This window comes from Tenrec ecaudatus, chromosome 3, assembly GCF_050624435.1.
Source record: "Tenrec ecaudatus isolate mTenEca1 chromosome 3, mTenEca1.hap1, whole genome shotgun sequence".
NCBI lineage: Eukaryota > Metazoa > Chordata > Mammalia > Afrosoricida > Tenrecidae > Tenrec > Tenrec ecaudatus.
In genome coordinates this window covers 153,707,365-153,995,722 of record NC_134532.1, presented here as the reverse complement: position 1 = coordinate 153,995,722, position 288,358 = coordinate 153,707,365, and the positions used below count along the sequence as shown (strand labels likewise).

The following is a 288,358-nucleotide window of genomic DNA, read 5'->3' as shown; positions in this document are numbered from 1 at the left end:
GACCTTGGCTACATCCACCTGGAAGCAGTGCTCCAGCCTGTGTGATCCAAGAACTGTAAACAGTAAAATCCTAACCCAGAAGAGGGAATGGTATCACAACTTAAATTGTGAATACCCGGTTTGCGGAAGGCTCTGGCTGACAATGAAAGCCCAAAACCCATTTGCAGAGTCTCCCGTTCTGGTGAATTCCCTCTGACTATGGACCAGAGATGAGAACGTTCCCTTGTTAGCAGGCACTGTACACCGCAGGGTAGGTGGCTGCAATTGCAGTTTGGTCAAAATGGGCTGAAGCCTTGTCAGTGATCTCCCTCTTGACCCAAAGTATAATTGCTCCAGTTTTTAATATTTTCCATTTCATCAATTGAGATTTTTCTTTGTTTTGTTGGGTTGTTTTTGTAGTTGGACTATTTGTTGGTTTTCTGCCTTTATTTTGTATGATTTTCTGTTTATGAAACCCATATGAGGCAAACCTATAGAGACCACACTGGGTTAACAGATTCAAAAGGACATGACAGGAAGGTTGGCAGGACATGAGGAGCTGCCTATAACGAGTACAAAGAAGAAGAACTGGACCGAAATTGATTACCGTGGTGTTGCGCAACTCCATGAATGTGATTGAATTGTTGAGGTGCATGGTATCTGAACTGCGTGTCGGTGAAATCGCTGCTGCTATTGTGTACTATTGAATGGGCTCAGACTCATAATGAGCGAATGCACCACAGAACCAAACACTGCGTGGTGCTGTGCCATCCTCACGGTCGCTCCTATCCCTGAGCCCACTGATGCAGCACGGCGTCAATCCAGCGCATGGAGGGCCTTCCTCTGTCTTGCTGCCCTACCTCGCTACCAAACGTGAGGCCCTTCGCCAAGGACTGATCTGACCTGGCACCACGTCCAAAGCATTTAAGAGGAAGTGAAAATGTTATAAATAACCAAACGAGCTATTTTAAAAGAAAATGCTAATGCTTGGGTCAAACTACTTTAGTCATCAAAGTGACATCTTTTCCCTTTAACACTTTAAAGAGATTCTTGCAATTGAACTGCCCGATGCAATGTGTTGTTTGTTTGTTTGTTTGTTTGTTTGCTTGTTTTGTCTGCTGCTTCAGGAGCATGGATTGTGGATCCAAGCAAACAGAAATCCTTAAGCTTTTTCAATATTTTCCCCATTTATTATTATATCTAGTGATTCAGTTGAGAGGATGTTTTGCTTTCTTTACACACAGACATAATACAGACACTAAAATACAATGTAGAAAAATCTTCACAGTGCTTTCCAGTTTTTTAATTATATAAACTTCATACATAAGTCTTTCCCATCAAAACCATTCCAATTGGAACTGCTTCCTAGGGTTCCTGAAGAAGTATACCTTGAAGGAAGCAGATGGCCTCGTCGTTCTCTGCAGAGCACCTGGGGGCTCAAGTCTCCAAGTGGTCAGCCACCTGCACAGCCCTTGCACCACGGTAGCTCACTGCCATCGAGTCCGTGCTGACCCAGAGCCACCCCTGTGGGCGTCTGAGCCTGGAACTGTTCATGGGAATAGAAAGCTCCGTCTTTGAACTGCTGCTATTGAACTGCTGACCATGCGGCTCGCAGCCCAACATGTATCCACTACATGTAACCAGGGCTACATAGAGCGCTATTTAAAATCATAACTATCTTATCACCTTGATGTATTCTGCATTTCAATCATTGTGTGTTGGGCACTATTGTAGACACGGGAGAAATCAGCAAAGTGAAAAAGGATGGTCCTTGAGGATCTTAAGTACTAAATCTATAAATCTAAAAAATAAAAGTAGAATGCACTTATATTTGAGTCAAAGTATTGGATAAAATATATCAAGTAATCTTCATTTTCTGCTTTAAGCTTTGTTGGTGTTTCATTTTCTCTTTTAAACATTTTTGGTGTTTTTCATATTTCAAAATTAAATTGAAAATAAGCATTTTAAAAATTTAGGAGGGACTTCAAAAAAAATAAAAGAAAGAAATCCATATCTTGTCATTCCCTTATTCCACAAAAATATGTGAAGCTCTCTCATCTATCATCTACATGATGTTAAAGTAGTTAGCGCTGCAGAAGCAATGTTTTAGGTAAAGGCTTGTAAATCATCTTGGTAAACTCAAACTCACCTGCTTTGTTTTTCAGGACTCAAAATTCTGACTGAAAATTTTCTTTCTTCCAAATGTTCCCTGATCCCAACGTGTATCTTGCTCTCCCTCTACTGGCCAAAAAGCAACAACAAAAGACTGGCAGAATTAATTTTTTTGTTTTTTAATTTGTAAAAACCCGTACACATTGCCAGCGAGTCCTTTCAGACTCTTAACTCACAACCATGGAGCCAACTGTTACAGCGACCCCGGAGGACAGGGAAGAACTGCCCGGGGGGTTTCCAAGACCGTGCCCTGGAATCGCCACGGCACCATCGGGCTCCTTTTCAGACTCAAGTAGAACTGGTGCTGTAACTTCCAAGACTTTCAAACCTTTACAGGAGCAAACAGCTACTTCTTTCTCCTGCCGAGCAGCTGGTGGATTCAAACCGCTGACCTTGGGATTAGCAGCACTGCCGCTTAGCCCCCTCTGCCACTGGCCTCCTTGACAAGGAGAACAGGGTTATAAAGACAGGGAGCCCAGCAAGTACCGTACACATTTGTCCCTCATCCAGTCAACAGAATAGTATGTGCTAAACACTATATGCTAGATGCTGGGAATACACGATCAGATGCAATCCCTGTTCTTGAAATCACTCAACACTTTATCTGGGAAGTCACCAGGACCCAAAGGGTTTGTTGGGCCTGGGATTTGATCTTTCCGTCTATAAAGCATGCTGGGTGTGTATTCATTCTGGGCTATGAAATAACAACCCTCTGCGAGAAATCAGGAGAACACAATGCCTCCTGAGATACTTCGCCTCAGGTTGCTTTGAACCATTACCATCAGTGTCCTGCAAAGACTGAGAAGGAACGTGAGGCAGGGCCATTGAGTTACAGATGTGGCCAAGTGTCCCAAGAGAACTCAGATCGCTGTTAGATTCTTTCCTCGCTGAGACATGACGGAATGATTCATACAGAATTTCACAACACAAAAATTCTATCAGACCCTCACGCTTACCGCATCATTACATGACCAGTAGTTATCTAGTTGACGTGGGGAAGCAGACGTGATCTTCGAAGAATTACATGCCTACAATGAGCCTGCCTTACCCCTGCTTGACAGACATGCTCAGGACGCCTTCCTTAACCACAAAAACCGCCGGCAGACAGCTGGGATTTCAACTTTGATGAAACAACGTCTTCTAGTGACTCAATACAGTCTCACTGTTGCAAGCTCACCGTTTTGTTATTGTTGTTGGTGTTGTTGTTGGAGGTGTTTTTATCACAGAACTACGGAAGCATGAATTTTAGACTCAAACGTCAGAAATATCCATTAGCATCTTCGGCTTTTTGAATGAACTCTGAAGTCTGGTACTTAAAAGTCTTCATCAGTGGCCTCCCCACCATTCATGTGTGAGGTTGCCATACTGTGGTGGCTTGTGTGTGACTGTGATTCCGGATGCTATGTCACTGGCATTTCAGGTATCAGCAGGGTCACCTGTGGTGGACAGATCGATTACAGCAGGACTTCCAGACTGGGGCGGACTAGAAAGAAGAAATCAGTGGTCTATTTATGAGGAAATAACCACCTCATGAATATCAGTGGAACATTATCTGATATAGTTCAGGAAACTGAGCCCCTCAGATTGGAAGGCACTTCACAAATGACTGGGGAAGCGCTGCTTCCTCGACCTCAAAGAGGTGGATGGATAACAGTGAGAAACGGGGAAGTCTCTCACGAAGGTGGATTGGCACGAGGGCTGTCACAATGAGCTCACACAGGACAGCTATGAGGATGGTCCAGGACCAGGCAACGCTTGTTCTGCTGTGCAGGGTTGCTATGAGTCAGAACCCACGCGATACCTCACAACAACAGTGGCCAAAAGGTTGCCGTGTTTGAACCCACCCCGCAGTACGGTGGAAGAAAGGCCTGACCACCTGCCTCTGTGCGGAGTGAAGTTCTACTCTCTCAATGCATAGGGTTACCACAAATCAAAATGGACTCAACAGTACTGGGGTTTGACTTTGGGTTCAAGAGTCAGGTAATGAGATGTCTGAAGAGGAACATTTGGGGCATTTTGTGGACATTTATGAGCACAATGATTGGATACTGTTGATGTGTTCAATTTGAGGTTCAAATGTTTTCTTCAGTTCTTTTATCTTGATATATGCTCAGCATATTTGTCCTTCCTGAGCCATGTAGAGACAGGTAAATGTCCTGCACGGCACAGAGTGCAAACAAGGAAGATTTCGTTTACATCCTACATGACTTTCAAATGTCCTAGCAGATTTTCATGTAGGTAAATAAGATAATTTGTTTATCTGAGCTTAGGATCTAATGCACTTTTGCCTGATGTTAAACTCTTATACATGGACGATTTTAAGGCTGCAGCTTCATATGAATCATGGGAAGACTGAACTTTGTTTCTGTTCTAACTTTGCCCGACGCTGCCCACCATGCTGAAAGAACCTGTTCCCCAAAGCAGTGGCATCATAGCACTGGGGCCAAGAGCCCACATCTAAAGCTAATGTCACAAATATTGTACACTGAAGAGTAGATACACAACTGATGTTGATATAGGTACATAAAATTCAGCTCTTTTAGCACATTTTATTAATAATTATGTTTTTCTAATTCTCTACTGTAATAAAAAAACTGACCTTATGAAATATTTTTAAATTGTCTATAGTACTTTAATCTCTTTTCAGTCTTACAATCGTGAGAAGTCTACTTTTCCATGTCCCTGTTGCCTCGCTTGTATTACTGTATATATATTTCAGTATACCTCTCCTTTGATGTTAACTAGCAAACATGATTCCCTTAGGAACCAGACGCTAAATGTCTACCTCAGCTTGCAGGTTCAAAGAAGGATTCACGGGTGGCACTGAATCTTCCAGCCTTGTGAACATGGTTGAAATAGCATATGTTGTTGTTGCTGTGTGTGTGTGTGTGTGTGTGTGTGTGTGTGTGTGTGTGTGTGTAGATAGAGACATATGAGGGGGTACCCCAAAAAGCAATACTTATTTGTGTTCTTAATGTGAGGGGGATAGTGCATTTGGAGTTCATACCACCAGGTCAGACTCTGAATCAAGCTTTCTACTTAGAGGTTCTGAAAAGATTGTGTAACAGTGTATGACAAAAAAGACCTGATTTGTGGCAGATGGGAGACCGGTTTTGCCATCACAACAATGTACCTGCTCACACAGCCATCTCAGTGTACCAGTTTTTGACAAAAAAGAGCATGCCTCTCTTGGCCCATGCACCTTATTCACCTGACCTCGCTCCTGCGTGACTTCATTGTGTTTCTGCAAATGCAGAGGGTCATAAACGGACAGCAATCTGATGGCAAAGAAGAGGTGAAGAAAAAAACGAGGGAGGTGTTGTCAGCCATCCAAACAGATGAATTTGAAAAATGTTTCGAAGAATGTAATCGCAGATTTGACAAATGTATTAAGTGTAATGGAGAGTACTTTGAAATTGATACGGTTGTTTTGTTAAAAAAAATTAGACACATAACTTTGAAAAAATTAAAGGTTTGGGGGAGTACCCTCGTGTGTGTGTGTGTGTGTTTACTTACTGAAATACTCTATCATATCTCCATACCAGGAAACACAGGGAATTATTTCGACACACTTATGAAGTTCAGCTCATTTAGAAGAAAATCGTACTTTATCATTTTCTCACTTCAACAATCTGTGATTTGTTTTGACGTGTTATTCCTTCTGCAGCTAAGGCTACGTCTCTCGTCCATGTGTCACAGATTGGTCCAGCCTGTCATTTCTCATCTTAGACTGGTTTTAATTCCAGTGGCCGCTATTCCCCTGCTCTTTCATTTGCCTCTAGCTCTGGTTCAGCACGATTTTAGTCTCACTTCGCCTCAATGCTTAGCCATTACAAGTAGATGGAAACATATAACTTCTTATTTAGGCTACCTCCATAGACATGCTCAAAAATAACATATTGAAATGCACACTGTTTGCTATTCTTTGCTTTATCCTTTAAGTTACAGTAAAGGTATTATTTTTCTTTAATTTGTTTTTAAATTATGTACACAGGTTTCATGGCATTAACTTAACTTCAAAAAAGAAAATATAAAAAGGGGCTTTGGTTCTGATAAGAACAAGAGCGATGCACTGTTTCGCCCCCCACCCCCAGATGCTTCCTGCATCTTTTTGGTCCTGCAGGCAAATCTACTCCGCAGAGGTAGTTGAGGTGCTGGGCAAATAGATTCTGTCATTCCTCCTGCTTCTGAAGTCCTCTTATTAGAAACCCTGTCATTCTATTGACCAGAAATAATTTGCTCTTCCTACCTGTCTTTCCGTGGAAATTGCATGTTGTTAAAATGCTGGACGGGTCGTAGCAGAGCTTCCAGATTAAGGCAGACTGAGAAGCAACACCTAACAATCTACTACAAGCATCAGCAATTAACCCTCTGGATCACCACACTTTGATGCTCAGCTAAACATGGGGTTGGCAGGAGCAGGCAGCACTTTGCCATGGCCTCTTGTCTATGAACAAGCGCCGCAAGCACACAATGAAGGGTGCTGGAACTCCCAGCCTGTGCAATGGGATCCACAGTTTGCTATGATTATACAATTGAATGTCTTGTATACAATTAAAGCACAAGTTAACATCTTTCTGCTGTTTTCTGCTTTCAGCCAAGATCCATCTGCAGTGAGCTATGATATATACCATTCCTCGTCCTCTTCTAAATCTGACATTAATTTGAGACAGCTCCCTATCAATGTACTGCTAGGACTAGAGTGCTGTTTATCTCTACTTGAAAATAGAAATAATTTTATTTAAGGACTAAATTTTTGAAGAGTCAGAAATGATCTTTAATCCCTAAATAAATTTATTCTATTTTCTATTACTTTTTAAACATATACACCTTTCCAAAGAATCATAATTCACTTTGTTATGAATTTTATCATTTTAAGAATGAAATCATTCATTTTCATTACAGAAGTTTTGAAAATAAATATACAAAGATAAAAATGCAAGTCATTTGTGACTCCAATAATCTTAGATTATACTATTTTGGTATATTTTTTCCCGACTTGTTTTAAGACTTCTGTATGTCTACACTTTCAAAAAAAAACCAGGAATCATAGAGGGCATTCGGAACAGAGATCCAAAGCTCATCTGTAGACAATGGGACATCCTCTCACAGAAGGATCACAGGGAAGGGATGAGTCAGTCACGGTACAGTAAATCACAGATGAAAAACACAATTCTCCTCTGGTTCCTTGAGGCTTCCTCACCCCCCTATCATGACCCTAGTACTGCCTTTCCCTGAGGACTAGACAGAAGCATGTGCACAGGTACAGATAAGCAATAAGAGCTCATGGCACATGGAATCCAGGAACAGGAATGGGAATAGCCATACCTGGAGGGTAGGGGAGAGATGGGGAGAGGAGGAAGGGGAAACGGATCACAATGATCATCACATAACCAGGAGACAAACAACAGAAACCGTGGAGAAAGGGAGACAGCGGACGGTGTTAAGATGGGAAAATAATAATAATTTATAATTTATCAAGGGGTCATAAGGGTGGGAGGTAGGGAGGGGGGGGGAAGAGGAGCTGATACCAAGGACTCATAGAAAGTAGAGGTCTAGAAAAGAATAATGGTAACATATGTACAAATATGCTTAATACAATTGATATATGCATGTTATAAGAGCTACAAGAGTCCCAATAAAATATTTTGTGTGTTTTTAAATAATTTTATTGAAGGCTTATACAATTCTTATCACAATCCAGGCCTACATCCATTGTGTCAAGCACATTTGTACATTTGTTTCCCTCATCATTCTCAAAGTATTTGCTTTCTACTTAAGCCCTTGGTATCAGCTCCTCATTTTTCCCCTCCCTCCCCATTACCCCTCCCTCACAAGCCCTTGATAATTTATAAATTATTATTATTTTGTCATATCTTGCACCATCTGATGTCTCCCTTCACCCACTAAAATGATATTTAAATTTTTAATAGATAATTTGTCCTTTTGTTGCTGACTAACTTTACTCAGCATAATAATGGTTCCCTGCTCCCTCTCTAAGTCTTGAGGTGTTCATGGTTGGGTTTTTTGCTGTGGTTTTTTTTTTAGGGATGCATAGTTTCCCTTTGTTCATATACTGAGTTTTTTCTTTAATAGATTTATTGGCTTCTAAGTCACATATCACACAACTCAATTGTTCATTCATATTAACAAGGGTTGTACGATCATCGCCACCATCAATCTAAGAACGTTTCTTCTTGGTGTTAGCTCCCCATTTCCCCCCGACTTCCCAGCCATACCCCCCAAGAAACCATTAATTCAATTACTCTTGATAAATTAACAGATCCTGGATTTCATATACAAAAAACATACACAAAAGAAAGAAGAGAGAGAGAAGGGAAGGGAAAGAGAAGAGAAAGAACAACAACTAAAAGGCAAAATAAAAATCAATGGAAAATATAGCAGAAATGTTAAAAACTGGAACAAAGTTAAACTGGGTCAAAAGGGAGAAGAACTACGAAAGTGTTGCATTTTACCCTAACTTGGCCTGCAGTGATCCGCTCTCTCCTGCAGTGGTGACTGAAAGGTTCTTCACAGCCCTCGTCTATAGTCAGAGGGGATTCCACAGAAGAACTCTCCTTCTCCCCCCGCCCTTTTTTTAAACTAAAACCGCTTTAAAATGGGTCAAAGGGGGATCAGATGATAAGATATGACATTTTAGCCTCACTACATCTGTCAAAATCGACTGCACAGTGGTCACGGTCTGATCTCTAAGCTGTTCACATCCTCCGTGGGGGGATTCTCCAGCTTCACTGTGTGGCCTTGAGCCATTGATAGCGTTTGATAGCATTTCCTTATCTAGCCAACAGGAGTCGCAATGACACCTACTCCCTAGGGCATTTCCTTATCTAGCCAACAGGAGTCGCAATGACACCTACCCCCTAGGGTTCCAAAGACAAACAAATGCGATAATAAAGGAAAACCCGAACACTGAACCCACTGCCAGCCTGGCAAACCCAACTTCTAGCGACCCTATAGGACAAGGTCTTTGCTGAGACTGCAACTCCTGAGGAGTAGAAAGGCCTGTCTTGAGAGGCTAGCGCTTTGGAACGCGGACCGTGCGGTGAACAACCCGACGTGTAATAACCACTGTACGGCCGGGGCTCTGTAATGAGGGGAAAGGACCAGCAAAGGCGTAAAAGTAGAAGCCAAGTCTGCAGCCCATTTTATTACAGCGCAACTAGTCAGGCATAAACATATCCTGCTGGCTTGAAGAGCAGTTACACAGGCTGCATCAGCTGGACGGCCTCTAATTATTTTTGCTTACAGTTTTGTACCTCCCTGCACTTCTGCGTTTCAGCCAAAACGCTGAGCCAACAAAAGGAAAGCTCTCCAGACCAGGTCTTTTACTTCCCTGGGGAGAAACACTGAATCCCGAATGCCTTCTTGGAGAAGTCTCCGTTTTGGAGGTCAATTTGGATTAGACCCTGGCACTTTTACAGCATATTATCAGAATTGGCTTGATGGCAGTGAGTTTGTATTCTGGCTGGGGTTTTGTTTGGTTGGTTGGTCGGTTGGCTTGGTTTGGTTTTCTGCATCTAAATTTTGATGAAACTCTCCAAACCCTGAATGAAACTCGTATGACCAGTAAGTCCCTAAGAGACTTGCTCAGTGAGGTTTCACCCAAGCATTCCAATGGGGTCTCCGCCACAATCGAGATTCCTCCGTCTTTACCGAGCAGTCCATGTCCATCTGGAAATCACTGAAATTGATTCCTCAGTGAGAAAGCCGATGTGAAAGACGTGATCGTGTGAAGCAGAAGTCTTCAGACCCAGTAGATATGAAATATGTAAACAAAACGCTCCGCTACTTGGCAATGAACAGTTCCATGGAAGCGGGTTTTCCAAATAAATGAGGTTTACAGAAGACCCACGTCTACCTCCCTCATCCTAACAAAAATGAAACGATAGAACAGGTACCTGTCCCTATGAGAATCACAGAGCAGTCTCGTCCGCGGGGCAGGAGAATAGGTCCTGGGCTCACAGCTCCATCAAGGCACAAAGAGCTTCGGAAGCCCCTCTCTTCCTCTCCAGCCGCCTTGGAACAGCCATCATGCAAAAGGCAGAAGCAACAAAAGACAAAATACATAAATGACACTTCACAAGAATTGAAAGTTTTTATTTACCAACAAAGTGAAGCGACAACCTATACTCTTTGGGAAAAATCTGAGGAAACAATATACATTGTAAGCCTTTAATATCAAGAATATACAAGGAATTCCTACAACCAGCAGCAAAAAGGCAGTTAAGAAATGGACAAAGACCTCAGCTAGCAGATAACAGCGTCTGGGGCCTAAAGACTTGTCTCCAAACAAGAAGCCACCCAAATGAGATGTTAACTAAGTCCACATGGAAGAAGCACACCATCAGCAGCGACCAAAGGATTGTAAATCATATCATCTGAAATCGAAGGAGGAATCATGTCAAAGCCTAAATTGTGAGAATCTGGTTTGCAGACGGTTGTGGATGACAGTGGGAGCCCGAGATCCATTTGTAGAACGACACAGGGATTTCCCTCTGTCCATAATAGAGGATGGGAAGAAAGAAGTTACTAAACAGAGTGCATTAGAGAGATGACTGTTTCTGTTTGTTCATGTTGGGGTTTATCTCAGATGTGTTAGGGGTCACCTTCTTGAATTTTTGTTATATGTTTTCTGTTTTTTCAGTGTATGAAACCCAGGATTGATGATCCTACGGGGACAGCAAGTAGAATTAGGCTTTCTGAAGGGAGGTAGGGTGGAGGGGTTAAAGGGGAACTGATGTCAAGAAGTTCAGAAAGAAAAATAATGTTTTTAAACTAACTATAGTAGCAATGTTACAATACTGCTTGATGTAAATGAACTATGGAGTGATATGATAGCTGTATTAACTCCCAATAAAAGGATTTTTTTAAAGAAATGGGGAAAGAACGTGAATTGAGATGTCACCAAAGAAGATACACAGTAACTAAGATGTGCGTGAACAGTTGCTCAAGGTCACCAGTCACTAGGGAACTGCTAATGAGATGCCACTCTACCTTGACCAAGAGAGCTAGCATCCCAAAACGAAAATGGCAGACGCTGCCAACAGTGGGACCTTCATTCCTTGCTGGTGGGACTATCAAAAACTGCTTGGAGATTCTTCAAAAAGTTAAACATAGAATTAATCTATACTCCAGCCATTCCACTCCTAAGTATATGCCCAAAAGAATTTAAAGCAAATGCACAAACACAATTTTTAAAGGACAAATTTATTAGACTGATAAAAACAACAGGGACTTCCAATCCTATCATTCTGAGATGAGAGGAGTCTTTTAGACGTTGAACTGAACCCACTCCCATTGATTACCTTTCAGCTAAATCCAGATTAACTCATAAAATAAACAATATCACCTTCAAGTACTGTGTTCCTTTAAATAAATGTATCCCTGTGAGACCAGTTAGAAGCCATGGTGCCATAGTGGTTACATATTGGGCTACTAACCACGAGGTCAGCAGTTCCAAACCATTAGCAGCTCTTACAGAAAAAAACAGGAATTCAACTCCCATAAATAATTACAGTGTTGGGAAGCCTGGTAGAGCTTATCAAGTGTAATGTAATTCCGGGAGGAATTAGAGGAAAGTAAAAGGAAATAGAGAAAAGAACTAGGAGGCAAAGTCCATTTACAGAGGTCTAAATAAAGGTATGTGCATATGTAAATAAATTTATCTATGAGGATGGGGAAATAGATCTATGTGCTTATATTTATAGGTTTAGTATTAAGGTAGCAGATGGACATTGGGCCTCCACTCAAGTACTCCATCAATGCAAGAATACTTTGTTCTATTAAACTGGCATTCCATGGTGCTCACCTTTCTGACATGATCACTGAAGACAAAGCAGGTGCATAAGCAAATGTGGTGAAGAAAGCTGATGGAGCCCGGCTATCAAAAGATATAGTGTCTAGGGTCTTAAAGACTTGAAGGTAAATAAGTGGCCATCTAATTCATAAGCAACAAAGCCTACATGGAAGATGCACACCAGCCTTTGTGATCACAAGGTGCCGAAGGGATCAGGTATCAGGCATCAAAGAACAAAAAATCAAATCATTGTGAATGAGGGGGAATGCGGATTGGGGACCCATTTGTAGGCAGCTGGACATCCCCTTATAGAAGAGTCACGGGGAGGAGAGGAGCTAGTCAGGGTGCAGTGTAGCAACGATGAAGCATACACCTTTCCTCTAGTTCCTTAATGCTTCCTCCACCCCAACCACTATCATGATCCCAATTCTACCTTAGAAATCTGGATAGACCAGCAGTGGTACACTGGTACAGATAGGAACTGGAAACACAGGGCACCCAGGATGGATGATCCCTTCAGGACCAGTGGTGAAAGTGGCGATACCGGGAGGGTGGAGGAAAGGTGGGATAGAAAGGGGAAACGGATTACAAGGATCTACATATAACCTCCTCCCTGGGGGATGAACACAGAAAAGTGGGTGAAGGGAGACATCAGACAGTGCAAGATATGACAAAATAATAATAATTTATAAATTATCAAGGATTCATGAGTGAGGGGGGAACCAAGAGGGAGGGGGGAAATGAGGAGCTGATACCAAGGTCTGAAGTAGAAAGAAACTGTTTTGAGAATGATGAGAGCAGCAAATGTACAAATACGCTTGACACAATGGATGGATGGATTGTGATAAGAGTTGTGCAAGTCCCCAATAAAATGATTTTTTTTTAATGATTTACAATGTTGGAAACTCACAGAGGCAATTCTACGCTGTCTCACAGGGTCACTATGAGTCAGCATTGACCAGACGGTTGTGAGTTTGAGTGAGACACGAGACCAAAGGTCACTCTTTATCCAAAAGAAAATATGAGAAGGACCCAGGGAGCAAGATGGACAGAAACAGAGCAATCAGAATGGCAATCATAAGAATGGGGATGCAGTGTGGAAACTGTAACCAATGTTATTGGATGATAGCGATACAAATCCTTAAATGCAAACTTAATGTGCCGTGTGAGCTTTCACCGGAAACACAGTGAAATATTTTAAAGTTGGGGAGAAAGACAAAAGTTGAGGAAATGGTGTAGGAACCGCATCTGACCTCAGCAGGGAGCAGTGGAATCCAGCGCCCCACTAGCCACGGGCGACGCCACAGACAGGGATCCACCATGCAGCGCCACCGTTCTCCGACTCCTTCCTCACCTCAGACAGGCCTCCCGGGACTGCATTTCCTGCTTGGTTTAAGAACCCATTGCAATGACCATACGGAACAACTCACAAACACTGTTCACGAGTCTGGGGTTATCAGGGACGTTAACAAGTTACCATGAGCCGGGATCTCTCTCTGGTCCTCCACCTCTCAAACAGTCCTTGTCGTCTGCATCCATGAGGCAGGAAGCCTGCCTGTCACTCTACCTCACTGCGTCTCCTCCGCCCCTCTGCTCTGCTTCACGGGCTCCATGCCCCTGCTGTCTCCTCCACTTGCAGACACTCCACTTGAGGCTCTCTTTAAAGATGGTCGGAATTCTTCCTGTGACTGCTTCTAAGATAGCTCCCATACTCCCAGAGGAACAACCGAACTGATTTATCCCTGAATTAGAGTCCTCTACATCTTATTTGCATGATCCCACATAAATAGTTGGCAAGAGTTATAGAAAATCGGTAGAAGAGTCATACTCAGAACTTCACTTCACCACACAAGTACGCCAATGTTCAATACAGCACTATGCACCATGGCTACAAAGTGGAACGAACTTAAATGGACAGCATTATACAAATGAATGAACACAACGTGGCACGTACGCGGAAAGGAGTATTACTCTTCCATAAAGAGAGCTGCAGTCCTGATACAAGCTACAATATAGATGAACCTTGAAATCATGCTGAGTGCAAAAAGTGAGTCAGACATGGACAGGTATTGTAATATCTTGTCCATGTAAAATAGCTAGGATAGACAAATATATCAAAATCAACGTCTATGTGTAGTTACCAGGTGTATTGGGCTGGGTTGACTAGAGAAACAAATCCAGAGACATTCATATGTGTGTAAGAGAGAATTTTATATAAGAGAAGTGATTATGCATCAATAAGACATCCCAGCCCAGTCCAGATCAACTCCCTAAGTCCAATATTAGCCCATATGTCCTATACCAGTATCCAAATTCCTCTTCAGACTCACGCAATACATGTAATGATGGGGATGCAGGAAGATCACAGGCCAGTGGGTAGAAAGTCTTGTGGATCCAGTGGTGATGGAAGCATCTCCAGGACGCTGGCTGCCATCAGTGTGGCTCCATATGGCTTGTCAACAGAAAGGTGTAAAAGCAGAGAGAGTGTGTATCCCACCTTGAGGGAGGAAGACAGGAGTTCCCAGAATCCTCAGGAGAAGGCCATGTTCACACAGAGGCTCATTGGCTATGACTTGATTGACAGGCTGGACTCCACCCCTTTGCTCAAGCTGACAGGAGATTATGTAATTGCCACACCAGGGATGGGAGGGATATGGAGTCTTTGTTTTGGGGGGGTTGAGTTTTTGTTGAAATTGATGAAAATTTTGGAAGTGGATAGTGATGATCTGACAACATGGTCAACAAAGCTACTATCATTTAATTTCACATAGAAAATGTTGAAATGGCAACTTTTTACTTATATAACAGTCTGTATTGGTGTATATGCCATAGTTTTATAGGGTTTTGTTTTTTAATTTTACGATAGAGATTTATAATAATAATAATAATAAGACTGTGGGGTTAGTCTTGGTAGTAAGGTTAGAGGTGCAAATAGAAGAAGTTTGAAAAGAAACTTTGAAATTAGAGATTTCTTGGATTAGAAATGTTGTGGCCTTTCAGTCCATGGTTTTTTAATATAGACAAGACTTGAAAAATTATGGTCTTGGGAGTCCTTTAACCTGAGCATTCAGGACATCTTTGGGCCTTTGGAAGGAATCAAGAAGAGCACCAGGAAAAGAAGAAGAAGCAAAGAATGTAGTTTGCTGATGGTAATGGCTCGCAGTACCTGTTCTTTTTAAGAAAAAATAAAAAGAACCCATCTACTATCTTCTGGGTTGTAAGACTGGTTCTCCAAGACTGGAAAGCAGATCTTGACTCAGAACCTGAGCTTTGTGTATCTACCAGAATACTGCCTGCACTTGCCCTAGAAGTTGATTAGGGGGAGGAAATGCAACACCTTTCCTTCTATTAGAGGCAAACCATCCTTACTTTACCCCTTCACTAAGCACAATGCCCTTCCCCATACAGCCCCTCCTGATCACGTAAGTCTCACCACTCTCACTTCCAAGGAGCATAATGACTGTACTTCATCAAAGACAGCTTCATTAGCTCTCCTGTGAGTATGTTAGTCAGTCCTTTGTGGATTCAGCCTTCTTCACCGGCACCATAATTCAAATGCATCAATTCTACTTCAGACCTCCTTATTCATTGTCCATATGATATGGCCATTTCAATATGTCTTTATTTCTTGACTGCTGCTCACAAGGGCTTTAATTGGAGATTCGAGTAAAACGAAATCATTGAAACTTGAATATTTTTCCATTTGTTGGTGGTGTTGCTTGTCGTCCCAGTTGTGAAGGTTTCTTTAGTCCTTTCTGTTGAGATGCAGTCCATATAGAGGCTGTAGTCTTTGACCTCCATCAGTCAATGCTTAAAGTTCTCTTTGGTTTTTTCACTGCAGTAGTAAAAGGATACGACCCCGATGCTCTATTTACCTGATTCTAAATCATACAAGAGCCCTCTGCTCCTTTTGAACAACTGCTTCTTCAGACTATGTACAGGCTCTTCATGAGCCAATTACGGTAAGTATTCTGGAATTTCCATGCTTCGACATGTTATTCATAATTATTGTCCACTGAGTTGAATACTTGTGTAGTAGATAAGACACAGATAAATATACCTCTGGAGCGCTCTGCTTTCAGCCAAGGTCCATCGGCTAAAAACGCAGCAATGATCCCCCTCCTTCTCCATGTCCTCTTCTGAACCTGGCTTGAATTTCTAGTGGGTACCCATCAGTGTATGAATACTGCTGCAACTGTTTTTTATTATTATTACTTTTCAGCGAAACTTTGTGTGTGATGTTAATGACGTCGTTGCTTAGTTTCTGCATTCTATTGGAACGCCTTTATTTGCAATGAACAGAAAGATGGTTCTCTCATGGTTGCCCCGTTTTCCATATTTCTTGGTATTAATGAATAAGTATTTCCAGTGCTGTCTCTGTTTGTTGAAACATCTCAATTGACCTTCCCTTAATTCCTAGATGCTTGTTTTTCATTAGTACAGCTTAGACTTCCTCCATGACTAAATGATTTTTTTAAAAAACATAATCTAGCTTTGTTTTAGTGGCACAGTGATCAGTGCAAACAATCATACCTCTTTTAATAGACACTTCTTTTTTAAATAAATAATTTTATTAGGGGCTCATACAACTCTTATCACAATCCATACATACATCAATTGTGTAAAGCACATCTGTACATTCATTGCCCTCATCATTCTCAAAACATTTGCTCTCCACTTAAACCCCTGGCATCAGCTCCTCATTTTCTCCCTCCCTCCCCTCCCCACTTCCCCTTCCTCGTGAACCCTTGATAATTTATAAATTATTATTTTGTCATATCTTACACTGTCTGACGTCTTCCTTCACCCACTTTTCTGTTTTCTGTCCCCCAGGGAGGAGGTCACATGTAGATCCTTGTAATCGGTTCCCCCTTTCCACCCCACCCTCTCTCCACCCTCCAGGTATCGCCACACTAACCACTGGTCCTGAAGGGATCATCCATCCTGGATTCCCTGTGTTTCTAGTTCCTATCTGTACCAGTGTACATCCTCTGGTCTACCCAGATTTATAAGGTAGAACTGGGATCATGATAGTTGGGGGGAGGAAGTATTTAGGAACTAGAGGAAAGTTGTGTTTCATCGTTGCTTCACTGCACCCTGACTGGCTCGACTCCTCCCTGCAACCCTTCCGTAAGGGGATGTACAGTTGCTTACAGATGGGCTTTGGGTCTCCGCTCCGCACTCCCCATCATTCACAATGATAGGATTTTTTGTTCTGATGATGCCTGACACTTAACAGACACTTCTAAAGCAGTGAGAAATGTTAGATTTCATACCAAACACCCTCAGACTCTTTGTTGGTTTGGTTTCTTTATGTTTGTCCCTCATCGCCTATTACATCTGGTGACTATAAAACTCACACACTCCTCTAGAACAGAGTAGACTTGCCCTATAGGGTTTCCAAGGCTGTCAGCCTTTTTATGAGAACAGACCTCCACATCTTTCTTCCACTGAACATCCAGTGGGTTTGAACCACTACCCTTTCCGTTAGAGGCTATGTGTTTTATCCATTGTGCCACCATAGCGTTAGAGGTATTTCTAAATCTGGAAATACTTCTCTGTGCCTTTTCATTGCAGAGTCTAATATCTTATGATCTTCATATGATATTATTTGGACTGTAATTCAGATAAAAGTAAAAATTAACAAATTCTCATGAGAAAAATACACACATTTTAGTAGTGGATCCTCTGTGTGCTGGTGGCTTTGAAGGGACATTTTTGCTTATTTTTTAGTTCTTGAATGTGTTATGGATTGATACATTTTTTTAAATGACATCCCAATTAGTAAGGTATAAGTACTTTTTATAAACCTTCTACCACCCTTGATTCCTTCTTTCTCACCTAAGAATACTCCATCAGCAAACCCGTCCTGTTTTCCTTTGAAAAATATTCAGAATACAATCATCTTTCACCTCTTCCACTGTTACCATTCTTGCACAAACCATGATCATTTCTCATCTAAATTAGCACAATCCCTCCTAACTCATCTGTCTTTGCCCCATTTCAGTCTCTCAAGCCTGGCCAGAGTGCTCCTATTCAAAGTTAAGTCCTTCCTTGGCTCCTACCCTTCCAGCAGCTTCCTCTCTCATTCAAAGGAAAGCCTGAGTTTTTGACATGCCCTGTGAGGCCGTAAGAGCCCTGGTAGGGGTTACACATTGGGCTGCTAACCACCAAGGTCAGCAGTTTGAAACCACCAACCGATCTGTGCGAGACAATTGAGGCTCTCTACTCCCATAAAGAGTTATCATCTCAGAAGTGCTCAGAGGCAGCTCTACTCTATCCCATAGGGTAGCCATAAGCCACTCGATGGCAGTAAATGGGTGAGTGAGTGAGTGAGTGAGTGAGTGAGTGAGTGAGTGAGAGAGTGAGTGAGTGAGTGAGCCAGGCAGCCCGAAGTCTCAGGGACTACTTGTCTTGGAAGAATTGTAGCCAGAGTTCTCCTTAGAAGCAAGGATGGCAAGACTTCATCTCACATACTTTGGACATGTTACCATGAGTAAGAAAGCCCTGGAAAAGGGCATCATGCTTGGTAAAATAGAGAGGCAACAGCAAAATCCCCCTCCCCCCAACAAAAAATCTAGAATGAACAAGCAGCCACAGTGTAATGCATGATTACCAAGGGAATGATACAAATTGATATAAATACAAGGGGGGCGGTAAAAATTCATGCAAAAATAAAATTGAAAGATAATAAAATGTTTCCACAAACTTTTTGAAGCCCGTCATATATGGAGTTCACAGATGAGGAACATCACAATGGAATGGGATGATGAGGGAAGAGGCATAGACCAGGTAAAATTGGAACAGGGCTTTGAAGAACTAGTTGTGAGAAGAGAGGAGAGTCTAAGCAGAGAGAAAGGTTCAAGCAAGCAAAACGCCAGGAAAAAGGACTCCAAGGCATGTGCTTGGGGACGTGAGTGCACAGAGCTGGCCCAGCTGGATGGCTGTGTGAGAGCAAAGCACGAAACTAAAGTACTTTCGCAATAAGGTGGGTCTGATTGAACCTGCGGAGCTCTCAGCCAAGACCCTACTGCCCTCCTCAGGAAGTTTCTTCTTGAGACTGCCCTTGGCAGGTGGCCCCTCCCGGGATTGGATCTTCGGGAACCCTGAGTCGTCACCAGCAGGGATGTGATGAGTGTTGAGGTTGATCTTCATGCAGGTCCAGTCTTGATCAGCCGTAGCAGGGTGTCCATCAGCTTCTGGAACTCTGTGACATCCGTAATTAATATCAAACACTCATTCATGCACTCATCCTATTTTCTAGATGTCTATGATTTAAAACGTCTTCGTAGGATGTCGCCAGGTCACTGATGGCACGGTGGGTTAAGCGCTGCAGTGCTAATCACAAGTCTTGATAGTTCAAACCCACCAACTGGGCCACAGGAGAAAGATGAGTCTATCTGCTCTCACAGGGATTTAAAGTCTCAGAAACTGTAAGGAACAATTCTACTCTGGCAAGTAGGTCTGTTTTTTGGTTTTGGTTGGTTTTTTTTTCTGTTGCTTTTTTAATGAATGATTTAAGGTGATATTCATTAACTTTACCAGTAGTATACATTCCATAAACCAAGTTTAAAAAATGGTTTCCTGGGTGCATATGAAAGTCATTTTAAGTGATTAGAAGTTCATTGTTATACGGATGCGTAGTACTCCACAAAAAATAAGAAATAAAAGTGGATGATGAATCAAAATGCTAACTCAGCTGCCTGGTTAAGGAGTGTGAACTTTTTCTTACAGCCCTGGGGATACTTAGAATGTTTTGAATGGGGCGGTGAAATCTGGACGTCAGCAGTTTTGGAAGACACCTTTGGCATTAGTATGCAGGATATCATCTGAAAGTCAAGGATACGGCATTGAGTGTATAGGACATTACATAAAAAGAAGGAAGAAGCAAGGCCGCATATGATATATTGGGTATTTGGGTCTTGGAAAGCAAAAATAGATGAATCCCACCAAAGCATTACTATGAGCATGCCATAACCATGCCCAGAGAAGACCCTGGCTGGCCAGAACATGCAACTCTCCACCACTAGTATGAAAGTTAGAAGTTCAAGTTAACCCTGCAGAGGCCTGATGATAGACTTCAAAGGAATCCTACGGACCACAGTTCTGGCACATGAGTGGGAATAGACACAGGACAAAACTGGTGTTCTTTGTCGTTTCTAAATCATGCTCATAAACATCTATTTCCCACTGTAGCAGTCAACTAGAATTCAACATCACGTTCTACACAGAGGAAATGACTTCCCCAGGGTGCCTCTTCTACCATCCCTGGAGCTCAGGGACCCAATTGTCAGCACCCCTCCTCCTACACCCACACATCCACACCTGGTATCCATGTGGTCCCATGGTTCAATACAGTTTCTCCCACAAAAGGGTAACCAACCAATTTTTTTTTATCACACTGTATGCCAGCTGCTATTTCTTAATGTTCTCACTTATTTTTCAAAATAAGCCTATGGTGTCTTTTCTTTTTATTTTTTTGTCATCATTGATTTTGGGGGGTTTTGGGGTTTTTTTAATGGTTTATTATAAAAGTGTTTTTATTTTATTTTTTTTACATTTTATTAGGGGCTCATACAACTTTTATCACAATCCATACATATACATACATCAATTGTATAAAGCACATCTGTACATTCTTTGCCCTAATCATTTTCAAAGCATTTGCTCTCCACTTAAGCCCTTTGTATCAGGTCCTCTTTTTTTTTCCCCTCCCTCCCTGCTCCCCCCTCCCTCATGAGCCCTTGATAATTTATAGATTATTATTTTGTCATATCTTGCCCTATCCAGTGTCTCCCTTCACCCCCTTTTCTGTTGTCCGTCCCCAAGGGAGGAGGTCACATGTAGATCCTTGTAATCAGTTCCCCCTTTCCAACCCACTCACCCTCTGCTCTCCCAGTATCGCCCCTCACACCCCTGGTCCTGAACATTGTTTTTGTTTTGTTTTCTTTTGTTGCTTTGTTTTGCTCTGTCTTGTTTTTGTACATGTTATTATCTCTACAGGTCTAGCTAGATAAGACAGGCAAGATAAACAAGCTGAAGGAGAAAACAATGGGACCATGGTTCCAGGGGACATGGGAGAGGGGGAGGTGGGGGGAAAAGTAGTGGTGTTAACAAACCTAGGGACAAGGGAACAACAACTGATCCAAATCAGTGGTGAGAAGGGTGTAGGAGGCCTGGTAGGGCTTGATCAAGGGCAATGTAACCTACAGGAATTACTGAAACCCAAATGAAGGCTGAGCATGATAGTGGGACAAGAGGAAAGTAAAAGGAAATAGAGGAAGGAAGCAGGAGGCAAGGGGCATTTATTAGAGGTCTAAATACAGGCATGTTCATATATAAATATATTTATATGATGATGGGAAAGTAGATCTATGTGCATCTATTTATAGGGTTAGTATTAAGGTAGTAGATGGACATTGGGCTCCACTCAAGTACTCCCTCAATGCAAGAACACTTTCTTCTATTAAATTGGCATTCCATGATGCTTACCTCCCCAATACGATCACTGAAGACAAATGGGTGCATAAGCAAATGTGGTGAAGAAAGCTGATGGTGGCCAGATTTCAAAAGATATAGCATCTGGGGTCTTAAAGGCTTGAAGATAAACAAGCGGCCATCTAGCTGAGAAGGAACAAACCCCACAAGGAAGAAACACACCAGCCTGTGTGATCAATGGATGTCGATGACATCAGTTATCAGGCATCAAAGAAGAAAAAATCATATCATTGTGAATGAAGGGGAGTGCAGAGTAGGGACCCAAAGCCCACCTCTAGGCAACTGGACATCCCCTTACAGAATGGTTGCAGGGAGGAGACGAGTCAATCAGTGTGCAGTACAGTACTAATGAAACATATAACTTTCCTCTAGTTCTTTAATGCTTCAACCCACCCCACCCCCCAACTATCATGATCCCAATTCTACCTTACAAATCTGGCTAGACCAGAACATGTACACTGGTACAGATACGAACTGGAAACACAGGGAATTGAGGACAGATGGACCCTTCAGGACCAGTGGTGAGAGTGGCAATACTGGGAGGGTGAAGGGAAGGTGAGGTAGAAAGAGGGAACTGATTACAAGGATCTCATATAACCCCCTTCCTAGAAGACCGACAACAGAAAAATGGGTGAAGGGAGATGTCGGACAGGGTAAGAAATGACAAAATAATAATAATTCATAAATTATCAAGGATTCATGAGGAAGGAGGGGGCAGGGACGGAGGGGGGAAAAATGAGAAGCTGAGACCAGGGTAAGTAGAAAGCAAATGTTTTGAGAATGATGATGGCAACAAATGTGCTTGAGACAATGGATTGTGATAAGAGTTCAATGAACCTGAGCTGCTGCCAGAGTTTGTATAAAACAAGAGAGAACAAAATAATAATACCTTTCATTTTAATAACATTTTGCTATTTTAAAAGCATATTCACATTCTTTATTTTCCTTCATGCTATAGATGTGTGTGTGTGTGTATCTTTTTTTATCAATGGGAAATGGAAAAGTTCCAGGGTCGTTTCTTGAGTTCACATCCTTTGAAGCTGTTAGGTCAACACTTGAGTCTGGAGCCACTTCTCTCTCAAAATAACAGCTCTGACATGTTCCCTGTAATTGGCCAAAAAAAAAAAAAACCCACTTCTCTAGAGTGTACTGACTCATCCCTTCTTAAGGAACTTATCTTATTTTTTTTTAATTGTGTGTGAAATCACACCTTTGGGAAGGCATGGAGGAGGAGAGAAATAAAAGCGTATCATCCACATCCAAAACATTTTTTTCTATTTACAGAGAAAACGCCATCTATGTTGATGTTAGCCTGTTAAGTGACAAATATGACACGCACACCTGTTCCGATTCGCATCCCTCCCCACAAAGAACATGTGGCCTTAAGTGAATCCCTCTTGGGGTCTAATTCAAATTTCTGGAGTGCCCCGAATCTGTCACTTTGAGATGTGAAAATATCTGGGAAATTCTGAGGAACAAAGTTCACAAGATATTCCTCATCCGACATTTTCATCATCTCGTTCAAGCTCAGAGAGTCCTTTAGGTATTTCCTAGAGTCGCTGTGTGTCGCGGGGAAGAGAGGGTTCCTTTTACCACAACAGCGTGAGGATGGGAATCTTGAATGTGCTGGCACTGGGTCACTCACTTGATCTTCAAAAAACAAAAACAAAGCACGGTATAATGACTTGTTTTCCACCATTTTACATGATTCCCGCACCACCCCCTCCCCAGCTTACCAAAATGATGGTGTTCAAAGCCCATGGCCATTATTCCTTTTCTGTCTCCCCTGCAATTGAGTTCCTGAAATAAATATAGAGCCTGAGTATCAATTAAGAATAATGAGACTCTGCCGGGAAACATCCTTGCATGTAATAAAAAGGTGTGGGTGAATTGCCGAAGCAGGGGTTGGCCTCCCCTCCCCACAGTTTTGCTTCACTTTGATTGGTGGATTGGCACTTTAAATAAAGGTTTCAGGTCTTCTCTGAATGAGAGATACAGCGCAAGTCCCAGGCACAGTCCAGAAAAAGTTTAAATCTTCTTGTTCTTAGCCATCTCTTGGTTGGCATCAGCAGGCCCTGAGAGCACAGTGCATGTCAGCATTAAAGGTAAAATGTGATTTTGTGATTTACATGTGCTTCCTGTACGTTCTTTCTCCAGGCGGCTTGCACCAGGAGGGCTTGTCTTCAATGACCACCAAAAGCTGAACAATAGGTTATTGTAAATCATTTGCATGTTCCAGAGTAGATATGCCTAATTACTGTCCAGCTAGGAAAAAAGAATTCTTATCTATAGACTTTTTTTAACTACTTATAATTATTAGTGGCAGGGGCTAATTCAGAAAATTACTATACGAAAGTAATTCTCTTAGTCATATTTATGAACGTAAGAATAAAGAGCCTTTGAGCTCACAGATTAAAGTTAGGAAGCTAATCCATTTTGGAAATGTAAGGAAAATCAATATTGAAACAGATTTCCACTACCAAAGGAAATTAAAATAGTCAACTTATTCTTCGAAGATTGATTTGGGGCATGCTTGCCTGGGTAGCCAGGAGACAATAATATATCCTACGTGCCTGCAAAGACAAGTTGGTTATAAAATGATTGTTGGCTGTGTTCCATAATGCACAACAACATTTGCTCTGGAGGGACAACGAAGTGTAAACGCCTGTGAACGATGTGCAGTTGACCAATGCTTCAGTTAGAGTAGGGGCTTTTAAAATTTATACTTTCTTTTACCAGTTAAGACATGGTCCTTACGCATGATATCTGAAATAATGGCAACTCAAAAGATTATACGAGAACTGCCGGGGCAGTGAATTTACGGGAATGGTGGTGGGAGAGTTGGTTGCACAACGTAAAGAATGCAATCGACATTACTGAAACCTACATCTAGAAATTACGGAAGGGCTGTAGGCTGTGCTATGTATATTTTCACCCAAAATTAACTAAATAAAAGACTTGCATGGACGTTGTTTACATCTATTTATTTAAGTTGTAGCTCTATCAATAACAGGCTGAGCTATTTTTAATGGTTTATGAATTCATCAATGTCATTCCAAATAAAAAGGTAAATTCAGTAGTAATAATATTAACTCAGCTGTGCAGCAACAATTAGATTTTTATTTTTAACCTGGTTGTTTGAGGAAGAGCAAATACTCAGGCTCACTTAAAATACTTTTTCAGTCATCTGATTTACTTCTCCAACCCAATTCTGTTTTAGATCCCACTTTTCAAAATGAAGGTCCTAATACTGACCATGTGCGTCTTAGGAATGAGTTTTGCGGTGCCGGTAAGTCCAAGTCTTCTAGAGCGCACGCTAGCCGAGGGCCAGGTTGTTGGGAGCCAGACAACACTGGCGGGGCTACTGCTAAGAGAGTCCATACCGGGCCCACGGCAGTGGAGCCAGTGTCTTGTTCCTCCTAGCGCAGGTCGGGTGGGGTCGGAGTGATTCAAGGTGGTTCAGTGTGGGCCTGAGAACAACAAAGGTGGCAGTTTAAACCCACCAGCCCCTTCATGGGAAAAAACTAAGCTGTGTGATCCCATCAAGATGTCCAACCTCAGAAACCCTATGGAGTAGTTCTACTCTCTCTACTGTATCCATGTCGACTGGTCACCGAGTCAGAATCAACTGGACAGCAGGGAGGTGGGTGGAGCCTTTTGATTCCAAATGTCTTAGTGTGATTAGTGGAGTCCTCTGTCACCAGAGTTGCCCAGTCTTACCATCCAAGAACAAGTCGAACCTAAACATACAATTTTTCTACTCAGAAAGGTATTTTATATATTCCATTAAAAAGTACTATGCTTCTCTCCACTCATTCACATTTTTAAATTTTACGGGGTCTTTCCACAACATGTGGCCTAATTTTACGATAACGTCCTTGCTATTAGAAAAACTAATGTTTTTGAGCAAACGATTGTGAACTACTTTCTCAATTACTATGACATTGAACAGGAAAGAGAAATTTCTCGAAAATAAGTTCATGACATATACCTTACATTTCTAAAGGACAATATTCATCAAATTATTAAGACGACAGAATTGAGCTGGGCACCTCGACTGGACTCCCTGGGTGCAGATACAGCCACCACTGTGAGCACGACAAGGGAGCAGACGTACTTAGCACTGTTGTATGTTGCTGAGTCAGAACTGACCAGACTAACAACACTGAATCAACAAGTGTATGTTGTAAGGGTGAAATTATGTGGCCAATGACTGAAGTTTCCTAAATCAAAACATGCCCTGGCATTGGGTTTAATGTAGGTTACTTTCTATTCTGGCACATATTCAAATAATCTCATACAAATACTTAGACAACATTTTTAGCACTAAACTGCTCCAGCCAATAGCATGTGATTCTGCTTTCACGAAGACCTTATTCAGCTGCTACGTGCATTCAGCTCTTGTTTACTGAGCACCTGCCCTGTATCCTGCAATATAGGAAGCACTGACAATAAAGGTAAACAAATCATGGTCTTAGTTTTAAGAAGCTCATAGTCTGTCTCATATGGATTCTGGAATGTTTTCGTTCCTGGAGAGAATGAGTTCACTACTAAGGTTTACAGGTTCATTCTGAAGACCAGGACAATTGCTTATGATTGTCACGTCTTTGCCCACCAAACCGGATGTTCGGCTCCTTTTACTTCTGCAGGAGCGATGTATTCCTCTATTTACAGGTTGTTTTTAATTCATGATGTGGAATAGATGCAAAGTATGCTTTGTCGGGTAGTTGAATCTATTTTAAAAACCTGGTCTGTATATTGGCCAATGTGGGGGGTGAAGGCTCTGTTCTCAAAGTCCCTTCGAGTCCTGAACAAAACACCGACAACACATACACGATCGCTCTTCCTGTCTACGCAGCCTGCTTTTTTTCTCTATTCTGGAGTTTCTGCTATATGCTTTTACTGTATCCACATCCAAAATTGAATTAATTTGGACATATTTACACTCTGACTCAGTCGTGTGATTTTACTTTATATAAAAACTTGGGTAAGGAACATGTGCCTCAGAGAGTCTCCCTGCAATTGTAGCTTGTAAATGACAACTGATCCCAATGCACTTAGTGATCACCCCAGAACCATCTGTAGTGCGAATGAAAGAAGATCCACATGACAACCTCTTGGCCCTGTGTACTGAGAATACTCAAAGCACATCCAGAAATTATTGTGTCTACTCTCCCATTCTTCATTTCTTTCTCCACTGATATTTGTGTGTATTCATAAATCTTGTTTTAGGAAGGAAAGTAACTTATCTAAAAATATAGTCATAAATATTGCTATATTTTGGAACAGATGTTAGATGACCATACTAAAAATAAAAGTGCTTGATGCTAGAATGTTGTTTCTTTAAGGAAAAAAATATTTTATCTGATGATGTAAAAATGTAAACACAGATCAATATTTTTTACATTAAAAAAATCTCACTAAGGCTAATAGAGGACTTGTTGGTGCTCCATGAACATGAAGCAAGTGTGCTTTTCTGCACATGGTTGTGCTGAATATAATGATCCCGGCCCATAGTCTGTATACTGGGAACAAGCTTGTCAAAAAGCCTGTGAAATTCAGCTTAAATTTGTCCCCTTTGCTTTTATATGGAATGTTTTTTTTAAAAAAGAGGCAGCATCTCTAGTCTCCTTTTAGATCATATTGCTTCTTTATAATAGTTTTATTGGCAGATATTTCAGATACCACAGAATTTTATTGGCCAATCATATTAATGTTATTGCAATCACCCTACAATCAATTTCAGAACATTTTCTTCTCATCCTCATTGGTGTTAGCTCCCCCTCCCCCACATCTTCCCTTTTCGCGCCCCTTCCAGTTATTGTCTCTATAGAGCTGCCTAACCTGGATTTCATGTACAGAAAATCATCGTATGGCTTTCTACTTCTCAATTACTTTAATGTGACTTTTAAAAATTAAAACTGTATTTTAAAGCAGCATAGCAGGAAGTGGCAGTCAAAGGGTAGATAATTCATATAGGAGTGAAATTATTGAGTAGGGTAGTCCGTGCCCAGACCATTTAAATTGTGCTTCTTTCTGCCCAGAAGCTGAAGTCAATAAACCAAAACTGCCGCCAATTTGCCCCTGTTCCCTCATTTGACCCCTAAATAGTGAGATGGATTTCTATTCCCAGCGAGCATTTAAGGAGGTTTCTCAGCAAACAGATCTCAGGATGATTCTTGTTTCCGTTTAGATGTTTCCTCAGCAAGCCGGGACCCCTGGCATGGCCAGCTTGAGCCTTGAGGTATGTGTTACAGAGTGTTCACATATGATCTTGACATTGGGATGTTCCTGAAAAGGGAGAAACATGATAGGTCATTTCTCAGATCTTCCAGTCAGAGGCTGCAGCTGATAAAATTTATTAGAGACTTCTCTCACTGCTATTTTAAACTGGAATGTTTTGACCCTTAAAATGCCTTCTATACATGAATCAAATAAATAGCAGGAATTAATATCTACGTAACGCACATTAACGTGGAACCCTGATGTCACTGAGTGGCAATGAGTCAGTGGGTTATACATTAACATATATATTACCTATATTAGCATAATTACTACATTCAGTAAGATGTAATTCTATTTATGATACTTGCTACATGTTATATTTTGCTATATCTGTTTACCATATGTTTATAAGTAATGTAGTTACTTCACTCAGTAAAATATATTTTCTGTTGTCACAAATTGGTTATAGTATCGTATGTGATAAACTCCCCATGAAGCAACTGTACCCGTCTGATGTTCGCTTCTAAGGACTCCTTCTAAGGAGCTTTAACTTCGTGCTGCGTTGCCGGCTGCATGGCCTGTGTCTGGCTTACTGCAGTTCTTCCAAGATACACTCTGTGTAGAAAACCCAGCAAAGTGGACATTCTTGATAGATATCAGTAGGAAATATCATCAGCTATGAATAGAAAAAGTTACAAGGTTACAAATTCTTCACAAGGCCTTCCAAAATGTTCCTGCATCCTGGAAGGCAGTCAGTACCTCTTCTGGCTAGTTGTTTATATCATATGAAAAAGAATTCCAGTGGCCTTTTCCGCGCTTTGTAGCTTAAACTCGGTCCAAAACACTGCGGATCTTTTCCCGTTAAAAGTTAAATTGACCTTCTATTGAATTGCGGGCTTCCTTGGCAAGCTATCCAGATACGTTACAATTTTTTCTAATGTTTTTTATGTTTACTCTTTTGAGAACCGTTTTATTTTTGAAGGAGGTGGAGATTGTTTTGTTTCTTTTTTTTCCCCAGACTTATATTTGGGCTGAGTTTGCAAAAGCCAAAGTAAGTTAAATGGGAGGAAAAGGGACTCAATGAAGCAAAGTCCTCGCAATCCCACTCCTATTTCAGTTTGATGAATGATTTTCATGTATTTTGGTGTAATCCCCGATCCTGCTATCCCCCACTGCGCACACGCAGACACACACACACACACACACACGAGTGGTACTTTCTTCTGATTACAGCAGTTCTCACTCAACCTATGGTTCGCAGCCCCTTTGGGGGTTGAAGGACCCTTTCACAGGGGTCACCTAAGACCATGGGAAGTCTTAGGAACCGAGACACCGCTCCTCTACCCGTCTCCAGGCGGGTCTGCCCACATGCACATAGGCTCACATACGAGTACCCAGCGTGAAGACTGTTACCCATGCTACACCATGCTTCAAAACAAAATTTTATTTATTTGTCATCAGAAATAAATATTTCACAATATAGAATTACAGACTGTTTTTGTGATTCATCACTATGCATTAATTATGTTCAATTTGTAACAATGAAAATACATCCTGCATATCACATATTCACATTAAGATTCATAATGGTAGCAAAATTACAGTAATGAAGTAGCAACAAAAATAATTTTATGGTTGGGGGGTCACCACAACATGAAGAACTGTATTAAAGGGTCATGACATTAGGAAGGTTGAGAACCACTGTTTTATTTAATAATAAGAAGTAAGCTCACTATCTTAATGGTAATAATAAAAATAATGAAATTGTTATAATATTATAATAAAAAATTGTTGTTACCTTGCACATTTAACATGTTCACTTTTTCAATAGTCATGTGTATCTAGTTTTATTTTATTCAAATTTGCCCACTTCAAATTTTGTGCTAAGAAAAACAAAATTCATTTGTTAAGAAATCAATGAAAAGTCCAAACAAAAAAGGAAAATTCATGGCAAACTAACTCACTTTTTTCCTTCATAGACGATGAGACAGTTGGGAAGTTTGCAGGGATTAAACATTCTTCCTCAGGTAACCATCATGTTCACATATTCCTAATTACAAATATGCATTGTGGTGGTGGTAGGGACATTAGCAGCAGCATTATAATTCATAAATTTTATTTGCTAACAATATTCTGAAAAACAAATGAATAATTGAAGTAATTGAGATAGCCTAGAATGAAATAAAATCCTAAGGTGAGGTGACATGGAAAAATTAAAACTATATTAAATTTTATTTAGTAGAAATATCCTTTCTTGGATTATCAATTTATTATATTATCTAATATAGGAGTACTTAAAAAGCTAAATCATTAGCAAACTTATAAGGATATTGCTGTGTGACTCAGAATAGAATTATTATGAGACTACTAGGAGAATATTGGACTAGCATCTATATAAAATTAACTAATAACACTCTTACTTTTCCTATTTCTGCACTTTTGTGATTTTTTTTAAATGAACACATTTAGGCAATATTGAAATATACACATGTCTTAACCTTCCCCATGCCCTGGCTCCCATGTCTTCAGTATTCTAGATTTGGCTTTGGAAAATCTTTCAATTCTCTCTGGATGCATGGTCTCCTCCCACCACATTCCTCTTTGCCATGGATGCGACCAAGGGAACATGAAACTCAACAGGTATATTTGCATCAATGTTTTTAAAACTTTTGACTTAAAAATGTCCCCCTATTTGCTTTCTCTGTAGTGGTGATTCAATGGTAGGATTCTTGTCTTCCATACTAGAGATCCTAGGTTCAGTTCCTGAACAATGCCCCTTATGTACATTGCTATGATTCTGAACAGGGTTCAGAAAAGATTCCAAACTAAGATGGACTAGGCAAAATGGTCTGATGACCTACTTCTGAAAATCATCCCGTGAAAACCACATAGATCACAAAACTGATCCACCATCCATCCAGGGTCTGGCACAGGACGAGAGTAGCATTTTGCTCTGTTGTGTACGGGGTCTTCAGGGATCGGGAGTCAACCCTAGGACAACTTACAAAAGGTTGTCATTTATAAGCCTAGACATATGAGAGTAATTAGCACAAAATAATTCAAAAACCAAATAATCAAAGCTTATAACTGAGAGACAAAGACAACCCAAGTAATCAGAATCCAAGGAGAAATGTAGACATACAATCTGCTCTGGGAAAAGAAGACCCTTGCTGGGATTGTGGGTTCAGTTGGGCTACTTTGACCACAAGGTTCACAGTACGAGTCCAGCAGCTGCTCCTCATGATAAAGAAGAGGCTGCTTGTTCCTAAAGAGATGCACAGCCTTGGAAACCCTAAGGAGCAGTTCCACTCTGTCCCCCAGGCTCATTAGGAATCCAGATCAACTCGATGGCAGTGAGCTGACTGGTGCTTGCTAGGGGAGAACAGAGGAGGCCATGACAAACTCTTAGCAGGAAATTCAGATGAGGTACTCCCTAAGGAGTTTGGGAGGTGGGCATACTCAAATTTTTCTAAATTGCATGGGGTTCCAATCTCTGCCATTAGTCAGGTACACTATCAGGACTCTCTAGACCAGCGTTTCTCAACCTAGGATCACCTGATTCATAACAGTAGCAAAATTATAGTTATGAAGTAGTAACAAAAATAATTTTATGGTTGGGGGTGGTGGTCAGTGTCACCACAGCATGCGGCATTAGGAAGGTTAAGAACCACTACCCTAGACAATACTCGAAGTAAATTGGTATTTTACATATAAATTCAAGTTCCCTGGCCCACCTTCCAAGTAAAAATCACATCCCAAAGCTTTTAATTTAGAAATGCTGGACACCACAATTCAATAAGCCGTAAGTTCCTGATTCTCTTCTTAAATGTCTTTACAGTACGAATACTCTTTGCCTGTTCACCCTCCACCTCTGCCCTCACAGCAGTCCTTGCAGCCTCAGCAGCCCGGGCAGAAACCTTTCCCTCTGCCCACTGACGCAACTGCCATCCAAGACGTAGCCCAGAAGGGTGGGCCGCAGCCTCCAATTCACCTGGGCCACCCGCCCTTGCAGCAGGCTGAATCCCCCGCGATTCTGCAGCAGGTGGCGCCATCAGATAAGCCACCCAAACCTGAGGTAATCACATCCTCTCTCTGAGGGTGGATCAGAATCACCCGCTCAGGTCATGAAAGAAAATCTATTTGTTGGATGCATTTAAGTAATCACAGGGCTCAGGCACAGTACCCAACAATACAAGTGTGTTTTTAATCTGTCTGACATATGTGGGGCTTGTTTTGGAGACAGGACATAACAACCCATTCAGTCCTTTACCATCGGAAATGAGGTATATATTCTAAAAGATCTTGTGCCTCTAAAACATGGGTTATGAGTTGCAAAAATAGAGGATAGCTTTCAGGGAAAGCAGAACAGACCGGAAATGCCCCGGCTGCATATTGTTGGTCTCTTTCCACACTGGGCATGCTGAAAAGGTGCCTGAGGTCTCAGCCCAGCACCTAGCATTTTGTATTATTATGTCTCTCTGTCTGAGCATGGAGAAAACAACTTTGCAGAAAGCACACAGCAAACATGCAGGGACTAAAACAATGGACAGGAAAAGAAAGTCCCACCTAGGTAGTCGTCTACAGGTACTTAACATCCCCCTGCATAATCCTGATGATAAACTGCAGTGTATACAGCTTTCAAAATATGCTCAGGGTTAGACAAAAAGTTAGCAGCAGAGCCAGGATTCAAGTTGAGTATGTTCCTGTTCCCGAGTTCATGTCTTTCCATTCTACAATGGAAGGAGTCCTCATCACCCATAGGTCAGTACGGAAAGAACATTGTAGTTGAATTATAGCACCAGAGTCACACCAAGAGGAAAAAAAATAAAATGGAGAAACTCATTCTTGATTTTATTATAACTTTTCATCGTAAACCAAGACTCCAGGCTCTAGGAAAGGATATCATGCTTGGTAACGTACAGGGGCAGTGCAAGGATGGACTGGCACAATGGCTGCCCACACGGGCTCAGACATCAGAACAATTGCGAGGATGGCAAAGGACCGGACAGTGGTCCGTCCTGTTGTGTGTAGGGTCACGATGGGTCAGAACCACTCTACAGCACTGACAGCAACAAGAGAAACCTTTCCTGATCAGTCATCAGGACTGCACGGAAAATTTGGCAAACAAACCATAAAACACAACAAGCCTATGCTCCGGTCATTTTGTCTACTTTGGTAATTTTACTCTTTCTCTGTGACCTAGTTACCTGGAATTGATTTTGCTGGTCCACAAGGTCCATCAGTAAGTACAGATTTCAACACTTTCTTGGGGAAAGACTTGATTTCTTCAAGCATATAAGGGAAATATCAATTGTTTCCCTTTTTTTAAAGTATAATGAGCTTTTTTAATTAAATTGTTCTTTTCATATTAAGTCTGCTAAAAATGTCTTTCCCATAATTCCTGGAGATTAATGCAATGGCACTTTGTGTTTATTGAGAATATGAGTCGCTCTGTCAATTTTCTCTCACTTAAAGATATTCCAAATTGCCCGTTTGATATCTCGAGGACCAGTGCCGCAAAACAAACAATCGCCAGTAAGTTCACATCCTTCTCTGCAATTTCCTTAAAAGTCTTCCTCCTGGAAAATGCGTTTTATGATGACTGTTCTCTTAATTTTAGCTTTACCCAGGAATGTTTTACATGCCCTATGGAGCAAATCAATTGGTAAGTGCATGTTCTATTAGAAATGTCTTTTTTTTAATTAAATGTTTTCTTAAGGGCTAAATGACAAATTTCCGGAAGGCACACAAAATATCACAAATAAGTATGTTCTGAATGTTTAAGCTAGCAACTGAAATGCCAAGGAGGTACAGTCCCTATGTGGAGTATTCGGAACACACACCAGCATTGATAGAAATATTTTTATCTAAATTATACAGATGGGCTGCTATTACCCAGTAATCATTCTCCTCTCTACTCTGCCTCTGAAACTTTCATTAATAGTAAGACTAAGGGAAAGCTAACGGGTTTTTAATGTTGCCTTAGTCGCTAAGAAGGCAGCTGGTTCAAAATATGATGTAATGTTTCTTTTTTAACAGAATACCCCGGCCAGACTTGGCATCATGAGCTCAGAAGAAATGCCTGTAAGTAACTTCTTCAAATGCTTCACCTTAAAATGACAGCCAGGGAAGAATAGTCACGGATCTGGGGCTCCAGGAGACGCTGGCCATGTATCATAGCCCAATATTGGACAGGTTTTTTCCATGTCAAAATTAAAAGCATGGTTCCAAAGCAGCATCTAAAGAGTTCATCACAGTGTCTGTACAGTCATATCTGAGGGAGGACCATTTTTTAGCATGAAGTTAAATTTGAGAAGAACACCACAGAGCCTCAGGACTTACACTTTGGATAATATATACAAGGGGAAATGTCCTTTTTCCCCCCTTTAAAAATAGAGTCTCTCATAAACAAGTTTCAGCCTATTAGGTTAAAAATAGAAATGCCATTAGTTGGTCACCACTTGTCCTTCATTATGGGCTGCTGCCTGGAAGTGAACTTGGGGCAGGCTTGCCCAGCACTGGTTTTGCCCATCTCTCCTATATGATCACAGAAGAAACCTTTCCTGAGAGCTCATCATTTTTGCACTGTCAATGTAACAAACCAAACAAAATAGATGTCACTCCCACAGAGTTCCCATTCCCTCTCAGGCTAGCTAGACCCTCACAGCAGCAAATTGAACCACATGGCCAATAATTCAGACCTCAGCACTTCTACATTAACCAGTAGAAAGTTACCAAATTTAAATTTAGGCATTGTAACATTCAAGATGCATGACCAGATAATGATAGTGTGCTCTTGGCTTATTATCATTATCTGTGATACACACATATTACAAATTCAAGTTTTGAAATCAATAGACCCATATAGCTTTACACTTTCTGCTGGCAGTTTCCAGCTGTTATCTTGGTGAGAATTCAAACTAAAGCAAACCCGTACTCAATTAATGAATCACTATCAACTAAAAACCCTACCCGATGAACCAGGAATAAACATATCCACATGCTAAGTACTAGGAGGAAGCACCATCTCAACATCTTTTACGTGCCCTTTGTGTCCTAGAAACATAGACAGATACTCTTCAGACAAGATAAATAAGCTAAATACAAGGGTCCTGCTTTCAAGATGGTTTGTCTAAGCCATGGGAAGGATGGGTACAAGGGCAAATAGTATCGAAATGGTGTGAGGTGAGTCACAGTAAAACTAAGTGAAAGAGACCGCATGGCAGTGTTCGCGGTGAGATCCCTGGAGGGGATGATGTAAAAACCGAGACTTCCCAAGTGAAGGGCGAGGAGAGAGGAGGAGGGAAGGGCACTGGGCCTACCTAAGACTGATGATGATTCGAAATTCAAGGACTTGGTAACTATTGAGTTGTAATTCTAATTTACTTACATTGCGCTTTAGTTTCCAAATAACGTATGGTAATTTTTTTAAATGAACAGTAAGTATAACAAAAATCTCAATAGAATGAGTCAAAATTGTAAATTCAAGTCTCAGTTGCCCTGTACAATTGCTGTTAGTAGCTCATCCCTGATTTTTGGTGCAAAATCTCTAGCAACAAAATGGAAGGAAACATGCTCAATCCTAGAATGCTAACCGATCACAGGAATAAAATACTTTATTTTCCCCAAGGAAATTGAGGTCTATTCAAGATAGATTAGATAGATAGATAGATAGATAGATAGATAGATAGATAGATAGATAGATAAATTGATTCTTAGAAGTGACTTCGTTTGAGGAATAACGAGAAATGCCCTTAACAAGCTCCTCCCACCCATCCCTCAACAAGCTTGGCTATGCATTTCAGTTGGTTAGTCTTATGATGACATTACCCATTTCAGCTGTCAATTATTTTTCTGAAATTAAATGTACACTAACTTCTGCCCAGGGTCTTGGCGCGGCCCTACCCTCGGTTCTACGCAGACACGGTCAGGGGTTCCATCTCCCTCCCACAGAAGTAGCTTCCAACACCCACAAAAGTGCAGCCTCTACGTGGTCAGTTTCCGAAGTCCAGTCAAAGAGCAATGTGCTAGGGCGAAGCTACCAGTCACCATCTCGTCCCCTGCCAGGTTTACCATTTCCCAGCATACGGGACCGGGCAGAGTTGAATAGTATCGTTGTGCTGCATGCTGATGGGGGACGTTTGTTTGGGTTTTTCCTTAGGGAGGCAGAGGTGGCCCCATGGCCTATGGAGCAATGTTTCCAGGATTCGAAGGCATAAGGCCCGGCTTCGGGGGAATGCAGCCTAATCAAGGCAAAGGCGGTGACTTCACACTCGAATTCGACACTCCGTTCGCGGCGACCAAAGGGCCCGAGAAGGGGGAAGGAGGCGCACACGGTTCCCCCATGCCAGAGGCCAACGCAGTCAATGCAGAAAACCCAGCCCTCCTTCCAGACGTAGCACCTGATGCTCACGGAGCGCTTCTTGCTTTCCCTAAGGGCCTCTTCCCCAGCCTGGCCAGAGGCCCTGCGGGGCAGAGCAGGGGACCCCTCAGGGTCACTCCAGAAGTTGCTGACCCCCTGGTCACCCCAGGATTAGCTGATGTGTATGGGACCTACGGCGCTGACATGACCACACCCCTGGGCCTCCAGGGAGAAGGCACTACAGAGCCCACCATGACCCCAGACGTTTCCCAGACATCAGCGCAGGGCAACAAGGCTGAGCAGCCCCCGAGTATGCACAAGGGGTGGCATTTCCAAGAGCCCTGAAGGTGTTGGGATACTAGCTACATCATGAATTCGCAAGCTTCTCAGCTCTGTCCCCATAGTGCATCTTTTTGCTAAGACTATTATTAACCTCCTGCAGCAAAAATATTCCTAGTATCCAAACGAATGTTAGCAAATAAAGAGTGGTCAACAGTAGCGTAGGCCTCCTTCTTGCTTTTGTTCTCTTATGAAATAAATGTGTGCGTTGTCTCTGTGATTTAGGGGTGAGTTTAAGGGGCTCTGAATTTTAGCATCACTGCTGGGTAGCTGTCAGGCAATATGGCATTTCTCTTACTAGTCAGGCCCTGTGTAGCCAGCAAATGTGACACTGCTTTAGAAAGTTTTCACTAAGCACGGACACATAGTCGCAGAGTTGTAAGCTATGTCATTCAAACACTACTATAGTACAGATGTGCAGAACCCTTGACTGGGATGACTGGTTCTGGGGCATTGGATTTAAAAGTTTTGTTTGTAGAGTGTTTTATTTAATCTAGCAAAAATCACCTAACCTATTTTAAATAAAGAATTTTTCTCACTGAAAATGCCAGAAATTGTATGCTTATTATTTATATATATTTAGCTGGTTGAGAAAAGCATTCTTATTCCCACCTGTACTACTCATTTACTCTTTCTGCTACAGTCGTTCCTCCACCCACAGTTTATTGAGTGTCCCCTGAGGTCCTGGCACTATTAGGTATCGGGGTTACAGACCCTTTCTCCAAAGAGCTCTCGATGAAGGTGACAAGTTTACAGACCATCACAATAATAACCACAGTCATTCTAGGCCAGGTTCAAGCATTTTTTGCATATTATTTTACAACACTACCACAAAATGTGTCCCCCAAGGTGATAGCATATTGGGGTGGACAGGGAAGAGAATCACTGCTGTCAAGTCCATAGCAACTGTATAGGACAGGGTAGAAATGCCCCTGTGAGTTTCCAAGACCTGTAACAGTTCATGGAAGTAGAAAGCCCCACCTTTCTCCTGTAGAGCAGGGTGGTGGTTTTGAACAGCCAACCCTGCAGATGCCAGCTCAATGCTTAACCACAACACCAGGGTTCCATAAGAGTGAAACGCACCGTGAAAATGCCAAGCATGGGATGCCCCTGAAACCAGAGAGAAGAGGATTCGGACCCAACCGAGGGAGCCTTGCAGGTGCTGGGCAGTCAGGCCAGTTTTCTCAGCACGGTATCGAAAGCGTGGCAGGGTGAGGCCGCCAAGAGGCTCCTGCGAAGGAAGAGCATGAAAGAAGGGTCTCCAAAGCAGCCCTCGGATACTGCCCTTCAGTAGCAGTGTGATAAAGAACAGACCGACAAACTTGGGTTTGAACTTGAACATCACATCTTACCATGTGAGGTTTGACCCTCGGAGTTGGGGTTTTCTTTGCACGAGAGGGCTAAGCCCTACCTTGCCAGGTTGTTGTGAGACTGAGCGAGGGAAGGTTCACAGATGCCGCTGCTGTCACAGCGCTTTCCTTCTTTACCAAGGGCTTGATTCACTAAGAGCACTTAGTAAAGGAGCAGCAGGAACAACTGAAGAATGGAATTGTCCAGTGAGCTAATGAATCTTTGAATCTAATGGATCCAATAAATCCATTCCCGCTCCACACGCTGTCCTTCTGGCCCTTCTTTGTAATACAGGGTGCATGCTTGTGAGACGACCAAAGACTGATCACACTGGTGAATGTAGTCCAATCAGCTGCTGAGTTGGCCTCTGCTACGAGCAGCGTGGGCACATGATCGTGGTGACAGCTGGGTCAACCCTGATCATGGGAATATTATGTTGTTGAGCCCACACATAGCCTCTTCCTCTTACACGACCACTCTGAAACTGACCCATAGGACAAACATAAAGGTAGGGGGGGAGCCACTAAATGTCACCCACAGCGGTGAGTCATCTTGATGCTTTGGGATTTCCTCCACTGTGGGTGTCCTCCAGCGGTCATTTGCATGCCATAGAAAGAGCTCCAGACTACCTATAGCCCTTTCTAAGAGGGCTATCAAAATCGTCCTCTGTTTGGATAAATCAAAAAGTATTGCTTAGAAGATCCCAATTCATACCTTCATAGGTATATTATTCCAAGTAAATAAATATGTCTAAATGTGTCTCTTTGATGAATGGATAGCTACAGACCAGTTTTCTCAACCAAACACTCGTCTTCATTTTGTTAGGGTGCCTTTAAAACAAGGGTGCTTTTGTGCCATGGGGGTAGGGGAAATGATTTTGAGGCCAGGGCTACTGTGCAATGAGTTATTTAAGAAGGCTGCTCTAGACATCATCTGGGCAACTCCCATCAAATGACTCTTTTCCTGAGGCTTCTGGGTAAGAGAGGTGGAGGAACGCCACTGAATGGATGGTGTTGTCGGATTCAGTTGCGAGCGATTGCTAGCGGGGTTAGTTGTGACTGTCATCTTGCTGGGCATAAAATGAGCTGCCGCGGAAGAAGAGACGCTCTCACTACCAGCGTGAGAGAAGAACCATGAGTGGAACATATTCTTTGGACCCCAAGATCCTTGTATATTGAACCTCTTTGATCCACGATACGTTTGTTGTTGTTGTTTTGTTTTTTTAAACGTTTTATTAGGGGCTCATACAACTCTTATCACAATCCATACATACATCAATTGTGTAAAGCACATCTGAATTCATTGCCCTCATCATTTTCAAAGCATTTGCTCTCCACTTAAGCCCTTTGCATCAGGTCCTCTTTTTTTCCCTCTCCCTCCCCGCTCCACCCTCCCTCATGAGCCCTTGATAATTTATAAATTATTATTTTGTCATATCTTGCCCTGACATCTCCCTTCTCCCCCTTTTCTGTTGTCCGTCCCCCAGGGAGGAAGTCACATGTAGATCCTTGTAATCATTCCCTCTTTCCAACCCACTCTCCCTCTATCCTCCCAGTATCGCCCCTCACACCCCTGGTCTTGAAGGTATCATTCGCCCTTGATTCCCTGTGCCTCCAGCTATCTGCACCAGTGTACAACCTCTGCTCTATCCAGACTTGCAAGGTAGAATTCGGATCATAATAGTGGTGGGGGAGGAGGGGAGGAAACATTTAGGAACTAGAGGAAAGCTGTATTCTTCGTCGGTGCTACATCGCACCCTGACTGACTCATCTCCTCCCTTAGACCCCTCTGCAAGGGGATCTCCAATGGCCGACAAAAGGGCTTTGGGTCTCCACTCTGCACTTCCCCCTTCATTCACTCTGATAAGATTTTTTGTTCTGATGTTCTCCCTTTTGGTTCCCCCTTTCCACCCCACCCTCTCTCCACCCTCCAGGTATTGCCACTCTCACCACTGGTCCTGAAGGGTTCCTCTGTCCTCGATTCCCTGTGTTTCTGGTTCCTATCTGTACCACTGTACATCCTCTGGTATAGCCACATTTGTGAGGTAGAATTGGGATCATGATAGTGGGGGGAGAGAGCATTTAAAAATTAGAGAAAAATTGTATGTTTCGTTGTTGCTACATTGATCCTGACTGGCTCGTCTCCTCCTACGACCCTTCAGTAATGGGGTGTCCTGTTACCTACAGTTGGGCTTTGGGTCTCCACTCTGTACTCCCCCTCATTTGTTCTTTGATGCCTGATACCTGATCCCTTTGACACCTCGTGGTCACATAGGTTTGTGTGCTTCGTCCATGTGGCCTTTGTTGCTTCTGAGCTAGATGGCCACTTGTTTGCCTTCAAGCCTTTAAGACCCCAGATGCTATTTCTTTTGATAGCTGGGCACCATCAGCTTTCTTTGCCATATTTGCTTATGCACCTGTTTGTCCTCGGCGATCGTATCATGGAGGTGTACAGCCAATGATATGATTTTTTGTTCTTTGATGCCTGTAAACTGATACCTTCGGAACCACGTGATCACACAGGCTGGTGTGTTCTTCCATGTGGGCTTTGTTGCTTCTGAGCTAGATGGCCGCTTGTTTATCTTCAAGCCCTTAAGACCCCAGACGCTATATCTTTTGATGGCCGGGCACCATCAGCTTTTTTCACCACATTTGCTTATGTACCTGCTTTGTCTTCGGCGGTTTTGTCAGGAGGCTGAGCATCATAGAATCCCAATTTAATAGAAGAAAGTATTCTTGCATTGAGGGAGTACTTGAGTAGAGGCCCAATGTCCTTCCGCCACCTTAATACTAAACCTATAAATATAGGCACATAGATCTATTTCCCCATCCTCATATTTGCATATGTACATGTCTTTGTCTAGACCTCTATAAATGCCCTTTGCCTCCCAACTCTTTCCTCTATTTCCCTTGTCTTTCCTCTTGTCCCACTATCATGGTCCGTCCCCACCTGGGTTTCAGCAATACCTCTTCATTACATTACCCTTGATCATGCCCTACCAGTCCTGCCAAACCCACCTCACCACCAATTTGGATCACTTGTTGTTCCCTTGTCCCTGGGTTTGTTAACACCACTTCCTTACCCCCCAACTCCCCCTATCCCATTTCTCCCTGGAACTGTCGGTCCCATTGTTTTTCCTCTAGCTTGTTCATCCAGCCTATCTTATTTAGACAAACCTGCAAAGATAATAACGCGCACAAAAACAAGACAGATCAAAACCAAGAATCAATATGCAACAAAACAACAACAAAAAACTACTGACAAAGAACAAAACACAACAAGGAAGAAAAGCTTGTAGTTAGTTCAAGGATCATTTGCTGGCCTTTAGGAGTGTTTTCCAGTCCAGTCTGTTGGGGCATCATGCCCTGGCCCCAAAGTCCACTTTCAGCATTTCCTGGGGACCTTACCGCTCCATTCCCTTGCTGTTCCGCTGCACTCCCCCAGTGCTTTGCCTCGGTGTGGTGGGATCAGGTCGGGTGCAATTCCCACACTGTGTCTCCGGTGCTGTCCCCCGCAGGGCCATGGGTCAGTGAGGGACGTCATGTCTCATAGTGGGGCTGGCCATGTGGTCCTCTCTGCGGAGTGGCTGCTCTAATTGGGGTCATCGTCCTCAGGGCCTGGTGGGCCAGGATGTGCTCCACTCTCTCCTACTCCACCTTCATCTGCTCCCGTATGCTCCGATCAGATATGTCCCTCTCCCGGAGCTGCAGATTCAATGTCGTCCTTTGAAATAAATTCTTCTGGGGGTTGGGGCAGGCATCCACTTAGTATTTGGTACTGCGGTCAGCCTCCCAGACCTCTCCACTGGTTCCCTACTCCACGCTGGAATGTTGCATTCGCACCTTGGGGCACTGGGTTGAAGTCTGGATTGTTTGCACTGGGTTGAAGTCTGGATTGTTTGCACTGGGTTGAAGTCTGGATTGTTTGCACTATCTCCACAGGGAAAGAGGGACCCACAATACATTTGCAATAACCAAAAGGATCCCAGAGAAGTGGAGGAGGAGCAGCAGCCACAGAATCAAGAGGCAGAGCATGCGCCAGAGCAGTGGCATTCCCAGTCCATGGAGCACGCACAGGTGAGTGCCTTGGGCAGAAGACTGGCCTGTGGAGTGATGAGCCTCCAAGTATTTAATTAGGGGGGCTGACCCACAGGGCTACAGCTGCTCACCCTTGGGCTGAGGCTTTGGTGGAGGAGCCTACCCTGGACATTTATCGAAAGCCCTAAAAAAGTTTTGTAACTTTGCCAAAGCAGGACAAATGCTAATCAGCTGGGTGTCTGAGAGGCCAGGCCCCAGAGACAGACCTACCTGCAGGAACACCTTTATTAAAAAAAAAAAAAAGAAGAAGAAGAAAAAGAAGGTGGGGGGCGGGCTGTCCTATCCAAATCCTGAGAATTTGTAAAGGAGCCTTGGTGGCCCATAGTGGGTTGTGCTTTGAGCTGTTAAAACCACCAAGTTGGATTGTTTAGCACTATCAGCCAATTGGAGAGAGAAAGATGAGGCTTTCTGCTCCTCTCAAGACTGACCACCCCAGACACTCACGGGGTCAGTGCTGCTCTGTCCTAGGGGTCACTGCATCAAAATCAACCAGATGGCAGTGAGTCTGGAGCACTTATGACCTGTTCACCTCCTTAATAGAGACCACGGTTGTGAGTATGGTCTGTGAGTTCTGTGTGACCACTGCAATGACTTTTGTAACCCAACATGGACTGTCTTGGGAGGGACAGTTGTCAGCATTGGGAAGGAAGGCCTGACCACAGCCTCATAGGTATAAGCCTTTCTCTGCTGGCACTGAGGATGGTGATTCTGCTCCTTCCCCCTTTTGTGGTTAGTAGAGGTCTGACGTCATCCCCACTTTTTTTCAAGTGCTAATATCTTTTTTATTTTTCCAATCATTGAAGCTCTGTCTTCACCATCCTGCTTGCTGGCCACCCGGAGAACTGTTGGAGCCCTTCCAGGATTCCACTGACCTTGGATCCTCGTGACTTTGCACTCGACTGCCTGTGATCTTCCTGGATTCTGCATTATTGCATATGGCTGCATGAGCCTTGGACTTATGGACTTGGCTTGGACTGCACTGGGATGTTTTCTTGATATATAATTACTTCTTGATATAAAGCTCTTTCTTACACATATATGAGTGTCACTGGATTTGTTTCCTGGCTGAACACATGAGTCATGTCTCCAAATGAGAAGAAACAGCTGCAAATATCTATTAATATTTAAAATGTGGAATGTATAAATACATGACATGTGAAGCCTTCAAAAATGAAATAGGACATATAAAGACTGATATCCTAGGCATTGGTGTGCTGATATAAACTGGAACTAGCCATTTTGAATCAAACAATCATGTGGTTTAAAATTCCAAGAGTAACAAATTCTAAAGGAATGACCTCACAATCATCATCCAAATGAAGATTTCAAGATCTGTCTTGAAGTGTAAATGCTGCCTGTGTATGTGCCTGTATGCACACAAGGATATACAGTTAATGCAACTAGTATTCACATTTATGCACCAGCCACTAATGTTAGTGGTGAAGAAATTGAAGCATTCTACCAGTGTCCTCAGTCTGAAATTGATCAAGCATGCACTCAAGATGCATTGATAATTATTGGTGATTGGAATGCCAAAGTTAGAAACAGAGGAATGGTAGTAGGAAAATATAGCCCTGGTGATAAAAAAAAGAAGCTGTATATCACATGATAGAATTTTGTAAGACCAATAACTTCTCCATTGGAATGCATAGAAACAAACTGACTACATCTGTGGGAAGAAAAAATGGAGAAACTCAATATCAAGGGCAGGGGCTGACTGGAACAGACCATAAATTTCACATTTGTAACTTGAAGTTGAAGTTGAAGACAATTTTTTAATCATTTTATTGGGGCTCATACAACTCTTATCACAATCCATACATACATTAATTGTGTCAAGCACATTTGTACACTCGTTGCCCTCATCATTCTCAAAACATTTGCTCTTCACTTAAGCCCTTGATATCAGCTCCTCATTTTTCCCCTCCCTTCCCCCTCCCCCCTCTCTCATGTACCTTTGATAATTTATAAATTATTATTATAGTGTCATGTCTTACCCTGTCCAATGTCTCCCTTCATCCACTTTTCTGTTGTCTGTCCCCCAGAGAGGAAGTTATATGTAGATCCTTATAATCGGCTCGCCCTTTCTACCCTACCTTCCCTCCACCCTCCCGGTATCACCTCTCTCACCACTGGCCCTAAAGGGATCATCTGTCCTGATTCCCTGTGTTTCTAGTTCCTATCTGTACCACTGTACATCCTCTGCTCTAGCCGCATGTGTAAGGTAGAATTGGGATCTTGATAGTGGAGGGAGAGAGCATTTAAGAATTAGAGGAAAGTTGTATGTTTCATTGTTGCTATGCTGCACCCTGACTGGCTCATCTCTTCCCCACGACCCTTCTGTAATGGGATGTCCCGTTACCTACAGATGGGCGTTGGGTCTCCACTCTGTACTCCCTGTCATTTGTTCTTTGATGCCTGATACCTGATCCCTTTGACACCTCATGGTCATATGGGTTAGTGTGCTTTGTTGCTTCTCAGCTACATGGCTTTGTTGCTTCCATGTGGGCTTTGTTGCTTCTCAGCTAGATGGCTACTTGTTTATCTTCAAGCCTTTAAGACCCCAGATGCTATATCTTTTGATAGCCGGGCACCATCAGCTTTCTTCACCACATTTGCTTATGCACCCATTTGTGAAGACAATTTTTAAAAGACCATGAGGATGAAAATAAGAACTTGAGCATATCCCACCTGAATTTCAAGAACACCTCAAGGACAGAGTTGACTCACTGAACACTAATGACAGAAGACCTGACAAGCTGCGGGAGGACATCAAGAAGATCACACAGGCAATCAAAATGCTCATGGAAAGAGCATTAAGGAAATCCACAGAAGGCTCCTTAGAAGCAAGGATTTTGCGACTTCATCCCAGGTACTTCGGTCCTGTTCTCAAGAGAGATCGGTCTCTGGAAAAGAACATCATCCCTGGTAAAATAGATGGTCAGCGAAAAAAGACCTTCCATGAGATGGATTGACACAGTGACTTCAACAATCGGTTCAAACATAACGACAAATGTGAAACTAGACAGGGGTTTTTGTTTTCTGTTGTACCCAGGGTGTTGTCAGTCAGAACTCACTGGACAGCTCCTAACAACAGAACAGGGTTATCAGTTAAACATTTAGCTACTAATTGGAAGGGCAGTGATTCAAATTCAGCCAGAAGTTCTGTGGGGGAAAGGTTTGGTGATCTGTTTCTGTCAAGGTTAGACATGGGCAAGAACCTATGGGGCAGTTCTACTCTGTCACCCGGGGTCACCATGACTCAAAGTCAACGCAGCAGAAAAAGAGGGGGAAAGGGAGGAAAAAGGATAATAATAACTAGGAAAACAAAAACAAAAAAAAAGCATACATGATTCCAGGTCTGTCCACTGAGCTTTATGATCCTGGGGAGCAACAGTAATCTATCTGAGAGGAATTACTAAGAGTCGGAAGAAGGACAAGCATGATGGTGGAGCAGGAGGAAGATAAAAGGAAACAGGAAAGATCAAGGAAGCAAAGCTATGGATAGAGGTATAAATATAGGTGTGTATATATGTAAATACATTAATTCATAAAATAGAAGTATTGGCCTATGTACATATACTATATATATGACAATACACTGAGGTAGTGGATGGACTTCGGGCCTTTTCTCATGTCCTGCCTCAAGGCAAAAGCACTTTTTTCTAACAACCTGGCATTCTGCGATGCTCACTCTCCTGGCACAATAGCTAAAGACAAAATGGGTGCGTAAACATATGTGGTAAAGAAAGCGTATGGTGCCTAGGCAGCAAAGGTATAGCATCTGGAGTCTTAAAGGCTTGAAGTTAAACAAGCGGAGAAGCAACAAGCCCATGGGACCAACAAGCAATATGGAAGAAGCACACCAGCCTGTGCGATCATGTGGTGTCAATGGGATCGGGTAACCGGCACCAGTAGATTCAAAAGAAGCAAACAAATAAAACGATTTTGTTGAGAATTAGAGGGTTGGAGCAGAGACCCAAAACCTATCTACAGAAATGGGACATCCCCTCAGAGGGTCTCAGGGAAGGGAGGAATTAATCAAGATGCAGTAAAGCACCAATGAAACACACAATATTCCTCTGGTTCCTTGAGGCTTCCTCACCCCCACTATCATGACCTCAGTCCTGCCTTTCACTGTGGGCATTTGCACAGGTACAGCTGACAGTAAGAGCTCACAACACACGGAATCCAGGAACAGCAACGGGAATGGCGATACCAGGAGGATAGGGGGAAGGTTGGGAGAGGAAGGGAGGAACAGGGAACCGATCACAATGATGGACACATAACCACCACCACCCCTCCCAGGTGGATGAACAACAGACACTGTGGGGGAAGGGAGACAGTGGTCGGTGTAAGATATGAAAATAATAATACTTTTTAATTTATCAAGGGATCACGAGGGTGGAAGGAGGGAGGGAGGGTAAAAAGAGGAGCTGATATCTAAGGCTCAATAAAAAGTAAATGCTTAGAAAATGATGATGGCAACATATGCACAAATATGCTTGAAACAATTGATGTATGGAATGTTATAGAGCTGAAAGAGCCCTCAATAAAATGATCTTTTAATAAAAATAAAAACAAAAAGGTCAACTCAGCAGTACCTGACAACAACAATAATAAGATAGCTGTACAACCAGGCACTTTTGACAGTGACAGGAACATGATTAATGATTATATTAATAACAGGTGTAAAATACTTCTACCGAGGGCAAACAGTCGGGCATGACTTGCTAGCAATGAGTGAATGGAAAACTTAGAAATATGGTTATTCTGATCATAGTCAACATATCCCGAGGCCAAATGTGTAGCATGAAGGAGAAACATTAAGGTTATACAAAAGAAAGTACATAGACATATGGACCACTTGCTTGCTAATTTTGTAGTGCTCCTCAGGCCTACAGGCTCCAGCATGGCAATAATTGTGAGTATGACACAGGACTGGGTAGTGGTTTGTTCTGTTGCACATGAGTTGCTATGAATCAGAAAAGACCAGTGAAATGAATGACAAGAGCCCTATAAAAGCCTAGTATCACATATACGATTTCATTTACAAGGAACTGCTGCTATGTGTATTTCAATTTTATATCCAGTGGGTCACGTATACCTCAGATCAAGATAGCAACTCAAATGGCATTATCACTTGGCATCCCATGGTCCATCACAACCTCTCCAGGGCGTGCAGGGGTGGGGCACCAGCAAGGTAAATAATCCTACACCATATGTTACTATTCTACCAGGCTTGCGGAGGTACCATAAAGCATCTCTTCCTACCATAGATATTTCCAGTAGGTTTGGGTTTGCTAGGTCATATTGCCCACGTAACTAGAAAGATTACACTATAGAATTGACCTTTATGCTAAGTGTCACTGAAAAGTGGCAGTCTTTCAAGTTATCCAGGATGTGGTACACGTGGCCACAAAGAAGTCTAACAAGCATTGCCCTACTCGCTCCTCTTAGGCTGCTGCAGGCTGCAGTTAGCGATCCTCTAACTTTGTGAGGTTGTAGTTATGTGTCTTTGAGTCAACGCCTACTCTCATCAACGTCGTATATCAGAAATAAACATCACCAAATCCTTCACCGTCCTCACCCATAGTGGATGTGGGCTTAGCCAATTGCTGTCGTCATTTTATCTATCCGCCTGGTTGAGACTTTCCTTTGTTCCTGACCCTTTGTTTTACCACGCGTGATCTCCTCTATCCTCCACAGATCATTCCCTCCTGACCACATGGCCAAAGTAAGGTGAATTCTCACCATTTTGCTTATTATTTCCTCAAGGCAGGTTTGTTTGTTCTTGTGGCAGTCTGTGGTATACACAACATTCTTCATCAATACCAAGATTCAAATGTGTCAATTCTTGTTAGGTTTTCTTTTTTCATTGTCCAGTTTTCCTATGTATATGAGCTCATTGAAGATGCCCTAGATTGTGTTAGGTGTCGGCTAGTCAATTCCACATCAGAGCAACCCTTTTACAGTGGAGCAAAATGCTGCCCAGTCCTGAGTGATCCACACGATCTTTGTAATGTCTGAGCCTTTTATTGCAGTCAATAAATCAATCCATCTTATCTAGTGTCTTCTTCTTTTTCATTAACCCTCTACTTTACCGAGCATGATGTCCTTCTCCAGGGACTGGTCTCTCCTGATCCTATGTCCAAAGTACATGAGACAAAGCCTTGCCATCCTTGCTTCTAAGGAGCATTCTAGTTGTACTTTTTCCAAACAGATCTGTTTGTTTTCTTGGCAGTCCATCATACTTTTGATATTCTTCTCCAGCACCAAAATTCAAATGTATAGACTCTTCTTAGGTCTTCCATATTCAATGTCCAACTTTCACAAGCATATGAGATAGTTGAAAAGACTATGGCTTGGATCAGGCACACTTAAGTCCTCAAAGTAACATCCATGCTTTTCAACAACTAATGAGGTCTTGTGTGGCATATTTACCCAATGCAATGTGTCTTTTGAATTCTGGACCACTGCTTCCACATGCATTGATTATGAATCCAAGGAAAACTAAATCCTTGCCTTTTCTTTATGAAGCATGATGCTACATATTTATGCAGCTGTGAGAATTTGGGTGTGTGCTTTTTGTTCTGTTTTTACAGTGAGTTGTAATCCTTTCTGAAGGCTCCAATTCCGGATCTTTGTCAGCAAGTGCTTTGAGTCCTCCTCATTTTCAGCAAGCAAGCTTGTGTCATTTGCATATCGCAGGTTTTAGTCAGCCTTCCTCTACATTCCTCTTCATATAATACATATTAAATACGTATGGTGAGAAGATATAACCAACTATACATTTATAATTTCCTTCTCTCAACTGTGTTTTAAACTCTATACCATTGGTTAAATTAATGATACTTTCAAAGAATTACCTATGCCACATTTATTTATAATGTTCTCACTTATAAAATGGCAGTAATGTCCCTAAAGCAACCCAGAGACATACATAAACCATAGAGCTATGAATAGGCTTGGGGCTCACTCTTAATGGTAGCCCTAACAGAACAATTAGTTCTCATGTGATATTCACTCTTAATGAGAGATCTCTGAGGATATGGGTGCTACAGCAGAGGGTGGGGAAGAAATCAGATGGTACCCCCAAGAGAATAACATCTAGGGTCTTAAAGAGTTGGCTTAAAACAACCAGCCACCTTTAAGTGTGGTGTCAATTAAATCCACGTGGAAGAAGCACACCAGCCTGTGTGATCCAAGAATTGTAACAAATAAAATCCAAAGAAGGGAACAGTCTCAGAGTTTAAATTCTGAACACTTCTTCTGCAGATGGCTGTGGATGGCAGTGGAAGCTCAAAATCCATTTACAGGGTCCCCAAAGGGACTAAGACTCTGGTGGATCCCCCTGAACATAATGCAAAGATGTGGAAGGTCTTGCTATCAGAGAGATAGCATTGTTAAATTGAGTGTGGATTATGTAGTTAGCTTAAAACGTAGCACTTTATCATTTGAGCTCTCTTTTGACACATTTTAAAGTTGTTTCCGTTTTTTAATATTCTCTGCCTCCTTTTCTATTAAGGGTTTTCTTTGTTTTGTTTTGTCATTGTTGGGTTTTTTGTATATTTGTTTTTTGTTTTTGTTTTGTATGATTTTCTGTATGTGAAATCCAGGATAGGTAAAACTATAAAGACAATAATAACTGGATTAATAATTTACCTACAGACTTGGCAGGGGAGTTGGCGGAAGATGGGGCACAAACATCAATTGAGTACAAAAAAGACAAAGATGTTCTGAAATTGACAATTGCAGAACTCATCAATGTGGTTGATACTCTATGGCATGTGAACTCTATGCCAATAAACTGTTTGGGGGGGAAAGCAATATAAATTTCAGAAACCCTATTTAGGGTTGCTATGAGTCAGAGTTGACTCGATTGAGGTGGGTTTGGGCTTGGCATAGTAATGATTATTTTTTTAAGAAATAGGTGACAAGCCAAACACTGTAATTGAGTTGATGCTGACTCATACCACCCTGATAGGGCAGTGGTTCTAAACCTTCCACAGTTCCTCATGCTGTGGTGACCCCAACCATAAAATTCTTTTTGTTGCTACTTCATCACTGTCATTTTGCTACTGTTCTGAATCATAATATAAATATCTGATATGCAGGATGTATTAGATGACCCCTGTGAAAGGGCTGTTCGACCTGGGTCATGACCCACAGGTTGAGAACTGCTGCTCTAGGCCAAGGCAGAACTGTCCCTGTGGGTTTCCAGACCTGTAACTCTCCATTGGCGCAGAAAGCCTCATCCTTCTCCCCAGGAGCAGCAACTGGTGGTTCCAATCTGCTGACCTTGTGGTTGGCAGCCCAACGTGTAACCACTATGCCCCCAGGGCAGTGCAAACATAACTATGTACATGAATAAAGTTGGAGGGAATTCTTATTTAATTTCGATGCTCCCTTAAGGAGACTAGTCGTCAGAAAGCACTGTGTTTCTCCAGTTCTAGGTACTATTGGGCAGTCCCTGGGTGGTGCTCAGCTACTCACTGAAAAGGTGGAGGTTCAAGGCCACTCAGAGACACCTCCGAAGAAAGTCATGATGGAAATTAGCTAGTTCGAACCCTACGGGGTCCAGGTCTACTCTGTGGGAGGCTAAAGAATGTGGGCCTTCAGATTTCCTCCTCAGACTCAACAACATGCAAACATTCCTGGCAGAGCCTGACCAAAGCTGTGAATCCTCTTCCACAAAAAATATCAATGGGAAGAATGGGTGCCATTCTGCCCCCCGTTTGCGGGTCACTCCCAGCATTGGGAGCCCATGCATGGCCCAACAGCTGAGCCACCCTGAGCTGTCATTTCCTTGCCCTCCAACATATGGCATTGCGCAAGTTGAAGCAGATATTTCGACTGACTCAGCCTCCATCTCTGAATTTTAGAAAACGGGAATATAATCTCTCTAGGCCTGTAAGTCTCAAATACATAAACACTTGTATCTTGTGTGTTCTTTCATTCCAAACTGCTCAGCACTAAAAGGCTGAGTTCTATAGACAACATGATGTCACCAGACAGAGCAAGCTGCATTTTGCTGAGAAGGAGGGCAAACCCAAAGTGCAGACAGCTCTTGTCTTCCATCCACATTAACTATCGGGAGAGAGGTGGAAGCGGCAGCAATCATACGCACGGAAGCCAGACAGGAGAAACAAAACCGCCCGCCTGGAGAAAGGATCATGATGAATGTTTACCCTGATGCTTTTGCTGATGCCTGCGGCCCGGCCCCGCACTTTCATCTTTCTCAGGGGCTCAGCAGCTTTTCCACCCAGAAGACCCCACCTAACGACCCGTCTGAGAATGACCTGCAGACAAGCTGTAATGAGCACCGTCAAGGAAATGGCTGTGGGTTTCCCAGAGTGGATGGGGATTTGCTTTCTAATTTATCTAGAAACAAGAAAACGCGTAGGTGTTAACGATGTGTTTTTTAAAAGCTAGTGTGAAAAATGGATCAGCCCTGGAGTTCAACGTCTGGCACACGGTTGGCATGACTCCATTCGGATGTCTAGGATGGTGCTCTCACCTCGAAGCAAGAAGGAAGGCGAGCTACCCAGTCACAGATGCTGCTGCACGCCCCAGGGTGGCTCGCTATGGTGGTGGGTCGCCGGGTTTAAAAGGAAACAAGTCCCTTTCCCAGGCTTCCCGGTATCCCCCAATGCCCTATTGTGCTGAGGCAACTCCTTTCGAGCTAAGTTTACAAAATGCAGTTTTCACTTCAATGCATATCCTAAAAGGCACACTATACATAGCCTTTTCCCCTGCCGCTCTCCACTTTTGTGTCTTTTTTTCCAGTTTCAAAAATGGTAATGTAATGCATATATTTTGCTAAAAGATTCAGGCTGGTTTAAGGGTTGTTTGCCTATCCCAGTGTCCTAGAAACCATTTGTTCAACAAAAGATTCGAGCGAACAGGACACACAGCACTTTTGTAGGCACTAGGAGAGGAGAAATAAACAAAACACGCCAGCGAAGGATAAACCCATGACGACAAATAAAGACAAATAGAGAGGGAAGGAAGAAAAGGGGAGACATAAGGGAGCCTGCTCTGAGGAGGTGCCATTGGAGGGTGACGACTTTACAATACAAAGGTCCCTAGAGAACATCTAGTTATGCACACACCAAATATATCTATGAAATATAGGCATATTTATTAAATATACTAACTATCTTGCTCATGATTACAGAGAGAGGATTATGGGACCCATGAAAAGAGGTCAGTCTGATGCCACTCTAACCAAAATATTTTCAGAAAGTATCTGAGCAGTGGTATCAAGTTCCGTCTTGATTGTGGTGTGATACAACTAAGAAAAAAACCATGCAAATCCGTCCCAACCCCACAAGTAGACTTTACTAAGCTTGCCACGAGTCCTTCTTGCTCTAATACAATCTCGCAATCTAGCATCAAACTCAACTTGATTCAATGACATCCTGTCGATTCTGACTAGTAGCGACCTTACAGGAGAGGGGAGAACTGCGCCTGTAGGTTTGAGAAACGAATTCTTTACAGCAGCAGCTGGTGCTTTTGAACTGCTTGCTTTTTGAGAGTAGACCGGCACATAACCACGCTTTCACCAGGCACTGCGATGGAGCATCGTTGTCTAAACTCCTTAGTTCTCCGATGGAGCATCGTTGTCTAAAACTCAGTTCTCCGATGGAGCATCGTTGTCTAAACTCCTCAGTTCTCCGATGGAGCATCGTTGTCTAAACTCCTCAGTTCTCCGATGGAGCATCGTTGTCTAAAACTCCATTCTGCTCCCTCCTAGCTTGTGACTCTGTTGATCTCTTTGCACTGAATCTTCCTTATCGGAAAACAAAAAATAATAGAATACAACACTCAGGATAAGAAAATTAGTAAAATCCGATATATAAACAACTCATATCAATGACTGGGTATATATTTAGTGTTCAATAAATACAAGGCATTGCTGTGCTTTTTAGGATTAATGAGGTATAATGCCACCTGCCATCCCAATGATTATAAATTATCGGTGTGCTATTTGTGTAAGAGCTACCTGAAATCCAAGGGCCTGTGGCGCTTGTAGGAACTGGCTTTCACTCAGACTGAGATGAGGAGCCACCGAAGCAGGGTGGGATCTGGCAGCAGGGATGGCTGCATAAGGCTAATGAAATCACCCATCCCAGCTAGCATCATACCCCTCACCAAAGAGAACCCATGCCTGCCTTCCCATTAGGGACAAGTTCAATGCTTGACCAGTGAGGCCCACAAATGACATTATAGATATCCAAATGACCCTTGGCAGAAAAGGTTCCCCACTTCTGTGCATCACTCGGCTTCTGATTTGAGAATGAGCTGAAGGACAAGTAGCATACGTACCAATACGAAGATGTGATTGTGGAGATGTTCGAGTGCGTGGAGGTGAGGCAAACCCCTCTGATTCTGGGTGTTTCTTGAAGAAATCGCTGACAGTTTTCCCAGCTCTGAAGGATGAGAAGCACCAAGGATGGACCCAAGGTTTTAAGTCCTTGGAACTAGGCACATCCCTTTAGATGAACATTAAGGTCTCTTCGGGCTCTAAAAAGGCTGTCATTTAGAGAAGCCTTTTCACTTTTTTTATGATGAAAGCTTCCACTTATAAACTAGTTTTAAAAAAGAAAAAGAAAAATAGAAGGCTATGTCATGTCTTCTAAACTCATTTCTTTCTTCAACTTTCAAAAAACAAATTCAAATCCACTGCCATCGTCGATTCCAAATCAGGGGACCCTAAGAGACCAGGTTAGAACTGCCCCCTTTGGGTTTCTGAGACAGTAACTCTTTACTGGGGTAGAAAGCCTCCTTGATCTCTCAAAGAGCAGCTGGCAGTTTCAAACTGCTAACCTCGTGATTGGCACAGAGGCCAATAAAACTGCTATGCCATCGAAACCTTTCCTTTAAAAACTTCACTGACAGAAAAAATACACATTTTCCAAGCAACCTTATCTGGCTGAACACTAAATTATGTGAGATTCATATGTTTATTGTACAGTTGTGGCAAATATTGAGTTGCTGATAGGCTAGGAAGAATCACCACAAGAAGTCAGAAGAACCAAGATGGGCCCAGGAGGCAACAAAGCCCACATGGAAGAAGCACAGCAGCCTGTGTGATCACGAGGTGTCCACGGGAATAGGCATCAGAAGTCCAAAAGTAAACAGCCTCATCAAGGAGCAGGAGAGACCCAGAGCACATCCGGGAGCTAATGGGACATTCCCACGCAGAGGGGCTACACCAAAGAGAGGCTACAATCCAGGGGGTAGTTTAGCACTGATGAAATACACAGCACTCCTCTGGTTCTTTAATCCCCACCACTACCACCTACTATGATCTCAGTCCTACCTCACAAATCCTGCTAGACCAGTGTACAGACACCGGTACAGATGAGAGTTTCCAATATATGGAATTCAAGGCAGAGAAACCTCCTCAGAAAGTACAATGGGAGCAACATTCCAGGAGGGTGGGGGAAGGAATGGGGGGCGGGGAATGGATAACAATGATGGCAGAATACACCCCTCCAGGAGGATGAATACCGGGATAGTAGGTGAAGGGTTAGACTGGCCAGTGTATGATATGTATAAATAATAACAATACATAATATATAAAGGGTTATGGGGTGGTAGGGCGGGGGTGGGGGGAGATAAAGAGGAGCTAATATCACAGGGCTCAAGAAGAAAGATAATATTTTGAAATTGTTGATGTCAACATTTGTACATGTCCACTTGATACAATGGATGTATGGGCTGTTATAATATATGTAAGAGACCCTAATAAAATAATTTATTAACTTTTTTAAAAAGATAGACCCAGGTCTAGAAACAAAGGAAAACTGCCTACAGGCAAATCTCTACCTCCTACTACGGTGACACTGTACAAGCAGGAGTCCTCCTGCTAATGCTGGCCTGGCTCCATCACAAAGGTATCGTGGCAAATGCAGTGTGGAGTCAGACAGGTATCAATATCAACCCAGGCTCTGCGTGCCCAAACTAATATTCGGTAACCATCCTGAGCCTCAGTTTCCACATCTGTTAAATACCTACTGCCCAGAGTTGTAAGTAAAAGGTGAACATATCTCAAATATGTAACTCCATCCCTGGAATACAAACTGAAGAATTAGTTAGCAGCACCTTTAAGTGCAAAGACACATGGATGATCAGGAAGGTATCCTGAAGAGGGGCTTAATGAGACCCATCAATGAATTTAAATGGTGACTCATGGGAAAGGGAACCTACCCAATTAAAAAGTACATAAACAGAAGGACTTGTCATTGTTGCTTGATGTCATCAGGTGGGTGCCAACGTATGTGCCATAGAAGGAAACACTGCCCAGTACCGTACCCTCCTCACAATTGCTCTTATAGTTGAGCCCATCCATGCAGCTACTGTGTCAATCCATCATTTCAAAAGTCTTCCTCCTTTCTGCTGCCCATCTTCCTGACCAAATCTGATGTCCTTCTCCAGGGAGTGGTCTCTCCTGAAGACATGTCCAATGTGCTCAGACCAAGTCTCACCATCCTTGCCTCTACGGAGTATTCTGGTGGAACTGTTCCCAAGACAGATTTGTTTGCTTTTGACAGTCCATAGTACTCCCAATATTCTTCACTAGCACCATAATTCAACTGTATCTATTCTTCTTCTGTCTTCCTTATTCAAATTCCAAATTTCACATGCATATGAGACAACGTAAAATGCCATGGCTTGGGCCAGGTGCACTTTAGTCCTCAAAGTAACATCCTTGTTTTTCAACACTATAAAGATATAGGAATTTGGAAGTCATCTATCATTTCAATGTAGATTTGCCAATATAGATGCTAGCATTTCTGAGAAAACTGATTAGATTATGTCTGGTAAGAAATGAGGTGATACACTTAACAAGCCTCAATTCCCTCAATTACCTAGTCCACACTAATTGTTGATTTAAAAGTTGGTTCGTCTTGCCCGGCAGCATCACATTCCCAATGCACAGTCATGTTGGGGCATTGGTGGTTTCAAGAAGAGCAGAAATGTCTTCCCTTTCCATACAATTGCATTTTTAAAATTATAAATCAAGTAAGTATTTGAAACTGAAATTTCACCAGCTCACTTCATTTTACGTTCCTGTCCCACTTTAACAGATAAGGAATTTGTAGATTCCTGATCTGATGTCCTGACACCATTGATTTAAACATACTGTATATCATTAAACTATTTATGATGCACTAGTTAACCCACAAATAGACCTATGTTCAAATTCTCATTCTACCACTTAGCCTCAGGCAAGTTATTTAATTTCCTTAAGATTCCATTTCTGCTTTGAGATGGATAAAGAAATCATAGTAACTGCCTCACAGAGATTTTGTGAATATAAAACAAATTATCTGAAACTCCTAGCACAATACCTAGCAGATAGTGAATGGAGCTATTGTTTGTTAGATAATTTCAATGTGCTGACATACTCTTGGTTGCAGGGAGTTAAGAAGGTCTTCAGTTACTTACTGATGAAGATCGAAGATTTTATCCTTAAGTATGCATATAAAGGACAAAATCCTCACAACTGGACCAATGGGTAACATAATAAACGGACAGAAGGCTGACGTTGTCAAAGATTTGGTCTTGCTTAGACCGCAACCGATGCTCATGGAAGCAGCAGCCAAGAAATCAAAGGATGTGTTGTATTAAATTAATCTACTACACAAGGTCTCTTCAGAGTATTGAAAAACAAGGGTGCTGCTTTGAGGACTGAGGTCCCCCTGACCTAAGCTATGGTATTTTCTTGGGAGTTTTTTATATAATCATTTTATTGGGGGCTCGTACTCTTATCACAATCCATACATGCTTCCATTGTGTCAAGCACATTTGTACATTTGTTGTCATCATCATTCTCAAAACATTTGCTTTCTACTTGAGCCCTTGGTAGCCATGGTATTTTCTATTGCCCCATATTCACATGAAAGATGGGCATGGAATAAAGAAGACTGAAGAATTGAGGCATATGAATTGTGTGCTAGAGAAGAATATTAAAAGTACAGTAGACTGCTAAAAGAACAAACCAATTCTCTCTGTCTTGAAAGAAGTACAGCCAGAATGCTCCTTCCAGACAAGGATGACAAGACTTCATCTTACAAACTTTGGACATATTGTCAGGAGAGAACAGTCCCTGGAGGAGGGCATTATGGTTAGTAAGGTGGAAGGGCAGTAAAAAGGAGGAAGGTCCTCAATGCGATGGATTGACACTATGGCTACAAGAGTCAGCTCAGGCACAGGAACAAGCGTAGTGATGGCACAGGACAGTGCGATGTTTCATTCTCTTGTGCATAGGGTCTCCATGGGTTGGCACCAACTCAATGGCACCTAACAACAAGATATTATTAGGCAAGGACACGATCAACGTTTCTCAAGCTGAAAGAACTGAATAAGAATCCAAACCTCACGTTGAAATATTGAAAGATTCTATAAGCAAGATTCATCTGTCAATTTGTCCTACTGTATGGGGTAAATCAGTTTAAAATCAGGAAAGATGTGTGTTAGGGTTGTAACCTTTCATCCTATTTACTCCTTCTGCATGCTGAGCAAGTAGGCTGAGAGGTTGGACTACAGAGTGAACACAGGATCAAGACCAGAAAAAGACTCATTCCCAACCTTCAATAGGCACATGACAAAATATTGTTGTTGAAAACCAAGAGGACCTGAAGCACTTATTGATGAAGATCAGAGACTACATCCTTCAGTGGAGATTACACCTCGTCATCAAGAAAACAAAGTCTTCAGGCTGGATGTTTGCACAGCAGACATCGTGAGTAAATCAAAGACTGGAGTTGTCAAAGATTTCATTTTACTGAGATTCATAGTCTTGTCCATAGAAGCAGCAATCCAGAAATCAATAGTGCATTGGAAAAAAATCTTTATAAAAGACCTCTTTAAACAGCAGGCAAAGATTAAGGTGCACCAAATGCAGGACATGGCATTTTCAATCACCTCATATGCATAGGAAAGCTGGACAATGCACAAGGAAGACCAAAAATGACTGCATCATGTGAATTCTGGTGCTGGTAAAAAATATCAAACACGAGTATGCCATGGACTGCCAAAAGAATGAGCAAATGTCTGGAGGAAGCGCAGTCAGGATGTTCCTTAGAAGCAAGAATGGTAAGACTGTCTCAAATATTTTGGACATGTTGTTAAAAGGGACCCGTCTCTGGAGAAGAGCATTATATTTGGTAAGGTAGAGGGTCATCGAGGAAGAGGAAGATGCTTAAGATGGTTAATACTGTGGCCACAACAAGGAGATAACAAATGGGAATTTTCATAAGGATGGGGCGAGACTATGAAAGTCCCATTGTTGTACATGGAGTCATTACAAATCAGAACTAACTCAGCAATATCTACCAACAATAGGATATTATGAGTAGAGTTGTGTACATAAAATTGTCACTCATTATATGAATTAAATTGTTTATACTTATCTTTTCAAATGGATTTTAGACAACTCACAACAAGAAATTATAATAAAGCTAGTAAAAATAGAACTTCAAGCACAAACAAAAAGTTCACAGATAAACTCAGTATAAAATTAGTAGCAGATATATTAATGAAGCTTCAACTTCTGGACTCCATATTCCGCACCCTAGGAAGAATCCTGCCAATGTGTTTGCATAAGCATGGGTTAATTTTTTTCATGACCACATTATTTTCTGCTTTTGATTTTTTGTTGATGTCACATGTTTTAAGTTATGAAAGGTATTCTGAAATCAAGGGGATTTTTTTTAAGTAATAAGAAATTATATGGGACACATGTGTCCTAACTGGACATTGGTGGTAGGATTGGTTGGGTTATACCCATTTCTTCAGATTCATACAGGTATACTGGTCCCTGGAAGGCATTTGCATGTACTATAAATTAGGTAAAAGCTTCCAAGAAACCTGAGAAGTTAAAAGTGATCTATAAGCATAAGTCAAAAGCATTGCCACTATAGTTCTGGTTCATATACACACAGGTTTATTGCCAACCAAGCCTGTTTAAACATCTCAGCAATCAGTGGGTGACTGAAGACAAGTTATCTCAGAAATACACGTGTTTTAGCCTCACCAGGAGGCCTTCAAAAAAAAGTCCAATCAAAACAGTGGTTTCCAAGGAGTCTACTGAGCAAGCTAAATTCAAAGCAGAGAGTCAGCTTAAAAGGCCATGGAGATTGTTTTTTGAGACTCCAAAGGGATCATCTTTATATGTTTTCTCGAAGAAGATGGGCTAACCACAGGGGCTATCACAAGAAGAAGTTTTAATAAATTTGAAAACTTCTTTGCTAATAAAAGGAAGTTGCACCTAGAATTTTTTCATCTCAATGTATGCCTGACTACTCTTCCAAGACAGCAAGAACTATCTATGAGATTTGCATTGAGAAACATTGCCCCACCCACCCTTCAGCCTGATCTTGTCCTTTCAGGCTTGTATTGTTTCCAAAAGTTAAAGAACATTGAAAAGAAACAAAATTTGAATCATTTAATCATGTCAAAACTGCCTGATGTAAATTGTGGCTTGGTAGAAATCTGAGAGTGCAGAATTCTTCAGGGAGAGTTATAGAGAAACACTCTCCTCAGAACTGTATAAACCTATGTAAAGGATATGCCAAAAAATATATACACTTTGACATTTTTATTCTTTTGTTTGCTTGTTTTTTCATAAAGCCTTCTATTATTTCATAGCATGTTTTTACTTATTCTCTTATGTTCTACATGTAATGGAAGCATTAAAACAGTTGTCTCATTCCACTGCCATTTTCCTCTATTAAAATTCAAAAATCCAATGACACTGTAATGTCAGAAATATTTTGAGGAAGCTGAGATGGTAGTCCAGTTACTTAAGCATAGTGAAATATATTTATTTAATTCACTTCCACTTCTGTGTATATTCCAAATACTGATTGCTATCTCATGTAGAGAAGGCTTCCAGGAAGGCTCCTATCAAAATTCATATTGCAATATATATCTGAGGGGTCCCCCCCCCCAAAAAAAAAAGGCAGAAAGAAGCTCCACTGCACAGAGCTTTCGTAGTACACATTTTTTCCCACTAGGCGAGCATTGAGTAACTCACTCTAAGTTAGTGCACCCAGTGGCATCACCTGGGAAGGTTCTCTCTGGTCACAGTGAATTTTTCCATAAAAGCAGTTTCACTCAAAACTCATTTTTAGTGATGGCCGATTTAAGAGAACAACATGCTGCTGTGAAATTTTGCTTCCTGCTCCGGAAAAATGCTGAAGAAACTGTTGTGAGCACAGCTTACTAGGACAGCGCTATGGGAAAACTCAAGTGTATGAATGAATGGTTTTCTCATTTTAAAAAAGGTAAAATGTCAATTGATGAAAAACTCCATTCTGGATGTCTGTCAACTTCCTGAATGGATGAAAATGTCAACAAAATTTGTGCAATTGTGCTAAATAAGATAGCCTGGATGAACAATCTGGAGAAGAAACAACAGGACCGACAGTTCTTGGGGGACGTGGGAGAGGGGGAGGTGGGAAGAAAAGTGGTGGTGTTAAGAAACCCAGGGACAAGGGAACAACAAGTGATCCAAATCAGTGGTGAGGAGGGTATAGGAGGCCTGGTAGGGTGTGATCAAGGGTACTGTAACCAAAAGGAATTACTGAAACTCAAATGAAGACTGAGCACGATAGTGGGACAAGAGGAAAGTCAAAGGAAAGAGAGGAAAGAGCTTGGAGGCAAAGGGCATTTATAGAGGTCTAGATAAGACATGTACATATGCAAATTTATTTATATATGAGGATGGGGAAATAGATCTATGTACATATATTTATAGGTTTAGTATTAAGGTAGCAGAAGGACAATGAGCCTCCACTCAAGTACTCCCTCAATGCAAGAATACTTGGTTCTATTAAACTGGCATTCTATGATGCTCACCTTCCTGACACAACCACTGAAGACAAAGCGGGTGAATAAACAAATGTGGTGACGAAAGTTGATGGTTCCCAGTGATCAAGAGATATAGCCTCTGGGGTCTTAAAGGTTTGAAGGGAAACAAGCGGCCATCTAGCTCAGAAGCAACAAAGCCCACATGGAAGAAGCACACCAGCCTGTGTGATCACGAGGTGCCGAAGGGATCAGGTATCAGGCATCATCAGAACAAAAAATCATATCGTAGTGAATGAGGGGGTTAGTGTGGAGTAGAGACCCAAAGCCCATTTGTAGCCCACTGGACATCCCCTTACAGAAGGGTGTTGGGGAGGAGATGAGCCAGTCAAGGTGTGATGTAGCAACGATGAAACATACAACTTTCCTCTATTTCCTAAATGCTTCCTCCTCCAAAATCATGATCCCAATTCTACTTTACAAATCTGGCTAGGCCAGAGGATGTACACTGGTACAGATAGGGACTGGCAACACAGGGAGTCTGGGGCAGATGGTCCCTTCAGGACCAGTGGTGTGAGTGGCAATACTGGGCGGGTGAAGGGAAGGTGGGTTGGAAGAGGGGAACCGATTACAAGGATCTACAGGTGGCCTCCTCCCTTGGAGGATGGACAACAGAAAGGTGGGTGAAGGGAAATGTTGGACAGGGCAAGATATGACAAAATAATGATTTGTAAATGATCAAGGCTTCATGAGGGAGGGGGGAGTGGAGAGGGAGGGGGAAAACGAAGATCTGATGCCAGGGGCTTAAGTGGAGAGCAAATGTTTTGAGAATAATGATGGCAATGAATATAAAAATGTGCTTTGCACAACTGATGTATGTACGGATTGTGATAAGAGTTGTATGAACCTCCTAATAAAACGATTTAAAAATAAATAAATGAATAAAAATTTTTAAATTAAAAAAAATTGTGCAATTGTGCTCAAAGACTGACAATAGACCATTGAAGAGATGGGTAAGTTACCTGGACTACCTTGGAGTGTGGTTCAGTGAATTTTCATGGAAGATTTGGGAATGAGAAGGGTCACTGAACTTTGTCCCTCGGGTTCTGACTGACCAAGAATTAGAGCGTTGACTGGAAACAAGTTGTGCTTTGAAGGAACAGCTCTTCAAATGACCCACATTTTTTCCCAAGGTCATTACTGGTGACAAGACATGGTACTATTCTTATGATCCCCAAAGCAAACATCAGTCAAACCAGTACCAGACACCATCGTCACCTCATGCAGCAAAAGTTCATCAAGTGAAATCAAAGATCAAGAAGATAGGTTCTAAAAAGATAGCATAACAGTGTGCAACCAAAAAAGCCTGATTTGTGGGAGACAGGAGACTGGTTTTGCCAACACGACAATGCACCTGCTCCCACAGCCATCTCAGTGTGCTGGTTTTGGCAAAAAGCAGCATGCCTCTTGTCCCACGCACCTGACTCACCTGATCTCACTCTGTGCGACTTCTTTTTGTTTCCAAGAATTAACAGGGACATAAAAGGATTCCAATTTGATAAAATAGGAGAGATGAAGAGAAAAACGAGAGAGGCGCTGTCAGCCAGCCAAACAGATGACTTTGAAAAATGTTTCCAAGAATGGAATCACGGATTTGACAAATGTATTAAGTATAATGGAGAGTATTTTGAAGGTGATAAAGCTGTTTTTTTAAAAGACTTTTAAAATGTAGCTTTGAAAAAAAATTCTGTTTTGACGGAGATGGGGGTATCCCCGTGTGTGTGTGTGTGTGTGTGTGTGTGTGTGTGTGTGTGACTCTGAAGGGCGGAAGGGGAAGGTAATAGAGGAGAAGATAACTTGAAATGTTTATAGAATCAGAGCTACTATTCAGGTGTATCAGGTAGTTAATAAAAATATTAAGTTATAGTTTGGGATTTTGCGATAATTATGCTACTTACCACCTTTCCAATTCTGAAATTTGTTGAAATTTCTTATTTAAGCATTTATTTAAAACAATACTAGTTTTGTATTCTTTTTCTTAAAAGAGGTCCTGAAATTGTATTAGTGTAGCTCCCCTATAACCTGGATTGAGTGTTGTATGGGTAAAAATATCTGCAAGAAATAAGTATCACATTTAGTTCTGAGTACGTAATAACCAGCATTATAAGGAAACACAGAAAGTTACATACTTACATCATGACAAATAAACCACAATAATGATCGATGAAAATAGGCTGGAATTCCCTAGAAACCAGATGAATGATGGAAATCCAGATGAATGATGGAACCCCAGCTAGTAGCATGACTGACTGTTAGCTGCCCTCAGGTCGTCCCCCAGAGCATGGCGACCCCAAGCAAATAAAACAAAATGCTGTCCAATTTTACCTTAATCTCGTGGTTGCAGTTCATACCTTTATGTTCACAGCATTCTCGTCTGGTTTTCAGAAGTCGATTCCAGGCCTTTCCGCTCAGTTCATTTTGATCTAGAAACTCTCCTGAAATCTGTTCAGCATCGTAGCAATACACACGCCTCCTCTGACAGGTCGCTGCTCGAGGTGCCCTGAAAGGAATGAGCGCACGTCTGCATGAAAGGCGTGCGTCCTACCCCTAAGCCACCAGTCCCCAACAGGACTCTTTGAAAAGGACTGATACGCGTTGAGGAAAGCAAGGCTTTCTTGTTTCTGAAATAAAATTCTGGAAGAAAATCCTTCTGTAAGACTTAGCAAAGCATTCGGTAGTAACACGCAGTCTTCAAGGAAAAAGCCCTGTCCCTGGACTTTGATTTGGGATGGTCTCTCTGCTCCCCTGCCATCCTCACCTTCCAGTGCTCTTCACCCTCGGGCTCATGCCTCCAACCGTCTGCACATCTCCCCCACTGCCACCAAACCTCAATGACTCACGTAGCCCGCCTTTAAGACACAGTGTAACTGCCCGGTAGGCTTTCCAATGCTGTACGTCTTTATGAAGCCACTGCCACAGTGTGGGGCGCCTCGCGTGCTCAAATGACTGATCTTTTGGTTAGCAACTTGGAGCTTCGGGCGGCCGATGCGCTCCAGCCATCTGTAACCTGTGGCGTGACTGCTCCTTTCAGACCACTGACCTTTGGGCTAGCAACCTAGAGTTGAGCCCCTGCTCGGCGGTGCTCATTTGGACGTTGATAAGAGCCTAGGATCCACTATGTCTTTATTCATCCAGACTTTACCGATGGCGTTCCTCTTGTCTACACTCTTCCAGCTCTCTCCAACTCCAAAACCACAGCTTGTACTTTGCTTCCTCTGGGACGTCTTCTGTAAAACCCTCCTGCAGGTCCCAATAAAACTCCACACTTCTCCAATAACATACCTTATTGCACGGTATTTTATCTGACATTGAACTATGGGTACCATAAAGACAGAGATTCTGTCTGTGGTGGGCACATATACCTCCACTCATTTGCATGTTGCCCAACACACATGGAGCATTCAATTAGAGCACTTGTTTTACATGTATTTTTCACCTGTGAGCTTCAGTATGCTTAACGTAGTGAAGGTGATTCTTCAGAGATGTGGGTGACCAATGGTCTGTTTTGATCCAGAGACAGTTCTTGGGGTACGCTAAAGAGGGATTGAATAGTTCGTTTCCCAAAATCACTTCTCTTGACCAGGCAATTCATCAAAACTGAATTGTAAATATTAAAGGAACAATGAAGCTTTCTGCTCCCATGAAGATTGAAAGCTTGGACCACCCAGCGGAAGTTCTACTCTCTACTACAGAGTCTCTATAGCTTGGAGTCAACTCCATGAGTGAGGTTTTGGGTTCTTTAGACTGACAATTCAGAAATATCACATGCTTTTAAAAAAATGAACAGGTTCTTGTGAAGAAAACAGAAACAGAGAAGTCTAATGGCATTCCCAAATTGGTAGTGACCAATCAAGAAATAGAAATGAGATATTCTATCTGTAATTCCCTCCCCGCATATTTAAAATGAAGATATACAAAGACTTATAACAACATTTTTTTCAATCTAAAAAACTATACCTTCACATTACCACTTCATTGATTCAGGACAACGTGGTGAACAATAGAAGGCAGAACAAGGTCTTGAGTAAAGATTGGCAAACTTGAAATGGAAGAGCCAATTCTGTCCCTGATAACAATTTTAAAAGGAAAAAAATTTTTTAATTTAAAAAAACAATTTAAAATGATTCGTGAGTCATAAATAGATTATTACAAACAAATGAAATCACCATTATCTGAGTAATGTCCTTTAAACATTTGTAAATCAAACTGTCATTGTTTTATTTTCATTTTCAATGTTACTTCCCAGCCACATGCACTTACTGAAAGAGTTGACTATGGATTGAGAGCCACAGATTGCTACCCCTTGGTCTAGAGTCTTCTGAATGTGCTCTTCCGGTTCCGGGTCTGCCACTTACCAGCTGTGGAAGCCTGGAAAATTCCTTTATTGTTCTGTGGACTCGTTTCCTTACCATAGAATGCAAATGCCAACAGAACCTAACTACAGGGCAGGGAATCACAGTGATGCCTCAGTATTAAGTTCAAACTTTCTACCACTCCAACAGCAAAGTTCAAAAACCTCGGCTCGGCGGCGTGTGTAAGTTCACTTGAGAGTGGAACTGAAAGTCCAACTTGAAAAGAGCTGCAGTGGCCAAGAGTGAATCACTTGTGATTCACAGGTCACGTCGCACCTGGACATAAAGGGGTGGCACGTTAGTGCAAGCTTCGCTCTCACTCAGGCAACAGATGGTGCTTTTATTAGTGCACTACTAAAACATTCGTTGTTGTGAGATTTTCGCACTTTATTTGCATAAAGTATTGTCATTCTGTTTACTGTATTGTGTTTTGATATTTAATGTACTGTCTTCACTGTGTTTGGATGGGTTAGGTGTATTCCTACAACCTAGCACTGTGTACTTTGTATTAAAGTCATAGGAAAATGAATTTAGAAGTGTAATTTGGGGGTCTTAGGACCAATTACTTGGTTTCCATTATCTTTATTTTTTTTCCTTCACACTCAATCAATGAGCAGTTACTTTTTTTTAAAATCTTTTTCCAACTTTTTTGGGGAACTTCATCTACATATCATACAATTCAATCACTCAATCATATCAAGAAGAGTTGTACAATTATCACCACAATCAATTTTAGAACATCTTCCTCTTCCTTGTACTCATTGGTATTTGTGAAATTATTTATTTAAGTGTGGCAAAAAGAAACACAACAAAACATTCTCCAGTCAACAGCCCCCACAGGTAATATTCAGGGCCCTTGAAGTTAAACAAGGGCCCAGCTGGCAGGGAAGCAACAAAGCCCACATGGAACAAGCACACCAGGCATCAGAAGACCCAAAACAATCATATCGATGCGAATGAGAGGGGTCAGAGTGGAGACCCAAAGCCCATCTGTAGACAATTGGACATCCCCTCACAGAAGGGATGATTCAGCCAGGGTGCAGTAGAGTACCAAAAAACACACAATATTCCCCTATTTTTGAACGCTTCCTCCCCGCCGCCGACCATCCCCCACCCCACTCCCCACTACCATGGCCTCAGTTCTACCTTACAAATCCTGCTAGACCAGAGTATGTATATTGAGAGAGATAAGAGCTCTCAAAGCATGGATTCCAGGACAGATAGACCCCTCTGAGACAGTAATGGGAGTAGTGATATCTTGAGGATAGGGGGGAGAAAGAGGGAACCAATCACAATGATGGGTATATATATACCCTCCTGAAGGGGAAAAATAAAAGAAATGTGGGTAAAGGAAGACAGAGGATGGTATAAGAAACAAAAATAACAATAATAATATATAATTGATCAAGGATTCACAAGGGTGGGAAGGTGGGGGAGGGAGGGGAAAAAAGAGGAACTGATACCAAGGGCTCAATTAGAAAGAAAATTTTTTGAAAACAATGATGGCAATATATGTTCAAATGTGCTTGATACAATAGATGTATATATGGATTGTGATAAGAGCTACAAGAACCCCCAATAAAATGATTTTTTAAAGAATCAAAAAAGAAAATGATGATGGCAACATGTGTAAAAATATGCTTGATACAATTGATTTATGGATTGTTACAAGATTTGTAGGAGTCCCATAAAATAATTAATTAAAAAAAGAAAGAAAAACAACCTACAGGGGCAATTCTACCCTATCCTATAGGGTCGGGGGAAAATAAAATAAATAAGGTTCAGTGCCTTTGATTACACTCTTCTTGCTGTACAACGATTATTGATATCCTTTTCCACATTATTCCACTGCCATTAATATAAACTCAATGTCCCCTAAGCAAAACTCTTCCTCCTTCATCCATGATAACCATTGGTCAAGTTTGGTTTCTTTCTTTCTTTCCTTCTTTTTTAGTAGTTTTTTAAATATAATATTCACATATCATGCACTTCCACTGTCAAAGTGTTTTTTAAAAGAATTATATATCCATCATCACAATCATTTCTTATGCTCCCTCCCACCTCCTACACTCGTATTTTCCTTTATTTCTTATGGAAAAAGTATGTTCAATTTGCAAACTTTTCAGTATTTGAACACAACTTTGGAAAGAATTGAGTTCTACAACCAAGGTATCACTGTATTTAATATGGCTCTTCTAACCATAGGCTTTAATTCTCCCAACAAATGACCATTTTCCTGATGGGTCTAAGTTAGAAACTGAGCAGGGATAAAGGGGTAGATATGATTGGACTGTATGATTCAGCTCTGTGTGATACTTATTAGGGCTAATGGTGATTGCCATCCTGCTGGCTATAAAATATGTCATCTCAAAACCAGGAAGGGGGACTCTCACTACCTGCAAGTGAGAAACGCCAGGAGTGAAGCACATCCTTTGGACCCCAAGACACCTGTGCACTGAATCTCCTTGATCCAAAGACAGTTTAGACACCAGAGAAGTGGTATAGGGGCACCAACCACAGATCCAGGAGGCAGAGCATGAGGCAGAGTGGTGGACTTCCCAGAATACAAGCCAAGTAAACCTGAGTGTTTGGGGACAAGAGTTGTAAACCACTCTGACTTGTAGAGTGGGATGCCTCTGGGCACTTAATGGGGGCAGCTGGGTTTTCTGATCCACGGAGCAGGAACTAAAAGCCTTCAAGTTGAGGCTTATAGAGGAGTGGCATGCCTTTGAGCATGTACTGGCAGCCCTAAAAGAGCTTCGGAACATTGCCTGAGGAGGCCAAGAGGTGGAGGGTCAGAAAGAGGCCAGTCGATGGGCATAATGGAGAAGAAACTATCCTAAATGAACAACCATATCCCAAGCATTTCTCACCATTATTGTAACCTGCTAACATTATCAATAATCCCCATAATCACGATCACCATCTCTTAGTTTTGTGGAGCCATTGTAAGGACCTACCAAACTGAGCCACAGAAGCAGGATGTCCTGGGAGGGACAGCTGGTGTCAGCATGGGATTATGAAGGATAGAGAGTGAAGGAGGCCTGTCTAAACCCTGTCTTATGATAATCAGTCTTGGGAACTGGAGGGGGCTGGGTGTGACCTCCAGGACTTTTCATCATAGGGTTGTGGTGAGGAATAAATTAATTGATCCAAGAAAAGTGTTCACACAGGGCCCTAGCCTACCCAAGGGGAGGGAATTGTTTATATCTCCACAGGGAAAGAGGGACCAGGTTTCAACCCAGTGCTCCAAGATGTGAATGCAACATGCCGGTGTGGAGTAGGGAACCAGTGGAGAGGTCTGAGGGGCCGGGCCCAACCCCAACTACTAAGGGGACATATGCCCCTCCCCTCAGAAGAACTTATTTCAAAGGATGGCATTGAATCTGCAGCTCCGGGAGAGGGACATATCTGATGGGGCACACCGGAGCAGATGAAGGGGGAGCAGGAGAGAGTGGAGCACATCCTGGCCCACGAGGCTGTGAGGACGATGTTCCCAATTAGAGCAGCCAGTCCACAGAGAGGACCACATGGCCAGCCCCACTATGAGTCATGATGCCCCTCACTGACCCATAGCCCTACAGGAGACAACACCAGAGACACAGTGTGGGAATTGCACCCGATCTCATCCTGCCACGCCGAGGCAAAACATTAAGGGGCTGCAACAGAACAGCAAAGGAATGGAGTGGCGAGGTCCCCAGGGAATGCTGAAGGTGGACTTTAGAGCCAGGGTTTGGTGGCCCAACAGACTGGTCTGTAAAACACTCCTAAAGGCCAACAAACAATCCTTGAACTAACTATAAGCTTTTCTTTTTGGTTGTGTTTTGTTTGGGGGTTTTTTGTCATTGGTTTGTTGTTGTTTGATTGTATATTGTTGTTTGGTTTTGTTCTGTCTTGTTTTTTTGCATGTTATTATCTCCTCAGGTATGTCTAAATAAGATAGTCTGGATGAACAATCTGGAGGAGAAAACATTGGGACCAACAGTTCTGGGGGGATATGGGAGAGGGAGAGGTGGAGGAAAAGGTAGTGGTGTTAACAAACCCAGGGACGAGGGAACAACAAGTGATCCAAATCAGTGGTGGGGGGGGGGGGCCTGATAGGGTGTGATCAAGGGTAATGTAACCAAGAGGAATTTCTGAAATCCTGGTAGGGACTGAGTATGATAGTGGGAAAGGAGGAAAGTCCAAGGAAATAGAGGAAAGAGCTAGGAGGCAAAGGACATTGATAGAGGTCTAGATAAGACATGCACATATTCAAATATATTTATATAGGAGGATGGGGAAATAGATCTATGTGCATATATTTATAGGTTTAGTATAAAAATAGCAGGAGGACATTGAGCCTCCACTCAAGTACTCCTTCAATGCAAGAATACTTTCTTCTATTAAACTGGCATTCTATGATGCTGACCTTCCCGACACAACCACTGAAGACAAAGCAGGTGAATAAGCAAATGTAGTGAAGAAAGCTGATGGTGCCCAGCTATCAAAGATATAGTGTCTGGGATCTTAAAGGCTTGAAGGTAAACAAGCAGTCATCTAGTTCAGAAGCAACAAAGCCCACATGGAAGAAGCAAACCAGCCTGTGTGATCACGAGGTGCCGAAGGGATCAGGCATCAAAGAACAAAATATCTTATCATTGTGTGCTCACCTCCAGGATACAATCGCTGAAGACAAATGGGTGCATAAGCAAATGCGGCAAAGAAAGCTGATGGTGCCTAGCTATCAAAAGATACAGCGTCTGGGGTCTTAAAGGCTTGAAGGTAAACAAGCGGCCATCTAGCTCAAAAGCAACAAAGTCCACATGGAAGAAGCACACCAGCCTGTCTGACCACGAAGTGTCGAAGGGATCAGGTATCAGGCATCATCAGAACAAAAACACTTACCATAGTGAATGTGGGGGGAAGTGCGGAGTGGAAACCCAAAGCCCTTTTGTAGGCCACTGGACATCCTCTTACATTAGGGTCTCTTGGGGAGGAGACGAGCCAGTCAGGGTGCGATGTAGCAACAATGAAAAATACAACTTTCTTCTACTTCCTAAATGCTTCCTCATCCTCCTCACGCCCCCCCCCCCACTATCATGATCCCAATTCTACCTTGCAAGTCTGGCTAGACCAAAGGATGTACACTAGTACACATAGGAACTGGAAACACAGGGAATCCAGGGTGGATGATCCCTTCAGGACCAGTGGTGTGAGTGGTGATGCTGGGAGGGAAGTGGGAGGGTGGGTTGGAAAGAGGGAACTGATTACAAGGATCTACATGTGACCTCCTCCCTTGGGGACGGACAACAGAAAAGTGGGTAAAGGGAGACGTCGGACAGGGCAAGATATGACTAAATAATTTTTAAATTATCAAGGGTTCATGCGGGGAGGGAGGGGAAAATATGTGTCGCTGATGCCAGGGGCTTAACTGGAGAGCAAGTGTTTTGAGAATGATGAGGGCAATGAATGTACAAATGTGCTTTACATTGGTGTATGTATGAATTGTGATAAGAGTTGTATGAGCCCCTAATAAAATGATTAAAGAAAGAAAACTATTCAAGCAGTGTCCAATGCAGAGTAAGTGATAAATTGACATTAAATGTATTTCTATGATGAGGTGACATTACAACAAGCTTAGATAGCATACTAAGTGGGAAAACATACAAGACACTGTCTATGGACTGTTCAGGACTGTTCTAGCCCCATTCTATGCTTGACTCAGTATTTTGGACCCTGGGACCTATGGTTTTAAGCAATGAGTTACATTTTCTCCTTGAGGAGAAGAGAGAAGATAGAGAACAAGATGGTTTGCTGGGGTCATTTGTTTCTGAGTCCTCTTTAAACTTCAAAAGGTATTACAGAGACCCAATTTCATGAAGCATCAACAAGTCAGTCGATGTCGGAGGGTGGTCCAATAACCAGCCATCAGCAACAGTTCCTCCCTGGTATTGGTAGCCCAGAAGCTGGATTTGAACTGAATAAACTCTGGGGATTTGTTTTCTCCATACTCCATACTCTATTTACAAAGAAATTTGGTTACATTGCTGACATCTTTTTATTTCTATGTTTCTTGTTGTTTTTTAATGAACAATAACAAGTAGGTGATACAGTCCTCAGAAATCTTTAGAAAATGTGTCTGTTTAGTAATAAAGCAGCTTTTGAGCAAGATTTAATAATAATATTCCAAGAACCAAGTTTACTGTCATCTAGTTAATTCTACTATAAAGGACAAGGTAGAACTGCCCCTGTGGGTTTCTGAGGCTGTAACCTCTTTAAGAGAGTTGGAAGCCTCATTGTTATTCCATGAAGCAAATGATGGCTTCGAACTGCTGACCTTGTGGTTAACAGCACAGCCCATAACCACAAGAGCAATTGTAGATTTCATGCTTGCTTACTGTTGAGCTGTGCTTTCAGTGATTTTTTTTTCTTGAAAGAATACCCTTATCCTCCAAGGATCCGTGACCTTTCCCCTTCTTCCTGCCTCCATGACCTGATGTAAAGTCACATCAAATCGGAACTACATTTTCACATCAAATTCAAGCACTCGTAACTTTAAAATGAAGCCAACATCAGAAGAAGCAAACATTGCCACTGTGAATGTCTCTCTCGTAGAGCCAAAAGCAAACAAGAGAATCCAAGTGAGAAAAGCTCACTCTTGTCAATGAAAGTCCAATTTCCCCATTCATTTAGAATGAAAACCCTTTATGATGTAAAGTCATATTTCAGAAAAAAATCCGTAACGACCCCTTCAGTGAATTTCTCAACTTATTTCCACAAGGTTATATTGTCATGTATAGCTGACGGTTTGTTTGCCCTTTCCTCCAATTCTTATAAAACTATATTAACTTTTAAGATTATATTTAATTTTAAACATAATTATGTATATTATTTGACTGGTCTTATGTAATACAAATCAAATCACTGAATTGCCCACCATTATGACATTCTACTCTATTTTAATTATATATTAATTAAATATATCAAATATAAAAAGTTATATTGACCTAGTCCTTGTTGATAGTCAAAGATTTATGACAAAAGTATATAGTCAATATTCACCTTTGTCTCCTAAATATCTTGGTGTTAACAGAGTTGCTACACTTCAGATGCCCCAAATTTACCAGGCAAAGCATGTTCTAAATCTTACTGCTGTAAGCTCATTTTCCCAAACTGTTATTATACATAATAAGAGACTAGATTTGACAGCTCCTATAATAATACATTATAAATTTTACATGGGGTGTGTGGGGTTTTTTCCTTAAATTCTTGTGACGGCAAAACCATTTTCCTCAAAGCTGATTGGTTGTGCAGGTCTACCACAGTGCTTAAATGTGACCTTGCTGTTGTAACCTTCCCGACAAGGAGGAATTCTTTCATTTCAAGCTCTTTCAGAAGTGAACATGCCACCCGCATGAAGAATTTTTGTTTCATTTTTAAGATATGTGTCTTGCTCCTCAAAATCGCTCTGATTTCAGAAATCCATAGTCATTTCCACTGTAGACCATTAGGATTATATTTTAAAGGTAGGCTAACAAAGCTCAAGGACAAGTTATTTTATGCATTGTGCCACTTCTAACTGGCATTGGGTGAGTATAAGAGTATCAACACTAACTAATAAGGTTCCAAATAATTGACTTCATAGATGCTGTATTTCCTTGCTGCATGCCTTGATATTGACTGTGTATTAATTATTTTCAGACTCATTTTCTTATAAGATTTTGTAATCATTAGTTTATGTCTTTCCTGTATGTTTTCATACAACCTCTGGAAAACTCGCTGCATGCTGTGTTTTGTGCATTTCCCCAGAGAGCGGTCATGTTCAAGCAACATTGTCCTCCAAAGATCTCACAATGTCATTCCTGCTTCTCATTGTCTCCCTAATTGGGCTTGCACCCAACTCTGAAAGCAACAAAAGATTCAACTTGATCTGGGGGAACTCTGTAGGGTACATAAAATAACAAGAGATATGCTTCTTAGAGTTCTAACATTTTGCTATTCATTTTATTTATTTGTTTGATTTCTACATTTGCATTTATATTGCTAAATCTATTAATTTGTTAAAGGCTTATGAAAAATGGTGCTACTCCAGTGCCGGCATGGAACCTCTTTCCCTAAGCTAGACCACCTGGTGAGTATTTCATTTACTTTTTATTAGTACATAAGGGCCACTTATTGAGCTCTGCACTTATCAGAAGTACACTTGAGAGGAAAAAACACTATTTAAATATGGCAGAAAACATCAAAGGTCACAGAAGAAATGGAAGTAAGAATATGTACAGTCATTATAAGCCACAATCAACCAAAAAGTATCAGTCAGAGCTTCCCTCTAATCATTTGACTTTTAGAAGCCACCAACAGGATCTATATTAATTTTACAAAACAGAAAATTATTGACATTTTATACGTACAAATTAAAGGCCACATATTCCTATACGAGTAGGTACTATAACAGAAGCATTAGCCAGAGTCCCTGTGATATTCCTGCTATAGAGTCCTGCTTTGGCTGATTTAGCCAAAGAGGAATTAAATGCCCCCAAACTTGGGCCGTAGTCATAGAATGGAAAGTTAAAGGAAAGTCTCACCAGTATTCTCTTTCTTGTGTTACTATAAGCCTATACTAAGAACACTAATTTTAGTTGTTATTATTTTTAGTCCTCTCTAGAATATTAAGATTCTGAACATCTTTAGTAAGTGGGAAAGACATTACAAAGTATTACATACTACTATAATTATCTATTACTTGCAATTTCTCTGATAGAGTTAAGATAACTGATTGTATCTACTTATGTTATTCAGAAAGCAAAATAGAAAAAAAGTTTATTATAAAAATACTAGAGTGTCTTTTCATTATATATTCCCTTGGGAAACAAGCAGAGGGTGAAAATTGCTTAAGTCACTACTAGCTGTATTTCTTACTGAGAAAAAAGGAAGAAGACACCAAAGGAATGGACAAATCCTGGTGTCTATAACAATTACCGGAGCTGCGGTGGCATAGTGGGGTGTGCCAGACTGCTAACCTCACGTCAGCAGTTCAAATCTACCAGCTGCTCTGAGGGAGAAAAATGAGAATGTCTGCTCCTCTGAGTCAGAGTGAACTCAGTGGAAGTGAGTGTGTATGATAGTTACGCCCTGCTGGCTCCATGGTCAAGCTTTTGGCTGCTAATTAAAAGGTGGGTGCTTCAAATGCATGGGAGAGACAGATGAGGTTTCCTATAGCCCTGTACATTTTCAGTCTCAGAAACTCACAGCGGGAGGTCTACTCTGTCCTACAGGGTCATTATGAGTCAGAATCCATTTGACAGCAGCAGGTTTGGTTTTTAATTTATACCTGGGTTACTGCGCTAAGTCCTGAGTCAGATCTGCTATGTCATGAAAAATCAATCCTTTGGGATATAACCTCCACTTTCCTCTATCACATATAAAAATAGGAACAAAATTTTCATAAAGACCCAAATAATTGCTTCAAAGCAAGCCTTGTTTAAAGATGGAAATGAAAGCCTTAAACATCCAAAACCAAACTCGTTGCCATCGAGTCGATGCCAACTCAGAGTGACCCTCTGGGACAGGGTAGAACTGCTTGTGTGGGTTTCTAAGACTACCTTGTTAAGGGTGTAGAAAGACTCATCTTTCTCCCAGAGTGCACCTGGTTGCTACCAACTGCTGGTCTTGAGCTTAGCAGCCCCACTCAGAACCTGCCATGCCACGAGAGTCCTTTGTGTATAAGTAACTGAGCGAGTTAAATGAAATTCATAGAAACAATCTCCAGATTATCATATATGTATGTCGATCATTTCAACTTGTTCCCGGTAAGCTCACTGGAAGTTTCTCAGACTCTCCAAATACACTGCCATTGAGTCGATGCCAACTCATAGCAAACCTAGAGGGAGAGTAGAGCTGCCCCGTGGGTGTCTGAGACTCTGGCTCTTAGTTTGCAGGAATAAAAAGTCCTCTCTCCCCCCAGTGAAGAAACGAGCAGCACCAAATGTACATTTCTGCCTAGTTCTTCCTAGTCCCCTGCCTGCTCGTGGATCAAAGTGATGTTTTAAATGGTAAAATACTCATAGCAACGAGGAAAACAGAGACAACAGAGGAGCTAGAAGAAGAGATTTTGTTGTTAGTTGGCATCAGATTGGCTCAGCTTCATGGTGCCCTTATGTAAGACAGAGTAAAAATTGCCTGGTCCTGAGTCATGGGACAATGGGCCCATTTCCATTTATCTAATTAGCCTCTATAAACTCGAATATTGTCTGTAGATCTTTGAAATGAGTACAAACTTCTAATTTTAGAGGATGTCCTCATTAAAGACAGATTTTCTGTATTGTGAATGCAGTTGAATATCACTGTACCTTTCTCAATCAACCTAACAACTAGAGCCTTAACCATCAATAATCCTATGGTGAGGGGTAACTTCATTTCTAAAGTCCTCGTTTCAGTGCCATCTTCACAAGCATTATTGAAATCTCTCTCTCTCTCTCTCTCTCTCTCTCTCTCTCTCTCTCTCTCTCTCTCTCTCTCTCTTTTCTTTCCTTTTAAACCTGCTCTCCTTGGGCAGTTTGGAACAGGGCTCGGTCATAACTAAACAACTACCAAATAGGATCAAATGGAAATTACAGCAGAAGCCCCATCACTGTTTATTTCTAGATTCTCCTTGACAGACAAGCAGACTAGTGCCCAAGGAAGGGTAGAGTCTCCTAAATCTAATTATTTCCCAGTCCAAAAGTAAAATTCAGCTTTGTATTTCAGGTCTCCCCTGGACAAATGAAGATCCTCCTGGTCTTTCTAGGTCTGCTTGGCAATTCCACTGCGATGCCAGTGAGTATTATGGGAAAAATTAGGCCTTTTATTTGTGGACAATAAGTTAGCTCCTTTCAATAGGTATTTTGCCTTTGACACTGTTGCTCTCTCCCTTCCAGATGCAAATGCCCCGGATGACCAGATTTAGCAGTAAAAGTGAGGAGGTATGTGTGCTCTGTCTCTTCTGAAAGTACATTTTCTGAGGACAAGGAGAACCCACTAGGGAGTAACCTGCAATTTCATAAAGAAGAATATTAGAAAACATTTTTATTCATAAAAATGTTTATGGAAAAGTTGAATCATCTAAACTTTCAAATCAAGGCAAGGCAGTAATTTCCCCAACCTCATTCTATCTGTGGGTTTCAGTCGATCTTTTTCGTGTTAATGTGGATTTGGGGTAAAGTCTTTACTGTCGTCTAGCTAGTAGAGTGGCCATTAGAATTGTTAGGAGGTAGGTGTTTGCCCGTAGAAAGTCCCTTTATGCGTCCCTGGCCAAGGGTCATTTTGTTGTTCTGGGCCATTGAGCTGGTTCCAACCCATAGCAACCCTCTGCACAACAGAGCAGCCCTGGGCCGTCCTGACAGTGTCCCTATGCCTGAGCCCATTGCTGCGCCCTGTATCAGTCCATCTCATTGAGGGTGCTCCTCCACTTTACCGGGGATGATGCTCTTCTCCAGAGACTGTGGAGTCTTTGTTTTGACAAATGCTGTAATGCAGTGTGAACCTCTTCCTTCAGCACCCTTGGTTCTGTTTCAGATGCTGCCTCCTGAAATTGTGGGAGGTGGACTAGGTCTTTCTGGTCCACTGTCAGCATCATTAACCAAATACAATACACGCTAGAGGGAAAAGTCTAGTCTCGTCATATAATTACCAAATTCTCAAACCCCGAATTCCAAAAGAATAAATCAGAATGTTCAAAAACTTGTAAGCCAACCAGATTTTTATCCACTAGAATTTTGTAGTGATTCCTTTCTAACTAAAATCCTGACTTAAAATTAAAGTTCTCTGTGAGTTTATTTCTTTTAATTACATAATTATTTTGAAATCATGTATAGCCAGGGTGAAAAGATTGAATACTGTACTTTGAAATCAGAAGACCAATATTTTTTTAGTGATTTGTGGGTTGATTGAATACAAAAGTTTCATTTCCTGTTCCCCTAATGGATTCCTTCCATCACAGATGATGCGATACGGTCAGTTCAACTTCATGAACCCTCCACATGTAAGTCCCTCTTTACAGTCTCTCTCACTAGCTCTCGTTTGTATCCGGTTAGCTACATTGTAAAGAGTTCTCTTAGCTACACCAAAGTCTAGCCGCATGGTTTAATTACAATATACAGCCAGTTCTCAGATTACAAATGAGTTCTATCCCTTAATCTATCTCTAAATCAAATCCATATATAATTTGGAGCAGTTAATATCCAATGTCAGTAAATACTTGTCTTACTATCTAGTGCACAATTCTAGTGCACAATTAAACACTTACAGGTACACTAGAGCATATTTATCTTAATAACATAGAATATTAATGTTTGATGCATTTCAAAGTAGTACTCATCTATCATTACCACTGTGTGTACCTCAGATTTTTTTTAAAATAGCCTTTACAGGATTGATTCCTAACTACAGGTTGTACATAAATCAGATATTCATTAGCTAGTGACTGCCTATAATCCTTATCAATATTTCAAGGGGTAAAGGGATCACCTCACTGTCCCCAAAGACCAAATGTTCTCTTTATAGATTACTATTGTACTTTCACAAAAACCAACATAATTTACTAATTACAAAATCGTTTCTTATATCCAAGGAAAATTAGTTCTAGAGAAAGCTTAGACATGTTTATTCACAAATAATAAAAATAAAAATAGTTTAGTGATATTGTGGTAAAATATATTTGGATTATCTTAAAAGTAATGCTAAAATTGTGAAATAAAATATTCTGTGTGATTTAAACTATTTATAAATTATAAACACCACTATGTGCTAATTCTTGTAATAAGATAATATTGAATCAATATTGGTCAGATAATTTGGGCATCTTTTTTTATAATAGTATATCATAGCACTCAAAGTCTGTGTAACACTTGATATTGAGTCATTCTGAGAGGGAATCAATTTTCTCTCGATCTTTTTCAACCAAATCATTCTCGTTGAAAGCCCCTTATCTAAATCCATCAGTGCTATTTTTTCTTTTGCAACAGTTGATTGATCCAACCCTCATTCTCAGTTTTTAGTGATCTTGTCTCTGTCTTGAAGTTTTTCACAAATTTAATTATCATTAAATCTTGCATCTTAATGCAAAGTTTACAATATCCACTTTTTTCTGTCAGCATTACAGCTCCTTGGTATTGTGTGTACATCATTCAGCGACAGTGAAAGATTGATTAAGGCAAATAGGAAGTTAGAATAAATTCAGGATAGGATTGTCTGAATGGGGATTATTCTATGAGGTCAACTCAGAAATCAGCATTTTCAGATTACAACTGCTTTTGCTTCACCACCCAACCTTCAGTTGTGTTGTTGTTGTTGTTGTTGTTGAGTCAGTTCTGACTCATAGTGGCCCACGTACAATAGAACAAATGCTTCCAGTCCTGCACCATCCTCACAATTGTTTGTAAATTTGAGTGCACTGTGTCCATCCATCTTGTCCAGGGCCTTCCTCTTTTTTTCTGCCCCTCTACTTGACCAGGCATGATGTCCTTCTCCAGGGACTGGGCTCTGCCGACAACATGTCCAAAGTGTGTGAGACCATCTCACCTTCCTTCCCTCCAAGGAGTATTCTGGGTGTAGTTCCTCCCAGACAGCTGTGTGTCCTTTTGGCAGTCCATTGTACTTTCAATATTCTTCTCCAGCATCGTAACTCAAATGCATCAATTCTCCTTAGGTCCTTCTTATTCAGTGCCCAGCTGTCACGTACATAGGAGGGGATTGGATGAGATGGCCCCTAGTCCTCAAAGTAACATTCTTGCTTTTCAGCACTTGAAAGAGGTCTTGTGCAGGAGATTTACCCAATTTAATGAGTCACTTGATCTCTTGACTGTTGCTTCCATGAGCATTGATTGTGAATCCAAGCAAGACAAAATCCTTGACAACTTCAACCTTTTCTCCATTTATTGTGAAGTCACCTACTGGTCCAGGTGTGAGGAGTTTGGTCTTCTTTGCAATGTAGTCTTCATACTGAAGGCTGCATCCTTGATGTTCATCAGCAAGTGCTTCAAGTCCTCCTCACTTCAGCAAGCAAGGTTGTGTCATCTGCATATCACAGGTTAACAAGTCTTCTGATGCCACATTCTACTTCATATTGAAAATTGAATCAATGAGGAACCACCTGTATACAAGGACAGAATTTACACAGACAGTGTATATTTTCTCACTCTTCTCTCTCCTGTCTCCTTCCTGCTCCCTCTTTCTCTCCGCTCTCTCTTCAGGCTTACCACCTTTATTGTTCTGTGGTTATTGTTTCTTGTTGCTCTTTCTCCTCCTAGCCTAGTCTTATAAGAAATCACATGATTCTTAATTTAATGCCAAATCCTTCTATATCCTGACCCAGGGGTCTTCAAACTATGGCCCGCAGGCCACATGCGGCCCACTGAGGACATTTATCCAGCCTGCCGGGTGTTTTTGCCCTGTTTTGTTTTTTACTTCAAAATAAGATATGTGCAGTGTGCATAGGAATTTGTTCATAGTTTTTTTAAAAACTATAGTCCAGCCCTCCAATGGGTCTGAGGGACAGTAAACTGGCCCCCTGTTTAAAAAGTTTAAGGACCCCTGCCTGACTTATACTCCTCTTAACTAAGATAAGGTCTCTTTAGAAAATTGCTGGTCAAATTTTTTAACTAAATATTAACATCTATGTTTTTAAAAAATTAACATCTAATTTTTGTTAGTTTGTTTAATAGGTATATTAAAGGTCTAAAATTTATTCCTCCAAGATAACATTTAAATGAAATTCTAGCTAAATACTATCTAGCTTCCGTTTTCTGAGTCAAACTCCCTAAGATTGGCAAGCGCCTAGACTGAGTTTTAGAGCGTAACATGGGGGAAGAACAGGGATCCCAGCCCTTGGTGTGATTTCTGCCATTTGCTTCCCTTTTAGATGTCACAACTTGGCCCCATGTATGGAAATGGCCTACAAAACCCTCAGCTCTTCCCACAGTACCAGATGCCCATGTGGCCGCAGCCACCGCCACCCTGGCATCCACAGAAACCGCCATCTCCCTCAGGATCCAAGCGCCAAAGCAAGACTGATCAAACCCAGGAGACCCAGAAACCCACCCAACCCCAGCCAAAAAAGCCGCCACCAAAGCGCCCTCTAAAGCAGCCTCCCAAGCAGTCTCCACAGACCACCCCTCAGCCCACAGAGGACGCCCCCACCCCGCAGGTGAGGCTTGTCTCAGGACGGGGGAGGGCCATGCCCTTATTCTCCACCTAGCTGTCCCGTTTGCTCCTCAAGATGAGGGCTGCTATGTGCAGGCGAGGCAGTGGTCACTCCTCCGCAGCTAACCAAATGTGGGCAGAGCAAGAGAGCCAGATGTTCTGCCATCCATGAAAATTAAGTCCACGGCCAGCGGGTTGCTGCGAGCTGCTAGCAACTGTAGACAGGGCAGAGTTGTTCCCCGGGGTCTCCTAGGCTGTTCTGTTAGCGGCACGGCCTGGCTTCTCGTGGCTGCACCGCCAGGACCCCTCCCGAGAGAATACAACCTCGGGAACTCCACGAGTGGTTTCACTGGATCCTGCTGAGTCACCCACCAGGAGTCAACTCCAGGGCAATGGGTGCTAGAGCAACCGGGGGACTGCAAGTGGCTGTGACCAGTTGCTCACCTACACACTAGCAGTTCCACTCCACCCAGCAGCTCCACAAAACAAAGGCCTTCTGAAGTGCTCCCATAGATTAGAGCCAAGAAAACCCTATGAAGCAGTTCCATTTGTAAGAGATGGGTTTGTTATGTGCTGGAAATAATTCATTGGCAATGGGTTTCGTTTTGGTGTTCCGTGTACACAATACGAGCTTTAGTTTTGACGCTTTCTTTCCAGATAAAGCTGTAACCAACTTCCAAAACTGGCTCAAACTCACCCAAACGCTATTCTCTTAAGGACTAGTCCTGATTACCATGCAGTCAATTCTCACTCCTATTGTGATGGACCGATGCTCAACATAGACCTGTCCTCCTGCTAAAAGACCATGGGATACAGTAACTTGAGAAATAGTCTGAAAGTTGGGAAATAGATTCAACATCTAATTCCAGCACTGTGAGCAAGCCATGCATTGATCTAGACCCCATGAATAGTAGATAATCTTTAAGTCCCTCCCAGACCTATTAATTTTGGAAGATACTTCAGGGTGATGCAAGTATAGTGCTGAATGAAAACAAGGAGAAACACCAATTATTTATCAAGATCTCACACATTGTGGCATTATAAGATACCGGCTTTCAGTTTGCTAACATCTATTTTCAAACTAGTTTAATTCTGGCTTACTTACCAGCTATGAGATTTGGGAAAGTGGCTTACTTAGCTTCTCTGAGCGTCATCGTTTTCAGCAAATAAGCATTTGCCTTCTAGGGTCATGTGAAGATGGTGTGATTTTGCCAACATAAAATGATGGGTACAGTGCTCAGTAATAAGTACTCAATAATATTAGTACTACTGTCTCTGCTCTAGAGAAAAATCACTTTAATGGAAAGGATACGCAGACTCCTGGGTTCCTAACAATTCTGTTGAGTTGGTTCATTTCAGTTTTTAAATTTATTCTTCTAATCACTTTGTGTGTCTTCTCTCTAGGCATTCCCACCATTTAACAATGGGCTGTTTCCTTATCAACAACCACCATGGCAAATTCCACCGGTGAGGAGTTTCTCTTGATACCAGAAATGAAAAAATATTATTGGCATGTTATATCTCAAGTTATTATGAGCACATACATTTTGGTGGAATACCCTGGATAAGAAACAAACTCTTCACATTGGTATTCATGTTGAAAAAATTAAGAGATTTTTTTAAGTTAAATTTTCCACTCAAGCAGATTGATGACATGAACATAGTATAGACAACCAAACCAATACTGATAACTTAATTTGTTAGCTTAAAAGACTTGTGTTTAATACCTCATTATTATTTTCCACTTCCCTGAGAGATTAGAAAACACAAAGAGTATTCTCCTTTAGTATAATGGGGAATCAGAAAAAATGAAGTTTTCAAATATAAGGCAAGTTATGCTCATTAAGATCTTTTCATTGTATATTATTTATATTATTATTTTAGCCACAATAGATTGTTATGAATAAACTTGAAAAATAATATTTATAAGAATCCTAAGTTTAAAACATTAAAATGTAATATGGAGATTGCATCATAGATGCTTAAAATATGAATAGAAAAACAAACTATTTGAATTAAAGAAATACTTAATGACCATTGCTGTTAAAAAAATAGGAACTAACATTAAGAAATATTTGAAGACTCTTTACTAAGCAATGACATTAGTTTGTTTCCTGGTCTGGCTTCCTGTTAACAAGAAATCATTCATTTCAAGTCCTCTGAACTTCTTTTTCTTTAAAAGAGGACTCTTTTTACTGGAGATACTGAATTAAAGAAACTAAAGTAGCACCTAGCAGGTAAAGATGTTCAAAACATGGAAGTGATATTCTCGGGCAAAGTAGCTATTTATCCCGTCTGCATCGAATGTGCCCAGCAGCGGTGACAGCTTTTCTAAAACTTTCACCTCGTAGCCATCGATGAGCAGAAACTCGGCCTCCAGATTTGATTAGAAAAAAAATAATTCAGCGATAATCAAAAAAGGGGACTGAAGAATTGTCCATTTATAGTGTAAAATACGCATTCTGCAAATAAGATAATGACTTAATTTCCGTTACTAACATGCATGCTTGAATTCCCATGGCATTTGTTTGCATGTTTTGAGTCTGTATGCATGTGTGAGTTTTACAAGCTGGATGGGCGATGTTTAAAAGATGCCACCAGGCCAGGTCTTTTGAATAAGACTATCTAGGAGGCAGCTAAGGCCTCTGTATTCCTTGGTGGATGATGTGAGAGCTCTCAATAGCTAGATTGAGGGGAGCTAATGACTCAGAAGCTAAATGTCAACATCCAAACTCTGATTTCGGCTATTTTAAGACCCGTCCGGGAGTACGGCAGAATAGAAAGTGTTTTGTTCCTGTATTTATCGGTTTGGGGTTTTGTTGCTCTGTGTGTGTGTGTGTGTGTGTGTGTGTGTGTGTGTGTGTGTGTTCATTTGTCTTTTCATCTTTCAGAGAGTACCACCAGGTTATGGACGCCCACCAATCAGCAATGAAGAAGGAGGGGTGAGTATGAATAATCTCTGGGGTTTCTTTCATCTTCATCTACTAATAAAGTTAAGACTTAGCATATAAATCTGTAGCTCAAGTACTCAGGATTTTTTTAAAGTTATACAACAAATCAAACCAAAAACTTAAAGTGTGATGTGTTGTTTCTCCTCTGCGTGTATTGAACATTTGTTCTACCTGATGGGAATCTCTTCTCTCAAAGAAGACTAATAAGATTTTCTTCAGGCTGAAGCTGGACTCTAGACAGTGATGAAACATTAAAATGAGGAGAAGTAAGAGCATGTCACACTGTTCTCCTTGGAAGGTATTTAATGCGCATTAGACAAGTTTACGTGCTAAGTTAGCGTCTTAGTTCACCTGGTAGGTGAAACTTGCCTTCTGACTCCTATGCAGTGGCTCTTTGACTACACAACACTAGAAAAGCCAAATGTGTGTGACACCGAGTGGTCAACTCTTAAGTTATCCCAGGGCCATGTCATCAAAAAGTCATTTTTGTGATTAACACACAACACCACATAGAGGTCACGTTCCTGTTTGCCCTGAATCTGTGATGTGTTCTCAGTGAAGATACGGAACTCCAATAGCTCTGGAAGTTGACATTAAAGCTCAGGAGCCCTGGTGGAGTAGTGGTTAGTCATTGGGCTGCTAACCGCAAGCTCAGCTGTTCAAAACCAGCCATTCTGTGAGAAATAGGTGAGACTTTCATTCCCATAAAGAGTAGAACCCCACGGGGCAGTTCCCTGTGCCACAGGGCCACTACAAGTCTGTGGCATACTGTGCTTTTTAAAGTGACCTGGTGAAACCGTCCCAAATAGCAATGATCAGTCTCCTTGTCATCAGCCTAGCCACTCGCTATCTCCACAGCTATCACATGACAGCATGGAGCAGGAGGGCTCGGGCATAAGCAGCACAGAGTCTGTAGCCCCTTCTGGGCACTGCCAAATCCCTGTATGTTCATGGAGCTATATTTTCACTGATCTGTCTAATCTCCATCTGGGAATAAAAATACTCTTTCTCCACATTTTTGAAAGAAAAGCCAAAAGGCCGAAATGTCTCACAAACGTCCTTTAAACCCCACTGACTATGCTCATGATAATCAAAACATTTCTTGAACGAACAATTAGGGACGAGACAAAGATGAGAACTGTAGTGTTGCCACCGACAAGCTTGGCGGTCGAATGGGAGCGCCTGGGAACACAGGCGAGTGAAACCCAGTGGGACCACTGTTCTAGTAGCAGAGTGTCCAGGTGTGGCCTCCTGGGAAGAGATAGAGAGCCCAATTCAACCCAGGGAAGTCCGGAAGCTTCACCAAGTAGGTAGCATTCAAGTTGACTCCTAACGTGTAAGTCAAGTTGGCCAGAATGGATAAATGTGCAGATAGGGTCAAGATTCTGTATGAAGATGTCATTGCAAAGACACTGAAGCACAGAGTGCTCAGAAAATCAGAAGACGCTGCTGCCTAAGAGCCGGAGAGAGGAAAGGAGGTCCGATATAGGGATCACGGGCCATGTGATGATGACAATAATTGTCGAATATATAATATTTATGGACCGCTAAGTATCAGACACTGATATTTACTTGCTATCACATTTGACCCTCACAAAACCATGAAGCAGCCATAATTTTATTATCTCCATTTTACAAATGAATAAACTGAGCTTAGCCCGGAGTCCTACTACTAGTAGTGGACCAAGAATGTTTAACCTAGTCTGTCTAGATCAGTGGTTCTCATCCTTCCTAATGCTGCGACCCTTTAATACAGTTCCTCAGGTTATGGTGACCCCCCCAATCATAAAATTACTTTTTGTTGCTACTTCATCACTGTCAGTTTGCTACTGTTATGAATCTGGCGACCCCTGGAACGGGGTCAAGACCCACAGGTTGAGAACCACTGGTCTAGATTTTAGAGTCATGCTACACGGATGTGTCTATTATTCTAAGGGTTTTATAGATTGTCCTATAAGGTAAGAGCAACTTAAATATGTAAGTGAGAAGTGACAGACTTCCCACCCATCCACTCTGAAGTCCCACTATTCTGATGGTCAGTGTGGAGGCAGGATGGGGGGGGCGGGGCGCGGGGCGGGAATAAGACTAAACCGCCCAAGAAGAACAGCAGGGCAACAGTTCAGGGCTCCTATGGCTACAGAGGAAAGTGTAAGATTTACGGGATTTGGTCAGGAGTCATCCAGGAAAAGTAAAAGAAAGATCGGACACTTGAGATACTGGGTTGACAGGGGGCAAAAAGATCTAGACACAGAACAGCTGAGAAGAAGGTTATGGGTGCATTCGGTGGGAGACGTTCTGAAATCATCAGAGGGGGTCGGGGACCCCTGGGGCATTGGAGGCTGAGCCTGCCTGGAGATTGCTCAGAGCAGGAGGGTGGAGGAGGGAAGGAGACTGGAAAGATGTGCTCTGGATGTTAGAGACCCACAGGGGTCAAGGGTGACGGGAACCAGGGCAGCATCAAATAAGCACAGGCCATGGCGTCCAAGGAGGCCCTCTGGGAATTCAGATGCCACATGGATTACGGGAATTCCCAACGCCACACAGGGCCGTGCAAAACAAGAGCGATCATTGGTTTTCTTCTTCTTTCCGACAGAATCCTTACTTTGGATATTTTGGCTATCACGGATTCGGGGGGCGTCCTCCTTATTATTCAGAAGAGATGTTTGAACAAGATTTTGAAAAACCGAAAGAAAAAGATCCCCCTAAAAAAGAGACTCCAGCGGCCGAACCCACCACTAATGCCACTGTGCCCGAGACCAATGCCACCCAGTCGAATGCGGCGAGAGCCGGCGGGAGCCAGGTGGGAAACGACACCACCGCACCGGGACACGGCCCGGGTGCGAACCCCACGGCGCAAGACGGGGTCGGTTCACCCCCGGCTGTGAACGTTTCCAATCCGGGGGGGCCGGGAAACCGAACCCCCTGGGGCCCGCGCCAACCAAATGTTTATGAGAATTATCCCAAACCGAATCCTGGCCGCGGCCGAGGTGTTCCTGCGGGGAGACAGTGGCGCCCCGCGGGGCCCGCCGCGGGCCACCGGCCCTACGGGCACGGGCCGTTTTACCGAACTCACCAGGTACCCAGGGGTCCCCGCCGCAACGCCTTCGCTTGGGCAGGCAAACCAGTGGCCTGGCCGGGAAACCCAGCTTATCGCAGAGCGTACGCTTCTATTTCCAGAGGCAATGCTCCCAACCCTGCCAGGAATCCAGCAAACTTCAGAAGAAAACTCCAAGGGCCAAATAAACACCCGGTGGGAGCCAATGTGGCCCAAACTTTGGCAACCAAACCTGGTCCTGTGGTCCGCAACGAAAACATCCAAAATCCGAGGGAAACGCCTCTCGGTCCGAAAGAAAGAATCGTTGTTCCCACAAAGGAGCCAAGTGCCCCCTGGAAGAACTCTCCAGATGATGGGGTTAACAAACCAAGTTATAAACCGCCTCAAACTGAGGGCAACAGGCCAGTCCCAAGCTTTAATTCCGTTGATCAACATGAAAACACCTATTACCCAAGAGGAGACTCCAGGAGAGGCCAAAATCCTGATGGACAAGCCCCAAACCAGCATTTGCCCAAAGGAATTGTTTTAGAACCAAGAAAAACCCCATATGAATCAGAGACTAATCAACCAGAATTAAAGCCCAGTGCATATAATCCCATATACCCTGAGGAAATCCCTTCTCCTGCAGGCGAAGGTTTTCCTCCAGGAAGAAACCACTGGAGCCACCAAGAAATCTCTCCCCCTCTGCAGGAGGCTCCAGGAAGGCAAGAAGAACCTTTGCCTCCTCCGTCCCAGGGTTCTAGAGGAAGTGTTTTCTACTCAGAACATCACCCCTACCACCCCAGGGAAAGCTCACCCTACCTTAGGGGCAACACTTGGGATGAGAGAGGTGATCCTCCCGATACCATGGGGCAACCAGAAAACCGACTGTACCCCATGAATACTCCAGATCGGAAAGAGACAGTCCCTTATAATGAAGAGGACCCAATTGATCCAACTGGAGATGAACCTTTCCCCGGACCAGGGAGATGGGGTGAAGAAGCGTCTAGCTTTAAAGGAAGCCCAACTCTTAGACACTATGAAAGCCAACGATATCCCTCCAACCAGCCAAAAGAATATCTTCCCTATGTCTTAGAAAATCCCTCCAAACCAGCCAGAGAATATCTTCCCTATACCTTAGAAAATCCCTCCAAACCAGACAAAGAATATCTTCCCTATACCTTAGAAAATCCCTCCAAACCAGCCAGAGAATACCTCACTTATACCTTAGAAAATCCCTCCAAACCAGACAAAGAATATCTTCCCTATATCTTAGAAAACCCCTCCAAACCAGCCAGAGACTATCTTCCCTATACCTTAGAAAATCCCTCCAAACCAGACAAAGAATATCTTCACTATACCTTAGAAAATCCCTCCAAACCAGACAAAGAATATCTTCACTATACCTTAGAAAATCCCTCCAAACCAGTCAGAGAATATCTTCCCTATACCTTAGAAAATCCCTCAAAACCCAGGGAGGATTTTCCATATGGAGATTTTTACCCCTGGGGCCCAGAGGATCATTTTCCACCATATAATACAGTTCCCACTTTACCGCCACCTGTGGAAAGCAGGGGCTATTACATGGAGAATGCTGTTCGGCCAGAAGAAAGCCCTGTGTTTCCCCCTTGGGACTCCTGGGACCATAGGATTCAGACGGATGGGCCCAAAGAAAGAAGACAGTATGTTAATAGAAATTTCTGGGACCAGACACCAAATGTATACCACGCTCCAGCTAACCCACTAGACCACGGACAGAACCGGCCCTATTCCAGTAACTCCCCAGTTGGGCTTCAGAAAAACCCCACGTGGCATGAAGACGAGAACCTGAACCATGGCATGCAAATGACTAGGTTAAATTCACCAGAGGAGGAACAGGTAGCTTTCCCAGGTTTAATGTCTCAAAGTCATCCACCTGAACAAAAAGAAGCAAAATTATTTCACCCAAGCCAAAGAAGTCCCTGCTGTGCTGGTGGGGCCACGGGTCCCAAGGATAATCCACTTGCTTTACAAGACTATACTCCATCCTTCGGTCCTGCACCAGGGGAGAACCAGGACGCCAGCCCACTCTATACAGAAGGGAGTCATACTAAGCATGCCAGACACATCATCTCCCCTGCAAGCGTTTTGCCTGGCCAAAGAAATAGCTCAGAGAAGAGGCTGCCTGTGGAAAGCCAAAACCCAAGTCCTTTCAGAGATGACGCGGCCACTCTGAGGAGAAACACACCATGTTCTAGAAAGAATCAATTGGACCAAAGGGGCATACTGCCTTTTCCTCAATCAAAAAGCACACCGTGTCTCAAAAGTGACCTTGGCGGAGATGGGAACAACATTGTAGAACAAATGCTGGAGGGCAACCAACCCAATGAAAGAACAGTGGACTTTACCCCTGAGCAACTTGTGATAGGTACCCCTGATGAAAAGTCCCCACCAGAAGCAATCCAAAGTGAAGTACCAGGAAGTGAGGGTGAAAGGCAGCAGCAAAGGCCCTCTAGCATCCTACAGTTACCGTGCTTTGGCGCCAAATTAGCCATGCATCACTTCTCTGGTCCTGGCACTCCATCTAGCAATGGAAGGCAAGACCCATTTGTTGGTGATCCAATTATGCCGACTGAAAACCCAAACACATTGGCTGAGTTAGCTACTGAGGCACATTTTCAGAGTGCAAATGTAAACACACTCAACGAAGGTGACCATTCTCCCTTGGAGTCCTTTATAAAAGGGACCGATCCAGAGGACCAGGTACAAGACTGTTTATTACTTCAGGCTTAGTGCATAGCCCAACCAAGTTTTTTCTTAGGGAAGGGAAATAACTGATATTCTATACCGGTGGCTCCCAACCTTTCCCCTCCTCCTGATGATCCTTAAGAAGCTCCTCATCCCAGTAAGGAAGACTAATGCTTCCAGGTGATGCTGATGAGGTTGGAAATCTTGGGGGCCATTGGACACAGCCTTGTCACAAATTAGTACACACTTGAAAAGCAGGAAACTCGTGATACCCCTTGGAAGCTACTTGTCTGGTTTAGTTTAATTGCCAATTCTTCCTTTTCCTCTAAAAATCCCATACTTGCAAGACTGAAAGGCACAGGAACTTACCATTTTCTGTATGGAAATCCACAAATCAGTATAATGGCAAAGCGTTGCCCGTTTTTCCCTTGCGTTGATCTTTGTCAGAGAGGTGTGTTTCCTGACTAATATTCTCTGCTGGCATTTTTCCTACATGCCCTCTCGCTGCTCCTTTCTCATGTCCATCCGTATCATGTTGGCCTCTTCTGTTCTCTCTCACTCTGCCCTGCTGTGTCTAGCTTACCAAATTTTCTTTCCCATCTTTCTTCCGCTACCATTCCTTCCACACGAAAGGATCTTTAATCATCACTACGTGTTTTATGTGGGCCTTGTTTAATATGTATTCTGTCTCCTATTATCGCTTGTCAATTATTTCTCGTCTTCTCTGGCCCCTCTCTTCTCTTGGATGTCTTTTTCCCTTGCTGCTGTTCAATGCTATCAGGTGTATTCCCATCGACAGTGACCACACATGACAGAGAAGAACTACCCTGAGTAGGTTTTCTAAACTGGAGGAGTTACAAGAGCAGATTGCCAGCTCTTTCTCCCAGGGAGCTGCTGTGTAGATGTGGACTGCCGAGCTTCTGGTTAGGGGCGTCATGCTTAACCAATGTCCCTCTAGTACTCCTTCAGACCTGAGCACGCCTTGTCTCCCCTTTGGGCACCCACTCTCTAAATTCTTCCCGAATTATTTCTCAAGCTGGCCTGACCATAACTGAAGAATATATTTCAGAAAGAGTGTATACTGACACTACTTTTATTTATCATTTTTCTTAAGGCCTCTACCAGGTAGACGCCGCTCAGCAAGAGCAATACATTCGAGGAGAAATGTGTAGAGAAGACAGGCTACCGACCCAGAGCTAACAGCCTGCAGACAGGCTTAGGAAGGGGAACATAACAGATGGAACGAATTGTCACTCTGGGACTGAGAATCCATAAAATCCAACTGGGACTTGCCACACTCTGTAACCAACCAATATCTGCAGGATCCAGAGAGCACAATTTGGGAAACATTGTCCTAAGCAATGCAGAGACCAGCTCAATGATTAGGGTTCTTTGCTAGCACAGTATACGGGATTCTACTGGTATAGAATCAGCTACTACTAACACGAAGGCTTACTCTTTGTGCCGTGGTAGAATTATTCAGACACACTTTCTTGATATGTAGATTAAACAGTGTAAATTATTTTGTAAAGCAGGTATTTCTATATTGCCTTGTATTGTTATCTTTTAATGAATAGCATTTTACCTATTATCTAGATATTTCTGCCTGGAGGAAAAGAATTCTCAGAATTACTGAGGAAATTACCTTCTGATTCTAAAGACTTTCATAGGTGAAGTTTTTCTGGGGAAGATATCATTTTTTTAAAAAAGAACCTCAGAAATCGGTGTTAATAAAATACTGAAAACTCCCTCAGGAGAAGATTCTTGCTCTTTAAATCCACAAAATTGCCAAGCACAGTGTCTCACACGCAGAAAGTACCAAAACAGTTACTGACTGCTTTAAAAATGGCCATCAAAACGCACATGAGAATTCTGCCTCCTCCTCTGCGCGTGAGCCGTCTGGGATGTGGAACGAATTACCACACTCTGCTGCTTTGTGCACACAGCATCCTGTGCCGCGTAGACCCTCAGGGTGAGAAGGTGGCTAAGGGGCACATCTAAGCCACACACTAGTTGCTTCACTGTCCCCCTACCCAGTTTTATATTTCAGTCATCACTGGGGAAAAAAATCATTAACTTATTCTGTATAAAACTGTATAAGATTTATTCTGGATGAAATAAAACTCCATTATTGTGTTTCACTTCTTTTTCAAATCATTTTAAAATCTTTTTCAAGTACTTTTCGCTCACTTTATATTTGACCAAAACGGGTAGGTCACATAGTTGAGAGGGCAAATACGCTGGCACATCTGAACCTGCAAGGCACTGGTGCCTCGATCGTCATCCGGGACCGATGGACCATAAAACGGACCAGAGTGCCCCCATCTACTGACTCCGAGACCACGGCGAACCAGAGAGAGAAACTGACTCCGCAGCTCCTGTGCCCTGGCGTCCGGTGAGCCTGGAGAGCAGCACATCTGCGTTCCTTACCCTACAGAAAAGATTGAGTGTCCTTGCTAAGTTATTAGCACACCTGCTGGTTACGGCACATAGGCAGAGACCCAGCCCACCGCCGCCGCCCTGTTGGGAAGGCAAGTTTCTGTATCAAGGGGTCACCGCCTACTGATTCCAAAATGGCTGGCTATAGCCCATGTTGACTTTGGTTGATAAGCAAGGAAGAAATTCTAAGGTTGACAAACATAGCCATTCTAGCACACCCCTTGTCATCTGTCCGGTCCCCGGCAGCATGCCCTCTTGTAAGGAGGGCGGGGATCTGGTTGGCTGAACTTGGAAAAGGAAAGCATTCACCGGGGGCTCCAGCCACCTCTGAAACTCAGCCTGGTGGCCTGAATGATCGCGGAGATTCTTCCTCCAGGTTTTTGGAGTCCCTGATGATTTTTATAACAAGCTGGACACAGTCACTCAGCTCAATGTCTGAACTTTACACATTGTTAAAGAATAAAATACAGAAGCTTTTAAAAAATAGTTTTGTTAGCAGGTAATTATACAATTCAATAGTTCATGGACATTTTTTCAAGTTGTACAATCATCACCACAATCAATTTCAGAACATTTTCTTCTTTTTTGTAGTCATTGTTATTAGCTCCTCATTTCCCCCGACCTCTCCTGCCGTGCCCCCAAGAAGTCATCAATCTAACTACTGTCTATAGGTTTACCTAGCTTGGATTTCATATACAGAAAAACATTTTTTAAAGAACAATAATAAAGCAAAACAGCGGTAAAACCTCGACCAAAGCAGAAAATATTAAAAACTAGAATAAAATTTAAATAGGTCAAAGGGGAGATCAAATGATAAGGTGTTTAAATTTAATCCAACAGCATCTACAATCCTCCACTTTCCAAGGCCCTCTGCAGGAGTGCATGGCTTGTCATCTCCCTGCTCCATGGACAGAGTCCAATGAGTGAAAATGGAGATGACATCATGATGTATTAAAGTTTATTATACCACCCTCCAGTTCCCTTTCCCATCGGATCAAAACACTAGTCTGGGTGGTCGTAAAAGGAGGAAAAGAAACATTGAAGCCTGCCCCTCAGTGCTCTTGGAGCCTGGGCTAGTTTCAGACAGGGTAAAAATAAATAAATAAATAAAGTTTATTATACCTACCTCTGCCATAATCGACTTTACAGTGCTCTGTCTAATCACACGTCTATTTGCATGCCTTGATTATGGTCAAGGAGGACTCCCCATACATGGACCCTGCAAATGGATTCTGGCTTTCCATGATTATCCTTCGCCTTTTGCAAACTGGGTGTTCAGGATTTAAACTCTGATACCATTCCCTCCTTCTGAATTTGATTTTATTATTTACAATCCTTGGATCATACAGACTCGTGTGCTTCTTCCTTGTGGATTTAGTTCACACCTCACTTAAATAGCCACCTGTTTGAAGACAAGCCTTTAAGACCCCAGATGCTATTCTTTCTGATAGCTGGGCACCATATAGTTTCTTCACTACACTTTGCTATAGCACCTGTATCTTCTTCATGAGGGTGATCATCAAGCAGGGCCAAAGAAATATGCTTTACGACATTTTTCCTTACTTGCTTAGGCTTATCTCTGCCCATTTCTTCCTTCTCCAATCCCTTTCAGTCATGACCTTAAGAAACCTAAAGGAGATTTATCTTGCTCTCCGGAAACCAACCTTCATTTAAAACATATACAAAGAGAACCAGAAAGGTAGGATTTTAAATCAACAACTCTGCCCCTCCTTCACAAAAGCTCAAAAGTTTCACTGTGCCTCAGACCAACTAACTGAAAATCTGAAGGGAACAGTGGTTGGTTGAAAATGGAGGGCCACCTTTTCACAATAGGCTTTAAGATTCCCTCTTTTCCCACCTGTTGTTCCCTGCCTCTGACAGCATCAGCCTGTTGAACCGACCGCCAGGAAGATTTAGAAACAGGGTTCAGCTAATAACAAGCAAAAGCCCATGTTGGCAGGCGAAATATACCCAGAAACAAGTCTTAACATCAGAGACTCCAAAATGGGTGTTGGTCAGGGCTATCCTTCATTTTCCACTTCACATTATAAAAGTAATTTTCATAATATTAAAATGCTTAGTAGGCATCTAAAATCCAGAAAAAACCATACCCAATGTGAATGAGGCGAGGGATGGAGTGAAGACCCAATGCCCAATTGGACATCCCCTCACAGAGGGGTCACAGGGAAGAGATGAGCCAGTCATGGTGCAGTATAGCACTGATGAAACACACAACTTTCCTCTACCTCTTTGCTGCTTCCTTCCCCTCCACTATCATGACCTCAATTCCACCTTAAAAATCAGATTAAAAATAAATAAAAATCAGATTAGACCAGAGCATGTACACTGTTACAGATAAGAGCCTGAAACACAGGGAATCCAGGATAGATGAACCCCTCAGGGCCAACAAGGAGAGTAGAGAGACCAGGAGAATTAGGAGGGTGAGGGGGGTTAAAGAGGGAATCAATCTTAAGGATCAATCTAGAACCCCCTCCCAGGGGGACAAATAATGGAAAGGGGGTGAGGGGCAATGGAGGACGATCTAAGATATGGGGAAAATAATCTATAACTTCTCAAGGGTTCATTAGGGTGGTGAGTGAGGTGAGGTAGGGAGGGGAAAGAAGTGGGGAGCTGATATCAGGGGCTCAAGTGGGAAGCGAATGCTTTGAAAATGATGATGGCGGCAAATGTGCAAATGTACTTGACACATTGAAGGAATGTATGGATTGTGATAATAGATGATTAAGAGCCCCCAATAAAAGCATTTTTTTTAATAGGCAGAGGACCTGAAGGGACACTTTACCAAAGAAGATATTCAGGCACCCCACATTCAAACACATAAAAAATTCTCCTGATTTAAAAAAAAAAGGTTAGTACTAGAACGCATTCACTAAATCTTTATTATTTAAGGCTTTGTGAAAAAAATTAAGGTCATTTAATGAAACTATAAGAATAAAAATAGATACTTACATAATTTTGATTGTAAAATATTCTAAAGCATGATTAATTATATTATCATTGCCTTGATAACCTTACAGTTCCCTAGGAAATTTCATTATCCCAAATAATATTATTAAATGTTTCCATGTTTCTGATTATTTCTTTAGGAGTGGGATTAATGAGGAAGATAAACAGAAAATGAGTTTTACATAGGGGAGACAGACAGAATTGGCTTTGGATCTGATAGTCATTCTGGGGACCAATTCTTCATATGTTGCTTGTAAACTTTGGCAGATTGCTTCACCTTTTACGGTCACAATTGCATGACTTTCAAAATAAGGCCATTTTCATTTCATAGGACACTTGGGGAAAAAAGACGGATGTGAAATGCATAGTCATTGTAGTTTCTACTTGAACCACTAGATGGAGGTAGATATTGACAATGCTAAAGCAGAGTGCTCACGCAGCTCTCACAGCGCCCCCAACCCCACCCGCCCAAACCACTGCCATCAATCAGTTTCAACTCATACCGACCCCAGAGCCCTGACAACTGCTCCCTGGAGTCTCCGGGTCCGTAAATGGGAGTTATTTATGTTGTTCGGTGCCTTCTTTCGATTCTGACCCACAATGTCCCTATTTACAATGGGTCCTGCGCCCTCCTCGCAATTATTCCAACCGCCCTCCTCGCAATTGTTCCTACCGTTAAGCCCATGGTTTCAGCCGCGATGTCCATACATCTCTGCCCAGGGGGTTCCTCTTTTTCTTCGATGTCCCTCCACTTTACCAGTCACGATGTTCTTCTCCAGGGACTGATCTCTCCCGACAGCATGTCCGACGTGGGTGGCTAGTTCTCATTGGTACAACTCTGTATTCTTCGCATCGTCTATTGAAGCTTCCCCCATCATTCAATATTTTGGCCATAAACTCTTTCAATGTTGCAACCCGAGGCTAAAATTTCTCTTTGAGTTATTTCAGTGTAAGATAAGATGTGCATGTTCCTCTAGTTCTAGGTCTTTTGCATATTTCAATATAATATTCCGTCTTCTCCAGCTGCCCTTAGAAATTTTCTATTCAGCTCCTTAAACTTCATGTCTGCCAATCGCCTTAGCTACTCGATGAGGAGAGCAGGTTTTCAGAGTCTCAGCTGATAATCACTTTGACCTTTCCATTCTTTCCTGTCTTGTACCAGCAACAGTTCCACAAGTGTTGTCACGATGAGAATTTCCATCATCTAACAGGCAACTCTACAACGCCCAGGGCCAGGCCCTTTACATAGATGGCCCTCTGCAATCTCAATGACCAAAACAGAAACGGGAGACCAAAGACGATTCTGTAGGTAACAAACTTCATTGAGCCCTTTTAACTCAAATTTACTTTCTGCTAAAAGCTTCTAACATTGGGGCAGATAAACACGATTCTACCCTCACAGAAAGCTGGTCCAGAGAAGACCAGGTGGAAGGATGACGACGGCTTCTGGGATCCCGGTTTAATAACCGCCCTTGAGAGGGACTGTTTGTTTCTGTCTTTTCCGGTGAAGGAGTGAGTAAATGGATTCCCCCTTGGCAACAAGTCAGGCCCAAATCCAGGAAGGAGAGGACAACTTACAGTGTGAGATGGGAATGGGAAGAAAACCCAGGCACTGTTAGGTAGTTAGAACAGGGATCAGGCTGTACACTGGGCATGCTCACAGATTCGGATTGCGAGATAGGAATGGGGTGGTGCACCTAGGTGGGCTGTACACCTGGATTGGCCCCCATCTAAGTCAGGTGAGCTTAATTCAGCCAATAGGGTCAACCAGCACCGTGGACTATGCCTCCCAGTGGAAAGGCTGAAAAGCCAGAATGTGAGCTTGTGCAGGCTCCCTTCTTTTAAACTGCTTCCCAGTGGGCTGTGCCAGGTCTTCAGCCTCAGGATTCCAAATGCAAACATAAAACTTCTTCTATCCTTTATAAAACTCACTTGGATCACAAGCCAGGCTTTGGGGTGAATTCCTTCCCACTGGAAAAAAACAAGGAGCAAGGTATTTCTTCTAATGCAAGAGACCTAACAAGACCTCATTTTCTGTCGCTGAAGTTAACCAAAACATCAGAAAGATTCATGAGAATGGCAGATGAGTGAGAATGGCAATTGCTGCCACCTGATACCCACAATCACTGATGCCATTGCCGACATTGACATTGAGATATGCTAGGACTCTTTCGTGCAAAAATGATTGGACTACTGCAACAGACTGTTCATTTACTAGAAGATCAGATTATGGATGTTCAGTGTCATTTGATGCTAAAATGTATTCAAATGCTTCAGATTTTATGTAACCCATTATCCATATAAAGAAACCTCATACGATCGGGCTTTAATTATGAACCACCAGCAGGGATTTAAGGGAAACATCTCAAGAGGTGTCGATCAGTTAGAAAAAAGGAAATTCTCCATCAAAATCTTTTGCATACCTTAGGTAAGGGAAGCATCCCACCTGGGATCAGACAGCTCAAGCCAGAGATTTTCAATACATTTAGATTTTCGATCATCCCTTAGCATTGGTGCAATTAAACAATTGGTGGATGGGCTAGGGGGGCTTTACCCACTGAGCCTGGATTCAAAATATTTCCCAGAGGTTAAGTTTTGGTCTGGCTACATTGTTTATTGTCATTAATTTTTGCCTTGGCAGTCAAAAAACTTTCCACGTACACAAAGTGACCATGTAACCTCAGTGGCCCTTTTGAATACATGAACCAAAAAGGGGAAATGTGGGAAACAGAACCCAGAAGAGAGTGTATGCAGACAAATTCGCAACATTCATATGATAAGGATTCTGGGAGGCAAGGTTCCCATGGAAGAAACCTTGACATTTGTGGGTTGGAGATGCGTCCCACTCACATTCTCCTAAGTAAAATTCAATCCCCTCAGTGTCCCCCATAATCACGCCAAATCTAAGGTGCTATTTGCAAACACATGGTCACTGGCTATATATACCCTTGGAAGTCAACTGCTTGAACATTATTTCCCTAAAGGTTGTCAGCCATCAAAAGCAATCAGACCCTATTGTCTGTTCCACCCAAAGTAGGGCCCACTCCCTTCTGATAAGGATCACAGATTGTTCTCCTGGAGAAGAGCTGAAAGACACCTAAGGTCAAACCAACTCAGAGGACCAAGGTTAGCCTGCCATCTTGATTCTGAAGTCCACCCATCTTGTTGCATATGTGCCTTCCTGTCACATGTATGCCTCTAGTGCCTCTCCTTCCTATTGAGTGTATACCCCTAGTTTGTCCCACTGCTCTTATGTGTATGCCTCTTACACAATCCCTTCCTGCTACATATGTGCTTACCAACTCATGAGATTACATTATGGCCTCTGTCTCTGCTCAGATCTGGCTTCTGAAGTCATAATGAGGAGGTTAGCCCTCACATGCTTAATCTCGTCTGATGTCTCTTTAATTTATCCAATTACATAACTGCCCCTAGGACCCATTCAGTTGTGGGGAGACTAGTCTCCCCCACATCACTCTTTAAAGGGAGGAAAAAAACTAATAACTAACTTCATATGGAAAGAAAAGAGGCCCCAATATACTACTGAAGTGATTGGGCCGGGGCCGGACTAGGCAGCCCCCATCTACTCTCGGGCTCCTCAGGAGGATAGAACGTCAAGGCCTCCATTCCCAGCCCCTTGGGGAGATAAGTGACCTATTGAAGTAAGCAACTTCTGCTCCAACATTCCAAGGAGTTGATCTCTCCAGACCAAGGTTGTGCAGCCCCTGTCCCAGCACTCCAGGGAGTAGGTTGTCACCAAAGGCACTTCAAACAAAGGCACTTCCACAGATCGCATCCTGACTCAAGGTCCTGCAGCTGCAAGCAGAAAATCTCCCTTCTTGTTGTCAATGTATATCTCCCTAGCTTGAGCCTATTTATCTCCCACTGCCTCACTAACAAGCTGCGATTTCCCTGACCTAACTCATTGGGTCTCGGAACCCGCCCGGGGGCTCAAGATGCCCCCATCCCTCTCTGCTCTCCCTTTCCTCCCTGTAGTTCTTTCCCGCCTCGATAAAATCATTCTCAACTTCACATTTCTGGCTAAATTCTATCTCTGTTCCGTGTCTCTGTCTCCAACCTCTCATAAAGAAGAACAGAGTAGGGGGCTTCTGACTTCCCAATTGCAAAAATCTACTACACAGACCAATCAAAACAGCCTGGTATTGGTACAAGATCGATACATAGACCAGTGCAACAGAATTGAGACCCTAGAAATAAAACCCATCCACCTACAAACAGCTGATATTTGACAGAGGGTGAAAACAATAAAGAGGGAAGAACACAGTGCTGGCAAGATTGGATACCTATTTGCATAGGAATAAAGAAGGCTCCAGATCTCGTACTATATACTCAAGATGGATCAAAAATCTAAATATAAAGCCTAGAACTATAAAGATCTTCAAGGTAAAAATAGGGACAAACATAGGGAGCTCATGGTCAAGGAAAGAACTGGAAAGTTTGAAAAATCCATGGGTCACAGGGAAGAGATGAGCCAGTCGGGGTGCAGTATAGCACTGATGAAACACACTTTTCCTCTAGCTCTTTGGTGCCTCCTTCCCTCCACTATCATGACCTCAATTCTAGCTTACAAATCGGATTAGACCAGAACATGTACACTGCTACAGATAAGAGCCCAGAGCACAGGGAATCCAAGATAGATAACCCCCTGAGGGCCAACAAGGAGAGTAGAGATACCAGGAGGATTAGACGAGGGTGGGGAGGAAAAAGGGGAATTGATCACAAGGATCAACCTTTACCCCTCTCCCACAATGAACAACGAAAAGTAGGTGAGGGGTGATGGAGAACCATGTAAGATATAAAAATAATAATCTATCACTTATCAAGAGTTCGTGAGGGAGGGGGGAGGGGAAGAAATAGGGAGCTGATATCAGTGGCTCAAGTGGGAAGAGATTGCTTTGAAAATGATGATGGCGGCATATGTGCAAATGTGCTTGACACACTGGATAGATGTATGGATTGTGATAAGAGATATAAGAGCCCCAATAAAAGTATATATCTTTTTAATTCCACTAAAAGAAACCCTCAGGGTATTGTTTATATCTCCACAGGGAAAGAGGGTCCACACTTCAACCTGGTGTTCCAAGATGTGAATGCAACATATCAGCATGAAGCAGGAAACCAGTAGAGAGGTCTGAGGGGCCAACACCAATCCCAACTATGTGGACAGCCACTCCTCGCCCCAGAAGAATTCACTTCAGAGGACAGCACTTAAGCTACAGCTCAGGGAGAGGGACATGTCTGATCAGAGCACATAAGAGCAAATGACATGGGAGAAAGAGAGAGTAGAACACATCCTGGCCCACCAAGCCTTCAGGATGATACCGCTCAAAAAAAGCCAATGCACAGAGAGGACCACATGGGCGGCCCCACTATGAGACACGACATCCCTCACTGACCCGTAGCCCTACAGGGGACAACACTAGAGACACAGTATGGGAATTACACCCGATCTGAACCCACCACACCAAGGCAAAACACTAAAGTGTGCAGCAGAGCAGCAAGGGGAGCAGAGTAAGGAAGTCCCAAGGGAGTACCAAAAATAGACTTTGGGGCCAGGGCGTGGCACCCCATCAGACTCGAACAGAAAACACTCCTAAAAGTCAACAATCAGACCTTGAAGTATTTACAGGCTTTTCTTTTGTGTGTGTGTGTGTGTGCGCGCGTCATTGTTTTTTTCTTGTTTTCTTTTCTTTCTTTTTTTTTTGCTTTGTTTTGTTCTATCTTGTTTTTGTGCAATTACTGCCTCTGCAGGTCTATCTAGATAAGATAGGCAGGATAGACAGGAGCAGAAAACAGCAGGACCAATGATTCTGGGGGACATGGGAATGGGGAAGGTGGGGGAAAGGAAGTAGTGTTGACAAACCCAGGGACAAGGGAACAACAGGAGAATGTAGGAGGCCTGGTAGGGCTTGATCAAGGGCAATTAACGGCGAGGAATCACTGAAACCCAAATGAAGGCTGAGTATGATAGTGGGACAAGAGGAAAGTCAAAGAAAATAAAGGAAAGAGCTAGGAGGTAAAGGACATAGCAGTCTAAATCCAGGCATATACATATGTAAATGTATTTATATACGATGATGGGGAAATAGATCTATGTGCATATATTTATAGGTTTAGTATTAGGCAGCAGATGGACATTGGGTCTCCACTCAAGTACTCCCTCAATGCAAGAACACTTTGTTCTATTAAACTGGCATTCCATGATGCTCACCTTCCCGACAAAATCACTGAAGACTACGTGGGTACATAAGCAAATGTGTTAAAGAAAGCTGATGGTGCTCACATGGAAGAAGCACACCAGCCTGTGTGATCACAAGGTGTCTCAATAGGATCAGGTATCAGGCATCAAAGAACAAAATATCAAATCATTGTGAATGAGGAGGAGTGTGGAGTGAGGACCCAAAGCCCATCTATATTTCACTGGACATCTCCTTGCACACAACTTTCCTCTAGTTCTTAAATGCTTCCTCCAATATCATGATCCCAGTTCTACCTTACAAATCTGGCTAGACCAGAGAATGTATGTACATTGGTACAGATAGGAACTGGAAACACAGGCAATCCAGGACAGATGAACCCCTCAGGACCAGTGGTCAGAGTGGCGATACCAGGAGGGTGGAGAGAAGGTGGGGTGGAAAGGGGGAATCAATTACAAGGATCTCCATATAGCCCTCTCCCTGGGGGACAGACAGCAGAGGAGTGGGTGAGGGGAGACTTCAGTCAGTGTAAGACATGACAAAATAATAATGATTTATAAATTATCAAAGGTTCATGAGGGAGGGGGTCAGAGAGAAAATGAGAGAGGATGAAATGAGGAGCTGATGCCAAAAGCTCAAGAAGAAAGCAAATGCTTTGTGAATGATGATGGCAACAAATGTGTCTGCCACAATGGGTAGATGTATGGATTGTGATAAGAGTTGTATAAGCCCCCAATAAAATTATTTAAAAGAAAAGAAAGAAAAACATCCGCAGAATAAATGGTCAAGAAATTCAGCTGATAAAGTGCAGTGAAACTTCCTCGTTGAAGGCACTGCGGTTCTAAGCTCCCCACCTTGAGCATATGCGGTGGGCAAAGAAGGGGCCTGGAGAAAAAATTAAAGTATCTCTGCATTGCACCACCCTGGCTTGTCTCCATTCCATGGAGACTGATCCATTCGTCCTCTGGAACATACTTTCGCGTTGAAAGAAATGCTTAGCTGGGTGCGAGGCCGCAGTAGAGTTATACTTTTCTGGCTTGGTTGGGTCGCTGCCTGTACACGTCTTCGGAAACAAGTGGAGCCTGAGTCCACAAACGGGCAGAGTGGATAGCAGTAATATGTGCCCTAAATCCACTGTCAAATGTAACTAGAGACAGACACAGAGCAGAAGGCAAAGTGCATTGCCCTATGGTGAATTGTGACTGGGGTCTTAAAAGCTTGTGCATGCCGCTCCCGGTCTCTCCCATCCAGAGCAAAAGAGAGTGATAAAACTCTAAGGTACACAATGTGTCAGATGGACTAGTGAACTACATGGACATCAGTTTCCATGGTCTTGAGGCTAGAGAACTGGATGGTGCCTGGCTGCCACTCCCAAAATGGATCACATTCGATAATCGGGGATAGAATGGGAGAAAAATAAGGAACAAAATGCAAAAGCATGAAAGAGACTAAGCTTGCTGGTCAGCCAGGGATTGGTGGAACTCCTGGTAGTGACCATTAGCCCTGTGGGGGTCTGGAAGTGACCCATTCCCATGGTTCAAGTTCCAGCTAAACAATGAATGTGTCTATAAGGGACCTAAATCCCACAAGTGAGGCACACGAGCCTTAAAACCACCATTTGAGACCGAAAGGTGGACACCGACCCAAGGACAACGTTCCGTAGGGTTAGGAAAGAAGGAGCACCGGAAACAGGTACCACAGAGGGGAAGCAGGACAGACGGCATGGAGGGACTGCAATAAATGAAATGAAACAAAACGTGTCTGAATTGCCGAATGGAAAAGTGATGATCTATCTGCTCTGTAGACCTTTCAGGACTCAAAGAACATAATCAATGTTACTGCATCGTACATGGAGAAGTCTGAAATGGTGTGTGTGTTAGCCGTCTATCTTCTCAACAAAAAATAAATGATTGTTAAGAGAAAATATCACAGTAGCCTTAAGTGACAGCAGAACATGTGGATTCAACGTATTGGCACCATAGACCTGGCATGAAGAAGCATTTTACTCCTATTGTTCATTAACATGATTTTTCTCTAGCTCATGGCAAGTGTGCTAATTAGGTAAGTGACTGTCTTAGAAGGAACTACACACAAGGAAAGCATTTCCCACCAGTAGTGCCCACACAGGTCTGTTTGATTGATTTTTAATGTCATCCACTTAAGTCAAATGTAAAAGGGGGTGGGAAATATAAAATAATAGATTTAAAACATCAGCAAGTTGGCCATATTAAGCCCAGGGATGTCATATGAACTTTCAGAGTAGGTTACAATCATTGCCGGGGTACATTTTTGAAACAAGGCAAGGCTAAATTAGCAGAATGATTAGGTTTTCATTGTCATTTATTACAGGAGTGCATCAATCAAATTATGAATTACTCACGGAGTTGGTTTTCTCATTTATCATGTGAGAGTAAAATCCAAATAGTTACAGTAAAGATTAAAAGAGAAAACCTTCATTAAGTGAGAAATCAGTTGGTACATGAAAGAAGTTCACATTGTCATCATCATTAAGTCAGACAGAACATAATTGGGTACTGTGTTAATTTGGGTTCTCCAGAAGCCATTTGTCATTGAACAAGATGACATTAGAGATGCAAGAGATTTATTAAAGCAGACACCTGTGATGGAGAATGAGGAGGGAGCTGAAAGGGGTGATAGTGAGTTTCTTGTGAGGCAGTTTATCATCAAAAAATCTAGCATGGTGCCTTGTGAGTGATAAATATTTAATAAACATTACTGATTAATTCAGCCAAAGACGTGGCCAAGCTTTTCCCAGTGGCAATATCCTAGCCAATGAGGTTTACCAGAGGCATGATTATGCTAATTGAAAGAAAAAAATAATTGGTCAAAATCACATGCAATGCAATCACTCAAAAAGATTTGTCTTTCACACATCGAAGATATGATTCCTGATGAAGTCTACAGCTATACCTCAAGAAACAGTACACTGATTGCTATAAACACAATGTAAATTATTCAAAATTATAGCACCATTCTATCTAGCAGGGAAGCAATAAAGCAGAAAAAGCACACCAGCCTGTGTGATCATGAAGTGTCCACAGAAATATGTATCCGAAGTTCAAAAACAAACAATCAAACTGATGTGAAGGAGCGTAAACAAAGTGAGGTCCAAAGCCAACCTGCAAGATAATTACACAGTCCCTCCCAGAAGGGCCACATGCAAGGGATATATCCAAGGTGCAATATAGCACTCATGAAACACATGGTTGTGCCTCATTAATCTTGTTAGACCTGCGTTTGTTCATTTGTATGATTAAGATCACTCAATACATGACATCCAAGATAGATAAACCCTTCAGAAAGAGCAATGATAGTAACGACTCCCTGAGGGTATGGGAAGAGGTGGGGCGGGGAGGAAGGGGAACCAACAGCAATGATGACTGCATAACCCCACTCGAGGGGAACGCATAACAGAATTGTTGGTGAATGGATACATCGGATGGTGTAAGATATGGAATAATACTAATACTAATATATAAAATAAGGGCCCCTGGGGAGTAGGGTGGGGGAGGGAGGGTATGAAGGGAAGCCAATATCAAAGAGTTAGAGAAGAAAGAAAATGTTTTGAAAATGATGGTGAGAGCAAATGTACAATTTTGCTGGATCTAATTAAATTAAGGATTCTGTAATATCTGTAAGTGCTCCCAATAAAATGATTTTTTAAATTATAACATCATTAAAAGTAAACCACAAAAGGAAATAGAAAACAAGAGTCTCAAGAAACTGGCTTTGCATCGACTGCAAATCCAGAGTTAGCATTTACTTTCCACAGACCTGTTTATCAATTGGACTTGATTTCTGCCGTGAAGAAATGTTGCCTGCCAGCATCATTGCTGTGTGGATCCGGAGGGACTTTGCCTTTTCATTTAATTTTAGGTGGAAAATGACAACTCTTTATCTCAAATGTGTGCCTGTACATACTTCAAACTGTTCATCAGAAATCAATTATATTTTAACTTACAAGCAAAAAAATTAACACGGACAAAATTTTTCCAATAAATTATGTCACACAGGAATATGCTTATAAATCTATTTAATTGGTCAAACTGTGCTAGAGAATATATATTTGGGATACAGAGTTCTTTAGATTCAGTGACAAGATGGATGATTTCTCTTATACTAACCTGATTATCAAAATAAAGATTTTAAAATTGAAAAACTTGTATCAACTGCTTCCAAGACTGTTATACCAAAATATAATGTTCAATCATGTATTTAGTGACATCATGTTCTGATAATAAGTTTCCTAATCATGTGCTCCCATTTTTAATATTTTTAAAAGTCTTTTCAAATATCTTTCTTAATTATTATTTTTCTAAGAAATATTTGCCTAAATGTGATACATAAATTTTCTCTGCACAGCAATACTTTTTAAACAGAGGAAAGGGATGTAAAAGCAGTGGCTCTCCAAGTCAAAGCCCATCCTCCACAAAAAGGTAAAATCTCAGGAGGTCTCCTTTGTACTCTTTGTGTTTTATTTTCGTTCACTTGTCTATTTTTTTTCATTATATGAGGAATGACATTCCTAAGGAGGTGTGCTCCTTCAGGTAAGCTTGAGAAGTAAGAAATTTAAACACTTTGTATGGACCTACTAAAGAGAAGGAATTATCCAATAAATGTAACAATAATGCTATTATGTCAATTATTTGCTGGGGAGTGGGATAAGGCAGTTTTACATTATCCAGAAAATATGTTCATGACCATAACTTCCTTCGTAGTCCATATATTACCATTCTAGACTGAAATGGAGAGCCTTACAACACGAGGAGCTGGGCAGTCAGCAATGACGTCAGCTAGTCAGTATAGCAGGAGTCCGGGGTCAGGGACGTTCGCACCATGTAGGTCTTCCCAGCATAGGTCAGTGGGACCACGTTAGTGTAGCACTTGTTTCTGTCGTAAGTATAGCAGGTGTCCTCTTCATCACAACCGTTGCTCTGGGTGGCAGTGACCATCTGATTGTCCAGCTCCACTTCTGCAGGATCACATTTCTTGCAGCTGCAAAACAAAATGTCTACATTAGCACCATCAACTGCTGTCTCGAAATCTGAGTGACTATGCATTTCTATCTACGCTCAGTCTGCTCCGCCAGCTCTGGCCTGACAACCGAAAAAAACAAAAAAGGAAGTTTCTTTTCAGCCCTCAGCAGCTCTACAATGCCACATCGTCATTTAGAAGATTTGTCAACCTTTAAGACATAACAACAAACTCCATAACTACAAAAAAACAATGTAACTCACTCACTGCCATCAAGTTGATTCCAACGCATAACAAGCCTATAGGGCAGGGCAGAACCGTCCCCATGGGTTTCTGAGACAGTGAATCATGATGGAGCAAAAAGCCTCCCGAGGAACAAGGAATGGTCGATGGTTTTGAGGGACTGACCTAGTAGTTACCAGGCTAACAAAGGCTCCTCACAAGATCACCCACTCACCCACTCACCCACCCAACCACCCACTCACTCATTCACCCACCCACCCACTCACTCACTCACCCACTCATTCGTCCACCCACTCACTCACTCACCCACTCCCTCATTCAATCACTCACTCACCCACTCAACCACTCACCCACCCAATCACCTACCCACTCACTCACCCACTCATTCACCCACTCACTCACTAACTGCCATTGAGCCATTTCAGACTCATGGCGACCCTGTAGGATCAGGGTAGAACTGCCCCTGCCGGTTTCCAAAACTGTAAGTCTGTCCAGTAATACAAAGTCTCATCTTTCTCCCAGGGAACAGCTAGGGTTTGGAGCTGTCTGACCCAGTTTAACAGCCCAATTTACGCACTTGGCCACCAGGGTTTCCCAAACCAGATAGCTAGTCAGACGACATTCTTTTGTCCACATGCGTGCATACGACAACTGCTAGTGTGATGGGGTTAATCAGAACTGCAAACATGGTTTAAATGTATAGTGACAAGCAAGATAACATTTCAAATTTAAAAAAAACTGGATGGTGGCTTGTACGGTTGCCAAAGAAATATCTGCCTGTTCATATATCTGAAGTCCCCCTGTTGAAACATTAGAATAAATAAACTCTTCCTGTTCTAATGACAATGACTTCTTCTTTAGAGCAAATTTACAGATGATTTTTATCTGTCTGTGATAAAGATTTGTGAATGTATGATAATTTTTAATGAATAACTTTTAAAAATTCCAATTATATTTGTAATGTTGATACTCTACATAATTTCAAAAACACTCTTATGCATAAGTTTAGTCAAAAGTTATCAACATCTATGTCTATATTACTATGAAGGAAGTTCTCTTACAGGTCAGCCATATTGTACACAAATTGGGTCCTCACTGGTGACGTTGGGTCGGAGATGTTCTCCCTGCTGCCCAAAGGAACGCTAGGACAAAACAAAACAAAATAATTAAAGGAACAGATCATTATAGTGTGGGTAATATTTATATCACAAAACCATACTCACCTGTAAAAACTCTACAGTGATAGTATTACTCTGATTTTTGTGGACATTTGCCATATTTTAAATACTTCCCATTCAAAATAAATCTCCCAGCAGCAATGCTATGAACTACTTTGACTCACTTGGCCAGTCCTACTCTTCCCAGGGAGGTGTGTGTGCACTGTCAATGAAGCAGACAACACCAACAGAGCAGCATGTGCCCAAGGACAAGGCTCGGGTGGCAGAGAGGTTCAGAAAGAGGGACGGAGGGAAGTGAAAAGCACAGAAAGGACATGGGAAGAGGGCTGTCACCATTGTGAGGACTACTGTCAAGGTCATGAAACAGAATGTCTAGGGCTTGGTGAATGGAAAACAAATTTGCTCTGTAAATTTTCACTCAAATAACAATAAAAAGTTTTGCTTTTCACTGGGCAGTGTAAGATAAGATAAAATAATAATTTATAAATTATCAAGGGTTCATGAGGGAGGGAGAGTGGGGAGGGGGCGAAGAAAAATGAGGAGCTGATTCCAGGAGCCTAAGCGGAAAGCGAGAGTTTTGAGATTGATGAGGGCAATGAATTTATAAGTGTGCTTCACACAATTGATGTATGTGTGGATTGTGATAAGACTTGTATGAGCTCCAATAAAATGATTTTTTTTAAGTTTTGTTTTCTAAAGCATCAGGTCAAGGTTTATATTTCCTTGGATGGCACTCACCTCATGAATAAACTTCCTCTATAAACTTCTTCTAATTGAAGTTAACATCTTTATTACAATAAAAGTCATGGCATGGTTTCTACAGACTAACATCCGTAGAATCACTGTTTCTCTTGTTTATGTTCCTTGAGGCAAAACTCTCTTTTCATTGATGTGTCCTCAGTGCCTGGCTGGATGTGTGGTGGCATATGTAATATGTCCAATGTTTGGCAAATGAATGGAAAAACATCTTATTTTAGAGATCTGAAGTTAGCCTACGTGACCTGTCCGAGTTCATGAAACTAATAGGCAGCACAGCTAGGACTAACACAGACAGCCCTTGATTTGCTGATACCCCAGGGAAGCGAAGTCATGTGTGTCAACCCATTCAGGCGTTTCCACAACTTTAAAATCTCAGTTAACTTATCATTTCTCTCCTTCCGTACTGCTCTCTACCAAAGAAAACGCAAACAAAACATGTCTCTAAACACGCATAGATGAACTGGAAACTTGATAGCAATTTTTGTTTACTCGTCTTTTTCCCTGTTTAATGAGAAAATTGACATTTGGCATGATCCAAATCTTGGTGACATAGATGTAAGCATCCGCTTCCCCGCGGAAGGGAAGGGAAGGGAATGCTATTCTCTTTCTTTTAGGAGAACTTGACGGGAAGGAAAACTGGTTCCATTAAAAAGGCGGGGAAAGAGTGGTTCATAAGGAAGGCATTACTGATTGGATACAACAGGAATTTCACTTCTCCAACATTATTAACATCAAATAAGAATCATAGAACATGTAACCAATTAGTCAATTTAATCAATCCACCTTATCATTATGCAGACACATGAGTGCCATGTAAAATACTCATGGTACAAAACCATGCCTTTAGAGTTATATGCCTTTCTGTTTGAGTTGATCAAGGGCAACGGAAAGCTCTGATTCAAATGGAAATAACTCTGTATAAACAGGGTGTGTTGGTGATTAGATCAGAACCTTGCTTCATTTAATTTTACCAACTAGTTTTGAGATTGTGTGGCCTTCTGTTTATGTCCCCTCAATGCCCAACTTTTGTAAAATTGGCTCATGGCCCATTAACTGGATTCAACCTCATGACAGTGCAACATTCCACAAAGGAAAAAAATGCATAGGTATTACATTCTATGTTTAAAATCATCTATGTTTAGAACGCATCTCCACTTATAAGATGGCGGGGGGGCAAAATAAAGAAAGTCACATACATAATCCGGATGTTTTGTTCCAAAATGTCTTCACTAGGATCTTCTGTGGAGGGGATGCTCCTGGAAGTAACTCGGACACATTTACACTTGTTGTCAACAAGAACCGTCCCTTCATCTTTGTCTTGGGCTTGAAAGGCAAAGCATATTAAGAAAGGGAAATGTTATTTGTAGACTTTGAATTAGCTCTTTCATCGTCAGGAAAAAGAAAGTGATACAAGGATGGTCGGAAGCAGCTTTCTGTGTGTTTCCCTCCCTAACCTAATGAACGAAAGGCCAAAGCACATTGCTGGTTGCCAGGTCAGGCAGGTGGGAGGGAGGTGAGGTGTATCTCTTAAGCAGGTACCACCTTTGTGTTGAGTGAGGATGAGGGGAAATCTAGAAACAGACAGTGCTGATGACTGTATCGCATAGGGAATGTAAATAATGTCCCTGAGTTGAACACATAAAAACGGTTGAAATGGCTTGTTATCTATATATTTCACCACAATAAAAAAAAGGGGGGGGGAATCTTACAGTGATAAAAATCCAACTGAACTCTAAAAAGAACGTTTTTCTTCCTTCCTTCCTTTTCTTCTTCTTTCTCTCTCTTCTCTTCTTTCTCTCTCTCTTTTCTTTCTTTCTTTCTTTCTTTCTTTCTTTCTTTCTTTCTTTCTTTCGCTTTCCCCCCTTGATCTAGTTTACAAGGGAACCTAGGACAATTCTGGTTCTAATGGAGACACATGCTTCTAACAGAGACAAAGGTTCTAAATAATGTAGACTTGGGAAAACCACTGTCAAATGCCAAACTGAGAGACGAAGCAGAAATCACATTGGATTTTTCCCAGACAATTGACTGAAAGCTAAGAAAAATGTTAGCCTTCATAAATCCAGTTTTTAATGCCACTTCCTTCCTTAACTCCCATCTCTCTCTTTTTTTTACTTCTTCTTCAATTGAATTAGAGCTAAGAACAGGCATGTTCTACCCTAAGATAATCCTATTATATAAGACTTATGTAGTCTTCACCACAACTTTCCTAAAGGGAATTAGACTCTTCTTTGTCATAATATGAATCAGATTATCATGGTATAATGATTCAACAAAATTTAAAAGTGCTGCACTTATTAAAAATTCTTATAAGAATTCTTTTAAACATGGCATGTACACAGAAGTAAAGCATTACAAATTTACAAAAGAAAATTTAGAAAATATTGAGGATAACAGTCTGTGGTCACTATAATATGTCCTCATATAGAAAAAAAGCTAATTTATTAATGACCATTAGAGCCCTAGCTCTGAATGTCTAATGTTGTATTGTTGAATTTTAACCTTAGACAGATGGTGTGGTAAATGTTTAAATATAAAGAAAGAAAACTTATTCTCTGACTTACATCTGTGAATACCTAGGTATTTAGAAGGCTAATTATATCCTTATTTTAATAATACTAAGTGAATAATTACAATGATAAGTATTTTTAATTCTTATAATTTTAGCAAAATGACATGTCACTCATTAAGCCTCAATTAATAAGAAAACGATTTAGCAGATGCACTAGAGTTATAAAGGTTAGATAGGAAAATTGTTTGTAACTGGAAGTCCAATTGTTCCTGAGATGATTCCCAAAGCAGAGAGGATCTAATTGCAATATTTCTGTCTTAATGAAAAGTCATTGCAAGACACCGTAAAACCACGATTACACTCATCATTGCGTCACATGCTGCACAATGCATTGTCATTACTGGAAAGTTCTTACTGAAGCTTCTGACAAGCTTCTTCTGCACGGCATTAGAGAGGAAGCATCATGACGTCAATGCAAAATAGTAATATAACTCTTATTAATGCTCTGAAAGCAGTAAGATGACCTAAATGTATCCTCTTCTCTCTTCCTGTCTCTCTAACGTTTTTCTCAGGACAGTACAAATGACTACCCAAAAGCCTACATTAATCCTTAAGGAAGTGACTTGACCATAAAGTCTTAAATAGAAAATGTCAGATAGTTTCTTTCCTTACTAGGACCCCGGGGAGAAACAAACTATCATTACTATTAAACAAACATAGGCAGTCTGATATTTCTGTTAGAAAATATATGACTGCTTTCAATTTGCCAGAATGTACAGGATTTTAACATCCACCCTCCACCGGCAGTGTTTTCCCTAGTAAGCCTATTATTATGTACTGTGCCTTACTTTATCTCCAGAGCACTTGAGACACAGTTCGTACTCAGTAAATACTTGGTTAAACTCAGGTCAAATAAGGAAGTAGATTTAATAACATGTACTAGACATGACAAATGAGCTTGCTAAAAGATAATTCCCTTATGCAGGTGGAATAGGAGGACAGTCATTAGGAATATGAGCTGTCAATTCTTCTCTCACTTTTTTGCTATTGACCTTTGACAAGTCAGGCACTTGCTTAACTACCTCGACCTTCTGCTGGAGGTAATGAAAGCACGCATCCTCACATGAGTCTGAATCTACTTGATGGAGGCAGGGAGGGAGTATCTTCACATAGGGAGCTCTGGTTGCGCTGTTGACTACGCGTTGGACTGTCAACTGCAAGCTCTCCGCAGAGCAGGACGAGGCCTTCTGGGCCCATCAAGATCCCAGCCTCGGAACCCTCGTGCAGGGTCACAGGGAGGCAGAGTTGACTGGATGCGGGTGGGCTTGGGTTTGGTATCCTCACATGGCTCTTGTGAGAATTCAATGGAGGAGCCTATCTAGAGCAGCTAATACAATGCCTAGAAAAAGAAAGAAGTTCAAACTGTCTGCCACTGAGTCAATTCCAACTCACAGGGACCCTATAGATCAGAATGAAATTGCCTCTGTGCGTTTCCCACACTACAAATCTTAATGAGAGTAGGAAGCAGCTTCATCTGTCTCCAGTGGACCGGCTGCTGGGCTCAAACTGCTGATGGTGCTGTGAGCAGCCACGCTCAGAAACCACCAGGTTCCACACAGTCCCTAGACCATCATACGTATTCAGTAAATGTGAATTATTGTGTATGGATTTATGTTGTGTTTGTCTAACAAAGATGTTCATGTATATATATTTTATAATGTTTTATGCATATACATATTTCAATATTATTGTTTTTAAAATCTTATTTGAAAGTTGATTCTTAATGTTAAGTTAGTATAAAAATACATATAAGTATAATGACTATTCTTAATTGTATTTCAATCATGATCATTCTTCAGCATCAGAAATTATTAAGCCGGCTGAATTATATCTCTTCTAATTTGTGTGGCTTTCTAAGTTGAAATTATTTAATACTGTACTTCGAGATTTAGTATGTATACCATTTTCTCTGGTTACTTAAAAGTTCCATATGCAAAATAACTAAAGTTTAGTCATCAAGTTATAGTCAATGAGTATAACATTAAACATTGTTAAAGGATCATAGCAAAACTGTGGATTCCAATCCCTGAGAACTATTAGAATTAATGTCAGTCTCCCTGGGGAAATAAATTGCAATGCATTGTACCTACTGTAATTATTACTTCACTGTTCCAGAATACTAATAGACCCAAGGGAGAATTCCTGATTTTCAAGACTCAATATAGAGACCCATAAATATGGCTATCTAAAGTCATCCAGAAACATCTATGTTCTGGTTCTTTAGGATGAAGCAGGCAAACAAATAAGAGGAAAATATATAGAAAGAATTGTGCCCGAGTTGCACCTATGTAAAGATTGCTGCCCATATACAGATTAAGGCAGGTTAGAAAAATGTGACTGGCTAGCTGACCAGCAAAACACCAACATAAATGCTTTGATCTGAAGATTAGCTCCATACTGCAGTTTTAATCTTACTTAGGTTTATTTCTAAATACCACATACCTGTCACAAGAACAGCTTGAACAAAAATGGCCAGGAGTCCACAGAAAAGCAAATGATTCCTCATCTTGCCTTCACGTCTTTTGAAAAACTAGAGCTAAAAGGTCAGGGTTAAGGTGTGTGATCTACAAGGAGTTTGCAAATGACGGTACTTCTGTTTTCTTAAAATAACACACCAGGCAGCTAGTGAACTAAAAACAATCTCAACTGCGGTTGAAGTCTGAAATTTAAATGATGCTTTAGAAAGAAATGTGTTGCTCACATTTGGGTATCTTCTCCCAAAGCAACCCAATAACCTAGGCTTGGATACAATCCTTTCTATTGTATTTGTTGTATTTACTCTACATAATTAAATCACAAGGCTAGTGATTTCAAGACAGGAACCCATTAAGAATATTTAAAAGGATTCTCAACTTTGTTACCTGGATATATTTATAAACGTCTTCCAATCAAACGTGTGAAGCTTGTCATGCCTAGAACAACAAATAAAAGGCATGAAAGGAGGAAGAATCGATGAACATTCTTTAAGGTCCTGATGATATCTGTCATGTTTTTCCCCACTAGCCCTTACCTTACCAGCTGACAGATGAAAGCGTATGTCTATGTTTGTGTATTTTCCATACTCTGATTACTCTCGATTATTTTATTTTATGTAAGTTCAATATGGAACTGGAATTAGGGCAACAGGAAGGTGGGTGAGGGGAGATGAGGGCAGCATAAGATAAGATAAAATAATAATTTATAAACTATTAATGGTTCATGGGGGAGCTGGGAGTGGGGAGGGGCAGGGAGGAGAAAAAAGAAAAATGAGCTGATTCCAGGAACCCAAGTGGAAGGCGAATTTTGAGAATGACGACGGCAATGAATGTATAAGGGTGCTTTACTTAATTGATGTATGTATGGATTGTGATAAGAGTTGTATGAGCTCCAATAAAATGATTTCTTTTTTTAAAAAAGAAATTGGTGAACAGTAAGCTGATCACTTGCCACCTTTTAATTTGATAGCAACTTTCATTAAGACTGACCAATCCATTAGCACGGTTCAGAAATGTAAAACCAGGAGATAATTTTCATTTTAAAATCTAAAACATAAAAGTGAAATCATTGAAATATTTCTTGCAATTTTTTCACCTAATTAGTGACATCAAGTTTTAATCTGAGTTGGTTTTCAGACAGAACATCTCCCCTCCTTCCACCTACTAAAACCACCAACTTGCTAAGATACCCGATCTCTTAAGCACGATTGGTTTCAAGAATACTCTGATTCCACTTATAGTCAACAATATCTAAATCATGTTACTTTAGCTTCTCAGCTCTCTAATTTTTGAAGAGTCTCCTAAAATGTTTAAAAGACATACTATAGAAATAGTTTAGGATCAAAAGTAGATTTCATAATTAACAGCAGAAAATGGAAGAATAAAAAAATTAAAGGCTAACACATCATTTCAATATACTCCATGCCTGTTGCTGTTGTTTTTAGGTACCACTGAGTCAGTTCCATTGATAGCAACCTTTTGCACAATAGAAAGAAACCCCACCTGGCCCTGCGCTGAGCTCACAATGGTGCCTGCCTGTGCTTGAACCCTTGCTGCAGCCGCTGTGTCCATCATCTCATCGAGGGCCTTGCTCTTGTCTGTAAGGTTCTTATACTGTGGTGCCTGAGTGTCGCAGTGATGCTGAACGTATGTCACTGGGCTTTCAAATGCCAGCACAGTCACCCAGAGTAAGCAGGTATCAGCGGAACTTCCAGACTAAGAATAGACTACAAAGAAGGAATTAGCTGCCCCCTTGGGAGGAAGTAGCCACTGAGAACCTAACGCACAGTATTCAATGCCCAGCAGGGACAAAATGCCAGGCACCAGAATATGCTATACTGTACTGTCAGGCTTCACTAATTTCTACTATCAGTAGAATTTGGAAATGACTTAGGTTTAAACAAAATGTCTCGATGCACATGAACAATTACATCTATTAGAAAAAGAAACAGATCTGAAAGTACATTAATTTAATTTGTGGTTAATGTGTTAAAACTACATCAACCGCTAGTGATAGATTCTAAAGGAAAAAAAAGATTCTAAAGGATTTTCTAGACTACAATTTTAAGATATATATTCTTTTTTAAAAAGCTCAGGACAACCCGTCAGTTCAGAGCAGAAGGGCCCATGTGGGTTTCTGAGGCTGGAAGCGTTGACTGGAGCAGAAACCCTCCTCTCCCTCCCTCAGAGCAACTAGCAACTGGTGGGTTTAAATCACTGCTCTTGTGGCTAGCGGCTCAAGGTGTAGTCACTGCACCACCAGGGCTCCCTAGAAAGGCCTGTGGCTCGGGTTTATTCTGTACCACACGAGGCTGTCTTAAGTCAGAATCAAATGGGCAGCAACAGTTTTGTTTTTAACCTGAGAAAAGCATTATAGTTGACATCCCTGCTCTTTTAATTTTGCAATTTTGTGTTCTAACTGTGAAAATTATGCATCTGAAATAAATTATGTTAATAAGAATAAGATGTGGAGATTCAGTTGTCTCTTTTGTCACCAATAGTTGCTTATGGCAACAGTAGCGTCAAAACCAAAAGCTTGCTACCTGATGTCCAGGGATATAACAGGATCCTTTGCCCTGTATGAGGAGCCCGTGGACTATGCGCTGAACTGCTAACCACAAAGTCAGTGGTTTGAACCCAACAGTCCACCTGGGGGAGAATAATGAGGCTGTTTGCTCCTGTAAAGATTTACAGACTCAGAAATGCAGAGGCCGATTTTCTCTGTCCTACATGAATCAGACTTGACTGGATGTCAGTGAGGTCCTTGGTTTTGGGGGTTTTTTTTGGTAGCCCCAGAATCATTTGTAGTATGGCATCCCAATCAAAATTTTTAGGAAGGAAACCTTGGAATCTGCATTGTGTTAAAGCATCCAAGTTAGTTCTGAAAGTTTGAAAACTGGCAGGTGGGAGGGTGGGAAATAACTAGTCACATCAATATAGGACCTTTTTAACAAATAAACGTACTGAAAACTTGGCTGAGCTTTACCCCTATTTTTATAGCTCAGTGTGATGTGTAAAATATTTCCTATTCCTTTTGATGGTCTAAATTTCATTTGCTTTGTGGTTGTTGAGAAAATACATGGCAAGGCATCCATCAATTCAACCGTTGCTACGTATACAGGCTAGTGACATAGATCACACGCTTCAAGTCATTTTACAATTATTCAACCTGCTTGATATCCTTCTTAGCATTAATGAAGTAAATCCATGAACACATAACACAATATCTATCAGCCCAGGATTGATTTTCACACCATTTCTTTTCCAGTTTATGTATATTCTTCTCACACACGTAAAAAAGTAAACTGTGAGCAGTGAAACCATTTACATGGCAGCGAGTCAGTTTCCTGAGAGCACAGCACATGTTCTCAATTCTACTTTGAGAAATAGCTCCGTTATCTGCATTTGTGTTTGATATTCATGTCATAGGAGGTTCACACACACACCCATCTGGATGAAAGAGATCTGAAAGGTGCTTTGATCTGTCCTTTCTCACTTCCACTCAAGGGTCTCAGTTTCCTGCATAACAGAGAGACTGCGTTCAGCATGTGTTTGAAACCTGTTTGACAGAGGCCGGCGCTTCCCTCCCTCTGGGGATGTTTCATCTGGAGAGACCTACAGCTGACAAATACTCTATTGCCTTGGGACCTAAAGAATACAGTTCCCTTGTTTCCTTTCTCTCTGGATGGTGATTCCTTCTTGGTCTCTTGATCTCTTAATCCTCACTCTCCTCCATTCGCTCATCTTTTCCCTACGTAATTTTATCTAATTCCATCGCTTTGAGCAAGGCACATGCTAAGAATGCTCAAATGCTTAACGCTAGGCCTACACATTGAGCCCATTTAACTTCTATTCATCTTTCTAGTTCACATCTCCGCTTGGCTGTCTAACGGGTAACTAAAACTCAGCCAGGACGCGACAAACCCGCCCAGCCCTGGGGAGGGAGCGTCTTCCCCTGTCAGCACATGGCACCACCATTCATTCACGTGACTGCTCAAGCCGAAATGCTCCTCTTCGATGTCCTTCTTCCCATCTGCCCATACCCAGCCTACGAACATGTCCTGTGGGCTTTAGCCCAATCCAGATGCTAATTCTTTGTGGTTCTACCACTCTCTTCCACATTTTTTTCCTGGACTACAAGAATAGTTACTGTAATTTTTAAAAAAATGAAACTTGTATCTGTCCTAAGTTTGGTGCCTAGTGCTCACAGGTAAGAAACAAAAAGTTATACCCCAAATCTAAAAGAAGCCAGATACTTTCCCCAAGTCTCAATAAGGGCGATGGAACTTAACTTCACGTCATCAATTATTACTCCATACTCCTTCGTCCAGTTTTTAAAAGGCTGGGTGTGGAAGGAGAGTCATTGTTATCAGAAGAGCTGTCGGCTGGAGAGCAAATGCTTTGAGAATGATTGGGGCAGGGAATGTATGGATGTGCTTTATACAATTGATGTATGTATATGTATGGATTGTGGTAAGAGTTGTATGAGTCCCTAATAAAATGTAAAAAAAGAAAAGAGGAGAAAAAATGATTAGGGCAAAGAACGTACAGATGTGCTTTATACAATTGATGTATGTATATGTATGGACTGTGATAAGAGTTGTATGAGCCCCTAATAAATTATTTTTTTAAAAAAAGAAGAAGAGCTGTCGGCCTTATGAAAACAGCAGCGTTTGTGATGAGATACTTTCCTGCCTTTTACCCTTGGGGTGTTGAGCCAACAATCAACACTCATGGAAGCAGCAGTCAAGAAAGCAAATGACAAATTGCAAAATCTGTGTGGAAGACTTTTCACATGTAAAAAAAAAACTAAAAGAATATCATTTTGATGATCAAAATGTTCCTGATGCAAGTCATGGTATTTTCAATCACCTCATATATAAACTGGACAACGAATAAGAAAACTAAAGAAGAATTGGTGGATTTTAATAATGATGTTGGCAAAGAATACCCTGGGCTGTCAGAAGAATGAACAAGAGAAATACAGCCAGACGTGCCTTATAAGAAAGATGGTAAGGCTTCATCTGACATTTTCAGGACATCTTATCCCAGTGGACCAGGCACTACAGAAGAGATCATCATGCTTGGTGTAAGGTTAGTGCTTACAACAGTGAGCATAAACATAGCAGTGATTGTGAGGATGGCACAGGGCCAGGCAACATTTCGTTCTGTTATACATAATGTTGCTGATTCAGAACCTACTCGGCAGCACTTAGCAACAAGAACAATCTTTGGGAAAAGAAAATAAAGGGCATTTTCCTCTCTCCAAAGTCAGACAAGTGACCAGCTCTCTGCCAATGAATCAATTCTGACTCATGAATACTCTAGAAGGCAGAGTAGAACCTCCCTGGTTTCAGAAATTTTAACTCTACAGGAAGAGAAACCTCATCCTTCTCCCGCTGAGTGGCTGGTGGTTTCAAACTGTTGACCTGGTGGTTAGCAGCCAGCAAATAACCACTGCCCCCGCCCCCCCAGGGTTCCTATGAGGCAGACAAGAGCGAGCTCTAAGAAGAAAAGATCACTAGAAAGTGCAGGCTAACTCTATAGAAAGCAGATCGGAGTCTGCCTGGGAAGCAGGGAAAGGGAATGACCCACGGTGACAAAAGGGCACAAGTAAACGTCCAGGTAGGATGGATGCTTTCTATCGATGATAATGCCTGCATGGATGTACCTCTATTTCAAAATTTATCCAATTGTATTTTAAATGTGCCAGATTCATCATATATCAACTTTACCACAATATATTTGCTGTAAAAATATCTACAACCCTTAGTTCTTAAATATGATTTCTCTTGGATGGCCTTTTTCAATTTGAGGAAGTTCCCTTTCATTTCTAGTTTGCCGATAGTTTTTTTGATCAAGAATAAATATTGTACTTCTTCAAATGCTTTTTTCTGGATTTCTTAACTTAAGAGGTTCTGATGACATAGTGACTTATGCAATGGACTGCTAACCACAAGGTTAGTGGTTCACACCTGCCGGCCGCTCTGTGGGGAAAAGATGGCCCCCTATTCTGGGAAAGAGTTACAGCCTCAGACACCCACAGTGGCAGTTTTACCCTATCCTACAGGGTCACTGCGGCTCAGAGCCCTAGTGGTGCAGTGCTTATGCTTTGGGCTGCGATCCGCATGATTGGCAGTTCAAAACTACCAGCAGCTCCACAGGAGAAATACTGGCTGTCTACTTCCATAACAGGTACATGCTTGGAAACACGGGGGGGGGGGGCTGCTGTATGTCAACATTGATGGCAGTGAGTGTGGTTTTTCATAGGGTCACCATGGGTCAGAATAGACTAATGGCAGTGAGCGTGTTTGTTATTACTTTAATGAATCTTTAGGGTTTCTATTGTGTATCTTAGAACAGTCTACCATCATGTGCCACTCTATCACAACAAGTGTACAAGAAACTCACACTACTTTAATACCTTCTAGAACAGTGAGGGCACCAAGAAGTCACCAGTCTGTACTGTTGTTGCCATGCATGCTACTTCCATATAGTCATGCATGTTACATCCGCATAGGCAATATAAACCCACACATGTTTTATTTTGGCTTTTGCCAATTATCAATTATCTTTCACAGAGCAAGTCCAATGCAAGTCAGGGATTCTGACTCAGGAAGCAGGATGATGAAACAAGGGGCCACAGGCTGGTGGATGCAGAAGTAAAAGAATTGGAATCTCTGGACGGTCGAATGAATCCACCAATGGTAGTCCACTAAGAGCTCCTGGGATCAGCAGGCAGTACAACAGGAGATTGAAGAAACTGGTGCAGGATCCAGCTCCAGCAGAAGACAAAGGGCCAAAGAGAATTTGGCTCTGCTTGGGATCGCTCTCTTATACAAAGGTTACACCCCCTCTGCCTGCAACCTGATTGACGGGTTGGGCTCCGCCCCTACATTCACCCATGAGTGTCTAATTGGCAGAGACTTATCACATATTCCTATGTATTTACCCCCAAAGGATGTCATTTCCAGTGCCACTAAGTCCTTTCTGTAAATCCATATTTCTATGTGTATAATTTCCTTCTACCTGGAGAACTTGCTTAATATCTCTTCAAGTATTTTTAACCTCCCAATATCTCTCCTCTCAGGGACTCTAGATACTTAAACATTAGTTGTATAACTAATTGTAGTTGTTTTCCAACAAACTAACACTATGGGTTCATTGTTGTTTTGTTTTTATATAAATTGTTTTGGGTTACTTTTTGTAATTAGTTTATTTTTGACAGTTTTACCAATATACAATTCATATAGCATACATACATTTCAACGTTTGAACCACATTCATCAGAGTTGTGCAACTGTCCCCACCATCAATTCCAGCACATTTCTTCGTCCTTGTACTGGGTGTAGTTAGCTCCCCAGTCCCCATTTTCCACCAGCCTCTCCTATCATGTCCCTTTGAATTTGTTAATCCAATTTTTGTATTATTGGTTTACCAAACCTAACTTTCATACAGAAGACATAGGAAATGTGGGCAAAATACAAACAAATGGCCCAACAACAAGGACAGAATGAAATGGGGAGGGGGGAGGAATCCTCAGTGGAAAACAAAGCAGAAAATATTGCAAACGGTAGCAATTACACCAATTACACCTTGGACAGAAAAGGAGAGCCCCGACGTTTTGAACGAACTCCAACTGCACTAATGCACCTTACAGTGTACTCCATTCTCGGATACCAAGTCCTTCTCCATCTCTGGTCCACGGTTGGAGGGGAGTCACTCGAGGAGCAATCCACATGGGGACCTGTGAATCGGTGTTGGTCTTTCACTGTCATCGCAGCCTTCTGCAAACCGGGTGTTCAGGATTTAAACTCTCATAGCATTCCCTCCTCTGGGTTTGGATTTTACTATTTACAATTCTTGAATCACACAGGCTGGTGTGTTTCCATGTGGACTTGCCCACTCTTGGTCTAATAACTTGTAAATAACTGCTTGGTTCTGGACAAGTCTTTAAGACCCCAAACACTATTCTTTCTGATAGCTGGGCATTGGGTTGCTTCTGTTTTCAGTCATTTTATTGCTATGTCTTTAAGCTCACTAATCTTTTCTTTTGCAATGTCTAATATTCCACTAATTATAGCCATTATAGTTCTCATCTCAGATATTGTAATTTTATTAAATCAAAATTAAATAAGTTTCTTTTACAAGTTTAAATTTGGACTTTTTTACATCTTCCGTGTCCCTACTTAACATGCTGAACCTTTCCTCTAGCTGTTTTAGGGCACACAGAACACAGCTTCACCCTCTATGTCAGGTTATCTTACTGTGGCAGCTGAGTGTTGCTGTGATGCAGGAAGCTGGATCGCAATACCAGCTGCATCACCCAGACAAAAAGAAGAGACTAGGAAGAAAGACCAGGCTACCCATTTCAGTGGAACTATTCATTGAAATCCTTATAAAAAAGTAGTGGAATATCATCAGAAGTTGTGCCAGAAGATGGCCCTCTTCATTGGAAATCGCTCACAACAAAATTAAGAAAGAATTGCTTCCAAAAAAATTAAGTAGATCTTAATAATATGGATGAACTAAAGGTTTCAGGGTCTCCATTTGCTGATGGGGCATGACTCAAAATGAGAACAAACCGTTCTAAACATCCATTAAGAATCCAGTAACGATGGTACAGGACCATACAGTGTTTCCTTCTGTTTTCCGGAGGACCGCTATGGGTTGGAACCAACTCAACAGTATCAAACAATGATAACCACACTGAGAAAGACATTGTGAGTGTGCCTCCCAGGAGCCTAGGACCTGTGAGGCTGTCCAGTGAGGCTGTTGGAGACAGAGACTTCTTGCAGCTGTGCCTTCTCTGCCTTACACTCCAATGATTTCAAGCAGTTCTTCCTCTGGGCCTCAAATACTTATATGCACAATCCAACACCCTCTGCTGGGTACTCAAAGAGCGCCTCGGCTGCTCTTTAAAGTCTCCTCTCCTCCGCTCTCCGGCTCTCTCAAAGCGGCGCACTGGAGCAACTGTACGGCTTTCATTGTTTCTCATCTCCAAGGATCGCAGTCCCCTTGTGCCTAAAGTCCAATGTCTTGAAAATCGTGTGTTTTGTCACATCCTTTGAGTTGTTTCAGGTGACAGAGGAAACCTAGTCTGTTATTCCTTCTTGTCCAAAAAATAGAAGGTTGAGATTTAAAACCAAAAGAAGATCTGAAGCGTTAAGCATTTAGACTGAACTAAAATTTAATAATCGAAAATTATGGGAGTAGTATGGAATCCTCTTAAAACACTGCCACGTTTAACCAAAAAAGTGTTTTTAAAAAAAAAGAAAAACTTGATATACCAAGTTGGAAACAATTATTGAAAAAAGGAAGTAATTTTGTGTTTATATTTATTTAAACTATTCATAACTACAAAGTTTCCCTAGACCTACTCTTCCCACACAATTCATTGTCTATTCAGCAAACACAGAGATCTTTCTGGAAATTCAATCAGAACCCATCCGACTTAAAGTCCTCTATTGGCTTCTCGTTCTACTAAGAATAAATTCGAACTCGTGATCCTGACTGGTGGGTCACTACTCTCCCTTTCACTCATGACTGTCGGCTGAATTTCTGCTCCGCGGTCTCATTTTCTAGTCCCTTTGCTGGAAGTGCTTCCATATTCCTCCCACCACTCAAGTCTCAAGCCAAGCGGCTTCGCCTCAGAGACAACGACGCCCCTGAGGGCTGACAATGCTAGCGAACCCCCCACTCCCGGCCAGTGTGCCCTAGTCTTTTTCCTTCACAAGACTGACCATCCTCAGAAGTGCTTCCTTTCAGTGTTAACCGCCTCCTAATACGAGTCAGAGCTTCTTCAGGACATTATATTCTTCTTGCTTGCTTCTGTTTCAAGAACCTAAAACAGCAAAGCTTCATCAGATAGTGACTGTATAAAGTATGAATTAATAAGGAATATCTTTACAGAGAGTTGAAATCTGCCGTCAAGTTTAAGCCCTCTAACAATCAATACTAATCTCCTTGCTCACTGTGCACCAGATTGTCAATGTGCCTTTTGAAATGTAGCATCCAGATCCGTGTACAGTAGTCCATCTAGAACAACGTGTTGTTAGGTGTCGACAAGGAGGTGCTGATTCATGGTGAGCTGGTATACAACAGAACAAAACACTGCCTGATTTTGTGCCAGCTGCACAATTGTCTGCTTGAGTCATTGTTGCAGCTACTGTGTCAATCCACCTGCTCACTCAAAGGTCTTTCTGTTTCCCTGACACTTCACCAAGCATGAGAGCTTTCTACAGCATTCTTAACCTGTGGGTTGGGACCCGATTCATCACAGTAGCAAAATTACAGTTATGAAGTAGCAACGAAAATAATTTTATGGTTGGGGTCACCACAGCATGAGGAACTGTGTTAAAGGATCACAGCATTAGGAAGGTTGAGAACCACTATTCTACAGGGACTGGCTGTTAAGTGTACAATCAACTGAAATCTCTCCCCCTTTTAATGAGGGTTTATATAAAGTAATAGGAGCTCTGGTGGCAAAATGGTCACACTTTGGACTGCAAGCTGCAAGGTCAGCAGTTTGAAACCACCAGCTGCTTCTCGAGGGAAAACAGGGCTTTCTCCTCTGTGAAACAGTGACCCTCTCAGACACTCAAAGGGGCAGTTCTACCCTATCCTATGGGGTTGCTATGAATCATCATCGACTCGATTCAACTGAACTCAACATTACAATCTATAATATTCTTAATGAATCTAGATTCTGGGCCCAAAGCATTTGTTACTTCTTGCAGCTTCATAGTACCTATAAACTTTATCTGCATGCTATCAGAATCCTCACTTAAATCATTAAGAAAGTGTCCTGTGGAATCCTGCTGAAAATCTATTCTGTGGCATACATCTGGAGTCCTACCTCTAAGCTAACACCAATCTATTAATAAGCACAGTATGGGTGGTACCGTTTACTTTAAGTTAACTCTTAAACCATACTATCGAACAGATTGCAATTTTCCATTTTTTCCGATTAGAGTAGCATAAATACTTATCACCAAAAAACAATCTTTTCCTTAACCTCCACATTTAACATAATCTGATTCCTCTCTCTAAATGTCATTCCTAATAGAAAAGTATTTTTATAGCAGTCTGGCATTTTGCCACTGAAACACTTTTAAAATAATGATGGTATATTTTAGTAGCAATTTTGGCTCTGAGACACAGTGGCAACAATAATGGGTTCAAAAATAGCCACAATTGTCAGAATGGTGCAGGACTGGACAAGGTTTTGTTGTGAGGTCAATATGAGTCAGAACCAATTTGGTGACATATAACAACAGTTTGGCTTTAAATCAAAGATATTGTTAAATCTCCTGAATTTCCATTTAATGGATTAGGCTATATGTTTAGTTACTAATTTATAATCTCTAATTTTAGATATGCACAATATTGAACATTACATGAAAAAATGCTTTTGGATTGTGTAAATCAGTTCTAAAAATCTGGGGAAAATTAAGTCCACATTCAACCTTGACTGTCAATTTATAAATGTTAAATAATCTAAAAGTCTTTGAGTTTAGAAATAATTTCTTACTTTTTCATAAGTCCTAGAAAATTGGGAATATTTTTAAATGGGGAATATGTTTTTGTGTATGATGCCCTAAACATATTTAGCAGCATCTTTAGTGTTATTAGAAGAGATTATCAAATAAACGTGAATTTTAGTTTGGAATCCACCTAAAATTATCTTCTTCCATTTCCTTAGTGCACTCATCAATAGACTCTAAAGTCTCTTCGCTCCTGAAGATAAACAAAGGAGTAATTTTAAAGTAAACTCCCCGACAAGATTGCTGAAGAAAAAGCAGGTGCATAAGCAAATGTAGTGAAGAAAGCTGATGGTGCTCAGCTACCAAAAGATATAGTGTCTGGGGTCTTAAAGGCTTGAAGGTAAATAAGCAGCCATATAGCTGAGAAGCAACAAAGCCTACATGGAAGAAGCACACCAGCCTGCGTGATCACGAGGTGCCAAAGGAATGAGTTATCAGGCATCAAAGAACAAAAAATCTTATCACTGTGTGCTCACCTCCCTGATACAATCACTGAAGACAAATGGGTTCATAAGCAAATACGGCGAAGAAAGCTGATGGTGCCCAGCTATCAAAAGATATACTGTCTGGGGTCTTAAAGACTTTAAGGTAAACAAGCGGCCATCTAGTTCAGAAGCAACAAAGCCCACATGGAAGAAGCACACAAACCTGTGTGAGCATGAGGTGTCGAAGGGATCAGGTATCAGTCATCATCAGAACAAAAAACCGTATCACTGTAAATGAGGAGGGGAGTGTGGAGTGGAGACCCAAAGCCCATATGTAGGCCACTGGACATCCCCTTACAGAAGGGTCTTGGGGAGGAGACGAGACAGTCAGGTGCGATATAGCAACGATGAAACATACAATTTTCCTCTAGTTCCTAAATGCTTCCTCCTCCACCACTATCATGATCCCAATTCTACCTTACAAATCTGGCTAGACCAGAGGATGTACACTGGTACAGATAGGCACTGGAAACACAGGGAATCCAGGGCGGATGATCCCTTCAGGACCAGGGGTGTGAGTGGCAATACTGGGAGGGTGGAGGGAGGGTGGGTTGCAAAGGAGGAACCGATTACAAGGATCTACATATAACCTCCTCCCTGGGGAATGGACAACAGAAAAGTGGGTGAAGTGAGATGTCGGACAGGGCAAGATATGACAAAATAATAATTTACAATTATCTAGGTGTCGTGAGGGAGGAGGGAACAGGGAGGGAGGGGGGAAAAAGAGAACCTGATGCAAAGGGCTTAACTAGAGAGCAAATGTTTTGAAAATGAGGGCAATGAATGTACAGATGTGATTTGCACAATTGATGTATGTATGGATTGTGATAAGAGTTGTATGAGCCCCTAATAAAATGATTTTTAAAATCATATTGATGTGAATGAGGGGGAGGGCAGAATGGAGACCCAAAGCCCATCTATTGACAAGTGGACATCCCTTTATAGAAGGGTCACAAGGAAGAGACTAGCCAGCCAGGGTGCAGTATAGCACTGACAAAAGACACAACTTTTCTCTAGTTCTTTAATGCTTCTTCCCCCTTGCTCCCATCCCTTTCAAATCTGGGTAGATCAGAGCATGTACACTGGTACGGATAAAAACTCACAACACAGGGAATCCAGGACAGATACACCCGACCCCTCAGGACCAATAATGTGAGTAGTGATACAAGGAGGGTAGGGGAAAGGTGTGGGAAGTAGGGGCCTATCACAATGATTAATATATAACCCCCTCCCAGGAGGACAGACAACATTAAAGTGAGTGAAGGCAGACAGTGGTCAGTGTAAGACATGAAAAAATAATAATGTATAAGTTATCAAGGGATTGTGAGGGAGGGAGGCTGTGGGAGGGGGTGAAATGAGCTGACACCAAGGGCTGGAGTAGAAAGAAAAAGTTTTGAAAATTATGATGGGAACATATGAACAAAGGTGCTTGACACAATGGATGGATGAATGGATGGATGGATGGATGGATGGATTGTGATAAGAGCTGTACAAACCCCCAATAAAATGAGTTTTAAAAAAAGAAAAGTAACACAGGGGTTATACTGTCACCATTTTATACCACGTCTCTATCTTTTTACACCCTTGAGGTATTCTCTCACCACCATAAATTTGATTCCAACTCACAGCAACCATATAGGACAGAGTAGAACTGTCCCTTTGGGTTTCTGAGACTTTTATATCTTTACAGGAGCAGACAGCCTCATCTTTCTCCTATGTGGTGACTGGTTGGATCGAACTACTGGCCTTGCAGTTAGCAATTCACTATGCCACCAGGGTTCCTTTTGGAGGCATTAGATAATATGAAAATTAATTCTTAATCATCCCCCCAACAAAAATACTGCCAACATTATAGGAATACACTTTGATAAGAGAAGTTAACTGCAAACAATAACAACAAAAACAACAAAATCTTTTAAGAAAACTGAAGCAAGACAATAAAGCATTAAAAGATGGAGAATGTATTCTTTTTAATATTTTATTAGGGGCTCATACAACTCCTATCACAATCCATATACACACCAATTGTGTAAAGCACATTTATACATTCATTGCCCTCATCATTCTCAAAACATTTTCTCTCCATTTAAGCCCCTGGCATCAGGTCCTCATTTTTCTCCTCCCTCCCCACTGCCCCCTCCCTCATGAACCCTTGATAAGTTATAAATTATTAATTTGTCATATCTTGCTCTGTCCCATGTCTCCCTTCCCCCACTTTTCTGTTGTCCATCCCCCAGAGAGGAGGTCACAGGTAGATCCTTGTAATTGGTTCCCCTTTCCAACCCACCCTCCCTATGCCCTCCCAGTATCGCCACTCACACCACTGGTCCTGAGGGATCATCCGCCCTGGCTTTCCTGTGCCTCCAGCTCCTATCTGCACCAGTGTACATCCTCTGCTCTATCCAGACTTGCAAGGTAGGATTCGGATCATGACAGTGGGAGATGGGGGAGGAAGCATTTAGGAACTAGAGAAAAGTTGTATTTTTCATCGTTGCTACATCGCACCTGACTGTACTCTTTTTAATCGTTTTATTAGGGGTTCAAACAACTCTTATTGCAATCCATGCATACATTGATTGTGTAAAGCACATTTGTACATTCATTTCCCTCATCATTCTCAAAAATGGAAAATGTATTATGTGCATCATATATAATAATTATTCCCATTTTACATAAATCCATGTACAGATTATAATTGCTATCACTTCAATATTAAATATCCTCAAAGTTGCAAAATATTTAAAATTACCCAAAGTTCTATAATCCTGCTGTATGTTTTTAAAAAGAGGGAAAAAGCAAATTCAGTCTTCAGGTACATTTGACTCACTAGCAACCCTGTTACAAGAATAGAAAGCCTCATCTTTTTCCCAAGAAGCAGCTGGTGGTTTCAAACAGCAGATCTTGTGGTTAGAACCCAATGCACAACCACCAGGGCTCCTTGTTGTACATAAAGTTACTAAAAAGAGACAAAAGGGGAACTTTTCCCTGACAAAACTGAGCTAAAGCCCTTGATCACACTGGCAATCTGTTCTTCCCATAAAGATCCTTGCTGGGTTTCTGTGGGCCATTCCTGTTCTTGCTCTAAATTCACAATACAAAAGACCAAACTCATGCCCATCAAGCTGATCCCAACCCATAAATCCACAATAATAGACATAGCTTATTAAAGGCTTGTTATTAATAAAATCCAAATTATGTTAAGGTACACACAACTGAATTAATTTATTCCTTAACCTATATTGTAGCATATGTGTGCTGTGTTATTTTACCCATGGTTTGTATATCCACAATTACCTTTAAATAATCAAGAATCTTTTTCAAAACACCAATTCTCAAACAATGTATGTCTATCTTTTCCTTTTTATCATCTTACTCCTGGATAAAGTTTGTGTTTTACAAATTTAAAATGACTCTATAATTTACAAATTATTGCAGATTAAACAAATGCTTCAAATTAATTTCAGAATTAAGAACACAAAATTTTATGTCTAAAATTAACTTCCAATGTTTAAAATACTATGAAAATGAATGTTACACAATTGTTATTTTGTGAAAGCTATTTTGATTTATTTGTCACTTGTATATTTTATATGCTAATTTTCAAAAATGGGTATAGGATACTCATTAACCTTTACAGTAGTTATATGAAGTACTCCACCAAGGTGACATGCAATATTCTGCTACAGAGTCTCTATTAACTCTTTTGGAGATATCAGTTATTTAAAATTATTTCCAACTTTGTATTATTACACCAGAAACTATTTCTCATCAAATATTTACTGAAGACCTATGATATGCCTGTTTTGTGCACTTGATGCTCAGATACAGTGATGGTCATGGCCAACCAGGCCCTGCCCTCCTGGAGCTTATACTATTAGTGAGGGAAATATATAAGGAATTTAAAAACATAACAAATTAAAATAAATAAACAAAATAATTATATGTTGTGATAAATGCTACAAAGAAAACAATGTTACAGAAAACATTTGTTGTAAGGTAGAGGCAATCTAGTTTAGGTGGGAAAGGCTTTTCTGAAGAGGTAACGTCCATGCTGAAACATAAAGAGGAGACTTTATCAGGTTGGTATTCTGCTGCCATAATAAATTATCACAAGCTCTGTGGCTTGAAACAGTACAAATTTATGATCGCATAGCTCAGTCAATCAAAATGCTGGGCAAACTAGGCTAATTCCTCTGCTCGGGTTTCACAAGTCCAAGATCACCGTGCTAGCAGGCTCTGGAGGAAAAATGCACATCCAAATCCCCCCAGGCTGTTGGTAAGGGTCAGTTTCTTGTAGCTGTTGGAGTGTCTGAGGCGTCCAGCTCATTGCTGACTGTCAGCTGGTGGTGCTCAGCTGCTGGAGGCTGCAAACATTCCCTCTCACCCTTCATCAAGGCCAGCAATGTCCTTTATACATAGCAAGCCTCTCTGGTCTCCCCTTCTGCTTAGTCTCTCCCACTTCCAGCCAGAGAATGTTCTTGGTTTCTAACTTGTGGAGTTACGTTAGGCAGATCCAGATGATCCAGGATAAAAATGAGTTGCCATAGAGTTGATTCCAACCCATGATGATCCCACATGCTTCACAGTAGAAGAATGCTCCTGAGAGTTTCCAGCTGTGACCTTTCCGAAGCAGGTCCTTCTTCCCGGACATCTCTGGATGGATTCAAACCATCAATTGCTTGCCCAGTAGTCAATCTTTTGTAACACTGAGGGACTCCGATGCAGGAGAATCTACATATTACAAGGCCCACACCCTTAATCTCATCTGCAAAATCCATTTAGCCATGCAACATTTTCACATATAGCAGGTGACATGTGCACACCTTCCAAGGAATGCAACATGGATATTTGGGGGGACGGGTGCTATTCTGCCCACCAGAGTCAGACAAAGATGGTTACAGACTGGAAAAAAAATAACAAATTCAAAGATCCAAGGTGGAAAAGCTTGACTTGCACAGGAAAGGGCCCAGCAGGCAGGTAACAGAGGCTGCACCAAAGTGAGGAAGAGAGCCAAAGTAGATGAGGCCGCTATGCACCCCTTTTTAAGAATAACCCTTGTTCCCAGCTGAGCTGTAGATCAGAATCTATTTTACATTTTAGAATCAATCTTAGTCATTTTAAAACTAACGGTAGAACATAGGGCCCCCGCACCAACTTCCAGTTCATTTCACTTCCCCTTGTACCAGTCATTAATATTATTTTTCACATCTATATGGAGACAATTTTTGTAATTGACATATTTTAACCTTTAAGGTTTTGGTGTATGCATGTAGAATTTCCTCAAATATTCACTTATATTCAAACACAGCTGTGTAAAATTTATATTTAGGTATCAGGAAGGCCAGAGTTAAATTTAAAACTGGAGATAGATGGAAGAAACTTCTTCCAAAATTTTTGTTTAAAATTTAAAAATTAAGATAAATTTTTTTTAAATGTTAATTTCCCAACAGCTTTCCATGTAGATTTTTAGGTTAGTGCTTTGTGGTTAAATGTTTGTTAGGGGAATTGCACCTGTGTTGTGGTCTGTTTTTACATAAACTTGCACCTGCAATGTGGCTTTTCATAGAAATGCTATTTGGGATACTACTTGTCAGTTGTGTGACCACTGTGCAGCGTTCTTGCCCTCCTCATGCCACCCTCTGGGCAGGACCCGATTTGCTAACAGCCTATTTCAAGACAATGTGTTTTAAAAACAACTCTTGGCTATCAATGATAAATTCCCTCAATAATAAACAAGAACAAGCTTCCAAGGAGAACTGTCAAACAGTAATCGTATGCTCCTTTCAGGTCATGAACTTCAGGGGTCCCACCCGCTCTGCTTTAAGGAAACTTCTCATCTATTTTCAGAGAGACGTCACATCTCAAGTCAAATATGTCTGCTTTTCTTTTCCTGTGCAGGATCTGCCCACTCTTGTTTCAGAATCTTTTTTTAGTCTGTTATTTTCTTTGCCATGAATTTCTTCCTGCCAATAATTCTAAAATGTTTAAAACTTACTAGTTCTAGAAAACTGTCCCTGATTGACTCATTTTATTTGGTTCACTCTTTTATTCTTTATTGTTTAAAAAAACTCATGTTCTATCTCTGTATATAATATTGTACTGGGTAACATATTACTTTACTTTCAGCACTTGATTCGTATGTGTTATAATTGATCTCTGACACGCAAACCATGCTAGATGCAGAAAGGGGTTTAAAAAGAGCAGTACCACACAGTGCTAGAAAAAGCATGGGAGCAGAGAACAGAACAGGATAAAGACAAGATTAGGAGAATGAGTAAGAAAATAAAATTTTTCTTTTTCTAATCTTTTTATTCAATATTCTCATTATATGTAATGCCAAACTAAATCTGTTTTCCCTGACAAAAAGAAGAAACCATAAATCCAATTTGGGGAGTATCCAGACTATTATTTTTTAATCAGTTGATACATTATTTTAAAACAATCCCAGCAGTTCTTAGGCATCCCCCTCAGTGTTTCAAATAAATTATTTTGCCCCAAAAGCAATAATTGCTTTTTCACAATTTTTCGTATTATAATTATAAATGTATCTTGTATTCTAATAACTTACAATACCTCAAACAATGTAATGCTTTACATTCTAAAGTCGAATTCTAAGAGAGACATATCTTTTGTATTCCCACTGAACAAAAAATAAGAACTCTGGAGTAAGGTTGAGTTCAAATAAGACTTTGGCAACTTATTGAACCTTCTTTTGCCTCAGTTTCCTCATTTATAAAATGACATAATCATTATCCACATTTCACAATGTTGATGAGGATTAAATCAACACATGTCAAGTACCTAGGACACAGTTACAACACATAAATACTGACTTATTTTTAGTATTTCAATTCCATTTTATTGAGCAAAGGGCCCTTTCTTTCAGACTGATGAAAATGCTAAACTCTTATGTTAGACCAAATATTAAGCCCTCAAAACATCCATGTCCTAATCTCCAAAACTTGTGAAAATGTTATTTGTGATATGGAAAAAACATAAAACAAAACCAACTAACAGTGAAAAAATAGAATTGCCCATATGGTTTTCAAGACTGTGAATCTTTATGAAAGGAGACTACTGTATCTTTCTCTTACAGAGCAACTGGTATGTGAGAATCACCGACCCTTCTGTTAAAAACTGTACACTTAACCACTACGCCACTGGGACACCTCATATATCATTGCCATCAAATCAATTCTGACTTAGAGTGAGCCTGTAGGTGAGAGGAGAACTGCCCCTGTGGACTTTCAAGACTGTATGCAAGTACAGGGCCTCATCTTTTTCCTGCAGAGTCACTGGTGATTTTGAACTGCTGACCTTGAGAGTAGCAACCCAATACATAGCCCCACTATGTCACCAGGGCTCCTTGTCCTCAGTATATAGCAAGAGATAATTAAAATTGCAGATGGAATTAAGTTGCTAATCATCTGACCCTCGGATGAAGACATTATCCTGGATTAACCAGAAATGTCCAATTTTATCACAAGGATCCTTATAAGTGAAAGTGTGAGGCAAAAGAGTAAGTATGGAAATAAGAGACTGATTTGAAAATCCTACACCTTCAGTTGTGAAGATGAAAGAAGAGACTGCAAGTCCAAAATTGTAGCTTTCTCTAGAAGCTAAAAAAAGACAAGAAAATGATTCTTCCCTAAAGCCTCCAGAAGAAGCATGGCCCTTCCGACCCCTCATGTAGTGAGACCAGGTAGGACTGCCCTAGCCTACAGAACTATGAAGATGATATATTTGTATTCTTTTAATCAACTCATGGCAAGAAAACCACAGTTATGCCTAGTCGAAAGAAAGGTGACCCAATACAATGCTCAAATTTTAGAGCAGTGTTGTTAATATCACATGAAAGTAAATTTGGTGACACAATGGATGTATGGATTGTGATAAGAGTTGTACGAGCCCCCAATAAATTTTTTTTAAAGTACATTTTGGCTGAAAATCATCCAACAAAAGTTGCAAGAGCTCATTGACAGGGAGCTTCCAGGAACTTAGGTTGGACTCAGAGAAGGACTTAGAACAAGAGCTATCATTACTGATGTCAAATGAAGCTTGGCTGAAAACACAAGAAAGATGCTGTGTTTTATTGACTATGTAAAGGCACTTTACTGTATGGATCATAACAAACTACGGAGAGAATAATGGGAATTCGGGAATATTCCATTGTGCTCATGCAGAACCTGTACATGGATCGAAAGGCAGTTGCTCAAAAAGGGCAAAGGAATGCCGCATGGTTTAAGTCAGGAAACATGTGCGTCAGGGCTGCATTCTCTCATCTCATTCAGTCTGTGTGCTGAGCGAACATCAGGGAAGCTGGACTATATGAAAAAGACTGCAGCGTCAAGATTGGAGGAAGGCTTATTAGCAACCCGTAATATGCAGATGACACAACCTCACTTGCTGAAAGAGGACTTGAAGCCCTTGCTGAGGAGGATCAGGAATGCAGCCTCAGCACAGATGACAAGTCAACGTAAAGAACACAAAAGTCCTCACAACTGGACCAACAGGTACCAGCGTGATAAATGGAGAAAAGATTGAAGTTGTTAAGGATTTTGTCTTGCTTGGACCCACAATCAATTCTCACAGAAACAGCAGGCAGGAGATCACAGGACTCATTGCATTGGGTAAATCTGCTGCACAAGACCTCTTTCAAGTGTTGCAAGGCAAGGATGTTCCCCTGTGGAGTAATGTATGTCTGACCCAAGCCAATGGTGCTTTCAATTGCCTCATAAACCTGTGAAAGTTAGATACTGGATAAGGATGTCTTAACAAGAATTTATGCACTTGAATTAAGGTGTTTCCAAGAATTTTGAAAGTACCATGGACTGCCAAAAGAACAAACAAAATTATTGTGAAAGAAGTATGGCAAGAGTTAGTCTCCTATACGTAGGGCAAGTCAGGAGAGCCTAGTCCCTGGAGAAGAACATTATGCTTGGTTAGTGTGCATCAGAACTGACTCCAGAGCACCAATCAACAAAAAAGTAATTCTTGAACCAGCAATAGGAAACAAATAGAGCTATCTTCTTGTTCTCTAAATAGTCCACTGCTATTGGGTCAATTCTGACTCACAAATACATTATTTGGTGTTCCTAAGGCTGTAAACTTTTATAGGAACAGATAGCCTCATCTTTCTCCCATGGAGCAATTAGTGCCTTTGAACTTCCAACCTTGTGGTTAGTGGTCCAATGCTTACCCAATAGTATCACCAAGGCAACAAGCTCAACATTTGGGCAGGGGCAGTGGGAAGGAGGGTGGTTGGCCGGCAGTCAAAACATATCGATTATAGTCATGCTTTCCCAGGTTCAAAAAGAAAACTGAAGAAATTCAATATTCTGTGTGCTTCCTCATTCTATTTTCTGTCATCTTAATTGAAATTGATATAATGTCTTTTAGTAATCCCACTCTGTGTTAGTTTGGGTAGACTAGAGAAACAAATTCATGGACACTCATATGTGTTTTAAAAAGAGCTGTATATAAAAGAGCAATAGTATATTGAGAAACATCCCAGCCCAGTCCAGATCAAGTCCATAAGCCCAATATTAGCACAACTGTCTGATACTATTCCACATATTCCTCTTTAGATTCACGCAGCCATGCAATAATGTCAAATGCAGGCAGCTCAAAGGCTAGTGGGTGGAAAGTCTTGGAGATCCAGTGGTGGCAATGGAAGGATCTCAGCGCTGGCCTGGGTCTCCATGCGGCTCCCCCAGCTCCAACGCTCTGGCTGTCATCAGCATTGCTCCATGTGGCTTGTCAACAAGAATGTCAAACAGGGAGTGAACATGTGTCCTGCCTCCAGTGAGCTATTTATCTCATTAGCACCTCCCAAATGAGGCCATCAAACTGCAACCTGATCAACAAGCTAACTTCTACCCTTTTACTCTTAATAATCTCAATTAACAACAGATTATGTAACTACCACACATTCTAAATTTGAGAGGCCATATTTTTCCAGAAATAGAAATGCATATGTCTTATATTCTCCTTGATGATAAAACATAGATAAGGAAACAGTATAACACAAAGATTCAGAGACTCAATTTCAGAATAGGATAGACAGGTTCAGTCACCAGCTAAAGAACCTTAGTCTAATTACTTCCCATTTGGGGGCTTCATCTATCAAAATAAAGGATAATAATAACACCTATCTCATAGGTAAATTATGACAATTCATTAATATACTTAAAGTACCTAGAATAGTACTGGCACATAGTAACTTCTAAAATACTAAACATTAATAAATGCTAAATGTTATTAAAATAACAAGTGGAGAAAGTCCAGACAGGTATTTTCATGATGAAAATGTGAATCAAGGAGGTCTAAACTATTTGTATGTTAGTGTTAGTCAAAGGGATGTGAAGTATAGCATGAGACATCATTGATACATCAGGCATTTTTATTTTTTTCTTAATACTAGATCAAAAGATACAATATACCCTCTTTATAAGTGTATGTGGAATTAGCTATCAGTGAATAAGTTCAAACACTCAAAGTTGGAAGAAAAGTTATGGAAGATACACTCAAAGAACTCAAGATGCAATGTTTTTCACAGTTGGTGGCGCATTACCCCTATGGAAAATAGATCTTGAAACCGAGGAATAAGGCTGAATTGATACTGCTATCTTTTTATTCTTCTTAATATTGAGAGGTTTGCGTTTTTCACTTTTAACATCTATGAGTCCCAACTGGAAAACACTCATAAAGGTCAACAAATAGACCCGGAACAATTTATAGGCTTTTCTTTTTTTGTCATTGGCGTTTTTGTGTGTTGTTGTTGGAGTTATTGTTTTATTTTCCATTGTTGCTTTGTTCTGTTAGGTCTTGTGTTTGTGCATATTATTATCTCTGCACGTCTATCTAGGTAAGATAGGCGGGATAAACATGCCAGATGAGAAAAAAACGGGACGACAGTTCCAGGGGGACATGGGAGAGGGGAGGCAGGGGAAATGAAGTGGGTGTTAACAAATCCAGGGACAAGGGAACAACAAGTGATCTAAAATCGATGGCAAGGAGGGTGTAGGAGGTCTGCTGGGCTTGATCAAGAGCAATGCAACTGAGATGAATTACTGAAACCCAAATGAAGGTTGAACGTGATAACGGGACAAGAGGAAAGTAAAAGGAAATAGAGGAAAGAACTAGGAGGCAAGGGACATTTATAGAGATCTAAATACAGGCATGTACATATGTAAATATATTTATATATTATGGGGAAATAGATTTATATACATATATTTATAGGTGTATTATTATGGAAGCAGATAGACATTGGGCCTCTACTCAAGTGCTCCCTCAACGCAAGAACGCTTTGTTCTAATAATCCAGCATTCTGAGATGCTCACCTACATACAATCCATACATACATCCATTGTGTCAAGCACATTTGTACATTTGTTGCCATCATCATTTTCAAACATTTTCTTACTACTTGAGCCCTTGATATCAGCTCATTTTTCCCCTTCCTCTCCCTCCCTCATGAACCTTTGATAATCTATAAATTATTATTATTTGTCCATATCTTGCACTGTCTGAGTCTCCCTTTACCCCATTATCTATTGTCCATCCTCCTGGGAGGGGGTTATAGTAGGTCACTGTGATCAGTTCCACCTTCCCCCCTTCCCATCTTCCCCTTACCCTCCTGGTATGGCTACTCTTAATATTGGTCCTGATGAGTTTATCTGTCCTGCAGTCCCTGTTTCCAGCTCTTATCTGTACCCATGTACGTGCTCTGGTCTAGCCAGATTTGTAAGGTAGAATTAGGGTCATGACAGTGGGAGTAAGGAAGCATTAAAGAACCAGAGGAAAGGTATACGTTTCATCGGTGCTATTCTGCACCCTGACTGACCTGTCTTCGCCCTGTGACCCTTCTGTAAGGGGATGTCCAATTGCCTACCGATTGGCTTTGGGCCTCCACTCCGCACTAACCTCCCTACTCACATTGACATGATTTTTGTCCTGAGTCTTTGATGCCTGATCCCTGACTCCATCAACACCTCATGATCACACAGGCTGTTGTGCTTCTTCCATGTGGACTCTGTCGCTTCTCAGTTAGATGGCCGCTTGTTTTCTTCAAGCCTTTAAGACCCCATCTTTTGATGACCAGTCACCATCAGCTTTCTTCACCACATTTGCTTATGCACCCATTTGTTTTCAGCAACTTCACTCTGATCCTTAGCCTCTCAGCCACATGGCTCCTTGATCTCTTCTCTGCTCATCCATGCCCTTCAAAGTTCCTAGGAGAAAGATAATTACAGATAGGATGCAGGTCATACCTCCAAGGAAACTCCCCTTAAGTCAGAACTCAAAGTGGAGAACAAAAGCATGACACTGAGAACCATGGCTTAGCCTACTTGACACAGAAGAGTAAGTATCACAGAATCTAAATACATGAACAGAGTCTCAGGCACCTCTAATGCAATGTTTCCAAAATGAATCTTCCCCTCTTCCCATCCCCCTCCTAAATTATTTCCATCTCATTTTCTATCTTAGTAAAAGGTACCATCTCCCGCTCAGTTTTCCAAGTAAACCTATAAATCACTGTAATTCCTAATCCCTTCTATTTATTCAGACACTAAGTCCTATTGGGAGCTATGGTAGTATTGTGGTTAAGCATTGAGCTGTTTACCACAAGATCAGCAGTTCAAACCCATCAGCCACTCCACTGGATGATGAGGCTGTCTGCTCATGTAAAGATTGAAAGTCTCTTGGGCTTCTACTTAAGTTTTACTTCAGTTCAAGAATGGCTTGTTAGAATAATGTGGCACTGTATGATACTCACCTTTCTGACACAATCGCTGAAGACAAAATGGGTGCATAAGCAAATGTGGTGAAGAAAGTTGATGGTGCCTGGCTATTAAAAGATATAGTGTCTGGGGTCCAGAGAAGCAACAAAGCCCACATTAAAGAAGTACACAAGCCTGTAATCATGAGGTGTCCACGGGAAGAGGTATCAGAAGTTCAAAAACAAGCAACCAAATTGATGTGAAGGGGCATGGATGTAGTGGAGACCCAAAACCCACCTGTAAGATAATTGGATAGTCCCTCTCAGAAGGGCCACACAGAAGAGATGACAAATCCTGGGTACGGCATGACACTGATAAACTGTATAACAATCCTCTAGTTCTTTAATATTTCCTCCCAATTATTATGGTTTTTATTTGCTTTACCTCATCAATCATGTTACATTTACATATGTTCATTTGTATATTTATCACTCTGTACATGAAAGCCGAGATAGATAACCCTTCAGAAACAGTAACAGGAGTAACAGTTTCCTGAGGGTATGGGGAGGGGAAGGGAGCATTAGAGATGATAGCATTGGTGAATGTATAACTCCACTCAAAGGAGTTAAACAACAGAATTGTATGTGAATGGATATATTGGATCATGTAAGATATGACAAAAATACTATAGGGGAAAAATTAATAAGGATTTCTGGAGGTTGGGGTCAGGGAGGGGGAAAGGGTAGCTGAAGTCAAGGAATTCAAGAAGAAAGAAAATGTACTGAAACCAATTGTGGTAGCAATTGCACAATACTGCTTGGTGTGATTTAACTATGGATTGTTATGATATCTGTAAAAGCTCCCAATAAAATGATTTAATTTTTTTTAAGATCAAAAGTCTCAGAAACCCTGGGGAGTAGTTCTACTCTATCTTTGAGGGGCACTATGAGTCAGAAAAATAATAAAATGTTATCATGGAGTAATAAATGTACAATTGTGTGTTATACAATTGATGTATATATGGATTATAAGAGTTGTATGAGCCCCCAATAAAATGATGGGGGGGGAGTTACCTTGGAGACTCATGATGACTTCAAGCATCAATATAGAACTGTGTGCTATAGAATTTTCTATAGCTAATATTTTGGAATTAGATCACCAAGAATTTCTTACCACACACCTCTGAGGGAAGTCAAACATCCAACCTTATGTGAGTAGCCAAGTGCTTTATGAAGTATGGTTCTACCCTAACACACCTGCAGCTACCAGGAGTGGGAGTCAACTGGATAGCACCTGGAAATCCTGTTAATACTCTCTTCTAAATAGTCCTTAACTATGTCTACTTTTTATTTACTTCCTCCCTGAGCCCTAGGAACTAAATTCATCATCTAGGTAACAATAACAACTTTACAGGAGCTTTCCAATCTGTAGTCTCGCTTCCTTCCCTCAACTTCCCAATCTTTTCCTGCTTAAAGCCCTCCAATTGTTTCCCTTTATTATTAGCACTGTCGGAATTATTTCTTAGGAGTCACAACTAGATACATATCAATGTCACATTTGCAAACAGTATATTAAATCCTTGGGTTTTTTAAGGAACTTCTAATACTTTATTGAAATCTAAAGAGGTTCGATTTAGTCTCATTATTTGATCAGCTATTTATCAGTATTTCATATGGATAAGTAACTGTATTGAACATTGTAAGGGTTACAAAGATGAACAGTGAACTATCTAGCAGAACATTATCATAGAAGACCAGTGCATACCTACCCGACACAATAGCTGAAGACAAAATGGGCGCATAAGCAAATGTGGGAAAGAAAGTTGATGGAACCCAGCTATCAAAAGAAATAGTGCCTGGGGTCTTCTTAAAGGCTTGAAAGTAAACAAGAGGCCATCTAGCTCTGAAGCAACAAAGCCCACATGGAAGAAGCACACCAGCCTGTGTGATCACAAGGGATCAAAGGGATCAAGTATGAGGCATCAAAGAACAAAAAAATATCATATCATTGTGAAAGAGCAGGAGTGCGGAGTGGGGACCCAAAGCCCATTTGTAGGCAACTGGACATTCCCTTACGGAAGTGTCATGGAGAGGAGACGAGCCATGTCAGGGTGTAGTGTAGCAACAATGAAACATACAACTTTCCTCTAGTTCTTCCTCCCTTCCCACCCCCCCTTCCCACAGACTATCATGATTCCAATTCTACCTTACAAATCTGGCTAGACCAGAGAATGTACACTGGTACAGATAGGAACTGGAAACACAGGGAATCCAGGACAGATGATCCCTTCAGGACCAGTGGTGAGAGTGGTGATACTGGGAGGGTAGAGGAAAGGTGGGGTGAAAAGGGGAAACTGATTACAAGGATCTACATATAACCTCCTCCCTGGGGGATGCACAACAGAAAAGTGGGTGAAGTCAAGACCTTAAGAAATGTTAACAAAAAAATCTACATAAACTGTTTTTCTTTTTTGTTTGTTTTTGTTTTAAATCATTTTATTGAGGGCTCATACAACTCATCACAATCCATACATCCATCTTGCCAAGCACATTTGCGCATTTGTTACCCTCATCATTCTAAAAACATTTCCTCTCCACTTAAGCCCTTGGCATCAGCTCATTTTCCCCCTCCCTCCCCGTTCCCCCCTTCCTCGTGAACCCTTGATAATTTATAAATTATGATTTTGTCATATTTCACACTGTCCAACATCTCCCTCGACCCATTTTTCTGTTGTCTGTCCCCCAGGGAGGAGGCTATATGTAGATCCCTGTAATCAGTTTCCCCTTTCCACCCCACCCTCCCTCCACCATAAACTGTTTTTCAAAAGACTTTCCTTATCAAAACCATCATCATTTGATAAAATATATTAATAGTTAATATGTAAACAATGATATTGACTAGCTTCTCCATGATAAAAATGATTTTTAAGGGGAGCAAAATAATGCTCAGAAATGAAGTCCCTAGGCAATACCAAAAAGAGACTTGGGGGCCAGGATGTAACACCCCATCAGACTCTACCAGAAAATACTCCTAAAGGTCAAAAAAAGACCTTGAACTATTTACAGGCTTTTCTTTTGTTGTTGTTTTATTTTCTTTTGTGGCTTTGTTTAGCTTTGTCTTGTTTTTGTGCATATTATTATCTCTGCATGTCTATCTACATAAGATAGGCAGGATAAACAATGTGTAGGAGAAAACAATGGGACCTACACTTGGGGGGGCATGGGAGACAGGGGAAATTAAGTGGGTGTTAACAAACTAAGTGACAAGGGAACAGCAAGTGTTCTAAAATCCATGGCAAGGAGGGTGTAGGAGGCCTAGTAGAGCTTAATCAAAGGCATTGCAAATGAGAGGGATTACTGAAACTCAAATGAAGGCCGAACATGACAGAGGGACAAGCGGAAAGTAAAAGGAAATAGAGGGAAAAAAAAAAAGGAAATAGAGGAAAGAACTAGGAGGCAAAGGGCATTTATAGATATCTAAATACAGAGCAGGAGAGAGCCTCGGGAGCCAGAGCAGGAGAACCCCCCCTTTTATTGCTAACCAAGGGTTATATCTCATTAGGGGACATGATTACAGGTAACCACACGTCACAGGAAGGGGCAGTACAATAGGCATATACATCTTAGGAAGGGGATGTATGATAGGCATAAGCGTGACAGAGTGACATGAAGGGGATGAGCTAGGGGTAGTCCCATAGGAATGGGAAGGTCTAGGGGTATACATGTGACAAGATGGGTGGACCATAGATTCATGATGGTAGCCTAACCTTGATTATCCTAGGGCGGGTATGACCTCTCTGGCTTCTCCTACAAGGAAACAGACAACTACTATCCTTATCAGAAGGCAGTGGGCCCTACTTGTTGTGGGATAATCAGTGGTGTCTGCTTGGTCTAGATGGCTGCTAACCCTTTGGGAGAATAACTCTGACTTACTTCTGATGACCTCCAAATGTATAGTCATTTGCAAGCAACTAAGTTTGGCATATATTTGGGGGGGACAACTTGGGAGAAATCCTTTTGTTTCCCACAGTACATATGTAAATATATTTATATGACAATGGGGAAATAAATCTATGTACATATATTTATGAGTTTAGTAGCAGATGGACATTGGGCTTCTACTCAAGTACTCCCTTAACACAAGAACACTTTGTTCTCTTAACCTGGCATTCCATGATGCTCACCTTCCTGACATAATCGCTGAAGACAAAGTGGGTGCATAAGCAAATGTGGTGAAGAAAGCTGATGGTGCCCGGCTATCAAAAGACATAGCATCTGGGGTCTTAACGGCTTGAAGATAAACAAGGGTTCATATAGCTGAGAAGTAACAGAGTCCACATGGAAGAAGTACACTAACCTCTGTGATCACAAGGTATCGATAAGATCAGGTACCATGCATCAAAGACCCAGAACAAAAAAATCATATCACTGTGAATGAGGGGGAATACAGAGTGGAGACCCAAAACCCATCTGTAGGCAACTGGACATCCCCTTACAGAAGGGTCCCTTACAGACAAGCCAGTCAGGGTACAGTATAGCACCAATGAAACATAAACTTTCCTCTACTTCTTTAATGCTTCCCCCCCCACACACACACACACCATTATCATAATCCTAATTCTACTTTACAAACCTGGCTGGACCAGAGGATGTACACTGGCACAGGGAACAGCTGGAAACACAGGGAATCCTGGAGCGATAAACCCCTCAGGACCAATAATGAGAGTAGAGATACCAAGAGAGTAAGGGAAAGGTGGGGAGAATGAGGGAACCATCACAATGATCTACATATAACCCCCTCCCTGGACGATGGACAACAGAAAAGTAGGTGAAGAGAGATATCGATCAGTGTAAGACATGAAAAAAAATTTATAAATTATCAAGGTTCATGAGGGAGGGAGGGTGGGGAAGGGAATGGGGAAAAATGAAGAGCTGATACCAAGGGCTTAAGAGAAAGAAAATGTTTCGAAAATGATGATGGCAACAAGTGTATAAATGTGCTTGACAAAATGGTTGGATAGAAGAATTGTGATAAGAGTTGTATGAGTGCTCAATAAAATGATTTTTTAAATGTTCAGAATAGATTTCAATTTTTAATTGGATCAGAGTCTGGAAGGGGAAGCAGTGTCAGGATTTCTTTGGAGTAAACTCTTCATTTTTGCAGTTGAGGTTACCAAACAAAGTCCTTTGTAATTAAAAACTTAGAAGGGTTAAAGCAGTCATCCCACATCTCAGTACATGTTCTCTATTTCACTTCCAAATCACTTTTAGAATTTTTGTGGCTTGAGATAGAAAATGATCCTATTTGAGACTCTTTAACATTGAATGGTCTAAAAATAAGTGGTTTCTGACCGTTGAAAGCAGATGGCAACTATCTGTCTTCCATTGTCTTTCATATAACTGAAAATAATCTCTCTTTCCTTTTTGCAACCCAAAATAGTTCAGGGAGTTTCTGTGATTATATTAAGTCATCTAAATAAGTTGATAAATACCAATAAGAAGAATGCATTTTCCCTTCATTACTCTCATAATTATCTAATCTTTCATTACTGCTTGTCTGAATATGAAAAATATTATTTCTACATCTGATCTTCTCTGAAAGTCCAAAAAGCAACATAAAAGCTATTTCTTTTTGCTATCTTCAGTTATTCCAGCTTAGTTTTCAATGCCTGAGATGAGAAATGAACATGCTTTCCGCTATTAACTTGTGTTCACAGAGGTTACACATTGGATATTTTCTCTTTAAAATTTTTTTTAATCCATGTTGATGACACTCTAGTACAAAAGACACAGAAATTTAATAAAGGCTATTGCTGGGCAATGATGATACTGAACACAGAAACATATTACTTGATTGGCTATATCTTCTACTCATTCCTGAAAGATGTAGATAATAAACTGAGCGTGTATCTTAGAAATCATAGCTTGTAACTCCAAGTTTGACCTGGGATGTACATTTGTCTTTCACGTGGGAAAGACGGCACTTGAACAGTCACTGTCCACCTCGCCAGGGGTAGAGTAGATGCAGGCCATATTCGGTGCCCAGGCAACCAACCGGATTGGGGCATTCTGCTTATTTTCTTTGCTCGTTTGTTTAGTCGGTGGCTTTTTCTTTTCTTTTTTTACCAGTTTCTGGACCATCAAAATGTCCACACAGCTATTTTAAAATAGCCACTGAAATGGTATGAATCAATACATTAGTTGGAGCTCTTTTTATTTTTTCTTGCTGCAATTTTATTTTCACATGAGAACTAAGTATTTCCAAGCCCCATGTGCTCTATGTCATCCACCCGCCAGCACGGTCAAGAGTGCCCTGAAGCTACAGGGAGCTGTCAGGGGGCTTTGCCCATCCCAGCCCCATGAGTATGTGTCCTACATGGCAGGTGCGGTGGGAAGACGAAAGCCCAGCAGGGCTATGGCCTGACCACACCAAAGGATGCTCACGGGAAATGTCCACCCAGGGCCTCAGGCACAACTGGCTTCCTTTTAACAAATTGCTCTCAAATGTGTTATTTTGGTGACAAAAATGAGGGAGCCTTGTAATTTTTTTAAAATTATGAATCCTATCCAGTAACTACTTACATTTCTTAACAAACTAGGAACTATGCAGCAGAATTCAGTCAGCAAAATCTTTAGATGAACTAGGTAATAATTAAGTCTGCAATTTGAGCCTTTCATAAAGAAAAGCAGTGTGTAGATAAGTGTTTAGTCTTGCTTCTTGTAAAGCAATTTTCAATAAACTCAATAAGAGAAAAGGTTGACTGGGAGGCTGGGTCTACATTGTGGTTCCCCATCCCTCCCAGCAGCAGGTGGGAGAGGGCTAGATGGGGCGGTAGGAGCACACTCAAGACATTTTCTCCACTAAGCTACCCACACTTGCCAAAATGCAGCTTCGGTGTTATATGAAAGGATTTCTGAGAACTGACAAATAGGTTCTGCCAACCGATGGGAGATTTCGCAGCACAGACTATGATTAAGAAGAGAAGGTGGCTTCTCAGACCTTTTTTTTTTTTTCCCAGGGGGGAGGGCCAGGGAAGCAGGGGCAGCCCCTTGGTAGGAAGGCATCTGAAGTAATAGAGCCCAGTGAGATGTGCCCTGCATGGAAGTTAAAGATTAGCCCCAATCCCTGATGGCAGTGGAGGCTCTGTTTCAGCACCATCCGGTACCTACTTCCCCAGAGGCTCAAACCCCATCCGGGCATGTTTGCTGATGTTTAAACATGACCAGCAAGAATTTACGTCCCTTGCAATACCATGGAAATGTTTAAACTGGCATCCTGTTAAAATGAGAGATTTCCAGTTTGCGGCTGTTCCAACATCCAAAAGACGTCAGCTATTTTCTAACCTCCTCATTCTGACCCAAACCTGCTGCACTGGAGTCCATGCTGACTCAGAGTGGCACGAGGTGACAGAGTAGAACTGCCCCTTAGGGCCCTCCAGACTCCACAGGTTCACAGGGCGGCCGCATCTGCCTCTGAGAGGGAGCCTGGTGAGGCTGAACTGCCTGCATTTTTGTTCGCAGCCAAGCCTTTGACCTACTGCACTACTAAGGGCTTCTTGAATAGGATGAAAACTAGTCTTTAATTTTAAAAACGGAGGTTGGTGGGTACTGACTGTCTATGGCCTGTGTAATAGAACACTAAATAATGTACTAATTTATAAATGAATTTAACTTGGTCCCTAAATTCTAAATATATATATATAGGCTATTTACAGGGATAAGGTGTATATACTTTCTTCCTTAATTTAAGTGCTCACCTAAATTCTGGCACTTAAATAAAGGACCAATCTGTCTTTGTGATCCAAGGTTTCATAGCAGAAATACTATAAAATGAGTTGCTTTAACAAACAAATTCACTTTCTCGCAGTTTCTCTACTGTGGCTGTTAGGTGCTGCAGATTTGGTTTGGTTTGGATTCACAGCAGACCTGCATGCAAGTGAACAAAACAGTGCGCAGTTCTGTGCCATCCTCACAATCACTGTGTTTGATTGAGCAAATACATCTCATTTTCCCTGACCCTCAATTTCGCCCAGCAGGATGTTCTTTTCCAGGAACTGGTCTCACCTGATGACATGTCCAAAGTATGTGAGACCAAGTCCTGACAGCCTTTCTTCTAAGGAGCATTCTGGCTGTCTTTCTTCGAAAACATATTTCTGTTTTCTTCTGGTAGTTTGAATATTCTTTGCCAACAATACGATTCAAATGCATCCATTCTCCAATCTCCCTTACTCATTGTCCAGCTTTCACATGTACACAAAGCAACTGAGAATACCTTGGCTTCCTTCAGGCACACCCTAATCTTCAAAGGGTCACCTTTGCCTTAAGCACATTAAAGAGGCCTTGTAGGGTGGAGCATGAATGTGTCAAAGTTACGAAACTTTCTCAGACTTAAAGAAACACTGTGAGGGAGGGAGTTCTGGGCTTACATGACCAGTACTGTACTCTAAGGGGACACTAAAGTCAGCTAGCATAATACGACCCACCAAGACAATGTTCTACATCCTACTCTGGCAAGTGACTGGCTGGTGCCTTCAACGTTGGTGAGCAGCCAACTAAGGCGCCACTATCAGTTTCTCCCCTTCTACAGAAAAGAACAGTGATGAAAATGAAGATGCACAGAGACAATGAGTCGAAGGCAGTGGTTCTCAGCCTGCCTCATGCCGCGACCCTTTAATACAGCTCCTCATCTTGTGGTGAACCCCCAAACCATAAAAGTATTCCTGTTGCTACTTCATAACTGTAATTTGCTACTGCTATGAATCAGGCGACCCCTATGAAAGGGTCTGTTAGTCTGGGTATTTTAGAAAAACAAATTCACAGAAACTCATATGTATAAGAGAGTTTTATATAAAGGTTAAGTGAACATCAAGAAAGCATCCTAACCCAGTGCTGCCCAAGCCCACAAGTCCAACATTAACTCATATGTCCGACACCAATCCACAAAGTCCTCCTCCATCTCACAAAACACATGCAATGATGCCGACTGGCAAGCGTCTCCACACAGCTGCTCCAGCACCCAGGGGTGCATTGGGGTAGGTCCATGTGGCTTCTCCTCAGGGATATCTTGCAGGAAGTGAGCCTTGCCAACTGAAGCAGGGAACTGGCTAAGGCAGCTGCACCCTGGTCCGACTATCACAAAGCAAGAGACCTGAGAACTAGTAAGGCAAGGCTCACTGAGCCATTTATCTTTCCGCCCTTCAATTAACCCCATATGTGTTTATCCGCCAGGTTGGCACAATAAACTTTAACTATTTCAGGATCGTTCCACCCCCAAAGGGGTCATGACCCACCGGTTGAGAACTGCTGATCTATTGGGTTAATGATACACAGAAACATCAGTCTGTACAACTGAGACCAGAAAAAAACTAGCTGGTATCCAGGTACCACTCCAACTGTTCTGAAAGGGGTCACATTAGAAGGTCCTGGATAGACTGGGGGTGGGGTGGGCAGAATGTGGAACAGAGCTCAAAATCATAAAAGAGACCAGCTTTACAGCCACTCACTAGTGGGGGCCCAAGTCTATGGCCCTGTCAGGTCTGGAACGGATCTCACCCCTGGATTAAAATAATCAACCACTTAGGATCAAAAGGGCAGTATTAACTCAGAGACAAAGTTCGGAGTATTAAGAGAGAAGGACAAATGGGAACAGGAAACATAAGGAGGAAGAAGGGTAAGTGAGGGTACATTGAGGACTGCAATGGATGAGTTGAAACAAAATGCGTATGAATCATTGAGTGTAAAACTGATCATCTGTTCTATGAGCCTCCACCTTAGTCACAATTTAAGAGTTTTTCAAAGTATTTTAGATATTTCTGAAAGCTCTAATATTACTTTGTTAGGCCTGGTACTATAATTGGTGAAGGGACAGTGTACCATTTAACGTGGCTCTTTTAGCCAAAGTCTCTAACGCTCACCAAATGACCTTTCCCTGCATGGGAAATTGGGGGAAGATACTGATAGGATTCACCTGTGGGCAATTATAAACAGGATTCCCTGGAGTGTCATCCAAAATGAGCCCTCTGAGATGCAGGGGCAGGGATCTTACCAAAATCCAGGAGTAGGACCCATCCTCTGGACCCCGAGACCTCTGTGCAGTGAACCTCCTGGATCCAGGTGACAGTTATACCACCATCAGGGAGCACAGCTGAACCAAGAGCCAGAGCAAGGAAGAGAACGAGGGATTTTCCAATCCATGGACCAGTGCTTTGTACAGGAGGCTGGCTTGCACAACAGGCTGCCTCTGGGCACAAACTTGGGGAAAGTTGAACTTGCTGACCCACAGAAATGGCCTGAGCCTTACTGGAGTAGAGTGCTTTGGGCACTTAATTCGGGGATTTGTGTTTACTAACCCATGGAGCTTGAGTTTAATGCCTTCAGGTAGAGGTTCACAGCAGAGTGGTACACTCTGTTGGGCATTAGCAGATCTGAAACTATGCAGCATGTCCTGGCAAATGACCACCCTGAACATTTCTCACTGGCATTAAAACTGGTTGACTTCCTTAATAAACCCTTTAACCATGAATGCTGTTTGTGAGTTTCAGTGTAGTCCCTGAAGGGGCAGTTAGAGATAAACTAGAGGACTAATAAGTCATCACAGTGGGTTACACACTGAGCTGTAGTTCGAAACCACCAGTTGCTCCATGGGAAAAAGAGGCTTTCTGCCCCCATACCGAGTTAGTCTCAGAAACACGTGGGGCGGGGAACCACTGTTTTAGCCTGTCCTGTTGGGTCACTGTCTGCAATGAGGGAGTGAGCTTCCATTAAGCATTGTATTCCCTACGTTCCCCTGTCTGATCCAGAGCAGAGTTGCACTATCCAGTGTGTATTCTGGGAGCATCGTAGTCTAGTATTTTCAGATCTTTTTGATACTGAACAGACCAAGGTCAATTCTTCAATTCTACCAGCTCCCACATTCCCTTTATGTGAGCATAGTTTACTACTACAATGGCTTACCTTTTAGGTATGAATTTTTTTAAACTTTGTATTGCTGAAAATAATCAGTTATTAGTTTTACTTTATCATACACCTACTCACTAGAGCAAATAACTATTGAATTATATTTGACATCTAACTATCATATTTGCTTCAATTCTAGTTCTCAGCAGTCTGAATCCTTATTACATTGCTGTTAGGTCTATCTCAGGAGGTAGTCAGCTACACAAGAAGAGAAACAGCAGACTCTTTTTGGAACACGTTTGTGCCTAACTCTAAGGCTCTCAGGAGCCCTGACAGCTCTGATGGTTAAGCATCAGGCTCCTAACCACAAGATCAGCAGTGTGAAACCACCAGCTGCTCTGTGGGCGAGAGATCCGGCTTTCTACTCTCACCATGAGTCAGAATTGACTAGATGACGGTGAGTGTGCATTTTCTTACTGTGGAAGTAGGGGTCTACAAATATATCTCCAGTGTTAATAGAATGATTCCTCCAGGGCAGGTATTCGGGGTGATAAAGATTTTCTATCACCAGATTAGCTTCAACAGCTCACTCTTTATTCATGACTGTGGCAACAACAGTAATAATAGTAGTAATGCTGAGTAGTTATTATATGCCAGCCACTCGTGAAAACTCTTTGCCACTCAACCCTGTGTGGCAGTTCTTTAATAATCTCTTACTTAGAGGTGTGAAGATGGAGGCGCGGGAAGCTTGGATAAAAGCCTAAAGCTAGTAAATCAGAGATACAGATTTGACTCCAGATAATCCAGCTCCAGAGTTCAAGCTGGACCACACCCACCACCAGAGTTGATTCCGACTCAGAGTCCCTACATGGAGTATGTGAGGCTGCAACGCTTTACTGGAGCAGAGCCTACCTTTCTCCTGGACAGGTCGTGGGTGTGAAGTGTGGGTCGTGGTTAGCAGTCCCACTCACAGCTAAGAGCACCATCAGGGCTTTTGTGGCTTTCAAATAGCCCCTCAATCTAAAACCAAAACTCACTGCCATGGAGCTGATGCTGACGCACAGCCCCCTTATAGTGCTGCTCATTTCCAGCTCACCTGAGGTACATGTGATGCCACGTCATCAGATCTACCTTCCCAGAGTACTCTATCAACCCACACCCATGCTGAGGGGGTAGATATACCATGCCCACGGGGCAGAAGAAAGGGGCTCTGAAGGCTTGGTGGTAAGGTCACCTCTCAGATAAACTCGGAGAATGAGGCCACCTAAAGCAGATGGAAAGGAGCCCTAGTAACTCGGTGAGTTAAGCACTGAGCTGCTAACTGAAAGGTTAGTGGTTTGAACCCACTAGCCACTCCACAGGTGAAAGACGGGGCAGGCTCTTTCAGTTAGGGTTACCATCTCGGAATCCCTAGGAAGTGGCTCTACTCTGTCCCACGACTAGAGTCTATGAGTCGGAACTGCCCTGGAAGCACTGGGTTTGGTTTAGGTTTAGAGCTGATGGCATTCTGAGTCAAAGCCCAGGGCTGATGGGCCTCCACCAAGAAACCAGTGGGTACGGGCAATATCCAGAGTGCGAAGGCAAAGCCCTTGCCCACGTGGTGCCAAAGAATTGTTACAAACGCTAATATAAAGTGTTCTGCTGAGTTTGGGACAAGGCTGGTGCCATTTCCCCCTTTTGTTCCTCCAATTTCTGCCATTTGTAATGGAAATGTTGGAAACGGATCAATTACAGTCTATATTTCACAGGTTCGCAGATGAAGGATTTGGCCCCAGGATGGAATACACATAAAGTTTTAACCATATTAGATAATTACAAAGGTGAGATGTATAGACTGGGAGTTGATACAAAATGAGATAACTAACATGATGGAGTGAATGTGCTTTACACGCAGCAATGACATGAATTTTGTGGGGCAAAGATGAAATATATTGTACTGTGTCCCTCCCACATTTTTCCCTCTCTGCTCTACTTTATTACTAGTTTTACTTTTATTGTAATTAGGTGAGATTTTGCAGAGCAGATAATCAGCTTTACGCTCAACAACAGTTCATTCACATTTTGTTTTAACCCATCTGTTGAAATACCCTCAACGTATGAATCTCCAGATTCTGCTCCTTCCATGCTTCCTGTTCCCATTCCTACTTCTTTCCGAATACTCGGAACTCTGCACTTGGGTGAATGTTGCCCTGTGACCGTACATCGTTGATTAGTCTAATCCAGGAATGAAAGGAAATAGTCTAACCAGACCTGAAAGGTAATTAAGGGCCATGGTCTTGGGGGTTCCACTCGTCAATGTGACCAGTAAGTCTGGTCTCTTCTGTGATTTATGTTCTGTTCTACACACCCCCCCCCAGCCCTCATTCTATCCAGAATCTTCTAATATGATTTTTACAGAGCAGTTGACAGTGGTAGGTGGACGCCATCTAGCTTTTCTGGTCTCAAAGTTATGGAGAGAGCTGAGGCCCACTCAACAAAAGTATCTAAAGCATTATTCTAATCATATCTATGATAGGTATTTGGTCCTGATACATGACTATAAAATTTTTAATCGCATGCAATAAAAATTAATAGAACAACTGATGCTTGTTTTGTACATAAATGAAACTTCATTGAAAATTCAGTTTATTTAAAACAATTACAAAACTACAGTCTCAATATACATGCAACATTCCTCAAGAATTGCCCAGGCGGATTTTTGAGACTATAATTCCTTATGGGAGTAGAAAGTCTAGTCTTTCTCTCAGAGAAGCTGGTGATTTCAAACTGCTGACCTTGCAGTAAGCAGCCCAAAGTAGAGTCACTATGCCACGCTGTGGCATAGTATCCATTGGGCTGCTAACCACAAGGTTAGCATTTTGAAACCACCAGCTGCTTTGAAAGAAAGAGGACTCTGTGCAGTGGCAGAGTTGGTGTCAGAAACCCACAGGGGCAGGTCTACCTGATCCTATATGGTCACTAGGAGTCAGAATTGACTCTATGACAGGGAGTTTTTGTTCGTCAAAAAATATTCCCAAAGTAACAAACGTGGTATCTCCCACTCCTCTTTTCTTTGACAACCCTGAATTTATGCCTTGAAATTCAGTTACTCTGTGTGCATCTTCTCTCTTTCCTACCTGATGAAAAATTCTTTGAGAGAGTTTTGGGAGCGGCTATAGCTAATCCATCCTTGGATCTACACAGCATGTTGTATTCTGGCACAGATGTTGTTGTTGTTGTCGACCAGTCAATTCTGACTCATGGCAAGCACTATGTGCCGGGTAGAACGGAGCGGTGTCCGGGTCTCAGGCAGGAGCTGTTGGAAGCACATCACCAGGCTTTTCCTCGGAAGTACTTCTAGGTGACTTTGAGCCACCAAACTTTTTAATATAGTTTTATTAGCATATAATAAAACACATATCACACAATTTAATAGTTCAATCACATTAAGAAGAGTTTTACAGTCATCACCAATTTCAGAACATTTTCTTCTTTCTTTTATTTATTTCTGTTAGTGTTAGGTAGCTTAGCCTAGGTAATTGGGAAGTCCATTTATGCATGCCCAGGAGAGCCAGCAAAGGACAAAGCTGGATTTTCTCGTGATTCAAGTGAATTTAATGAGAGTTAAAAGAAGTTTCAGGTTTTGCGCGGCACCCATAGGATTCCTTTGACCATGTGGCCTGGCAGAGACTGCCCCAGGTCACGCAAGGATCTCTCTCCTCCCAAGAAGACAACCAGACCGCCCAAGCAAGACCCTCTCCCTCTCAGTTCCTGCCTTCTTATGGGTTCCCGGGAGAGGCGTGGTGAACGACCCCAGGTCGATCCCATTGGCTGAATTGCAGTCACCTGGCCTAGGTGGGCTGCTCCAGGTGTAACGCCCATCTGCGCCCACTGGCGGGAAAATCCAGCTTTATCCTTTGCTGGCTCTCCTGGGCATGCGTAAATGGGCTTCCCAATTACCTAGGCTAAGCTACCTAACAGATCTGGGTGCTCACTAAGGAAGATCAAAGACTGCGGTATGGATTACAACTCCATGGGAGGAAAAACTTCAAGAAAACAAAAATCTTCACATCTAGACCAATAATCAACATCATGATAAACCTGAGAAATTATTTGAAGTTGTCAAGAATTTCACATACTTGGATCCACAATTAATGTGTATGGAAGGAGCAGGTAAGAAATCAAATGACATATTGCCTTGGAACAATGTGCTGCACTGGATCTATTTAAAGTGTTGAAGAGCAAAGATGTCACTGTGAGAACCGAGGTGCCCCTGACCCATGCCATGGTATCTTCCATCACTTCATATATAAAGCTAGGCACTGAATTAGGAAGCCTGCCAATGAACTGATGCATTTGAATTGTGACGGTGTCAAAGAATATTGAAAGTACCACGGAATGCCAGGAGAATAAACAACTCTTATCTGGGAAAAATGTACAGCCAGAATGATCCTTGAGATGTCAGACAGCATAAGATAGGACAAAATAATTATAATTTATAAATTATCAAGGATTCATAAGGGAGGGGGCGTGGAGAGGAGGGGGAAAATGAGCTGATCCTAAGGGCTCAAGTAGAAAGCAAATGTTTTGAGAATGATGATGACAACACATGTACAAATGTGCTTGAAAAAAAGAAAATGATAATGACAACATGTACAAATGTGCTTGATACAATTGATGTATGTATTGTTATAAGAGCTACCAATAAAATGATCTTTTAAAAAAATTTAAGTACTTTTGGTGTGTTAGCAGGAAAGACCAATCCCTGGAAGAAGCCATCATGCCTGGTAAAGCAGAGGGTCACAAAACAAAAACGGCCTCAAGATGGACGGACCTAGTGGCTGTAACAATGGGCTCAAACATTACAATTATGAAGATAGTACAAGACTTGACTCGAAGGCACCTAACAACAACTACAAAGCCAATTAAACAAATAGTGTGATTTGAGTACTTACTCATTAAGAAAATATTGGTTGATGCACAGAGAGGACCATATGGCCAGCCCCGCTACTAGACATGACACAGCATCCCTCACTGACCTATAGGCCTATGGGGGACAACACTGGAGACACAGTGTGGGAATTGCGCCCAATCTGACCCCACCACACAGAGGCAAAACACTAAGGGCATGCAAACAGAGCAGCAAGGGGAGCAGAGTAAGGAAGACCCGAGGGAGTATCAAAAATAGACTTTGAGGCCAGGGCGTGGCACTCCATCAGACTCTACTAGGAAACACTCCTAAAGGACAACAAGCAGACCTTGAACTGTTTACAGGATTTTCTCTTTTTTGTCATTCATTTTTTGTTGTTCTTTTGTTTTGTTTTACTGTCTTGTTTTTGTGCATATTATTATCTCTCTAGGTCTATCAGATTAGATAGGCAGGATAAACAATCTGGAGGAGAAAACAAAAGATCCAAGGTTGGGGCAGAGGAAATAGGCAGGGGAAGACAGAGGAAAGGAAATGGGTGTTAACAAACCCAAGGACAGGGGAACAAAACAAGTGATCCAAAATCAATGGCCAGGAGGGTTTAGGAGGCCTGGTAGGGTTTAATCAAGGACAATGTAACTGAGAGGAATTACTGAAACCCAAATGAAGGCTGAGCATGATAGTGGAATAGAGGAAAGCAGTAGGAGGCAAAGGGCATTTATAGAGGTCTAAATACAGACAAGTACATATCTAAATATATTTAGATATGATGATGGGGAATTAAATCTATGTGCATATATTTATAGGTTTAGTATTAAGGTATCAGATGGATATTGGACCTCTACTCAAGTGCTCCCTCAATGCAAGAACACTTTGTTCTATTAAACTGGCATTCCATGGTGCTCCCTTTCCCGACATGATCGCTGAAGACAAAATGGGTGTACAAGCAAATGTGAAGAAGCTGATGGTGCTCAGCTATCAAAAGATATAGCATCTGGGGTCTTAAAGGCTTGAAGATAAACAAACAGCCATCTAGCTGAGAAGCAACAAAGCCCACATGGAAGAAGCACACCAGCCTGTGTGATCACAAGGTGTCAATGGGATCAGGTAGCAGGCATCAAAGAACAAAAAATCATATCATTGTGAATGATGGTGAGTGTGGAATGAAGACCCAAAGCCCATCTGTAGGTAACTGGACATCATCTGACAGAAGGGTTGCAGGGAGGAGATGAGCCAGTCAGGGTGCAGTGTAGCAACAATGAAACATACAACTTTCCTCTATTTCTTTAATGCTTCCTCCCCACCACTATCATGATCCCAATTCTACCTTACAAATCCAGCTGGACCAGAGGATGTACACTGGCACAGAGAAGAGCTGGAAACACAGGGAATCCAGGACAGATTAAACCCCTCAGGACCAGTGGTGAGAGTGGTGATACCAGGAGGGGAAGGGGAAGGTGGGGGAGAAAGAGGGAACCAATCACAAGGATCTACATATAACCCCTCCCTGGGGGATGAACAACAGAAAAGTGGGTGAAAGGAGACCTAAGACATGACAAAATAGTAACAATTTATAAATTATCAAGGGTCTGTGGGGGAGGGGTTCAGGGAGGAAGGGGGGAAAATGAGGAGCTGATACTAAGGGCTAAATATAAAGAAAATGTTTTGAGATGATGATGGCAACAAATGTACAAATGTGCTTGGCACAATGTATGTATGTATGTATTGTGATAAAGAGTTGTACAAGTCCCCAATAAAATGATTTTTTAAAAAGAAAATATTTGTTGAACATTTACTCGGTGCCAATAATTGTCTGTTACTTAAGATATCATTTGTTATAGATTTCTAAAAATATGGAAGAACTGAAGACAGGACAACTATAAGGAAGTTACAGAAGAGATCAGAGGTCAAGCTGTCTCTGGAACGCAACAGACTGTTCAAGGGGAAGTGGAGTAGAGACAGCTCAAAGTCAGTCACTATCAAAGACATGTTGATGTTTCAGTGGCTGATGGTAGGCAGTCTATGTTCATGTTCCCAAGGTTTATCCTGTATTAGAGCTTAAATTCTGAGCACCCCATTTGCAGAGTCCCAAAAATACATTTGCAGAGTCACTGTGTATATTAAGCCTCCACTGAATGATGATTAATCAAGAATATAGGCAATCTTGCCCTCAGGCAGAGTGCATTAGAAAGTGGATTACCTCTTTCTTCAATAGCCCAAGGAGGGAGGGGCAGTCTATTTTAAGGTCTTGCCTGGGTATTTCTTTGATCAATGGTACTGAATTGTTTAGCCATAAGGCATACCCTGACTGCCCTGGGTGGGGGCCCAGGACTAATCTTGTAAAATCTTCTAGCATAAAACATGTATTCTAAGTATGGTCCTGTTCCTACTTCTGTTAGTCCCACCTATCACTGTCCTGTACTATATCTGCCACCAATCATGAATTTGTGACAGTTATCTTCTTTAACTAGGATCCTGGCTGTGAATCCTTGGACACTATTAGGAGACCTTGTGCTAATGGCCTCCTTCATCATTCAGATGTCTGTGGTCTGTGTCCTGTGTTTTTGTATTGTCTTCTTCCCATTTAAGACTTCACAATGTTCTCTATAAATTATCTTTGAGATTGGGTCCTCTTTTGTATCCTAAAATGATCTCAATATAGTCAAAATGGTCTAAATGGTCAAGAAGCTCAGGTGCTGGGCAGAAAACTAAGTGTACAACTCCACTCAGAGGCTTTTGAAGCACAATGTCTGACAGTCTACTTCTGAAAAATCAGCCACTGGAAACCTGCTCTGGCCCACACCGGGGTCAATCTAAGTCAGACTGAACTACAGGATAACTGGCTATCGTAATATAATTGATAGGGGACAGGATAAGGATTTCTGCTTGCTAACAGAAGAATCCTTCTGCTTGTTAAGAATGAACATTCTGTCTGCTAAGAGAATGAACCATATTTCATGAGGCAAGAAGTCTGCCAAATGTCTCAACCTTGAGGTCAGGCTGGGTGGAGAACTCCACATTGGAGTTATAACCTGAGATACAACTTGAAACATCTGGACCCACAATTATAGCCTGAGATAAATTAAAAAGAGATATGCAGGAGACCTGGGACAAACAGCAATTTATTAAGCTGCTTGGCCATCTGGAGCTGCAACCTCCATCCCTTTAAATGCGTCTTTAAAACCAAGAAGAGGTCCGCTTCAATTAAAAAAAAAAAACCAACAAACATTTCTTTTAACTTGTCTTTCTCACTTGTAACAAAGTAAACCTGCTTCATTCCTTTTGAAAGGGTTTCTGTGCTTAAATCGAATTTTTGCTAAACTCTTGTCGAATGGGTGTCCGGGACCCTGGGGCTCATCTCTAGCATTTTACAATCCACAAAGGTGGAACTTGCTAGTACCACCCTCGCCCGTTCCCGCCCCACCCCTTCTCCCCACTCCTCACAGGCAACCCATTGCTGGCCCGAGGCCCTGGCATTCTTGGGCAGGACTGAACACAAACACTGACATAATTCGTGATTATTTGACTAACACGTGTCTCCGCTATGCCACAAATTCCACAAGAACTGGCAAGGTGTCGGTTTATGCTCACCATCAGTTTGATAATTAATAAACGTTGAAGAATGACTAAAAGGTCTGCTCCTGGGAATTAAAACGTGTCCTTTCCCAAATACCGTGAAGAGAGCCTCTTACTACTAAATTAGAAACCACACCTCCTCACTTTTCTCCAGGGATCGCTCCCTGCAGTTTGAGTTCTTCAGGAAAATCCAAACTCTATATAAAGGATCTCTGCTTCTCATTGTTACTCCTCAGAGATACCTTCCCCAGAAACTTCACTCACTGCCATGGAGTCAATGCGGATGTAACAGCTTATGGGAGTAGAGTGCCCAGTCTTTGTCCCGCTGAGCTGCTGGTGGTTTCAAACTGCCGAGCATGCGGATGGCAGCACAACACGTAACCATGACACCACCAGGGCTCCCTAAGAAACATATATCCCCGGAGTCGCCAAGACCTAAGGGGCAGAGAGAGCAATGGAAATGAGCTAATGCCACCACACACCCAGACCCCAAAGCCTGGACTATCAGGTCCGGCGGCGCCGCCCCTGCCGGTCCGCAAAAAAGTGGCCCATAGACGTTACGGGAGGCGGAAATGTTGATTAAATTGGGACTGACAGGGAGGAGATCAAACAAAACCAACAAATTGGTAAATAAAATACGCTACAACCCACTGCTGACAGCGGAAGGTCGTCGTACACTCACGGTGTGGCCCACCTTCCGGGTTCGCCAAGACGTGGTGGGCGCGCGCCCCCTACGGGTCCGCCCGCAGCGCGCATCCTGCAGCGCCGCCCCGGGCCCACCCCGGGCCGCGCCCAGGCTCGCGAGAATAAGAAGTCTCCGGGAAGGACGCTACGGAACTGAACTTCCTCCGGATCCGATTCCTACACGGAGCACCTTAAGTCGCCGGAAGCAAGCACAGGGCGAAACGGAGGCACCCTTAACGAGACTAGGCCTACAGAGCGGAAGTCTTTGTTCTTACGTCACGCAGAGAGCATCCTGGGAGCCGGAAGCAGCCGGAAACTCTTGAGACCGGACCACAGAGCCAGAGGACTTGGCGTGCTCGGTGTGCTCCCCGGCCTGTTGCTGACGCGCGTGGTGCGTGCGTCCGGGCGAGAGGTGACCGAAAACCCGGCTTCGGTTGTGGTTCCTGATACCGCGTGTGAAATATGGTTGGGCGATCCCGGCGGCGCGGTGCGGCCAAGTGGGCAACTGTGCGAGCCAATTCGGGCCCCGACCCTGCGGGCGAAAAGGAAGACGACTCCGAATTGCCACCATCACCCGGGGACTCCAGCTACTACCAAGATCAGGTAGATGATTTCCATGAGGCGCGATCCCGGGCCGCTTTGACTAAGGGCTGGCATGAAGTAGGCAGTGGAGACGAGGAGGAGGATGGTGATGAAGAGGAGGAGGTGCTTGGCCTAGATGGTGACGATGAGGATGATGAAGATGGTGAAAGTGTGGGGGAGGAGGATGGCGATGATGATGATAGCTCCATGCAGAGCGAGACTGAGGCATCTGTGGACCCCAGTTTGTCGTGGGGTCAGAGGAAAAAACTGTACTATGACACGGACTATGGCCCCAAGTCCCGAGGCCGGAAGAGTCAAGACTTAGAGGAGGAAGAAAGAGAGGAGGAGGAGGAGGCACAGCTCATCCAGGAACGCCTAACCCAAGCCCTGCAAGAAGACGATTTTGGAGTCACCTGGGTAGAGGCCTTTGCAAAACCAGTGCCCCAGGTAGATGGGGTCGGCACACGGGTGGTGAAGGACCTGACCAAAGTTTCCGTGAAAGAGAAGCTGAAGATGTTGCGGAAAGAAGCGCCAGAGCTCTTGGAGTTGATAGAAGACTTGAAAGCCAGGTTGGCAGAGATGAAATATGAACTGGAGCCTTTGCTACAGATGGTGGAGCAAGGACTTATCCCATCCAGAAAAGGAAGCCAATACCTGAGGACCAAGTACAACCTCTACTTGAACTACTGCTCTAATATTAGTTTTTATTTGATCCTGAAAGCTAGGAGGACACCTGTACATGAACATCCTGTCTTAGAAAGGCTTGCTACCTACAGAAATTTGATCAACAAACTGGCTAGTGTAGACCAGAGGCTATCTTCCGAAATCCGTCATCTACTCAAACTCAAGGATGGGACTGGAAAGAAGGAACTGCATCTTAAAGTAAAATCCCTGATGGCTAAGCTAAAGTCTGCTCCAAAGGCTTTAGCTGCTGTCTCTGCTGTTACAGATGTTTCCAGTGATTCTGATGTTGATGAAACTGCACTGAAGTACTATAAAGAAATGGAAGACAGGGAGAATTTGAAGAGAAAGAAAGAAGAAAGTGCCACAGAGCAGGCTCTTGAAGATCCGAAGGCAAAGAGAGCCATTACCTATCAGATTGCTAAGAATAGAGGACTTACACCTAGGAGAAAGAAGATAGATCGGAATCCGAGAGTGAAACACCGAGAAAAGTTCAGAAGGGCCAAAATTCGCAGAAGAGGCCAGGTTCGTGAAGTTCGTAGAGAAGAGCAACGTTACAGTGGTGAATTATCTGGCATCCGTGCTGGAGTTAAAAAGAGCATTAAGCTTAAATAAAGTATTTTGCTTACTCTTTGACACTTAATTTTGAATCAGTTGTGGTATTTTAACTGCTAAGGTGCTTGCATTATTACATAATACTTAAATTTGAAATTTTCTTGTGTGGGAAACTTGGTCGTGATATTGCTCAATTTGTTCATCCTAATATTAACTGTGGAAGCAATATGAGGCACTTGAAAGAGGGTTTTGAAAGTAATCTACCAAATGTAAGGGCTTGTGGGGAAATGAAATATTTCCATGAACTTTTTGAAGCCACCTCAATAGCTATAAAGCATTGGTGGTGCTGTCAGTTAGACATTGGGTTGCTTACTGCAAGCTGAGTGGTTCAAACCCACCAGCTGCTTGGGAGAAAGCTAAGGCTGGCTGGCTGCTCCCTTAAAGATTTACTGCCTCTGGAACCCTACATAGCAGTGGTTATCAACCTTCCCAATGCCCTGACCCTTTAATACAGTTCCTCATGTTATGGTGATTCCCCCCCACCATAAAATTATTTTTGTTGCTACTTCTTAACTGTAATTTTGCTACTGTTATGAATCAGGCAACTCCTGTGAAAGGATTGTTCGACAACCCCCCCAAGGGGTCGTGACCCACAGGTTGAGCACCACTGCTATATAGGGTAGTTATGAATCAAATCAACTTGATGGCAGTGGGTTTGGTTTGGGTTCCCATTAACCTACAAAAATGCCACCGCTGATTGTAGCGCAGTGGTCAATACTCAACATGAACGGAAGAAAATGTACCATTGCAATCATGTCATTTGGAAGATAGAAAGTAACTGATGTATATTTCACTTGCCTACCAGGGATACTTGTAAATAAAGGGGTTTAACATGGATTATTTTTCACCTGTGTGGCACAAGTTTAAGATTAATGGGAATATTGGTTAAAAGCACGAATAGGAAGGAAAATGCCTGAATTACATCAATTTTGTGCATTTCCTAGTAGTTCATAATGAAAAAAATGCATTTTCCTTTCTGTATAGCAGGGTTGGGGAATCTTGGACATAACATAATCATCAACTAAAATTAACTCACTAGTGGGTTATGTGGTATGCTGCTAACCGCAAGGTCTGCTGTTGGCACCAGCCACATTGCGGTGGGGGGGTTGGGGGGGTGGATGAGACTTTCTGCTCCTGTAAAGAATGGCAGCAGTCTCAGGACCCACAGGGGCAGTTCTCTCTTACAGTCTATGTGAGTTCAAATCCACTCCATGGCAGGAAATGAATGGGAATGTGATGGCTGCAACTACTTTGGTGGGGCATGTGATAGGAGCTGGCTTTGATGGTACCCAGGCCTTACATGCCTGTGTCTCAGACAGTCATCCTTGTACAGCGCCGCTGACTCAGGGCAGTTTGGTTTGGGTTTGGTAACTACAGTAGTTGGTATTTGTGCACATGCTCCATCTGGTATTTGTGCACATGCTCCATCTGCTGAAAATTTGGCATGACTAAGGAAATAACAGCTTCCCAGTGGTGACAACGTTCCTTAGTTTCTCTGGTATTGCTACCGAGGGAGGACAGTGAGAGGGTGGATTTTAAAATACTTAAGGTGGCTAGTATGCCAAGGATGAAAATGAGAGGCCGGTTAAAGGAGGAGGCATAACTGTTTATCCATTGAGTAAACCAATGTCATGGTGAGGTGTTGAGATGATTGGATGGTTAATATTTATTACATATCTCCCAGGTATTTTTGTTTTACTTCATTCCTGGCAATAACTGAAATGATTACTGTCCTGTTTCACAGAGAAGGAAAGTAGTTGGAAAGTAATTAACTAGTAAAATGCCCTGCCTTGAGAGGCAATATAAGGTAGAGACTAGAATCTTAGCCTCTGAGGCCAGACTGAGTTAAATGCCAATTCCATAACCATGTGTCTTTGTTCAATTTAACCTAATCTTTCTGTGCACCAATTTCCTCACGAGATAATATGTGACCATTTGAAAGGGTAATCGATACAGAGTGAAACCTGTTTGTGCTAGAATTCTTTGTTATCCCAAGTCTCAAAACCCCATCTTTGACAGAGTATAGTCTTAGCACTTTTCTATCACTATTAATGGAAAATACTTCTATTTTCCTTCTTTGACAGGTTTCTGTCTTACACGGGTCTTATTCTATACTTAGAGCAGCCCTGCCATGTAGTTATTTGCTATTAATCTATTTTTCAATTTGTTCACTCTGCTTAAAAAATGACTTCTAGTTTAAACTAGAAAATCTAAGGATTAGTTGATAATTCTAAGATTGATGTCTTTACCCTCCATCCAAAAACTATGATTCAGCCAGCCTTGTATGGGAAATTTGTGTTTTTATTAAGCACCCCAGGTGATCCTGATCCAGGTGGTCTACAGAACACACTTTGGGAAACTCCTGGGTCCACTGATTTTTAGGTTTCTCTTAGCCAGGGGTGCAGAGGTTTCGGCATTAAGCTGCTAACCACAAAGTTGGGGGTTCAAACCCACAATAAAGATTTACAATCTTAGAAACCCTGTAGTGTGTTACTTACTATAAGTCAGAATCAATTGGAAATCAGTGAGCTTGTTTTATCCCCTTAGCTGACAGCATACATGCTGAGTGAAGTTAATTGACAAAATAAAATATGGCACTATCAGGCTATAAAACCTCAAGTAGGTGCCTAACCTTCATGGGACTAGTTAGTCCCATCAAGTCTATTGATAGAAATGGACTCTTCCTCCAGAACAATAACATTGGCCTATACACAACATTAAGAGGAGATCTGATTGCTCAGTGGTTACACATTGGACTGCTAACTAGAAGGTCTGAAGTTCGAAACCACCAACCAACCACTCCTCAGGAGAAAGATGGGACTTTCTACTCCCGGAACGAGTTAAACAGTCTTAGAAACTCACAGTGGTACCCTGTCCGACACAGTCACCATGAGTTGGTGTCAACTCAATGGCAGTGAGTATAGACAACATTTTACACCTCACTTCAGTAGTATCCTGGAGCTTTTTACTCCTAAGTGAGGTTTTACATGGCTGGTGTTAAATATACATAATAGGAGATTATCTTACCAGGCTGAGGGAAGAGAGTATTACGTAGCCCAACAAAAACTAAAGCTGATAGGGGGAAACTGATGCCCTTTTTAGAATCAGCAGATCAAATATTCCCAGAAACAAGTCTTAACATTTGAGGCACCAAAATGTGTGTTGACTAGAACAAGAATTTCATCAGCCCCAATCCTACGTGGTTATTGAAGATGCATGTATTTTTATCAGTCGTGTTAAACATGTATAAAAGGAGAAATAGGCAAAATAAAGTTATCCCCAAAACATTCATAAGCAGTTCAACTTTTCCCAGTCTTTCTATTCAGGCCCCATGATGCACACGGAATTCCAGTTGAGTCTATACAATGGGTAGAAATGTCCTATGCAAAACAACCAGATGAGTCTGTCTGCTCCCATAAAGATTTCATTCTTGGAAATTCTAGGGTCAATTCTACTCTGTTATTTGGAGTCAGAATGGGCTAATGGCATGGGGTGGAGAGAATTACCTCATAGGGCTCCTGAGTCAAAATTTTCATGACGCCAACTGCCACATATATTTCCAGTAGAGTGGCTAGTGGACTTGACCCTCTCTCCTTTTGGTTAGCTGCCAAGCATTGTAACCACTATGCCACAAGGGATCCGTTGAGAACATGCCAGAGGAATAAATATTGTATATTGGGGAAAAAAGAGAAGCCTAAAGACATCAGTTTTGAGAACAAAATTAGAACATTGTAGGCTTTCATTATTTAACAGAGGGTTATTAAGCACTGAAACACTCTTCACTAGGAAGGTAATTGTCGAAGTATGTTCTGTACTCGTGAAGTAGAAGAGATAAGAAACAGCAATTAGAATGGGTAACTGCCTATGCAGTTAGAATGCAGTAGGACCTCAGGAAGGCACTTACCATATATACTCGTGTATAAGCCGAGTTTTTTCAGCACATTTTTAATGCAGTTTTTGTGGTAAAATTCTTTGGTGATATTCGGGTTGGCTTATACTTAAGTGTATACGGTAGTTCTCCCTCCCCATGTGGCACAGTGGTTGGCATTTCAAACAGCTTCAATTAAGATTACCACCTATGGAAACCCTATGGAGTAGTTCTACTGTGTAGCACATCATGAGTTAAAATTCATTCAACGGCAATGGGTTTGGTTCCTGTCCTCCACCCCATATAGTAGGGATGGCAACCTCTGAAACCCACAGGCACAGCTGTATTCGCCAGAGGCTCCCCAGGAGGATGTCCTCATACTCCTGAATTTTGGTTTGATGGAGGGCGTAGCAGGGTAAGTAGAATCTTGGGTACAAGAGGTGGGGATAGTCAGGTGAGGAAAGATACATGGTGGCATTTGTCCAAAACCCACAAGATTTTGGAAGTTCGTATGGGTATGGGTGGGGTGAAGCATAGTGGAAGATCATACTGGAGAGGTAGGAAGAGCGGTGGTTTGAACACATCTACTCTGGTAGAAGGACGAGAGCCTCCCTTTGTTGTGTGCACAAGCTTGGAATCCACATGGAGCACTGTCCTCAGAGTTCCCGAGGAGTCAGAACCAGCTTGTTGGCAACAGAGGAAGGAGGGGCTCCATCATGAAAGAACTCACTAGGTTATAGAACTGCTACTTTATCCCAGAAACAGAGAAACCAACCAAGGTTTTGTTTTTTTAAAAACCACCACATAGGACACCTGGTGGAGAAATGGTTATGCATTGATTGGGCTGCTAACCAAAAGGTCAGCTGTTCAAAACCACCAGCCACTCATGACAAAGACAGGCTTTCTACTCCTGTAAAGAGTTACAGTCTTAGAAACTCTTTGTCCTAAATGGTTGCTATGAATCAGAATCCACTCGATAACAGTGAATTTGGTTCCCACCCCCACCCAAGGGGACGAACAACAGAAATGTGGGTGAAGAGAGACAATAGACATAAGATATGAAAAAAATAATTATAATGTTTCGGGTGGGGGAGGGAGGGAAAAAACAGGAGCTAATACCAAGACCTCAAGCAGAAAGAAAATGTTTTGAAAATAATGATGGCAACCTATGTATAAATGTGTTTGATATAATTTGTGTATACATTGTTATAAGAGCCCCCAATAAAGTGATTTGTTAATTTAAAAAGAACCAAAAACCGAAACCCAGTGCCATCGAGCTGATTCCAATTCACAGCCATCCTACCACAGAATGACATTAGGTCAACAGTTGAAAACCACTATTCTAGCTGCTGACCAGTGATAGAACTGGAATGGGATGACCAGGTTCTCTGCAGTAATCCATGGAAGAAGAAATGAAGGCTTAAATGAAAACAAGACAAATTACATGACTGATTTGAGAGAAAGGATTGGGTGTGCCGTGCCAGAAGGCGAGCATTTCAGAAAGGAATGCACGTCGACCAAAGATGACCAGCTCCCCTAGCGTATGCAGAGGAAAGCCGCAGCTGTGTCTATTCTAACGCGGGATGAAAAAGAGGAAGCCCCTCCACAGTGACTGCAACCACAAGCTCAAGTGTGATGACTGTGAGGAAGCGAAAGGTGGGGCACTATTCAGAAGATCGCTATGTGCTGGAAATGACTTGTGGCACCTAACCACCACCACTACCACTACCTTTATAGAGGCAGATTGCCAGGCCTTTCTTCTACAGCACTGCCGTTGGGTGGTTTTGAACCACTAACCTTTAGGTTATTAGTCGAGCCCAAACCACTTGCCCACTTGAATTCTGCTTCCAACAGTACACAAGAAACACTTTTTGCTCATAGTAGATCTTCATTTAAAAGATACTATTATCGAAGTAACTCTCAACATATTAATTTTCTATTATAAAAGTAGTTCATATATTAGCGTATTTGCAAATACAAATGAAAAATACATCTATATTTCTACAAATCACAGAAAACAGCTATTGATTTAGACTACATATAGTACTTACAGATGTTTCTTAAAATATCTACAATATATGCAGAGAAGTATAAAGTGACTAAGTATTTTGGTAATGTTTTGGAAAAATAAATAACAATAATCACCAAATTCTATGAATCAGAAGAATAAGACTCTTAAGAGAGCTTATATAATGAAATATGTAAACTTTAAATTTATTAAAATTGACTTAATATGAAGTTTTAACTACTAGTGTCTTGTTTTCACATAAGACTTCTCTACTATACAATGGCTTATGAAAACTATTACCTTAAATTCATAGTGAAGATCTCTGGTCATAACCCCAAGCAGCTTAGGCAACAGATGCATTCTCATTCATAACACTGAGCTCTAGACAGTTCTGTAATAAATTCTAAGTATCCACCCTAAAGTTGACCAAAGCACATCAAAATAAATACGGATAACTAAAATTAAAATGTAGATTAAAGGTAAAAAGTATCTGCTGTTTTATTTCACAAGAAAATTAATGGGGCGTCTTCATTGTAGTGGCTTGGATTTTGGTATTTTCAAACAGCATAGGAAAATGTTGGATTCAAGAAGGAGCGACATGTTTAAACTTGTTTTTATAATTTCGGCTGACTTAAATGTGTGCATTTGCTGAATCATCCCTTTATGTCACTAGATCTTGTGCAGACCTGTGATTATCTTATTGATCCAAACACTAAAAGCTTTAGGAACTTGGAGTATCATCCAGCTTTAAAAGCTCGTAGCTTTGTCTGTAAATTTTAAAAGACTTGTATTTCAGCTGATTTTCTGTATTAATTACATTCCCGCTTAATGACATAAACCATAAATAGAAATGCTTTTTAAAGTGGAGAGGCACAAAAGAGCCAACACGGCGCAAGATTTCCGAGCATATCAACATTTATTACAAACATGTTATCTTGACTAACAAGACAAGAGAAAATAAGCCTTTTCTGCATCGTTACCTTGGTGACTTCCTTGGCCTATTATTGCCCTTTCTAGGGACTAATTTGTGAGAATTCCCTTTCAGTTCTATCATTCTCTTTTCCTCTATAATGGGTTAAGTATATATTCTTATAAAATGCCTCCATGAAGGAATCTGCCAAAAATGTTTAGATTCCTGATTGCAAAAATATAGTGAGATCCATTAAAAATAGGCATTGAAACCATGGGTTGTTATTGTTCGATGCCATCGAGTTGGTTCTGACTCATAGCGACCCTACGTACAACAGAACCACAGGCAGAGCCCAGTCCTGCACCACCCTCACAATCATTGCGGTTTCAGCTCATTGCAACCACTATGTCAGCCCACCTCACAATGGGTCTTCCTCTTTCACTGACTCTCCTTTACCAAAGATGATGTCCCTCTCCAGGGACCAGTCCCTCCTGGCAGCATGTCCAAAGAATGTGATATGATGTCTCACTGTCCTCTATATTTCTTCTGAGACAGATTTGCTCATCCCTCTGGCAGTCTATGGTGTATTTAATATTTGTCAAAACCATAATTCAAAGGCAGCAATGCTTCCCTCATTCATTGGCCAGTTTTCATAAGCATATGAGGTGACTGGAAATACTCTAGTTTGGGTCAGGTGCTCTTTAGTCCAAGGTGACATGCTTTCTCTTTACCCTTTAAAAAGGCCTTTTGAATGCTTCCTCCCCCCACCCCCACCATGATCCCAATTCTACCTTACAAATCCAGCTAGACCAGAGGACGTTCACTGGTACAGATAGGAACTGGAAACACAGGGAATCCAGGACAGATGATCCCCTCAGGACCAGTGGTGAGAGTGGCAGTACCGGAAGGGTGGAGTGAAGTAGGGGTAGAAAGGGGGAACCGATTACAAGGATCTACATATAGCCTCCTCCCTGGGGATGGACAACAGAAAAGTGGGTGAAGGGAGACATTGTAAGAGAAGTAATAATAATTTATAAATTACCAAGAGCTCATGAGGGAGGGGAGGCAGGGAGGGAGTGGAAAAATGAGTTGATACCAAGGGCTCAAGTAGAAAGAAAATGTTTTGAGAATGATAGTGGCAACAAATGTACAAACATGCTTCACACAATGGATGTATGGATTGTGATAAGAGTTGTACAAGCCCCCAATAAAATAATTTTTAATATTAAAATAAAAAGGTCTTTTGTAGCAGATTTGGCCATTCCAAAGTGTCACTCGATTTTTTGACTGCTGCTTCCAAGTGTGGATTACAGAACCAAGTGAAATGAAATTCTTAATTTCAACCTTCTCTTCACTTATGATGTTGCTTATTGGTTCAGTTATAAAGAAAAGTATATGGTACATCTAGTAACTTTAGGTTTTCTCTTCAAGGTAGTATACAGTTTGCAATTCCTACAACAAACCTCCAAATACTGAAAATTAGATGAAAGAAAATATCCCATAAAGTTAGTAACAATTAAGTATCAAACAATTAACTCTGCTGACTCTGCTTTAAAGAGCTTTGACTTACACTTACTTTACATTCACAATACCTTTGTGACCAGTAATATCCTTATTTTACAGAAGAGGAAATTAGGCTGAAGGAGGACAAGTAACTTAAACACTAGTGCTTGGATCAACAAGTTAGTGAATTTTCAGAAACTCAAACTTTTAAGAAATCCTTCAAGTTAGTGTCTGGTGAATACTTCCCATTTTAACATTTGTTGTTTAAAAAGACCAATGGCAACAATAAAAACATGTTATGTTCCTTTGAGATGTTTAACTTGCTGTACAAAAAGGGTAACAAAAAGAGGGAAAAGCAGGTATCATGCACAACAGTGATTTTCAATGAAGTCCATGTGGAATTTATGCCAGCATTTTGCAACCTGAACCCAAGGCAGGGAAAGATTGGGTACAATCCCAGAATCCAGGGTAAAGAATAATAGTTACTGGGGATTGTCTTGGAGAAATGCTTACTTAAGGGAATGCACTGGTTCTCATAACCCAAACTCACTGCCATCAAGTCGATTCCGCCTTAGTGACGTTACATCAGTAATCATGAATTCAAATGTCCAACAGAAGGCAATGGTGGCCAATTCCTAGCAAGCCACCAACACTACACTACCTACCTGGAACAGACATTTGGCTTATACATTCTAAGCCGTTGGGCTTCCAATGCGCTCCCACGTACCCGGAGCCCTGGCAAACCAGGGCGTTTCAGTGAAAGCAAATCCGAGCTTTCTGCACCGCGCACATGACGCGGAACAAAAGAGGTGGCCGAAAGAAGACACCCCCCGGGTTTCTCACGTGAAAGCTCGTGAATCAACGGCTGAAGTTCCAGCGTGTGAACGGAGGATCGCACGGTTCAATTCTCCGAGGGGGGGGGGAGACCTTTGTAAAACCAGCTCTCGCCCCCTGTGCTCTTTCGCTCTCGGTGAAGTTCGCGCGATTCCACCCCTAAACCACCCCCGGGGGTCGGTCGTCGCGCACCCGCGGGGCCAACGCGCCGCGAGCCCCGAGGGCCCGGCCCGGGCGGGTAAGGACGCGGCGCCGGCCGGAGTCCGCCGGGCCGCGGAGGGAGGCGCGGGGGGGCGGTGTGGGCAGCGGACGCCCCCCCTCCCCCGGGAGCGGATTCGCCGGCGCGGCGCCGGGCGGGCGGGCGGGGATCCGGCGGCGGCCGCTGGTTGGGAGGCCGAGCCGTCGGGCGGGGCCGGCGCTCCCGCGGGCTGGGACCCGGCGGGCCGGGCGGGGAGCGGAGCTCGGGAGCCCGGGAGCAGGCGGCGGCGGCGCGGACGCGACAGGGCGACGCCCCCCACCCCGTGACCCCTGCTCGGAGCCAGGCCGGGCGCCTCTCGGCGAAGGCGGCGGGAGCGAGCATGGCGGAGAGCCCGGCGCTGCCCGGCGCCGGCGCGGAAAGTTGCAGCGAGGAGCCGGCCGGGCGCGGGGAGCGGCGGCCGGACGCGGACGCCGGGGGTGCGGCGGGGTCCGAGCCCGACTCGCCGGTGGCCGCCCCCTTCTTCCTGCTCTACCCCGGCGATGGAGGCGCCGGCTTCGCCGCGCGCCCGCCGCCGCAGCGCGCCTGGAGGACCCCGCCGTCGCCCGGCTCCCCGCTGCCCTTCCTGCTGCTCAGCTACCCGAGCGGCGGCGGCGCCGGCGGCAAGCACCGTGAGTGGCGACCCGGGCGAGGGCGGGGGACCCGCGGCCGCGGGCGGGGACTGGGCTGGGAAGGGCTGGCCCGGCCCCCCGGAGCTCCGCCTCCCTCCGGGTCTCGGGGGGCGGGGGGGCGCCGTGGGCGGCCGCGGTGACCGCGCCCAGTGACCGAGCCTCTCCCGGCCGCCGACCCCCGCTGGCCCGGCCGCCCCTCCGGAACCCCCCCCCTTGGGGCCGGGCGCTGGTTCCCTCGGCCCCCCACGTGCTTCGGCCGCGGGCCACCTGTGCCCGCCGGTGTGCCCGGGCCCCGAGTTTGGACAGTTCCCCGGAGGAGCGGAGCAGGGGCAGCGCCCCATAACCTGCCTGCCGAGCCGGTGCGGACTCCAGGCCCCACCGCAGCCGAGCAGGTGTGGCTGCTGCTCCGCCGCCTCCGAGTGGCCTCGGTTATAGTTCTTGGGTTTGGGGGTTTTGTGTTGTTCGAACGTGCGTTCACCCCATTCCCGTAAATAGAGCAGATCTGGTCCCTGGCATGGGTAGAGAAATCTCCGTGTGCAAGATGACAAAGAAGAAAATGTGCGGCTTTGGAGTAACCTGCCCCGGACCGCTAGGCAGCAAAAGGCCTCACTTCTTAAAACTGCCCCGGGAGCCCTGCGCACCCCGCTAGGCTCAGTTATCAATCAACAAATGTTTGTTGCTACATGTCGTGAGTGAAGCGCTAGACTAGGCAATGTATGTAAAAAGAAGTCTCTGGAGCAGTGGTAAGATGATTTAAAAGGACCGGTTTCTTCAATGAAAATGTAACCAAAGGTAGAGAGCATGAGACAGTGCCCAATACATTACCATGTGGGTTCTCAAAAGGGAGAGAAACTTGAAGTGATGAGGGAAGACGGTTTCCCTTCTAGAGAAAAAAGAGATTTATTTTTTTAAGGCACCGAAACAAATCTTTGAACTACCTTGCACTGCCAGGAAACCTTGACTTCAGTGCCTGGAAACTATGGCTTCCCTTTTTTGCCCCTTGCGCCAGCTCCCAGGAGAAGATTAAAATGTCTTGACTGTTTCTTAGATCATGTTCTTTGGTTGTCATCGTTAATCTTCACGTCTCTGTGAGCCAGTGACTGGAGTCTGTCAATTGAAGCTAATGAATGAATGCTTTGTCTCAAGTCATTCAGCATTAAGAATCAGAATGGGGAAAAAGAGTAAGAATAGACCCAGATTAAGGCCTACCAGGGCCATCCTCTGTAGTGACAACACTAGGGGACAAGAATTCATCACAGGTTCCAAGTAAGGATCCACTGGGTTCACCTTTTAGTAGTCTAATTTTATCTTGTCATTGTTACCCAGAAAGTGAACCTGCGAATTGAGAGACTTAGTGAAACCGGTTTGTGTCTTGGAGTGAGTGGTTTGTACTCATCTCCAGTCCTGAGTGTATAACTTCCATGTAGCAGGAATTAGTTTCTAACAGCCGAGGAGAGGAAGATCAGCACAGCCTTAGTACCACTCTTCATTTTTTAAACACACACACACACACACACACACAAAACAAACTTTTACACAGCTTCAATTTTTTTCTCCTTAAAATTGTCTATTTCCCAAAAAAATGCCTATTTCTTGGAATCAGTGTATTAACCACTTTGCTCTCAAGTGAAGATACTTCTGTCAGTTCTTAATAACTCTCTGTCCTGACAACTGTGGTACAGGGTTTGATGGAGGAGGATGTTTAAACTCTTAGACCGTATGGTTGGGCAGTGTACTTGTAGGGATTATCCCAGCTTCCTTTATTTATTCCAGTCCTTCCTCTTATTTTTGGTCTTTAACTTTTGCTAGAAAATTACGGCCCCAGGCAGATGATGATCAGGAATGAATGACTGGAAGCTAAAGTTACTAAGTGTGGTCATCGATGGTAGCAGATGCATCGTGTGATTCTTTAACACATTCTCATCTTCTTATTTTATAACCACTACTTTTAAAACAGCTGATTGGTGTGTACGTGCTTTAAAAAATTACTGGGAAAACACACAGGTCCCCGTTCCATCCCTTTGAAAAACTGCAGTCACTAAAAATGTCTCACTGATGCATATTTTATTCCAATATGAAATTGACTTAAAGTAGGTCATGTTCTGGGCTGTGAACTTTTATTCTTACATATTATTCTGATTTCTACTTTAGAACCAAGGCATACTTGGAAAAAGGAATAGTGTAGGTATTAATAAAGTTATACTTTATGTTACTGTAGTGCAAAATCAACGCAATCTCTCTTTTTTGCTTACGTACAGTATCTAGATATCAGATTTGTGGGTTACTTGAATGTTCATTTGAGGATATAAACATTTGACTTTAGTCAGTTTTCTTCCAGACTTTTTTATGGTCATTAGCATGTGCAAGTATATTTTCATATTTATTGATATTTTTTTCTCCTTGGCATGAACTTCATGCCACTCTCTCATCACCTATATGAGAAGAAGCTACTGACATGCTACAATCAAATACTTTTAATCCTAACTTTAGAATTCGTCTTTTGGATAGACAGAATAGATGAGAGAAGGCTTCCTTGTGGCGTTGGAGAGAAGAGGTGCTTGTGCCAAGTGCATATTTACCAGCTTCTACTTATACTCTGCCGCTTCCCAAATCCCAAAGCTACAACGCACATGTCTAAGGCAGTGTCATGAAAACTGTCCCAGCCCTTGCCCTTTCTCCCTCAAGTAGATCAGTCTACTCCACCCAAATGTGCCCCATTTACCAAGGGGAGGAGGGCTAGAAGAGGAATAGAAAGAATTTTAAAACTTTGGGAAGCATATTATGGCTACCACTTCAGAGTCGAGCACAAAAACGACGTATTTGACTGTTTCACATAGATGCACTAAAGACTCCAGAATGCAAGGAAAGGGCTTCATTCATGTCTAACTCTGGGGATGAGTAAGGGGAAAATTAGTTATATGTGTGTGTGTATATATATATATATATATGGTACAGTAAACTTCTTAATATGCCTCTTCTAACCCCAATCTTTGTAACGCCCATAAAATGACTGACTGAGGTTGCGCCCAATGTGTAAGCACCACACCGCCAGGGCTCCAGGAAGGGAGCATGAGAACTGCCTTACTCCGTGTCCAACGTTTGCATGCATTTGAGGCGATTGAAAATCCCGTGCTTTGGGTGAGGAGCACTACAATCCTCTAGGTAGCGTGCTTGTTTTTCAACACTCTCAAGAGGCTTTGTGCAGCACATTGACCCAGTTCAGTGCATCTTGTGATCGCTTGACTGCTGCTTCCCTCAGCACTGGTTGTGGATCCCAGCAAGGCGACATCCTTGGCAACTTCAATCTTTTCTCCATTTAATGATGCTAATTATTGTTCCATTGTGAGGATTTTGGTTTTCTTTACAATGAGTAGTAATCTACCCATACCTTATTAATAATGAAACCTTTTCCTAGTCTGCAAAGTGGCTCAGGTATGAACTTTAATGCTTTCAGACGTTTGTGGTGTTCCAAGAAAAACGAGTTGCCATCAAGTTGATCCCTGCGTCAGGAGTAGAAGTGTCCTCCATGGGGGTTCGATGGCTGTAACCTTTCCAAGGTCCCTGGGCAGCACAAACAGGTGACCTGTGACCACTAGCCTAAAGTGGGTGGTTCAGAACCACCCAGTGGAGTTGCTCATGTGACAGTCACAGTAAAGGACCTGTGGAAGCAGTTCCACTCTGACACACGTGTGGGGTGGGCCGTAGTTAAAATTGACATGCCAGCCATAGGTTCGGTTTGTGGTGATTTTTCCTAAGTAGATGCTACATGCCTTTATGTGGATTTGAATAGCCAACCTTTTGGTTAGTAGTTGAGCCTAATAATTATAAGCACTTGTAAGCATTAAATCACTAAGCATTAAATCACTGGTTTGAAGTTATGTGAAAGGAAATGTTTTTAGTTATGGAAGCCATGGAGCTTGAGAGGGTACCAGTGTGATCATGCCTTCTGCCATGGCTGGATTTCAATAATTTTGAATAGTTCTGTGTTGTTGTCAAATTGATTTTTACCCTTGGAAACCCCATGCATGCAGACTAGAATGTTCTCCAGCATTTCCAAGCTGTGGTCTTTCAGAAGCACATCACCAGGTGGGTCTTGTAAGGCCCCTGTGGGTACATGGGATCCAAGTGCCAGCCTTTCAGCTAGTGGTCTGGCACTTGACCGTTTGACCATCCTAGATGTTTAAATAATTCCAAATTCTTCCTAAATCTTGACTTTCCTGGAGTTGAAGCTGCTGGCTCCTCACAATTCTCTACTTATAGCTAATCTTAGTAACTGTCTAACTCTAGACTTGCTATACACCAAGCTGTCATGACTCAACATACCAAAAGGAATGGTGTATGGCCAAGGGAGGAGAGTTGGAGAAAAAGGCATGTGTGTGCCATCAAGTCGATTCCAACTCGTCTCCCCGAAACCCCAATTAATGCCATTGAGACGATTCTGACTTACAATGACCGTACAGCAGCGGTTCTCAACCTGTGGGCCGCGACCCCTTTGGGGGTCAAACGACCCTTTCATAGAGATTGCCCAATTCATAGCAGTAGCAAAATTATAGTTATGAAGTAGCCAAGAAAATAATTTTGTGGTTGGGGGGGTCACTACCACATGAGGAACTGTATTAAAGGGTCATGGCATGAGGAAGGGTGAGAACCACTGCCCTAGAGGGTAAGATCGGACTGCTCCCCTGTGGGTTTCTGAGACTGTAACTCTTTGTGGCAGTAGAAAGCCTCATCTTTTTCCAAAGGGGCAACTGGTGATTTCAAACCAAAGACCTGGTGGTTTGCAGCCCAATGTGTGTAGCCACTACACCAGCAGGCCTGCGAATTGCGTCTCCCAGAGCTGCCCATAGGGTTTCCTAGACTAATTTTGTGTGTGTGTGTGTGTGTGTGTGTGTGTGTGTGTAAGAGATATCTTTATAATAAAGAGCAACTGTATATTGAGAAAACAGCCCAACCCAGTCCAGATCAAGTCCATAATTTCAATATTAGCCAAAATATCCTAGTCCTAGACTAATTTTATGGGAACAGATCACTAGGTCTTTTCTGCAGGAGAGTAGATGATAGATTCAAACTGCAGGCCTTTCTGTTAGAAACTGAGCACTAACCGTTACACCACCAGGGCGTCTTGAAAACAAGGTATAGGAACCTTTGACAGCAAGAGGCCCATCGAAAACAGGGGGAGTTGTTTTAGGACATTACTTTCACAGTATGGTTCCTCTAATTTTAGATTCGGTTTTGGGAGTTTCCCCAGATATTCTGCTGTGCCCACAACCTTATGAACCCACGGAGTCTGGTCAGCTGATGTGAATGCTTGTTAAAAGTGCTGTTCGCACACATTGCTCTTCTTCTTTCCTCAGGGCTCAGAAGACTACGTATGCTTTCTCTCCACTCTCTACTTCATACTGCCTCGGCTTCATAAACATTTGACCCTTATTGACTTTTCATTTCATGTAATGATTGCGTTTTCTGAACCATTGAGGACACAAGCACTTAAAATGATTGAGAAGGCCTGACATTTACTGAACACTTACTTTGTGCTGAGGACCAAGCTTAGCATTTTACTTACATTGCTTCGTTTCATCCTCCTGCCTGAGCTAGCATATATTGTTATCTTATTTTAGCCAGTGAGGAAGGAGGAATGGAGACAAGGTATTGGCCAAGGTCAAGGTGGTGGAGCTAGCATTCTCGCTGGCCTGGGTCACTCCAGCTTCCACAGGCTCCATCACACTCCTTCCCTGCCTCTCCTGAGATTGGAGACTCCTGCGTAGACGGTAGCCCTCTACTTCCTTTCTGGTCACTCAAGCCCTGTCTACTAAAAACCAAGTGAATGAATGAAATTCATGAGTCACCAATTTTATAGAGAAAAGGTAGTTACACATGTAAACATGTAAACAGCACATGGAAATGCCATATTTGCCACCAGGACTTGAGAATGGTTTTTTTTGTTGTTGTTTTGCTTTTCTTTTTTTTTAATCGTTTTATTAGGGGCTCATACAGCTCTTATCACAATCCATACATACACCAATGTGTAAAGCACATGTGTACATTCATTGCCCTCATCATTCTCAAAACATTTGCTCTCCACCTAAGCCCCTGCCATCAGCTCCTCCTTATCCCCCTCCCTCGGCACTCCCCCCCATGAACCCTTGATAATTTGTAAATTATTATATTGTCATATTTTGCCCTGTCCGACATCTCCCTTCACCCACTTTTCTGTTGTCCGTCCCCCAGGGAGGAGGTTACATGTAGATCCCTGTAATCATTTCCCCCTTTCCAACTCACTCTCCCTCCACACTCCCAGTATCTCCACTCTCACCACTGGTCCTGAAGGTATCATCCGCCCTGGATTCCCTGTGTTTCTAGTTCCTATCTGTACCAGTGTACATTCTCCGGTCTAGCCAGACTTGCAAGGTAGAATTGGGATCATGACAGTGGGGGTGGAAGGGGGAGGAAGCATTTAGGAACTAGAGGAAAGTTGTATTTTTCATCGTTGCTACATCGCACCCTGACTGGTTTATCTCCTCCCTGAGACCCTTCTGTAAGGGGATGTCCAGTGGCCTATAAATGTGCTTTGGGTCTCCACTCCGCACTATCCCCCTCATTCACTATGGTAAGATTTTTTTTGTTCTTTGATGCCTGATAACTGATTCTTTCAGCACCTCGTGATCACACAGGCTGGTGTGCTTCTTCCATGTGGGCTTTGTTGCTTCTGAGCTAGATAACACCTTGTTTACCTTAAAGTCTTTAAAACTCCAGATGCTATATCTTTTGATAGCCGGGCACCATCAGCTTTCTTCACATTTGCTTATTCATCCGTTTTGTCTTCAGTGGTTTTGTCAGCAAGGTGAGCATCATAGAATGCCAATTTAATAGAAGAACGTATTGTTGCATTGAGGCACTGAGGGAGTACTTGAGTGGAGGCTCAATGCCCTTCTGCTACCTTAATACTAAATGTATAAATATAGGCACATAGATCTATTTCCCCATCCTCAGATATAAATATATTTGCATATGTACATGCTTTTATCTAAACCTCTATACATGCCCTTTGCCTCACAGCTCTTTCCTCTATTTTCTTGCACTTAGCTCCTGTCCCACTATCATGCTCAGTGCCCACCTGGATTTCAGCAATTCCTCTTTGTTACATTACCCTTGATCATGCCCTACCAGACCTCCCACATCCTCCTCACCACCCACCTGTTTGTGTCACTTGTTGTTCCCTTGTCCCTGGGTTTGTTAACACCACTTTCTTACCCCCACCTCCTCCTCTCCCATGTCCCCCCGGAACTGTTGGTCTCATTGTTTTCTCCTCCAGATTGTTCATCCACCCTTTCTTATTTAGACCTTCGGAGATAATAACATGCACAAAAACAAGACAGAGCAAAACCAAGCAACAATATACAATCAAACAACAACAAACCCATGACCAAAAAAAACAAAACACAACAAGAAAGAAAGGGATTGTTTGTTGGCCTTTAGACGTGTTTTCCAGTCCAGTCTGTTGGGGCACCACGCCCTGGCCCCAAAGTCTGCCTTCAGCATTCCCTGGGGACCTCGCCGCTCCATTCCCTTGCTGTTCTGTTGCACCCCCTTAGTGTTTGCCCTCAGTGTGGCGGGATCAGATCGGGCGCAATTCCCACACTGTGTCTCTACTTGTGAACTTTTAAAATATCCGTATTTCTTGCCTGTCGTTGGTTCTTAATTGTATAGTATCTATCACAAAGGAACCTCCTTATACATCTTAAGTGGGCAAATCTGCTATACACACATGAAGAACTCTTGTGAAAGAATGATGTATTTATTTGGACATAACTTTTGATTGACTTTAGAGAACTTGGAGATTGAAATAAAACTAAAGGGTGGAATGTTGCTAGAATATACAGTGGTAATTTTTTAAATTCCTATCATATCATAGAGGAGCCCTAGTGGCGTAATGGTTACACAAGATCAGCAATTTGAAGCCACCCACTGTCCAGGATTAGTCTTGGAAACTCACAGGGGCAGTTTTACCAGGTCCATTGAGTCGCATCAAGTCGGCATCAACTCAGTGGCAGGAATTTGTCTGAGTTCATAAAAGTCGTAGAAACCTTTATTATACAAAAATTGCAAACCGCAAAGCTGCTGTTGCTCTACATGTCTTCTCTCTGCGCTATTTGCTTCATCTCTCTAGCATTTCCCTGAAGAACTTTTTAAAAATCATTTTATTGGGAGATATTATAGTAATGCATAATTCAGTTAGATCAAGCATAGGTGTACAATTGCTTTCACCATCATTTTCAAAACATTTTCTTTGTTTCTTGAACTCTTTGATATCAACTCTTCTTTACGCCCCCCCCCACAAGAATACTTATTATTATATACATACTTTTTGCCATGTCTTACACCATCTAATGTATCCATTCACCTGCAATTCTGTTATCTGTTCCTCTCGAATGGGGTTATACAGTCATCATTGCTATCAGTACCCCATTCCCCCTCCCCCCTGAAAAAATATTTGCTTATTCACTTATACCACATAAAACTGAAAGTGGACATTTTCATAGGAGTAAAATAGCGACCCTTTAGAAGATTGTTTTACAAAAAGCTTTAGGGAGTAAAACCAGGGTTATAAGGTAGATGGGGTAAGGTTTCCCAATGAAACTCTCTTAGGGCAGTCCTTGCTACCCTTGGAAAATGGGCAGGTGCACAGTCATGATGGAAAAAAATTCCTGGTCACAACTTTCCTGGAATTTTTCTCACAATTCCATTTTCACTTATCTTCAAGTTTTTTTATTTTTTTTGCTCCCTGCTCCCTCATGAACCCTGGATAATTTATAAATTATTTTGTCATATCTTACACTGTTCGAGGTCTCCCTTCATCCACATTTCTGTTGTCCGTCCCCCAGGGAAGAAGTTATATGTAGATCCTTATAATTGGTTTCCCTTTCCATCCCACCCTCCTTCCACCCTCCTGGTATCACCACTCTCACCACTGGTCCTGTAGGGATCATCCGTCCTAGATTCCCTGTGCTTCCAGTTCCTATCTGTACCAGTGTACATCCTCTGGTCTAGCCAGATTGTAAGGTAGAATTGGGATCATTATAATCAGGGTGGGGGAGGAGGAAGCATTTAAGAACTAGAGGAAAGTTATATGTATCATTGTTGCTACATTGCACCCTGACTGGCTCTTCTCCTCCCCGTGACCCTTCCATAAACGGATGTCCAGTTGCCTACAGATGGGCTCTGGGTCCCCACTCTGCACTCCCCCTCTTTCACAATGATACAGTTTTTTATTCTTTGATGCCTGATACCTCATCCCTTCGACACCTCGTGGTCATACAGGCTGGTGTGCTTCTTCCATGTGAGCTTTGTTGCTTCGGAGCTAGATGGCCGCTTGTTTACCTTCAAGCCTTTAAGACCCCAGATGCTATATCTTTTGATAACCGGGCACCATCAGCTTTCTTCACCACATTTGCTTATGCACCCATTTGTCTTCAGGGATTGTGTTGGGAAGGTGTGTCTTCAAGTTCTTTCTAGTAAGTCCCTCTGATAGCCTGTGTCTGTCGAGAAAATTATGGAGATTGCCCTTTTAAAGTCTCCAAACAGTGCCATACCTTTTGAACTGAGCTCTCCATCTTGAATTTATTAAACCCAGCCCATGCCTGTGGGAGCTTTGATGGGATCTCTTGGGGAAGGTGCCCTAAGGAGACTTAGGCAAGTGTATGCGTGAGAGAACTGTCTGTAGCCGGGCACTGGTTGCAGAAGTGTGGTTAAAGGTGCTGTGCTCGGGAAAGCCACTGTAAACCGGAACCCTAGTAACAAGATGTTTTGAATGTCATCCACAGATGATGCTTTAGCTAATTACCTAAGCCAACAAATATCTATTAAGAGTCTGATATTCGCTAGTTACTTAGTATTTTTTAATTCTTGATGTTTTTCAGAATGTTAGGAATATAGGTTGAAAACTATAGACAAACTAAGTTTCTACATGTACAATTCAGTGACAGTGATTATATTCTTCAAGTTATGAACTAGTCTCACTCTCCTTTTCTGAGTTGATCTACCCCTAATTGACTTTAATTCACACCCATCCCTTAAAGTTTCTATCTAATCTTTCAAGCTACTAATGTCACCTTGATCTCATATAGATCTTAGAAGAGCATAATTCCCAGGAAGAACTATTTACTAGTTAGGCTAAACTGTTGCTGCTTTTAAGAAGACTTCCGGGAATATTTTTGGTGTAAAGTTTGAGGATTCTCTCAGGGCAGTAGTTTTAGGAGGTCGTCCAGCCTTCATAGCTCCAGAAAGTCTCGAGTCCTTGAGGATTTTAAAATTTTGTTTTCATTTTCTGCCTTTAACCAACATTATTTTGGGGAATCTTTGAGCCAAATCTTTCAGTTCAGGTTTCGCCTAGCATTGAATTACAGTCCATTGATAGGGTCTTCCAGCCATACTCTTTTGTGTGATATTTTATCATTCTGGACTCCACATGCCTGTGGCTCAGTGCCATTTGGGATGGCATTGTTGGATAAGCAATAGGATGAGATTAAGATCGGACCTTCATTGTTGTTGTTCTTCAGTGCTATTGAGCCGGCTCCCACCCACGTCGGCCCACATCGGCCCGCTCCAACCCACAGCAGCCCCCCTCGGCCCACACCGGCCCGCTCCGACCCACATCGGCCCGCTCCGGCCCACATCGACCCACGTCGACCCACACCGGCCCACGTCGGCCCACGTCGACCCACGTCGGCCCACGTCGACCCACGTCGGCCCACACCGGCCCTGTGCACAACAGAATGAAGCACTGCTCAGCCCTGCGCCACCCGCACACTTGTTCCTGTGCCTGAGCCACTGCGCCAATCCTTCTCTTGGAGGGTCTGCCTCGTTCTCACTCCCCTCCACTTTACCAAATGTGATGTCCTTCTCCAGGCACTAGTGTTGACAACATGTCCAAAGTCTGTAAGACTAAGTCTTACCGTCCTGGTTCTGAGGAGCACTTTGACCTTACTTCTACCGATACACATTGCTTTGTCCTTTTAGCAGTCCGTAACACTTTCAAATTCTTCTCCAGCACAATTCAAATGCATCTGTTCTTATGCAATCTTGCCTATTCATTGTCCAACTTACACATGCATATTAGGCAATGGGGAATACCATGGCTTGGGTCAGGCCCATCTTAGCCCTCAAAGTAACATCCTTCCTCTTCACTGCTCTAAAGAGGCCTTGTGCAGCTGATTTACCTAATGCAATGTGTCTTTTGATTGCATGATTTCCATGAGCATTGATTGTAGATCCAAGTAGACAAAAATACTTGATAACTTTAACCTTTTCTCCACTTATCATGATATTACCTATTAGTCCAATTGTGAGGATTTTGGTTTTTCCTTATATTGAGTTGTAATCCATACTAAAAGCTATAATACTTGACTTTCATTAATTAGTGCTTTGAGTGCTCCTCACTTTTAGCCAGCAAGGTTGTGTCATCTGCATACTGCAGGTTGTTAAGCCTTCCTCCAATCCTGATACCGCACTCTTCTTCATATAACACAGCTTCTCTGGTTATTTGCTCAGCATGTAGATTGAACAAGTATGGTGAGGGGATACAACCCTGACACACACTTTTCTTCATTTTCAACCATGTAGTGTCCCCTTGTTCTATTTACACAGCTGCCACTTGATCTGTGTACAAGTTCTGAATGAACACAATGAAGTGTTCCAGAATGCCCACTGACCACAGAAAGGTGTTTGACTGGCCTTTGGTTACAGTTCTTGTAATAGACGTAGGGAATGATGTGCTACAGCAGTGAGAAGAAAAGCTGCTTCTGGAATGGACTGGGGGGAAAGCTTGACTGATTAAGGAAACCAATACCTACTGGAAACGTCTTCCCAGAGGCTCCAAGTCCTATGTCCATAAATAAAATGCAATTTCAGGGATGGAGATTAGATAATTATATTTGGGTATAATTTAAAAGGTATGGGGCCATATGTTAATTTGATTACACTATTGCTGTTCAATGTAATTCCCACCACCCACCATTCCCTGAATGAGTCTAGTAAGAAGGTAGGGAGGGACAAGAAATAATAATACAGTGGTTCTCAACCTGTGGGTCGTGACCCCTTTGAGGATCAAACAACCCTTTTACAGGGGTCACCTAATACATCCTGCATATCAGATGTTTACATTATGATTCATAACAGTAGCAAAATTACAGTTATGAAGTAGGAATGAAAATAATCTTATGTCCCTGGGGGAAGGACAACAGAAAAGTGGCTGAAGGGAGATATCAGACAGAGTAAAACATGAAAAAAAAATTTATAAATTATCAAGGGTTTGTGAGTGAAGGAGGACAGGGAAGGGAGGGGGAAATGAGTAGCTGATACCAAAGGCTCAAATAGAAAGGAAATGCTTTGAGAATGGTGATGGCAATAAATGTACAAATGTGCTTGACACAATGGATGGATGTACAGATTGTGATAAGAGTTATACGATCCCCCAATAAAACAATGCTTAAAAAAAGATAAGAATTTTATGGTTGGGAGTCACCACAACATGAGGAATTGTATTAGAGTCATGGCATTAGGAAGGTTGAGAACCAGTGTACTAATAGGATTCTCCAGCCAGTAATTGTGAATAAATATGTTAGGTTTCTTGGGTGGAAATACCTCCATTTTTGGATTCACAAGAAAAAGAATTAATGCTGAAGCCTGGTTTGTGATCCAAGTGAGTTTTTAAAATTGTTTCATTAGGGGCTCATACAATACTTTTTTTTTTTACATTTTATTAGGGACTCATACAACTCTTATCACAATCCATACATACATCAATTGTGTAAAGCACATCTGTACATTCATTGCCCTCATCATTCTCAAAACATTTGCTCTCCACTTAAGGCCCTGGCATCAGCTCCTCATTTTTACCCTTCTCTCCCCACTAACCCCTCCCTCATGAGCCCTTGATAATTTATATATTATTATTTTGTCATATCTTTCCCTGTCTAGCTTCTCTCTTCACCCCCTTTTCTGTTGTCCATCCCCCAGGGAGGAGGTCACATGTAGATCCTTGCAATCGGTTCCCTCTTTCCAACCCACCCTCCCTCTACGTTCCCAGTATTTCCACTCACACCACTGGTCCTGAAGGGATCACCCGCCCTGGATTCCCTGTGCTTCTGGTTCTTCTGTGCACCAGTGTACATCCTCTGGTCTAGCCAGACTTGCAAGGTAGAATTCAGATCATGATAGTAGGGGGGGAGGGGGCAGGGAAAGCATTTAGGAACTAGAGGAAACTTGTATTTTTCATCGTTGCTACATCACACCTGACTGGCTCATCTCCTCGCCTAGACTCCTCTGCAAGGGGATCTCCAGTGGCCGACAAATGGGCTTTGGGTCCCCACTCTGCATTCCCCACTTCATTCACTATGGTAAGATTTTTTTGTTCTGATGATGCCTTTTACCTGACCCCTTTGACACCTCGTGATCGCACAAGCTGGTGTGCTTCTTCCATGTGGGCTCTGTTGCTTCTGAGCTAGATGGCCGCTTGTTTACCCTCAGGCTTTTAAGACCCCAGACGCTATATCTTTTGATAGCCAGGCACCATCAGCTTTCTTCACCACATTTGCTTATTCACCCACTTTGTCTTCAGCGGTTGTGTCAGGAAGATGAGCATCATAGAATGCCAATTTAATAGAAGAACGTATTCTTGCATTCAGGGAATCCTTGAGTGGAGGTCCAATGTCCTTCTGCTACCTTAATACTAAACCTATAAATATATGCACATAGATCTATTTCCCCATCCTCAGATATAAATACGTCTGCATATGTACATGTCTTTATTTGGACCTCTATAAATGCCCTTTGCCTGCCAGCTCTTTCCTCTATTTCCCTTGACTTTCCTCTTGTCCCACTATTATGCACAGTCCCCACCTGGGTTTCAGCAATACCTCTAAATTATATTACCCTTGATCATTACCTACCAGGCCTTCTACACCCACCTCACCACCAATTTGGATCACTAGTTGTTCCCTTGTCCCTGGGTTTGTTAACACCACTTCCTTTCCCCCCACCTCCCCCTATCCCATGTCCCCCCAGAACTGTTGGTTCCATTGTTTTCTCCTCCAGATTGTTCATCCAGCCTATCTTATTTAGACAGACCTGCGGAGATAATAACATACACAAAAACAAGACAGAGCAAAACCAAGCAACAATATACAACAAATAACTGACAAAGGACAAAACAAAACACAAGAAAGAAAAGCTTGTAGTTAGTTCAAGGATCATTTGCTGGCCTTTAGGAGTGTTTTCCAGACCAATCTGTTGGGGTACCATGCCCTGGCCCCAAAGTCCACTTTCAGCATTCCCTGTGGACCTTACCGCTCCATTCCCTTGCTGTTCCGCTGCACTCCCCCAGTACTTTGTCTCAATGTGGTGGGATCAGGTCAGGCACCATACCCACACTGTGTCTCCAGTTCTGTCCCCCGCAGGGCCATGGGTCAGTGAGGGGCATCATGTCTCTTAGTGGGGCTGGCCATGTGGTCCTCTCTGTGGACTGGCTGCTCTAATTGGGGTCATCGTCCTCACGGCCTGGTGGGCCAGGATGTACTCCACTCTCTCCTCTTCCCTCTTTATCTGCTCCTGTGTGCTCCGATCAGATATGCCCCTCTCTTGGAGTTGCAGATGCAATGCCATCCTTTGAAATAAATTCTTCTTGGGGGAGGGGCAGTTGTCCACTTAGTATTTGGTACTGGGGCCAGCCCCCCAGACCTCTCCACTGGTTCCCTACTCCATGCTGGAATGTTGCATTCACACCTTGAGGCACTGGGTTGAAGTCTGGTCCCTCTTTCCCTGTGGAGATATAAACAATACCCTCTCTTTGGGTGGGTTAGCGCCCCTTGCCCCCGCTCCCTTTTTCTTCCTAATATTCATCATTTTTCCCCCTTTCCCCATCTCCTCCCCAGTTGTCTACCATGTGCATCCCTGCATTTGATCTGGTCGCTACCATACTACACGGTCCTCACCCCAGGAATGTTTGTATACAGTAGTTTTTCCCCTATGTCCCTTTTGCATTTTTTTAAAATGCTTACCTCAGTGGACTCATGTTGTACTTGTCCTTTTGTGCCTGACTTACTTGACTTAGCTTGATTTCCTCCAGTTCTTCCCATGCAGCGATGTGCTTCATACATTCATCATTGCTTTTTAGCGATGCGTAGTACACCATTGTATGTATATACCAGTTTTTTAATCCAATCGTCAGTTGATGGAAATTTGGGTTGCTTCCAACTCCTTGCAGTTGTGAACTGTGCCTCAATGAACATTGGAGCACAGATGTTTGGCCTTGGTTGGTTTCTTGCCTCTTCTGGGTATTTGCCCAGTAAGGGGATTGCTGGGTCCAAGTGAGTTTTTATAAAGGATCGAAGGAGGTCCAGGTCTTACACAGGCACCCTCAGGACACTACACAGCCACGCGTGGAAACCTGCAGCACAGCCGAGGAGCCGCTGGGAAAGAGGGCGGTGGGCTTCGGATTCTGACTTTTTCAGGCCCGCTGCTAGGGGGCGTGGTCGATGGTAATGGTTGACCCCATTGGTTCAAGTAAGCCCACCTGGCCTTTATTGGGGCCCACCCAAGTGTACTGACTTCTGTCGTCCTGCTTTACCAATATTAAAATCTGGTCACCTTTACAGTAAAGGGGAGAAGGAGGCTTTGGCATGTAGAGGGACAACCTCTGGTTTCTGCCTCTGCCTAACAGATTCCCTGCAATGCCTTCCTGCTATGTATAAAATGAGGTGCTCTCTGAGAAACAGGAGGAGTGATCTTATTACCCCCAAGAGCCTAGAGTGGCTTACCCCTGCCTGACCTTTTGCATTTTGGACTGAACAGCACCCACCACTGTGTGAGATGTTTCCTCAAACTTAGTGAGTTTCAGTGGGATGTGGCAGCAGTTTGAGGAACCTAGAACCATGGGAGAGTATACTCAAGGGAGGCATGGGGAGTGAAGGAGTGGCGCTCAGAAGGATCATGGAAGAGTGGGTGTTTGGGACATCATCAATCCCCAACTCCTTGGACTAGTCTGGTGTTAATGCTTCTAAAAGAAATTATGAGTGCAAGCACCATCCAGTTCTGATCTCTTGACTACGGAGGCAGGTTTGCATGCAGTTCTTGACGCTTTCCATACCCTCCGCCTGCGCCGAGTCTCCATCCACTGTTCCAAGTGACTAGAAACCAACCAACTGTCGTGCCTGGATGACTGCTTGCAAGCTTTTAAGACCCCAAGGTCAATGCAACAAACTAGAAGGTAGGTAGAACCACTGGCCATGTTATTAGGCCAGTAACTGGAATGTCCCATGAAAGTCTAACCCTAACTTCCAAGGGACCAGACCCCCTGAGGTGCTTGATTGTACATAAGCAGCCTTGGGAGCTACGTCGTAGTCGTCGTTGCTGTTGGCAACATGGCATACAACTTTGCCAGTTCAGCTTTTTACAGGTGTGCAACGTCTCGCCGGGAGTGACATTGACCAATGGGATGGGCACTATGTGGAGCAGCTGGCTAGTGCTGTGCGAAGCAGGCAAGGTTCTCCTCACGGACCTTGGCAAAGCTAATTGTTTAGTTGCATTTTATTGCAGAGGAGAGTAAATTTCCCAAGGTCATCTGCTAAGTTGTTTGTGGCTTTCTATTTGTAGATCATTGCCTACTTCCACTGAGCCATGAAAGCGGTTCTACTAATAAGAAAGTAGCCACGTCTTCTGTTCCTGTGCTGGTTCACTGTAAGAGATGAAAAGGGAGCGTGTGCCTGTACTCCTCCCGGTGGTGTGTGTTTCCAGGAAAAGGCTCACTCAGCTTCCCAGTTACAGGCATTTCACTGTTCCTTCTCAGCCTTATTTAATATCTACAAAAATGGTAGGGAGCCTGTCAAACATTCTAATCTTAGAGAACAAAATAGTGAATCAAGTATGCAGCCAACTGAAACGAAGTATATTGTTTAGGCATCCATATATGTGTAATAAAATAGATTCAAACTAGCATAATGATTTACACAGAATTCCGAAGTGGCTATCTTAGGAGAGTCGGGTTGAGAAGACAGAAGGATCGCACAAATTTAAATTGTTGGTCTAGTCCTTCATTTGGGCAGTGGTTTCATGAGTTTTGATTGTGTTTTTTAAATAATTAAAGGACATTGAAGTACTTTAATAATAAAGTACATGGAAGCTTGCTATTTAATGGAGTTCTATGATGAGTCATACTAGAGAGTGATGGCCTCCTTCACTATCTCCTACTTCTGTACAGATCACGTGTTCATAATACATATAACTGACTAAGTATGAAGAGTACTCTGTAAAGCTTGTTGGAGTTTTCAGTTCTCTCTCCAGAGACCCCAGAGGACAAAGTAGATTCCTGAGACTGTAAATTCCTTTCTTTTTAATTCCTATCATTTTATTGGGGGCTCTTACAACTCTTATAACATTCCATACATCAATCAAAGCATATTTGTACATATGTTGCCATCATCATTTTCTGAACATTTGCTTTCTCTTTGAGCCATTGGTATCAGCTCCTCTTTTTTCCTCCTCCTTCTCCCTCCACCCTCATGATCCTTTGATAAATTATAAATTATTATTGTTTTCATACATTACACCAACCATTGACTCCCTTCATCCACATTTCTGTTGTTCACCCCCCTGGAGTGGAGGGGATTATGTGTCGATCATTGTGATCGATCGGTTCCCCTTTCTTCCTCACCCCCTCCCCCTACTCTCCCAGTATCATTATTCCCATTTATGTTCCTGAGGGTTTTATATGACCTGGATTCCATGTCTCGTGAGCTCTTAGCTGTACCAGTGTACATGCTCCAATCTAGCCAGAACTGAAAGGTAGGACTGGGGTCATGATAATGCGGACTGAAGAAGCCTCAAAGAACCAGAGGAATATTGTGTGTTTCATTGGTACCATACTGTGCCCTGGTTGACTCATCCCCTCCGTTTGACCCTTCTGTGAGGTGATGTCCTATTGTCTACAGATGGGTTTGGGGTATCTTCCTTGGCTCCTCTCATTCTCAACAATATGTTGAGTTTTGGTTTTGGGTTTGTTTGCTTTTTTGCTCTGGTGGGGGAGGGTCCTTCTGGTGCCCTCTACCTGATTCCGTCAACACATCATGATCCCACAGGCTGGTGTGTTTCTTCCATGTGGGCTTGTTACTTTTATGCTAGATGGCCACTTGTTTAACTTCAAGCCTTTAAGGCCCCAGACACTATATCTATTTTGAGGCCGGGCACCATCAGCTTTCTTCAACACATTTGCTTATGCACCCATTTTGTCTGTAAATTCTTTTTGTGTGTGTGTGTGAATTCTTATGGAAGCAAACTGCCTCATCTTTCTCCCAAGGAGCAGTTGGGATCTCAAAAGAAAAAAAGTCAGTGCCATCGAATCAATTCCCACTCATAATGACCCTATAGGACAGGGTAGAACTGCCCCTGTGGATTTCTGAGACTAATTCTTTAGTCTAGTAGAAAACTTCATCTTTCTCCCAAGAGAAACTGGTGGCTTTCATCTGCTGACCACTGGGTGACCTGGTACAAGATCAGGGCTCTTATTTTCACCTGCAGAACAGTGTTACTAGATAGTGGAATTACTGGTTTTCTTACCCACCCTTAGTTCTTATTTCTGAGATGATTGCTAGCAGCTCCTCAGACTGATCGTTATGGTAAACTCCAGGGTAACCAGTGCAGGCATGTTTGTGTGTGCCTGTGCTGTTTTTCCTGTCCTTGCAAAAACTTTAGCTGTTTTGATAGTTCCTCCCCATGTTGTGTACCTGCAGAGAAAGGCACTGGGTTTGACCTTTGGAACGAGTGTTTCCTGGCTTATTGGCATAGATGTTCCTGTTGTGCTGGTAAGTTGTCCTCAGTCCAGATCGCCTAGTCTGTGATCTTGTTGTCATGAAGTCAGCTCTCACAACCACCTGTGATTAACAGAGGAAGCTTTGCATTGTTGCCGCGTCCTGCACCACCTTCCGGATCTGGTGTGTCTGCGTCCATAAATGCGTATTGGTTGGTGGGAAGAGTGGCGTGGTTTGTGACAAGGCAGTTGCTGAGCATTCATATTTATTCATGAATTCATTGTTGTATGTTGTAAGAATATGTCACTGACCTCCACTCTTTATATCACAAATAACCTGGGTGGTTTAGGTTTATGGTTCCAGGAACTGTGCAGTGTTAAGTTCTGTTTAAAGGTTTTAAATAATTGCTTAAGGTTATGCATTGGGTTGTGATCCACATGGTTGGCAGTTTGAAACCACCTGCCACTCAGAGGAAGGACTGGGCTTTCTAGTCCCAGAAATAGTTGTAGTCTTGGGAACCCCCTAGGATTCACTATGAGTCAGCACTAATTCCATGACAGTGAGTTGGGTTTTGGTTTTGGTTTTGTTTGTTTTCCAGTTTAAGGAGCTTTGGTGGCGTAGTGGTTAAGTATTTGGCTAATAACCCAAGGGTGGGCTATTTGCGCCTACCAAACTGCTCTGTAAGAGAAAGATATGACAAAGAATACAGCCTTGAAAATGTAATGGTTTGGTTCTGTTCTGTCGATATCAACTCAAGAGCAATTAGTTTGGAATGGCTGTTTATTATAAACTTTTCCTTTTAAATTTCAGTGTGTAAAATGGAAGTATGTAAGATTAGAAAGAAATTGAACTGTAATTAGGTGTAAAATGCTTGTTCATTATTTAAGTATGTAAACTCTGCCTCTCTGAAAGTGTGAGCTTAGCTTACTCTCTGTGCAACCTAATGCTTTGGATCACTAGCTCACACTCGGAAAGTTCTCAGTAAAGGTGTGATGAATTGAATGAGTGAGTGAGTGAATGAATGAATAGCTTTGGTTCCAAATGAAAGCTAATGCTGGGAGACATTGAGATAAAAAATACATAACCTTAGTGTATTTTGTTTTCCTTAGTAGTTTGCTGACTTCCCCAATGATTATAAATAAGTATATGCAAAGGGGCTTCAAAGAATTGGTGGGAAAATAGAATTAAAAGGCAATGGAAATGTACCACACAGTTTTTGAAGTTCCTTGTATGTATGCATTCTTACATTGTACCAGCAAACTCTCCCTGTAACCATATGAAAATGTCTGCTTACCTACGACCCAATCTGGTTCTTGGCATTTTGCTTTGAACCAAATCTTAAAATAGGGTGAGGGAACTTTTGAACTGTTCATAATGAAAATTCCAAGGAATTTTTTCTTTTAATTTTGCGGATAAATCAAGATATCCTTCTAATAAGAAATCTCTAGAATGGGATCAACAGTCTTGGAATAGATGTCTTGAAGTTATACATACTTAAAACCAAGGCCTTTAAAAAACTCTTGTCTTCAATTGTCTATAACATTTTTTTTAAAAACCAAAACATATTCCTTAACACTTCATTATGTAACTTGGAAAGTAGATACCTGCTCTTTAGCTTCCAAAATCTAAATGTCTCATTGGATGATATTGATAATGTGTTGTGTTGTGTAAAAGAACATGATATGTTCTCAGGATATGCCAGGCTGGGGAGAAACTTAAAAATATAACTTGGTGTTTGTGCTTTTTTCAAATGGAAACATAGTACATGCTTAATGCAGAAACTTGGTGACTACAATAAAACTATTAAAACAAAGGGGAAGTGATAAATTAGGAAAGATTTTATTTTTTTAACATCAAGATTTTTCTTTCACTTCTGCCCACTGTTAAAAGGTCTTTGAACCGTGAAGAAGGAAATTACAAATACCTAAGAGTAAACTATTTAAATTGAAAATCTGCATGGCTCTTCTTAAAAACCACTTTTATCATCTTTGCTATTATTCCAATATTAATTTTCTTTCTGTTACTCAGTTCTTCTATCCCAAAGTGAGGGGAATTGATGAGGATAGGTGCATTGTGTTATGTCTGATCACAGTTTGACTAGCACGGTCTGGAAGTGGGTTGTGCGGGAGGAGAGCAAGCACAGCCTAATTGCTCTCCCTGCATCAGCAGCATCTATAAAGCATCCTGGGAATTGCTTGCCTTACGCTCAGAGCTGCTGGTCACATGAGCCTGAATTTTCAGCTCAGTTCATTAGTCAGCCATTTTGGTCAACACCCTGCTTACTGCGCACAACCAATCCTATTAGAACTCAGCATCCTGGCTTATCTGAGCAGATCCTGGAAGTGATTTCTACAGTTAAGGAATTTTTTAAATCTAAATTGACCAAAATAGGTTTCCTTTTCTTTTTTTTCCTGCACAAAGAAAGAGGATCTTTCACTTGTTCATGCAGAAGCCAGTTTTCTGAAGCCAGCTCAGGCAGCATCGGCTGTGCAGGATTTGAAGCCTGCATCTCTGCTGGAGAGGAGGGGAGGGAAGAGAAGGAACAGGCAAGGAAGCTGGGAGAAGACGAGCATCGTTTGATTTTGCTATGTGGTAGGACCTGCATCGAAGGGAAGAGTATAGAATTGTTTATCTTATCCAGTTGCTTCCTAAACCGGAAGATATTTTTGTTTGTTTGTTTGGTTCAAACCTCCCTCCTCCCTTTTCCTAAAAGCTTTGTTTCAGAGCTTTAGGCTGGGGTTTTTTGGTTTGTTTGGTGAGGAGGTTTTATTTATTTGTTTGGGGTGTGTGTTTGTGTGTGGTGTGTGGGTTGTGGTCCCAGCTGAGTCATCATGTCTGCTCTGACGCCTCCGACCGATATGCCCACCCCCACCACGGACAAGATCACACAGGCCGCCATGGAGACCATCTACCTTTGCAAATTCCGAGTGTCCATGGACGGCGAATGGCTGTGCCTGCGAGAGCTGGATGACATCTCACTCACACCTGACCCAGAACCTGCCCAGGCAGGTATGCTCAGCTCCTCACTCACGTGAACCTTTCCGAGTACCCATTGTTATGGAGGTGGGGAGGGTCGGGGAGGGGAGATAGGAAGAACCTGCAGAGTAGCCAGTGCTCTGGAAAAACCCTGCATCTCTAACTGCCAGCCAGCTCCCTCTCACTTCCTGGGGCTGGGGACGTGGAATCCCTGTCCCCTGAGCTGGCCATTCAAAGGAGGCAGTGTTTGTTGAGCCTCTTTGTCTTTAAGCTTCTAAGACGAATGGTGGGGGTCCCTTATCACACCTGATCCTAATCACTAATGCTAAAGCTCCAAGTGTATTCATATGTTAAAGTATACAAATTGTAGTGCTTCTGAGCTTTTCATTAAAAGACAGGGTACCTATAATTCTAGGATTGTGTTACTGAGTAGAAAAGCCTGAAGTGTATCCTGTAATCAAGGATAATGTTAAATAGGTTACAACCTATAGGAAATATATGGTGAAGCACGATTATTTTCTTTAAGGGAGAATTAGGTTAAATGAGAAAGCAGTTTTACATAAGTACTTATTTAATGAACATGGCATCTCACATAAGTATACTGTCTTGAGAGGGTTTGACCCAACTGCTGTAACCCCTACCCTTGCCAACTGCTTTTTAGAGGTTGTTTGTGGTGACTCTGAGGAGCTATTTGAAATTTTTCACTATTAGTGCCATTGAGGCCTGGTGGTAGGACTTTTTCCTAGAAACCTTTTTTTTTTTAATTGAGAGAAATTTTAAGCTTCTGCAGGTTAAATTACATTCATTCAGTACTATAGGAAGAGAGTTTGAGTCATATCTGAAATATGGTTTATTTTTAAATATACAATATGGTAGTAACTGGTATGCATTCTCTACCCATAAAGTAAAGAGGACGGAACCGCCCAGTGTGAGAAGCAAGTCTTTATAAGCATCTGGCGGATGTTCTGGCAAAGCTGTCAGACAGGCCTCAGCTGACTGCTCGGGGAGAGTGTGTTCTTGTCCGGGACCTTGTGCTGCAGTCTTATCATGACTCAGATTTCACCTTCTGTGTCTATTAAGGATCTTATTTTCCCAGTCAGACTTAACCTTCAGAAAGTTTTAGAGAAGGTTACCACCACAGAACCCAAAGCATTAGTTTGGGTATTTTTTTTTTTGGTGGGGTAGGGTAGGGTGTGTCTTAAGGTGTTGAAAGTAGTTTTTAAGACCTCTTGAACCTTGTGACAATTGGTTTGTCAGTCGGACAGCTTTGTTCACCATAAATTTCAAAGTGCCAAAAGATCATAGGACATCAGCTACAATTCTGTACCATATCAGTACTGTGTACAGGAGCCTCCAAAGCTTTCAGAAGCTTCAGGGAAGAAAAATGCTTTTTTGGAAGGCTACCAAGAAGTGGTTAGCAAATGTTTGGCTCTGTTATTTTACTTTTTAGAAAATCCACTTTGAAAGTCATGCAACATGAAATACTCATAATTATAAAATCCAGTTTATAAATCGAAAAAATAATTATAAACAAAACCTTGTGGCGCAATGGTTACATGATGAGCTGCTAACAAAGAGGTCAGCAGTTCAAAACCACCAGCACTTTCGGTGCTCTTCCTGCAAAGAGTTGCAGTTTCCAAAGCCCCCAGGGGCAGTTCTGCCCTGTCCTGGATGTTACTGTGAGTTGAAATCGACTCAAGGGTAGTGAACTTTATTTTTTATCAATACCCATTTGAGTTTGAGCAAGATTCCTATGGGTAAGCCAGAGCATATGTAGCAGGGCTGTTTGAATTCTTAGTGGATTTCTAACGTGAGCTCCCAGCCTTTGCTTTAAGAAAACAAATAGGAAGTTCTTAAGACTATGTTAATCAACTATAGGAGGACATGGAGGAAAATAGAGAAATCTGACCACACAAACCCTGCAGTGGGGTGTGGATTCCCACAGGAGAACATGGGCCAAAGTATTTACCTACTTAAAATGGTACAGACTAACAGGATGTGTTCCCAGCAGTAGTGAAACGGTGTGGTTTCCAAGTCTGTTTTCTGAAAACAAAGTTTCTGCTCTGCCCTTTGCAACCCACAATATAGACTTAGCCTTGGAGTTTCTACCTAGCATCACGCTTACATAGGATTAAAAGCATTCACCTCGTGGTTTCAATGCTTGTTGATGGTCAGTGGAGTGATCTTCCAACACACACACACACACACACACACACACACACACACACACTTTTTCCTAAGACTCACTCACTGCCACTGAGTCAATTCTGACTCATCATGACTCTGTAGAACAGACTAGAAATGCCCCTGTGGGTTTCCCAAGCTATACATTTTTATGGGAACAGAAAGCCTCATCTTTCCTACAAGGAGCAGATGATGGCATTGAACTGCCAACCTTGCAGTTAGCAGTCCAACATGTAACACACCACCGGACACCATTTTCTTAGACTAACAAACATATACCTTTTCTTATCGGTAGATTCCCCCCCCCCCCAAAAAAAAAAAAGACAAGAGCCTAACATTCTGCAGTAGAGGAGAGTGGCCAGGAAAGAGTTCGTTGGCTCAGTGAGAGAGAGCTCAGTGAGCCTCAGGAAGGAATGAGAATGGCATTTCAAACAGTGCACAAAGAGCAGCAAGCTCCTAGAAGAAGCACAGCATCATTGTGGTTGGCACAACTGGCTCTGAGGTTAGGAAGGAAGGCAGGGAGGCCCTAAATTGAGGAAAGTTTCCTGCGACATCTTGCCAAATCTAGACATCATCTGGGAATAACATGAACATAGATTTTTATATTGTGGAATGGTCACACAATGTGAAGCGTGGAGGATGATTAAGAAGGAGATGAGCCCTTCAGGAACCTTTTACCTATTTAGATGGTTCTAGTGAGAGATGATTTCAAACAAAGGTAGTTTGAATGAAGGAAGAATGAACGTTAACAGTTACCAGAGAAGTAGACTGTACCAGGTGCAACCATGTGGTGGCGGTAGAAGGTGGTGGTGGTGGAGGTGGAGGTGGTGGTGGTGGCGGCGGTGGAGGTGGTGATGTTGGTGGTAGTGGAGGTGGTGGCGGAGGTGGAGGTGGTGGCGGTGGCGGCGGCATTGGAGGTGGTGATGGTGGTGGTGGAGGTGGTGGCGGAGGTGGAGGTGGTGGCAGCGGTGGAGGTGGAGGTGGTGGTGAAGATGGAAGGTGACGGAGATGGAAGGTGAAGGTGGGGAGGTACCTCGGTTGACTCCTGGGTTCTTGGATTCCAACCCTGAGTTCCACTCACCAAGAAATACAGAAAGAAGAGTAGATTTGAGGGGCCAAGTCCCTGATGCTAACAAGATGGCTTAACTATATTTAACTAGGCAATATCACTTTTATCAAATTAGCCTTCCACATATCCCCAACAGAAGTATAAATCAGATTTATTCTTTTCCAGATTATATACCCAGGGTATAGTCTGTAAACCCACTTCTGTTAAAAATTGGAATCCTCCTATTTCGTTAGAAGGGTCAGCTAGTAAAATTTACATGCGCATTCAGATTTGTAAACTCAGCTCCCTTTTTAAAAATCATAGCACCACAATAAGAACCACTTCATTTATGCACAATTTATTTTTCATTTTCCTTGTGTAAGAAGTGACCTCTCCGATTCTCTGAGTCCATTTTGCATATATTTTGTTTGTGAGGACATAGTGGAATTTTAAGGTGAAAGAACAATAAAAGTCAAAAGCGCCCCCTTTTGCTTTTCACAAGAGTGGAGCAAAGCACCTCAGTTAGACCCTTAAGCAGCATTATAATAATTTCAGCAATGATTCCACCGCTGAGGCTTCATTTATGATCTTTTTAAGTCCTGTGTTCACGTGTTGTGAGTTGTATCTTAATACAAAAGTTTTTCCACTTTAAGAGACTTTTTAAAGAATGAAGTTCTGATCCTTTCCAGGTTTGTCTCATCATTAAGTCAGAATTAGCCTAATGCTAGCAGCAATGTTGGGTTCCAGAGGACTGTTTTACACCGACAGGACAGCCTGTGGGCACGGGGACTCAACAGGACTGCTTTGTTTTCCAGGTCTTGCAAGGATCCTGCTTTGACAGTTTTCTGCCACTCCTTTTAGGGGACAGTCTCTACGTTTTCAATCATACCTTACATGCTATCTGGCTTTCACAGGTTCTACTGGATTAGCTCTACTACGTATTTTGTGCACAGATTTTTAAAATAGGTTTTATTATCCAAGCTTGCTTGTTCTTCTACTAAATGTCCCATATTTAGTCTCCCCCCCATATCCCTACTCGCCTCTATAATTTTTAGAATATTTACATGTCTTGAATGACAGGCAAGTTTAACACCTCAAAGTAATTAATTTCTCTCAAGTGCTTATTAAAATGGTTCTCTGCTGAATCTTTAGGATTTCTTTTTCTGCTTATGAAAGGGTGTTCATTGCAGGGTGCTGGGAAATTGTAAGTGCAACGTAGCATAAACTCCAGATGGCCGTAAAAGTCTGTTTAAAATTAGGTGGGGGGACCAGTTTTCTCGGTACAATCCATACATCCATCCATTGTGTCAAGCACATTTGTACGTTTGTTGCCATCATCATTCTCAAAACACTTGCCTTCTGCTTGAGCCCTTGATATCAACTCCTCATTTTCCTCCTCTCTCCCCCCTCCTTCATGAACCCTTCATAATTCATACATTATTATTATTTTGTCATATCTTACACTGTGCGATGTCTCCCTCACCCCCTTCTCTGTTGTCTGTCCCCGGGGAGGAGGTTATACGCAGTTTCTTGTAATCAGTTCCCCGGCAGCTTGTCTCACAGCTTGCGGTTTGGAATTGATTTGGCTATTGGTGCTCCCAGCTGGTGGGTGGACATTCATTTAGAGCTGATCTAGGATAGTGGCTTAAATACGGCTATTTCATATCATGGATTTGGAGTTCATCCCTTACCTTACCCCTCAGCTATGTGACTGGAAAATGGACTTATCTATGCCCAAGTCGTCCTCATCTTTAAAATGGACAGCTTCATCTAGGCTAGGAGGCAGCAGTTAAAAGAGAGTTCATGTAAATGGGTTTATGTAAGTGCAGACCATTGCCATCAGGTAGATTCCTACCCATAACAACCCCAGAGATGGTAATGGAACTGCCCCCAAGGAATCCCTGAGGCTGGATATCTTTGTGGAACCAGATTCACATGTTTCTCTGCAATATATATTTTTAAAATCAAAACCGAAAACCAGCTGCCCCTGAGTCGATTCCAGCTCCCAGCAGCCCTGTGGGACAGAGGAGAGCCGCTCCTGGGGGTTTGCCAGACAGAGGCTTTATGGGCGTGCACAGCCTCACCTTTCCCTGGGGAGCTGTTAGTGAGTCTGAGTCGTCACCGCCATGCAGTTAGCAGCTCCCTGCTTGGCCCACTGCACAACCAGGGCTCCTTATAATTTACCTAAAGGTAGTTGTTTGTGCTCATAGTTATTCATAGAGCAGCACTTTAAGCTATAATAGTTGATGTCACATTCTTAAATATATTAGCATCTTAATTTTACATTCCTATTTTGATATGAAACCCTTTTTTAAAGTCATTTTATTGAGGGCTCATACAACTCTTACCACAATTCATACATACATCCATTGCGTCAAGCACTTTTGTACATTTGTTGCCATCATCATTCTCAAAATGTAAACCTTCTTAAATTGCCATTTTGTTTTTTACCAATGTTCTACACAGGTGAATATTAGTATCCAAGTATTCAAGTTTCAGTATTGTCTTTTCTTGAACATTTATAAACCCGAAGATAAATGGTTAAAATAAAATTCAGTTGACAAAGATGTGGGGAATCTGACATTGAAAGATGATACACAGGTGATCAGTTGGTTACAAAAATAATCTACTTGGTCACCAAAGGGCAAATACTATTTTTGACATTGTTTTGGGAGGGGGATTGGTGGGAGGGGGCGGTTACTTAAAAAGTTGCCTTCTCAAATAAAACTAAGAAACAGACTTATTTTGTGAACAAATGACATGTTGGACAGCCACAGTGAGAGAAGAACCTTTGCTCACATCTTTGACGTTAGTGCTACCATAGAGAACTATGAGGAACCTGAGGGAACTGCAGCCCTGCTTGTACTGTTCGCTAGCAATGCTGCAAACCACAAGACTAGCGGTTCCAACTCACCAGCTCACTCAAAGGGAGAAAATTGAGGCTACCTGCTCCCATAAAGGTTTATCCTCTCAGAAATACCATGGAGCATGTCTGTTCTGCCTACAGGGTCACTGTGAGTTGGGATTGCCTTCATGGCAATGTGTGAGTAGAGAATTACATGTGATGGTGCAGAAGTCACACATGCTGCCGTTGTACCACTCTGCAGTTTCTCTCCGGTAGTTGGTTACATTGCTTGGTATTCAGTTAGATTAGCTGGCATTTATAATGTACTGTGTAAAGAGGAGTCCTGGTGGCTTAGTGGTCATACGTTGGGCTGCTAACCACAAGGTCAGCAGTTTGAAACCACCATATGCTCCACAGAAGAAAGATAAAACTTTCTACTCCATTAAGAGTTACCGTCTCAGAAACTAATGAGCATTTCTACCCTGTCCTAGAGGGTTGCTATGGGTCACAATTAACTTGATGGCAGTGAGTTTGGACTTTTTGAATGTAAAGAGATAACCAACAGGTTGGAAGTTCTAGACCACCAGCCATTCCATGAGAGAAATTTGTAGTGTTCTGCTTCTGTAAAGATGTACAGCTTTGGAGACCCTGTAGGGCAGGTCGTTAAAAGTTGGAATCAACTCGATGGCATTGGGTTTGGGGTTTTTTTTTTTCTGTTTCGTTTTCTTTTACTGTGAAGAGGTAGCTCCTATGAAGCATCCATGGGTATAGTAATTGCAATTCTTTATATACAAGGCAGCATTTTGATCTATGAGTTTGGAGAAGAATATTTGTTGGCCATCCTTTAATATGAAATTCACTCCTAGACACTAAGAGATAAATAGCTTTTGCCTTCAGTGTGTTTCCTGTCAAGGTAGAGAAGTAGAACAAAGGTTGTCAGTGGGTACTGTACAGCGAGTGTGCATTACTTGGTTGCCAAAAGCCAGTCCCACATCTTAAGTACTGGGACGTAGAATTCAGAGCAAGGTAGTGCTTAAGGTAGCACCATTTCCCACGGATAGTGTGGGTGCTGGTTTAGGTGAGGTGTTCTCATTTCATAGGGAATAGTCTATTGAATAGAGATGTAATCAGCAAGGAAAGCACCTTTGAAGGTGAAATGGAATGTCTTTGTGATTCAGTGACCATGGGAATGTCTGATGCAGGGAAGATTCCTATTGACATTCACGGGTGTGCTTTTGCTCATTAACAATCACAGCTCACCACTACGACTGCATCCTGTCTCGGAACGGCGGCGTATGCTGAAGTTGCAATTCCCTGTGAGCATGCTGGCAGGCAAAGCCAAATGACTGTTCATCAAAACCAAGAGACTTCATAGCATGAATCTGTTACAGTCTGATTCTGGAAACGTGGGCTCCACAAGCGCCTAAGAACTACACCTAAAATTTGGTATCTGTGCACTCCCCACCCCACCCCCTACATCAGCACCCACACTATCCTTTGGGACATGTGGCCACTGGAAGCACACCTTGCTTGGAATTCCATGCCCCAGTGCATAGGAAGTGGATTGTCCTTAATACTTCACACTGGTGCAGCAGCCTGAAAGCTTTCCTTTCCCTCAAAGGCAAAAAATCCTTTTTGTTAGAATAACAAGTGATCCAAAACCGGTAGTAAGGAGGGTGTAGGAGGCCTGGTAGGGCTTGATCAAGGGCAATGTAACCAAGAGGAATTACTGAAACCCAAATGAAGGCTGAACATGATAGTGGGACAAGAGGAAAGTAAAAGGAAATAGAGGAAAGAACTAGGAGGCAAAGAGCATTCAGAGAGGTCTAAACACAGGCATGTACATAGGTAGATATATTTATATATGATGGGGAAATAGGTCTATGTGCATATATTTATAGGTTTAATATTAAGGCAGCAGATTGACATTGGGGCTCCACTCAGGTACTCCCTCAATGCAAGAACACTTTGTTCTATTAAACTGGCATTCCATGATGCTCACCTTCCTGACAGGATCGCTGAAGACAAAGTGAGTGGGTAAGCAAATGTAGTGAAGAAAGCTGATGGTGCCCGGCTATCAAAAGATATAGCCTCTGGGGTCTTAAAGGCCTGAAGGTAAAAGAGCAGTCATCTAGCTCAGAAGCAACAAAGCCCACATGGAAGAAGCACACCAGCCTGTGTGATCATGAGGTATCTCCATGGGATCAAGTATCAGGCATCAAAGAACAACAACAACAAAAAAATCATATTGTGAATGAGGGGGAGTGCAGAGTAGAAATCCAAAGCCCATTTGTAGGCAACTGGACATCCCCTTACAGAATAGTCCCCGGGGAGGAGATGAGCCAGTCAGGGTGTGTTGTAGCAACAATGAAACATACAACTCTCCTCTATTTCTTTAATGCTTCTCCCCCATTATCATAATTTCAATTCTGTTATACAAATCTGGCTAGACCAGAGTATGTACACTGGTACAGATGGTAACTGGAAACATAGGGAGTCTAAGACCAGTGGTGAGAGTGGCGATACCGGGAGGGTGGAGGGAAGGTGGAGTAGAAAGGGGGAACCGATCACAGGAATCTACATATAACCTCCCTGGGGGACAGACAACAGAAAAGTGGGTGAAGGGAGATGCCAGACAGTGTAAGACCTGACAAAATAATAATAATTTATTAATTATCAAGAGTTCATGAGGAAGGGAGCGTGGGAGGTGAAAAATGAGCTGATACCAAGGGCTAAAGTAGAAAGAATGTTTTGAGAATGATGAGGGCAACAAATGTACAAATGTGCTTGACACAATGGATGGATGTACGGATGTGGTAAGAGTTGTACCAGCCCTTAATAAAATGATATTTTTAATCCTTTTTGTCAAGCTGCATGTTAATGAAAACATTTCTTGTTTTCTGCTAAAGCTCCCGTCAGAATCAACTCAGCAGCAGTGAGTTTAGTTCTTTATCTTTCAAATGTCAGACCCTCCCCCTTAATTCAACAAACTGAAGTAGCCTGCTTTCTTCCCAGCACTACTTTAGGTCCTGTGGTGACAACGCAGTGAACATGCCTGGCCTTCTGAGTGATCTGAGTTTATTGACAATTACAGGGAGGGATATTTCACACAAGTACAGTGGCAATCCTGTTGGAATGCACTGATTAAACCAAAACCCAAGCCAAACCTACTGCCACCGAGTAAATTCCCATTTACAGAGTAGAACTGCTCCGTAGGGTTTCTGAGACCATATTTCTTTAGAGGAGCGGACAGCCTCATCTATCACCTGCAAAGTAACTGGTGGGTTTGAACTGCTGACCTTTTTATTCCTAGCCCAACATGTAAAACCCACTATACCCCCAAGGCTCCGTGTGCACTGGTTACAGGAGAAGTACAAAGTGTTGTGAGAGAGCATGGAGGAGCAGGAAATTGTGTTAGGGGACTTGGGGGAAGATGTGCAGTGACAGTAATAAGAGTTTAAGCCCAGACCTAAGAAATGTACAAGTGTTGTCTAGGCATAAACTAGAGGCCGAAAAGTGTGGGGAAACAGCACAAGCAAAGACCCGAGAGGACAGGACTGGAAAATTTTCACCATGTACAAAGAGGCTTCAGAAAGAACTTCTGAAGACACTTTGTATTTGCAGCCTCCTGGTGGCACTGTAAGATACACGTTTGACTCCTAACAGCAAGCTCCATGGTTCAAACATAGCAGCCACTCCCGGGGTAGGAAGAAGCTGTGTGCCCCTGCAGAGGCTGATGGTCTTGAAGCCCTCGATGCTGTAAGCTGGAATCGACTCTATGGAGGGGGGCGATGTTTTGGGGTTTCCCGTACAGTAAATTTTTACATCTTTGTTACAAATATTAATAGATACTAATGTTCTATTAGAGACAAAACAGAAGTAGTGATGAAATAACCGTGTTTGCTTCCCCGCCTTCTTCTAGCTTTACAGAGTGTTTACTTTTTAACACTAAGAATCTGAAGCGTTTTAACTGTTAAGTCCTTTACATAGTGGTTAAGTTCAACTTTGTGCATTTCTGTAGTTTCATAAAACAGACCTATCCTAAACCATGTAATTAGTGAGCTTTATTAGAAAAGCAAAAACAACTACTTCTCATGATATTGAATAACATAAATGTGGAAATCTGTGGCTTGAATTCGTGTTTGCCTTTAAGAGGGGCCTTCAGAGAGTTCATAGGAAAATTCTATTACCTTCTCTATTTTTCTACAAACTTCTTGAAGCGTCCTTTATGAGTGGCCATTTCCTAGACTTTTGATGATGTGCTTGTATATGTTTCTTATTATAGACACATAATGCTCAAAAATTCTTAGTGAAACCGCTTAACTAAAGTTAATGAAAAAGCAAGTTTTTGATTGTTTTCATAAATGTGTGTCTGATATCAGAAGTGTCGCTTCCCTGAACTATCATCGACCTTTCTGCATTTCATAAAGCACCTGTGTACACGTGTGTGTGTGTGTGTGACATGCTCACGTGCAAAATTGCATACCTATATACTCAAGTACAAGCCGAGTTTGTCAGCACATTTTTTGGGGGGAGGTAAAAAGATCATTTTATTGGGAGCTCTTACAGCTCCATACATCAGTTGTATCAAGCATATTTGTATATGTGTTGCCATAATCATTTTCTAAACATTTACTTTCTTTTTGAGCCCTTGGTATCAGCTCCTCTATTTTTAGTCATTTTATTAGGGGCTCATACAACTCTTATCACAATCCATACATACATCAGTTGTGTAAAGCACATCTGTACATTCATTGCCCTCATCATTCTCGAAACATTTGCTCTCCACTTAAGTTCCTGGCATCAGGTCCTCATTTTTTCCACTCCCTCCCCGCTCCCCCGTCCCTCATGAGCCCTTGATAATTTATAAATTATTTTGTCATATCTTTCCCTGTCCGGCATTCAGCACATTTTAATGCATTTTTTGTGGTAAAATTAGGTGGCTCAGTGGATATTCAGGCTCGCTTATACGCGAGTATATGTGGTGAACCAGATTTAAGGCATCTGGTTCTTACAGTTTTATGTCATACCTAAGCAGCGCTCCTATGTGTTTATAGCCTACATGTGTGTGGAGTATAAGGAGGTATTTATATTCTCCATTCCCAAACAATGTCTCCACTTTAGCTTTCATTTTTATGCCCACAAGTGCTAAGACTGGTCACAGTACCTGCTTTTTTCAGCTTTTCTCCAAACCCATGTCTGCCCTGCCCTGGTTAGTTCTTCAGACGCTGCCCGACGAGTCTTCACGAAAGGTGACTTTTGTTCAGTACCAGCACCCTCCCTGTTGCGACCACCTTCTATGTTGAGCGCAGGTGGCGGCGGTTTCTCGTCAGGTGCCGTCCAACGAATGGCTTGCTTCTAGTGAAGGAATCCCAGCAAGCACAGAAATAAGGCCAAAACGTTGATTGCCAGCAATGACATGATCGACTCTCTTTATGTATTCTCTTCTGTTCCCTTCTGTTGTCATTTTTAGGAAGTATGTGAAAATGCTTCAATAAATGTACAGGCACAGCCAAACATCAAGCATAGTACACAGCTGAAATTAACCTGTCCCCAACAGACAGTCCCTCTGTGTTGTGACTGTAAATGATGTGGGAAACCTTTGGTGGTAGCAGCATGTTCGTAATTGGGATTGCTCGAGGCAGCAGCAGCAGATCCCAGGCTCTTTAGCCTTGCGTCCTCATGAAGAAGCTCATTTAAGTGGCTCTATCTATCCCACGTTGTCTTCAGACTCCCCCTCCCTCATCTCTGCCCTGCCGTTGATTCGTACTTCACCCAACCCCTGATTATTCTTTTGGTTTACCGTGCCCTCTTGAGATTTTTTACACTGACATTACACCAGGAAACAAAGAGCCTGACTCTCTTCATTGCGTAATGTGTGTGTCGCTTGTTTAAATTATTAGTTGTTTGTTTGATACGTCACTTGACAAAGTCTATAGGAAGTTCTTGGGAGCGTGTCTCTTCGTCTGTGTCCTTCAGAGGGCCTCTGAGTACTGTGTACTGCTTATGGTCTATGCCCCACAAAGTCGGTGAATGCAATGATGCCCCCTAATCCCTAAAACTAGTTTATCAAGGAAAACTATAGGAATGCCTTTTTTGATATTTCGAACGAAATGCAGTTTGATTCCTAGTTTCTGTTTGTTTTTAATATCTTCTTTTATTGTTATTACCAATCTCATTTTCTAGAATAATTGTATCTTATTTGGAAAACAGTAATTTCATTGAGCTTTTTCATATGGACTAGCTGATTTTATTTTTAAATCTATCTGTGAGTCAGATTTTGTGCTGATTGCTCTACTAGTAAGAGTGGAAATAATTTCTAATCCAAAACCCCAGCTCACTGCCACCCAGTTGCTTGCAACTCAGGAGATTCTATAGCGTAGGGCAGAGTCACCCTGGGGTTCCCAAGACTAACTCAATGGGACTCGAAAGCTCTATCTTTCTCCCTTGGATCATCAGCCGGTGGTTTCAAACCGCTGGGGTTCAGACCGCAGTTTAATGAGTAACCATGTCCCTTGTAAATGATCACAGCTTTGCTTTTGCTTTGTGCATTTAGAGTCTTGAATAACTTCCAATGATTATTTACCCTAAGAAAGCAATCAAGGACATGAGCAGAAAAGTTTACACGGGCACATTTGTCACCATATTATGATTTATAGGAGCAAAAACTCGACAGCAATTTAAATAGCCTAACAGGGAAATTGTTCAACAAGTTGTCTGTAGGCCGTCTGCACCAAAAAGCCAAACCCACTGTCCTGGAGCACATTCTGACGCAGAGCAGCTCTAGAGGGCTGCCAAGGCTGTGCGCGCTCCTGGGAGTAGGTGGCTCCGTCTTTCTTCTGAGAAGGGCCTATGTATTTATTTATCGTATGTATTTATCTGACAGTGCCAGGACAGCAACCATTAAACATTATGTTATTGACATTTTCATACCATAGGATGATGTTTAGAATATAAGTCTCAAAAGCTGGCACCCAACTCACATATGTGAAGTTCATGGAAAAATTGTACTACCCTTCAATTCCATATTTTCCTGAACTTTCTGAAGCCCTCCTCCATACATTTTGGTTATGAGTTTATTTATAATGTGCACAAATAAAAGAAATGTTCCAAAGCTATACGAGTTATATCTAAATGAAAATATAGATTTTTATTATATTCTTCATATTTCTCTATACCTTCAAATTGTGTCTAATAGTACTATAAAAAGAATGCTATTTGTAAAAATCATTTTGGGGAGTTCTTTTAAAAAAATCGTTTTATTAGGGGTTCATACAACTCTTATCACAATCCATACATACATCAATTGTGCAAAGCACATTTGTACATTCATTGCCCTCATCATTCTCAAAACATTTGCTCTCCACTAAAGGCCCTGGCATCAGCTCCTCATTTTTTACTCTCTCCCCCTGCCCCCCTTCCCTCATGAACCCTTGATAATTTATAAATTATTATTTTATCATATCTTGCCCTATCCGACATCTCCCTTCACCCACTTTTCAGTTGTCTGTCCCCCAGGGAGGAGGTCACATGTAGATCCTTGTAATCAGTTCCCCCTTTCCAACCCACCCTCCCTCTACGTTCCCAGTATTGCCACTCACATCACTGGTCCTGAAGGGATCATCCGCCCTGGATTCCCTGTGCTTCTGGTTCCTATCTGTACCCGTGTACATCCTCTGGTCTAGCCAGACTTTCAAGGTAGAATTGGAATCATGATGGGGGAGTGGGGGTGGGAAGCATTTGGGAACTAGAGGAAAGTTGTATTTTTCGTTGTTACTACGTCGCACCCTGTCTGGCTTGTCTCCTCCCCGAGACCCCTCTGCAAGGGGATCTTCAGTGGCCTACAAATGGGCTTTGGGTCTCTAAATGGGTTTTGGGTCTCTAAATGGGTTTTGGGTCTCCGCACTCCCTCCCTCATTTTATTCTTTGATGACTGAGACCTGATCCCTTTGACACCTCATGATCTCACAGGCTGGTGTGCTTCTTCCATGTGGGCTTTGTTGCTTCTGAGCTAGATGGTCGCTTGTTTACCCTCAAGCCTTTAAGACCCCAGACACTATCTCTTTTGATAGCCGGGCACCATCAGCTTTCTTCACCACATTTGCTTATTCACCCGCTTTGTCTTTAGCGATTGTGTCGGGAAGGTGAGCATCATAGAATGTCAATTTAATAGAAGAAAGTATTCTTGCATTGAGGGAGTACTTGAGTGGAGGCCCAATGTCCTTCTGCTACCTTAACACTAACCCTATAAATATATGCACATAGATCTATTTCCCCATCCTCAGATGTAAATATGTTTGCATATATACATGTCTTTATCTAGACCTCTGTAAATGCCCTTTGCCACCAAGCTCTTTCCTCTATTTCCCTGTCTTTCCTCCTGTCCCACTATCATGCTCAGTCCCCACCAGGGTTTCAGCAATTCCTCTTTGTTACATTACCCTTGATCATGCCCTACCAGGCCTCCCACACCCTCCTCACCACCAATTTGGATCACTTGTTATTCCCTTGTCCCTTGTTAACACCACTTCCTTTCCCCCTCTCCCATGCAACCCCCCCCCCCCCGAACTGTCAGTCCAGTTGTTTTCTCCTCCAGATTGTTCATCCAGTCTATCTTATTTAGACAGACCTGCAGAGATAATGACATGCACAAAAACAAGACAGAGCAAAAAATAATAATTTTTTAAAAGCAAAACTAAGCAACAATATACAATAAAACAACAACAAACCAATGACAAAACAAAACAAGAAAGAAAAGCTTGTAGTTAGTTTAAGGATTGTTTGTTGGCCTTTAAGAGTGTTTTCCAGTCCAGTCTGTTGGGGCACCACACCCTGGCCCCAAAGTCGTCCTTCAGCATTCCCTGGGGACCTCACCACTTCATTCCCTTGCTGTTCTGTTGCATCCCCTTCGTGTGGCAGGATCCGATCAGGTGCAATTCACTCACTGTGTCTCCAGTGTTGTTCTCTGCAGAGCTATGGGTCAGTGAGGTGTGTCATGTCTCATAGTGGGCCTGGCCATGTGGTTCTCTCTGTGAACTGGATGCTCTAATAGGGGTCATCGTCCTCAAGGCCTGGTGGGCCAGGATGTGCTCCACTCTCTCCTCCTCCCCCTTCATCTGCTCCAGTGTGCTCCGATCATATGTGTCCCTCTCCCGGAGGTGCAGATTCAATTCTGTCTCTTGAAAGAAATTCTTCTTGGGGGAGGGGCAGGTGTCCATTTAGTAGTTGAAATTGTTGCCGGCCCCTTACTGGGGGTTCTTTTTTTTTTTTTAATCTTTTATTTTATTTATTTATTTATTTATTTAATTTTAACAATTTATTGGGGCTGATACAATTCTTTTCACAGTTCATACATATACATACATCAATTGTATAAAGCACATCTGTACAGTCTTTGCCCTAATCATTTTTTTTCTCTTTTCTTCTTTTACATTTTATTAGGGACTCCAACAACTCTTACCACAATCCATACATATACATACATCAATTGTATAAAGCACATCCATACATTCCCTGCCCCAATCATTCTCAAGGCATTTGCTCTCCACTTAAGCCCCTTGCATCAGGTCCTCTTTTTTTTCCCCTCCTCCCTCCCCTTTCCCCCCTCCCTCATGTGCCCTTGGTAATTTATACCTCGTTATTTTGTCATATCTTGCCCTATTCGGGGTCTCCCTTCCCCCCTTCTCTGCTGTCCCTCTCCCAGGGAAGAGGTCACATGTGGATCCTTGTAATCAGTTCCCCCTTTCCAACCCACTCACCCTCCACTCTCCCAGCATCGTCCCTCACACCCTTGGTCCTGAAGGTATCATCCACCCTGGATTCCCTGTACCTCCAACCCTCATATGTACCAGTGTACAGCCTCTGTCCTATCCAGCCCTGCAAGGTAGAATTCGGATCATGGTAGTTGGGGGGAGGAAGCATCCAGGATCTGGGGGAAAGCTGTGTTCTTCATCGATACTACCTCACACCCTAGTTAACCCATCTCCTCTCCTAAGCCCCTCTATGAGGGGATCTCCATTGGCCGACACTTGGGCCTTGGGTCTCCACTCTGCACTTCCCCCTTCATTTAATATAATATATATATACACATACATATATACATATACACATACATACACACACTTATATCTTTTTTTTTTTTTTGCATGATGCCTTATATCTGGTCCCTTGGGCACCTCGTGATCGCACTGGCCGGTGTGCTTCTTCCATGTGGGCTTATTTGTTTCTGAGCGAGATGGCCGCTTGTTCACCTTCAAGCCTTTAAGACCCCAGACACTATCTCTTTTGATAGCCGGGCACCATCAGCTTTCTTCACCACATTTGCTTGTGCACCCATTTGTCTTCAGCGATCCTATCATGGAGGTGTGTAGTCTATGATATGATTTTTTGTTCTTTGATGCCTGGTAACTGATCCCTTTGGGACCACTCGATCACACAGGCTGGTGTGTTCTTCCATGTGGACTTTGTTGCTTCTGAGCTAGATGGCCGCTTGTTTATCTTCAAGCCTTTAAGACCCCAGTCACTATCTCTTTTGATAGCCGGGCACCATCAGCTTTCTTCACCACATTTACTTGTTCACCCACTTTGGCTCCAGCCGTTGTGTCGGGAGGGTGAGCATCATAGAGTTCCAATTTAATAAAAGAAGGTATTCATGCATAGAGGGAGTGTTTGAGTAGAGGCCCAAGGTCCTTCCGCCACCTTAATACTTGACCTATAAATATCGACACAAAGATCTATTTCCCCAACCTCCTATATATATTTGCATGTACATGTCTTTGTCTAGACCTCCATGAATGCCCTTTGACTCCTAGCTCTTTCCTCCATCTCCCTTGACTTTCCTCCTGCCCTACTACCATGCTTCATCGCCACCTGGGCTAGAGTATACCTCTTCTCTAAGCAACCTTACCCTTGATCGTTTCCCACCAGGCCTGCCACTGCCCCTTCTCTACCATTTGGGGTCCCATGTTTTTCCCTTGTCCCTGGGTTTGTTAACACCACTTCCTTACCCCCCCTACCCCCCCACCCCAAGTCCCCCCAGAACTGTCGGTCCCATTGTTTTTCCTCCAGATAGTTCATCCAGCCTGTCCTATTCAGACAGACCTGTGGAGTCACTAACATGCACGAAAACTAGACAGAGGAAAACAAAGCAACAGTATACAACCAGACAACAAAACAACAAAAACAAACCACTGACAAAGAACAGAATAAAACAGTTCACAAGAGAAAAGCTTGTAGTTAGTTCAGGGCTCGTTTGCTGGCCCTTAGGAGCGTTTTCCAGTCCAGTCTGTTGGGGCACCACGCCCTGGCCCCAAAGTCCACTTTCAGCATTCCCTCTCCCGGAGGTGCAGATTCAATTCTGTCTCTTGAAAGAAATTCTTCTTGGGGGAGGGGCAGGTGTCCATTTAGTAGTTGAAATTGTTGCCGGCCCCTTACTGGGGGTTCTTATAGCTCTTATAACATTCTATACATCAGTTGTATCAAGCATATTTGTACATTTGTTGCCATCATTTTCTAAACATTTACTTTCTGTTTGAGCCCTTGGTATCACCTCTTCTTTTTTCTCTCCTTCCCTAAGATTGCAGTTTTTTAAAAAATATGGAATGCTTCATGAATTTGCGTGTCATCCTTGCTCAGGGGCCATGCTAATCTTCTCTGTAGCTTTCCAACTTTAGTATAAGTGCTGCCGAAGCGAGCACAAGATTGCAATTTTTAAAGGGAAAAACTTTATGAAAACTAAAGATGTTCAATCATCCATCCATCTGACTCAATAAGTACACACCATAAGTACTCACAAGCACACACCTTAGGTACTCATGGAAGTAGCCAGTCAAGAAATCAGAGGACACACTGCATTGGCTAAATCTTTGCAACGTGTCTTAAAAGTGTTTAAGATCAAGGCAATCACTTTGAAGACTAAGGTGTGCCAGAGCCAAGCCATGGTATTTTCCATTATCTTATGTGCAAGTGTAAGTTGGGCAATGAATAAGGAAGACTGAAAAAGAATTGATGTTATTGAATTATGGTACTGGTGAAGAAAAGCAAACAAATTTCTCTTGGAAGAAGTACAGACAGACTGCTCCTTAGAAGCCAGTGTGGTGAGACTTTGTCTCATGTCATTTGGATATCTTATCAGGAGAGATCAAGGACATCATGCTTGGTAGAGAGAGTGAACAAGAGGAAGGCTCTCAACAAGGTAGATTGGCACAGTGGCTGCAAATGTGGGCTGACACATAAGAACGGGCGTGAGTATGGCACCGAACCAGGCGGTCTTCCTTTCTGTTGCCGAAGGGTCTCCGTGACTCAGAGCCGACTGGATGGTCCCTAACAACACACAGTCGTCATCTCTGGAAAGGGGGCTTCTGCTTCAGATGGGGTCTGTCCTCGGATTGCCAACGTTTCTTTTAGACATTGTGAGTTTTCCCAGGCTACAGACCTGTGGCTTGCCCCTGCATTGTTTCTGCGGCTGTTAGAATACCACGTGGCGTGCAGGCTGGTTTCACAGGTGTGCACTCGGCAGCATTCGGTCCAGCAGTTGATCTCTTCAGTTCCAAAGAGTCCAGAAAATGAAACCTTGATCAGGAGGATTCTCTTTCTCGCAGAACCATGTTATGGCTGCTTGTTCTTGGTGGAGGTACTGGAATTTCCCACCAGCCAGCTAGACTGAGGCTTTATACTGCCAGGTTCTCGGAGTTGCGATTCCATGCGCACAAGGCCGTCTTTGTGAGCTTCTCACAGTGACAAGATTGTAGCTTTTAATACCATCTCGGAAGCTTACCGAGCAGAGCCCTTTGGACAAAACCGTCCCTTCTTGTTTCTCTGCACTGGAAATAACCTGACTGGCCACCTTTAAAGTAAGTCTTATCCACCTAGTGCCCCCGCCCCAAGATTTTACATAATCCTTAATTTGAAGGAGAAGCATTGACAGATTTTTCTCTCGTTTATACTCTAATCTTAAACCACAAAACTGCAGTCTTACGCCTCTGAGACTGGTTGCAATGCGTTCTCTGCCTGAATCCAGCGTTCTCCTTTCTGGCTCTGGTCTCTTCTTGGTTTCTTCCCGACTCCTTTCCCCTCCGATCCGTGCGTGTGTGTGTGGGGGGGGGGGGGTGTCGATAGGAGGGTAGCTCGTTAATGATAATCTCCTTGGATCTCTCAGTGAATGTGTTCTGGACCTGCCCTGGGCTGGCGCTTTTGCTTTGACTTTGACCTTGTGACTTCCCAGTGAAGTCCCCATGAGCTACTCTGGCTGATCTGCGTGTTAGGCCTAAAAAGGCACTTGTCTTGCAGAGATCACTGTAATACTAGTCACTTTCTAGCGGGAGCGGCACCAGAGCAGATGGGCAATCCTCAGACTAGCATTCAGCTCGTCGCATTCCCAAGCCTGTGGCCGCCTGGCTGGGCAAGAACCACTGCTCTCGCTTCCCTGCTGTTCCTTGGCAGCCTCATCTCGCTGGTTCCTCCTCTAGGTTCTTTCCGCCGGTGGCTTTGCTGGGGGTGGTGGGGGGGTGGGGTGGAAGGTACGATGGAGAATGATCCCAGCCCAGTTCCTCGCACCTCCGCCAGTCACCGTGATTTCTGTGCAGTGCGTTTATGGAAAGTACACACTAGCATCTATTCCTGGGCAATATTTAATATTTGAACTTTTCCAGGGAGCAAACAAAAGGATTTGGTGAGCTTTAGAACTCTTTATCAAAAAGCCCCTAAGTAAATTTTTTCTCATCATAATTAAATCATCCGCAAATAAGATACTTTAGATGGTGAAAATAATTCTTTCCGGGAACTATCTTTAGTATTGTTATACATAATGAATTTTAAATTGAAACGGCTTTATTTTTCTAGTTTACGACGAGTCATAGAGTACAGAAAAGGATAACATAGCCAAGTAATATTCACCTAAGTTCTAGCACCTACATCTAACCACAGCTAAGACTGAGAAACTATCTTTCCAGGTTTTTCCTTTTTTTTTTTTAATGTACACGGAGTTCACATTTAAAAAATTTTGTTGCCAAGAATATGCACATGAAACCCCCCACCAATTCCACAGTTTCTGCATGTACGGTTCAGGGCCCTCTGTCACCGCTTCCCAGTCATGCAACGTTCTCACCCATCTTGTCCTTGCCCCTCCATGGTTAATACAAACCCCCTAACCATGGCGTGCCTGCCTACTCTCAGCTCTTGCAGTCCTTGGTTTGATCCCACATGGATCTTGGTGAAAGAGCAGAATGTTCAAGACAGGGACATTCCTGACTAGCTAAAGTATCATTTGGCTTTAAGAAGACCCTCAAAATATTTTTGGTTTAAGGTTAAAGATTATCTCAGCGCACCAGTATTTGGTGCTGGGGGTGGGTGTTAATCCAGCCTCCTTGGCTCAGAACAGAGTTCACATTTTTAAACCAGTAAGACCGTACTGAGTCTGTGCTCTGTGACCTACCTTTTTTAATCTGCAGTCTCTTTCCACAATAGTAAATCGAAATCTGTATCATCGCTTTTAGAGATTTTAGTTTATTGGATCTTCCTTTTTTAATTTAACCATTCCTTTATCATAGACATGGAAAGCGTTTCTAAATTTTGCTGGCAGTTTTGAACCCTTGTTTCATTTTTAACTTGAACACATTTCCAATTGTCACTTCTAGAAGTCAGATCTGGGGAAAATATTAATATGTTTAAAATTAGGTACATGTCACCAAATGGCTTTATTAAAAAAAACAATAATAAAAAATGTTTTAATTGCCTCTTATCATGAACTTTCATGCTCACTGCTCATTTTTTTTCAAGTAGATTTTGTCTTTTGCCTCTGTGTGTGATTGCCTTTTTCACACTGTGTTAAAATCTAAACTTTCTGAAGGATACATTTGTGGTTTTGTTAAACACTTGGTTAAGTGGTTGGAAACTGCGTGGTAATAATGTTTTACCTACTTTTTTAAAGCTCTCGAAACAAACTCACCGCCATGGTCGAGCTCATCCAGGCTCATATGACTCTTCACTATGCAATGAGAAATTTCCGACTTTTCTAAGATTGCTAGCGTTTGCTTTCGGAAGAAAACGACTTCTGGGATTTGTTCCTTGTTTCTTTCCTTGGTTTCTTTGTTCATTCCTTTTTCTCCTTGAGCCGTAAAGCAGAGTGTGCATGGGCTGCCGGGGAGAGAGATGAGGCTCTCTGTTCCCGGAAAGAGTTTGTCTGGAAACCCACAGGGGCAGTTCTACCCTGTCCTGTTAGGTCACTATGTGTTGGCAGTGACTCGATGGCAGTAATGTAGTCGGCCAACCTCAAGGTCAGTAGTTCAAACCTACCATTGATGAAAAATGAGGCTTTCTGCTCCCTTAAAGATTTACAGCCTTGAAAATCCAAAAGGGCCTTTGAACTGTGCCCCAAAGCGCCACCAGGAGAATCATGAGTGGGAGCAGCTTCGTAGCTGAGATGGGTCGGCGGTCTTAATTCGGTCAGGGCAGACATTCAGGCGGGAGATCAGAAGAGCACTGATTGGGGAGCTCTTTTTCTCATCCCTCACTTCCCATCAGGCCTTGGCTTTCCTCATAGCCCAGACTCATCTAGCTGCTCACCAGATTTAGGACTAGAAACTATGTATCTGTCTTGTATCACCATTTCTTTTGTTATTGTGTGTCGTAGGTACTACGTTTCCTCAGAGGAATTAGGTATGAATACTTCATCTTTGCATACTTCATTGCTTGATCATCAATGGTACTCGGTATTTATGAAATGGCTCAAGTATTGATACCTTAATGTAGTTTTTCTGATATTTTTGTTTTTAATATGCTCTGCAACAAATATGTTAGTCCAGACAAAACACTTTATGGGCCAGGCACTGTTAGTGTGCTGGGAAAGAGGCAAGACTTGTTCCTGCCACCTTCCACCTCTTCGACTAATGTATGATACTTTCTTTCTTTACTTAATCTTATTTTGGTAAAATAGATATAACAAGACCTTTTCTTCTAAAAGACTGTGACATTACTTCAGAAAACAAGGACTCAAACTCAGCGCTATCAAGAGATACTAATAGTGACCCCAATAGAACTGGGTAGAACTGCCCTTTGAGTGCCGAAGGCACATTTAAAAACCGCTTTTACAAATCGCTCTTTGGGGTTATAAAACAGTGCTGTGGTGCCCATTCTTTATTACAACAAAATTTTAGTCATGTTGAGGGAAATAGAGAAAAACTTTAATTAAAAAGCATAGCTTTTGTCGTTGGTGGGAGGAGCAGTCTGTTAAATTCATCACTGTGACCTGTGTAACTAACTTCAAGCACCAAGCTCACTGCCGTCCACTGTGTCTGGTCGGGCCGAAAAGTGCTCTAGATGGGAGTTATAAAGAGCATCCGTGCCTTGTACCCACACCTTCCAGGGCTCTTCTCTGCCAATCTTGGAAGATTTTTACATTTTACTCTTTAATAAAGGAAGCCTTTAGTTTATTTTTTACTAAATATTTTCTAGTCAAAGAAAATAAAGCATCCCCTTGGCTTTCTGAAGTTCACATAACAAGTCTGTAGAAGTGCCTTACGCTGTTGAAGAGCACAAGCCATGAGATGTGTCATCCTACATGATGTGTGCAACTCGGTGACTGTTATAACCAAGTGGCACTGTAAACAGATCTGCGTAGGATACATTTGAGCAATAGTTTACTGTAAAGTAACAGTGGCCGACCCCAAGATCAGGAACCCTGGTGCTATAGTGACTTTGCATTGGGTTGCTAACCACAAGGTCAGCAGTTTGAATCCACCAGCTGCACTGCAAGAGAAAGACAGGGCTTTCTACCCCCATAAAGAGTAATGGTCCTGAAAACCCATAGAGACAGTTCTCCCCTGTCCTTTAAGGTCACCATCAATCATAACAGACACAATGGCAGTGAGTTTGTGTTTTGACTTTTTCTTTTCACCCTTACATTGTACTTTCCCGTGTGAGATACTTCATATATATAGGTCTACAATGAAAAAATTTAGAAAAGACCTGAAAACTCAACATTTTTCATAAATTTCCCTGAACTCGTTGGTAAAACCTAACCTAAACAGACTTGAAGTTATTTATTCCTTAACTTGTTTACATACACACATCCCATTTAATCTGAATATTCATTATTTCCCTACAGGAAGATTAGTGTGCTGGATTATGGGGTGCTGTCTCAGACCCTACTAGGGAATACATAATATTTATATGTGTACCATGTTACTTATTTTTTATTCTGAATTTTAAAAAGCATTTCTTCGGGAAAAATTCAGATAATACACTCTGGACCCGCCTTCCCGCCTCTCTTCTTCACAACAGTGCTATACGGTAGGTGCTGTGCTTAGCCCCCTCTTGTAGGGGATGAATTCGAGCAAAAGAAATGCCATAATTGGGCCATGGTCGCACAGCTAGTAAAGGGTGGCACTGGATGGGAGCCTGCATTCTCTGATGCCTAGGTCTGCAAGCTCAACCCCCACAGTCTCCTACCTCTGTTTATAAAGCAATTTGTGTGGGATTTTTATAGGAGTTAGGGATCGAATCCGGATTTCCGTGTTGCATGCCCTCTTGTGCATAGTCTTTTAACTGCTAATTTCTAGAATTTTGAATTCTGGGTAATGTTAAAGAGGGCCTGCTCTCCTTTTGCTGCCCTTCGTCCTGCAGCCCTGCTGGCTCAGTGGGTTAACACCTGGCTGCCAACAGAAAGGTCTGCAGTTTAAACCCATCAAGAGCGCCTCTGGGAGAAGATGTGGCCGTCTGCCATGTGACGGTCATGGTCTGAGACCCCCACGGGGCAGTTCTACTCTGTCCTGTGGGATCACTAGGTGCTGAAGAGACTTGGCAGCAACGGGGCAGGTTTTGGTTCCTCGTCCTCAGGTCTGAGCTAAGCAGAAAAAATGGATGTCCATCCAGTTTTCAAAACATACATAACACTGCTGACTGAATCCGTATACGCTTCCTTGTGTTCTATATTCAACTTTATGTATTTGAATTTCTTTGTGAATTGCGTTCTGTTGTGTGTAGGGCTGCTATGGGTCTGAGCCAACTCGAGGGCATCTCACAACACCATTTGATTGGTGTGCACCGAACAGCCAGCTGTAAATCATGGCGCCACATCAGATAGCTTAATAAATGAGTGGGACTAGGACAGAAGACAAATTCTTTCCCTAGATGATGAGTACGAGTTATTAATCACTTCAGATCCTATTATAGCCTCTGCTACATATTTTTCTAGAAAGAAGCATGTGCCGGGCAGTGTTCCTCGCCCTCGTCCGTGTTTTGTTAGTCATTTTTTGAGAGCCTCCTGTATCCAGTAGCAGTCTACACAGGTGACCATCACATCAAAACATGCTTTAAAACTCGCTGGTACTGAGTCCCTTCCGACTCATCAAGACCTCGTAGGACAGGGTCGAACTGCCCCGGTGTGTTTCAAAGACTGTAACTTTATGAGCGTAGAAAGTCTCATCTTTCTTCCCCAGAACATCACTTAGCTTTGTGAAATTAAGTGTGAACTGTACAGTTGTGTAAAATTATACCTTGAGTTACTTGAGGATGAGCCTTTTTTTTTTAACCTTTCCATGCGTTCTCAAAATCTATTACAGGTTAGGTTTGTATTTGTATCTTTAAGAGATGGAAATAGGAGTCTCTATTGTTCATAAATTTTACACTCTCTCCTGACCTTTTGCCTCACGTGTAAAATTCAGCATGCCAGAACATTGAATTTACAATAAGAGGCAGTACTATACCTGTAGTACTTTCTGTAATCAGTTATAGTTCAGTAAATCCCAATGAATGAACACTTGACTTTATTGAATTTTAGCTGATCTGCCTTATCTTTGAAGAAGTATCTTTTCCTTTATTTTTAATTTCTGGGAAGGAGAATCGGCAGAGCAGGAGGGACAGGAAAGGTGTTTGTGTATTTTATGATTTCATGAAATGTCACTAGTATGTATCATGATATTTGCCTTGATTCTAAATATCCCATACATGGTTGTCAGCTTCACTGAAATGATCAAAATAAATCTCAACTAAGATTAATGTAGTATGCTTAGCATACATGCAGCCTAATTTTGGTTTTCAGTAGGAGGGAAAAAACCCTTTTTCCCTCTAGGTATGCATCTTAGTTCCCTTTTGTTTGAAATCATGAAATTACTAACTGCAGTGTTGAGACATCTCCGCTTGGTGCCCAGTTCCTCCTTGGGTAAATAATCAGGGACTACGCGCAAAGAGTTCTATGTTCTAAGTGCCCCCCTTTCTGTTACTTCTTTTGAAACCTGTTTTTAATAGACCTTTTCTTTGTTGGCTTGCATGACATTTTATCTTTCTTTTCCTTTCTTTTTGCCGTTTGCAAAGACTCTTGGGAGGATTTGACAGATTTGGTGGAGCAAATGCGTGATGATACAGAAGGTGCGTGCCACACCAACATCTTTCAGCTTTTTTTTTGTCTTCTCAATTTTCTAACTGCTTGTTGATTGCTTTCAATAAGAGGGAGTGTCCACTTTAGGATTCACTTCCCAAGGCAGTAACTGGATTAAGCACATTTGTCTGAATTTTTTTAATGCAAGTACTTTATACAGTCTTAGGTTTCTTTGTAATTAGGTTCTTTGTGTAATCTTTGTACCTGTGTTTACTGATAAAGTAGCATTAATGTAGGTTTACGTTGTTCTTTTAGAATGTTTAAACTATGCGTTAAATGGGACATTCCATCCATTTTTCTTCCTGTGGCTATTTTCTGATTCGCTGGGGAGGTGGGGATGTTTTTTATCCTCATGAAAAAAGTAGATGGAGTTCTGTGATTTTCACAGCACTCCAAAAAGCTGCAGCTCCCAGGAATATCATGTTGTGGTGAGGAATGTTGCTCCCGTTCGTAGCATCCCATGATCGTGAAAGCTCCGTCATGTGCATTGCCTCCTTTCTGGTAAGGTGCTGCCCTCGGAGATGTGGGAAAGAGCCCTGGAGGATGGAGGGGCCAAAGCACTCGCTGCTAACGGAAACCTCGGATGCGGACCCACCAGGCCATCCAGAGGAGAGAGGAGGTCGTCAAGTCAAGTCGGAGTCATTAAAGATGTGCCCCCTTGGGGATCCTATGGGGCGGTCAGTCCTCCTCTGCCCCAGAGGGTCCCTATGAGAACGTGTCTCACTGGCAGGGGTAGACGGAAGGAACCAGGGCAGCCTTCCTCTGATGATGGCCGGCAGTCGCTTCTTGTCAGCACGGTTTGTTGAATAAAGATTCAAATTAGGATCCTAGGTTTTGTCTTACTTCCTATATGCAAGTGAACTTCTTACCCCTTGTTTGACTCTGCTTTTCATATAAATGATTACATACACTTCAAAAAAACCCATAAATTACCATATATACTTGAGTATAAGCTGAGTTTTTTTCAGCACATTTTTAAAAAATCATTTTATTGGGGACTCGTACAACTCTTATCACAATCCATACATCTATTGTGTCAAGCACGTTTGTACATTTGTTGCCATCATCATTCTCAAAACATTTTCTATTTGAGCCCTTGATATCAGCTCCTCATTTCCCCCCTCCCTCCCTGCCCTCCCTCCCTCACAAACCCTTGATAATTTATAAATTATTATTATTTGTCATATCTTACACCGACCGTCTGACTTCGCCTTCACCCATTTCTGTGCTGTCCGCCCCCCAGGGAGGAGCTTATATGTAGATCCTTGTGATCTGTTCCCCCTTTCTACCCTCCCCTCCCCTTAGCCTCCTGGTATCGCCACTATCACCACTGGTCCTGAGAGGTTCATCTGTCCTGGGTTCCCTGTGTTTCCAGCTCTTATCTGTACCAGCGTACAGGTCTCTGGTCTAGCTGGATTTCTGAGGTAGATTTGGGGTCATGATAGCGGGGGGAGGAAGCATTCAAGAACTAGAGGACAGTTGTATGTTTCGTCATGTCAGCACATTTTTTAAGCGAAAAAGCCCCTCCGTTTTTTGTGGTAAAATTAGGTGCCTCAGCTTATACTCAAGTATATACAGTAGTGTTATCTATTTGATTTGCAGCCCTTAAACCATGAAATCACATACCACTCACTGCTCTTAAGTGTGTTCGGACTCCGGTGGCCCTGTAGAACAGAGCACACTGCTCCTTAAGAGTCTCCAAGAACGTGCGTGTTTGTGAGAGGACCAGCCCCGTATTGCTGCTGCAGAGTAGCTGGTAGCTTCCCATGGCCAGCTCTGGTTAGAACTCCAATGCCTGACTCACAACACCACCCGGGCACCTGTAGACCACAAACCAAAACTAGCCTCACTGCCTTCGAGTCATGCTGACAGGCTTACAACCCCGCCCCTGCGGGTTTCCGAGACTGCACCTATTGACAGGAGTAGAGACCGGTCTTTCTCCTTCAGAGCAGCTGGGGTTTCGAACTGCCTGCTTTGTGGATTGTAGCACACCGTGGGACCACTTCACCATGAGGGCTTCATAGCACAAAACCAAACCAAAGAGAAAGAAGAAATTTATTTCTTAGAATGCTGACTCTTAGAGTTGCAAATGTTGTCATGGTCAACAACATCCCTACCTTTTTTTTCTTCTTTTTAACATCATCTTATTGGGGCTCGTACAGCTCGCATCACAATCTATACATCCATCCATTGTGTCAAGCACATTTATAGATTTCTTGCCATCATCATTTTCAAAACATTTTCGTTCTACTTGAACCCTTGGTATCAGCTCCTCATTTTTCCCCTCCCTCCCCACCACCCCCTCTTCACGAACCCTTGATAATTTATAAATGATTATTATTTTGTCATGTCTTACAATGTCCGATGTCTCCCTTCACCCACTTTTCTGTTGTCCATCCCCCAGGGAGCTGGTTATATGAAGATCCTGGTACGCCACCTTCCCCTTATCCTCTTGCTATCGCTACTCTCATTATTGGTCCTGAGGGGTTTATCTGCCCTGGATTCCCTGTGTTACCAGTTCTTATCTGTACCAGTGTACATCCTTTGGTCTAGCCAGATTTGTAAGGTAGAAGTGGGATCGTGATAGTTGGGGGTGGGGGTGGGTGGGGAAGCATTAAAGAACTAGAGGACAGTTGTGTTTCATCATTGCTGTATTATACCCTGAATGGCTCATCTCCTCCCCATGACCCTTCCATAAGGAAATGTCCAGTTGCCTACAGATGGGCTTTGGGTCCCCACTCCACACTCCCCCTCATTCACAATGATATGATTTTTTTTTTGTTCTTTAATACCTGATCCCTTCGATACCTCGTGATCACACAGCTGGTGTGCTTCTTCCACTTGGGCTTTGTTGCTTCTGAGCTAGATGGCTGCTTGTTTATCTTCAAACCTTTAAGACCCCAGATGCTATATCTTTTGATAGCTGGGCACCATCAACTTTCTTCACCACATTTGCTTATGTACCCTCTTTGTGTTCAGAGGTCCTGTCAGGAAGGTGAGCATCATGGAATGCCAGTTTAATAGAACAAAGTATTCTTGCATTGAGGGAGTACTTGAGTGGAGGCCCAATGTCCATCTGCTACTTTAACTCTAAACCTATATATATATATATATATATATATATATATATATATATATATATATATATATATATATATATGCACATAGATCTATTTCCCCATCATATTATAAATATATCTACCTATATACATGCTTGAATATAGACCTCTATAAATGGCCTTTGTCTCCTAGTTCTTTCCTCTATTTCCTTTTACTTTCCTCTTGTCCCACTATCATGCTCAGCCTTCATTTTGGTTTCAGTAATTCCTCTCGGTTACATTGCCCTTTATCAAGCCCTACCAGAACTCTTATACCCTCCTCACCATTGATTTTGGATCACTTGTTGTTCCCTTGTCCCTGGATTTATTAACACCACTTCCTTTCCGCCTCCTCCCCTTCTCCCATATCCCCCCAGAACTGTCTGCCCTGTTGTTTTCTCCTCTGGTTTGTTTATCCCACCTGTCTTATCTAGATAGACCTGCAGAGATAATAATATGCACACAAAAACAAGACAGAACAAAACAAAATAAAACAACAGCATACCCATGACCAAAAGAAAACTCTGTAAATAGTTCAAGGTCTGTTCATTGACCTCTAGGAGTGTTTTTCAGTTGAATCTGATGGGGTGCTACGCCATGGCCCCAAAGTCTGTTTTTGGCATTCCTTCAGAACTTCCTTGCTTTTCTCCCCTTGCTGTTCTGTTGCACACCCTTAGTGTTTTGCCACAGTGTAGTGGGGTCAGATTGGGCGCAATTCCCGCACTGTGTCTCCATCGTTATCCTCCGTAGGGCTGTGAGTCAATGAGGGATGTCCTGTCTCATAGTAGAGCTGGCCCTTTGGTCCTCTCTGTGCATTGGCTGCTCTGAGCAGGGATATCGTCTTGAAGGCATGGTAGGCCAGGATGTGCTCCACTCTCTCTTCCTCCCCCTTCATTTGTTCCCTCTTCATTGGCTCTTGTGTGCTCTGATCAGACATGTCCTTCTTCCTGAGCTGTAGCTTCAGTGCTATCCTCTGAAGTAAATTCTTCAGTTAGTGGGGAGCGGGGGAATGGTCCATGTAGTTGGGGTTGAGTCCTGCCCCTCAGACCTCTCTGTTGGTTCCCTGACACATGCCAGTATGTTGCATTCACATCTTGGAGCACTGGGTTGAAGTCTGGTCCCTCTGTGGAGATATAAACAATAATCTCCCCATGAGTATCATCACCACCCTTTTTTTTAAAAAACAGGTGCCATAAAGGTTTACACATTGAGCTACTAACTGCAAGGTCAGCAGTTCGAATCACCAGCCCCTCTTCAGAAGAAACACACGGCTTTCTACTCCCATAAACAGTTACAGTTTTGGAAACTCACAGGGGCAGTTCTACCTTGTCCTATAGAGTCGCTATGAGTCAGCATCAATTCGATGGCAGTGAGTTTGGTACATTCTGAGTTTAAAACATTCATAGGTTTACAACTTACATTTCATTGCTGCCTAGAATATGACATAAACAATGCTACCTAAGAGTCAATGTTATCTATCTCCTTAAGGATGTCTTCATGGTCACTCAGGCTCCGACAGACTTGATGATACGTAGTCTCCGGTCTTTTCAGGAGACTGTCAGGACCTGCACTGTTTCAGTTGTTCCAATACTCATCAGCTGTTATAGATGTGCTACAGCTGGTATAAATATGCTACAGCCGTTGTCGATATGCCACAGCTGTTACAGATATGCCACAGCCGTTATAGATATACCTCAGCCGTTATAGATATACCTCAGCCTTTGTAGATATACCACAGCCATTATAGATATACCACAGCCGTTATAGATATACCACAGCCTTTGTAGATATACCTCAGCCGTTATAGATATGCCACAGCCATTACAGATATGCCACAGCCGTTGTAGATATACCTCAGCCGTTGTAGATATACCTCAGCCTTTGTAGATATACCACAGCCGTTATAGACATACCTCAGCCGTTATAGATATACCACAGCCATTATAGATATACCACAGCCATTATAGATATACCACAGCCTTTGTAGATATACCTCAGCCGTTATAGATATGCCACAGCCATTACAGATATGCCACAGACGTTGTAGATATACCTCAGCCTTTTTAGATATACCACAGTCGTTATAGATATACCACAGCCGTTATAGATATGCCACAGCCATTACAGATATGCCACAGCCATTGTAGATATACCTCAGCCTTTTTAGATATACCACAGCCATTGTAGATATACCACAGCCGTTACAGGTGTGCTGCAGCTGTTATACATATGCTATAGTTGTTATATACTACAGCTGTTATAGATATGCCACAGCCGTTATGGACATGTGACAGCAGATATTGATATGGGACAACAACTATAGATATGTGACGGCAGATATAGATATGCAGCAGCAGTCATAGATATGCTCCAGCCATTGTAGATACGCTACAGCGGTTATAGATAGGCGACAGCTGTTGTAGGTAGGTGACAGCGGTTATAGACATGCTGCAGCTGTTATAGATACGCTGCAGCTGTTATAGATACGCTGCAGCTGTTGTAGATAGGCGACAGCTGTTATAGATAGGTGACAGCTGTTATAGATAGGCGACAGCTGTTATAGATAGGCGACAGCTATTATAGATAGGTGACAGCCGTTGTAGATATGCTGCAGCTGTTGTAGATAGGCGACAGCTGTTGTAGATATACTACAGCCGTTATAGATACTCTGCAGCTGTTGTAGATAGGCGACAGCTGTTATAGATAGGTGACAGCTGTTCTAGATATGCTGCAGCTGTTATAGATAGGCGACAGCTGTTATAGATAGGTGACAGCTGTTATAGATAGGTGACAGCTGTTGTAGATATGCTGCAGCTGTTGTAGATAGGTGACAGCTGTTGTAGATAGGTGACAGCTGCTATAGATAGGTGACAGCTGTTGTAGATATGCTGCAGCTGTTATAGATAGGCGACAGCTGTTGTAGATAGGTGACAGCTGTTGTAGATAGGTGACAGCTGTTATAGATAGGTGACAGCTATTATAGATAGGTGACAGCTGTTATAGATAGGTGACAGCTGTTGTAGATATGCTGCAGCTGTTCTAGATAGGCGACAGCTATTATAGATAGGTGACAGCTGTTATAGATAGGTGACAGCTGTTGTAGATATGCAACAACAGTCGGCTTTTATAAATACAAATGTTGATCCTGGCTTCCTGTCTCCTGAGCAATTGCTTTGTAAAACAGAAGACTTCAAGTGGTTGCAGATTTGAACTGCTAGCTTTTATTTATAATACTTTGAAACAGGATCAGCGAATTTTCAGTCACTCAGATTATTACCCATCTCTCTGAGGGTTGAAATAGCCTACATTAATAGAATTGAAATTTTACTCTCTGTCTTAGACTGATAACATCTGTTCTACTTCCTGTCTCTATAGCCTGTTCTGGCGTTTCATGGCAATAACATCATGTGATCTTTTGTCAGGGCTTATTTTCTTTGGCATGATGCTTTCAGATTTCACTCGTGTATCAAAACTAACTCCATTTCTCTCTATTCCTGGTTCTGAGATGGCGCACTTTGACCCAGAAGAACAGCAGATAAAACTAACAGATCCCCTTTATTAACGTTTCACATACCCTATGTTCATCATCCCAACCAGTGTTTTGATGGCAGTTTTAAAGACATGGCTATAAGAACCTTATTAAGAAATTTCACTTTTAAAAAAAAGAAAGAAAATTTTACTTTGCCACAGTAATCGTTCCTCTTTAATCCTTGATTTTAATCTTTTGAATCTTGTTACCTTTTTCTGTTGGTATAACAAAATATTTTATCAATTTTCTTGATCTTTAAGAAAGCAATTTTTCTCAATTCTTTATTCCCTATATTTATTTATTTTTGCTCTCTTTTTTTCTTCTGCTTGCTTTGGGTTTATTTTGTTTTTCCAAATACACTCTTCTTATTTGAGGACGATATTTTGTGTTTTTGTTTGTCACCCCTCCCTCCCGCTCCCTGCGGCTGTTTTCAATAGGAGTGCCACTCTGGGTCCTTCCTAAGCAGTGCTTTCACTGCACTCGAGAAGTTGCAGTATCGGTGGTTTTGTTTCAGTCGCCTCAATCGTATTTCCTTTGTGATTTCATTTTAGACTTACTGATTATTCTGCAGTGTGTTTTTAAATATCCACTTAGTTGTGACTCTCATAATTTTTCTTCTGTTACTGAGACCGCATTTCAGTATTAAGAACAGAAAGCATACTTTGTGTAATTTATATCAGATTTGTTTGATAGTACAATATGTAGTTTAGCCCGGAGTATATTTCATTTTCATTGGAGAAACATGTTAATTCTGCTGTTGCTGGGTAGAGCAATTTTAGTGTCTAAGGATTGTGCTATTGTTCCTGCCTTGTATTTCCTTATTGATTTTCTGCCAGTTATTCTAAAGCTGGGGCATTGAAGTCTCCAATTATTGTTGAAATTTCACTTTCTGCCTTTAATTTTGTCAGTTTCTGCCTATAATTCTGTCGATTTCTTCTAGATAATCAATGCGTTAGTCCAGGTTGACTAGAGAAACAAATCCAGGGACATTCGTGTGTGTAACAGAGAACTTTATATCAAAGAGTAATTATATTATAAGAAAACATCCCAGCACAGTCCAGATCAAGCCTATAAGTTGGATATTATCTCATATGTCCAATACCAGTCTATAAATTCCTCTTTAGACTCCCACAATACATGCAATGATGCAGAATGCAGGAAGATCACAGGCCAGTGGGTGGAAAGTCTTGTGGATTCAGTGGTGGTGGAAGCATCTCAGCACTCACAGGGCTCTCCATGTGGCTTATCAAGAGGAATGTGAAGCAGAGAGAATGTGTGTACTGTCCCCAGGGAGGAAGACAGAAGTTCCCAGAATCCTCAGGGGAAGGCCTTACGCACACAAAGGCATCATTGGCTATGACCTGATTGACCGGCGAGACTCCTCCCCTTCACTCAAGTTGACAGGAGGTTGTGTAACTGCCACAATCTGAGATTCTCCTGTTGGGTATTTAATAAGACTGAGCAGTGCAATGCGGGTAATTTAAGTGTGTTGTTGCATACATTTGAGTATCATGCTTGAAGGGGTATTGTAATGAGATCACTCTGGAGGCAACCAAGAGGAATGACAGCCATGTGAAGAGCACTGGAATGTTCCTTGACAAACGTTTATGAGGCATGGCAGAGGTCGTCGCACATTCGTGTGGGGAACAGCGTCATTTTACATGGAACAAGTCGGTGAACACCACAGGGGTATATTTTAGTTCCGTGGTCAAGCTGAGCTTTCCAAAGGGAGGCGCCAAGTGTGGCAGTGGGTTTCTCACCAGGTTCAGAGGCCAAGCGTAGTCTGACAGACTGAAGTAGACTGCTGCAACAAAACCGAATTAGGAGAAGGCTTCTTTCTCCCCTTGAGAGTACATGTTTTCCTGTCAGAGTCCTGCCAAAGTAAATGTAGTCCAGCTTGCCGTCAGTAGCAAGAGCCGTTTAATTGTGGGACCTTCGTCTGATGTGGCGATAGGTTAAGGAACGGAGGAGTGAACAGAGGACAGAAACAAAAGAACAGTGTGCATCGATGCCCTCCGAGACGCTGTCTGGCTCCTTTTAATCAACGGAACAGGATGATTAGGACCCCGTTTTCATGGCTATAGGGAGGTTTGTGCATTTTGCGTCTTCCGCCGATGAGAATCCTGTGTGTGAGTGTCAAGTTCTGGGAACAATTTTGGTCACCTTGCCTGTTGAACTTCTCAGCCACAGCTGTCAGTAGGAAACGGCATGAAAGAGAAACTTAGCCTGAGATGGACTGGCGGGCTTTCTGTCAATTTGCGTATTTACTCGGTGTCGTGGGGGAAGCAGACTGTGATTACACTACACCTTGAAGGGTCTGCGGCTCAGTGGGTCTAAAGCTCCAACGCACGCACAGACTGTCTGGAGACCTCGCTGCAGCAGGACCTGCATAGCCTAAGATGTCCGGTTTCCGAAGACGTCGTGTTGATGCCACTGCTGATGGGCCAGGACTGCCCATCGAGTAGTTTGTTAACAGAATCCTTTGTGGGGGTTTCTAAGCCAGTTTCCGGGCTTTTGTTGTGCGTCTCCCTTGGGAATCAGGCTGCAGTGAGTCACTGTCAGGTCCCTGGGTGTGTGTCACTTCGGAGGAGGGAGCCAGGAAAAGAAGCAGTGAATGAGTGCGGTGTCTGTGTCTCACTTTCCTGATAAGGACATTGAGGTTCCAAAGAGGTGAGATTTCTTGCCTAGGGTCACATAATAAGGTAACTGGCCCAAATAGGTGGTGCATAGCATTATTGATTGAGAAAACCCAAGGTTTCTAAGACTGATTATTTTGGTTGTAAATGAGGTTTAAGTAAATGTTCATGATACACTTGAACAAAAGCGTGGTCATACTAGTTACAAAGTTAGTTCTTACAGTAAGTTCCTTCGATCAAAGAGAACTCATTTCATAGAGCCCTGTGGCATAGTGATTAAGTGTCGGGCAGTGATCCGAAATGACAACTTGTTTCATGGCTAATTTTTTGCCCTGGGAGCCATCGTGAGTCATTCCAACATAAAGTAAGCTTTTTATTTTTTTAATATGTTGCTATTAATTTTGTTATTCTTAGTCTCCCATTACGTACCATTGAAAATCTCTGTGTGACACTGTTTTTTGGTTTGTTTTATTTATAGTTGTAAGAATACATAAAAACCAAACCACTGCCAACGAGCTGCTTCTAACTCCTCGCGACCTCACCTTCCCCTCGAGTGTCTGGTTGGTTGGCACTGCCAGCCTCGTGGTTGGCCGTCTAGTGTTTGCCTTCACAGCGACACCAGGTCTCCGAAAAACATATTAGCCCACTGCCATCTGGCTGACTCCAACTTATCGAAACCTTCTCTAGGGTTCTGGACGCTATAAATCTTGTCTGGAAGCAGCTCGCCTCATGTTTGTCCAGGGTAGCAGCTCGAACTCACTGCCTTCAAGGCAACCCCGACTCCTACTGCCGACTCTCCAGTTGAAAGTCCAGCACTTAGCTACAGTGCCAGGAAGGCTCTTCGTTCTAAGCTGTAAATCTTACGAGAGAGGAAAGCCTCATTTTTCTCCCACAGAGGAGCCAGTGCGTTCAAAATAGTGGCCTGCGCTGAGCAGCTTCATAAATAACCCAGGGTGCCAGTAGGGCCCCCTACCCAAGTTGGCATTTTTCTCACATGTACAACTGAGTGATACCAATTACATTAATCCTGTGTAATCATCATCAAACATCCATTGACGTATTTTTCAGTACCAAAACAGAAGCTCAGTACTTTGTAAATAGCTGTTCCTTTTCCCCACTTCCTCCCACCCCAGCAACCACTAATAAACTTTGGTTTATAGCTGTTGGCGACCACCTAGGATAAAAGCCTGATCTGTTGAAAATTTAGGGCATTCTGAAGAGTAAATACTATGTATGTTGCACAGATTATTTTTACTTTCAAAAAAATTAGGAGCCATGTGCCATAATACAAAAATAATGGGCCTTGTTTTTGCCTCAGGAAGCAGTTCAAGATAATGCTGTATGAACGTTAGTCATTCCACTTTGGAAAAATACAGTGAGGTTTGGTCAGATGATTGGTTTACAGAGCAGCATGACTCATTGTCAGTCTTAGTCCCCATCCTTTGCTATAACTGTTAGCTAAGAGAGTCACATGTGTCTAAAGTTTATCGAAGTAACCCCACATGGGGAATTAGCAGTCTTGAAGAGATAGAATGAAAAGCTCAATGTTTGTACTCGGAATGAGAGGTGCTTCCAAAAGTGTGTGGAACGATTGCATCATCCTGTAGGTCCATTCTCCCACAAACTTTGAAGCCCCTCCAATATGATTCAGTTCAAAGAGTTGATAGCGCCATACGTGATCAAGTCTACGCTATCAGGGATTTAATTCCTATAACTCAGACGTACTGTCATCAAGTCGATTCCGATTCCTAACTGCCCTGTAGGACTGGCTAGACCAGCCCTTGTGGGTGCCCAAGACTACAACCCTCTACAGCGATAGAAAGCCTGGGCTGTCTCCTGTGGGACAGCTGGTACTTTCCGATCGCTGGCCTTGCGGTTTCTACTATAGTCCATCCACCCCAGACCTCAACTGAAAACTTCTTACACATAGCTGAGACTCTGTGAAAGGATTATTAAAAATCCAACTTCCTGTTTGGAAAAATGTCTCTTAAGCATGATGTTATATACTCCAAATTTATTCTCCTCCATGATTGGTCTTAAAAATACAAAACATTTTATTGTGAATTAAGTGAAGGTTGCAGAGCAGATGAGTTTTCCATTCTGCAGTTCTTGCACTTTCCGTTTCATCTCGGAGATTGTAACCCCACAGGGCAGCATTCTGTGCCCCACTCCCTCCTGGTGTCTGCCCTGTTGCCCTTCCTCCTCCTCTTCAAACCCTGTGGGGCTTTTGTCTTGGATAAAGTCTGCCCTTTTGATCTCAAATGGTTCATTTAGTCTAAATTATACTGATCGCCTGAATGTTATTGTTTCCCTATAGACTTGTCTATTGTTTGGCTGAAAATTAAGCCATGGGGTACGTTCATTTCCAGATCCGAAGGCCCAGAGTTTCAGGGCTCCCCCTACTCCATCTGACGAATAAGCCTGGCCTTTTTTATGCCCTTCAGAGCTGATCGTGGTAGCCCAGCACCTTGTCCTACTTGCTTCTGGTCGCAGGGCCATGGACACTGATGTTCGTGCGGTCCACTAGTCCACTGAACTACTTGTTTCTATGTGTCTTCCATTTCCTTCCATCTTCGTTCCTCTGGGCAAGGAGACGTGACTAGTTTTAACTGGATTGGAATGGGGTTGTAAAGGTAGCTCCCAGCATTGTTTAATTCTGTTACTAACTTCTTGAATACATGGTATACCGTCTTAAGACAGTGCACCTATTCATCCAACTCCCACTGCAGCTTATTGCCACTTATTGGAAGTCCATTAACTGGGAGCCCAGTAGCTCTCCAAACATTCTCATCCATGGCCTCCCATCCCTGTCCTATCCCCTTCCCCTTGTGACTAAGGGCAGTAAAAAACACGAATGTGCATGAAAGTTGGTAATCATGTTGGCAGTCAAGATCCGATAAAAATGTTCTTCACAGCTGTATTTCAGGGGTGGTTTTTTATTTCAGGATCTCCTTGTTCGCATATTTTGTCCTTGACAAACTCATCTGTCGTGAGCAAAGAAAGCCCTGTTTGAAGAATGGGCCTCAAAACAAATCCGTGCGTAAGAATTACTGGTAACTATACCAATGTGACTTTCATATGAAATACTTTTATAAGAATATGACTTCAGAAAACTACAACCAAACAGGATTTGTATAGCTGTCATTGTAAATTTTTAAAATCTTAAACCTAATGGCAATTAGCGTACAATTTAACCATTTGACTGTCCAGTTAACTGTGAAAATAAATGTAAATAAAATTACTTGTCATAATCTACATACAATAATCTCTTTTTAAGTGGCTTGTTTGTATTATGGAAGCTTAGTTTTATTAATAGATCCCTCAAAAAAGCAAACTCAAACTCACTGCATCAAGTTGATCCCCACTCCTAGTAAGCCTATAGGACAGAGTAGAAATGCCCGTTTTCACGACTATAAATCTTATTGGGAGTAGAAAGCCTCAGTTTTCCCCCAGAGAGCTGCTGGTGGTTTCAAGCTGCTGACCTTGCAGTTCAAATCATAACCCCCTATGCTAACAGGTCTCCTCTCAATACCCGTGGGTGGAACAAACAATTAATGTGTTTGACTTGAGGTTTGAATCTGCACAGGCACCTTGGAAGAAAGGAACCTGACTATCCACTTCTGAAAAATCAGCTGTTGTAAACGTGGTAGAACACAGTTCTTACTCGGACATGCACAGACTGTCAATGAATTGAAATCAGCTTGACAACAATTTAAAGTTGTTGCTTTTTGTGAGTTTTTCTCTGTTAAGAGGAATTGAACTGTTACACAGATTTTTTTTTTATTACTAGAAATTTGATACTTTGGAAGAAGGCACATGACATGGGGGAAAGCTTATTAAGTTTCGTGTTAGCCTCAGGTCCAAATTCTCCCACTTGTGAGCTGTTTAGCTTTGGACTGCTTTTATGTACCTGTTTTATTACTTGTGTGAGTCTGGGTAGACTAGAAAAACAAATCCACAGAAACTCATATGTATATAAGAGAGCGTTTTATATAAAGGGTAAGTGTATATTAAGAAAGCATCCTAACTCAGTCCAACATTAGCCCATATGTCCGAAACCAATCTACAAAGTCCTCCATCTCACAAAACACACACAATTATGCCGACTGCAGGAGGAAAGCTGAATCAGTGAGCATGTAAGCATCACAGCGCTGACGGGTCTCCACACGGCTGCTCCAGCACCCAGGGCTGCATCGGGGTAGTTCTATATGTGGCTTCTTCTCAGGGATGTCTTGCAGGAAGTGAGCCTTGTCAGTTGAAGCAGTGACCTGGCTAAGGCAGCTGCACTCTGGTCCGACCATCAGAAAGCAAGAGACCTGAGAACTAGAAAGACGAGGCTCACTGAGCCATTTATCTGTCTGCCCCTCAATTAACCTCATGTGTGTTTATCGGTCAGGTTGGCACATTAAACTTTAACTATCTCATTACTGGAAAAGGAAAGGACAATACTTAGATAAGAGAGTCATGATAATAAGAAAATCATGGAAGAGTGTTCACCAGAGGGAGAGAAAAACATTATTTGGAGTCGTTGGTTCGTTTGCACATTTATAATAGTGGTCAAGGGTAAGGATTTGGATGAACAAACACGAGCTGGACTCTGGCTCTGGAGTGAACTCCACTGCAGTCAGTATCCATGGACACACGACTTTATTCCCACGGCTGTCTCCTTCCTGGTAAAAGGGCGATAATCCCATCACGCTCTCTTGCTGTGATGTAGGGAAAGATGGAGGTCGCAGTTGTAAGCAGTGGTACGCAGAGTAAGCATTGAGTGAAAGTAGTGAGTGCCTCCTCCCGGTGGGTTCTGTCCTTGTACTTGGCCTTCCCTCAAAGGCTTATCTGTCTGGGTTGGTAAAAACCACAAACGCTGTAAATCTTTAAAATGTGTGAGTTGATTAACTTCTAGTCCTCTAATAATCTGTTTAAATTAGGGTTAAAAGTTTGCTGAGATCAGTGTTTCCCAAAGTGGGCGGTATGACCCCTTGGGGGCCCCTGAAAAAGTGGTGACAGGGCGGCAAAAGCGAGTACTGCGCGCACTTACCGGTGGGGCCACAGCACGGAGGGCTTTTTTGAAAAGGGGGTGGTAGGCCTAATGGGTTTGTTTTTGTTGTTCCTGTGCTGCTTGATAACCCTGCAGACAGCACTCTGTAGACCGTGGGGACAGGGCACGAGTGCAAGCAGGCAGACCACTGTGGTGCCCCGTAAACTAGGCAGGGTGGTGGGAGGGCGTGGGAAGAATATGAAAGACATGTGCTTGAGGATTGTGAATTGATGAAATCATCTTCCTTGCCTCATCAAGACACGCTTGAGGCAAACTGCTGCTGCCTTTCTCTTTTTTTGAACTGCGTGTCTGCGGGGGAACGCACACAGCAAGCAGCAGGGTGGCTGGCGCGGTGCTGCTGCCGAGATTCGTGCCAGTGCGCACCGGTCGGTGTGTTCCTCTGTGTGCTGCTAGTAACAAGACAAGAAGTGGCTTCAAAAAGTTCATGGAGAAATTGCATCGCTTTTTTATTTCACTTTTCCATGAGCTTTCAGAAACCCCCTGGTATCTAACAAAACACTTGCCCTTTAGCATTTTCCACAAATACAAAGGGGCTTGAAAACGTTTATGGGAAATTTCCATGCCGTTTTAGTTCCTTTTTGGTTTGTTTATTTTCACGAACTTTCTAAAGCTCCCTGGTACAGTTGGGTGACATTAACAACTCTTTATAATGCTTCCAAAATGTCCAGTCACCCTTAGCAGGAATTCATTACCCCCCAGGAATAACCCCCCCCCTTGCCTGTCCCTCCCACCCCTGGAAACCTCTAATCCGCTTAGCTCACCATACCTTTGGCTACTCCAGAGAGAGAGTTTATGTAAGTGGGATCACGTGACTGGCTTGTTATACTTCTCATGACATCGTATTTTCCAGGTTCATGTTGAAGCATGTCTTAAGGCCCCCCTTTTATTGGCTGAGTAGGATTCAATTGTTTGTAGATGCCACCTGGTGTTTATTCACGTAGCTCTCGGTGGGGGGCTGTTGTGGACAGTGCATGATGAACCGTGTTCCTGGTTACAGGAACAAAGTGGAGCAAAAAGACAGCAATACTGTCCCTCGTTGTTTCACAGCTGAGTGCAACGCCAGCACGGGGAGGTTGCGCTGAATTAGAAAATGGACTCATTCCAGTAGCCTGACTCTACCCCTTCCTCATTTGGCTGCAGATCCAAATTACCTCATGGCTAATGAGCGCATGAACCTGATGAATATGGCCAAGCTGAGTATCAAGGGCTTGATCGAATCAGCTCTCAACCTGGGGAGGACTCTGGACTCCGACTACGCACCGCTCCAGCAGTTCTTCGTGGTGATGGAGCACTGCTTGAAGCACGGCCTGAAAGGTAGGCCAGCGGCCCCACATGCAAGTGTCCCTGCTGCTGCATCCTAGCGGCATGTGCTTCGAGAAGAAAGCCTGCTCTGGGAGCCCAGCCATGAGAGCACGGAATTAACTGTTTCCAGGGGAAGGGTACCTCCACGGGGCCTGGACAATTCCCTCATTGTTCTTTACGGCTGTGATTGCAACACCTGGTGGGAATGCTTGTTAAACGAGTAAGTGTTCGATAGACACCTACAGAAGCTATCACTGAATGGATCCATATAAATGTCACTTTGACTGAGTCGCAGTGTTGTTGTTAGGTGCCGTCTAGTTGGCTCGGAGCCACAGTGACCCTACTCTGCACGGCAGAACACAACCCTGCCATGTCCCGCGCCAGCCTCACAGTTGTCCCTGTGCCTGAGCCCATTGCTGCAGCCGCGGTGTCAGCCCAGCACCTTGAGGGCCTTCCCCGCTTTCACTGCCCCCACCTTACCAAGCATGACGCACTCCTCCGGGGCCTGGGCTCTGCTCACGCTATGGCTGAAGTATGTCAGGGGAGGCCCCGCCGTCCTGGCCTCTCGGGGAAGCCTTCTGGCAGTGCTGCTCCTGGCACACACCCCTGGGTGCGTCGTGCTCCGCAGACGGCCAGCCGCAGACGCTGCCGTTCATTGAGCCTTCCTTACTATGTCCACCTGTCCCTGCACGTCAGGCACCTTGACTGCGGCTTCCGTGAGCACTGATTGTGAATCCAAGCAAGGCATCGTCAACCTTTGCCCATTTAGCATGATGATAAGTATTGTGAGGATTTGGGTCTTTTTTTCGCCTTGAGTCATACTCCATACTGATGGCTGCAGTCCTGATGGTCTGCAATCAGCAACAGTTTCAAGTCCTCTCTTTGAGCAAGCAGGATTGTGTCATCTACATAGTGCAGATTCTTGATAAGCCTTCCTCTGATCCTGATGCCAATTCTTCTTCATATAAGCCAGCTTCCCTGGTGATTTGTTCAACATACAGATTGAGTAAGTGTGGTGAAAGGGTCCCGAGTGTACTGAGTTTAGGGAGGGCTGTCTACAATACACTTCTTTATTGTGCTGCTTTTGTTATTCAGGCGTAAAAAGATATGTAGCGCCCAGCTTACAGATGGGTTGCAGTCTGACATGACAGCGCCATTGTACGTCATAAGTAGCCTTTGAACACCTACTGGTTTTGAAAGTAGAACATCAAGAGGGAACAACATACTCAGTGTTTCACAAGCTAAAAGAGCTGAAGACAAAATATCCTATGGGAAAAATATTGAACGATTCAGGAAATATCAAAAGAAGATAGACCACATAAAGTCACTGTACCAAAAAAGAATTTTTCAGTGTTCATGCATTTCAGGAAGTTACTGTTGATCAGGAATTGATGATGCGCCAAGCCCCGACAGCAACATACTGCCATGAACAGCGCATTAACATAGAGGACTGTGGGGCTGGCCCCAACCTGAGCTACGTTCACCCCCTCCCTAGAAGAATGTACTACAGCACTGAAGATACAGGGTGAGGAGAATGGCTGGTCTGTCCTGACCACACAGGAGCAAACTAAAAGGCAAAGAGAGAAATACAGAGACAGATAGGAGAACCTCATCCTGGCCTTCACACCTCACGGACCATATCCCTGCTCGGAGCAGCCAATACACAGAGAGGACCTGAGGGCCAGCCCAAACACGAAACATGACATCCCTTCACTGGCCCAAAGCTCTATGGGGAACAACACAGGAGACACAGTGCAGGAAGTGTGTCCAGTCTAAGCCCCCAACAGTGGGGCAAACTGCAAAGGGAGCACAACAGAACAGCAAGGGGGGCATGGGAGAGGAGGAGACGGGGGAAAGGGAGTGGAAGGCCAACAAACTCAGGGACAAGGGAACAACAAGGAATCTAAAATCAATGGTGAGGAGGGTGTAGAATGTCTGGTGGGGTTTGATCAATTGTAATGTAACCAAAAGGAATTACTGAGAGCCGGATGAAGGGTAAACATGATAGTGGGGCAGGAGGAAAGTAAAAGGAAATAGAGCAAAGAACTAGGAAGCAAAAGCTATATAAAGAGGTATAAATAGAAGTATATACACATGTAAATATATTAATATATAAGGATAGGGGTATTGGTCTATCTACCTATATTTATATGTTAAAGTGTTCAGGAAGCAGACAGACTTTGGGCCTCTACTTAAGTCTACCCTCAACATAAGAACACTTTGTTCTAATAACCTGGCACTGTGTTCTAATAACCTTCCCAACACAATCACTGAAGACTAAATCTATTACAAGATATAGCACCTGGGGTCTTAAAGGTTTGGAGTTAAACAAGCAGCCATCTAGCAGGGAAGCAACAAAGTCCACCTGGAAGAGGCACACCAGCCTGTGTGATCACACGGTGTCGCCGGGATCAGGTATCAGACATCAGAATACCCAAAATAAACAATCATATCAATGTGAAGGAGAGGGGTTGGAGTGGAGACCAAAAGCCCATCTGTAGACAATTGGACATCCCTTCATCACAGAGGAGTCCGTAGAAAGGACAATTCAGCCAGAGTGCAGTTTAGCACCAATGAAACATACAATGTTCCTCTTGTATTTGAATGTTTCCCCACTATCATGACCCCAGTTCTACCTCACAAATCTTGCTAGACCAGAGACTTTACATTGGTACAGATAAGAGCTTTTGACATGCAGAAGCCAGGACAGATAAACCCTCAGAAACAGTAATGGGAAGAGTGACACCATGAGGGAAGGGAGAAGGGGACAGAGGGGAAACCAGTAACAATGATGGATGTATAACAACCCTCCACACCTCCCCCCCCCACTCAGGAAAAAAACCAACAGAAATGTGGGTGAATGGATATAGCAGATGGTGGAAATTATGAAAAAATAATATATTTTTATCAAGGATTCACTAGGGTGTGAGGGAGGGAAAAAAGAGGAGCTGATACTAAGGGCTCAAGTAGAATGATGTTTTGAAAATAATGAGAACACATGTACAAGTTTTCCTGATATAATTGATTTATGGATTGTTATCTTTAAGAGCCCCAAATAAAATGATTTACATTTAAGAAAAGAAATTGCAAAGACAAGCACCTGGCCAGGCTACTAGAAGAGACACTTCGCAGCTCCTCCTGCAAGAGGCCATTACCAACAAAGGTTATTCAGCAGGATGCAGTCTCACTGATAGCGCCCCAAAGTAAAAACCTGTGGAGGATGATTTTAAAAAGTGGCAGCAGCACATGAAAAGGGAACCACCAGACATGGGAGCTGGATTCAAAGAAGACATGGAATGAGGGTTTTCACTGCTGACATCAAACTGTTCTTGGCGGAAAGCAGAGAATAACAGACCATGTTTACCTGTGTCCCATTACCTGGGGTAAGGAGCCCTGATGACTTAGTGGTTACATGTTGGGCTGCCAACCGTTACCTGGGGAAAGGCATTCCACTGCGTGGATCATAATAAATTATGGGTAATGTTTCAAAGAATGGGAATTGCAGCTAACTTCGCTGCATTGCTACAGAACTGTTTGTACCAAGAGGCGGGCATTTGAAAAAAGGGGATGTTGCATGGTTTAACAGAGGAGCACCGGGCATCAGAGTTGTATGCTTTTACCATCTTTAGTCAGTCTGTATGCAGAGCAAATAATTTGAGAAGCTGAACTATAGGAAGAACATGGCATCAGGACTGAAGGCAAAATAATTAACAACCTATAATAGTTCAGATGACACAGCCTCTGTTGCTGAAAGTGAAGGGTCCTTAAAGCACTTACTGGGGAGATCGAAGACCACAGACTCCAGTATGAACTATCCTCAACATAACAAAAACAAGGCCCCTCATCACGAGACTAGGAAGCAGCGTAATACATGGAGAAAACATTGACGTTGTTTTCAATCAAATGAAATCCACAATCAGTGCCCATGGAAGCAGCAGTAAGGAAATCAAGTGACATATTTTTCTGGGCAAATCTGCTGCAAAAGACCTCTTTGAAGCGTTTAAAAAAAATAAAGATATCCCTTGAGGACTAAATTGTGACTAACCCAAGTATTGATATTTTCAGTATACATGATAAAGTTTGGATAGTGAATAAGGAAAACAGCAGGAGAAATGATGTATTTGAATGTTGGTGTTGGAGAAGAGTTGAATAGGACAGGGAACCAGAACAAGTAATAAATCTGCATTGCAAGAACTATAATCGGGATGCTCCTTCGAAGCAAGAATGGCAGTATTTGACCTACCTACATTAGACATGGTATCTAAAGGTCATTGGAGAAGGACATCATATTTGGTGAAACAGGGTCAGCCCAAAAGAGAAAGACCCTCAGTGGGATGGATTGGCCCAGTGGCTACAAGAACAGGTGTAAACAGCAACACTTCTGAGGATGGCACGTGGCAGGAAGCATAAGTACGCTTCTTTATCTTGGGCAGAGGGTCACTACCAGTCAACAGCGCCCAGCAAGAAGCTGTTCATTATTTTATAAAGTGACTCTTGTCAAACACAACTATAAAGTTTGTATTCATTATAAGCATATTTTTAAATAACATGAGGCACATTGATGACAATTATTTACATGGTCAATTTTTAAAGCCATGTACGTCTCAAGTATTTATCAGAAATAAAGAGATAAGTAATAAAAAATCAGGAACAAGTTGTTCTTGTTTGTTTAATTACTTTGCCACCTGCCTTGGGTATTCTGCAGTTTGTCTTAGCACAGACAAAAGTGTGGTCGCTCCTCTAGAAGCTAAAGAACAGATCACTTAGTGTCACAGCTGAAAAGACCACGAAATGTAGTCTGGTCCAATACAGGTCATTTCACAATTGGAAACAAGCTGCGGATGCGGATGTGACTTGCTCAAGGTCACACAGTGAGTTGGAACAGAGCAAGAACTAGGATCCAGGTCTCCTCGTTTCCCTTCTCTAGTAGGTGTTCCGCACAACCATGAGCCTTCTGAGGGCAGGACGTGGCTTTTCTAATTTTAACAGTTGTTATCTCTTTTGAAAGCATGAATGGTTTTAGAATTATATAATATCTAGGATTAGTTCCCTGGGAAGGTCATTGAATAGACAGAGGGAGTTAATGAGCATAGATTGAGAGAATATTTATGTTGTAAGAAATATTAAACTACTGCTTTGTTTTTGTTTTAGCCAAGAAAACATTTCTTGGGCAGAATAAATCCTTCTGGGGTCCTCTAGAACTGGTAGAAAAGCTTGTTCCAGAAGCGGCAGAGATAACAGCAAGCGTGAAAGATCTTCCAGGACTCAAGTAAGTCTGAGTTTCACTCTGTTTCTTAGGAAAAGCAACAGAGTAGGGGTCTTGAAGAATGACCCCAAGACAACAATTATTGCTATAATTTGTGACATGATAGTCCAAAACGTACAATGTTATTACGAATAGTACTATTGTGAGAGAATTGGAAATATAAAATATTCAGAACAGTATGCCTGTGAGGTATAATTAATTGTTAACCTAAGAGAGGTTGTCTTGTTGAAATAAGAAATACTTCTTTCTTCTTTGTCATTTGTTTGTTTTAAGCCCCTAGGGAGAATTAGCGAGTCTCAAGAAGTTAGCTCTAGGGAGGTGGCTTGCTGGACTTGACTCAGAACAAGGGATGTATTCCACGTGGTGTTGAGCACCAGACTGAGTGTTACCAAATATACTCAGGAATTACCACCTAGAATTTGCCTTGGAGTCAAAAATGTGGCAGTGATCCTTCCCAACGTAGCATACTTTAATTTTAATCAGATCGACTGTGTCTGCATTAGTGTCTGGACACTTCTGTGGACCATTTTCAATTGTGTCTTCAAGAGAACTTGTTGTCAGATTATACTCTCATTCAGCAACTGATTCTTTGCAGGAGCCTTGTCCCAAACACGCCTCTGCATTCTCACCAGCCCTTATGCAATTCCTCACAGAGGAGGGTGGTGGGAAAGGTGGGGGGAGCCCTCCATACGCGTGTTACACAGGGAGTCCACCCTGTGGTCACTCAGGCCCTGCTCTGTGCTTAGTTGTTTGGTTTCTGTGTTTTTATAGAACACCAATAGGTAGAGGAAGAGCCTGGCTTCGTTTGGCATTAATGCAAAAGAAACTCTCAGAATACATGAAAGCTTTGATCAATAAGAAGGAACTTCTCAGGTACGAATTTGCATTTTTTCTGCATTTATGTTAACTAGCAAGTTTAAGAAATGGAAATGGTAGACTGTGCCTTCAGAGAGCTCCTGGTCTGACATTGTGTTAGTGCAGTGTATGAAATATGTAAAGTTAGGATGCCGTCTTGCTCATCTTATAAGCAGATACTTAGACAACTTTTTATGACGAAGCTTCTGGGAGAATAGACCCTTCACCGTTCTATCTGCTCAGAGACTTCAGAGGCTGCCAAATAACCATACTATTTATAGAGATATGATAAATTTGTAGCTCTTTCATGTGCTTATGTTTGTACTATTTTAGCATTTCCTGATATTGTACCTTAAAGTATAAAAAGAAGAGAAACAAAAATCAGATTTTATTGTTATCGAAAATTGGGATTGGCCTGGAACAATTCCAGTTGGCTTTGTGGAAAACAAATAGTTTGAAGTTCTCTGCCCAGGATGATATCAAATAGGTTAGAAATGAATAGTTTAAGTTACCGAACTTTTTGAGTATTAGTAATTTGGGTGCATCTTTCAGCAGTTTAGTCATCTGTGTGCCTTGAAGAATTTTTATCTGGAAATTTTCAAATACTTTGTTTCTCTTTTGCATGTTTACTTCTAAGTCATTTTATAACTGTTACACCTGTTCTGTGAGTATGTAGTGTAGAAAAACCCAAAATGAGTTTAACTGGCCACCAGAAAGGGAATGGTTAAGTAAGTTTATAGTATATTAGTGGAATGTTATGAAGCAAGTGTATTTCTGCAACTTTATTTATACTGGCTAACCTGCATAGATAATGCTTCAAAGCTACAGTAGTTTTACAAAACGGGGACTTGGTGATAGAAACAAATCTGGAGATTGCATGATAGAATTTTGCAAAACCAATGACTAGTTCAAAGCAAATAACTTTTTAAACAACACAAAAGGCACCTATAGACATGGGCTTCCCCATATGGAATACATAGACATCAAATTTGACTATGTCTGCTGGAGGACAAGATGGAGAAACTCAGTACCAGTAGCTAAAAGCAGACCAAGGACTGACTGACACAGGCCATTTTGCCAAAAGACCCGATGAGCTATGAGAGCACATCAAGACCATCATTGATGAAGAAGCGAGAGACCATTAACAAGACGGGAAAAGAAGAAAAGATCGAAATGGGTTTCAGAAATGACTCTTAATCTTGGAGTCGCTAAAGCAAATGGAAGAAAGAAGGAAGTGAAGGAACTGAATAGAAAATGTGAAATGGCAGCTTGTGAAGACAAAGTCAAATAATGTAACAAATTGTGCAAGGACCTGGAATTCGAAAACCATAAGGGAAGAACATGCACAGCCTATCTGAAACTGAAAGAACTCAAGAAAAATTCAAGCCTTGAGTTGTAATATCGAAAGATTTTATAGGCAAAATATTGAATAATGAAAGAAGATCAGAAGCGACAGAAAGAATACACAGAGTCACTGTAACAAAAATTGCTGGTCATCATCCTACCATTTCAGGAGGCAGCACATCAGGAAGAACCAGCGATGCTGAAGGAAGAAGTCCAAACTGCACTGAATGTATTAACCAAAAACAAGGCTCCAGGGATTGGTGGGATACCCATTTAAATGTTTCAGCAAGCCGAGGAATCACTGGAAGCACTCACTCATCTATGCCAGGAAATTTGGAAGACTGTTTCTTGGCCAACTGACTGTAAGAGATCCATATTTGTACCCATTCCAAAGAAAGGTGACTCAACAGAATGCTCAAACTATAGAACAATACCATTGATATTACATGCCAGTAAACTTTTGCTTAAAATTATCCAATGAAACAGAGGAAAGAACTCGGAGGCAAAGGACATTTATAGAGATCTACATACAGGCATGTACATATTTAAATACATTTATGTATAATGATAGGGGAATATATATATATATAAGTATTAAGGAAGCAGACAGACATTGGGCCTCTACTCAAGTACTCCCTCAACATAGCACTTTGTTCTAATAACCCAACATTCTGTGATGCTCACCTTCCCTACACGATCGTTGAAGACAAAATGTGTGCACAGCAAAGGTGGTGAAGAAAGCTGATGGTGCCCAGCTATCAAAAGATATAGCATCTGAGGTCTTAGGCTTGAAGATAAACAAGCAGCCATCTAGCTGAGAAGCAACAAAGCCCACATGGACGAAGCACACCAGCCTGTGTAATCATGAAGTATTGATGGGATTCATGTATCAGGCATCAAGACCCAGAACAAAAAATCATATCGATGTAAATGAGGGAGGGCAGAGTGGAAACCTAAAGCCCATCTGTAGACAATTGGACATCCCCTTACAGAAGGGTCACAAGGAAGAGACGAGTCAGTGAGGGTGCAGTGTAGCACCGACGAAACACAACTTTCCTCTAGTTCTTTAATACTTCCTCTCCCACCCCACCCCCTACCCCACCACCATTATCATGACCCCAATTCTACCTTACAAATCTGCCTAGACCAACGCACGTACACTAATACAGATAAGAGCCTGCAACATAGGGAGTCCAGGACAGAAAAACCCTTCAGGACAAACAATGAGAGTAGCCATACCAGGAGGCTAGAGGGAAGGAGGAGAAAGGACGAACAACAGAAAGGTGGATGAAGTGAGATAGCAGTTGGTGCAAGACATGAAAAAATAATAATTTATAAATTATCAAAGGTTCATGAGGGAGGGGGAAAAAGCTGATACCAAGGGCTCAGGTAGAAAGTAAATGTTTAGAAAATGATGATAGCAAATATGTACAAATGTGCTTGACACACTGGATGTATGTATGGATTGTGATAAGATTATAAGAGCCCCAAATAAAATGATTTAAAAATAAATAAATAAGTACATACATACATACCACACAAAAAAAGATTATCCAACAACAGTTGCAGCAGTACATTGAGAAGTAGCTGCCAGAGGTTCAGGCTGGTTTCAGAAGAGGACATGGAACAGGGATTTCATTGCTGATGTCAGATGGATCTTGTCTTAAAGCAGAGAAGACCAGAAAGATGTGTACTTGTGCATCATTGACTCTGCAAAGGCACTTGACTGTGTGGACCATAATAAACTGTGGATGACCTTGATAAGAACGCTTCATTGTGCCCCTGAGGAACTTGTACGTCGATCAAACAGAACAAAGGAATACTGCATGGTTTCAATCAGAAAAGGTGTGTGACAGGGTTGTAGCCTTTCACCCTACTTGTGTTCAGTTTGTATGCTGAGCAAATTATCAGAGAAGCTGGGTTATTTGAAAAAAAGTGTGACATCAGGATTAGAGGAAGGCTTGTTAGCAGCATGTGATATGCAGATGACGCCACTGTGCTTGCTGAAAGTGAGGCGGACTTGAAGCCCTCGATGAGGAGGATGGCAGCCTGCTGTATGGATGACAACTCCGTGTAAGGAAGACCCAAATCCTGACCACTGGACCAATAAGTAAAATCACAATAAGCGGAGAAAAGGTTGAAGTTGTCAAGGGTTTTGCTTTGTTTGGATCCACAATCAGTGCTCACGGAAGCAGCAGACGAGTTCTATGACTGTTCAATCCATCTGTAGCTGGGAACGCCATTGAAACCTGCTCAGCATCATAGCAACTTGCAAACCTCCACTGAAAAGGGGGCTGTGCAGGAAGTGCTTTCGCCAGGCATGAAGGGATCTCCAAGGTGTCGTGGACTGCTGCAGGTGGAATTGCAGTGTTCCTCTGTGCTTCTTTTTACTTACCGGCTTTTTTCTTCCTATAATTTAACATCATTTTATTAAATAATAAAAGAAAATAATACTTTAACATTATAAAATTACATTCAGCCTTTTAGACAGCTTTTCTAATTAGTCAAATGTGAATGTATTTAAATTAACACTTCATACTGCCAAAGTTAGTTGACTGTATTAATAAAATATGGTATTAAATAGAATTTTAGAATTAAACAAATTAGGAAAAACGGCAAATTTTTAAAAACTAACAAAGAACATATTCAAAAGATATAAAAGATTACAAAATTCTAGGGCACATAACACTATAAATATGTGAAAACATGAACAGAAATACCATTCTGATATCTTTTATCCAGACTATCCATTGTGTAGAAAAATCTGTTCTTGTATTAATAGCTAAAGTATTTATCCAAGCCATTCTTTTTTTTAACATTTCCACTATTATCAAAGATGACAGTCATATTCAACAAGGAGGCAGGTGTTTTCCTGCGTGTCTCTTGTTTACATTAGTGGATGACTAAGGCATTACTACTACTATAGAGGATTTGTCTTTCAGCGAATTCTATGAACCCAATGCCCTCATGATGGAAGAAGAAGGAGCCATAATTGCTGGTCTCTTGGTGGGTCTGAATGTCATTGATGCCAATTTCTGTATGAAAGGAGAAGATTTGGACTCTCAGGTATGGGAAAGATAGTTACCCAGCGTGCCACTCGAAATGCTGTTATTATCAGAATTTGCATTGATATGGCCCTGACAACCCAGTTGGGGGCCAGGTGGTAGATTGTGACTATTAAATAGGATTTCTTATCATTTTGACATGAATATGAAAATTTTGGTTGTTTTTTGTTCAACTTGGCTTACAGTGTATGTATATATTTTAAACTCCTGTCTTTTCTATGATCCCTGTAAAATGCATAGGCTAAGATATATGCAAAGCCTGAGATACTTGAATATGCTTATATACTACGTATTGTGCTAAATACTAAAAGTCAGTACTGTCTACTAGTTGAGAATAAACCCCCTCTTTTCTAGCTGAGTGGGTTTTCAGAATGACAAGTAAGTGCATGTAATACTTTTAGAACAGGGCCCAACATAGACTGGTTGCCCAATAAAAAAAGCTCCTGTTTCTCTTGTGAGTATTTCTCACCCTTTCTGTATGAAATACTGCAATAAGTTTCTGCTACATTTTACTCTATGAAAGTGAAATGCGGTGTTTTGATCTGTATTGTTTTTGTAGTTTAATTTCTGAAAGTTATTCATAAAAGTGCATTTAATCACTAAGCGGAAAACATGCAAGAAGCCAAAGAGAAAGGAACTTAAGGTCTTCTCTGTATTTAGATTCTAAAATAGGGAGCTGATATCAAGGGCTCAAGTGGGAAGAAAATGCTTTGAAAATAATGATGGCGGCATATGTGCAAATGTGCTTGACACACTGGATGAATGTATGGATTGTGATAAGAGCTGTAAGAGCCCCCAATAAGAGTAATTAAAAAAAATTCTGTTGATCGTTTGCCTTAGCTGTGCTCTATTCCTATTGACTTTTAATTTTTGGTTTGAATTTATTCCTAATCTTTGTTCATTCTTTGAGTTGTTGTTAATTGGGAGCTAATACAGATATCATACCATTCCATAGTTCAGTCACATCAAGTAATATTGTACAATTGCTACCACAATCGGTTGCAAAACATTCTCTTCATGAACTCTTTGACATCAGCTCCCCATTACCCACCCCCCAACTGTATCCCTTAAAACCTTTGTTAATTCTTGATTATGCTAAAAGTAAAAGGATTTTAAATCACAAATGTGTAGAACTTTCACTAGTATAGTACTGTTTTGAGTGCCTAAAAATAGATACGTATGCAATGCCTGGGAAAATGTCTAATTTTCTCTTCAATTGTGAAATTCTCTGTGTAGGTTGGAGTTATAGATTTTTCGATGTACCTCAAGGATGGGAACGGCAGCAAGGGGAGCGAAGGGTACGTACAAAGAAAAGTAGCTTCCTCTGATGTCTTCAGGGATATTGATACTGCTTTAACTGGTTCAAAGATTCTGTTGATAAACATTTAAGTTTTGCCAAAAGTATCTGACTACTGAGCCTAAAATGAAAATCTTCACATTCAAATTAAAAGCTTCAGAACCATAAATAAGAGCGCTTAGAGACGACAAATGCAATATATCCATTGTAAACTTAGCAGTTGAAAGCATAATTGGTTTGCTGTTTTTAACATTTGGTCATTGAACTAGAAATGGTATAATTTGGTCTTCTTTCTTTTTTGGTACTTGTTTGGGTAAGTGGCCTGGATTTTTGTCTTTCGTTTTTTAAATGTCTGGCTAGTGAACATTTATGTGTTATAGATCATCTGGTTCTGGTTCTAAAAGTAAATCTATTTTCCACCATTTATTTTCTTAAGTAATAAAAAACACTTGAGCCTTTTGAAGACTTCTTTGCTATTCACTTTGAAATGCCATTTTCACTTAAAAACAAGCATATACCATTTGAGAACAACTATATTAGGCTAGAGTTCCAATGACCAGTGGAAAGTGGTGGCTGTAAATCATTGTTACCCAAAGTAAGCCCTGGGGGACACTGGAATGATCCCAAATCAGACCAGACTCTGCCATGGGGTCAAGGCCAACGTCCAACAACCCTAATGCACAGAGTCAAACTGCCTGAGTTTCTGAGAGTGGAAAGCCCAGTTTTCTCCCAAGGAGTATTTGGTGGTTTCAGACAGCTGACCTTGCAGTTAGCAGGCCAAAGTGTAACCACAGTGCCACCAGGGCTTCCAGGAGGCTATTGTACCAAAGTTTCCAATCGCCAGGGAGGTACTGAGTACGTTTTTTCTGAAAAGGAAGGAGTGGTAGGCCAAATAAGTTTGAGAACCTATTCTATACATAATGTTTGTGGGAAATGGAATTAAAACATAATAGAATATTTTTATGAACTTCTTGAGACACCTTATTCTAAAGCAAGAAGACACTGCTTACCTTTTAAGTGCCTTTATTATATTGTAATTGTTATTTCTATGTGACGTTATAAGACATGTAAGTTTGTAAACATTCTCTAAGCCTTCAAGTCTTAGAGGCTTATGCATCAAGTCTGCCTTCTGGTTTAGTGTTACCTGTGACACTGTGTTTTCTGTTTTATGAAAATAGGCAGAGGGGATTTTTACGTTTCTAATATTAACTATGTTTTCTTTTTCCTAGAGATGGTCAAATTACTGCAATTCTGGACCAGAAGAACTATGTAGAAGAACTCAATAGACATCTAAAGTAAAGAATGATTAAATAACATTACTGGGGCTTTGGTTGGGGATGAGCGAAAGCTTAAAACAACAGGCAGTGAGGATACATTCAGGCAATATTCAACCGGCAGACCTAGCACTCCTGCATGGCCCGGGCTGCACTCTGCACAGAGTAGATAAAGGGCGTTTAACTGTTCTGGTCTCCTCTGGTGAAGGCACTGTAAGATTAACATGCAATTATAATGTTGGCGACCAAGTTAATAATTCACTTAATTATTAAAAATAGGTGACATAAACAGTTGCCAGGCCTTCTTGGTTCTAAAGGTTCAGCCACAAATTTCAGGACTGACCCTGGACAAAACATTTAGCACCTTAATAACTTTTGATAAGCATCTCGCTCTGGTTCCATGCATTTCTTATTATAAATTGAATTGATAATGTTAGTCTACTGTCTTCACCATGACTGCAAAGAATTTCCAAAATGCACACTATCAAGACTGTCCAGACATGAATCACTTTTCTTTCTCTGAAGGAGAGCTGTCCATAAGTAGCTGACAGGCACGGGTACTTTGGATGGTCTTAACTCTTGTGTAAATAAGCTACTGCTGGTTAATTCAGAAAAAAAGTTAATTTGTCCACTATTCATCATTTTGTTTGTAGTTCTCTTGTGAAAGTAATTTTAAACTAAGACCTATAATATATTATGGAGCCATGGTGGCACTGTGAGTAGGCAATGGGCTGTTAACTACAAGGTCTGTGGTTCAACCCACGAGCCATTCCATGGGAGAAATATGAGGCTGTCTGCTCCTGTGAAGATTTACAGTCTCAGAAATCCTGCATAGGGTTTCTATGAGTTGGCGTTGACTTGATAGCAGTAGATGGAGTGAATAATATGCATATGTAAATCAATATAAAGCCTTCGTATCCTGATTTCAGCTAGAAAAGTACAAAGTCAGTGCATTTTTCTCTGAGGACCAAGGGTTAAGTAAACGTAGATAGGAGCTGGAGGCACAGGGAATCCAGGGAGGATGATCCCTTCAGGACCAGCTGTATGAGTGGCAATACTGGGAGGATAAAGGGTGAGTGGGTTGGAAAGAGGGAACCGATTACAAGGATCTACATGTGACCTCCTCCCTGGGGGACAGACAACAGAAAAGTGGGTGAAGGGAGACTTTGGACAGGGCAAGATATGACAAAATAATTTCTAAATTATCGAGGGCTCATGAGGGAGAGGGGAGCGGGGAAGGAGGGGAAAAATGAGAACCTGATGCCAAGGGCTTAATTGGAGAGCAAATGTTTTGAGAATGATGAGGACAATGAATGTACAAATGTGCTTTACACAATTGATGTATCTATGGATTGTGATAAGAGTTGTATGAGTTCCTAATAAAATGATTAAAACAAAAAGAAATGTTAAGTAGACAAAAAGATGGTTATAATTAACAATGAAATATGAACATGACACTATTATTTAACCTTTTTATGTCTCAATTTATCTGTAATTGGAGAGCCATAACACAGGATTTTTTAGATGAATGGTGTGTAGCAAGAAATCATTTAAGCTATTATTATTTTATATAATTAAATCTTAACCTGTAGTAGTTTCATTTCTCTGGATAAATAATTACTGAATATACACTTCATTGCCAAAGATGCAGCAGCTAATAAGATAGACACAGCTTCTTGTCAGCTGTCTCTAGAGCTCACACGTCTTTCAGGAGCTGGGGACATAAGAGAAATGATAAATATAATGAGTGTTTAAAATGGAGTACTGAGGATATTGCTCTGTTATAAATGAAGATTTTTTTCCCTACTCTTAACAGTGCTACTGTAAACAATCTTCAGGCAAAGGTAGATGCACTAGAAAAATCTAATACAAAACTGACAGAAGAGGTGAGTGCTTTGGAAATTTTCTTTGACCTGCTTTCAGAATTTCCATTTTAATACAATAATAGATACTATTAGAGCCAATTATTCCTAGGAAATGTTGGAATAGAAGGACCAGACTTTTCGAGGCATATGGCTACACAGTTATTTACAGCCATGTGACATCGAACTTCATATTTATCTATGATCCCATAAGACTATGAAGTTCAGATCAGAGAATGGGACATAGCAGACAAACAAAACAGCTTCCCCCATGCAGTACTTCTATATGATGGCTCTTATATGCACAGTGATAGCACTACCAGGTATACAATGTAACCCATAAAAGATAGGTCTCGCTGCTGGTCATAACACCAACTTTTCTTACTTACAAATAAAAGGTTAATGGTATAACAATTTATACTTCAACTCACAGCCAGCAGCCTCCAAGGTCAAATGACATGACTTGGTTCATACCTTCTACTAAGTCTGGACTTGATCCCACCTTCATCCTCTCCATGAGTGTAACAGAGAACTTCTTCGGAAGTAACACGAGAGCCACAGACAGAGTCCAGAGTTATAATACAGCATGGCGAGAAGGGCCAGATTAATTTACTACATCTCGTTTGGGTACATCAGCTGCTTTGGGGGGGTGGGGGGGAAGCATCTGTTGAGATCATCATTATGTTTATGTTTCGTTTTTTATCTAACCTATTCTTAAAAGATTTTCCAAAATTTCTCTGTAAAAGTTTTTCTTTTCCTTTGTAAAAACATTTCTATGGGGTTTATCGATAGCTTTCTTTCCTTTTAAGAATATCCAAACCTGAAATTATCTTGCAGGTCATAAATTATTTTACACTTATTTTATACTGTATATTTATTAACCCCTTAATAAAAGGACTTCAATATTTTTGTGTGATTAATAGCTTGCAGTTGCAAACAACAGGATTATTACCTTGCAAGAAGAAATGGAACGCGTGAAAGAGGAAAGCTCCTACATGTTGGAATCCAATCGGAAGGTTAATATCACGGTATTTACAAAGTATTCATAGAGAGCATATCAAAATGTTAGCACTATCCACGTACTTGATTTTATGCACTAAGGATGTGCACTGAACTTCAATGTCATGCTCGTTATATTAAATATGCCATCATTTTTAGACCATGTAAGCTTTTGCTTTGTAAAAAAATGACATTTATCTGATACTACTGGAAGGTGCCATATAGTTTCTAAGAATAATTCAACCCCTTAAAGCACAAAACATTTTCTTGAACAATAAACTTTTTGTGATTTCATACATATTACACAATTTCAACCCTTAATTGGAAGGTGTATTGTTGCCCTTCATGACTGAAGTTCAGCATTGTCAGCACCAGTAACCCTGTGTGAAATGACCATGGAGCTGCTTCTGAAATCGATCGTGCTTCTGGCATCTCTGTTTAGAGCAGTGCTCAGCCTTCCGAATGCTGCGGCCCTTTCATGTTGTGGTGACCTCACCACCCCCAACTATAAAATTACTTTTGTTTTCACTTCATAACTGTAATTTAGCTATTGTTATGAATTGGGCGACACCTATGAAAGGGTTATTCGACCCCCCAAAGGGGTCGCGACCCACAGGTTGAGAACTGCTGGTAGGATAGCCCCAGCATGCTGTGGGCGTTTTTAGATTGCGTTTCTGCCTTGTAGGCGCTCACTGATGCCTCACTTCTTGCTAATGCAGCGTTGTTTCTCCAGAAAGATAACCATCCCTACGCCCTTCTCTCTTAATACGTTTCAACCCCTTGGCCTAGGTCTACTAGATAGCAGCCATTGCTAGCGCTGCGGTGCAGTAAGAGTCGTCACCAGGCTGTGAAGGAGACGAAAGCACTGCTCAGCACCTTCCATAGTTGCCTTGGGAAGACTACTGTGGCGGCTCAGGTTTCTGGCTCCATCCTTTGAGCGCACATCCCTCTGGGCCAGGCCAGGTGTGAGGGCTCTGGAGGAGGAATAGAGTACCACTTGACCCTTTGACCTCATTCACTTTCTACAGTGAATGCATCCTCTTTTTAGAGGCTGATCTTTAAAACTTCTAGCTCCCAATTTGGTCTTTTCTCTTAGGATTTTAAACAAAGTGGCAAGAAATTCCTTATTCAACTAAAGAATATATTTACATTTACGAGACGTCTTTAATTTCTTGGTCTTCTTTTATTATCGTACCTACTTAGGCACGGTCATGTTTCCTTACTATAGCAGGACTGTCAACTAACACAGAATTCTTAAACGTGTGTTCTTTTGTGGATCTTTTCAAGGGTCCTAAGCAAGACAAAACTTCAGAAGGGCAAGCCCTGAGTGACGCAAGGAAGCACTTAAAGGAGGAAACACAATTACGACTGGTAATCTTTGCTCCGTTCTAAATGGTTCAGGAACCCATTACAAGGGAACAGCGCGTTTGCAGGGTTTGTCTTACAGACCACGACCAGGAATATCTGTACTGCTCTAAACATTGTGTGTGTGCGCGTGTGTGTGTTTACATGTTGTAGACTTGGTGGTATTTTAATCTGTTTCTTTCTCCCTCTCATACTTTTTCAGTTTATTTGTTTATTTATTTGCCTTCCCCTTAACCCAGGTTAGTACCTTGTACTTCTAGTTAGTAATCCATCCTTCTTCCCCTCCTCCAGATTTTGATGGCCCTGTAGAACTGCTTCTCACTCTTTTTAACTCATATTTTCGATATTGCTTTTCTCTATGTATTTTCTGAGTATTCTAAACAGCCAGTAAGATTCTGCCAGTCTTTATTGTTTTGCTTTATACTTTGTGTTTTGGAACATTAGGTATATACAGTCTACTTTTTCACTGTGCATCTGCCCTCCCCTGCAAAGATTCTGATATGTACCCTTGTAAGGAACGGCTGCTTTTCTTTAGTGCTAAAGAACTGAACGCTGGGATTTTTTTAAGCTGTTTACTCTAGATTTATTCTTGTTCTTAGACATAAATAGAAAAATGTATCATCCAGGATGAGTGTTATGGTATTTTTAGAAGGTATATATGAATTTATACTGAAGAATGATATTCCTATGTGTAATGATTTCTTGTGTAATAATTCTTTCCAGGCTAGTTCTAGGAGGTGGAGATTAAAGATGTTCTAAATGCCCACTTTGTCCAAGATGCTGTAGTGCTCTGCTCCCCACTCCCCCAGGGCATTCACTCACACCCTGAAGGTGCTGTCCACTGCAGCATCGCAGAGACGCCCACAGCATCACAGAAATGGCTCACATGGTTGCGAGGGCTGTTAAGTCACAAACCTGAAGGTCAGGCAGAGGCGAGCCAAATGCAGGGATCAGACCAGAAGCAAAATATGTCTGAAAGTCAAAACAGGTCTTCTATCAACTCTCAGTTGGGAACCGAGGTCACAAAGGGAAGGCCTTGGTGAAGGGACGGTTCCTCTGGCAGCAGATCTTACGCCCAGGGCACACTTGCGTTAGACCCTGCAGTGATGAGGGATGAAGCTACGTCCCACCTTTGTCCTCCAAGATCAGATGCGATCCGGCCGTGGGCACCACCTTCATCTGCTAACATAGAACTCCCATCAAAATGGGATTACCATAATCGCGTTATGGTTGTTAGGTGCCACTGAGTCAATCCTGACCCGTAGGGAGCCGGTGTGCGCACGACAGAATGAAGCTCTGTCCGCTGCTGCACCCCCTCGTCAGTGCCCAGCCACTGTGTTGGTCCATGGTGAGGACCATCCTCGCTTCCACTGCCCTTCTCCTTCGCCCAGGCATTTCCTCCTCCAGGGACTGAGCTCTCCTGGCACAGCCATGAGGCCAGGATCGAGAGGCCATCACAAAAGGGATTGGGGCCAGAAGGGCTCTCTTAGTAATTGAGTACAGCTCCTCCGAGGAGAGGTTTGATCTACACAGCTGTGTGCGTTACTCCTGCTAGCCTCGTCCCCGGATAGAGGAACCCTGGGCGGGTAGAGCTTGCAAGTTCGGCGGCAATCTGAAAGGCCAGCAGTTCAAAACATCCAACCCCTCCGCGCGAGAAAGAGTTAGAGTCTCGGAAACTCGCAGAGGCCGCTCGGCTCTGTCCCGTGTGATCACTGTGAGTCCGCCGTGACTCAGTGGCAGTGAGTTGAGTACTGGTGTATGGTAGTACAAACAGTTTAGCACTCAGCTCCTAACCTAAAAATAGGCCGTTGTGGCGACCTAAAGCCCCTCAGTAGAAAGGTGGTGTACTTCTGAAAAGCCACGGCCACCGAGAAGCCAAGAGCACAGTGGCTTAGTGTACCCACCCTTCCTGCAGTTCGGGTGCTATGACAAACAGACCATCTCAGAGTAGGGACAAGCCTGAAAATAAGGGGGGACTTAATTTATTATAAAAATTAACAGTGTATGGAACAGAATCTCCGGTTTTTGAAAAGGCACCATTTTAACAACCCTGAAAATTGTGCCTTCGATACATTTGTAAATTAGATCAGAAATACTTCACGTAGGCGGTCTGAGAAATGATACATGGCACATTTTAATACGCAGCATGATTTCTGTCATGATAGCCATGTACAAAGAAGTGTCTCGAGTAGCGCATGATAAAATCTCTTCTATAAAATGTTCTACATCCATCTATTAGAATAAAGTAAATGTTTTTTAAGAAAGAATCCAAGCAGTAGGCAGGTCCTAGGTGTGCTGTGGGCACCAAGTAGGCACCGAAAAATCTCAGGTCTTTGTTTGTCCAGCCACACATAATTATCCAAAGCATGTTGCTGGAGCACAGAATATCCTTATCAATAAAGAACAGGTTTTCATAAAGCAGAAAACCTCCTTATTCAGAAAGTCTTAAAGAAAAACTAAAGGAGTTCTGCACTCAGTAAACATAAAAATTTCATTTAACTATGTTAACCATGGCCAGTAATTGAGATGTTAGTCTAGTAACCCAAAGCACTTTCAGAGTTTCTTAAGGTCTTGCATATATTACCTGCATCCAAATTTAAGAGAGCTGGTTGACTATTATCGTACTTTGTTTAGGTATTTCTATAATAGCACATAACATCCCTTACATTAATAAGCTCTGATGAGATGCCTCAAGTACGTGCATATTTTAGACGTATTTGATAGTGCTGTCTTTGGCCCAGCACGTTTATGAGATTTGTTTTCTAAAGGTGCAAATGCTATTGGAAGTCTGTTGACTGCTTTTCTTGTTAATGTTTCTGCAAACTAATGCTTGCCGATAGCGCTTCACTAGCATATTCAGTGAAGAGTGTTTGTTCCACTCTTTACTGTGAATTGTTACAGTTTGTACTTGGTTCAGGAAAGAGAGTAAGCCGTTTGTTTGCCTGTGGGGGCAGGACGTTGAAAAAGAACTTGAGATTCAGATCGGGATGCGACAGGAGATGGAGATGGCCATGAAGATGCTGGAGAAGGATGTCTGTGAGAAGCAGGACGCCCTGGTGTCTCTGCGGCAGCAGCTGGACGATCTCAGAGCTCTCAAGCATGAACTTGCCTTTAAGCTGCAGGTAGGGCAACTGTGAGGAGCAGACTTGCTGGCTCTAACATTGGGGTAGGGTTGGAGGGCAGTGGGGGCTCCTGAAGAAGCACACTTTAAATAAATGCAAGAGGAATTTATGGCTAAAAAGCCATTTGAGAAACCAGACTATCATCGGGTCCTGCATAACTCTTCTGGAAAGCTGTAACCATTTTTCAAGTTATAATGGGGGAAGAGAGGCTTTTTTATCAGAGAATTTCTCCTTTCCTGCCTCACACGCCAGCTGAATCCTACAAAACCGAACCCAACCCATTGCCATTGACCCTAGCTAGGTAGGGTTCCAGATTGTAAATCTTGATAGCAGACAGCTTTAAGGGAGCTTCAAAAAATTCTTGGGAAAGATCTATTATCTTTTCATTCTATATTTCTACAAATTTGTGAAAACCCCAAATATACATCATTACATTTTATACTGAAATAAAATAAACTAATGAGCCTTTGGTGTTGATTTTTATAAGGCTGCATGTACCTAAAATTAATTTTAAACAAATGGTGTTTTGGTTTTTCTCCATTTGGGAGTCAACTGACACACATACACAAGCATTTCTGTTTCTCACTTAATGCTAAGTTCAAAAGATCTAGGTGATGTATTTCAGAATTTTGTATAGATCATTGTATTCTTTCCTATAACAGAGTTCAGACTTAGGAGTAAAGCAGAAAAGTGAATTAAACAGTCGCTTGGAAGAGAAGACTAACCAGATGGCTGCGACCATTAAGCAGCTGGAGCAAAGGTACAAACGTGCTGTTTCTCTAATGAGGAGTCGGGGTGAAAAGAATGTGACATGCATTTGGTAAAATGGGCCAAAATTATTTGCTGCTTGAACACATGCTGGTAGAAAGAAGAAAATAAGTTAAATTTGAAATGTTTTTCTATGATGTCACTGAAAATTTTTAAAGAAATGCCGGCTTTTCATGACTGTTTTGTAAAGAACTTTAACTCTTTTACTTAACCCTATTTCTGAAACTTGGAATGTTGGAGGAAGGATATTTAAAACAAGAATGGACTTTGCAGGAACCTGGAGATTTGTGTCTGTGAGTCTGAGGCTCCTGCCCATTGCTGCAGTCTAACGGCTGTGGTACTAGGTGGGATATGGGGGCCCAGGATCTGCTGTGGATCTTTTCTCCCTGCTCCACCCTTTCCTTTCTGTGCTTTCAGCTCCCTGGGGTGTCTACTTTCTCTGGAGGCCTTAGGTGATTTGCACTGTCACCTCTCACCCAGAACTCTTGCATCTGCGTTTCCCTTGTCCTGACCGTCGGCCAGATACTTGTCACAATTCACTATGTCCAAAGCAAATCCTCTCCCACGCTACTCTGTTGGTTTTCTTGCTTTTCCGCTTTCCTAAACCCACCTTTTTCTTCCTGGTGACTCAGCTGTCGAGGAAAAGACGGAGACTTCCAAGACTGAGAGAAACCTGGCATCTTATGCCAGCCTGTATTGCCACCTTTAATACCCACTGGTCACCGTTTGTTTCTTTGTTCGTTTGTTTGCATTTGAGCAGAATTAAACTACTTTCATTGGTACCTGGACATTTTTCCCCTACTTTCCCCATTCAGGACTTTCCTAATAATTCCACTGATTAGAAACCCCCTTCTATTCCCCACTCGTGAACTGTGTACGTACATTTCTCACACTCAGACTCGGACACCACCTCCTCCAAGCGTTCACCGACTCCTCTTTCCCAGCGTTGAGTCCTTGCTGTCTTAATGCCCCCACTCAGCCCTTCTCCTCCTCATCTCACAGCCTTCTCCGGGCGAGTCCAGGGCCCTTGAGGGTACTGGAGTATGAGTTGAGGTCCCCGCATTGGCCCTGTCATGGTGGCAGGAGCATACAAAGCATGTGGTGACTACATCAATGAATGAATAATGTATTTTATTGAGATTATTCTTATACATATGGATGCTGATTACAAACTAATAAGCATGTATCTCTGGTTTGGATAATAAATGAAAAAGTATGACTCTACCTAGGAAGGAGACTTATGTAAGAAAATAATGTACTTGCTCATAGATACTGCGTTTATGATTTAACAAGTCAGTTGGAAATTGTGCTTTTGCCATGTATCAAGTTCGTTTTCGGTGATTTTTTTTAATTGGCATTTAAAGCAAACAGAACTAAAGCAATTACTTATTTCATTGAGTATTATGTAGCTGACTTGGTGTCTTGCTATTTTTGTCTTTCTTTTTTGTCCATTTTCTCACCCCTCTATCACTCCTTTTTTGTTTTGATTTTATTAATTTAGTGAAAAGGATTTGGTGAAACAGGCAAAAACCTTAAATAGTGCAGCAAATAAACTGATCCCCAAACATCACTAGGCTTTTTTCAGTTGGGCATTGCAAGTCCACTATCACGACTTAATTATAAAAGGAAGAAACCTGAAAATTAATTATGTTTAAGCTCTGGTTCTAGAAAATGTCACTGAAAGTTGACTTGGAACTTGCTGGACTTTAACCCACCAGTTGGATATGTAGATTGGGTTTTGTTTGTTTCATTGGTTTTCTTTCTTTTTTCATTTGTCTCCCCAGAATTAGAAAATTTGATCTGAGCACCCTGACTAAATGCCATATAGACAATGTGAAATTATTTCTCAGCTGACCAATCAATCAATCATGGGAGAGAAAAGAAAGAAAGACAGAAAAACACCTGAAGAATTGCAGTCCTGAGTAGATTTCTTGAGGCCCTTACAACTCAGTCCTGACAATATCAAATTCTAGGTGCGCTCGTAGTTCATGACTCTTATCAGTCCACCGGTTCAACCAGTGCAAGGTACTGAGCTCGAGGTGAATACCCTGTGAACGTGGACTCTTCTAAAGTAGGTCTGTGTGTCTTAGGCATTACCTCTTTCCTTTGTTACATAGGTTGATTCCCAAGCCTAGGATTTAGCACTTCATGCCCCGACACTTTTATTCTCAGTAGCCAAGATTGCTTGCAACTTTTTTTCTTAGTGACTTGAGGAAAAAGCAACACAACGACAATAATAACCCCACAGCTTTACATTTATTTAAAGTACGCAAAGTTAGTGCCTAGGTAACTTATGATCGCATAATAATGTGGCACATGTGTAAACCTTACTATTTCCATCTTCTGCCTCTGCTCTTTTTATTTTTCTGTACTTCTTTCTGTTCAGATAGCTCAGAGAGTACAAAAATGAATAAAAACACTCCTTTACATAAAGACTATCCATTTCAAAATCTATTTTGTTCTTCCTATTGCGTTAAAGAGAGCAGGGCCGAGACATGGGTAATGGCTTCCTGCCTGTCAGCCTTGCCGGCAACTTTTATTTAAGAGTTTCTGTTACTGTCTTTTTTCATTTCTGGGGAACAAATCATAATCTGATTATTAGAAATGCATTTCAAAATAGATAAATGGTAAACTTGTACCTTTATTATTAATTAGTCTAAAAAGTCAAGATTTCCCTTAGATACCTACAAGCAATATTAGCAGGGCTTCTTTTTCTAAGTGACTCTAAATCTAACCCTTTCTAAGCTTTAGGTTGTAAATAAACCCTTCACATACTTTGATTATTTTTAACAACTTCACTGGGGGGCCGGCTGGGTTGCCACAGCCTTCGTGCCCTTTAAAACGTCTTGGCAAAACACTTGCTTTTTCTCTCGTTCTGGTGTGACTTGCAGCATTTCCGCTGCTTCGATGGGGCGAAGGTAACCCCTTGGCTTCACCTGTCACCTGCTTGGCAGAACAGAACAAGAGCAAGGTGGGTTCGTGTGTGCTTTCTTACCGGCCTCGCACAGCTCGAACCCAAGTCAAGGCAGAGAACATAATGTGCAGACCGAGTGTATGGGAGATCGTAGGCTCTTGAGTTGGTTTGTTTGTTTTTTTAGTTCTGATAACTTTGCACCGATGCAATTGTACCTCTTCTTGCATTCATACTACATCAGCTAATGAGCTGCCTTTCTGTGAGCATTTGGATAGAATGCTCAAACACCAAAATGCAACTTCAGAAATGAAAGTCTGCGCATCGCATGCCTCCACGTCCAGTTAAAGACAGCGCAGCTGTCCCACTCTCTAGAGCAGCCTTAGGGGGGCAACGCCGTAGGAGATGCGGGAAGCCGCCCCTCAGACTCGTCCAGGGCCCGTGCTCAGGAATCCTGTACAGGCCCAGCTCCACCTAGTCTGTCCACCTAGTCACGCTCCGCACGGCCAACCTGGCCCAGGTTTCCCGTATCTGATAACCCAGAGCCTCGGGTGAGGATTAATGTATCGTGCCCGACGAGTTACTACCTGTGGTGTAGGGAAAGGATCAGAGAAATGTTCTGATTCCGCATGTGAGAAGGCAGCTGCCCATTTGCAAGTTCTAGTTCATGAGTGGAGGACAGAAATGGAAAGTCTCAAGCCTGTTAGGAAATAACAAGCCAAAAATAAAGTGGATTTAACTTAATTGCTGTGTCCTTGAGGTTGGCTTTGGATGTGGACTTTCTAAAACGTGATGTTTTCTTGTTTATCATCTAATGGCTGTAAACTGTAGTGCTAGAATAACAGTAATAAAAAAATTGGAAAATCAGCTGTTCTTCTGCCTGGTTCACCTTCATCTTGCTTATCCTTTGAATGTTTCCTCCTCGTCCTGCTCCACCCCACCCCTTCATCATTTCTGCCCCGTAGTCTTCCAGGATTTTTCTGTCTGTCTCTCCTAACCTCCTTCCTTGGGTTGTTTTACTTTATGTTGTGAGCTTGGTCTTCCTCCCCACCATGGCTTTTGTTTTTTATCACAAGTTCATGTGGCTCACATCCAGATTGCGCCAGGCTGAGCGAGGCCGCCAGTCTGCTGAGTTGGACACCCGGCTCTTCAAGCAGGACTTCGGAGACAAGATCAACAGTCTGCAGCTGGAGCTGGACACGCTCACCAGGCAGCGGTGAAGATTGGGCAGCTCCGCTGGCAGGGTGGTGGTCCTGGGTGATGCCGGCCGCTAGACAAAGTCGGGGAGAGTCCCAGGGCCGGCAGCCATCTCAGAGATTAGCAGTGACCCTTTTCTGGAGTTAGAATTCAGAAACCTCCCGTGTACCCACATGCCCCAGATCTCATCAGTCACCAATCAGTGGCTTTGTGCTGTGCGCCAGATGTTTGCGGAGCATCTCTCATGCATCCTCTCCTAACGCCCTCACCTCAGCTGTATTACTGGGTGATACTATTGTCCCCACCTTCACATGAAACTCTGGTTTCACTGCACTCCCTGTCCGAGTCCATTCTGACCCATAGCGAGCCCATCTATAAGACAGAGCAGAGAGAGTAGAAACCCTCATCTTGCTCCACAGAGGGGCTGGTGGTTTCAAACTGCTAATCTTGAGGTTAGCAGCATGACTCTTAGCCCACTATGCCACCAAGACTCTCTAAATTAAGGTTTAGAGTGGTTAGATTTCTCAGTATTCACACAGTTAAGCTAATAAAGGGATGCTCTAGTTTGAGGATTATATCTCAAATGAGATTCACTTTCATGCTGAAACTACTGACTTCAAACAAACAGGCCTTTGTGTTGATAGCCGGGGTTGAATGCATAACTGGAAAGAGAGACCAGCTAATGTACACAAAATGGGGCTATAGGGTTAGTACTTTTAAAATCTATCTTGCTGAAAATTTGTAAATACTGCCTTTCAGTTACAGTAACCTGGCATTTAGTTGAAAGCAACTCTATTAATAGTTGATATAGGAATATAAAATCTTCTGCCTTTAAGTGGCAACTCTTAAGCACTATGAGACCCTAGAGTGATTCTTAATCATTCAAGAAAGATTTAGCATGTTTTGTATATTTTAGCATTAAGCTATTGGGCTTATCTTATTGTACTTTAATGTTTAATTATATTGTATTTTAATGCTTTTAATTTTGGATTTCTGTATATCTGGTAACTTATTAATCAAGTATAAAAAAATACTTAAACAGGTGTGGGGGGGAGGGGCAAAAAAAAAGAAAAAATTTTTTAAAAAAATACTTAAACTTTAAGAAAAGGAATTGGCATTCTTTAGAGAATATGAGTCTAGAAAATACGAATTTTCACCCTTTAACTCTTCCATCTACTCCAGGAACCAGCTTGAGTTGGAACTAAAACAGGAAAGAAGGTTACAAAGTAGAAACCTTCCAGGAAAGGGTCCCCAGAAGACAGAGCCTCAAATGGTAACACTTGTTGTCCCCTTGCTCATTTCCTCTGACTTCATTTTCAGACACAGACCCCCCCAGTGTGCTTCTGTGGGGCACATCCCCCATTGCCTTGGCCTTCAGTTCTAGAGCCGCAGCCCCGAAATGGAGAGCACTCCTGGGAGGCAGGCTGGGGTCTGAGTTGGCCCTGCCTTCTCTCTCTAGCTTGATTCCATTGGGAAAGGGGAATTTTAAGAGCCATGATTTTCCTGGCCCTTTTATCCCTTTTGATTTGTTAAGGAGGATTACCTGTGGTATCCTTGGGGGGGGGGGTCGGGGAGTGTGTTTCTTAGGCTCGTGCTGACTGAAATATTTAATTCTGGGATATAATAATCCCTCCCAATCCTTAGTTCCTCCACAGCAGAATGTTCACATTCTCTTTTTATTCCATTTTTTTTCCATGAACACTTTGAAGCCCCTCATAGTGCATTGACAAACCTCCCTTTCATGACCCTTGAGAGGACATTGGAGGACACACATTCCACCCTTAGAAGCAGCTGGGCAGGCGGCAACCACAGAAAATGTATCCAGCAAGACAGGGTTTAGGGGATTAGAGTCTTACGTGCAGAGAACACCCTGCGTTTGTAGGCTATAGCAGTTGGTGTGCCAATGGGACATCTCATTGACAGATTGTCCGCGGGGTCACACAGTCTGCTGGGCGTGACCTCGGCCGTGTACACTTTGATCACCTTTTCAGAATTTTACCTAAGGGAGTGGAATTATTTCTTCTAGGAAGTAACTAACATCTTGAGCCCTTTATCTGCAATTAAATGGGGCTAATTCTAAATTTTGCTTAATCTCAGGAATTAAAATGATCTACTCCAAAAATGCTTTGTCTGTTAGAGTAATTTATTAAAAAAAAGTAACTACTTGGTGTAGAGAATGAAGAAACAGCCTTGAAAGTTAGATCTCTATGTCAGACAGAATGATAATAATTTATAAATTTATAAATTACCAAGGGCTCATGGTAGGGCATGATGGGGAGGGAGGGTGGGGGGAGAGGAGGAGCTGGTACCAAGGGCTCAAGTAGAAAGCAAATGTTGTGAGAATGGTGAGGGCAACGAATGTACAAATGTGCTTGACACAATGGATGGAGGTTTGGATTGTGCTAAGACTTGTACGAGCCCCCAATGAAATGATTTATTTAAAAAAATAAAGAAAGAAAGTTAGATCTGTGATTTTTATAAAAGCTCCTTAGCTGTATACCCAAACATACCACACAGCAGAAACTGCGTGCAACATCACCATTGTTTAACATTCCGAGTAAGTAGTAAATCGGGCTGTTCTTTTTGCAGGATGGGAAGCACAAAGCTCAGGAAAATGCTCACCGGGAAACGCCCCTTGAAGGAAGCCACAGGTCCAGTATAACGGAGCTCTGGAGCTCTCTGCCGTGGGTGGGGAACGGGGCGTTCGAGGTTGCTTAGCCCTGACACAGACCAGACACTGACTGCTGTGACGTTAGCACGATGCCAGGAAAAAGGGCATTTGAAGGGAGTGTGACTAAATAACAAAGCAGTTAACACAGATCACGCCAAACTTATTGATCCCTTCTACAGAAGGCGTAATCCCTCTGTCATTCCAATTCTTCCCTGATCCATATCCAAGCTCAGATTATCACTTAAGATATTATTATTATTCTTTACTAGATTGGATTGTAGCTTGCAAAAGGGACCGCAATCTCAAGTAGGATTTCAGAGAAATTTGATTAAGTCTTAAAATGGACAATGACCTCATTCAGATAAGGGAGGTCATTAGTCCAAGGTCATAATGGCATCCAAGGATTCTCAGTCAGGATGCTTGTTGAATAAGGCATGGAGCAAAGGAAACCATCTCAAATTCATATTTGGCGGCAGATCAATGTATCACAGTTAAAGGTGGGACTCAGAAGCAGGAACGGGACCATGATTAGGATGTGTAATTATGTTAGATAGAATTGCTTACAAGATTGGTCCAGGGCCTTTCAACCAAAACTGTCAGGGCATGACTGATAGGACATGACTCATAACCACGTGATCCCCTCTACTTCCCCAGTGTAGTGATGTCCATCTAGGTCACACCAAGGCAAAGCCCCTAAAAGAGACTGGCCCTCCCTTGGCTGGCTGGAGGGGGGGTGGAGGGGCTTCTATTGTCAAAGCCCTCTGCCTGAGGGCAGTGTTATCTGCATCCTGGGAAAGATCCGAAGGAATTCAGTGGAGACTTAATCTACAGTGTAGAGACTGCAAATGGATTTGGGGCTGTCACTGTCAGCCAGAGCCTTCTGCAAACCAAGTTCTCAGAAGTTAAGCTCTAATAAAATTGGTATTCCAAAAGACAGACCCCACAGTTCTTAAGTGTACAGAACCCTTTCTTCAGTGTCCTTGCGTCTGCCTTGATTTCACCTCCGTGCCTGTGAAAAGCAGCCGCCCATCAAGTACCTCCTCTCCTGTCCCGTCTCTTCTCTCTCAAGCTCTCTCTCCACTTCACTCGGTTCCTTATTCCTATTTGCATAAAGTCTGCTTTGGGGAAGTTCACCGTGTCAGTTGTTTTAGCAGGCAGCAAATGTTGCATGGTGCTGCTGCATTGAAAAATAAAGGAGGTTAAAAAAAAAAGAAAACTAAAGGAGGTTAATAATGTTTAGGAAAGCGAGGTTTTGAGAAAACTGGACAGTAAACATTTTTAACACCTGCCCCTGCCCAGGATTTGACGCCTTAAGAATGAGGGATTCACTGCTGGAGAAGAAAACTCACACCGTCTCACGTGTGTGCAGGCTGATTGTGCAGGATCAGGGTCCCCCACTTCCCAGAAAGTAGGGCGTCCCAATGAGACCTTTCAAAGACCAAAATGAAGTGAAGAAGAAATTATGGTTAATTTCTATGGGAAACTTTTTGCACCTTCCCAGACCCCAAAATATAGCCTCCTAAATCACACCAGATAACACAAAAACCTAAAATAACAGCAGGGTTTCAAAGCAATTCCTCTGGTTCTCCTCCCAGCTGGGAATTTGCATTTTCACCCCAGACCATACTGAGTCAGAATGCACACTGACACCCAAGTCGATGCGTGCACAGGAGTCCCCTGGGGATCTTGTTCAAACGCACCGTCTGATTCCGTCCACAGCTGGGTAGAAAGGCAAACTCAGCAAGGGGCTGAACCCGAGCCAGAATTCAAGGCCTTGGTTCCCAGCACGGCGGCCTGATGTCTGAGATGCCGGCGGCCGTCTCCAGGGAAGAGCAGGGAGAGTCCAGCCATATCGCTGCTCGGGGTGCCTGCAGATGTTGAACACGAGTTCCACTGTTGCCACGTTTCATAAAAGCCAAAATCCTCCTCAGATTTCTTTTGGTTAGTAAAAATAGCTACGAATGTCAGGCTCATAAAAGCAAAGGAGTGCTGGTAGAGGTGTGCGTTGAGCTGCTAACTGCAAGTCAGCAGTTCAGATCCACCAGCCATCAGAGGGGAGAAAGATGAGACTGTCTACTCCATGCAGTCTCAGAAGCCCATAGGCGCAGGTCCCCTCTGCCCTCTAAGGCCTCTATGAATCGAGATGGAATCATGGAAATGCAGTAACTGAACTGCTTGTCACTGTTTCTACTTCTCTGTTTTAGGCTGCAGTCTCACTACGGGGATCCAAAGGTAAACAAACCTACTGTTCCAAACACCTTGTACAGAGTGTGAAGTTGGCTGGATCTTGCATAGCCAGTAAACAGGGCGAAGGTGGGGAGTGGGGGGAGGTGGGCGAAAGCCAGGTCTTTGCTTACTGCCCTTTCACCAGGGTGCTAACGAGCCTACAGCTCTCACCTCTGAACAACTTCCCAAGGAAACAGCTGTCCCCACTCCTCACGTGGGACCTCACAGAGCTCTCTTTGCCCCCTTTGCCTTGCTTTCCCCGGACAGCAACTGGAGAAGGTGAAAAAGCCAAAAAAGCTTTCTGATGACTGGGAAGTAAAAAAGTAAATGGTAAAACCGGCTTTGCAAGTAGCATATAGTGTCTGCCAGTCCCGTGAGAAAGATGCTGTTCGCTCCTCTGTCTGAGCCCCGCGCAATGTGCTTGCTTGGTAGGCTATCAAGTGGAGTCTTGTGCTGTCCGTCCCCCATAGAGTGGAAAGTGAAACCGGAGGGAGAGCACCATTTCTCTTTTTATTACAGTTTAAACTTTCCACTTGCTATTTCTGTATGCTTTCGCTTTCTTTTTGTAAATAAAAGTTGCATTTTATTTTACTATAAAAATTAAAAGAACGGTGGAACAATCATGATAGGATCATAAGTTGCACCAAGGTGCTGGGATTATGTGTAATTCCTTTCTTTCCTATCTAGGTAACCGGGTGTGCTGTTGTTAAGCATGTAGCTTATATGCGTACTCTGAAAGTACTCATGTTTCTGGGGCCACGGGGAACTAACTGGCTGCCTGTGTGGTTTAGGATGCACCTCTCCTGTCTGAAAAGCCGCAGGTGTGTCATCTCTGCCAGGAAGATGGTGGCAGCGTGAAAAAGGTAACTGTGGTGAGACTTGAGCAGCTTCTTCACAGAGAGGTCCAGTATTACCCTGTCCCTTTCGGGGACAACAGACTTCCCCGGTGTAGCTCACGGTCTTCCCAGGGCAGAGCAGGGAGACAAGCAGAGAGAGGGGTTCTCTGTGCTGGTGGCACAGTCATGAAGGAAATAGGCCAAGTCCCTGTTTTTAGAAAGTTCATGACCTTTGTGTCATGTATGTCATCAGTGTGTAGGCTCTGAGAAATGAAGTACATTCCCATGCTACACAAGCAGTAAGTGGGAAAGCCAGGATTCCAACCTGACTTTGTCTTCAATGTGGAGGCTTCTTCCGGTGCCCCCGTCCAGCTTACAACACAGAAGACAGGTTTGGGGAAGGAGGTGCTTTTTTTAGTTCCTGGGGGAACTCACCTCTGGAAGAAAAGGAAGCTGTCCCCGCTAGACCGCTTATTTGCCCCACGAATGTTGACATGGGTGCCTTCCCAGTCTGTTATCTGAGAAGCAAGCAGAAATGGAAGCAGGCCTTTGGAAAGAATACTTTCCTTTGGTAACTGGACCTGTGAGATGCTTACCAAAGTCCCCTTCAGCATCTAGGTGCATCCTCATCATAAACGAGGGGGCTTCACAAAGCTCCTGGAAAAGTAGGATAAGGGATAATGAAACTTCCCCATGGGCTTTTTGAAGCCCGCTCAATTTGTTGTTGGGTGCCGGGACACAGTCCCGACTCATAGTGACTCTGTGTACAACAGAGCGAAGCGCTGCCCGGTGCTATGCCATCCTCCCGGCTGGTGCTGTGTTTGAGCCCATTGTTCCGCCACTATGTGAGCCCCTCTCACTGGGGATTTCCTTTTTGATTGCTGACTTCCTGCGTTACCAAGCGTGATGTCCTTCTCTAGGGATTGGCTGCCTGCAACATGTCCATGTAAGTGAGACACAAGCTAGCCATCCTCACGCTAAGGATTATATAGTGGATGCTTAACAGACCACTGAGGATAGGAGAATACCTGCCTAGGAAAACAGGAGATGTGCCCCAATTCCACACTACAGTTCCAACTACAATTTGTGAGCAGGCTGGATTTTAACAAGCACAACTTTACGAAATTGAAAGCTGTTAATAATATGGTGGGCAGCAGTTGAACCCGCCAGCTGATCCCCTGGAGAAAGAGGCTTCCTCCGCCCATAACAAGCTCCTGTCGTAGGAATACAAAGGAGCAGTGCTCCTCTGCCCACAGGATCACTGAGCTGGAATCGACTCGTGGCAATGTGTTCTGTGGTTCTGGCCCGCCAGTCACCCTGCCATGATGCTCTCCCAGCACTCCTGAAGATTCTAAAGACTCAAACGGCCGCTTTCCTTAGTATCAGCATAAAGGAAGCCGAGTGCTCCTGCTACAGGGCACAGGCTCATAGAGGAGCAAGACAGGAACACAGTGAGCATATTAGGACTTGTGCTTGCAGTTCATACACAGCAGATGTTCTCATCGTGGGCTAGCCACTGCTAGGTCAGAGTAGGTGCAGACACTTGAAAACTCCTTGTAGCCCTGTTACTGTTGACTGCCATCCATTGCCCACCACGGAGACCCCGTGCACTATGGCATAGGGCCATTGTGACCCAGAATATGTTCACCGGCTGAGATTTTGCAAGTAAGATTACCAGGCTTTTCTTTCTAGTCTGTCTTGGTCTGGAAGCACCTGCTGAAACCTATTCAGCATGAAAACAATACCAAAGCCTCCACTGACAATGGTGGCTGCACTTAAGACGCTGAGCCAGCAATCGCCAACACGGAAGGCAGAAATTCTGCCCTTGAACTACCACTGCCTCATATTTAGAATTAGTTCAAATTAAAAATGAATCTAGCCTTGGTGGCACCGTGGACCAAGCATTGGGCTGCAACCCATAAGATAGAACATTTAAACCCACCCGTCCCTTCGCAGGAGGAAGAGGAGGCTGTCAGAATCTCCTCAATGGCAGTGTGTGTGTGTGTGTGTGTGTGTGTGTGTGTGTGTGTGTGTTTTCCCCTAGTAAGTACAGGAAAACAGAATATGCAATGAATTCCATAGGCAAATAAGTCGTGGAATGTCTGTTCTCAATTCTGGCTGCTTTTCTTCCTCTAAATCTGTCTGGTTGGACGCTATCTGGTACATAGCAAACAGGCCATCCTTGATGAGACATTGAGCGTTTACCATGTTTTCACGCCTGTAGCTCATGCCTCTCTCTCCCTGGCTCCTCTGCTCGTCCCCACCTTTCTTCCTCTTCTCCTTGTAGAATGAGTGTAAGAACTGCAAAAGAACCTTCTGCGAAGCCTGTTCGACTCATGAACTGCCTCTCCCTTCAAGTATCCAACCCGAGCGAGTGTGCAATCCCTGCCACAGGCGTCTGATGAAGCAATATTCCACCAGCCCGTCATAAGACAGGAGCCAGACCTACCTGGACCAGGACTTTCATGCAGGCCTGGCGTCTGCGTAAATATCATACAAGATATCATGACTCCCTAGAGGCCAATCCTTGGAGTCAAGGTAGAGAGGAATTATTTTAATGCATCAGCTCCAGGGAGAAAGAGCAGCAGTTGGGGATGCTGGAAGATTTGCTTGTTTTTTCTAATGACTATGAATAAAAATTTCTCAGTTGAGCCTTTCTCTTTTAAATGTAAATAACCCAACTTGGAAGGGTTTTCTGTGTAGCATATCATTGGAAGGGCTGTTCATTGTACAACTAGTGCTAGTACTTGGGGAGATGTAATAGAAAGGAACGAGAGAGGTCTATGCAGTTAAGAAGAAAAAGGAAATTGATCATCTCCCTGTTACATTTATATATTCAGAGGGGAACGATTAATGTTAACTGAGATCAAAATGATAGATATTACATATTTCCCGAAGTGCTGCTAGATATAAATATTGTTTCCTCTTCAACTCCCATTAACTACCTCTTTAAATGATCTCTTCCAAACTGTGAACCCAAACTCAGGGGGGGGGGGGGTACAGAGATAAGAATAATATAAATTCTCAATGTACTTGAAATGATATTGTAATATATTATTTCAGACCAGAGGTTTCTGGTGTTGTCCTTAAAATGTTTTATTAGCACAAAAGGAATTTAAGGTTTTTATTTGTAATTACTTCCAAAGTAAATATGTGGGAGCAGGTGGTTAATAGCAGCCCTCTTCTGAATCTTCCCCCCAAAGCAAGCCAACTCGTCCTCGGTCCATCCCTTCGCCCAGAGTTCAAAGGAGTTTTCAAGATAGGGTTTGACTTTTGGAAATAGGAAGAATTGATGAGAACAAAGCTATATCTGGTATAGAGTAAGAAAAAATTAATTTGTCCTTATCTGAGGACAATGGGATCAGATTCCCCCCTCTCAAATACAAGGATTCCCTTATGTTCTGAGCTAAAGCTGCAAGAGAGGTGTCCTGGAAAGGACAATAATCAAACTTTGCTGAGTAACAAACCTCTTAGGATAAAGCAAAGGAAAGAAATGGATTAAATTATTTTTATTTTATTGTATGTGTCTAGATTGTGTTTGTGATCATAAATCTAAGAAGCTGTCATGATTCTGTGACTGGCCTGTAAATTCTGGGCTAAAAACCTCCTGAAATTGAGGTGTTTGGTAACTCCTGTCTCCCTTGAAAAGATTATAACCGGGGCAAGAGCTGCTCTTCCAGAAGTATGGTCTGTTACTTGGTGAAACTGAGGGCTTAAGAGTCCTAGAGACAAATAAAATCTAATAATTCTAGCCTTGTTTGTTGTCTTTTTCCCTTTTAAATATCTGTTATGCTTATTTATTCTTGGTCCACCTGCATGTACTTGCACTGTTCTGGGAGTTACAGATAATGAGGATAAAAATGGACAAAACGGAACCTAAATCTAATAGAGCAAAAATTATTGTGCCATTGGTGTTTTAAATAGTTTATTGTATATACTTCACATATCAAACAATTTAATCATTCATATTAAGATTTCTTAAGTGGTAACCACAATCAATTTCAGAACATTTCTTTTCATACTCGTTGTTCTTAGCTCTCCATAGATCTATACCTGTCCTGAATTTGATGTACAGAAAATCATGTAAAACAAACAAAAAAAATGAATAGACAAAACAGAAAAACCAGGAGGGTGGGGTGGAAAGGGGGAACCAATTACAAGGATCTACATAAAGCCTCCTCCCTGTGGGATGGATAACAGAAAAGTGGGTGAAGAGAGACGTTGGACAGTACAAGATATGAAAATTTATAAATTATCAAGGATTTATCCTTGTTTTTCCAACACTTTAAAGGGGTCTTGTGCAGCAGATTTACCCAATGTCATGTGTCCTTTGATCTCTTGACTGGTGCTTCCCTGCGCAATGAGAGTGGATTCAAGCAAGGTGAAATCCGGGACAACTACAGCCTCTCCTCCGTGATGGTACGTGCTGTGAGGCTTCTGCTTTCTTCACATTGAGTTGTAATCCATACTGAAGGTTGCCGTCCTTGCTCTTCATCAGCCAGTGCCCCAAGGCCTCACTTTCCGCAAACAAGGTGGTGTCTTCCTCCAATCCTGAGACCATATTCTTCATATGAGCCAGCTTTGGGCTATTTATCTGCCCAGCATGCGATGGTAAGTATGGTGAGAGGATGCAGTCCTGGGGCACAGCTTTGGTTTTCAGCCTTGCTGGATTCCCTCCATTGTTCAGTCTCACAACTGCCTCTTGATGCGTTTACAGACTCGGCAGCACAATGACGTGTTCTGGCGTTAACCGGTTTCAAGGTTGCCTGTGGTTTTGTTATGCTCCACACCGCCTAATGCCTTTTAAACACAGCTTTCTAGTATTCTCTGCTTTCAGCCAACGTCCATCCGACACAAGCATGATAACCCTTGTTCGATGTCCCCTCTGAATCCAGCCAGAACTGGGAGCCTCTATCTCTGTACTGCTGCAACACCTTGGCATATTGACATATTTATTTTGTTTGAAATTGTACTTTCTGAGTGGATAAAGACACATTTATAGGCTATATGGGTTAGTACATACATAACTGTCCACTGAGAGAATCTAGAAGAAATTATATTCCCATACTGAGACTGGGGTTTCAATAATCATTCTCCAATTACAGAAACCAAAATTCCTTGGCAAACTGGCTGTCTCAGTCTAGGATGGCTCACAGTGACCAAAAAAAAAAAACCCAAAAAAACTTATGAAGTCGATTCCGACTCAGGGTGACTCCATAGGAGAGAAGAGCTGCCTATGATGCTGCTTTAGAGGAGTAGAAAGCTTTGTCTTTCTCCTTCGAAGCAACTGGTGGTTTCAAACTGCTGATGTGGCGGTTTACAGCCCTACTAGTCACCACTAGCGACCAGGGCCTCCTCGACCACAGAGCTGGAAGAACAAAAGGCTTGTTTTATCAAAGGCATTGAGGAGGCAAATGAAGGCATTCCTAAGGTGGAGCGAGCTGAGAAACAATGCAGTGCAAGATGTACTCCAAGTGAGTCTTATACTTCAAATATACCTTATGCCCCAAGCATATCAACCTCAAGTATTAAATATCCAAGAGTCATGTTGATATAGGTGTTTTGATAACAAGTAAAATCCTCACATACTAGAATCGCCAATAATTTATCTAGCTACTCCGTACACTATTGGGAACTCAATATGGGAGATTTCACTTCTTTATATAACATTGCTTATGCAGAACCTATACATAGACCAGGAAGCAGAATAAAGGGACACAGTGTGGTTTAAAAGCGGATCTAAGTCAGAGTTGGATCCGTAAGCAAATAATCCAAGAAAGCGGACATCAGAATTGGCATCAAACTTCAGAGCCTAAGCTATGCAGATGACAGCCTTGCTTGCTGACAGTGAAGAGGACCTGAAGCACTTAGGACGAGTCTCAGACCTTCACGCGAAATCCCCACGAGAGCAGTAAGCAATAGCACAATCAGTGACACTGGACGTTGTCAAAAATACCTAACTTGGGGACACTCGTGGAGGCTATTTTTTTTTTAATCACTGCCAGCGAGTCCACTTTGACTCATAGTGACCCTGTAGAGCAACTCTCCTTTGGGTTTCTGAAACTTTAAATCTTTATGAAAGTAGCCAGCTTACCTTTTCCCCACAGAGCAGCTAGAGGATGGTTTGAACTGCTGACTTTGTAGTTAGCTGCTCAATACAAAGCCCTCTAGCCACCAGACCTTTATGTTTCCATAGAAACAGCAGCCAAATGTCAAATGGCATTGCCTTGGACAAACCTGCTGAAAAGAAGACCTCTTGAAACTATTTAAAAGCATGTGTCACTTTGAGGTCTGAGGGGTGCCTCACCCAATCGCCTGAAGCTGCACCATGCATCAAACGGACCAAAGAGTGATGCCTTTGGGAAGAATGAATAAATACATCTTGGAGGAATCCAGCCAGATTGGTCCTTGAAAGCAATAATTGTGAGACTTCATCTCGTATTCTTTGGACATGTTAACAAAATTCCCGGAAGACTGTATGCTGGTAGAGAGTGAAAAAGAGGAAGACCATCAGTAAGATGGATTGATTGGTTGTAGTGCAGGACTCACAACACAGCCACAGTTAAAAGAGGATCCCACAGGGCAGGGAAGTTTTGTTGTTAATCATTTTATTGGGGCTCTTAGAGCCCTTACCACAATCCCTATGTACATCCACTGTGTCGAGCGCATTTGTACATATGTTGCCATCATCATTCTCAAAACATATGCTTCCTACCTGAGCCCTTGGTATCAGCTCCTCATTTCCCCCTCCCCCACCCTCCCTTCCTCATGAACCCTTGATAATTTATTTAAATTTTTTTTCATGTCTTACACCAACCACTGTCTCCCTTCACCCACTTTTCTGTTGTCAGATCGTTGTGATCCATTTCCCCTTTCTCCCCCCACCTTCCCCATACCGGTATCACTACTCCCATTATTGGTCCTGAGGGGTTTATCTGTCCTGGATTCCCTGTGTTTCCAGTTCTTGTCTATACCAGTGTATACGCTCTGGTCTAGCCGGATTTGTTAGAATTGAGGTCACAATAATGAGGGGAAGGAAGCATTAAAAAAACAGGAAAGTTATATGTTTCATCGGTGCTATACTGCACCCTGACTGACTCGTCTCTTCCTTGTCACCCTTCTGTAAGGGGATATCCAATCGTCTACAGATGGGCTTTAGGTCACCACGCTCTCCCTCATTCACACTGATATGATTTTTTATTCTGAGTCTTTGATGCCTAATACCTGATCCCATTGACATCTCATGATCATACTGGCTGGTGTGCTTCTTCCATGTGGGTTTTGTTGCTTCTCAGCTAGATGGCCACTTGTTTATCTTCAAGCCTTGTAGACCCCCAGACAGTATATCTTTTGATAGCCAGGCACCTTCTGCTTTCTTCACATTTGCTTTTGCACCCATTTTGTCTCCACGATCATGTCAGAAAGGTGAGTATCACAGAATGCTGGTATATTAGAATGAAGCCTTCTTGCATTGAGGGAGTACTTGAGTAGATGCCCAATGTCCACCTTAATACTTAATATATGTACATAGATCTATTTCCCTATCATTATATATACATATATTTACATATGTACATTCCTGTATTTAGACCTCTATAAATGCCCTTTGCCTCCTAGTTCTTTCCTCTCTTTCCTTTTACTTTCCTCTTGTCCCACTATCATGTTCAGACTTCATTTGGGTTTCAGTAATTCCTCTTAGTTACATTGTCCTTGATCAAGCCCTACCAGGCCTCCGACACCTACCTCGCTATTGATTTTAGGTCACTTCTTGTTCCCTTGTCCCTGGGTTTGTTAACACCCACTTCCTTTCTCCTGCCTCCCCCTCTCTTCATGTCCTCCCCATAACCCCACCCCCCCACCCTCGGAACCATCGGTCCCAGTGTATTCTCCTCTGGAATGTTTATCCTGCCTACCATATCTAGATAGACATGCAGAGACAATAATAAGCACGCACACACACACAAGACAAAGCAAAACAATAAAAGAAAACAAAGCAACAACAACAAAGAAAAACCTCTAAATAGTTCCAGTTCTGTTTGTTGACCTTTAGGAGTGTTTTCCAATCGAGTCTGATGGCACCAAAGTCTATTTTTTATATTCCCCAGGGACTTCATTGCTTTGCTCCCCTTGATGCTCTGTTGCACGCCCTTAGTGTTTTGCCCCAGTCTGATGAGGTCAGATTGGGCACAATTCTTGCAGTGTCTCCAGTGTTGTCCCCTGTGGTGCTATGGGTGAGTGAGGGATGTCGCGTCTGTGTCTCATGGTGGGGCTGGCCCTATGGTCCCCCCTGTGCACTGGCTGCTCTGAGCAGGAATATTGTCCTAGGGGCTTGGTGGGCCAGAATGTGTTCCACTCTCTTCTTCCCTCTTCATTTGCTCCTGTGTGCTCTGCTCTGATCAGACTGTCGTACATTGGGCTACTGAGTTGGAACTGACTTGTCAGCACCTAACAAGTACAAGGTGTTCTGTTGGTATAGTGGTTATCAGTTGGACTGCTAACTTCAAAGTCAGTAGTTTGAAACATTAGCTGCTTCACAGGAGAAAGATGAAACTGTCTATTCCCATAAAGAGTTACTGTGTTGGAAACCCACAGGGCCAGTTCTACCCTGTCCTATAGTCACTGTGGGTTGGAATTGACTATCACAATGGGTTAATAACGCTAAGTAAAGAGAGAACGCCTCACTTCTTCACTGTGGGTTAAGCATAGTAGTTTGGTTCATAGTAGTTGAATATGAGGAGGGAATTAAGTTTCCTTATTTGCAGGTGATAAATGCTGACATCATCAATGATAAGTTATGTTGATAGCATGTAATGATTTATGAGAATGGCACTTTACCCTCATGGTCTTCCTCCTCATAACCCATCGTCATCAGAAAGCCCATGATGAAGAGTGGTGTTGTAGTTATATAATAGTTTGTCAATTTGAGAGGATTAAGAGTGAAGGGGTGAACTCTAGCCTGTCACTCAGGTCAGACCCAATGAGACCTCTGTGTGGGCATGGCCTGAGGATTCTGGGAACTCCTGTATTCCTCCTTGGAGGCAGGACACAAACTCTCTCTGCTCACTCCCTGGGAGACATTGCAGCTGACAAGACACATGGAACTATGCTAGTGCCTAGGAACTGGAGGAACCATGTGAGGACCCACACCAGCATTGAGATGCTCCCACCATCACTGGATCCACAAGACTTTCCACCTACTGGCCTGTGATCTTCTTGCATTCGGCATCAGTGCATGTGTTTCTTGAGTCTGAAGAGGACTTTACAGATTGGTATCGGACATATGGGCTAATCTTGGACATATGGACTTGATCTGGACTGGGCTGGGATGTTTTCTTGATGTACAATTACCCTTTATATAAAGCTCTTTCTTATACACATATGCATGTCTATGAATTTGTTTCTCTACACGGACTAACACAGATGGCTTACAAAATACTTAAAGAATACTTCTGAAAACAAAACCAAAAAAAAGAATACTTCTGCAAGATTATAAAAAACCAGCCTTAGAATCAGATCATCAAAAGCAACAGCTGAAGTCATTTATTTTTAAACATTTTATTAGGGGCTCATACAATTCTTATCATAATCCATACATATACATACATCAATTGTATAAGCACATCTGTACATTCTTTGCCCTAATCATTTTCTTTTCTTTTTTTTCCCTTTTCTTTTTTTACATTTTATTAGGGGCTCATACAACTCTTATCACAATCCATACATATACATACATCATTTGTATAAAGCACATCCGCACATTCCCTGCCCCAATCTTTCTCAAAGCTGAAGTCATTTAAGGAGATGTAACTAAGAAATCAATTTGAGTAATAGGTAGAAGTTAATAGTCATATTTCCATTTTTTGTGACAATTGTACTGCAGTAACGTATGACGTCAACAACAGGGAAACTGAGACATGTTGAAATGCTATACTGTCTTTACAAGTTTCCTGTAAATTCAAACCAATTCTCATATAAAGTTTGTATGCCGATTTTAAAACTTTATACATAAAACTGTAGAACTAATAGAACCTGACTCATGTAAATCAGTTTGCATGATTTATTTCCAGATAAAATCTGGAGATTTTTCCAGGAGTATGTAAGCAGATGCTGTGTACAAGAAGGCCAGTCGCTCATCTTTTAGAACAAAATTATAAAAACATGATGAAAGGGAATTTAATCATTCTATAGAATATATGCTAATAATTGAAAAGCCATTGCCAATTATAGCCTTATTCTAGCTTTGCTCAATAGTAAATGTAGGTCTTAAAATATCGTATTTTGGAAGTATAACAAATAACTGTTTTGATTTCTAGCTTAATATTTATTTCAAATTAATATTTAAAGTAACAATCATTCTCCCAGGTCAAATCTTAATAATTCTGACGTTAGCTGGCTTGGGAATGAGAGATTATTGTATCAACATTTCTGAAAACAACTCCTTAACTTACATTATTTTTGCATAAAACTCTTTGCAAGGATGTCAGTTTACCAAATCAAAAACCAAGTACAGTACTCGATCCCCCGTAAGTGTTCGACATAGTCGGATTTTGATGTGAAATGTTGGGGAAATTTTGCATCAGAGCTCAAACAAAACATCGGAATCCATCCCGGGGCACGTGATTTTCGTAAATAAAAGCAGTTCGTGTTTCAGTCACTTGGCGTTAGCTGGCATTACTAGTATGCGTTTAAATATGTTGAAGCTGTGTTCCAAGTGTTTTTGCTATAATTTTCTTAGTTTTTTTGCACTGTTTTTAGATAAAAATCATGGGTCCTAAGAAAGAGGTTTTTGAAAAGAATCATCTTAAGGAACTAGTCAACCATGTTATCAATATTGGTGATAATTTAGCAAACCCTTTTAGAAAAGTTCAGGAAACGCCAACAGCAGACCACATTAGACAGATTTTAAAAAAAAATTTTTTTAGAGAAAGCCAGCCAAGTCCTAGTGAAAAAAAGGCAAAGAAGGGAAAAAACTCCTGAAAAGCAGCTGCCAGTTGATCTTATGGACGGGGGTTCCCCTTCCAATGACTCTCCATCCCTCCTCTCCACATCCGTGTTCACAGATCTAGATCCTCCTCACTCTCAAGGTATGGGCCAGTGTAGTTCACTTTTTTAGTGTTTCTTATTTAAATAAGATTAACTCTGAGCTTATTTACTTTGAAAATTCTGCATGTTTTATGTAAAAAGGCAAGTTTAGGGTACAAACTTAATGGCCGAGAATGGATTAATCTGTTTTTAGTTCTTATGGGAACAATTGATTCAGAACTCCACTGCATCGCATCGTGATACTCCTAGAACCGATTAGCATCGAGGTCCGGAGTTCTATTATCCCGACAATTGATATACCTACAAAACACTAACTATATTCAAAGAACATCATCTTGAAATGTTCTTTGAAAACAGAACTCATTGTAAGCATAGCTGTGCATGTCAAATTGGAGTTAATTACCAATTAATAGTTGCTGGTGTCCATTGTGACTCACGGAGACATCGTGAGCTGCCACCACACTGCCATTTGAATTCCATTCGCTGTCTTGATGGGACTAGAAGCTGCTGGGATCATAGTTTGTCAGAAACTGAAAGTTCAGCCTCTTTATAGATCTTGGATCAGTATTCCACAGTGGTGGCGTGCTGTGGCAGGGAGAAAGCATCGTAGCTTTTTCTGGGGATGACCTTGTGACATCTAGTCTATGGGTCAGCTGAAGCTTATTTATCTTGGTGATTGTAAACCCAGGCAGGAGTGTTACTAGCAGCATCTCACCCTAACTTCAGGGGGAGATGGTGCAAATCAATGAGTTCAAGGCAGAACCCAAGATGTGAGATGTACCTTATACCTTCGCACCCATTCTGACTAGGACTCCCTCCCACGGTACTATTTCTGAGTCCCATAATCCATTGCGAGTCACAGAACATATGAGCATTTAAGTGGTTTATTAAGGGTGTGGGTACAACTCAGGATCGGGAATCACGTAAGCAAACTCCCTTCGGCAGGATAGGGCAGCTCCTCAGCCGTATAGGTCTCTTGGTCCACTGAACAGGCTCCTCTCGGCCCTGCCATGTGTCATGGAAGGCTCTTCAGCGTTGAAACCCCGACTCTGTTCCAGCTCTTTGAGGCTTTTTGGCTTCCTGCTTCTCTGAGGTTGGCTGCTTACACAACTCCCAGTCAGCTTGAAGGCATGGCCCTTCCCAGCAAGGGCCCCAAACTTCTCAATCCTCTCAGAATACTCCTCTTGCCTAGTAGGTTACAAATCACACCCTTTGCATGGGCCATCGGCCAAGGTACACAGCAATCACAGGACATGCCACAGCCCAGCTCCAGACAAAACGAAGAAAGCCAAGTTCTTCAGCTGTTCACCTTGTGCAAGTCAATCCTTAAAACGGCCAAAGGTTAGTAATATTCCAGGCTGAAATGAAAAAGGCCTCGAAGCTGTTTTTCCAAAAATCCACGGCAAAAGACCATGTAAGGAGCTCATTTCATTCGTGTCGTTACTTTTAATGAGCAAGCAACGGCTCTGTCCATATTCCAGTCTACATGCAGCCTGTGGACTTGCAACCTTTTCAACAGGGGCTTTCAAAGTAATTTCACCGTCCAGTCCTAAGTCTGACACAAACCCAGAAGCCATAAAAGGTGGCTCTGAAATCAGTAGCACAAAAATAATTTCTGCCACACTAAACAAAAAGAGATGCTAAACAAGGAGAGAAATTTCACAGCTCAGTCGGGATACAGGGGTTGCAGCAAACTAGAACGGGCAATCAAAATTCAGACAGTGGGAACCCTAAAGTCTTATTACTCCAACAAAAACCAGGGGGAATAGAAACCTATTGTGTCAAAGAAACACCCTCCACCAAGGAATATATTTGAATGATTAATAAGCCTTAGTACAAAGTAACCAACATTATTGTCAGATAAACTCACGTTAGACTTATGGGATACCAATACCCATCGTTCGGTGCTATCAAATCGGTTGTGACCCACCGCAGCCCTATGCACATCTTAACAAAGCACTGTCTGGTCCTGCGCCATCCTCACTTGCTCCTTGAGCCCGCGTGGCTGCCACTGTGGCACTGCTGGTATGGTTGAGGGCCTTCCTCCTTTTCCTTCGCCAGCCATTACACATGGAACTACATTTAAATAACCGAAATTAAAGGCCGACACCACCACATGCTGGTGGGAATGCGGGCATACTGGACCTCTCACATTGTTGGTGGGGCTGCAAAATACGATCAGAGGGAACAGGTAATTACCAGTAGAAACCAATAAGCACCAGGGCTCCAAAGTGCCTCTCTTCAGTCCATTCATAGCCATCAACAAAGTGTACGCAAAACGGGCTTAAATTTGTAAAATCCTGGAATAACCGCTATAGGAAAAGCTACAGGGCTGCATCTTGCTCGACAGTAACCTAGCTCACAGGATATGTGCATAACCATTACATCTCTTGAGCGACACAATCAGAAAGAGCAGTGCCCCGCTCAAAGATGCAGGGGTGAGACTCATGTGTCACTCCGGGGCTGGCAACAGGCCCCTCCCACGTCAGGGCTGAGCTGCCCGTCCCAGGGCTTCCTTCGGCCACTTTCCCATCCTGGTCATCGTCCTACTTCAAACGGCTGATGGGTCTGTTTCAACTTTGTTGCATCAGCCCTTTCTGAACAAATTTAAATTGGTTCAAAGTCTGTCTCTCAGGATGTTTTACTCTTACATACTTGACCAAAGGAAACATGATGCATGTCCAAGAGGCTCACACAGATGTTCATTAGCTTTATTCAAAATAGCCCCAAACTAGAAACAGCCCATTGTCCATTAACAGGTGAACAGTTAAATCCTGGCGCACAGCCACTATGACTCAGTAATGAAAGGGACAAACAGTGGAGATACAAAAACATGCTGAAAGAAACCTTACCTAAGAGGGCATATTACATGGTTCCATTTATGTGAAATTAATTCTCCAGTAGGCCAAACTAATCTACGGTGAACTCAATTCCAGCAGTGGTGGCCTGCAGAAGCATCAAGGGAATTGCAAGACCAGGCGAAACCATTTTCTGACAAAACAGAACTATTCTAGACTGCTAAGGTTTTGAGCTACACAGTTGAACATAAAAATGTCATCGCAGGTACACTTTATTTCACCTCACTGTATGTTTCACCCATGAGGGAAAAAAACCCCTCTACTTAGTGATATGCTGAAAAGGTACAGTATAGATGCCTACAACTTAGAAATGCAGTTTAAAAAAAGACAAACAGGTGGATATAAAAGGAAACACAACAAAACATTATAGAAATTAGACAATAGGCATAAGAGTGTGTGTGATTCATCTTTCCTGTCTGCTTGAATATGTCTCTATTAAAAGGTTACAAGAGAATGCAGCAGAAGCAACCATTTGAAATGTCTGGACCATTATCTAGACCCTGATTCAAATAAACTTTAAAATAATGACAAATAGATATTGGGTACATTTTTTAGGTAAATCAATATTTTAAGTTATATTTTAAGTGTTTTTTCTTAAAGAAATATATACTGAAATATTTACAAATAAAAATACTCTCTCTGAATTGTTCATGGCTATATGGGATACTTTTCTATTTTTGTACTCTGTAATTTAGCAGGGTTTTTTTTTAAAGGAAAAGGCTATGGAGTCCACAGAAGAGGAAGTCCAAAAGCTTTTAAACATGTAATAATGCTACCGCATAGGAAAATACCTTAAAACGCAAACTCAAAAAGCTTACCACATCGGCATAGAAGTTGATGGGGCTAACAATGGACAGCTACCTAACAATTTGGAGTACAAACTTAATTTTAGATAGTAAATGCACACACTAACCACCTTAGGGAATATACTACAGAAAAATTTACATATATATAAAATGATATGTAAGGGGACATCAAAAACTTGGTGGAAAATTCCATTTTCAATCCATTTTGGCATGAACTTTCTGAAGACCCCTCATGTGTACATGTTTATACCAGGCGATTCATTTCAGCACTAAAATAGCAAAAGATTGGAACCAATTTACATATAATTCTGTAAGGGAAAGGCTAAATTACATACATCGAAAGTCCATATTTATTAAAAAGACTTGAGGAAAAGTTTTTTATACTGATATGGAATGATATTCAAAATATATTAAGTGGAAAAGAAACAGCAGCATGTACCATATGCTTCAATTTATATTAAAAATGACATTTTATTTTCTTATATATATACTAAATATATTAAAAACTGACATTGTCACCTGAGACGAGAAACTGAGTAGCTGAAGTAAAAGGTGGGAAGGAGACTTAATTATACCACTTTGAAATTCTTTCCTTCAAAAGTAAAATATAAACAAATTTAAGGTTCTCCCAAAGAATCAAACTAAGCCCTATGTGTTGCAGCGGACTTCAGGGATTACATCTTAATCTGCCTCTTTCAGGCAGAAAATGAATTTCTACATTAGGGGATTTGATTTTTCCAAAACCTCTGGAACTAGGGCCTGCCTCTGCTTTATTGGTGGAGATACATTTTTACTCTCTAAGACCTACTTGTTGAATATGAATCCCTTCACATATGAGAGATCAGAGTAAAACAAGCCTCCAAGTCAAAATCCAAGGCGCTCTAAGCACAGAGGATTCTACTACAACTATTTAGTAACCAGCAGTCACCCCAGAAAAGTGACAACCACACAGTTTTCTTACCCTTCTTCATCTCCACAAAGAAGGAGTGAAGCACTTAAGAGCCAATCACCCTGCATCTGCTCCCTCGCTCCACTTTTCCCTATCTGGCTAAAGCCACGGTGACTCAGACTGAGGGACACCCTCTGGCTTCCCGGTCCGCTGCGTGACTACATTAGGTCAGCTTACAATCTTCAGCAATTTCCTTTGGTATCTACATGAACGATCAACCTTCTCCCCAGTAGTTTCTTGAGAAATAGTTAGACCAAAGAACGATATGTGTACCATGGATATCTATCCTAGTCTCCCCATTATTTTGATAGCTTTATGACAAAGCTAGAGACATAAAGGACTCAACAGAAGAAAGTCACTTTCTTCAATAGCAAATGGTGATGTATGACCCATGTGCGTCAATTAAGGATGTATGTCTTCTGATGTGACAGAATCAAAAGCTTACCATTTTACTGCTTCACGTGCCTTTGGACCTCTCTCCTTCAGTAATACTTGCCTTGTCAAAAACCCTTCACTGAGTAGCCAACATTTTGAATGGCATCTTGATTGCATATGTACATGTAGCACATATACGTGTACTGTACATGCATATGAGCTCGTAATACAACTTCCCAGGACCTGCCCCCTCTGACACTAACGCAGCCGCTGGCACGGCTGGAGGGACCCCTTCAAGCTGAACATCTCATGCTTTAGGTCACTTTTCCTGGAGAAAGGAATTTGAAGTAAGTACAATGAATCAACTCCGCACCAATCCCATTCCTATTGGACTGTCAATATTTTCTCCACAGCCAATCAAATGTCCACTACTTAAGGAAGCGAGAATAAATCATACTTTAATAGATCACACTTGTACAACTATGGAGAAGTAGGTACACTTAACCATTTATGAACACATTATCGTCGAAAAAAGATAGTAAGCTGGTTGATTAAATTGTGTTCTTACAGTTAGGTGATTAAAACACACAAAAAAACCCTACCACTGATAATTAGCCATTTATGTAATATACCAGAATTTGATGTCATAAAAATATATTCAGTTAACTCACACACACTCCAATAATAAATACACTTAAGTAACTCTTCAGCCTAAAACAGGCCTTCATTTATTGACTACTTACAGTACAGTGATTTCAAATCTTAGCTGGTAATCAAAGATAGTTATGTAATAAATGAAAGAAGACAATCTCTCTTCCAGATGTCATCTCTCAAAAATCTAGATTTAATCATTTTTAGGAACTAGAACTGCATCTCCTGGTAACGACGGAGTAATCGTTGCCCCGAGAGCAAGAACAAGGCAAAGAGAGTACACAGGACTTGAATTCTCCTACACAGGTGCACATAGGTAGCTTAGGAAAGACTACATTTTGAAGCCAGCCATTTTGATCCAGTATGTAAATAACAAGCTGTTTAATATTAAAGCAGAAGGTACTGTCACAGTGTGACAGAAGTACAGCTTTATCCATAAACCCCTCACACAATTAATTATACACTGAATGCTATTTTAATTTAAGCAAGGCATCCCTACCTGTTCTAAAATATGGGATGTGCTACCCCATTAAAAAAAGCAAATGCAATTTCGATTTTCTGTCCTACTTAAGAGCTGGTTTAAAGTCAAGTATAACCACAAATGTCTTCAGCAGTCTGGACTGTTATGACATATCACTTCACAGTTTGAAACCAACACATCCTAGGGTTTAACCAAAATTTAAAATAAGAAAAGGGGGAGGGGGTGCGGAGTAGATATCAAAGACTAAAATTTCCTGAAGTAAATAGATCCCAGTGTTAAATGCCATAAACCTCTGCCAAGTTGTCATTTTTACTTATCAAGTGATATTTTAGAACTCATTTATCTAACTCCTAGGGAATCACCTAATTTAAATTAAAATTACTCCCCACTAACAAACCACACTAGTCCAAAGGTCTGAGACCATTCCTTGCTTTGGTGTTTGGCTAAAATCAATCAGCAGTATCACAAAACCCTTCAAGCCAAGAGCTTTACATCAAAGCTCTCAATTTATAGGCAAAGAACACAATTTTGAAAAAAGTACTTTTTAAATAGAAGGGTTTTAAAGCGCAGAGCTGAATAAAAATATGTAGTCTTTAAAATGGGTAATATCCCCTATGAAACAAAAATTACACAAGACTAGACATTTTTAAATCAGACCCTGAATACTTCAAACAAATATTTAAATTAACAATTATTTCATAATCCTAAACTGATTCTTTTTCTTTTTTTAAACAGTCCACTATTTTTCGTAGAAGCAATAAACCCCAAATCCTTTCTCTAGCAATTGCTGCTAATAAACTGGAACTTTGTATCCCATGTCCAAGAAAGATGTGCAAATGAAATGCTTCTTGCTTCACCCTGGAAATAAAACAAAATAATAAACGTATATTTACTCCAAGTAGAAAAATGACTACATAGATTCTCAAAACATGTAAAAGTAGCTTTGATTTTTTTCTTTACGACTTAACGCAAAGTAGCTGACAAATCAACTAAAGTGAAGGAAATTAACATATGAATGTTTATACCCTTGTAGGAAGATACCATATATGCTAGGGTATAAGCCGAGCCGCGTATCAGCCGAGGCACCTGCTTTTCTTTCTTGATGTGTTTTGTTCTGTATTTTGTCAGTGGTTTGTTGTTTTGTTGTCTGGTTGTACACTGTTGCTTTGTTTTCCTCTGTCTTGTTTTCGTGTATTGTAGTGTCTCCACAGGTCTGTCTAAATAAGACAGGCTAGATGAACTATCTGGAGGAAAAACAACGGGACCGACAGTTCCAGGGGGACTTGGGGTGGGGGGGGTAAGGAAGTGGTGTTAACAAACACAGATACAAGGGAACAACATGGGACCCAAAATGGTAGAGAGGGGGGAGTGGCAGGCCTGGTAGGGAATGATCAAGGGTAAGGTTACATAAAGAAGAGGTATAGCTGTAACCCCTGTGCGGACAGAGCATGGTAGTGGGGCAGGAGGAAAGTCAAGGGAGACGGAGGAAAGAGTTAGGAGTCAAAGGGCATTTATAGAGGTCTAGACAAAGACATGTACATGCAAATACATATATGATGGGGAAATAGATCTATGTGTCTATATTTATTGGTTTAGTATTAAGGTGGCGGAAGGACCTTGGGCCTCTACTCAAGCACTCCCTCAATGCATGAATACTTTCTTTTATTAAATTGGCACTCTATGATGCTCACCCTCCCGACACAACTGCTGAAGCCAAAGTGGGTGAACAAGTAAATGTGGTGAAGAAAGCTGATGGTGCCCGGCTATCAAAAGAGATAGTGTCTGGGGTTTTAAAGGCTTGAAGATAAACAAGCGACCATCTAGCTAAGAAGCAACAAAGACCACATGGAATAACATACCAGCCTGTGTGATCACGTGGTCCCGAAGGAATCAGTTATCAGGCATCAACGAACCAAAAATCGTACCATTGGCTGCACACCTCCATGATACGATCGCCAAAGACAAACAGGCGCATAAGCAAATGTGGCGAAGAAAGCTGATGGTGCCCGCCTATCCAAAGAGATAGTTTCTGGGGTCTTAAAGGCTTAAAGGTAAACAAGCGGCCATCTAGCTCAGAAGCAACAAAGTCCACATGGAAGAAGCACAGCAGCCTGTATGATCACAAGGTGCCAAAGGGACCAGGTATAAGGCATCATGCAAAAAAAAAAGTATGTGTGTGTATACACACACACACACACACACACACACACACACAACAGTGCATGAAGGGGGAAGTGCAGAGTGGAGACCCAAAGCCCATTTGTCGGCCACTGGAGATCCCCTCCTAAAGGGGTTTAGGAGAGGAGATGGGTCAGTTAGGGTGTGATGTAGTACCAATGAAGAACACAGCTTTCCCCCAGATCCTGGATGCTTCCTCCCCCCAACTACCATGATCCGAATTCTACCTTGCAGGACTGGATAGGGCAGAGGTTGTACACTGGTGTATATGGGATCTGGAGGCACAGGGAATCCAGGGTGGATGATACCTTCAGGGCCAGGTATGTGAGGGGTGATACTGGGAGAGTAGAGGGTGAGTGGGTTGGAAAGGGGGACCCGATTACAAGGATCCACATGTGACCTCCTCCCTGGGAGACAGATGGCAGAGAAGGGGAGGGAAAGGAGACTCCGGATAGGGCAAGATATGACAAAATAACAATCTATGAATTATCAAGGGCTCATGAGGGAGGGGGGAGCGGGGAGGGAGGGGAAAAAAAAAAGAGGACCTGATGCAAAGGGCTTAAGTGGAGAGCAAATGCTTTGAAAATGATTAGGGCAAAGAATGTGCAGATGTGCTTTATACAATTGATGTATGCATATGTATGGATTGTGGTAAGAGTTGTATGAGCCCCTAATAAAATGTAAAAAAAGTTTTAAAATGTATTGAAACACCAGCCTGTGTGATCAAGAAGTGTCTTTGGGATCAGGTATCAGGCATCAAAGAACCAAAAACGCTATCACTGTGAATGGGGGGAGTGCAGAGTGGGGACCCAAAGCCCATCTGTGGGCAACTGGACCTCCCCTTACAGAAGGGTCGCGGGGAGGAGACGAACCAGTCAGGGTGCACCATAGCAATGATGAAACATACAACTTTCCTCTAGCTCTTAAATGCTTCTTCAACCCCCATTATCACGATCCCAGTTCTACCTTACCAATCCGGCTAAACCAGAGGAAGTACACTAGTACAGATAGGAACTGGAAACACAGGGAATCCAGGAAACTGGAAACCTCAGGACCAGTGGTAAGAGTGGCGATACCAGGAGGGGAAGGTGGGGTTGAAAGGGGAAACCAATCACAAGGATCTCCATATAAACCCCTCCCTGGGGGACAGACAACAGTGCAAGACATGACAAAATAATAATTTATAAATTATCAAGGGTTCATGAGGGAGTGGGGAGCAGGAAGGGAGGGGGGGAAATGAGGAGCTGATACCAAGGGCTCAAGTAGAAAGAAAATGTTTTAAGAATGATGATGGCAACAAAAGTACAGATGTGCTTGACATGATAGATATATGTATGGATTGTGTTAAGAGTTGTACGAGTCCCTAATAAAATGATTTTTTTTTAAGTACTAAAAAACTCGGCTTATACACGAGGATATACGGTATTTTCAGAGTTGAGCACGGAACAGATTTTAAATAGACTTTAGCTGACATAACTATTTAATATCATAGGACTATAGAACTTATTACAAACTTCTCTTATGCAGAAATAACTGACAACCTGACTGTAGTAATGGAATACCACCATGTTTTCAAAGAAGAAATCACTAGTTAAGTGTCTCAGAGAGCCGTACCATTACAGGTAGGAAATGATCATAGTTAAATACATTTAAATATTTTATTGGGGGAAATACGATTTAACATTTAGTCAAGAAAAGTGATGGTAAAGTGGCATCTTTGGGAAAATTTTCAGTTAACATTTTGAAACTACGTACTCCTGAGACAATCCATAATTTTTAATTACGATTCCAGGAAAACAAATATCCTGTGTATCTTAAAATGACGGGAGGCGCACAGCATGCTGAGCACTGGTAGTGACACCAACACGACGGTGTGGCGCTCACACTCCAGGACTACGGTCCAGGTGAGCTTCCCTTCCTGACCTCGGGGTGTTTCCACCAAGATTAGTTTGATCTGTACATTTACATAAAGTGGCTTCTACGACACTACCAATTCTTTAGTTCAGGATTAATTGATCAGGAAGACATAATTCACACATTTGTACTTCTTAAATTCACCTTATTTGAAGTTCCTGGAAGTCTTATTTTCCTTGTGGACATGAATTCAGGAACAGTTCAATGTACCTATGCTCTAAAGATGACAAACAAAAAATTAGCTTTAAAAAATACGGAAGTCAGAAAAAGTACTGGAGACAATTTTCCCACAGTTCAACTCATAACTTTTGTTCCGTTACTTTCCCGAACTAAAAAAAAGAATAACTTCAGAGACAAAGATGCAGGATACTTTACAAGAATCGCTTTTCATTATAACATAGCATTTACAATATTTTATAACATAGCATTGTACTCTCTTTCCATTTAATTCAGTATGATTAAGAGTATAATCTTCCTAGCCTAGGAAACCCCAAGGCAGGTGAACGCACCTGCAAGGGAAGGCAATCATCAAAGAGGACAACCACACGGTGGCCAGCACTTACGGACATGGGACCGGTCCTTGAGCATGGCAGCAACCGCATCCTCGTGGCTGTCGAAGTGCACATCAGCTTCCCCAGTGGCCTTCCCGCTGGAGCTGTATTCCATGGTGATTCTAACAGGCTTCAGTGGAGCAAAAAACTGAAACAAAGAACCAAGCCAAAAGGGACATAATGGAGCCAACCTGTTCACAACAATCTAAAAGCTGCATACATAATCACTAGACAAATGTGCCTCGCGCTTCTTTGAAACCAGGGGCCAATTTCAATATTGCTCCCACCCACATTCCCCCATAACTCTAAAGATTGTCCACCAGCCACACTTAATAATGTTTTTTGCATTTTTAAATACATACTTCATGTTTCATATTAGTACCACATAGAGAGATACTGTGCTGAGTTGTTACCTTATCAAACCAAATAAACAAGATGCAATGCTTTAAATGACGGTTCAACGTTTAACTGGATAAAAGCTTAAGCTTTTTTGAAAAACAAGCACAACTGTGAAGTCCTGTTAACTAAAGAACCTAGATATCAAGGGCTCAAATAGAAAGTGAATGTTTAGAAAGTGATGATGATAATGTATGTACAAATATGCTCAATACAATGGATGCAGGGATTGTTATGAGAGCTGTAAGACCCCTGTAAAATGATCTTTTAAGTAAATAAATAAAGAGAGGAGTTTGAACTCTGAGGGGGCGGGAGAAGCTTTCAAGTTCATAAAGTTAACTAAGGACTTTGCTGTTTTGTTTACTTCATGCAACATCTATTATGAAAAGACAATCTACTTACAATTCATTTTCTTAAAAGCAAACAATCCTGATACACGGTCTAATGAAACTTCTCGGCCTTTAGGAGAACTAGATTCCTGGCTATGGTCTGCCTGTTCTGCGACAGTTACTGAACCAAGTCTGTTTCCTACATAACAGCAATAGATGGACCTGATTCTAAAAGCCCACTTCCTGACTTTGAACACCAAGCCCACACATATTCTTTGACAGCTATAAAATCCTATCCATCCTTGACCTTAAATTGTAATAAAAATCCAAAACTAAACTAGAAAAAGTGAAACCCGTTTTCAGAACCGCGTAGAAGCCGTCGTTCTAGTCAGCTATGCCCACGGTGTGTGTTTGCTTCTCCATCTTCTCCACTTAAGCGGAGCCTCTTCAACTTTACAACGTCTACTGAAACCTAAGGAGATTCGAGAATGTCTTACTGCTACACACATTTATAATGTCCTGGGCATTTGCTTGGAAAGGCAATCCTCTCATGTGAACAAAATGTATGGACGGTGTAGCTCCAAAATCGACAGCCTCTGGAAGCTTTTCGGACATCTCCTTAGGTAATTCTGAAAGGATAAACACAAAGCACAATAAAAACAAAAGAACTTCATAGGTTATGAAGCACTCAAATTCACCGCCACTGACTCCCCATAAAACAGGGGGAAACGACCCCTGGGTATCCCGAGTGTGTCACTGTTTACGGGAGGGGAAATCCTGCTGGCTTCGCAGCAGTTAGCAGCCTGACACATACCCACTACACACTAGAGCAGCACGGCTCCTCCTGTGGCTCACAGGCTTTACTCGGGTACATAGTGCTCATGTCAAAATCCTCAAACCCTCCTGAACCAGTACAGAGTCAAAATGATTCAAAACGTCTTCCAGTTAATGAACTCCCCAAACCACTTAAAGATGGACAGCTGGAACCACCTTATTATAAAAGCCATCTATCTCCCTTAAACACTAAGGCAACCCGTATTACCTGACAGCTATAAAATCCTAACTGTGCTAAAAATCCAATGGTACCTCAACCCATTGCCAAATTAAGAACCTATCTTTGTCCAGAAACAGAGAAGTTAAATGATGATGACAGGGTAATACCAAGACATTAATTACAACAGGATTTATCAAATTTCAATGACATGAAATGTTGTTTTGGGGTTAGCAATCACAGAATTAAATTCAGAAATAAACAAACAAAAGTCCGTACTTTGGTATATATTCTAGCTTCCTATTCAAAATCACAATCTACAAAAATGATTACATCGAGAAGTCTAAATAAACAATTGTGTCCTTCTGAGCACACACGACACTGAAACTCACATACACAAGCCAGTCGCCCTCAACTCACTGAGACTCAAGGCAGACTCCGGTGAGCACAACTGCATTTCATGGGGTTGAACGGTGGCCCTGAAACCCGTCTTTAGTCCTTGCTTCCAAGACACCTGCGAGTGAGTCTGAACAGCCAACTTCGCAATCGGTGGCCGAGTGCTTCACCGCTTGCACCACCATATGACACTGGGTGCAATTACATGGGACTGCCATATGGCACTCACAACACAAAACACAAAGGAATCCTTTCTTTGCAGCTTAATTCCCTCCTTTCCCTACAACCTTATAATTTCATACAAAGTGGCCATTAAAAAGTATTGTAACAAGACCAAAGACTACAAACAGACTCAATGAGTCTCCAGAGGTACCAAACCAAACTCACTGCCACGGAGTTGGACCCGATGGACAGGGTAGACCTGCCCTACGGGGTTCCATGAGGGCAACTCCTGACGGAGAGGTCCTCACCTATTTCCTTCTCACTTTCAAACGCTGCCATGGGCTGAAGATCCTCATTTAGTTCATGCTCTTCAAAGACCATTTCTGGCTCAGTTATATACTTAGCAGTAGGAGAAGATGTCATTTTCTTTCCTTTATGAGATCCAACGTGTGTACGAACTTCGTTCCTTCTGCTTGGAAATATCTCTATATACCTATATCGAAGGAAGCGTGAAAAGGCTTACATGGCAAGAATAACCGCAAGCCCATTTAAAACAAACTTGAGTGTGTACGCTATAAGCTTAAAAAACACAGATGTCCATCGTTAGCAGTCGGTAAGGAAATATAGGATTGATGTAAATATTAGCCTAGAAAGTATGGGAATATTAATCTGATTTAAGAGATCTGGTGGTGTAGCGCATTACTAGTTGCGAGCTGAAAGGTTAGCGGTTCGAAACCAGTCGTTCCAACAAAGATGATGCATTCTACTCCCATAAAGTTTTACAGTCTCGGGAACCCATCGGGGTAGTTCTGAGCTGTCCTATATGGTCTCTGTGATAGTTGGTGGATTTTATGTCAATTTGAAGATGTATAGGGGTATAATCCACTGTCAACCAGG

General features: G+C 42.3%; 6 protein-coding genes and 2 non-coding genes across 19 annotated transcripts in view; 5 read left to right on the top strand and 3 right to left on the bottom strand.

Annotated features, from left to right (window-relative positions):
* The first annotated feature begins 23,556 nt into the window (after nucleotides 1-23,556).
* AMBN (ameloblastin) lies at nucleotides 23,557-36,398 on the top strand. The gene is made up of 11 exons (XM_075544936.1): nucleotides 23,557-23,571; nucleotides 24,687-24,755; nucleotides 27,660-27,710; nucleotides 29,671-29,718; nucleotides 30,221-30,331; nucleotides 31,530-31,766; nucleotides 32,895-32,982; nucleotides 33,138-33,226; nucleotides 33,312-33,356; nucleotides 33,731-33,775; nucleotides 35,853-36,398. The coding sequence occupies exons 1-11, from the start codon at nucleotides 23,557-23,559 to the stop codon at nucleotides 36,396-36,398; spliced, it is 1,344 nt and encodes a 447-aa protein (XP_075401051.1).
* A 36,737-nt stretch (nucleotides 36,399-73,135) lies between these two features.
* Nucleotides 73,136-88,992, top strand: ENAM (enamelin). The gene is made up of 9 exons (XM_075544935.1): nucleotides 73,136-73,189; nucleotides 75,805-75,873; nucleotides 75,975-76,019; nucleotides 77,036-77,077; nucleotides 79,955-80,239; nucleotides 81,640-81,702; nucleotides 83,127-83,177; nucleotides 85,780-87,293; nucleotides 87,654-88,992. The coding sequence occupies exons 1-9, from the start codon at nucleotides 73,136-73,138 to the stop codon at nucleotides 88,990-88,992; spliced, it is 3,462 nt and encodes a 1,153-aa protein (XP_075401050.1).
* A 3,362-nt stretch (nucleotides 88,993-92,354) lies between these two features.
* Nucleotides 92,355-92,475, top strand: LOC142444175 (small nucleolar RNA SNORA61). Its single transcript, XR_012783832.1, has one exon. It is a non-coding gene; the product is annotated as a small nucleolar RNA SNORA61 (small nucleolar RNA).
* A 12,135-nt stretch (nucleotides 92,476-104,610) lies between these two features.
* Nucleotides 104,611-157,684, bottom strand: JCHAIN (joining chain of multimeric IgA and IgM). 2 transcript variants are annotated; one of them, XM_075544239.1, is made up of 6 exons: nucleotides 157,577-157,684; nucleotides 113,180-113,230; nucleotides 112,761-112,854; nucleotides 108,943-109,069; nucleotides 106,871-106,951; nucleotides 104,611-105,587 (listed from the first exon to the last, which is right to left on the bottom strand). In XM_075544239.1, exons 3-6 carry the CDS (start codon nucleotides 112,822-112,824, stop codon nucleotides 105,386-105,388), a joined length of 474 nt encoding a protein of 157 aa, XP_075400354.1. In that variant the 5' UTR covers nucleotides 112,825-112,854; nucleotides 113,180-113,230; nucleotides 157,577-157,684; the 3' UTR covers nucleotides 104,611-105,385. The 2 variants fall into 2 exon arrangements, with proteins under 2 accessions (XP_075400354.1, XP_075400355.1); XM_075544240.1 differs by having other exon boundaries at nucleotides 157,608-157,659.
* Nucleotides 157,685-157,917: 233 nt separating this feature from the next.
* UTP3 (UTP3 small subunit processome component) lies at nucleotides 157,918-159,515 on the top strand. Its single transcript, XM_075544238.1, has one exon. It carries the CDS (start codon nucleotides 158,072-158,074, stop codon nucleotides 159,485-159,487), a length of 1,416 nt encoding a protein of 471 aa, XP_075400353.1. The 5' UTR covers nucleotides 157,918-158,071; the 3' UTR covers nucleotides 159,488-159,515.
* Nucleotides 159,516-169,094: 9,579 nt separating this feature from the next.
* On the top strand, nucleotides 169,095-266,032 carry RUFY3 (RUN and FYVE domain containing 3). 10 transcript variants are annotated; one of them, XM_075544231.1, is made up of 19 exons: nucleotides 190,480-191,283; nucleotides 216,636-216,689; nucleotides 232,162-232,335; nucleotides 237,475-237,592; nucleotides 238,361-238,462; nucleotides 242,731-242,854; nucleotides 244,090-244,151; nucleotides 245,380-245,445; nucleotides 247,241-247,310; nucleotides 248,210-248,302; nucleotides 249,573-249,656; nucleotides 252,605-252,772; nucleotides 253,435-253,532; nucleotides 257,548-257,667; nucleotides 258,831-258,921; nucleotides 260,238-260,299; nucleotides 262,524-262,551; nucleotides 263,337-263,408; nucleotides 265,669-266,032. In XM_075544231.1, the coding sequence occupies exons 1-19, from the start codon at nucleotides 191,106-191,108 to the stop codon at nucleotides 265,810-265,812; spliced, it is 1,908 nt and encodes a 635-aa protein (XP_075400346.1). In that variant the 5' UTR covers nucleotides 190,480-191,105; the 3' UTR covers nucleotides 265,813-266,032. The 10 variants fall into 10 exon arrangements, 9 of the variants coding, with proteins under 9 accessions (XP_075400348.1, XP_075400345.1, XP_075400350.1 ...); XM_075544230.1 differs by lacking the exons at nucleotides 190,480-191,283; nucleotides 216,636-216,689 and adding an exon at nucleotides 169,096-169,477 and having other exon boundaries at nucleotides 263,233-263,408; nucleotides 265,669-265,808; XM_075544229.1 differs by lacking the exons at nucleotides 190,480-191,283; nucleotides 216,636-216,689 and adding an exon at nucleotides 169,102-169,477.
* On the bottom strand, nucleotides 208,917-209,023 carry LOC142443982 (U6 spliceosomal RNA). Its single transcript, XR_012783679.1, has one exon. It is a non-coding gene; the product is annotated as a U6 spliceosomal RNA (small nuclear RNA).
* Nucleotides 266,033-279,844: 13,812 nt separating the features above from the next.
* GRSF1 (G-rich RNA sequence binding factor 1) overlaps nucleotides 279,845-288,358 on the bottom strand; it is a 16,241-nt gene continuing 7,727 nt past the window's right edge. For both annotated transcript variants that reach the window (XM_075544227.1, XM_075544228.1), the window contains exons 6-10: nucleotides 287,770-287,954; nucleotides 286,420-286,541; nucleotides 285,200-285,335; nucleotides 284,781-284,853; nucleotides 279,845-281,402 (exon numbers count right to left, since the gene is read on the bottom strand). In XM_075544227.1, coding sequence (XP_075400342.1) covers nucleotides 284,804-284,853; nucleotides 285,200-285,335; nucleotides 286,420-286,541; nucleotides 287,770-287,954 — 493 coding nt within the window. In that variant the 3' untranslated portion in view covers nucleotides 279,845-281,402; nucleotides 284,781-284,803. The remainder of the gene's footprint in view (nucleotides 281,403-284,780; nucleotides 284,854-285,199; nucleotides 285,336-286,419; nucleotides 286,542-287,769; nucleotides 287,955-288,358) is intronic.

Coding starts and splice junctions, on each gene's coding strand:
- RUFY3 (XM_075544229.1), top strand. CDS start 169,189: ATGGCGGAGAGCCCGGCGCTGCCCGGCGCCGGCGCGGAAAGTTGCAGC. Junction 244,152..245,379: donor GGCAGCAAGGGGAGCGAAGG/GTACGTACAAAG, acceptor TCTTTTTCCTAG/AGATGGTCAAATTACTGCAA. Junction 258,922..260,237: donor AGAAGACAGAGCCTCAAATG/GTAACACTTGTT, acceptor TTCTTTTTGCAG/GATGGGAAGCACAAAGCTCA.
- ENAM (XM_075544935.1), top strand. CDS start 73,136: ATGGTGCTACTCCAGTGCCGGCATGGAACCTCTTTCCCTAAGCTAGAC. Junction 76,020..77,035: donor TTAGCAGTAAAAGTGAGGAG/GTATGTGTGCTC, acceptor CTTCCATCACAG/ATGATGCGATACGGTCAGTT. Junction 77,078..79,954: donor ACTTCATGAACCCTCCACAT/GTAAGTCCCTCT, acceptor CTTCCCTTTTAG/ATGTCACAACTTGGCCCCAT.
- UTP3 (XM_075544238.1), top strand. CDS start 158,072: ATGGTTGGGCGATCCCGGCGGCGCGGTGCGGCCAAGTGGGCAACTGTG.
- JCHAIN (XM_075544239.1), bottom strand. CDS start 112,824: ATGAGGAATCATTTGCTTTTCTGTGGACTCCTGGCCATTTTTGTTCAA. Junction 106,952..108,942: donor GAACAAAACATCCGGATTAT/GTATGTGACTTT, acceptor GTTTTGTCCTAG/CGTTCCTTTGGGCAGCAGGG. Junction 105,588..106,870: donor GTGTACAATATGGCTGACCT/GTAAGAGAACTT, acceptor TTTGTTTTGCAG/CTGCAAGAAATGTGATCCTG.
- AMBN (XM_075544936.1), top strand. Junction 24,756..27,659: donor GAATGAGTTTTGCGGTGCCG/GTAAGTCCAAGT, acceptor GTTTCCGTTTAG/ATGTTTCCTCAGCAAGCCGG. Junction 29,719..30,220: donor GATTAAACATTCTTCCTCAG/GTAACCATCATG, acceptor CCATGTCTTCAG/TATTCTAGATTTGGCTTTGG.